At 39.4% G+C, this 288358-nt stretch overlaps 3 protein-coding genes and 1 pseudogene across 4 annotated transcripts in view; 2 read left to right on the top strand and 2 right to left on the bottom strand.

Moving 5' to 3' along the window:
- Positions 1 to 46928: 46928 nt before the first annotated feature.
- Positions 46929 to 197762, bottom strand: IGSF11 (immunoglobulin superfamily member 11). Its single transcript, XM_082625705.1, has 7 exons — positions 197395 to 197762; positions 87752 to 87915; positions 85042 to 85249; positions 82132 to 82287; positions 51760 to 51882; positions 50799 to 50949; positions 46929 to 49173 (listed from the first exon to the last, which is right to left on the bottom strand). The coding sequence occupies exons 1-7, from the start codon at positions 197444 to 197446 to the stop codon at positions 48729 to 48731; spliced, it is 1299 nt and encodes a 432-aa protein (XP_082481831.1). The 5' UTR covers positions 197447 to 197762; the 3' UTR covers positions 46929 to 48728.
- On the bottom strand, positions 67844 to 68903 carry LOC309806430 (tetratricopeptide repeat protein 19, mitochondrial-like; annotated as a pseudogene). The gene has a single exon. The product of its transcript is annotated as a tetratricopeptide repeat protein 19, mitochondrial-like (transcript).
- Positions 197763 to 247768: 50006 nt separating the features above from the next.
- On the top strand, positions 247769 to 265549 carry TEX55 (testis expressed 55; the record flags this gene model as incomplete). The annotated part of the gene is made up of 4 exons (XM_082625113.1): positions 247769 to 248920; positions 249477 to 249623; positions 251616 to 251678; positions 264574 to 265549. 4 exons carry the CDS (start codon positions 247769 to 247771, stop codon positions 264622 to 264624), a joined length of 1413 nt encoding a protein of 470 aa, XP_082481239.1. The 3' UTR covers positions 264625 to 265549.
- An 11629-nt stretch (positions 265550 to 277178) lies between these two features.
- UPK1B (uroplakin 1B) overlaps positions 277179 to 288358 on the top strand; it is a 22139-nt gene continuing 10959 nt past the window's right edge. The window contains exons 1-2 of the mRNA XM_082625748.1: positions 277179 to 277209; positions 287306 to 287405. Coding sequence (XP_082481874.1) covers positions 287337 to 287405 — 69 coding nt within the window. The 5' untranslated portion in view covers positions 277179 to 277209; positions 287306 to 287336. The remainder of the gene's footprint in view (positions 277210 to 287305; positions 287406 to 288358) is intronic.

Raw genomic sequence — 288358 nt, 5'->3', positions numbered from 1 at the left:
TGAAGACCCAACACAGCCAAAATATAAATAACAATTTTAAAAAAATAGCCTTGAGTTCAATTAGCATGATGAATGTTCAGAACAACAAACATTTTATTCAGCAGGTACTAGTGCCAGGCATTGTGCCAGACCCTGGGAAAGTACAAATAATTGCAATATAGTCCCTGCCTTCAAGAAGTATAGTCACAGGACAAATATAATTTGAGTATTATATGGTAAATCCTAAAATAGAGATAAACACAGGGTGTCTTATATAAGCACAGATTTCTTCACCTGTCTTGGGCAATCAAGGAAGGCTTCAGGAGGAGGTATAACCTGAAAATAGATTTTCCTATTCTACTGTGGTAGAGACTGATGTCCTATTTGCATAATACCTTTCACCATGAATATGCTTATATTAGGTTTTCTAACATAATTCTCAACATACCTCTCCTGGAAGCTTTGTAACAGAGTTGTTAAAATAGAGGAGCCTATAGAAACCACCAGCCTGCAAGGCAGAGGTAGAGATCTATGGGAAACTGATGTTAGGTTATGAACTCCTGTCATAAAACAATTTGGAGGATTAGAAGACAACAGTTCAAGTTAGAGCAATCTTATAATTTATTGTCTAAACTAAGACACTTCTAAGAGTGAAGGAAAGACACTTACTTACTAATTTCTAGGGAATGTAAGAGCTGAAACCATAAAACTCCTAGAAGAAAACAAAGGCAGTAAGCTCCGTGACATCAGTCTTGGCAATGATTTTTTTTTTTGGATTTGACGCCCAAGGCAAAGGCAACAAAAAGAAAAACAAGCAAGTGGGACTACATCAAACTAAAAAGCTTCTACACAGCAAAGGAAACTATCAACAGAATGAAAAGGCAACTTATGGAGTGGGAGAAAATATTTGTGAACTATATATCTGATAAGCAGTTAATATCCAAAAAATATATATAAAACTCATAAAACTCAATAGCAAAAAAAACAAACAATTCAATTAAAAAAAATGGGTGAGGGATCTGAATAGACATTTTCCCAATGACGACATACAAATAACCAATAGGTACATGAAAAGGTGCTCAACATCACTAATCATTAGGGAAATGCAAATCAAACCACAGTGAGATATCACCTCATACCTGTTAGAATGTCTATTATCAAAATGACAAGAAATGACAAGTGTTGTCAAGGATGTGGAGAAAAGAGAACCCTTGTGCACTGCTGGTGAGAAAGTAACCTGGTACAGTCACTATGGAAAACAGGATGGAGGTTCCTTAAAAAATTAAAAATATAACTACCATATGATCCAGAAATTCCACTTTTGGGTATTTATCTGAAGGAAAGAAAAACACTGACTCAGAGATATCTACACCCCATGTTCACTGCAGCATTATTTACAAGACAAGACATGGAAACAACCTAAGTGTCCACTGATGGACAAATGGATACAGCAAATGTGATGTGTGTATATGTGTGTGTGTGTGTGTGTGTGTGTGTGTAGACACATACATACACTGTGGAATATTATTCAGTCATAAAAAGGCAGAAATCCTGCCATCAGAGACAAAATGGATGGACCTTGAGGGCATTATGCTAAGTGAAATAAGTCAGACAGAGAAAGACAAATACTGTATGATATCACTTACATGTGGTATCTTAAAAAAAAAAAACTCACAGATACAGAGAAGAGGTTCGCAGTTGGCAGACAGAGGTGGGGGCTGGAAATGAGCAAAATGGCTGCAAGGGGTCAAAGGTACAAAATTCCAGTTATAAAATAAATAAGTCCTGGTGATGTAATGTACAGCATGGTGACTACAGTTAAACATACTATATCGTATATTTGAAAGTTGCTAAGAGAGTAGATTTTAAAAGTTCTCATCACAAGAAAAAAAATTTGTAACTCTGTGTGGTGATGGATGTTAACTAGACTTACTGTGATCGTTTCACAATATATAAATAGATCGATTCATTATGTTGCACAGCTGAAACTAATAATATGTTACATGTCAATTATATCTCTATAAAAAATAATAATAATTTCCAGAACTGTAAGTTTAACCTTTGACTAACCTGGATGAACTGATAGTAGGGTTACCCTAGTGTAAGGTCACATTTCCAGTTATCTTGAATCTTAGTCTGTCAGGCTGCTATGACAAAACTACCACAGACTGGGTCGTTTATAAACAACAGAAATTTATTTCTCACAGTCTAGAGTCTAGGAAGTCTAAGATTTGGTGTCTGGTGAAGGCCTACTTTCTGGTTCACAGACCAGCCTCTCACTGTAACCTCACATGGTAGGAGAGGCAAAGGAGCTCTGTGGGGTCTCTTTTTTAAGGGCCCTGATGGCATTCATGAGGGCAAGGCCCTCATGACCTAATCACCTCCCAAAGGCCCCACCTCCAAATACCATCACCTTGGGGGTTAGGTTTCAAAATATGAATTTTAGGGCTTCCCTGGTGGCTCAGTGGTTGACAGTCCGCCTGCCGATGCAGGGGACGCAGGTTCGTGCCCCGGTCCGGGAGGATCCCACATGTCGCGGAGCGGCTGGGCCCGTGAGCCATGGCCGCTGAGCCTGTGCGTCTAGAGCCTGTGCTCCGCAACGGGAGAGGCCACAATGGTGAGAGGCCCATGTACCGCAAAAAAAAAAAAAAAAAAATGAATTTTAGAGGAACACATTCAGTCTATAATATCTGGTAAATAACAAATGCCCCAAGCAACATATCTTGCCATCACCATTGGTCTTCCTACATCGTGTTGAGGATGAACTGCTTATGAAGGATTTCCAATAATGCCCTTCTAAAACTTGAGATCAATTTTTGGCCTTAAGAACAGGCAACTTTTTAATAGTAAGAGTAAGATCCCATCTAAATGAATCATTTAAAATAGGACGGATGGGAGGAGAGGGGCCGGGAGAGCACTCCATCCAGCTACAGGAGACAGGCACTGGGGAAACAGGCTCAGCTGCAAATGCCAACAGAGGTTCCTGATTTATATCATTCTCTAATCTCAGGCCGTGTAAATACTCACCTGTGGCTGGGGAGAGAGGAAGAGGAGGAGGAGCAAAGGTAAAACTGGAGGCTATCTCAGTTGGTAGCAGAGACCATTGAAAGAATGGGTGAAACTCAGCAGGTGAGGGCAGGAAAGCAATACCTAGATTGTCCACTGCAAGGTGGTAAAGCCCAGTCACAGCCTGGAGTTCATTCAGGTTCTGCCTGGAGAGACCTAAACCTAAATCCAACTAGTGGTACTGCGGCACTGGAGGGATAGAATGGTGTTAAATACAATGTTGATTTGATACACATTTTAAAGTATGTATTTATATGAAGTCCTTTCAAATAAAAGTGATAGCAGCTAACACACTGAATAATGTTTCAGTCACTGTTCTAAGTGCTTCATATTTATCAACTCACTGTATTTTCACAATAACCTTAAATGCTAGATATTATTATCATCGTCATTTGCACTTGAGAGGCTAAAGTTCTGACATGTGAGCTGTGAAGTCTTGAAGGAAGCAACACATCCACCATTTTTGAAGTTCTGCCTCTGTAAAGGCAGATCTGAGTAGCTCTTTAAAGGCAATGCCACCTTCTTAAGAAATATATGAGGAAGAACTTGAGATTATCCTAGAGAGTGTCTTAAGGGTTCATAAAATAAAGAAAATTCTTCCAGAAATGGTGAGAATTTTAAAGGTCTGTTCATTTACGTGATGCTGAGCTTGGTGCACGATTCAAAGTGCACACCTTAATTAGGACAATAGTACAGTGTAGTTCACCTAGAACTAATGGATGATGGAGGAAGCAAACTGGCTTCTATTTCTCAAAGAGGAATGGGAGAAGTCAGGGGAAACTCTCCAACAGAAAATCAGTTCTGTGAGAAAAGCTCACAGCTTCAGAGAGAACTGTCTTGCTGACAACCAAGGGCAAATTCAGAGAGGGTCACTATAGCCTGGGACTCTAGAAAGATATCCTACCACCCAGCAACTCAGATTGTAATTTGAGAACCTGCTTAGGAGGAATATCAGATTATTGTTAAAGCACATTCCAATAAACTAGAGCTTTTATTTGCTTTGGGATGAATGTTTTTAATTTTGAATGCTGCTCTGAATTGTTTATCATGAAAATGTTTAATAATGCAATGTGGCTGCAATACAGGAATGCACCATCGGGAGGGGCAGAGGCTGAATAATTGACTGGGAAAAGCCTCTCAGCTGAAGACCAGCAGGACCACGCTGGCCAGTAAAGGAAACACTGTAGTAGGAGAGTGAGAGGAAAGTGAGAGGAAATAGCTGGAGGAAGACAAGAAGAATCAAAGACAGTGTCACACAGAGAAGAGGAACTGCAGCTTCCTTCTCTTTTAAGTCCCTTAGAGAAGACCACGTGAGGTATGTAGTAGGTTTCCGTATTACCCAGGGGTCCAGACAACAACTAAACGTATGCTTTCAGCAGTAGAGTTGGGGGGCAAAGAGTGGGTTCCAGAAGGACTTGGATGGCACCCCTCACTGAGGCCCAGGAAATATGCCCCGAGAGTTCAGCCACACAGATGAAGTAAGGAACATTACAGTCAGCAACACAAGACATTTTGGCTTCTATATGAAATTAATGTTTATTGTGTGTTGTTCACAAATTAAATTTCTCGTTAACCAATTCTTTGATTTTAAAAAAATCTCCTTAATTCATAAAGTGTTGAAAGAGAGAAAATAAAGCAACAGAATGCATGGTCAATTAAATAAACTGCCTGAGCATTTTTTGAAAAAGGGCTCTGAATCAAATTACAACACATTTATATTAAATGATGTATTGGAAGTTCTCCAGAAAATGTCCTAAATGGGGCCTAGATTTCCTGGCACTCCCACATAAGGAGTTTTCCTCTTCACAGGACTAAACAGAACTAATAGTCTATAATTATTATTTGTTAGAAAGGTGTGGCAGTCTCTCTGTGCCCTGTCCAAAGAGAGACTGCATATATGCCATGAGGCGGAGACACCTGTAACATCTGCAGATTCTTGCTAAGAGCCACATCATAGAAAAACCTCCCTTACTCTCTCCTTTGACATGTGGGTTTCTATAAATAAAACGGGAGAAGCTAAGCCACCTGTAAGCCAAAGAAGACAAAATAAAATTGTGCCCGATGTCATACGAGCACAGTTTCAGCCCAAGATAAAGTAATAAAAGAAATAAGCATCCCTACGCCCCTTTGCTAGAATAGTTGCACGTTTTCACCAGGCTGCCTGGTAGAAGAGAAGGCAAGGCTGGGAATGGGGATGCTGCCTTTGCAAAAAGCCTTTGGAGAGAGCATCTCAGCATGACAGTGAGAAACCATGTTTGCTCTCTATGGGAATTAAGCAGCTGCACTGTATGAATCTATAATTCCAGGGACGTGTCAGCCTCATTGCCACCAAGGAAAGAAGCTTTAGAGGCAAAGTCACGATTAATCCCCATGAGGTTTGCAGCAAAGGGTCTGCTGTCAGCAGCAAGAACCCCAGGGGTTGCTGGCTTGAATTCTCAGGCCATGCTCACATGAACTGGGGTGTCTTTGTACTATACATTGACTCTAGAGACTGGTGATGCATATTTCTCTCATCCTATTCTATGAAGAACTGAATTCTGCCTCAGCTGCCGCGATACCCAAACACAAGGACCGGGCAAGGACACAGCTGTGGTATGAGATTTAAAATCCTTGATACAGAGGGAGCTCAGGCCAGGACAGAGTCCCTCAAGAGTTGAGGGTCAAAATATTGACAAGCTCAGAGGCAAATGTGACAAACTGCCAAAACTCCAAAGGCAAAATGTGGTAGAGTTGCTCTAGAGATAAGGACATATTTAGAGTCAACACCATGGATGAGGATTTCATGATCCTTCAGGAAAATGGATAGGTTTTTTTGTTTATTTAATCGACAAAGTTTCCTCCTGAACATCATGTGACAAGAACAAGAAAAACAAAATGCAGATCATATCTCTGCTTCTAACTATGACAGTAATTGATACCAAACTAATATTCTCACCCACAGAATCACCCACAAAATTGGACAAATCTATGAAGTAACTGTTTTCAGATGTTGGACAACAAGAATCATATAAAAGAAGGGAAGTAAATGAGGTAAACTCTATGCTCTCCTTGGCTTTCTGTATGAAAGCAATTTCTGGGCCATAGTTCAGGGAGGTAAGTTCATGCAAAGCACAATGGATTTATTACCTGGAGAGACAGAGCTTGGAGATCAGGACCTCAAGGGAACGGAATATGTAGAGCCTTGTACTAGAAAAAGGAAGCTTCACAAAGGAGAACAACAAGAACTCTGCAAATGGATCTGAGCATTTTGAACAAAGATTAAGATGCACAGGATGAGAGCAGATGAGGCATAACAGATAACAGCTATTCGGGATGAGATCTGTGTATTGAGTGGAAATTGCAGAGGTCATAGAATGCACAGAGACATGGGTGTTCCAACCACTCAATGAAAAGAAACCTCACTGACTTCCGGGTAAGATGGCGGAAGAGTAAGACGCGGAGATCACCTTCCTCCCCACGGATACACCAGAAATACAGCTACACGTGGAACAACTCCTACAGAACACCTACTGAAGGCTGGCAGAAGACCCCAGACCTCCCAAAAGGCAAGAAACTCCCCACATACCTGGGTAGGGCAAAGCGGAGAGATCCACACACAGAGGATCGGTGCCAAGCGGCACTCACCAGCCCGAGAGGCTTGTCTGCTCGCCCGCCGGGGCGCGCAGCGCTGGAAGCTGAGGCTCGGGCTTCGGTCAGAGCGCAGGGAGAGGACTGGGGCTGGCGGCGAGAACTCAGCCTGAAGGGGGCTAATGTGCCACAGCTAGCCGGGAGGGAGTCCGGGAAAACTCTGGAGCTGCCGAAGAGGCAAGAGACTTTTTCTTCCCTCTTGGTTTCCTGGTGCGCGAGGAGAGGGGATTAAGAGCGCTGCTTAAAGGGGCTCCACAGACGGGCGCGAGTCGCTACTGAAAGCGCGGAGCCCAGTGACGGGCGTGGGACGCTGGGGCTGCTGCTGCCGCCGCCAAGAAGCCTGTGTGCGAGCGCAGGTCACTGCCCACACCGCCCTTCCGGGAGCCTGTGCAGCCCGCCACTGCCGGGGTCCCGGGATCCAGGGGCGGCTTCCCTGGGAGAACGCACGGCGCGCCTCGGGCTGGTGCAACGTCACGCCGACCTCTGCCGCTGCAGGCTCGCCCCGCACTCCGTGCCCCTCCCTCCCTCCCAGCCTGAGTGAGCCAGAGTCCCCGAAGAGGCTGCTCCTTTAACCCTGTCCTATCTGAGCGAAGAGCAGACGCCCTCCGGCTACCTAAACGCAGAGGCGGGGCCAAATCCAAAGCTGAGACCCAGGAGCTGTGAGAACAAAGAAGAGAAAGGGAAACCTCTCCCAGCAGCCTCAGAAGCAGCGGATTAAAGCTCCACAATCAACTTGATGTATCCTGCATCTGTGGAATACATGAATAGACAACACATCATCCCAAATTGAGGAGCCCGGAGTCAGTGCTGTGCCTCTGAGGTGGGAGAGCCAACTTCAGGACACTGGTCCACAAGAGACCTCCCAGCTCCACATAATATCAAACGGCGAAAATCTTCCAGAGATCTCCATCTCAACACCAGCACCCAGCTTCACTCAACGACCAGCAAGCTACAGTGCTGGACACCCTGAGCCAAACAACTAGCAAGACAGGAACACAACGCCACCCATTAGCAGAGAGGTGGCCTAAAATCATAAAAAGTCCACAGACACCCCAAAACACACCACCAGACGTGGACCTGCCCACCAGAAAGACAAGATCCAGCCTCATCCACCAGAACACAGGCACTAGTCCCCTCCACCAGGAAGCCTACACAACCCACTAAACCAACCTTAGCCACAGGGGACAGACACCAAAAACAACAGGAACTACGAACCTGCAGCCTGCAAAAAGGAGACCCCAAACACAGTAACATAAGCAAAATGAGAAGACAGAAAAACACACAGCAGGAGAAGGAGCAAGATAAAAACCCACCAGACCTAACAAATGAAGAGGTAATAGGCACTCTACCTGAAAAAGAATTCAGAATAATGATGGTAAAGATGATCCAAGATTCTATTTCCCAGATCCAAAATCTTGGAAATAGAATAGACAAAATGCAAGAAACAGTTAACAAGGACCTAGAAGAACTAAAGATGAATCAAGCATCGATTAAAAACACAATAAATGAAATAAAAAATACTCTAGATGGGATCAATAGCAGAATAACTGAGGCAGAGGAACGGATAAGTGAGGTGGAAGATAAAATAGTGGAAATAACTGCTGCAGAGCAAAATAAAGAAAAAAGAATGAAAAGAACAGAGGACAGTCTCAGAGACCTCTGGGACAACATTAAACGCACCAACATTCGAATTATAGGGGTTCCAGAAGAAGAAGAGAAAAAGAAAGGGACTGAGAAAATATTTGAAGAGATTATAGTTGAAAACTTCCCTAATATGGGAAAGGAAATAGTTAATCAAGTCCAGGAGGCACAGAGAGTCCCATACAGAATAAATCCAAGGAGAAATACGCCAAGGCACATATTAATCAAACTGTCAAAAATTAAACACAAAGAAATCATATTAAAAGCAGCAAGGCAAAAACAACAAATAACACACAAGGGAATCCCCATCAGGATAACAGCTGATCTCTCAGCAGAAACTCTACAAGCCAGAAGGGAGTGGCAGGACATACTTAAAGTGATGAAGGAGAAAAACCTGCAACCAAGATTACTCTACCCAGCAAGGATCTCATTCAGATTTGATGGAGAAATTAAAACGTTTACAGACAAGCAAAAGCTGAGAGAGTTCAGCACCACCAAACCAGCTTTACAACAAATGCTAAAGGAACTTCTCTAGGCAAGAAACACAACAGAAGGAATATACCTACAATAATGAACCCAAAACAATTAAGAAAATGGGAATAGGAACATACATATCGATAATTACCTTAAATGTAAATGGACTAAATGCTCCCACCAAAAGACACAGAGTGGCTGAATGGATACAAAAACAAGACCCATCTATATGCTGTCTACAAGAGACCCACTTCAGACCTAGAGACACATACAGACTGAAAGTAAGGGGATGGAAAAATATATTCCATGCAAATAGAAACCAAAAGAAAGCTGGAGTAGCAATTCTCATATCAGACAAAATAGACTTTAAAATAAGGACTACTAGAAGAGACAAAGAAGGACACTACATAATGATCAAGGGATCGATCCAAGAAGAAGATATAACAATTGTAAATATTTATGCACCAAACATAGGAGCACCTCAATACATAAGGCAAATACTAACAGCCATAAAAGGAGAAATCGACAGTAACACAATCATAGTAGGGGACTTTAACACCCCACTTTCACCAATGGACAGATCATCCAAAATGAAAATAAATAAGGAAACACAAGCTTTAAATGATACATTAAACAAGATGGACTTAATTGATATTTATAGGACATTCCATCCAAAAACAACAGAATACACATTTTTCTCAAGTGCTCATGGAACATTCTCCAGGATAGATCATATCTTGGGTCACAAATCAAGCCTTGGTAAATTTAAGAAAATTGAAATTGTATCAAGCATCTTTTCCGACCACAATGCTATGAGACTAGATATCAATTACAGGAAAAGAGCTGTAAAAAATACAAACACATGGAGGCTAAACAATACACTACTTAATAACGAAGTGATCACTGAAGAAATCAAAGAGGAAATTAAAAAATACCTAGAAACAAATGACAATGGAGACACGACGACCCAAAACCTATGGGATGCAGCAAAAGCAGTTCTAAGAGGGAAGTTTATAGCAATACAATCCCACCTTAAGAAACAGGAAACATCTCGAATAAACAACCTAACCTTGCACCTAAAGCAATTAGAGAAAGAAGAACAAAAACATCCCAAAGTTAGCAGAAGGAAAGAAATCATAAAGATCAGATCAGAAATAAATGAAAAAGAAATGAAGGAAACGATAGCAAAGATCAATAAAACTAAAAGCTGGTTCTTTGAGAAGATAAACAAAATTGATAAACCATTAGCCAGACTCATCAAGAAAAAAAGGGAGAAGACTCAAATCAATAGAATTAGAAATGAAAAAGGAGAAGTAACAACTGACACTACAGAAATACAAAAGATCATGAGAGATTACTATAAGCAACTCTATGCCAATAAAATGGACAACCTGGAAGAAATGGACAAATTCTTAGAAATGCACAACCTGCCAAGACTGAATCAGGAAGAAATAGAAAATATGAACAGACCAATCACAAGCACTGAAATTGAAACTGTGATAAAAAATCTTCCAACAAACAAAAGCCCTGGACCAGATGGCTTCACAGGCGAATTCTATCAAGCATTTAGAGAAGAGCTAACACCTATCCTTCTGAAACTCTTCCAAAATATAACAGAGGGAGGAACACTCCCAAACTCATTCTACGAGGCCACCATCACCTTGATACCAAAACCAGGCAAGGATGTCACAAAGAAAGAAAACTACAGGCCAATATCACTGATGAACATAGATGCAAAAATCCTCAACAAAATACTAGCAAACAGAATCCAACAGCACATTAAAAGGATCATACACCATGATCAAGTGGGGTTTATTCCAGGAATGCAAGGATTCTTCAATATACGCAAATCAATCAACGTGATACACCATATTAACAAATTGAAGGAGAAAAACCATATGATCATCTCAATAGATGCAGAGAAAGCTTTCGACAAAATTCAACACCCATTTATGATAAAAACCCCGCAGAAAGTAGGCATAGAGGGAACTTTCCTCAACATAATAAAGGCCATATATGACAAACCCACAGCCAGCATCGTCCTCAATGGTGAAAAACTGAAACCATTTCCACTAAGATCAGGAACTAGACAAGGTTGCCCACTTTCACCACTCTTATTCAACCTAGTTTTGGAAGTTTTAGCCACAGCAATCAGAGAAGAAAAGGAAATAAAAGGAATCCAAATTGGAAAAGAAGAAGTAAAGCTGTCACTGTTTGCAGATGACATGATACTATACATAGAGAATCCTAAAGATGCTACCAGAAAACTACTAGAGTTAATCAATGAATTTGGTAAAGTTGCAGGATACAAAATTAATGCACAGAAATCTCTGGCATTCCTATATACTGATGATGAAAAATCTGAAAGTGAAATCAAGGAAACACTCCCATTTACCATTGCAACAAAAAGAATAAAATATCTAGGAATAAACCTACCTAAGGACACAAAAGACCTGTATGCAGAAAATTATAAGACACTGATGAAAGAAATTAAAGATGATACAAATAGATGGAGAGATGTACCATGTTCTTGGATTGGAAGAATCAACATTGTGAAAATGACTCTACTACCCAAAGCAATCTACAGGTTCAATGCAATCCCTATCAAACTACCACTGGCATTTTTCACAGAACTAGAACAAAAAATTTCACAATTTGTATGGAAACACAAAAGACCCCGAATAGCCAAAGCAATCTTGAGAACGAAAAATGGAGCTGGAGGAATCAGGCTCCCTGACTTCAGACTATACTACAAAGCTACAGTAATCAAGACAGTATGGTACTGGCACAAAAACAGAAAGATAGATCAATGGAACAGGATAGAAAGCCCAGAGTTAAACCCACGGACATATGGTCACCTTATCTTTGATAAAGGAGGCAGGAATGTACAGTGGAGAAAGGACAATCTCTTCAATAAGTGGTGCTGGGAAAACTGGATAGGGACATGTAAAAGTATGAGATTAGATCACTCCCTAACACCATACACAAAAATAAGCTCAAAATGGATTAAAGACCTAAATGTAAGGCCAGAAACTATCAAACTCTTAGAGGAAAACATAGGCAGAACACTCTATGACATAAATCACAGCAAGATCCTTTTTGACCCACCTCCTAGAGAAATGGAAATAAAGACAAAAATAAACACATGGGACCTAATGAAACTTAAAAGCTTTTGCACAGCAAAGGAAACCATAAACAAGACCAAAAGACAACCCTCAGAATGGGAGAAAATATTTGCAAATGAAGCAACTGACAAAGGATTAATCTCCAAAATTTATAAGCAGCTCATGCAGCTCAATAACAAAAAAACAAACAACCCAATCCAAAAATGGGCAGAAGACCTAAAAAGACATTTCTCCACAGAAGATATACAGACTGCCAACAAACACATGAAAGGATGCTCAACATCTTTACTCATTAGAGAAATGCAAATCAAAACTACAATGAGATATCATCTCACACCAGTCAGAATGGCCATCACCAAAAATTTAGAAACAATAAATGCTGGAGAGGGTGTGGAAAAAAGGGAACACTCTTGCACTGCTGGTGGGAATGTGAATTGGTACAGCCGCTATGGAGAACGGTATGGAGGTTCCTTAAAAAACTACAAATAGAACTACCATATGACCCAGCAATCCCACTACTGGGCATATACCCTGAGAAAACCATAATTCAAAAAGAGACATGTACCAAAATGTTCATAGCAGCCCTATTTACAATAGCCCGGAGATGGAAACAACCTAAGTGTCCATCATCGGATGAATGGATAAAGAAGATGTGGCACATATATACAATGGAATATTACTCAGCCATAAAAAGAAATGAAATTGAGCTATTTGTAATGAGGTGGATAGACCTAGAGTCTGTCATACAGAGTGAAGTAAGTCAGAAAGAGAAAGACAAATACTGTATGCTAACACATATATATGGAATTTAAGAAAAAAAAATGTCATGAAGAACATAGGGGTAAGACAGGAATAAAGACACAGACCTACTAGAGAATGGACTTGAGGATATGGGGAGGGGGAAGGGTAAGCTGTGACAAAGTGAAAGAGCGGCATGGACATATATACACTACCAAACGTGAGGTAGATAGCTAGTGGGAAGCAGCCGCATAGCACAGGGAGGTCAGCTCGGTGCTTTGTGACCGCCTGGAGGGGTGGGATAGGGAGGGTGGGAGGGAGACGCAAAAGGGAGGGGTTATGGAAACATATGTATATGTATAACTGATTAAATTTGTTATAAAAAAAATGGGAGAAAATAAAAAATATATGCATAAAAAAAAATAAATAAAATAAAATGCAAAAAAAAAAAAAAAAAAAAAAAAAAAGAAAAGAAACCTCACTGTGCACTCCAAGAACTCAACTGAGACCTCAGAAAAGCCAAAGATGAGTTGCCTTATTCTAGCCATAGAGTAAAGCCTACTATAAATCTATCCTAATATAGCTTACTTTATGCCCTGAAAGCATCAAACTCATCCTCCACTAAACTAACTGACAGAACAAAACCCAACACTCTTTAAAAGAAGACAACAAAAGTCAGGCTTCTTAAAAAGTAGCTAAAATGTCTACTACACAATCAAAAATTACAGACGTGAGAAGTAAGAAAATGTGATCCATTAAAAAAATAATCAATAGAAACAGATCCAGAAATGACAAAGATGTTGCAATTAGCAAACAACTATTTTAAATAGTATAAATATGTTTAAGGATTTATGAGAAAACACAGATATATTGAATGAAGGGATAACCTCAAGAGATAAGTGGACCCTACACAAAAGAATCAAACAGCAATTATATAAGTTAAAACTGATAATCGAACAGAAATGAAAAAAGCTCTGGATGAACATAACAGCAGACTGAACCCTGAAGAAAAAACCATCAGTGAACATAAAGACAGGACAATAAAAACTATGCAAACAGAAGCACAGGCAGTGGGGTTGGGGGATGGGGTGGGGAGGCTGGAAAAATGAATAGAACCTCAGTGGCTATTGGGTAATATCAAACAGTCTAATAAAAATGTGACTGGATTTCTAGTGGGAGAGGAGAGAGATGTTACAGTAAGATAACAATAACAATAATAATAAATAAAACACAACAACAAAAAAAACTGAAGAAATATGGTTGAAAAATTTCCAAACTTAATGAAAAATATCAACCCACAGACTGGAGAAGCTCAATACAGTACAATCTAAATAAATGAAAGAAAATGACACATAAGCTCATCATAGTCAAATTTCTGGAAATCAATGATGAAAAGAAATGTAGCCATATAAAAAAGACCCCAAAATGCTAAGAATTATCACTGACCTCTCATTAGAAACAGTGCAATCCAGAATCTAATGAACTGACATATTTACAATGCTGAAAGGGAAAATAAACATTGTCAATCTAGAATTCTACATACAGTGAAAATATTCTTCATAACTGAAAGCAAAATAAAGACATTTTCAGGTGAGTAAAATCTGAGATTACTCATGACCAGCAGACCTGTCCAACAGGCAGTTTTTCAGCAAGTTCTTTGAACTGAAGGAACATGATGAAAATTATAAATATTCATGAAAAACATTAAAGTAGATGTGAATAAACAGAAACATACCACATATTTCAATAAGACTCAACATCATAAAGATCTTAATTCTGAGTTAACTCACAAATGGAACGCTAACAAAAATACCAATAGAATTGTTTTCTTACATAGACAACTTAATTATAAAGTTCATTGGAAGGAGAAAAAACAAAAACCAGCCAGAAACAACCTGATAAAAGAAAAGCAAAGGGGGAGAGGCTAGCCTATGAGATATGAGAGCATATTATAATCCTTTAAATTAAAACAGTATAATATCGACATATGAGTAGACAGAAAAGAAAGTCTACAAACAGACCAAGTGCATATAATTTGATACATGAAAAAATGCCATCTCAAATCTTAGGGGAATATGACTTTTTAATATTGAGATAACTAGATAGCCATTAGAAAAATAAAATAAAATTGAATCCACCTTCAGATTACCTACCAAGATAATTTCCAAATTAATAAGAGATTTAAATACAGAAAAATGAAATCATGTAAGAACTAAAAGAAAAACAGGTATATATATTTTAATTTGGAAAGAAGGAAAAGCTTCCTACATGACAAGTTTCAGATGCAAGGAAGAGAAAGATGGCTCTATTTGACTATACAAAATATTTTTAAAACGGGGGGGAAAAGGCCATATATGACAAACCCACAGCGAACATCATTCTCAATGGTGAAAAACTGAAAGCATTTCCTCTAAGATCAGGAACAAGACAAGGGTGCCCACTCTCATCACTATTATTCAACATAGTTTTGGAAGTTTTAGCCATAGCAATCAGAGAAGAAAAAGAAATAAAAGGAATACAAACTGGAAAAGAAGAAGTAAAACTGGCACTGTTTGCAGATGACATGATACTATACATAGAAAACACTAAAGATACTACCAGAAAACTACTAGAGCTAACCAACGAACTTAGTAAAGTTGCAGGACACAAAATTAATACATAGAAATCTCTTGCATTCCTATACACTAACAACAAAAAATCAGAAGGAGAAATTAAGGAAACAATCCCATTTACCACTGCAACAAAACGAATACAATACGTAGGAATAAACCTACCTAAGGAGACAAAAGACCTGCATACAGAAAACTATAAGTCACTGATGAAAGAAATCAAAGATGATATAAACAGATGGAGATATAAACCATGTTCTTGGACTGGAAGAATCAACGCTGTGAAAATGACTATACTACCCAAAGCAATGTACAGATTCAATGCAATCATTATCAAATTACCAATGGCATTTTTCACAAAACTACAACAAAAAATTTTACAATTTGTATGGAAACACAAGAGACCCCGAATAGCCAAAGCAATCTTGAGAAACAAAAACGAAGCTGGAGGAATCAGGCTTCTGGACTTCCGACTATGCTATAAAGCTACAGAAATCAAGACAGTATGGTACTAGAACAAAAACAGAAATATAGATCATTGGAATAGGATAGAAAGCCCAGAGATAAACCCATGCACCTATGGTCAACTAATCTATGACAAAGGAGGCAAGGATATACAATGGAGAAAAGACAGTCATTTCAATAAGTGGTGCTGGGAAAACTGGACATCTACATGTAAAAGAATGAAATTAGAACACTTCCTAATACCATACACAAAAATAAACTGAAAATGGATTAAAGACCTAAATGTAAGACCAGACACCATAAAACTCTTACAGGAAAAGGTAGGTGGAACACTCTTTGACATAAATCACAGCAAGATCCTTTTTGACCCACTTCCTAGAGTAATCAAAATAAAAACAAAAATAAATAAATGGGACCTAATGAAACTTAAAAGCTTTTGCACAGCAAAGGAAACCATAAACAAGACAAAAAGACAACCCTCAGAATGGGAGAAAATATTTGCAAATGAAGCAACTGACAAAGGATTAATCTCCTAAATATACAAACAGCTCATGCAGCTCAATATCAAAAAACCAAACAACCCAATCCAAAAATGGGCAGAAGACCTAAATAGACATTTCTCCAAAGAAGACATACAGATGACCAACAAACACATGAAAACATGCTCAACATCACTAATCATTAGACAAATGCAAATCAAAACCACAATGAAGTATCATCTCACACCAGTCAGAATGGCCATCATCACAAAATCTGCAAACAATAAATGCTGGCGAGGGTGTGGAGAGAAGGGAACCCTCTTGTACTGTTGGTGGGAATGTAAATTGATACAGCCATTATGGAGAACAATATGGAGGTTCCTTAAAAAACTAAAAGTAGAACTACCATATGACCCACCAATCCCAGTACTGGGCATATACCCTGAGTAAACCATAATTCAAAAAGAAATATGTACCCAGTGTTCATTGCAGCACTATTTACAATAGCCAGGACATGGAAGCAGCCTAAATGTCCATCAATAGAGGAATGGATACAGAAGATATGGTACATATATACAATAGAATATTACTCAGCCATAAAAAGGAATGAAATTGAGTCATTTGTAGTGATGTGGATGAGCCTAGACTCTGTCATACAGAGTGAAGTAAGTCAGAAAGAGAAAAACAAATACCATATATTAACACATATATATGGAATCTAGAAAAATGGTAATGATGAACCTAGTGGCAGGGCAGGAGTACAGATGGAGATGTAGAGAATGGACTTGTGGACACAGGGTGGGAAGGGGAAGGTAGGACGAATTGAGAGAGCAGCACTGACATACATACACTACCGTGTGTATAACAGATAGCTAGTGAGAAGCTGCTGTATAGCACAGGGAGATCATCTCGGTGCTCTGTGATGACCTAGAGGGGTGGGATAGGGAGGGTGGGAGGGAGGGCCAAGAGGGAGGGGATATAGGTATACATACAGTTGATTCACTTCATTGTGTAGCAGGAACTAACACAACATTGTAAAGCAATTATAATCTAATAAAGATGTAAACAAAAAAAAGGAGAAAAAAACTTTTACATTAAAAAAATAAGAAAAACTGAAAACCAAGTGACCAAGCTGGGCCACGTGGCTGGTTGCAAGCTCTGGCTGTGTGATCCATCTGGGCTGGCGGGATTTAGGGCTCTGATGGAGGTGGATAATAAGTTCTCAGCTTCAACCAGCTAAGAACTGATGGTCGACCTCTCACCTCTCACACACACTGGGAACTCACCTTTGACTCACAAACCCTTCCCTGCAGAGTAATTCCTTATCTCAAAACACATTTAGGAGTCAGCTGCTTTACCAGGCAATCTCTGCCAACTGGTCTTAAAGGAAGGAGAATTCACAGCAGCTTGAGGGAGTGGCAAAAATATGGGCTTCCTGGTCAGATGCACCAAGATCTGAGTTTCAGCTTCCACACCATCTAGTTGTATGACCTTCGTTTGAAGATAACAGAGTAGAAGGACGTGTACCTACTCCTTGCGAGAGCACCAGAATCACAACTAACTGCTGAACAATGACCGACAAGAAGACACTGGAACTCACCAAAAAAGATACCCCACATCCAAAGACAAAGGAGAAGCTGCAATGAGACAGTACGAGGGGCACAATCACAATAAAATCAAATCCCATAACCCCTGACTGGGTGACTCAAAAACTGGAGAACAATTATACCAAAGAGGTCCACCCACTGGAGTGAAGGTTCTGAGCCCCATATCAGGCTTCCCAACCTGGGGATCGGGCAATGGGAGGAAGCATTCCAGAGAATCAGACTTTGAAGACTAACAGGATTTGACTACAGGACTTCTACAGGACTAGGGGAAACAGAGACTCCACTCTTGGAGTACACACACAATGTAGCGTGCACATCAGGATCCAGGGGGAAGGAGCAGTGACCCCATAGGAGACTGAACCAGACCTACCTGCTAGTGTTGGAGGGTCTCCTGCAAAGGCAGGGTGGGTGGCTGTGGCTCACCGCAGGGACAAGGACACTGGCAGTAGAAGTTTTGGGAAGTACTTCTTGACATGAGCCCTCCCAGAGTCCACCATTAGCCCCACCAAAGAGCCTGTAGCCTCCAGTGCTGGGTCCCTCAGGCCAAACAACCAACAGGGAGGGAACTCAGCCCCACCCATCAGCAGACAAGTGGATTAAAGTTTTATTAAACTCTGCCCAACAGAGCAACACCCAGCTCTACCCACCACCAGTCCCTCCCATCAGGAAGCTTGCACAAGCCTCTTAGATACCCTGATCCACCAGAAGGCAGACAGCAGAAGCAAGAAGAACTACAATCCTGCAGCCTATGGAACAAAAACCACGTTCACAGAAAGATACATGAAGTGAAAAGGCACAGGACTACGTACCAGATGAAGGAACAAGATAAAACCGCAGAAAAACAACTAAATAAAGTGGAGACCAGCAATTTTCCAGAAAATAAAATTGAGAATAATGATAGTGAAGGTGATCCAGGTCCTTGGAAACATAATGGAGGCAAGGTCGAGAAGATGCAAGAAATGTTTAAGAAAGACCTAGAAGAATTAAATAACAAACAAACAGAGATGAACAATACAATAACTGAAATGAAAAATACACTAGAAGGAACCAATAGCAGAATAACTGGGGCAGAAAAATGGATAAGTGACCTGGAAAACAGAATAGTGGAATTCACTGCCACAAACAGAATAAAGAAAAAAAAATGAAAATAAATGAAGACAGCCTAAGATACCTTTGGGACAACATTAAATGCAACAACATTCACATTATAGGGGTTCCAGAAGGAGAAGAGAGAGAGAAAGGACCCAAGAAAATATTTGAAGAGATTATAGTTGAAAACTTCCCTATCGTGTGAAAGGAAATAGCCACACAAGCCCAGAAAGTGCAGAGAGTCCCAGGCAAGATAAACCCAAGAAGAAATATGCCAAGACACATAGTAATTAAATGGACAAAAGTTAAAGACAAAGAAAAATTATTAAAAGCAACAAGGGCAAAACGACAAATAACATACAAGGGAACTCCTATAATGTTAACAGCTGATTTCTCAGCAGAAACTCTACAAACCAGAAGGGAGTGGCACGATATATTTAAAGTGATGAAAGGAAAGAAACTACAAGCAAGATTACTCTACCCAGCAAGGATCTCATTCAGATTCTACAGAGAAATCAAAAGCTTTACAGACAAACAAAAGCTAGGAGAACTCAGCACCACCAAACAAGCTCTACAACAAATGCTAAAGGAACTTCTCTAAGTGGGAAACACAAGAAAAGGACCTACAAAAACAAACCCAAAACAATTAAGGAAATGGGAATAGGAACATACATATCAATAGTTACCTTAAATGTAAATGGATTAAATGCTCCAACCAAAAGACACAGGCTCACTGAATGGATACAAAAACAAGACACACATATATGCTGTCTACAAGAGACCCACTTCAGACCTAGGGACACATACAGACTGAAAGTGAGGGGATGGAAAAAGATATTCCATGCAAATGGAAATCAAAAGAAAGCTGGAGTAGCAACAGTCATATCAGATAAAATAGACTTTAATATAAAGAAAGTTACAAGAGACAAGGAAGGCCACTACATAATGATCAAGGGATCAACCCAAGAAGATATAACAATTATAAATATATATGCACCCAACATAGGAGCACCTCAATATATAAGGCAACTGCTAAAAGCTATAAAAGAGGAAATCACACTGACACAATAATAGTGGAGGATTCTTAACACCTCACTTACACCAGTGGACAGATCATCCAGACAGAAAATTAATAAGGAAACATAAGCTTTTAATGACACAATAGACCAGACAGATTTAATTGATATTTATAGGACATTCCATCCAAAAACAGCAGATTACACTTTCTTCTCTAGTGCACACAGAACATTCTCCAGGATAGATCACATCTTGTGTCACAAATCAAGCCTCAGTAAATTGAAGAAAATTGAAATCATATATCTTCTCTGACTACAACGCTATGAGACTAGAAATCAATTACAGAGAAAAAAAACGTAAAAACCACAAACACACGGAGGCTAAACAATATGTTACTAAATAACCAAGAGATCACTGAGGGAATCAAAGAGGAAATCAAAAAAAAAAAACCTAGAGACAAATGACAACGAAAACACAACAACCCAAAACCTATGAGATGCAGCAAAAGCAGTTCTAAGAGGGAAGTTTATAGCAATACAATCCAACCTCAAGAAAAAAGAAAAATCTTAAATAAACAATCTAAACTTACACCTAAAGGAACTAAAGAAAGAAGAACAAACAAAACCCAAAGTTAGTGGAAGGAAAGAAATCATACAGATCAGAGCAGAAATAAATAAAATAGAAACAAAGAAAACAAAAGCAAAGATCGATAAAACTAAAAGCTGGTTCTTTGAGAAGATAAACAGATAAACAAAATTGATAAACTTTTAGCCAGACTCATCAAGAAAAAGAGGGAGAGGACTCAAATCAATAAAATCAGAAATGAAAAAGGAGATGTTACAACGGACACCGCAGAAGTACAAAGCATCATAAGAGACTACTACAAGCAACTCTATGCCAATAAAATGGACAACCTGGAAGAAATGGACAAATCCTTAGCAAGGTAAAACCTTCCAAGACAGAACCAGGAAGAAACAGAAAATATGAACAAACCAATCACAAGTAATGAAATTGAAACTGTGATTAAAAATCTTCCGGGGCTTCCCTGGTGGCGCAATGGTTAAGAATCTGCCTGTCAATGCAGGGGACACCGGTTCGAGCTCTGATCCGGGAAGGCCCCACATGCCGTGGAGCAACTAAGCCCGTGTGCCACAACAACTGAGCCTGCACACCAGACCCCATGAGCCACAACTACTGAGCCCACGTGTCACAACTACTGAAGCCCACACACATAGAGCCCGTGCTCTGCAACAAGAGAAGCCACCGCAATGAGAAGCCCGTGCACCACAACGAAGAGTGGTCCCCACTCACCACAACTAGAGAAAGCCCGTGTGCAGCAACGAAGACCCAACACAGCCAAAACTTTTAAAAAATAATTTAAAATAAATAAATAAACAAAAATAAAATAAAAATCTTCCAACAAAAAAACAAAAAGGACCAGATGGCTTCACAGGTAAATTCTATCAAACATTTAGAGAAGAGCTAACACCCATCCTTCTCAAACTCTTCCAAAAAATTGCAGAGGAAAGAACACTCGCAAACTCATTCTACGAGGCCACCATCACCCTGACACCAAAACCAGACAGAGATACTACAAAAAAAGAAAATTACAGACCAATATCACTGATGAATATAGATGCAAGAATCCTCAACAAAATACTAGCAAACAGAATCCAACAACACATTAAAAGGATCATACACCATGATCAAGTGGGGTTTATCCCAGGGATGCAAGGATTCTTCAGTATATGCAAATCAATCAATGTGATACACCATATTAACAAATTGAGGAATGAAAACCATATGATCATCTCAATAGATGCAGAAAAAACTTTTGACAAAATTCAACACCATTTATGATAAAAACTCTCCAGAAAGTGGGCATAGAGGGAAACTACCTCAACATAATAAAGGCCATATATGACAAACCCACAGCAAACATCATTCTCAATGGTGAAAAACTGAAACCATTTCTTCTAAGATCAGGAACAAGACAAGGATGTCCACTCTCACCACTATTATTCAACATAGTTTTGGAAGTCCTAGCCAGGGCAATCAAAGAAGAAAAAGAAATAAAAGGAATACAAATTGGAAAAGAAGAAGTAAAACTGTCACTGTTTGCAGATGCCATGATACTGTACATACGTAATCCTAAAGATGCCACCAGAAAACTACTAGAGCTAACCAACGAATTTGGTAAAGGATACAAAATTAATGCACAGAAATCTCTTGCATTCCTATCCACTAACAATGAAAGATCCAAAAGAGAAATTAAGGAAATAATGCCATTCACCACTGCAGCACAAAGAATAAAATACTTAAGAATAAACTTACCTAAGGAGACAAAAGACCTGCATACATAAAACTATAAGACACTGATCAAAGAAATCAAAGATGACACAAACAGATGGAGAGATACACCACATTCTTGGATTGGAAGAAGTAATACTGTGAAAATGACTATACTATCCAGAGCAATCTACAGATTCAATGCAATCCCTATCAAATTACCAATGGCATTTTTTACAAAAGTAGAACAAAAAATCTTAAAATTTGTATGGAGACACAAAAGACCCCTAATAGCCAAAGCAATCTTGAGGGAAAAAAAAACTCAGCTGGAGGAATCAGACTCCCTGACTTCAGAGTATACTACAAAGCTACAGTAATCAAGACAGTGTGGTACTGGAACAAAAACAGAAATACAGATCAATGGAACAGGATAGAAAGACCAGGGATAAACCCACGCACATATGGTCAACTAATCTATGGCAAAGGAGGCAAGGATAAACAGCAGAGAAAAGACAGCCTCTTCAATAAGTGGTGCTGGGAAAACGGGACAGCTACATGTAAAAGAATGAAATCAGAACACTCCCTAACACCATACACAAAAATAAACTCAAAATGGATTAAAGACCTAAATGTAAGACTGGGCACTATAAAACTCATAGAGGAAAACATAGGCAGAACATGCTTTGACATAAATCACAGCAAGATCTTTTCTGATCCACCTCCTAGAGTAATGGAAATAAAAACAAAAATAAACAAATGGGACCTAATGAAACTTAAAAGCTTTTTCACAGCAAAGGTAACTATAAACAAGATGAAAAGACAACCCTCAGAATGGGAGAAAATATTTGCAAATGAATCAATGGACAAAGGATTAATCTCCAAAATATATAAACAGCTCATGCAGTTCAATATTAAAGAAACAAACAACCCAATCAAAAAATGGGCAGAAGACCTAAATAGACATTTCTCCAAAGAAGACATACAGATGGCCAAGAGGCACATGAAAAGCTGCTTGGCATCACTAATTATTAGAGAAATGCAAATCAAAACCACAATGAGGTATCACCTCACACCAGTTAGAATGGGCATAATCAAAAAATCTACAAACAACAAATGCTGGAGAGGGTGTGAAGAAAAGGGAACCCTCTTGTACTGTTGGTGGGAATGTAAATTGATAAAACCACTATGGAGAACAATATGGAGGTTCCTTAAAAAACTAAAAATAGAATTACCATATGACCCAGCAATCCCACTACTGGGCATATACCCAGAGAAAACCATAATTCAAAAAGACACATGCACCCAATGTTCATTGCAGCACTATTTACAATAGCCAGGTCATGGAATGCCCATCGACAGATGAATGAATAAAGAAGATGTGGTACATATATACAATGTAATATTACTCAGCCATAAAAAGGAACGAAATTGGGTCATTTGTAGAGACGTGGATGGACCTAGAGACTGTCATACAGAGTGAAGTAAGTCAGAAAGAGAAAAACAAATATTGTATATTAACACATATATGTGGAATCTAGAAAAATGGTACAGATGAACCGGTGTGCAAAGCAGAAATAGAGACACAGATGTGGAAAACAAACGTATGGACACCAAGGGGAGAAAGCAGGGCAGGGGGGTGGGGTGGGATGAATTGGGAGATTGGGATTGACACATATACACTAATATGTATAAAATAGATAACTAATAAGAACCTGCTGTATAAAAAAAAGAAAAGAAAATTCAAAAAATAATAAAATAAAATAAAATACCCCTCCACCCTTTCCACATTCTATCCACAGGATCCTTTCAAGGGCTCTTTCTTGCTTTAAACCCATTCTTGACAGACTTAAAGATCCTCTATTAGTGATAAATTCCTCTTAGATCCAGGGCAAATCTCTGCACCAAAGTCTCTACAGTATAATCATATCATATAATTACATTTCAATATAATCATGTTTTTAAAGATAGGTTTAAAAACACTTTAAATAAAATAAGAATGACCAATAAGCATATGAAAAGATGCCCAGCATCCCTAGTCATCAGGAAAGTTTTTTAAACATTGATTCTACTAAGTGTTGAGAAGAAAAACTAGAATTCTCATACGCTGCTGATGGGAATGCAAAATGGCACAGCGTCTTTGGGAAACACTTTGACAGTTTCTTGCATAGTTCAACTATATACTTACCATACAACCCAGCCAACCCACTCGTAGGTATTTACCCAAGAGAACTGAAAACATATATACATATAAAGATTTATATATGAATGTTCATAGCAGCATTATTCATAATTCATAAATTCATAAAAACCGGTAACAACCTAAATGTCTATCAACTGATGAATGGACAAATAAATACCATATAGCCAAACAATGGAATACTCCTCAGCAATAAAAAGGAACAAACAACTGATTCATGCTACAACATGGATGAATCTCAAAAATATTATTCTGAGTGAAAGAAGCCAGACTCAAAAAGCTACACACTGTATGGTTCCAAGTATATGACCTTCCAGAATCAGATGGGTGGTTATCTGCAGCAGGGAGGAGGGAAGAGGGTTGACTACAAATTGGCACAAGGGAATTTGGGGGGATGCTGGAAGTATCTTGAGTGTAGTGGTGGTTACACAACTGTATCCAATAGCTAAAACTCATCAAAATGTTCAGTTAAGATGGGTGAATTTTACTGTATGCAAATTATGCCTTAATAAAGCTGTTATAAAATTTTAAAACATGAAAAAAAAACAAAAGTGACCCCACTGGGGCAAATGCAGCTTATATCAAAAAAAAAAAAAAACCCCACTAGTCTCCATAAGTATAAAAGGGCTCTTTAAAAAAAATTTGTAGCACAAAAGACAAATAACCCAATAAAAATACAGGGCAGCAGATGCGAACAAATAAATTCACAGATAAAGAAACATTTCATAAACATATGAAATGACCTTTACCTCACTCCTAACGGGAGAAACACAAATTAAAACAACACTGATATACTATTTCTCACTTATTTCCCAGCAAAGTCCATGAGTCTAATCATAAACCCTTTGGGTGAGGCTACAGGAAAACATTTGTTCTGATTCTTAGCTGGCAGATACGCAAAATGGCAACCTCTAGTAAAACCACGTTTGTGCTTTATACCACCCACATTTCCTTATCTTTATCCTGAATTCTACTTTTAACTGGAAACACTTTAGATACTCCTTTCATCATCATCCCCACACTTCTAGGTAGAAGCAATATAATCCCATGTTTGACTTGTCTATTGCTACAGACAGGACAGTGGGGAGGACACTTAGAACTCTGTTCAGTAACTCATGCCCAGAGGGTTTTCAAATGCTGATTGATCAGGGGTACATAATGTGAGCTTATCAAGGCCAAGACCCCAGTGAGAAATGTCAAAACAAATACCCTGGATTTTCCAGCCTCTCCCACCTCTCCTGATAACTATGGAATATAGGTTGTTCTGGTGACGGCAGGAGTTTAAGAAGGGAGAGGATTATATACAAGATATTTTATAGCAGGGATCAGCGAACTATGGCCTGTAGGCCAAATCCAGGCAGCAGCCTGCCCCCCATTTTTGGAAAGAGAGTTTTACTGGAACATAGCCATGCTCATTTGTTTACATATAGTTTATGGCTGCTTTTAAGCTACAAATGGCAGAGTTGACTGGTTGTAACAGAAACTGGCCCACAAAGCCTAAAATGTTTACTACCTGGCCCTTTACAGAAATAGTAGGCCAACGCCTCCTCTAAAGGAGGGATTTGAACCTTGTAAAATCCTGGGACAGTTTAGTTATGCAAGCAGGTCCTTTTGCATTGCTTCTCCTACTATCCTGATATCAGCAAGCAACCAAAGGTCAGGCGGGTCTCTAGCATTTATATGGCCGAACAGTCAAAGCAGAGCCACCCAGCCAGCAGAATCTCAGGAGACAAGTGTCTTCAGAGGCACCAAGCCACAATACAGACACCCAACACTGGCTCCCGCCCTCCTAACAAGATGTGGCACTTGGAGTGTGATCCTGGGGACTTTCAACCTCGGACCTCTGAACACAGGGACAGTTATGTTACCAACCATATAACTAATTGAAATAAACCTTGCAAAGAAATACCCTCCTCTCCCAGGGACTGGGCTTTCAACTCTACCCCAGAAGGAGTAAATACCAACAGCAAATACAGACACAGGCCTTTGGGAATGTGAGAACTGAGAGGCAAGTGACCTGACACAGAAGAGCTGCAGCTTTTCCTCTGAGCTTGCTGATTGAAGCAGAAAGGTCTTATTTACTTATTTTCTCCATGTCACATCCTCCGACAGCTAAACACACACACACACACACACACACACACACACACACACACTCACTCTCTCTCTCTCTCTCTCTCTCTCTCTCTCTCTCTCTCCCCCTCTCTCTCTCTCTACCCCAGGCACCAATGAGTCCCTCAACTTGCTCTCACTCCCATCTCTAAACTCTTGTCTCTTTCACCTGCTGGCCTAGCTCGCCGGTGGCGTTCAGTCTCCTGCACACAAAGCTCCCCACAGAGGATACCTCCCGCCTTGGTCATTCTGCTGCTAAACACGCTCCCCTTGCATTCTAGCTCGTGGATCTGCACACGAGGGAGGGAAGACGGCAGGCTTCGGGGCTGAGGTTCGCTGCACCAGCTGCTGCATGGGAGCTCTGGGGGCTCGTGGCCCCGGCCGTGCTGCTCCCCTGCTGACTGCCCGATGCCTCCTCTACCCTGGCCTCTGAGAAGGTGGCTGTGTCCACCCACCACAGGCGGTCACTGGTCCGGGGATACTGAGCTCTGTGATACTGGCCCGGTGTGCCCTGCTTTCTAAAGGGCTTAGGCAAGATCTTCGAGGTATCTGAACCTAACAAGGCAAGTTGATTTTCATTAGTTCCCAGTCCCTTTGGCTGCCTTTCCTCCAGCAATGGCACAAAGGCCCGGGTCTTCTTTTTTTTTTTTTTTTTTTTGCGGTACGCGGGTCTCTCACTGTCGTGGCCTCTCCGCTCCGGACGCGCAGGCTCAGCAGCCATGGCTCACGGGCCCATGGGATCGTCCCGGACCGGGGCACAAACCCGTGTCCCCTGCATCGGCAGGTGGACTCTCAACCACTGCGCCACCCAAGGCCCGGGTCTTCTGAGTGTGAGCTCCTAGTCACCTCCAGCTCCTCCTCTTGTAACATCCCTAACTGATGTGCGAACGTGCTGCTTGTGACTCTGCTCAGCTACACTCTTCACTGCTGTTCGGAGAGGCTGGTTGCAGGATGCACTGGGGCCTAACCACGTCTCAAAGAGCAGCTGCTTATGAGGAAATGGTGGGAGGAGTCTTCCGGTGGGCTTTCTACCAGCTCCACTCGGCAGGGAGTGAATACAAAGGGACCCCTGGTTCGCAAACCAGATCCCAGCCTTCGGTTCAATGCCGTCCATCTCAGCAGCAAGGACCAAGAGTCCCATTTCCCCCACACCTGTGACTGGGAAAACATGACCTTGAATTTAGGTCTTTAAGCGTGGTAAACCAGAAGACCAGATAATAAAGGTTGTCTGTTACAGAAGATACCTCTGGATTTATCAGTACATCTGGAGCTCAGCTGTGTGTGTGTGTGTGTGTGTGTGTGTGTGTGTGTGTGTGTGTCTCAGTCTCTCTCCTACTTCCCTCAGTCAATCCTCAGACATCCGTCAGCCCACACCCCTGCTATCTCCCTCAGCACCGCCATCTTTATGTCTCCTAGCCATCACAAGACTGAGAAAGGTGTGGGCAGCTTTACAAAATGAAACTAAGTCCTTGCCAGTGAAAACATTAGAATCCAGTCCTGCCAGAGCTCCTCCCTTTTCCTGACAGGCTTCTTGAGTGGGTCATTATGCCTGAGAGTAATTACTGTACAAGTTCACCTTTATGGTCATAGAGCAAATGTCTCCTCTGGTCCTCTTGGAGCTGAAATTATTATTTTCTCTTTTTTTAATAATTTTTATTGGAAAATAGTTGCTTTACAATGTTGCGTTAGTTTTAAAGTTACTATTTTCTTCTTGTCTCTGTTACATGGCAGGTGATGTGAGGACCTGACCCATCGCTGATGCAGGCAGGCCTCATCCCCCTGGGCCAGCCATTCCCACCTCATGCTCGCCACATTGCCGCCACCCCTCCGCTCCCTGGTGCCTCACTGACCTCTCCCACACTGACCACACTGCTGAGGTGGGAGAGGACTGTCTCGTCACTAACGTTCCAACATTCTAAACTGGTCCCTCCAAAATCCATGTGCTGAAGCCCTTACCCCCAATATGTCTATATTTAAAGACACGGCTTTTAGGAGGTAATTAAGGTTAAATGAGGTCATAAGGACCGTAAGAGTGAGCTCCTAATTTGATAAGCCTGGTGTCCTTATAAGAGGAAGAGACACCAAAACTCCCTCTCTTCCTCCGCTGTGTGAGGATACAGTGAGAAGGCAGCTGTTTGCAATCCACAAAGCGAGGTCTCATCAGAAACCAACCCTGCTGGCACCTTGATCTTGGACTTCTAGCCTCAAGGACTGTGAGAAAATAAATTTCTATTGTTGAAGCCACCCAGTCTGTGGTATTTTGTTACAGCAGCTTGATCTGACTAATATAGTCCTAAACAGGATGGACCTGCCTTGTCACGTGTTAAGTTTGTGGCCCTCTTTCCTCAGTTCCTTACAGTCCTTCCTACAAGATGTTCAGAGATGCCCCACTGGAAGCAAAGTCTGAGGCACTAGGGAGGAGCATCAAGTGTTGTAACTTCACTGCCCACCACACCCTGCCCACCAGGCCCTGAACAGTCTCAGCTGGCAGTTCCCTGATGCCTCTTGACTATTTTCCTCAGAAGGCCCATTTAGTCACCACCCAGAAAGGGTCCAGTCCTGGTCTTGAACTGCTAACAATCCTTCTTGGGAAGACAGTGCTGGACTCTGCAGAAGCCATTCCATAGGGATGGCTCTTCTCATTTAAAGGTCTCTTCCCTTGTGTGTCTCCGTGTTTCTCACTCTAACTTTCCTGTCTCTTTATTTTTTAAATGTATTTTCTTTATTCTCTCTCTGCCCCATTCTTAAGGTTTGCCTTTGTCTCTTACTCTTTTTTTTTTTTTTTTGCAGTACACGGGCTTCTCACCGCTGCGGCCTCTCCCGCTGCGGCCTCTCCCGCTGCGGAGCACAGGCTCCGGACGCGCAGGCTCAGCGGCCATGGCTCACGGGCCCAGCCGCTCCGCGGCATGTGGAATCCTCCCGGATCGGGGCACGAACCCGCGTTCCCTGCATCAGCAGGCGGACTCTCAACCACTGCGCCACCAGGGAAGCCCTGTCTCTTACTCTTTATCATTCCCTTTTCTGCTCTTTTCCTTTCTTTCACCCTTAATATTGAAGTATGCTTTTTAATTATTTTTAACTTAATGAATAAGATTTCTTCTCAAGGATTAATTTGATAAGTAAATTAGTCAAATGTTATATGTCTCTTCTTGTATGAAAACAAATAAGTAAATGAAAACCAAATTAATATAACTTTTCTAATCCTTGACTATTCTTTTTTATAGGGTGCACCACTAACTAACGTTTGTTGGTACCACAAGGGGGCAGTGCAATCAAGCAGATCATTTAACCCAAGCAGTTACAATACCAGGAGTCAGAGGAGGTGGCCAGGGGCTTCCTCCTGGAGAAAAGGACAGCCAGAATGCAGCAACTCTCGTCACTTGGGAAGAGTTATGACAGGCAAAGAGCATGGAGAAAGATTTAACAAACTTCCTGACTAATCAGTTTTCATACCTATGAATTGAGTTTATACCCCACTACAGGAACTTAAAAAGTTCATTCTGGCTCAAAAGTCTGTTTCGTTGAAAATCAAGAAGTAGGGAAAGGTGGTGTGATCAAGAATGACTTCAACTCTTTGAATATGGTTGACAAGAAAGACCTGACAATTTGGTTATAAACATGCTGACTTTGCAGTAGGGAATGGTCAAAGGGAAATATCTACCTAACATATATTAATCTGTGCCTAGTGCTCAGAAAACAAATGAGGAAAAGAGATGCAATTTAGGAGGTCACAGAAGCCACATACATGGAGAGCGTAATGTTCTGCAGTCTCCATCCTGATGATGTATGCAGGGCTCTGTGTGGCAGCACTCCTGTCTTCCTATCTGCCTGAGCTGAGATCCAATATGTGCCTGTCCTAACTCTCTTCTGTGAGTGACAAAAACTCAATCCAAATCAGAATCAGTAAAAAGGGAATTTATTGGCTACTGTAAGTAAAGAGTCTAGAGAAGTGCTAAGCAATAGAAATATAATGTGAGACACATATATAATTTTAAAATTGTTAATAGACACATTTTAAAGTTAAAAGATCCAAGTGAAATTCACTTTAATAGTATACTTTATGAATCCAATATATCTATACTTATCCTACTTTCAACATTTAATCAGAAAGTTAAAATTACTTGAGATATTTTACTCTTTTTCTTTAAGACTTTTCACAAAGTCTTCAAAATCTGGTGTCTATCTTACATCTCCAGGACGTATCAAATTGGACTGGCTATATTTCAAGTGCTCACATGTGCTAGTGGTTACCATGTTAGACAGCACAGGCCTAGAGCTAGACCTTCAGGTATAGCTGGATCCAGGCATTCAACAGTGTAGTTTGGGCTCTCTCTCAGCTTTGCTTTTCTTTGCATATTGGGCTTATCCTCTCCAAAAAGGGAGATACCTTCATTTGGCCAGGCAAGATGACCCACAAGTAATTCTAACTTATATTGTGTTTGTAGCTCATGGTATCAGAGGAAAAGACAACACTGTTCTGATAGCATTGTTTGGTTCTGCTGATAATCCATAACCAATCACTGAGGCCAGGGCAATAGGGCCAACTCCAACCTACCTACATTGTCCACAATAGTTCTGGCAAACAAGGCTCTGACTGCACAAGCCTGGTCACATGCTCCTCTCTGGAGCCGGGGGTGGAATGAGGGGACCGATCAGACCCACATGAATCACACAGAATCACAGAAGATAGGTCCCCAAAGGAAGAGATGCGGCACAAATCACATGTATCCATTTAACTACCACCGTGGGCTTAAACTGCCCAAGACCTTGGACTCAGTGACAAGGCAAGGGGAATTACGAAGGTCGCTATTAAAAGCTGACTTGACTACCAGTTCCTCTTCTTCTACTTACACCATAATCATGTCCGGAAGATGAATTCCCACTGGATTCCCATTCCTGACCTGCAGGTCCTTTTAAGCAGCTTCTCAACACCTGTGGCTGGATCTCTCTCATGCCAACCTGCATGGGATTCCTCAGAGAACCTAATCAACCCCACTCCTCCATTCAGCCCTTGGGCCTTAGATTTAATTCTGACCGTTTGCCCATCCTTTCTCCCTGGTGGATTGGTGCTGCAGTCTGGAGCTCACCTTTGCTCTGGTTCTCAGGACCAGCACTTTTAGGCTCAGCTTTTTCACACAACTCTCCTTGCCCTTGAGAGACAACTTCAGTTCTCATGGTTCTCTCCTGACACTGAACAACAGCAGCAGCAATGAAAATAATGCCAGGACAGACTGTATATAGTACAGAGAATAAGACCCTAGACTCTGGAAAAACTGAAGCTGGGACTCAAATCCCAGCTCTGCCCCTTAGTGACTCTATGATGTTGAATAAGTTATTTAGCCTTTCTATGCCTCAATGTTCTCATCTTCAAAATGCGGATAAAACGGACCCGTTCACCAGGCTTGTGTTGGAAATCAGATATGTAAACATAAGTGAAATGCTCAGAAGAGTCCATATGCGAGTATCATGGAGGGTTCGATCAGGGAAGCAGAGCCATATGACTAATAGTGGAATAAGGGTTTTATTACAGGGATTCCCTTACACAACTGTGGGGAAATCTGGATAAGTAAAGGTCTGCAAGGGGAAAGCTGGAGGATGAGAGAAAAATCACTTATTAGGAACTACAAAGGAAAGCTGATGAAGAACACCAGTGCTGAGAAGGCTGTCTCTGAATCTGCTGGAGGAGTTAGGTCAGAAGAGTAGGCCGATGGGGAAGAAACTCGAGACCAAAGCTGAGGAAAGCAAAGAAAACTGGAACCCACGACTGCCTGCCTCTCACAGCGTTTAACCACACAGCGCTGGTGACCAGAAAAAGAAGCGGGTGCCTTCACCGAGCAGCACGTACCTACCTGAACCGGAAGAAGCTGAAGGAGAGCTGGTGGGAGCAGGAGCCGCCACAGTCACAGCTGAGGCTTGATTCCAGTGAAGTCAAAACAGCGTGAACCAACCTTCTTCTACGCCCTGCACCAACCTGCCCAGCACGCAAACTGCCGCGTCACTTCCGCCTTCCAAATCTCGCGAGGTTTCTCCTCAGGCAGCCCTAACCTAGAACCAGGCAAGGAAGGAAACCTGGGGCGGTGTTCCCAGCTGAGCACAATTGACCCAGTGTGAAACCACCACAAAGTGTTAACTAGTGTTGTTATTCCTGCTGCCGTATTGCGTATGGGTCTTGTGTCGTTATCATTTACTGCTTATGTTACACTCCACGAGAATGTTAAGTCCCTGAGGTCGTCTTAGGACAACCACATTATACATAATTTACAAAAGTTGTCACATACACGTTATTTAAACCACATAACAACCCAGTTGCGTAGGCAAGGGAGGTTTATGACCCACAGAAATGTTGCAGAGCTGCAGGTCGCCTGATTCCAAGGCCAGGGCACCCCACTACGCCCCACTCCTCTCCCGCCACACGGTGGCAGCACAGTGCACAGTGTGGGCGCTCGGTGATGTATATTGACTCGCTTTTAATTCCCAGGTGAACATCAATTAAACGGGAATGTGGTATGCCGTGGAACAGTGAAACTGGTTTTCATGGGAGGTTTATGGAATCAGTGTTATTACTAACCCGTCACACCTCAGACACCTGCGGAAACCCAAATGTGGAATTTTTAAGCGGTGCAGTTCCTACAATTTGCAGCAAGTGTCACCCGAGAGCTACTGAACAATCAATGCCTGGACCTGACAGTATCAAGGAAGAGAACCAGTGTAATGCACATCACATAATGCAGGACACCGCCTACATTTCGACCTGGACTGAACAATACAAAATAAAAACAAAAAAGCAAAACCATTGCACCGTTTCACATTACACTGAAGATAACAGCTGTTTAGCAGATTATTTCTCCTCACTCTACCCTCCTCCCTTTGACTATCAATCAGCAAGTGTCTCTAGGACAACAGCTGTGTGCTAAGTGCTGGGGAATGACAGAATGTTAAAGTAGATTTTTCAAAGGTAGTCCTTGTTCTGTTGTTTTGATATTCCCCAAGTCCTTATGATTTTCACTCACATTTGGAATCTTCTTTCTCTATGCAACGCTACCCCTAATAGCACACTGTCCTTTCCCTGCCTCCTTTGCTCTTTTCCAGAATCAACAGTCATAATGAACTTGACTGTCCCTAGGTCTGAACAAGCCCTTTCAGGCCTATATAAGATCATGGGAGATAATAAACTTATGTTTGTTTTTACCTTTTGTACTTTTCAAAATATTTTTCGTTTGTGTGATCTCATTTGAAATTTATAACTACATTGTACAATGAGTAGGGCAGATATTATTGTACTTGTCTCAGAAAAGTGGAACTAGGCTGGAGAGGTTAAGTCAATTGACCAGGTTACACAGGTCGGCAGCCAAGTACTGTTTCTTCTGAATCCAAGTCCAGAACACACTCTGCTGTTGTGGAAGAGGAACCAGAGTCTTATGTACATATTAGTATAACTTATCAATGTTCCATCCTAGGTAAATGTTGACTGAAAAAGGATAGTTTCAAAGGTCTCAATAGCCATGAAACCATAATCTCCAGTTTATCTAGAATCTAAAATAATTTTTAAAAAATGGAACTTTCTGGTTAATTCGAAGTGCCATGCATATCTATGATTTGATACGGCTGGGGTGACTTTCCTAATACTGATTTATGCTAATTTCTAGAACATAAGTTTCTTTGAGGAAAGAAACTTTGTTTTGTTTATTGTTGCATCTCCAGCACCTACAAGAATCCCTGGCACATAGTAAATGCTTAATAAATATTTGTTGAAAAAAATGATGAACAAAATCCTGAAAAAAGCAAAGGGGAAAGGAACACAAGTGAAAATGGGTACACTGTGCCATTACATAATTCAGCTTTCTATGTTTTCCTCAGTCACTTCTGGTATGCAGGTAAATATCTTCCATTTTACATCTTAATCTATTCAATAAACAGAACTACAGAATGAGAAAATGAGACTTTTGGCAGTAGGAAATCCTGCCTTTTCCCTGAGCCCTTTTCATCTCCCCAGCATTCATAAATGCCGTTCTCAAATATTAAAGTTCTTCATGATCATTCTCCGGATCAGAATCTTGTATCCAAAATCAAAGATCCCACCCCCCAAAGGTATTGTTTTCCAAGTTTTGTCCATCAAATGTCTTCCTGAGTTTTTGAGAAGGACATAGTCCCGTGAAAAAACAGGTATGCTTCCCAGTGGTCGCATACTTGAATTGTGTCCCATCTCTTCCCACTATCAAACTGTTCCAGAAACACAGCCAAACCTACGCCATAAGGAGGTTGGAACCAATGCATCAGGACCAGAGGCTGAAGAGCACTCTAGCGTCCCATGGAACATCTCAGGTAGGTCATTCAATGATTTCTATATTGGGAGGCAAGACAGCATTCCATGGCACTTGCCTGGTGGGCTAGGGTGTTACTATTACCATCCACTCTCTTCAAACAAACTGGGTCCCCATTTCTGTTACTACATGGGAGTCATCTAACTATATACTCTCAAGTCATCTTATTCTATGTCAGAACTATCTCTCAAAGTGGGACCCTCTTTTCTATCCCCACTTTCTGACTCTAGTTCCGTTTCTCAGCATTCCTTACCTGAATTATTGAAATAACCCCTAACTCATTTCTAAAGGTTAGTTTCTCCACCGTTTTGTCTTTCTATAATATGGGTCTTATCACTTCACTTTCTGCTTTCAAACCTTATGGTGCTCCAGTTCTTAAAGAATAAAGACCCAAAATTTAGCAAGGCATATAAAGCCCCTGAATCCCAGCCCTAAGCTATCCGACTAAATTCCTGCTCTTTTTCAATAACCACCCATACACAACACTACCTGCTATTCCTCAAAATTAATAGGTACTTCTAGCACCTCTGGCCAAATTCCTTTGATTATTCTGCTTTCTGTGCCTGGAATGTGCTTTCCTCCCTCATTGAATGCCTGGAAATACTCATTACTCAGGGCCCAGTTCTAAAAAATCACCTTAATGTACCATATGTTATTGCTGGTAGGGTAACCTGCTATATAATATTTCTAGATAATAACTTGGCAAAAAAATCAAAAGGTTAAAAATTAATATCTTTGACCCAATTACTTGCCATATCTGTATGTTCTAGGGAAACAAACTCAAAAAATTATCCACAAGGGATTACCTGGCAGTCCAGTGGTTAGGACTTCGCATTCTCATTGCTGAGGGCCCCGGTTCTATCCCTGGTCGGGGAACTAAAATCCCAGAAGCCGCGTGGTGTGCCCCCCCAAAAAAATTATCCACAGAAAAATCCATTACAGTGTTACTTACAATAGTAAGAAATGTAAGTAACCTAAATGTCCTGCTATTGGAGAATGCTTAAGGCAGTAGCTTTTGAACTTTCTTGACTACTGTATATATATTCACACACCAAACACATTTGCATGTTTATATATATATATATATATATATATATATATATATATATATATATATATAAAATCTGAAACAAAAGCTTCATGAGACAATACATGTTTTTACTACATACAATGCATTCAATTTCATTTTTTAAAGTGTTGATTGCAACTCACTAAACCTGTTAGTGAGTTGTGAGTTACAGTCTGAGAAACACTAGATTAAAAATATGATAACACTATAATGGAATATTATTTAGCTACATAAATATTTCTTAAAAACCACTTAATCAGTAAGAATATATTAATATAATATTAAGTGATTTAAAAATCAAGTTACCAATTATCCATACAGCCTGATTTTAATGTTTTTTAAGCATGTGTGCATTGGGATGTTTCTCTGGGGCTATAGGTAAGAGATAGGGTACTTTATTGTATCCTCAATTTGCCTAATATTTCTTTGTCATAGTTTCTTGCAGGGAGCAGAACAGAAGAGCAGGTGATTTAGGCAGTCCTAGAGTCCTACGTGACCTTGAATTAACTGTAAAGTGATTCATTTTTTTCAATAAACCTTTATTAGCCATAAACATTATGCACTGAGTACTCAAAATGCAAAGGTGCTCCAAATCTACCATGGGAAGGCAGACATTGAAACAAATTAATGCGCTGGTTTTGCAGATGGACATAAGATGTCCAATGGGGACCCCAAGGAGAGAGAGTCCTCATTTCTGCTGAGAGGTGATTCCTGAGCTGAGATTAAAGATGAGTTTGCCCCCAAGGAGCAAGGAAGAAAAGAAGAGCATTCCAGATAGAAGGATGGAGCAGTGGGGTGCAGAACAGGGAATGGTGACCGTGCAGGGTGAATTGGGGGTGTGTGAGGCATCTTGGTATGACAGGAGCATAAGGTAAGGTAGGGACTGCAGTGAGAAGTGAGGCTGGAGAGTTGAGCAAGGGCAGGGTCACAGAGGGCCTGTGTGCCATGCCAAGGAGCCTGGACACTCTGGGCCCCTGGATCTTAACGAGGAGGCACATCATCATCACCTGCACAGCTTTAAAAACCACAGATGCCTGGCTCACCCCCAATAATACTGATTAGTCGGTCCTTTGTGAGATTTACCATTTTTTACTGTTTGCTCAACCTCTTTCTGTAGGCAAGGAGAGGCTATCTAAGGAGTGCAATAAGCAGAGGTGTAATATCACATTTCCAACCAGCAACAGTGTGGAGAGTGGACTGGAAGTGGACAGACTGAAGGCGGGAAGCCCAGCTAAAGAGACCATCATGATAGTCCAAGTGAATAAGGGGAAAAAAACACAGGCTAAAGGAAAGGCAGTTGGGAAGGAGAGGAGGGGAAGGATATTGAAATGTCAAGTCCACAGCCTGGATTATATGGAGTCAGTGGTGGCAAAGGGTGGGTTTGGTGCTGGGAGGTTTAGCTCCCCCATAATCTCTTGCAGCCCTCCTAAACAAACAGGTAAAATGAAAGCAGGTATTTGCTATGCTAACAGGATGATAGGAAAAATCCTCCACTTTCCCTTCCTCCCCCTTGCCCACTTTCCAGTAGATTGCCACCTCCAAGCAGCTCCTCTTCCTGGAGCCACTAGTGTCTGAGGGTGGAGGAGGGAGACATGACTGCCTTTTAGAACACCTTGGGGAAAATAATACTTACCTCATGGATTTGAAGTGAGAATAAATAAGATAATGTATGGACTGTGTCTGGCACATGGTAAGCTCTCGATAAATCACTTCCTTTTCCTGGACAGCAGTGACTAAGGCCCCAGCCCTCCTCTTGTCTGCCCAAAATTTCTACCCAGCTCTGTTTTCCCTTCTTAAACATATTTATAAGTTTGCTAGCTCAAGACTAAAATGACAAGTTTTTACTTTCTTTTTCAGACAAGACAGAGGAAATTTTTTCATCATATGGAATAATTAAAGTCAAAGCTAGGTGAAAGGTTTCCCCCCCTTTTGGCTGCGTTTCATCAATGAGAAGAAATTCTCTTTCCTGAGAATCCTCCCCGAAAGGTAACATTCTTTTCACCCATATACTCAATGAAAAAAAAAAAGTACTAGCAGCAACGCGTCTGAAGATTCCTTGTACCCATCTGAAAGTTAATTCCTCTTCAGTGCTTTGCAATTAACCAAAAACACTGCACCTTAAAAAAAAAAAAAAAAAAAAAAAGGCTGCAGAGGCCTCTATTAAAGCTGTTCTTTTTATAAAAGTACAGTCACAAATCAATGCATTGTTAATGAAGAGTTTCCCTCCATAGGCCTCTAGAGATGTAGAGACTCAAGATTTGCTCATGATTTCTCACTGGGGGGAGGGGGACTGGGAGTTTACACAATGGGGGCTTTCAGTTCCATGTACTTCAGAAGAATCTAGTCCAAGAAGTCAGGCTCCTGGACCAGCCCTGTCCCCTCCTTTCCAAGTGTGAAGCCCAGATTGTTATGAGGAGAACTGTGGAGAGGGGTGTACTGATCTAAATCATTCAAATCTTCCTCTTCATTTAAAAATGATCAGAAAGGCACCTTTTCTCCTTCTTCTGGAAGCATAAATATCACAAACCACTATAAATAAGAAAACCTGGCAATTAAGAGCCTGGTTGTTTTCATTTGAATCTTAGTCCCAGCTCTACTGCTATTAAGTAGCCTGGGGCTACTTACTTGCTGGTGCCTCTTCTCCTCATCTGTAAAATGGGTCGTTATAGTACCTACCTCATAGCGTTGTTGTGAGGATTAAAATGAGTTAATAGATGTGAAGTGCTTAGAAGAGTGCCTGGCACGTGGTTTCTGGTCACCAGACACTACATAGCAGAGGAGAGCTCAGGCTGGATCAACCCATGGCACTGCTAGAACTGGGTCTGCTCTATAAGAGAGATTCTAAGTACGGACCACAGGCCAACTAAGGCCCACAGACGTGCATAGTTAACTTGAACAGGGTTTAACTTTCTAAACACGTTATTACCAACATACATGATTTAGGAGATAAACAAATCAGCATTTCCGGCTTCTCTTGAAGATTCGAGAGATCTGGCCATCCCGGGCAGGCCTGGAGTCTTCCTGGCAAGTCTAGGTGGGTGCTGAGTAGCTGCTAAATTGTGGGCATGGAGCCAGTCTCCAGGTCACTACCACCCACCTGGCCTAATCCTCTCATTTCCTTAACATCTCCTGGCATTTGAAGTTGTGATGTCTACACAAAAGGGATTGGGGCTTGGAAAATCACAGCCTCTACCTACATCATAATAAAGGAGTACCTCTGTGAAGTTGGAGGGGTGGACACAGCCTTGCTTTCTTGATGACTGGGGAAAAGGAAGTAAAGAAGAGGGAGCATGATGAACTGGTTGTTATCTGAGACACAGATCTTCTGTAGTCTCTCCACTGGAACTTTTTCCCCGTTCTTATAAAATTCAAATAAATTACTTATAAAGTAAAAACAGTAACAGCTCCAATTTATTGACTATGCCATTTTACATGCATTATCTAATTGAATCCTCAGAACTGTGATGCAGAAATGATGATCTTCATCTTATAGATGAAGGAAACAAGGCTCAGAGAGGCTAAACAACTTGCCTAAAAAGTCAGTTAGGAAGTGATGGAGCAGGGACTGAGGCTCAGGTTCCAGGGTAATCAGTGCATCCGTCTGGTTAGCCGTTTCTTCCAAATTTGCGCAGTGCCTTTAGGGATTTTTTTGTCCCTAAAGGAGAAGGGACTTCTCCTCTAACAGAATTTCCTCAAATCCACCTTCCTCTCACAATAGCTCTATGGAGAGCTAAAGGTGGTGAGGGGATCAGTATTTTATGTAAACTGTGAATGCCCTAGGAAACCAATAAAAAAGTAAAAGGCTGTGGGGCTCCCTAATGTATAGGAGTTAAAAAGGAAGACTCAAAAACCTTGACTGTGTAGAGAAAATTAATCTAATTGTCTAGAAGGTCAGAGATGGAAATCTTCTCCAATCATTAAAAACACTTGGGTGAAGAATGACTAAAAGCTATTAAGAGCTCTGTGTATGCCATGCCAAATTTGAGGCAATGCCAAGACTTTTAATATTTATCAGCTGTCTTAACGGAGGAGTAGTCTATGACAACACGAGTAATACTGTTGGCTCTACAGCTTACTAGTTTTGTGACCTTGAGCAAATTACTTAACCCAAAGCCTTGGTTTCCTCATCTGTATAATTAGCATGACACTAAACTTGGAAGCGTGTCCTGAGGATTAAATAGGATGCACACAAAGTGATTAGCATGCTGGCATACAGCAGGTGCTCTATAAATGCTGATGTTTTCCCACCCTCCCTTTTAATTCTCCTCACTGATTTAAAAATTGATGGTAACCAGAACATAGATTTGCTATTTGGGGATAAAATGTGGGAAAATAGGAAACAAGGGTTTATTTGGTCAGACAGACAATAATTGCCAAGTCTTTTCCTTTCTCTTAAACAAAAAGAATCCCTAAGGGCTAGTTTATATGCAGCAGCACTCAAATAGCATCTCTGGCAAGAAGAGTTGGAATACTGAGTAGGTGTAAATAACTATAGCCTGGAAATGTAAGCTTCTGAACTACTACTACTAATGGTTAATATTGAGTGTTTACTATAGCCAAACAATATGCTATTCACTTTACGTCCATTCTTTCATCCAATCCTCACAACCTCAAAGGTAGCTACTGTTATCTCTATTTTTTTAATCTTTTTTTCTTAATTTTTTTTAATTTATTTACTTGTTTTTGGCTGCGTTGGGTCTTCATTGCTGCGCGCGGGCTTTATTTGTGCCGAGCGGCGGCTTCTCTTGTTGCGGAACACGGGCTCTAGGCGCGTGGGCTTCAGTAGTTGTGGCTCACGGGCTCAGTAGCTGTGGCACGCAGGCTCTAGAGTGCAGGCTCAGTAGTTGTGGCGCATGGGCTTAGTTGCTCCACGGCACGTGGGATCTTCCCGGACCAGGGCTGGAACCCGTGTCCCCTGCATTGGCAGGCGGAATCTTAACCACTGTGCCACCAGGGAAGTCCTTGTTATCTCTGTTTCGTAGATGAAGTTGAGCCTTCTTGAATTTTGTAACTTGTCCTATAAAATGGACAATTGCAATGCATCCATGTACATACACATGTACGTATCAATTTGTCCAAGCCCAAAATGCAAAACTGCTGTAAATGTCATGAACTTGGGGAGCAGTGATGGATGGTATAGAAATGTAGCTTCAATGGAAATTTTTTTAGTCTAAATTATCTAGTTATCCAACCTGCCAAAATTAGTCAACTATCAACTGAACTCACAGTGTTAAATACACAGCAGGCACTCACACCTATTGCTTTAATACTTTTGTCTCTATCATTAATGTCTTATGATTAAGTCATAATTTTGTACCCTGCCGTTACCTAAAATAGGGACAAATACCTTATTCACAAGGGAGCTGTGAGGAAAAGCTATAAATAACTATATACACACAGAATTTACAAGCACCCTTTCTCTAGATTGCATTCATCTTCTCCATATTCTGCTGAGATTATTTTACTAAACACAAGTTAGAGGGCTGTCTGAAAGAGGACTGTTAGAAGGCAAAACAACCAGGACCCCATATCTCTCCTCCAGACACGGGTTCACTCAGACAGGAGGACTGAAAAACACGGGTTTCTTCCAAATCACCGCATTTAGTATATTATCTCTACAGCTTTCCCAAAGAATACTGCATCTCTAGTATAAGAGCAAATGCCACCCAAGAAATTGGTTCAATCATTTGCCCCTTGGATGAATGACTCTGATGCACCATTACTTTAGGAATTTACTGATATCTGACTACTACTTTTAATACCCGAGATTAAGAGACCAACCCTATATTTTCAGTTTCATCAAGTTAGCATATCCTTCAAGCATTTTCTCTGAGTGAAGCAACGTGCTAAGTGTTGTGATGACTACCAAGATCTAGAAGAGATCATACTGTCTGCCTGAACTTGTATATATATCCATTCATATACTTGATACTAAGTGTAATTATGTGCTGATTCCTCCTGTAATATGAGCTCCTCAAGGACAGCTGTTGTTGCTTATTTTCTGTTTTTATTCCCAATACGTAGAACAGTGTTTAGCACATAGTAAGGGATCAAAAATGATTCTGGCATAACTCAGTTTATAGTCCAGCAGAGGAGTTCAATCATGTATACAAATACAGGAATATAATACAGATTACGACAATTCCCTCAAAGTTAGTAAATGTTATATGGCTTGTGAGAAGAAGCAGTGACTTCTCACTAGACTGAAAAAGAGAACATTTATGGAGGACAAAGCATTTAAACTGGACTTGTGGTACAGGAAGATTTGGGTGGGGATAGGTGGAAGATGTAGAAAAAAAGGAGAGTAGGAAAAAGATAGAGGAAAAAAAGAAAAAAGAACAAGCTAATTCAAGAAAAGATAAACGGGCCTGGAGTAAAGTTTGCATGTAGAAGGCTAGCAGGAGTTGAGAATGGAAAGACAGTGAACCATTTCTGGAAGGCATGGAATGAGTCAAGCCAAGGTGTAAGAATTCTATTTAATACACAATTGATAATCCTCAAAACTATCAAATAGTAGAGTACTATAAGATGTGTTTAACTGTGGATTAGTTTAAAAAGGAAAGTTCCAGGATTTCTGGTTCCAGCCAAGATGGAATAGCCCCATTATAAGTCCTATTGTAAGACAGTCTTCCCTCTTACAATGAAAAAAACCTGGACATCATAACACAACACACAAGCACAGGAAGACTCGAAACAGTGGAAGGAAGACACACTTCCTAGGGACCTTGGCAACCCCTAGTAGGGGAGCGGAGCCTGCACTCACACCCAGCACCAACGAAGTGGTAAGAGGTGGTACAAGTAGGGTAGTTGTCACTCCACTTCCTCCTCCCCCTCCCCCCTGTTTCAGCAGGTCCAGTGGGGAGGGGAGCCTCCACCCCACCTACCATTAGCCAGTGAGGTGCACTCCAGGTCCCTCCCCACCTCCACTGATGTTGGTGGGAGCAGGGTGGAGTTGAGTTTCTGTTGCCCCCCTGCAGCAGCAAATGGTGCAAGTCATCACTCTGCTTCCTCCCTCCTGGGTGTCAGCAGGCCCAGCAGGAGCTGAGCTTACACTTCCACTTGAAGGCAACAGCACGGTGAAAGTTCGTGCTCCACTTTCACCAAGAAGGGGAAAGCGAGCTGAGGGGGAGCCATCCTTCTACCCCCGCCATCTGCAGAGAGACCATGTAAACACTCCAGTTTTGCTGAGGTGGAGCCTAGCAGACAACTAAACATATACACCCATCTGGTCCTTGTGCTACACCTCCACAAAGAGAATGCCTGCTAAAAAATAAAATAAAATATTAAAAAGTTTCCAGAATCTCATAATATAATATCCAAATTGTCCAAGAGAAAATTAAAAATCACTCATTACCCTAAGAACCAGGGAAATCACAACCTGAATGAGAAAAGATCGTCAATAAATGCCAACATCAAGACGAATCGGAGAAGATTTTTAACACAGCTATAATAAAAATGTTTCAATAATTCTTCAGTAAGCAATTATGAATTCTTTTGAAACTAACTGAAAAACTAAAAAATCCTGGTAAAGAAATAGGAATGAAGTAATAACATATGCTACAACATGGACGAAACTAAAAAATATTATGGTATGTAAATTAAGTCAGTCACACACACACAAAAGCATACACATATTGTATGATACCATTTGTATGAAATCTCCCAGAGTAGGCAAATCTATTGAAACAGAAAGTAGATCAGTGGTTACCTGGGGCTGAAGATGGCATAGAAAAAGGACTGTCAGTGGGTACAGGTTCTTTTTGGGGTGATGAAAAATGTCCTAAAATTAGATTTTGATGATGATTGTACAACTCTGTAAACACACTAAAAATTACTGAATTGTACTCTTTATATAAGTGAACTTTGTTATGTAAATTATATCTCAATATAGGTTGAAATTTAAATTACTAATTAAATTTTCTTTAAAAAGGGAATCAAATGTAAGTTATCAAACTAAAAAAATACAGTGACTGAAATTAAAAACTTGCTGGATGGGCTCAACAGAAGAGAGGAAACAACAGAAGACAGAAATCAGTAAACTTGAGGACAGATGAACAGGATTTACTCTGAACAACAGAGAGAAAATAGACTGAAAAAAATGAAGAGAGTCTCGGGAGCCAGTGGAACAATAACAAAAGATTCATCATCAGAGTCTCAGAAGGATTTGAGAAAGAGAGTGGGACAGGAAGAGTATTTTAAGAAATAATGGCTGAACACTTCCCAAATTTTTCAAGGGTTGAAAGAAAAGAACTGTCAACCATGAATACTATACCCAGTGAGGAATGAGAGGGAAATGAAGACATTTTTGGACAAAAGAAAACTAACAGAATTTTTTGCTAGCAGACCTACCCTTACAAATTGGCTAAAGGGAGTTCTTCAAACACAAAGGGAATGATTAAAAAAAAATGAATTTTGGACCAACAGGAAAAAAGAAAGAAAAACAAAAAAGCACATATATGGGTGCATACAATAAATTTTTCATGAGTTTTTAAATTATGTTTGATGATTGAAACAAAAATTATACACTATCTTATCAAGAAAAAGATATTTAAAAGTGAGGAAAGAAAAGGAATATATATGGAAGTTTTCACACTTCACTCAAAGTGGTAAAATCTTGATACAAGTAGACTGTGATATGTTATATATGCTTATTGTAATACCTAGAATAAACTTTTAAAAATATACAAAGTGATATACTCAAAAACACTGTAAATATATCAAGAAGAGATCCTAAAAATTATTCAAGTAACCCACAATAAGGTAAGAAAAGAGAAATAGATAATAAGAAATAGAGGAGGAAAAAAACAGAAAACAAAAAAGAAAATAGCAGCTTTAAGCCCTAAACATATCAATAATTACCTTAAATGTAAATGGTCTAAATATACCAATTAAAAGACAGGTATTTACAAAGTGGACACAAAAATATGATCCAACAATGCTGTCTATAAGAAATTCCCTTCAAATACAATGACAGTAATGTTGTAAGAGCATGCAGACATTAATTTTTTAAATGCAAGAGTGGTAAATTAATATCAGAGAAAGTAGACTTCAGAGCAAAAAAAAATTACTAGAAATAAAAAGGGACATTACATAATGGTTAAATACTTAGGGATAAATCCAACAAAACATGTATAGGATCTGTATCCTGAAAATTGCAAAATGCTGATGAAATAAATCAAAGAAGACCTAAGTAATAGAGACAAAACATGTTCATGGACTGGAAGACAACACAGTAAAGATGCCAGTTCTTCCCAAACTGATCTATAGGCTTAATGCAATTCCTATTAAAACAGCAAGGTGGGGCTTCCCTGGTGGCGCAGTGGTTGAGAGTCCCCCTGCCAATGCAGAGGACGCGGGTTTGTGCCCCGGTCTGGGAGGATCCCGCATGCCGCGGAGTGGCTGGGCCCATGAGCCGTGGCCGCTGGGCCTGCGCGTCTGGAGCCTGTGCTCCGCAACGGTAGAGGCCACAGCGGTGAGAGGCCCGCACACCAGGGGGGAAAAAAAAAACAGCAAGGTGTTTTGTTGGCATAGACCATCTTATTCCAAAATTTATATAGAAAGGGTACAGGACCTAGAATAGCTAAAATAATTTTGAAAAAGAAGAATAAAGTATGAGGAACCACTCTACTAGGTGTTAAATATTGTTAATTAGCTACAATGGTCAGCATAGTATTGGTGAAGGAACAGACACAAAAATCAGAGGAATAGCTAGAGAACTCAGAAAGAGACCCACACAAATATGCCTAAAATGATTTTTTCCAAAGGTGCGAAAGCAATTCACTGGAGGAAGAATAGACTTTTCAACAAATAGTGCTGGAGCCACTATACACTTGGGCATTTATCTCAGAGAAATGAAAACTTACGTTCACATAAAAACCTGCAAAAAATGTTCACAGCAGCTTTATGTGTAGTAGCCAAAAACTGGAAACAACTCAAATATCCTTCATACCCTTCAGTGGGTAAATGGTTAAACAAACTGTGGTATATCTGTACCATGAATTCTACTCATCAATAAAAAGGAATGAACTATTGCTACATGCAACAACCTGGATGAATCTCAAGAAAGTTATGCTGAGTGAGAAAAAGTCAATCCTCAAACGTTACATACTGCATGATTCCACTCATATAGCATTCTTGAAATGACAAATTATAGAGATGGAGAAGAGATTAGGGATTATGGACTTGGGGAGGAAGGAGGTGGCTATGACTATAAAAGAATAGCTCAAGGAATCCTGTATCCAGAGTGTGGTGGTGGCCACACAAATCTACACGTGATAAAATTCCATAAAACTAACACACATGTGCGCGCATGCGCGCGCGCGCACACACACACACACACAGCAGTGCATGTACAATGTTGCAATCTGAATACGGTGGATGGATTGTATCCATATCAGTATGTGATACTGTATAATAGTTATGCAAGATATTACCCTTTGGAAAAATTAGGTGAAGGGTATATGGGAATCTCTATTATTTCTTATAAACTGCATGTAAATACATAATTATCTCAAATAAAAAGCTAAAGGAATGACCCAATATACATCAAGAGCTACAATCATGACCATAACTTTCTGAACTGAAACTTGGCAACTCCAGTTCAGAAATCATCACTTATCTACTCAATACCCATACTAGGCATTGTGCTAGGTGACAGAGATACAGGGTGAAAAAGACAGTCATGGATCCTGTCTTCATGAACTTCCAGATAAAGAAATATGAAAGTGGCTCAGTGTATGAAAAGGATCATCACATCTTCAATCACACATGTGATAAATGGACTCAAATTTCTAATGATAAGAGTAGAGCTAAGTAATTTTTGGAATACTATATGCTCATTAAAATTATTATAAATACTATTTTACAGAATGGAAAATGTTTACAACATTAAGAGAACACTAAGTACAAAATCATATATTCATTAGTATATGATAATTAATGACAACTTGTTTTTATATGAATAAACCTTTTATTGAATTTTAGATAATTAGAAAGAATAAAGAAATGCAAGATAAATGCTTTCTAAACAACATCTGATAGTATCATCTTATCTGTCATGGCATTTTCACTCCTCTTTATAAAAAGTATAGACATTCATTTATTTAAATTTTTACAAAGTCAAGAACCGTCAAACGGAAAAAATAAGTAATGCTAAAGTAAATTCAGCTCTTCATCAATATTGGAATGATTGCAATGGTTAGGTTCTGAGCTTAGCCCTCTTGGAAAAATAGTGTATGCAGCAGCTGTTGGTTTCCATTATTCAAATAAGCCTGAAAACCAGAAGGCCACTTCCTGTGACGACTGTGCTTGCAGGAAAAGAGGGCAAAAGCATAGTGGGAAGAGGGAATGAGAGACTACATCGGGGAAAGAAAAGATGCTCTTATCCAATCCTGGGGTCAGCCTCGTAAATAATTTAGGAAACAAATCTGGGAAGAGATCATTTGTGTTGCTTAAAGTGTGATTAAGGCGAGAGAGTCACCGATACAAGCACGGCCAGATCTACAGAGCACAAATAAGAGTGGGGAGTCTGCAAATTACCTGGTGAACTCCCAAGGCCAGGTAATTAATCGCAAAGAATCTCTTTACAGTGGTGTAAAACGCATCTGGGCAAAGTTGCAACCCTGAGCTGTGACAAGAACAAGGGAGAGCCTCCCAGGAGCATATCTGAAGACATCCCTTTTGTCTCAGTCTTATCTCTTTTGCAAAAATAATCATTTTGAGAAAAACAAAAACAAAGCAACTCCTGCCCTCCCTGTAACAACCCAGTAACCTCGACTTGTCAAACAAGGAGAAAGTTATCTACCGCAGTACAAAGGCATGGGGTGCTGCCCTCATTAAGAGTAACCTGGTGTGACAGCAAGGGAGACCTGGACGGCCCTGCTCTGAGAGGCTGACAGGAATTCCCTTCCACCCGCCTCCCTGATCCTGTGCTGCCCGCTCGAACTAGGTTTTGCCGCCTGCCGGGCTCAACGAACAAGCTCACTGGACGTGGCGTTAATAGTAGGTCTTTTCCTTCCTAGCCCAATGCCTCTCTCGTGTTTGTTTTTAAAAACAACAGTTTTCATTTAAAAAATATTTTCCCAGGAAATAATGAACAGTAACTGTCATGGGCCTATAACAGACCCTAGAAAAACATAGACAGGCAATAATCTGTCAATATAGCAATATTCCAAATATGAAATTCATGGTCCAGGAAGAGATAAATAAATAAATATGAAGGGGCTTCTCCAAGGAGTTTCTAGTTTTCACCCATTCCTTACTGAATACTGTTGGTGTAAAAAGTTTTGATTCTACGATACAAGAGCCAGCCCTGCTAGGACCAGTATTCGCCATTTATGCCATTTCCCCCCCTACATCAAGAGGGGACAGGGAAAGGCAGGATGTACCACAGGGTTGCTCAGTATGTTTCTAAAGACACCTATCTTTTTAAATAATTTCATTATTTAAACTCCATCTGGCACTTTAGTCTCTTGAAAAATTATTACGTTAGACATGAATTAAAAAATAAGCCCATCTGGACTGCAGTTTGGGCTTTAAATGCTATTCTGCTCTTCTACCTTTTTCCTTGGCTTGGCACATGTGTGAGATCCAGCTTTTTGAACAGAATCCTGGGACAGCTGGGGTGGGGGAACAAGTCTTCATGCCGGAGCATCCCAGTTCATTTTACCAATCTTAGAAGCCAGGTCACAGCCCTGCCTCCTTCTTTGTGCTTTTTACTAGGGTCATTGTCAGGAAAGTGTCTTTCCCAACACGCCACCACCCCGCCCCGCCCTGGAATGGGGGCACCCTTTGCTTCTTCTCTGCACACTCCATCTGCTTGTGTCCTAGACCAGGGAGCCAGCCCGACTCTGGGCTGGAACCATGACAGGGACAGCACCAATGCGCTCCAGGCTTGCTTGGCTGATGGTGTAGGAGTGTGTGTACTGAGCCCGGGGCTTCCTGCTGACTGAGCCGTTGCTCCTGGACACGGCCTGCGGTGACGACCCTCTGTTGGCTGTCACTACCAGGGTCTTCTGTGGGGCTGGGGCCAGATGGCTGCCGTTGGCATAGATGGATGGTATGTTGGCGTGGCCCGAGTGGAGGGAGAAGGACTGGCGCAAGTCACTGAAGTGGTCAAGCGACTCTGTGTTTCTGTGCACTTTGGGATTGTTGCTCCAGCAGCGGCTGTTATAGGTATTGGAAGAGGTAAACGTGTTGCTCTCTGAGGAGGACACCTCGGTGTGAAATGCTTTGGCAGAAGAAGGACATTTAGGTGGAAGATCATCCTCCCTGAAAACGAACAAAAATAAAGCTGTCGTTAGGATTTACTTGAGGTTCACCCTACCTACCTGCCCAGGACTCTGTCTTCTCATGTTCAGGTGAATATGTCTGTGAAATTCAAACCCTCAGGACAGACCACACTATCATGAAAGCAAACATGGCAGTCCTGGTGGCCTCGGCTTTGACATTCATTCCCTTTAAGACAATGCTTAGGAAAAATTCTCCCTCAGCTTCTCAGTCCCCAAGAGTAACCAAGAAAGTAATATCAAATCTCTCAAAAACTGTGTCTTCCAATATAACTGAAAAATATATATGTGTGTGTGTATGTATATGTATGTATGTGTGTGTGTGTGTGTGTGTGTGTGTGTATATATTTTTTCTCTAAATAGGAAAATAGTCCATGAAGAAATCCACTGAACTAGCTGTTGTAAAGCTAGGAAACCAAACTACGGGTGTAGGAACTTCAAAAAACTATTAGAATTGGCCTGATGTTATTGTCTTTTGGGGTTTGAGAAATCACTGTGGTATGCTGATGAGAGGTTTTTCTCATTAATCTTACACTGGGATGAAATCTGTCCCTGCATAGGGTCCAAACCCTTAAGAATTATAAGAGGCTAAGAGAAGTCATTAAGTTAATTTAAGATGTTAACTAATTCATTTACCATTTTTTGAGTACCAGGCATTTTACTAGACGTTTCATGTGAGAAAAAGACAGCTCCTCTACCCAAGAAGCCTATGGTCAAATGAGGGTGACAATCAATGCAGGAACATCTGCAAGTCTTAAAGGTTGGACAAGGGCCTAAGTCAACTTATGTGAGGAGGTGATGCCTGGACTAGTCTTAAACCAGATCAAGGAATGTACTGAAGTGATGGATGCAAAGGGAAGGAGTATGGTCCAGGAACAAGGTGGAGGCTACAGGAAAGGCCCTGAGGCATGAGAGAAGACAACAGACTGGAACACAAAGTGATCAGGGAAGTTGTGAGAGATAAAAGCAGGGAAGCAGGGAAGGGTCAGATTCTGAAGGGCTGTGTATGTAATGCTAAGTAGACTGGAGTCATTAAAGCATTTTCAATAAGGATATTGATGCGATGCCATCTAAGACTGAGCCTGAACCCCCATATCTCCACAATACGGCAAGAGTCACCTTTCTTTCAAGATCGTTTGACATTGTTTCCTTAAGATGTTCATATTCTTGACTGAACTATTTTCAACCAAGCCATACTGCTTTGGTCTATCTGTACAGGTGCTGTTCTTTCTTGCTTTATGTTCGCATCATTTATAAATGCCAATATTAAACACATGTCCTAAACTCACTTTTCTACTATGGCAGCCGCCTAACCCCACCCACCCTGAAGCTATGGGAAGAAACGGGGGAATTCTTCACGTGTGTCCTCCTAGTTGGGCACATGCTAGACTACCCTACCCACCTCTCACCTTTCATGATCCAGTAAATAAAGCTGAGAAGTAAGTACCATGAGGAAGAGTGATATAACATACAAGAAACTATCATTTGGCCACTTTAACTACCTTGGTTAAAGTCATAAGATTAGCAAAGAAATCTTAGCTGCCAAAATGAATAGAAATACAGACATTGGCTATGCCAATGTCAGGATAAATTATCTGACATACAAACCTTATTTCATTAGGAATTTCTTCTTCCTCCTCCTCTTTATTTTTGCTTCTCCAGTAAAAGAATGCCCCTAAAATTAGTGCAATGCAAAAAATGATAATAACTGCACCGGTGCCAATGGCTCCAGCTATTACTCCAATGCTCCTGGGCTGGGCTGCAAAATATATTTAAGGTATATTTAAAGAAAAAAAAGGAGAGAGAGAGAGAAAGAGAAATAGAATATGCTCACACGACTTCATAAACATAAAAGGCTACCAAAGAATCTTCTTAAAATGTACAAAATTGCCTACAGTATTGTATCCATTTAAAGTTAAACCTCACTTAATTTTCTGTATCCCCAGTGGCTAGGACTAACACACAACAGGCTCACAAACATTTATTGAATGAATGAGCAATTCGTTCAATAAACGAACAGCTGTAGGAGAGCCACAACCAGGGCAGAGCAGGAAAAAGACCATACCTGACTACTTGCCTGACCTGCCCCAAATGAACCTGGCAAGCAGTAGGATAACCTGTTACCTCATCACAGCCAGATCATTCCCTTTTGCAACTGGAATTCAAACAACCCAGAATTCTCAATTAAAGAGAAAATTTCTGCACTGCTTATGTATGACCTGGGCACCCAACATTTAAGCAGATATAAGGGATTAGGAAAAAATACAAGAAGGTCTTGCCATGACCGTAAGATCATTACAAATTTTTAATATGTCTATAGCACTATATAATCAGAACTGATCTGACTAATGATCCTGAGAAGACATTTTATCATAAAGAAGAAGTCGTATTGCTGAGGCTGAGAAGTATACTAACACATCTATTAAATATCTTCAGTAATGATTAAAATCAAAAGAATTTCTATTTAATCTTCAAACAACCTCTAAACAAGCAGAACTTTTCATTCCCTAGTTTAACAAAGATCTTGGCATTCAGACCCAGAGTGGACATCAGAATTTTACATACTTACGAGAAATAACCTGGAGATCCAAAAGACAGGTGCTGGTCCCAATGGCATTAGAAGCCACGCACTGGTACAAACCTGATGACAGGGCACTGATGTTCCGGATGGTGACTGTTCCCTGGACCTGGTCTGTCACAAAAGTAACAGTCAAGTGAGGATTTAGGTAAGAAAACCAAAGAAATCAGCAGAAGACTATAAAAAGAGATAAACAGTGAAGAGCTATCAATACCTTTTTTTGGAGAGATTTTTTTGGTTCACGAAGGTTAAAGACTAAAATAATAACATACGTTAAAGACCCGGAGCTATAGAGGACTGTCCTAAATAAGGGCAGTCTTAGAACTTAATCTGCAGATTAGTGTGAGGTCCTAAAGGTGAGCAGCCTTCCCTGAGGAAATGTTGGCTAATGCCTATTTTAGAGAATTTATGATCAGAAACACCAAATTTTAATTCTGAGGAAATGCAATAACATACAAAGTTCAACTCATTATAATAATGTCTGCTTCATACTTGACGGAAAACATATCCTCTCTGTGCTCAAGGGTGTAGACTGTTACTCCCTTCCAACAACTATGAGAACCGTTTGTGTAAGTCCAGCTCCTCCAAGAAGTGGACACCAAGACAAGCAGGAGGTTTACTGGAGGAAATGGCAGTAAGGGAAATGGAGAGGAACCTGGAGGAAGCAAGGAGAGGCTCAGACTGCAACACAGCCTTAAGGAAGTTTCCACCAGGCTGATGGGGAGTCCTTGAGCCGAGGTCACCTGTTAAAGGCGTCTTAGACCTTGCAGGAACGGGCCTGCATTAGCAGCCCCACTGTGCCCAGTGACTGGCTGGGAGCTGCCCAGGCGAAGCATGGCCTGGGTGCGAAGCAGTGGTGGATGCTGCGGGAAGCCACTGGGGCTGTCAGTCAATTACGTTCTCACAGCAGGAGATCTGAGCCATGCATTTCCCAAGTGACCACACTGCTATTACCAAGAAATATTGCAGTGGTTCACATTTTAGTAACTTATCAACATTAGGATAGTTGATTTATTCCTTACAAACAAAACGCAAATGACTTACAGTGATAATAAAACCCTAAGTTAATAGTTATTAGTACGTGCCAAGCACTGGCTAAGCTTTTACACATATGATCTCAATCTTTACACTAATTCTTAGCAGTATTGTTATCATCAATCCCATTGAACAGATAAGGAAACCGAGGCTTTAGATGAGTGATAAGATTACACAGCTGGGCAACAGGAGCTGAACGGAGGGCTGTCCTACCTCTAAGCTCAGGCTGCACTGTGGTCTCCCTCAGGAGACCACTCAGCCACTCACCGCTCAAAAAAAGCAGCAAGTCAGGAAAAGCCTCCTGGTGGCACACTGCTGGCACAAAGTCCACATACTCGTAGGGCAACACCTGGAGCTATCTCTAGCCTGTGCTGACAACTTTCACATGAAACTAAGATTTAGTCACCTAGTTTCTTCCGGCAACCTTCATTTCTATTTAGATCAAAGGCAGAAGCAGAGTCATTTAACAAATAAATATTTATTGAGCACCTTTCTGTGTGCTGGATAATTTTTGAGGATGGTTATATCATGATGAACAAGACACACCCAGCCCTGTACCTTAAAGAGACAAGTAGGTGAGAAATCACAATAAGTGGGGTAAGTGTCATCACTAGAGGATACAGAGTGCTTAAGAGGGGCATCTAGTGAGGATGAGCAAATTCTGAAAGACCCCCAGACAGCAACCGCCCTCAGGGTTATCTCCCTGCCTTCTAACATAATATAGTGGGTAGTGTTAACAAATGACTCACCAAACACACCCTGAAATTAACTTCAATATACAGGCCAGGGAAGAGAGGGTTGGGTTGTTTTTTTTTTTTTTTTGCTTTTGTTTTTGTTTTTTAATGGGAGCATTTAAATGGTCGAACCCATACTATATGGATATCTTACTTACTATATAGATATCTTACTATATGGATATCTTACTATATGGATATCTTACTGACTTATACTTATGTCTTACTTGGACATTTGAATTGTACTGTACACACCCAAGTCAATATACTTGGTGGTTATTTGGTTCACACTTGTGTGTTATTTCCTTTTCCTTAAAAACAAACAACTCTGATGGCTACCAATGTATGAGGTTTTTCAGTGAATTCACTCAGATAATTGGGTCTGTCTGGAGGGAAATTGTTTTCTCCTCCTCTGTGTTCTATCTGATTTCCCGGGCTCTCCTTAACCATCCCTCCTATGTGCTCCCCAGCACCCTGTAATCCCTAGTGCTGGAACTTACCCCATTATTATAATTTCTTGCCTACTTGCCTCATTAAGATAAGGGACTCTGTTTGTCTTGTTCATCACTGAATCATCATCCTCAGAAATTACCCAGCACACAGAAAGGTGCTCAATAAATAAATAAATGGGCTATCTTCTTGCGTGTCTATTGTGTACCGCCATACACTGCACTAAGAGCTTTACATGTCTCATTTAATCTTACAAACCTTAAGTTTTATATTCCCTACTTTTCAAAGATGAAAAAGCTCAGAGAAGCTATGCAATTGGTCCAAGATCACACAGTACGCAAGTAGCAGCACAAAAAATCAGGTCCGTCATGTCCAAAGCTCATAACCACCATACACACACCTGACTTTCTTGTAAGGTATTTAAAACCACAATATTCTGTGAGATGCATCTGTAGGATATTTCCTAACCTTGCAATCAATGTCCCAATGCTGTGAGTATTAAACTAAGCCGTCTGTCTAACCCCACCTTCAATATGTTAGCAAATGTCATCATGCAAGAAAACCATAATCTCTGGGCAACTAACCCCACAATTTCACACACTGTGTTGTTGTTTTCCTAAATCCTGAAATTCTAGAAATTTGATCAGCTCACACCAAACCAGTGATTTTGTTGACACTTCCATAGAGAGAATTTGGTAAATTTTTAACAGCTGATCTAAGCAGCATTCTGGCACACAGAAAGAGGTAAACTGTAAAGATGCTAAAATAAAATAAAATGACAACTTCAAAAAAAAGGTGAAGTCACTGTTCCTTCCTCCTCAGTGAGGCTGACACACCACGCCGGAGTGAACTCAGAACATAATCAGAGAATGGGACAGACACATGAGTAAGACAGGTCTAACCAGAAGCAGAAGAGGGCTGTTGAGGTAGTCGAGGCAACAACGCACCTCTGCAGCCAGCACCTGACTGCCCCCTGCCACGGGCACAGGGCCCTTTCTGAAACGAAATGGGCTGATTCCTCAATCTGTCACTTCACTTGGCCTGCTCTGGAGCAGAGTCATTTGTTGAAATGAAGTTAGAGAATAAATATTCTTTAGATCTTCTTTCTTTTAAAGAATAGGGGAAGTTCAGCAGTGTGGATCTGCAGTTTGGAAAGCAACAAATTGCATCACACCCCAGTTCACAGCAATACTGTATCCCACACAAGCTGTGTATCTGGACCAGAAGCCCTACAGAATTTAGAGAGAAATAAATATAAGTGCACATTTCCACTTCCATCCTTTCTCCTTAGCTCCAGAACCACTTCTCTGCTGCCTAGTAGACAGTGCACTGGCTAAGGGCATGTGTTCTAGACTCAGGCAGCCTGGCGTGGAACCTGCTCTACCACCTGCTAGCCAGGTGGTCAGGAATGTGCTACCTCTTCTGCATCTATGTTTTTGATTCCTCGTGTGTGACATGGAACTGCCAACATGCTTCTACATCACAGGCTACTGTGAGGACTGAGTGAGATAATGCACAGTGCCTGGCAAGGCTTCCACGTTGGAATTCCCTCTTGGCATCGCTTGGGAAATTTATATCTTTTTCTGATTCATAAGAAAAATCAAGAAATTGGGAAAATGTTGAATGTCTCCAAATCCCAATAAATATTAATACTCAGGATTTGAGCTTGAGAGATCAGACTTCCAAAATCAAATTATTCTATATTTCATATGATTTATGCATTTTTAAAATAATAATGCATGATCATAATAATAAACAGTGAGTCATTTCTTATATAAAAATTTCAGAAGTATTCTGTAGAAAAAAATAATGAATACATGGTTTATTGTTATTTGAACCAATATATTATGACATACTATATATTTCAAAAATATGTAAAAAATTATCTCAACCAGATATATTTGATGATAAAAAATAGTAAAAATGGGAACATTAACACAAAATAAATGCCAAAATAAAACCTATTTAAAAATTCAAAGATAGTATCACAAATACTTAATATTTAAACTCTGTCAGTCTAAAAGAAAATTTAAAAACACTATACAGCATTATGTATCCAACAGTCTTGATCTTTGTTTCATGCCAAATTTTCCAGACATAGAAAGAAAATTTTATTTCCTTTCTGTGTTGATGTTGGTTGAATTAGGATGGAGATGGACAGGGGAGACAGAGAGAACCTGTCCCCACTAAGAGAACATCCTAAGCACCTCTGACGCAGACGTGAAGACACACGCTGCTTCATATTAGTTCATCTCCTTTATGTAACAGTAAAAATACTCTGCCTTTTTGCCCTGATTTTCATTTTGTCACTGAAATAGGTATTACTTTTGTCAATTCAGATTTTAAATCCATTTCTGATTTCATGTCAGTGTATTCTACAGCAATATTCCCATCTACTTCTCTTTGCATTTCTGCTATTATTTTCAAAGAACTGTAATCTACGGCAAATACTCAAACACTAGAAAACACCAGTGGACATTACTGGGCAATATTTGAATAATGCAAGATTTATATCTCCTTGGTATTAATAACACTGCATAGAATCACATCAAAATACTACGCTAAGGATTTATTTTACTTCTAAAATCTGTTATTTATTGGAATACCACTCATGGCATTTGTATAAAATATAATGGCTCATCACTGGCAACAGGCGGGTCAGGAACACACACTTACAACATGGCAACAGCTACAATTAAGACTAACTGATTAGCTTGTGACTACTTTTCTCCTACATATTTCGGTCTAGGTTCCCAGAAATGCTGACTCTGAGCAGTCTTGCTTTTAACTTGATATCAGTAGATTCTTTCAGATCAAGATGTCTCTATGTTGATTGTTAAGATTTAATTATCAAAGGAGAATGGTGCTTAGTGCTCAAGAAACATCACCTGTTACCATTATCATTATTTCAGTCCCCATCTAGAGGTCTCAGAGGACCACTACCTCACTGCTTCCCTCAAGCAAAACTCTAAGTATATCTTCCCTGAGTTAATAGTTACTGTTCATTCAATAGCTTAAGACAGAAATCTCAGTTAACTTTGACTCTTCTCTGAGTCCCAGTGTATCATCAAGCTCCATGTCTTGTTGATTTCTGGCTTCCATCTTTCTCGAATCCCACCCTGCCTCTATCCATTCTCCATCCTTATCAGCAGGTCCTTAGTTCAGGCCTTCTTCATTTCTTGATGGAGCTATTATCAAAGCCTCCTATCTGTGACCTGGCTGCCAATCTCTCATCCTGATTGCTGAGGCTGTTTCTAAAATGCAGATCTAGATATCTTCTCTGGCTTTATAAAAAGGCCAGTCAATATCCACAGTCTCAAGGACAGCATCCAAATTCTTTGAAAGCTATACAATGACTCCCACAATCTGGACCTGAACTTGCCAACCTCCTCTCTGGTCAAACCTTCATGAATCTTTATGTCAGATCATGAATCTTTATTCACGATCAAAGGTCAAACCTTCGTGAATCTTTATTCATAATTCTTCTCACTTTAAAATGTCAAAATTTTTAGTGTGTGTGGGGTCAAGATGGTGGAGTAGGAGGACTGGGCTCATCTCCCTCATGAATACATCAAAGCTACAACTATATAGAGAACAAATCTCACTGAAATCAACCTGGGGACCAGCAGGATGGCTCTTCTACAACCAAGGCTGTAAAGAAAGATCCACACAGAGTCTGGTAGTAAGGGAGGAGAAGCGATCTGGTTGGGACCCCCACCTCTAGAGGGGGACACAGAAGAGGAGGGGATATCACAGGCTCGAGGATGCTCCCTGGGGAGCGAGGGGTCTGAACCACATATTAGGCAGCCCAGCCCTGGGGTCCAGCACTAGGAAGACAAGCCCCCTTGGTGGTCTGAAAACTAACGTGGCTTACTGGAGGGCTGTAAGAAACCAAGACTACACTCTTGAAGAGTACATGCACAGACCTACTTGCTGCCAGTCTCAGCACAGAAGCAGCAGACTGGAAACTGTGTGGAGCTCTGGCCAGCCTGCCAGGACCACCCTGGCATGCCCCCATCTGGCAATGGCAACCTGCTCCAGCCCCTCTTGTTCCAAAGCTGCTCTCCACTAAGGTGGAGGCTGCTGTTGCCAACAAGTGTGCACACACTTTGAGAGAAGAGAACTTGGTCTGACCCCGGCCCTGCCTCTGACCAGGGCAAAGGCAGCCATGGCCAGTGCATGCTTTGGTGCACACACTCAGAAGGGTGAAAGGCTAGCTCCAGGGCAGAAACAGCCATCCCCTGAGCACGTGTCCCTGCACATACTGGGGAGGGAGCCAGCCCAGTAGTGTGGAACCAACCCCTCTGGCCCCGACCTAGCCTCTAACCCAGGTGCACACACTGGAGAAAAAGTGAAAGCAGCATAGAAGTGCAGCCCCAAACCCTCAGGTCCTGGCCATACCCCAAACCAAGGTTGAGAATGCCATCACACCTGGGAGAAATCCAATTCCCTCAGAGGTCCTGCTCCAACCCCTATGTCCCCAATCCCACCTCCTGATAGGGTGCTGATGGCCACTGAGCACAGGAGAAGCTCCAACTCACACCTGGCTCCAGCTCTAGGCCCTCCATCTCCATCCCTACCACCCATCAAGGTGGTAGCTGCCAGCACACCCCAGGTGAAGACACAGCCCATGCTCATTTCAGATCCAGTTCTCCCACCAAAGCCACTGGGCACATGAAGACTGCATAGGGACATTCCCACACAAGGACACACCTTCAAGACTGGGAAAGGTAACTGTTTCACCTAATTTCACAGAGTCAGAGAAAGTTAAACAAAATAAGAAGAGGAAGGAATATGTTTCAAGCAAAAAACAAAAACAAAAACAAAAAACCTTGACAAAACCCTAATAAAACAGAGATAAGTAATTTACCTGATAAACAGTTCAAAGCAATGGTAATGAGAATGACAACTGAACTTGAGAAAAGAATATATGAACACAGTGAGAACTTTAATAGAGAACTAGAAAACATAAAAAAGAACCAGACACAGCAGAAAAATATAGTAAGTGAAATGAAAAATACAGTAGAGGGAATTAAGAGCAGATAAAGTGATACAGAAGAATGCACAAGTGATCTGAAAGACAGAATAATGGAAATCACCCAGTCAGAACAGCAAAAAGAAAAACAGATTTAAAAAGTGAGAATAGTTTAAAGGACCTCGAGGACAACATAAGTGTACTAACATTTGCATTATAGGATTCCTAGAAGGAGAAGACAGAGAGAGAGAAAGAAGTAGAAAATGTATTTGATGAAATTATGGTTGAAAACTTCCTGAACATGAAAAAGGAAACAGATATACAGGTCCAAGAAGCACAGAGAGTCCCAAACAAGATGAACCCAAAGAGACTCACACCAAGGACAAAAATGGCAAAAGTTAAAGATAAAGAGAGAATTTTAGAAGCAGCAAGAGAAAAACCAAGAGTCACATACAAGGGAACCAATATAAAGCTATCAGCTGATTTTTCTGCAGAAACTTTGCAGGCCAGAAGGGAGTGGCATGATATATTCAAAGTGCTGAAAGGGAGAAAACCTACAACCTAGGACACTCTACCCTGCAAGATTATCATTTACAATTGAAGGAGAGATACAAAGCTCCTAAAACAAGCAAAAACTGAGAGATCATCAATACTAAGCTGACCTTACAAGAAGCATTAGAGGGTCTTCTTTAAGTAAAAAAGGCTACAACAAGAAATAAGAAATTATAGGAAGGGAAAAATCCCACTGGTGAAAGCAAATATATAGGAAAGGCTCAGAATCAACCAGTTAAGCAAATGAGCACAAAGGTTATGAGACAAAAATTGTAAAGTCAACTTTAACTACAATAAACAGTTAAGGGATTGACACAAAGATATAAAATATGACATCAAAAACAGAAAATGTGGGGGAGAGGAATAAAAATGTAGTACTTTTAGAATGTGCTTAAACTTAAGTGACTATCAGTTTAAAACAAGCAAATATAATTATAGGTCAACATATATGAACTCCACGGTAAGAGAAAATCAAAAACCTACAATAGGTACACAAAAACTACAGAGAAAGAAACACAAACATAACACTAAAGAAAATCACCAAACCACAAGGGAAGAGACTAAAAGAAGAAGAAAAGAACAGGGAAGAACTACAAAAACAACCAGAAAACAAGTAATAAAATGGCAATAAGTACTTACCTATCAATAAGCACTTTAAATGTCAATGGACTAAATGCTCCAGTCAAAAGACATAGGGTGGCTAATGAGATAAAACAAACAAGACCCATCTATATGCTGCCTACAAGAGACTCACAGTGCTAAAACCCACATAGACTAAAAGTGGGAGAATGGAAAAAGATATTCCATGCAAATGGAAACAATAAGAAAGCTGGGGTAGCAACACTCATATCAGACAAAGTAGACTTTAAAATAAAGTCTATAAAAAAAGACAAAAAGGTCATTATATAATGGTAAAGGGATCAATACAAGAGGAGGATGTAGAATTCATTAACATATATGCACATAATATAGGAACACCAAAATATATAAAGCAAATGTTAATAGATATAAAGGAAGAAGTTGACAATAATACAATAATAGTAAGGGACATTAACACCTCACTTACATCAATGGATAGATCATCCAGACAGAATATCAATAAAGAAAACAGTGGCCTTAAATGACACAGTAGACCAGATGGACTTAATAGATATCTATAGGACATTCCATACCAAACAAAAGAATGCATTCTTTTCAAATGCACATGGAATGTTCTCCAGGATAGATCAACTGTTAGGCCACAAAACAAGTCTCAACAAAATTAAAAGGGATATAAGTTATATCAAACATATTTTCCAACCATAATTGTATGAAACTAGAAATCAATTATAGGAATAAAAATAGGAAAAACACAAATACATAGAGACTAAACAACATGTTACCAAAAAACTAATGGGTCAATGAAGAAATCAAAGAGGAAATCAGAAAATACCTTGAGACAAAAGAAAATAAAAACACAATTTTCCAAAATTTATGGGATGTAGCAAAAGCAGGTCTACTGGGGTAAGTTTATAGCAATACAGGCCTTCTTCAAGAAACAAGAAAAATCTCAAATAAACAACCTAACCTACCATCTAAAGAGATGAGGGAAAAAAAAATAAAAGTCAGAAAAAGGAAGGAAATAATAAAGATCAGAGTGGAAATAAATAAAAGAGACCAAAAGAAAAGAAAAGATCAGTGAAACCAAGACCTAGTTTTTCAAAAAGATAAGCAAAATTAATAAGCTTTTTGCCAGGCTCATTCAGAAAAAAAGAAAGAAGACACAAATAAACAAAATAAGAAATGAAAGAGAATAAATTACAACTGATATCACAGAAATACAATCATAAGAGAATACTATGAACAGTTATATGCTGACAAATTGGTCGAGCTAGAAGAGATGGATAAATTCCTAGAAACATAAAATCTTCCAAGACTGAATCAGGAAGAAATAGATAACCTGAACAAACTGATTACTAGTATTGAAAATGAATCAGTAATTAAGAAAAAAAAAAAAAAAACCTCCCAACAAAGAAAAGTCCAGGACTAGATAGCTTCACAGGGGAATTCTACCAAACATATACAGAAGAGTTCATACCTATCCATCTTATACTGTTACAAAAATTAAAGAGGAAGGAACACTCCTAAATTCATTCTATGAGGCCACCATCACCCTGATACCAAAACTAGATAACAATATTACCCTAAAAATTACAGGTCAGTATTTCTGAAGAACAAAGATGCAAAAACCCTCAATAAAATATCAGCAAACCAAATTCAACAGTATATAAAAAGAATCATACACCTTGATCAAGTAGGACTTATTCCAGGGATGCAAGGATGGTGTAGTATCCACAAATCAGTCAATGTGATATACCACATTAACAAAAGGAAGGATAAAAATCACATGATCATTTAGATAGATGCAGAAAAAGCATCTGACAAAATTCAACACCCATTCATGATAAAAAATTCTCAACATAGCTGGTATAAAAGAACATATCTCAAAATAGTAAAGGCCATTTATGACAAACCCACAGCTAACAACATACTCAATGGGGAAAATCTGAGAGTTTTTCCTCTAAAATCAGGAACAAGACAAGCATGTCCATTCTCACTATTTCTATTTAACACAACATTGGAGGTCCTAACCACAGCTATCAGATAATAAAAATTTAAAAAGGGAAGAAGTAAAACTGTCACTATTTGAAGATGACACAATGCTGTATATAGAAAGCCCTAAATTCTCCACCAAAAAACTATTAAAACTAATAAATGAATTTAATCAAGTTGCATGATATAAGATCAATATACAGAGATCTGCTTCTTTTCTATACATCAATAATAAACTATCAGAAAGGGAATACAAGAAAGAATCCCATTTATAATCATAACAAAAAGAATAAAATACCTAGGGATAAATTTAACCAAGGAGATGAAACACCTATACTTAGAAAACTATAACACACTGATGAAGGAAACTGAACATGATACAAAGATATGGAAAGATATCCTGTGTTCATGGATTGGAAGAACTAATATTATTAAAATGTCCATACTAACCAAAGCAACCTACAGATTTAATGCAATCCCTATCAAAATACCCATGACATTTTTCACAGAAATAAAACAAATGATCCTAAGATTCATATGGAACTGCCAAAGACCCCTAATATCCAAAGCAATCTTTAGGGAGAAAAAAAAACCCCAAAGCTGGAAGTATAATCCTCCCTGACTTCAGAATATAATACAAAGCTACAGTAATCAAAACAGTATGTTACAAAAAACAGACACATAGATCAATGAAACAGAACAGAGAGTCCAGAAATAAACTCATGCACACATGGGTCAGTTAATCTATAAGAAAGGAGGCAAAAATATACAATGGGAAAAGTCAGTCTCTTCTATGAGTGGTGTTGGGAAAACTGAACAGCTAGCTACCTGTAAAAAGATGAAATTAGAACATTTTGTCTCACCACATACAAAAATAAATTCAAAATGGATTAAAGACTTAAATGTAGGATTGAAAACTATAAAACTCCTAGAAAAAAACACAGGCAATACACTCTTTCACATGTGTTACCAATATTTTTGGACCTGTTTCTTTAGGCAAGGGAAGCAAAAGCAATAATAAACAAATGGAATCTAATTAAACTTAAAGGCTTTTACACAGTGAAGGAAACCACATACAAAATGAAAAATATAACCTACTGAATGGGAGAAGATATTTGAAAATGGCATGCTGGTAATGGGTTAATATCCAAAATACATAAACAGTTCATATACCTCAATATCTAAAAAGCAAACAACCTGGTTAAAAATTGCGCAGAAGACCTGACTAGACATTTTTCTGAAGAAGACATACAGATGGCCAACAGACATATGAAAATATGTTCAACATTGCTAGTCATCAGGGAAATGCAAATCGAAAGCACAACGAGCTATCACTTCACACTGTCAGAATTGCTACTGTAAAAAAGACAACAAATAATAAATGTTGGCAAGGATATAGAGAAAAGGGAACATACACTGTCAGTGGGAATGTAAATTTTTATACCCACTATGGAAAACAGCATGGAGGTTTTTCAAAGAAACTGAAAATAGAACTTCCATATGATCCAGCCATTCCACTGCTGGGTATATATCCAAAGAAAATGAAAACATAAATTCAAAAAGATGTATGCAACCTAATGTTCATAGCAGCATTATTTACAATAGCCAAAATATAGAAGCAACCTAAATGTCCATCAACAGATGAAAGGATAAAGAAGATGTGGTGGGGGGGAATACACGAATACACACACACAGAGGAATACTCAGCCATAAAAAAGAATGAAATTTTGCCATTTGCAACAACATGGATGGGCCTGGAGGGTATTGTTCAGTGAGGTAAGTCAGATAGAGAAAGACAAAAACTGTATGTTTTCACTTATATATGGAATCTAAAAAATAAAACAAATGAATGAACATAACAAAACAGACTCATAGATACAGAGACCAAACTAGGGGTTACCAGTGGGGAAAGTGGTTGGTGGAGGGTCAAGGAAGGGGAAGGGAATTAAGAGGTACAAACTACAAGGTATATATAAAAAAAAAAGATACAATGATGTAATGTACAACACAGGAAATATAGCCAATATTTTATAATAACTTTAAATGGAGTATAATCTATAAAAATACTGAATCACCATGTTGTATATCTGAAACTAATATAACATTGTAAATCAACTATACTTCAACAAAAAAGTCAAACTTTTATGCTTGTAAGATTTTGCATGCATGGTTCTCTCTATTGATAATAACCGCTTTTACCTGGTAAAACATCTACTCATCCCTTAAGATCCTTTTCTTCTCAGGAATTTCATTCCCTATAAAGTCCTTCCTAAACTCTTCAGGGAGAATTAATACTTCTATCATTTTAACTTTATAGCACTATAAACACTTTTATAGCATTAAATACATAGCACTGTAGTTATCTCTTTATATTGGTCTCCCCCATTAAACAGTGAACTCTAGAATGGAGATATATCTCTTTATTTTTATATTCCTTTACCTTCCCCAACACTCTACCCTAAAGCAGTTGCACAGAATAAGTGTTGTGTCTGTGTACACACACACACACAGACACACAACTAAAAGAATGGATGAATGTATGAACAAATGAATACAGTTATGATAATTGCTCATATTTAATTTTTTCAGAAGAGGGAGTAATGAACACTGCATAGGACTAGCTTCTTTATGTCTGAGGGCAAAATAAAGGGGAAATCTTATCTTTGGTCAGAATAACATCTCTATGAAGAGGAAATAAGCCCCTGTTTATTGGGCAAATTAAGTGGCTGAAGACTTTTCTGCTCCCCATGAGAGAAAAATGGACACACTCTCACTGGGAAGGGAAACAGAGCGGGAGTTCAAGAAGGAGAATCAAGATTCCTGAGGCTTCCCAGCCTGGCAGGAGAATGGCAGTGCTTTCTATCAGTGGACTCTGGGCAAACCTGGTATCCTCTCTGGGCCTCAGTCTCCTCCCTTGTAACATGATAGTGTTGGACTACAGTGATAGTTAAGATGTTCCATCTATGATCTCCATATCAGGTTCTGCACAGAGTTCTCAAGCAAGCAGGAGAGTTAATCATCTCTCTTCGCTGCATTAAATTATGAAAGGATAAGGACAACAGAAGATTTCTTAGGAACTATGAAGGAAAAATACATAATTTATAAAGAACATTGAAATAATCAGTAGAAGGTATGGGATAGGGTGTAAAAGAAAAAGCTGGGTAAATAGAAAACATAAAATATGGTATTCGAAATTAACTTAAGTATATCCATTATCAAAATTAATGTAAATGGATTCAATCAATCAAAGGAAAAATGTTCTCAGATTGTAGACTGGAAACCAAACTAGATCCAGACATGCTGTTTACAAGAGATACACCTAAAACATAAAGCATGGAAACCCGGAAGTAAATGAACCATAAAAGAGAAACATAACAATAAGAATTAACCAAAGAAAGCTACTACAGGGGTTTTGATATCAGTTAAAATAACACAAAAATGCATATTAAACATAGAGAAACAGTGAGATATAACAACCTATAAGCAACAGAGGCCCAGGATAGGTTAAAAAAAAGAAGGCATAATTGACAAATCCACAATCCTACTATGTGATTTTTAAACAAATCTCTCACATAAAATACTAGCTGAAACAAATAAAATATTGGTAAAGATATAAAGTATTTGAATAATACGACTAACAAATATAAATTTTAAGAAATATATATGTATACATACCCCCATTGTAGCACCTGTAACTGGACAAAATAGCTCCTACTATTCTCTACCTTGCTTACTCCATGCCAAACACACTGTCTTCTTTGTCCTAAAACACCTCTGTCTTATTCGTAGTGTTTCAGAGAACAGAAAAAGAGGAAGAACTGCCCGACTCATTTTATCATCTGATACTAAAACTCAACGAAGGATAACACAAGACAGAAAAATATGGGCCATTCTCACTTATGATCACAGATGAGAAAGTTCTATTAAAATATTAGCATACTGTATATTAGCAATTTATTAAAAACTAATCACAAATAGACTTTATTCCAGAAATGGAGGGGGGTTTTAATGTTTGAAAAATCTATTAACTTAATTCACTTGTTGACATTTGGGGCTGGATAATTCTTTATTGTGGGGGCTGACCTGTGCATATAGGATGTTAAGCAGTACCCCTGGCCTCTACCTACTAGCTGCCAGTAGCACCTTCCTCACAGCTGTGACAACCGAAAATGTCTCCAGATACTGCCAAATGAAACTGTCTCTGGTTGAGAACCCACTGATGCAGAGGCTGATGAACTGTCTCATGCATTATGCTTCCACTTAATGGGACCTGGGCCAACTATACAGGCCTAATGAAACACTGCCCAGACTGCTATATTTTGCTTCAGATAATATCCATCAAACATAGTTTTCACTTATTTTAGAATTCAAAGTTTTATATACCAAAAGAACAATACTAAATCCACTTTATTATTCCTCTGTATAAAATCAAAGTATACCTCCACAGGATGCTGGTTTTAAATTTACTCAATATCTAGTATCCACATGTAAACTATATGAGGACAACTTTTTGGTAACTTTTATTGCGACATAATTTTATTTTATTTATTTATTTTATTGCAGAGTGTCTAGTTTATTATGAAAGGGTTCTCCCAGTATGTACACAGGAACCCAAACTATCAGTTTATCCTGCCCACCCCCCCCCCACACAAAGGCATATCAGCAACAACAGGGTTCCTTCATGGTACCTAGAAAAATTGCAGAACTGCTGGGGTGAAAACATCATCGATGCCCCCTGTGTTGTGTACTTTACACACTCTGAGGCAGTGTGATAAAGCTCTCAACACAGCAGCCTATCCAGGTAAGGTCATCCACCAAATGCATTCTCCCAGGGCTAAGAGACAATCTCACTACACACGAAGATACTAAGACCCAAACTCCAAAAGCCAGAGCTAGGGTCCAGGGCACTGGTTCTTCTACAGTGCCAGTAGGACACATCAGAGCGACTGGGAAGCTTTCAACACTACACCTATAGGGCCCCACTCAGAGTCAGAGGGTTTGGGGACACCTGTGACTGGATGCAGAGGAGTGAATGCTCAGAGAGCAGGGATGCAGGAGGTCGTCATTCCTTGCCCTCCTTTTTTCATAGTTGTATATAACCAGATACATACAAAAACATACAGTTCACTTTTATTTATAATCAAATGGGCACTATACTTTCAAGTGCCTAATTCCCACTTTAAAACTTCATGCTGGATGCTCGTGGCAGGCCAAGATATTACTTTTTTATGCATTAAATCCCACACTGGGCTTCAGGAGATAGATGATAAGAGAAAATAACTCACCGTCATCCCCCTTTACCATGAGACCGGTAGCTCTGGTCTGCCAGGTATTGATAAAATAAGAGAAGGCAGCAAATCGGTGGACAAAAATCTTAGGGGAGAGATGCCTGGCTGAAATACCAGTCTCTACCCCAGAGGGAAACTGGCCTCTCTTAATCTAGAGCTATACTCAGACCAGCATGGACAGCACCTAAGCAACCATCTGTTACAATGGAAAGCATCAAATGACACCTGTCCTTAGATGCAAAATCAGGTGGGGGTGAAAGTTTTCTTTGCACAACAGAAGTGGCTATGTATACAGTGTATACAGCCTGTCCTCCACCAAGGCTAAGTTGAGGGGACTTGAGTATCAAGGACAAAGGATTTAAGCCAATGATTACGGTGCTGCTGGGACTGGAATAAGAGGTGTTACTAGGCGTTCCCTACAATAAAAAGGGGTCTAGAGCTTGGTAAGGTTACGACAAAGGTCTCCTTTTTCCTGAAAGCTCAGCCAGCTCTTCCCTGATGTGCTGCGCAGAAACCTCATCTCTTTTCAGCTTTGCTCGCTTCACTGTTTCCTGGTAGATCTCTTCTGCTTGTGCATATCGTGCTCTGTGCGTCAGGGCTGCAGCCAGATTACTGAGCAGCACTTGGAGCTCAGGGTGCTCCGCCTGTCTCGCCAGGTCTGACACCCTCTGTGCGTGAACACAGGCCTCGTCAGAGCGGCCCTGTGCATCCAGGGTGGTGGCCAGGTCACTCAGCAGCATGATGGTCTGTGGGTGTCTTTCTCCTAGTATTTCTTCAGAGATCTGTAAAGCTTCCTCATACATCCTCTGTGCCTGTGATGGCTGCTTGGAGAACAGAAGGTAGCTGGCATAGGTGTCTAGGCACATGCCCAAGAGGAGATGGGTGTTGGCTTTCTCTTCCACTGACAAAGTGTCTTCTGATAATTCCTTTTCTCTTTCAATTTTTTCCTCTAGAGCTGAAATGCAGAATTATAGCCAGCAACAGCCAATTCCTGTCTATTCTGAGCAGTATAAATAGTGGCCAGCTTTAGAGAGATTTCTATTATTGCATTGTCTTCCTGTTGCATGGCCCCTCCAAGCAAGTAACTCATTGTTGCTCTAAAAAGTTTTTCCGCATTTTCAAGCTGACCCCGTATAAATGATAAGTTGGCCATCACATCATAAGTGTAAGTGATGGTCTTCATGTTATCACTCTTATAGGCAAGATGAAGAGCATCATGCAAAATTAGCTTCGCCTCTTCTGGCTCATCTTTCATGATGCACAACTGCCAGCCACAGCAGGTGTGAAATTGTGAAATTTTTTGTTCTAGTTCTGTGAAAAATGCCATTGGTAGTTTGATAGGGATTGCACTGAATCTGTAGATTGCTTTGGGTAGTACAGTCATTTTCACAATGACTTGGATTCTCCCAATCCAAGAATGTGGTGTATCTCTCCATCTGTCTGTATAATCTTTAATTTCTTTCATCAGTGTTATACTTTTCTGCACACAGGTCTTTTGTCTCCTTAGGTAGGTTTATTCTTAGGTATTTTATTCTTTTTGTTGCAGTGCTAAATGGGAGTGTTTCCTTAATTTCTCTTTCAGATTTTTCATCATTAGTGTATAGGAATGCAAGAGATTTCTGTGCATTAATTTTGTATCCTGCTACTTTACCAAATTCGTTGATTAGCTCTAGTAGTTTTCTGGTAGCATCTTTAGGATTCTCTATGTACAGTATCATGTCACCTGCAAACAGTGACAGCTTTACTTCTTCTTTCCCGATTTGGATTCCTTTTATTTCCTTTTCTTCTCTGATTGCTGTGGCTAAAACTTCCAAAACTATGTTGAATAATCGTGGTGAGAGTGGACAACCTTGTCTTGTTCCTGATCTTAGAGGAAATGCTTTCAGTTTTTCACGATTCGGAATGATGTTGGCTGTGGGTTTGTCATATATGGCCTTTATTATGTTGCGGTAAGTTCACTCTATGCCTACTTTCTGGAGAGTTTTTTTTATCATAAATGAGTGCTGAATTTTGTCGAAAGCTTTCTCTGCATCTATTGAGATGATCATATGGTTTTTCTCCTTCAACTTGTTAATATGGTGTATCACATTGATTGATTTGCATATATTGAAGAATCCTTGCATTCCTGGAATAAACCCCACTTGATCATGGTGTATGATCCTTTTAATGTGCTGTTGGATTCTGTTTGCTAGTATTTTGTTGAGGATTTTTGCATCTATGTTCATCAGTGATATTGGCCTGTAGTTTTCTTTCTTTGTGACATCTTTGTCTGGTTTTGGTAGCGGGGTGACGGTGGCCTCATAGAATGAGTTTGGGAGTGTTCCTCCCTCTGCTATATTCTGGAAGAGTTTGAGAAGGATGAGTGTTAGCTCTTCTCTAAATGTTTGATAGAATTCACCTGTGAAGCCGTCTGGTCCTGGACTTTTGTTTGTTGGAAGATTTTTAACCACAGCCTCAATTTCAGTGCTTGTGATTGGTCTGTTTATATTTTCTATTTCTTCCTAGTTCAGTCTCAGATGGATGTGCTTTTATAAGAATTTGTCCATTTCTTCCAGGTTGTCCATTTTATTGGCATAGAGTTGCTTGTAGTAATCTCCCATGATCCTTGTATTCCTGCAGTGTCAGTTGTTACTTCCCCTTTTTCATTTCTAATTCTATTGATTTGAGTCTTCTCCCTTTTTTTCTTGATGAGTCTCGCTAATGGTTCATCAATTTTGTTGATCTTCTCAAAGAACCAGCTTTTAATTTTACTGATCGTTGCTTTCGTTTCCTTCATATCTTTTTCATTTATTTCTGATCTGATCTTTATGATTCTTTCCTTCTGATAACTTGGGGTTTTTTTTGTTCTTCTTTCTCTAATTGCTTTAGGTGTAAGGTTAGGTTGTTTATTTAAGATGTTTCTTGTTTCTTAAGGTAGGATTGTATTGCTATAAACTTCCCTCTTAGAACTGCTTTGCTGCATCCCATAGGTTTTGGGTCATTGTGGTTTCCTTGTCATTTATTTCTAGGTATTTTTTGATTTCCTCTTTGATTTCTTCAGTGATCTCTTGGTTATTAAGTAGTGTATTGTTTAGCCTTCATGTGTTTGTATTTTTTACAGATCTTTTCCTGTAATTGATGTCTAGTCTCATAGCATTGTGGTCGGAAAAGATACCTGATACAATTTCAATTTTCTTAAATTTACCAAGGCTTGATTTGTGACCCAAGATATGATCTATCCTGGAGAATGTTCCATGAGCACTTGAGAAAAATGTGTATTCTGTTGTTTTTGGATGGAATGTCCTATAAATATCAATTAAGTCCATCTTGTTTAATGTATCATTTAAAGCTTGTGTTTCCTTATTTATTTTCATTTTGGATGATCTGTCCATTGGTGAAAGTGGGGTGTTAAAGTCCCCTACTATGATTGTGTTACTGTCGATTTCCCCTTTTATGGCTGTTAGCATTTGCCTTATGTATTGAGGTACTCCTATGTTGGGTGCATAAATATTTACAATTGTTATATCTTCTTCTTGGATCGATCCCTTGATCATTATGTATTGTCCTTCTTTGTCTCTTGTAATAGTCTTTGTTTTAAAGTCTATTTTGTCTGATATGAGAATTGCTACTCCAGCTTTCTTTTGATTTCCATTTGCATGGAATATCTTTTTCCATCCCCTCACTTTCAGTCTGTATGTGTCCATAGGTCTGAAGTGGTCTGTCGTAGACAGCATATATATGGGTCTTGTTTTTGTATGCATTCAGCCAGTCTATGTCTTTTGGTTGGAGCATTTAATCCGTTTACATTTAAGGCAGTTATTGATTGTATGTTCCTATTACCATTTTCTTAATTGTTTTGGGTTTGTTATTGTAGGTCTTATCCTTCTCTTGTGTTTCCTGCCTAGAGAAGTTCCTTTAGCATTTGTTGTAAAGCTGGTTTGGTGGTGCTGAATTCTCTTAGCTTTTGCTTGTGTGTAAAGCTTTTAATTTCTACATCGAATCTGAATGAGATCCTTGCTGGGTAGAGTAATCTTGATTGTAGGTTTTTCCCTTTCATCACTTTAAATATATCGTGCCACTCCCTTCTGGCTTGCAGAGTTTCTGCTGAAAGATCAGCTGTTAACCTTATGGGGATTCCCTTGTATGTTATTTGTTGTTTTTCCCTTGCTGCTTTTAATATTTTCTCTTTGTGTTTAATTTTTGATAGTTTGATTAATATGTGTCTTGGCGTGTTTCTCCTTGGATTTATCTGGTATGGTACTCTCTGCGCTTCCTGGACGTGACTATTTCCTTTCCCATGTTAGGGAAGTTTTCAACTATAATCTTCAAATATTTTCTCAGTCCCTTTCTTTTTCTCTTCTTCTTCTGGGACCCCTATAATTCGAATGTTGGTGCATTTAATGTTGTCCCAGAGGTCTCTAAGACTGTTCTCAGTTCTTTTCACTCTTTTTTCTTTACTCTGCTCTGCAGTAGTTATTTCCACTATTTTATCTTCCAGTCACTTATCCATTCTCCTGCCTCAGTTATTGTACTACTTATTTCTTCTAGAGAATTTTAAATTTCATTTATTGTGTTGTTCATCATTGTTTGTTTGCTCTTTAGTTCTTCTAGGTCCTTGTTAAACATTTCCTGTATTTTCTCCATTCTATTTCCAAGAGTTTGGATCAGCTTTACTATCATTACTCTGAATTCTGTTTCAGGTGACTGCCTATTCCCTCTTCATTTGTTTGGTGAGGTGGGTTTATACCTTGCTCCTTCATCTGCTGTGTGTTTCTCTGTCTTCTCATTTTGCTTAACGTGCTGTGTTTGGGGTCTCCTTTTCGCAGGCTGCAGTTTCGTAGTTCCCATTGTTTTTGGTGTCTTCCCCCAGTGGCTAAGGTTGGTTCAGTGGGTTGTGTAGGCTTCCTGGTGGAGGGAACTAGTGCCTGTGTTCTGGTGGATGAGGCTGGATCTTGTCTTTCTCATGGGCAGGACCGTGTCCGGTGGTGTGTTTTGCGGTGTCTGTGACCTTATTATGATTTCAGGCAGCCTCTCTGCTAATGGGTGCGGCTGTGTTCTTGTCTTGCTAGTTGTCTGACATGGGGTGTCCAGCACTGGAGCTTGCTGGTTCTTGAGAGGAGCTGGGTCTTAGCGTTGAGATGGAGATCCCTGGGAGAGCTTTCACTGTGTGATATTACATGGAGCCAGGAGGTCTCTGCTGGACCAATGTCCTGAACTTGGCTCTCCCACCTCAGAGGCACAGGCCTGACATCCGGCTGGAGCACCAAGACCCTGTCAGTCACACGGCTTTTGGGAAGTCTGAGATCTTCTGCCAGCGTTCAGTAGTTGTTCTGTAGGAGTTGTTCCACATGTAGCTGTATTTCTGATGTATCTGTGTGGAGGAAGGTGATCTCCACCGCTTACTCCTCCGCCATCTTGAAGGTCTCTCCAACAAAACTGATAGTGTAACTTGCTCAGGTATGTTGTTCATTCTGTGGCTTCCATTGTTCAGATCCAGAATCAGTCATTTGTTATCAACACATACATATCTTCAAAGGCAATGCTGCTCCAGGGACCAGTGCAAAGCAGTCACTGGGCGCCCAGACCTCGTATTGGGGAAGCTGGTCTGCTTGTCCTGGAGCTTCGGCCTGAGGGGAAGGCATCTGAGGTAGCGCTTAGCTAGACTTGCTGCCTAGTGGGCACTGCCTCTGGCTTTCTCTCCCTGCCTGGCTCTCACTCGGGCGCCATCTTTTTTTAAAATCATAGAATCTTAATGCTGATACAGAGGACCTTGGAGATGATATTGTTAAATCGCCTTATCTTACAAAAAGGCAACAAAGAGGTGAACTGTCACAGAAATCGTTACTGGAAAATCTAGAACTTGAATATAGTTTTCAGGATTTCAAGACAAGAGCTAATTTAAACATGCCACTTACACTGGTAATATTAAAAGATTAGTCCACCAAAAAAAAAAAAAAAGCTATTTAGCCAACAGTATGGCTAAAAAATCTAGCAATGAACGATCAGTAGGGAACAACAGCATTGCAGTAATCATTATTAGAGTAACCCAAAAGTTATTATGTTGAAAAGAAGTTTTTTAAAATAATACTAGGCTAGGTTAACTAAAAAGTGATGGGAAGGTCCATTAATAATTTCTGTGGGGGACCCCGGAGGAAGATGGCAGAAGAGTAAGACGCGGAGATCACCTTCCTCCCCACAGATACATCAGAAATTCATCTACACATGGAACAACTCCTACAGAACACCTACTGAACGCTGACAGAAGACCTCAGACCCCCCAAAAGGCAAGAAACTCCCCACATACCTGGGTAGGGCAAAAGAAAAAAAAGAATAAACAGAGACAATAGGATAGGGACGGGACCTGCACCAGTGGGAGGGAGCCGTGAAGGAGGAAAGGTTTCCACACACTACAAGCCCCTTCGCGGGCGGAGACTACAGGTGGCGGAGGGGAAAGCTTCGGAGTAGCGGAGGAGAGCACAGCAACAGGGGTGTGGAGGGCAAAGCGGAGAGATTCCGGCACAGAGGATCGGTGCCCTCAGGCACACACCAGCCCGAGAGGCTTGTCTGCTCGGCCGCCGGGGCAGGCGGGGCTGGGAGCTGAGGCTCGGGTATCGGCTTTCAGTCGGAGTGCAGGGAGAGGACTGGGGCTGGCGGCAGGAAGAGAGCCTGAAGGGGTTAGTGCACCACGGCTAGCCCAGAGGGAGTCCGGGGAAAGGGTGTGGAGCTGCCGAAGAGGCAAGAGGCTTTTTCTTCCCTTTTGTTTCCTGGTGCGCGAGGAGAGGGCATTAAGAGCGCTGCTTTGGGAAGCGCCGGAGACGGGCGCGAGCCGCGGCTAAAGGCGCGGACCCCGGAGACGGGCGTGGGACGCTGGGGCTGCTGCTGCTGCCGCCGCCGCGGGGCCTGTGTGCGAGCGTGGGTCACTGTCCGCCCCGCCTTCCGGGGGGGCCTGTGCGCCCCGCCACTGCCGGAGTCTCGGAACCCGGGGACGGCTTTCCCAGGAAAGCGCACGGAGCGCCTCGCTCTAGTGCAACATCACGCCGGCCTCTGCCGCCGCAAGCCCGCCCCACACTGCGCGCCCCTCCCTCCCCTCTGCCTGAGTGAGCCAGAGCCCCCGAATCAGCGGCTCCTTTAAACCCGTCCTGTCTGAGCGAAGAACGTACGCCCTCCGGCGACCTACGCGCAGAGGCGGGGCCAGGTCCAAGGCTGAGACCCGAGAGCTGTGAGAGCAGAGAAGAGACAGGGAAATCTCTCTGTGCAGCCTCGGAGGCAGCGGATTAAAGCTCCACGGTCCACTTGATGTGCCCTGCGTCTGTGGAGTGCATGAATGGACAGCGAATCATCCCAAATTGAGGAAGTGGACTTTCAGGACAAGATTTAAGACTTCTCCCCCTTTTCCTCTTTTTACAACGAAGTATCCCAAATTGAGGAGGTGGACTTGGAGAGCAAGATTTTTGACTTTTCCCCCTGCTCTCTTTTTGTGAATGTGTATGTGTATTCTTCTGTGTAAGATTCTCTCTGTATAGCTTTGCTTCCACCATATGTCCCAGGGTTCTATCTGTCCGTTTTTTTTCAATAATTACTTTTTAATTTTAATAACACTACTATATTTCATACTTTATTCTATTTTACTTTACCTGCTCTTTCTTTTTTTCCTATCTTCCCTTCCTCCCTCCCTCCCTCCACCCCTCCTTTCCTTCTTTCTCTCTTTCTTTCCTTCCTCCCTCCCTCCCTCCTTCCTTTCACTCTTTCTTTTTCTTTCCTTCCTCCCTCCTTCCCTCCCTCCTTTCACTCTTTCTTTTTCTTTCCTTCCTCCCTCCCTCCCTCCCTTCTTCCTTTCACTCTTTCTTTTTCTTTCCTTCCTCCCTCCCTCCCTCCTGTCTTTCTTTCCTTCCTCCCTCCCTCCCACCCCTCTTCCTTTCACTTTCTTTTTCTTTCCTTCCTCCCTCCCCCCATCTTTCCTTCCTCCCTCCCTCCCTCCCGTCTTCCATTCACTCTTCCTTTTGCTTTCATTCCTCCCTCTCTCCCTCCTTTCTTTCTTTCCATCCTTCCTCCCTCCCTCCCTCCTTTCTCTCTTCCTTCCTTCCTTCCTTCCTTTCTTTCCTTCTTCCTTTCTTTCTCTCTCTCTTTCTTTCTTCTACTAATTCTTTCTTTCTACTTTTTCTCCCTTTTATTCTGAGCCGGGTAGATGAAAGGCTCTTGGTGCTGCAGCCAGGAGTCAGTGCTGTGCCTCTGAAGTGGGAGAGCCAACTTCAGGACATGGGTCCACAAGAGACCTCCCAGCTCCACATAATATCAAGCAGCGAAAATCTCGCAGAGATCTCCATCTCAACACCAGCACCCAGCTTCAGTCAACGACCAGCAAACTACAGTGCTGGTCACCCTATGCCAAGCAACTAGCAAGACAGGAACACAACCCCACCCATTAGCAGAGAGGCTGCCTAAAAACATAATAAGGCCACAGGCACCCCAAAACACACCACCAGACGTGGACCTGTCCACCAGAAAGACAAAATCGAGCCTAATCCACCAGAACACAGGCACTAGTCCCCCCCACCAGGAAGCCTACACAACCTACTGAAACAACCTTAGCCACTGGGGACAGACGCCAAAAACAATGGGAACTATGAATCTGCAGCCTGCAAAAAGGAGACCCCAAACACAGTAACATAAGCAAAATGAGAAGACAGAAAAACACACAGCAGGTGAAGGAGCAAGATAAAAACCTACCAGACCTAACAAATGAAGAGGTAATAGGCAGTCTACCTGAAAAAGAATTCAGAATAATGATAGTAAAGATGATCCAAGATTCTATTTCCAAGATCCAAAATCTTGGAAATAGAATAGACAAAATGCAAGAAACAGTTAACAAGGACCTAGAAGAACTAAAGATGAATCAAGCATTGATTAAAAACACAATAAATGAAATGAAAAATACTCTAGATGGGATCAATAGCAGAATAACTGAGGCAGAAGAACGGATAAGTGAGGTGGAAGATAAAATAGTGGAAATAACTGATGCAGAGCAAAATAAAGAAAAAAGAATGAAAAGAACAGAGGACAGTCTCAGAGACCTCTGGGACAGCATTAAACGCACCAACATTCGAATTATAGGGGTTCCAGAAGAAGAAGAGAAAAAGAAAGGGACTGAGAAAATATTTGAAGAGATTCTCGTTGAAAACTTCCCTAATATGGGAAAGGAAATAGTTAATCAAGTCCAGGAGGCACAGAGAGTCCCATACAGAATAAATCCAAGGAGAAATACACCAAGACACATATTAATCAAACTGTCAAAAATTAAACACAAAGAAATCATATTAAAAGCAGCAAGGGAAAAAAAACAAATAACACACAAGGGAATCCCCATCAGGCTAACAGCTGATCTCTCAGCAGAAACTCTACAAGCCAGAAGGGAGTGGCAAGACATACTTAAAGTGATGAAGGACAGAAACCTGAAACCAAGATTACTCTACCCAGCAAGGATCTCATTCAGATTTGATGGAAAAATTAAAACCTTTACAGACAAGCAAAAGCTGAGTGAGTTCAGCACCACCAAACCAGCTTTAAACAAATGCTAAAGGAACATCTCTAGGCAAGAAACACAACAGAAGGAATATACCTACAATAACGAACCTAAAACAATTAAGGAAATGGGAATAGGAACATACATATCAATAATTACCTTAAATGTAAATGGACTAAATGCTCCCACCAAAAGACACAGACTGGCTGAATGGATACAAAAACAAGACCCATATATATGCTGTCTACAAGAGACCCACTTCAGACCTAGAGACACATACAGATTGAAAGTAAGGGGATGGAAAAAGATATTCCATGCAAATGGAAATCAAAAGAAAGCTGGAGTAGCAATTCTTATATCAGACAAAATAGACTTTAAAATAAAGACTATTAGAAGAGACAAAGAAGGACACTACATAATGATCAAGGGATCGATCCAAGAAGAAGATATAAGAATTGTAAATATTTATGCACCCAACATAGGAGCACCTCAATACATAAGGCAAATACTAACAGCCATAAAAGGGGAAATCGACAGTAACACACTCATAGTAGGGGACTTTAACACCCCACTTTCACCAATGGACAGATCATCCAAAATGAAAATAAATAAGGAAACACAAGCTTTAAATGATACATTAAACAAGATGGACTTAATTGATATTTATAGGACATTCCATCCAAAAACAACAGAATACACATTTTTCTCAAGTGCTCATGGAACATCCTCCAGGATAGATCATATCTTGGGTCACAAATCAAGCCTTGGTAAATTTAAGAAAATTGAAATTGTATCAAGTACCTTTTCCGACCACAATGCTATGAGACTAGACATCAATTACAGGAAAAGATCTGTAAAAAATACAAACACATGAAGGCTAAACAATACACTACTCAATAACGAAGTCATCACTGAAGAAATCAAAGAGGAAATCAAAAAATACCTAGAAACAAATGACAATGGAGACATGACGACCCAAAACCTATGGGACGCAGCAAAAGCAGTTCTAAGGGGGAAGTTTATAGCAATACAATCCCACCTTAAGAAACAGGAAACATCTCGAGTCAACAACCTGACCCTGCACCTAAAGCAATTAGAGAAAGAAGAACAAAAAAACCCCAAACTTAGCAGAAGGAAAGAAATCATAAAGATCAGATCAGAAATAAATGAAAAAGAAATGAAGGAAACAATAGCAAAGATCAATAAAACTAAAAGCTGGTTCTTTGAGAAGATAAACAAAATTGATAAACCATTAGCCAGACTCATCAAGAAAAAAAGGGAGAAGACTCAAATCAACAGAATTAGAAATGAAAAAGGAGAAGTAACAACTGACACTGCAGAAATACAAAAGATCATGAGAGATTACTACAAGAAACTATGCCAATAAAATGGACAACCTGGAAGAAATGGACAAATTCTTAGAAATGCACAACCTGCCAAGACTGAATCAGGAAGAAATAGAAAATATGAATATACCAATCACAAGCACTGAAATTGAAACTGTAATTAAAAATCTTCCAACAAACAAAAGCCCAGGACCAGATGGCTTCACGGGCGAATTCTATCAAACATTTAGAGAAGAGCTAACACCCATCCTTCTCAAACTCTTCCAAACAATTTCAGAGGAAGGAACACTCCCAAACTCATTCTACGAGGCCACCATCACCTTGATACCAAAACCAGGCAAGGATGTCACAAAGAAAGAAAACTACAGGCCAATATCACTGATGAACATAGATGCAAAAATCCTCAACAAAATACTAGCAAACAGAATCCAACAGCACATTAAAACGATCATGCACCATGATCAAGTGGGGTTTATTCCAGGAATGCAAGGATTCTTCAATATACGCAAATCAATCAATGTGATACAACATATTAACAAGTTGAAGGAGAAAAACCATATGATCATCTCAATAGATGCAGAGAAAGCTTTCGACAAAATCCAACACCCATTTATGATTAAAACCCTGCAGAGAGTAGGCATAGAGGGAACTTTCCTCAACATAATAAAGGCCATATATGACAAACCCACAGCCAACATTGTCCTCAATGGTGAAAAACTGAAACCATTTCCACTAAGATCAGGAACAAGACAAGGCTGCCCACTCTCACCACTATTATTCAACCTAGTTTTGGAAGTTTTAGCCAGAGCAATCAGAGAAGAAAAGGAAATAAAAGGAATCCAAATTGGAAAAGAAGAAGTAAAGCTGTCACTGTTTGCAGATGACATGATACTATACATAGAGAATCCTAAATATGCTACCAGAAAGCTACTAGAGCTAATCAATGAATTTGGTAAAGTAGCAGGATACAAAATTAATGCACAGAAATCTCTGGCATTCCTGTACACTAATGATGAAAAATCTGAAAATGAAATCAAGAAAACACTTCCATTTACCATTGCAACAAAAAGAATAAAATATCTAGGAATAAACCTACCTAAGGAGACAAAAGATCTGTATGCAGAAAATTATAAGACACTGATGAAAGAAATTAAAGATGATACAAATAGATGGAGAGATATACCATGCTCCTGGATTGGAAGAATCAATATTGTGAAAATGACTGTACTACCCAAAGCAATCTACAGATTCAATGCAATCCCTATCAAACTACCACTGGCATTTTTCACAGAACTAGAACAAAAAATTTCAAAATTTGTTTGGAAAAACAAAAGACCCCGAATAGCCAAAGCTATCTTGAGAACGAAAAACGGAGCTGGAGGAATCAGGCTCCCTGACTTCAGACTATACTACAAAGCTACAGTAATCAAGACAGTGTGGTACTGGCACAAAAACAGAAAGATAGATCAATGGAACAGGATAGAAAGCCCAGAGATAAACCCACGCACATATGGTCACCTTATCTTTGATAAAGGAGGCAGGAATGTACAGTGGAGAAAGGACAGCCTCTTCAATAAGTGGTGCTGGGAAAACTGGACAGGGACATGTAAAAGTATGAGATTAGATCATTCCCTAACACCATACACAAAAATAAGCTCAAAATGGATTAAAGACCTAAATGTAAGGCCAGAAACTATCAAACTCTTAGAGGAAAACATAGGCAGAACACTCTATCACATAAATCACAGCAAGATCTTTTTGGACCCACGTCCTAGAGAAATGGAAATAAAAACAAAGATAAACAAATGCGACCTAATGAAACTTCAAAGCTTTTGCACAGCAAAGGAAACCATAAACAAGACCAAAAGACAACCCTCTGAATGGGAGAAAATATTTGCAAATGAAGCAACTGACAAAGGATTAATCTCCAAAATTTATAAACAGCTCATGCAGCTCAATAGCAAAAAAACAAACAACCCAATCCAAAAATGGGCAGAAGACTTAAATAGGCATTTCTCCAAAGAAGATATACAGACTGCCAACAAACACATGAAAGAATGCTCAACATCATTAATCATTAGAGAAATGCAAATCAAAACTACAATGAGATATCATCTCACACCAGTCAGAATGGCCATCATCAAGAAATCTAGAAACAATAAATGCTGGAGAGGGTGTGGAGAAAAGGGAACACTCTTGCACTGCTGGTGGGAATGTGAATTGGTACAGCCACTATGGAGAACGGTATGGAGGTTCCTTAAAATACTACAAATAGAACTACCATATGACCCAGCAATCCCACTACTAGGCATATAACCTGAGAAAACCATAATTCAAAAAGAGACATGTACCAAAATGTTCATTGCAGCTCTATTCACAATAGCCCGGAGATGGAAACAACCTAAGTGTCCATCAACGGATGAATGGATAAAGAAGATGTGGCACATATATACAATGGAATATTACTCAGCCATAAAAAGAAACAAAACTGAGCTATTTATAATGAGGTGGATAGACCTAGAGTCTGTCATACAGAGTGAAGTAAGTCAGAAAGAGAAAGACAAATACCGTATGCTAACACATATATATGGAATTTTTAAAAAAAATGTCATGAAGAACCTAGGGGTAAAACGGGAATAAAGACACAGACCTACTTGAGAATGGACTTGAGGATATGGGGAGGGGGAAGGGTAAGCTGTGACAAAGTGAAAGAGAGGCATGGACATATATACACTACCAAAAGTAAGGTAGATAGATAGTGGGAAGCAGCCGCAGAGCACAGGGAGATCAGCTCGGTGCTTTGTGACTGCCTGGAGGGGTGGGATGGGGAGGGTGGGAGGGAGGGAGATGCATGAGGGAAGGGATGTGGGAACAGATGTATATGTATGACTGATTCACTTTGTTATAAAGCAGACACTAATAAAAAAATAATAATAATAATAATTTCTGTGGGGATTCTTCAAGGAAACTTAAAAGCTCTTAAGAGGCTGGTGATCCTGGTTCTTTAATGTCTAACTTCACCATACAACTTAGGACTTTCCTTTCCATGACAGGTCTATACCAAAAATATGATTCAAACTTATCAGGCATAACTAAGGTTGTTTGGGACCTCTCCATTAACTGCCAACTCCTTAAGTTAAGATTTGAAAATCTGCCCTGAGAATGCTGGAAGAGACATGCTCTGTATTAGAGATGATGCAACACACAAGACTGCTAAATTTTATTCTCTTGAAATAAAAATTACATATATAACTCTGTAATTTCCCTCATTTCATAAATTTTCCTCAATTTTTCAAGGGTGTTTCCTTTAATATCAAATCTAAGCAGCTGGATTTACATGCAGAAAACCATCAGTGATACTCATGCCTCCTCCATCTTTACCTATCTGGTGTGATCAACTCCTGGATCTCCCATGATCTGAGGCCTTTTCCTGTTCTCTTTCCCATCTTCCTCCTCTAATTAGACTTGAGGCTGAAAACAGGACTATTAAGCCTCTCATGACCATGCTGATGTTTCTCATACTACATTAGGCAGTTTTTTCTTAAGTAGGAAGTAGATTCTCAGTTATAAACTTCAAGGATTGTCTTACAGTTAACAATTCAAGGAAACTACCAATTAGCTATTTTAAGTCTTCACTACAAAAGGACAGAATTTCAATATATAGTTACCACTGGATAAGATATATTTCATAAAGGCAGCATTGCGAAGATGAAAGGAGATATTTTTATCCTCTTTAAAGTTGAAAACACAAAACGATCCAGATAGCTTTTTCAGCAGTTACAAATAGAGTGTGTTATTTTTCAAACTCTATTAAAGTCAATTACTTCATGAGCCTGCAAGTCAGAATTTTCCATGATAATGAATTAAATGCGCGAAGCAACACCGTACATACCCTGAGTGGCTGTTGGGGGTAGTTGGAGGCTACTGTCTAGCTTCTCCCAAAGGTAAGTTGGTCGAGGAGTGCCTTCCTCTGAGCTACAGAGCAGGATGACATCGCTGCCAATATCCTGGGGTCCTTGGATTTGGCAGTGTGGGGCAGAAGGAGGAACTATAATAGGAAGGGTAAGCAATAAGGAACACATTTACCATGAGTCAAATGATGACCGAGGAGACATCAACATTCAGCACTAGGACCTCAGGTAACAGTTTTGGGGACACATACCAGAAGACTACCTCATGAGCAAAGCCAGTGAATGGTATGTACGATGTACAGGTTTGGCCATAGGTGCAGGGCCTACAACTTCAGCTGGCAGGGAGCAAATATGTATAAGGGGCGACACCCTCTGATTATATTTTTAAGATACCTTATGGTTTTAGTTTCACTCTTCTTCCTCCAAAGAAGTATTCAAAGAATTCTTAAGATCCTTCATGTCAACATATTGCTTTTAAAAGCATTACTGAATACACACATGTTCAGAGCAACATTATTCACAACAGCTAAAAGGTGGAAACAACCCAAGTGTCCATAGAGGGATGGAAGGATAAACAAAATATAGTGCATACATACAATGGAATATTATTTAACCTTGATAGGTAAGGAAATTCTGACACATGCTACAGCATGGATGAAGCTTGAGAACATGCTAAGTGAAATAATTCAGTTATAAGAAGACAAATAATGTATGATTCCACTTATATGCAGCACCTAGGGTACTCAAATTCATAGAAAAAGAAAATAGAACAGTGGTTTCCAGCTGCTGAGCAGAGGGAGAAATGTCATTTAATGAGCAGAGTTTTATTTTTGCAAGTTGAAGAAAGTTCCGGAGATTGGTTGCACAATATACTAAATATATATACTGAATATACTAAACTGTTCACTTAAAAATTGGCTAAGATGGTAAATTTTGTTATACTTTACCACAATTAAAATTTTTTAATTGATGAAAGAGCCCCCTTGTAAAGAAGATATTTCAAGGAAGAGCATCCACTTACCCTGCCGGCTACTCTCGGCTAAGACCACCTTACCATAGTTCTTTGTTACTTTACAAACAAAACCAGACATACCAACATTATACCAACTTCTGTCTTATGGTGGGAGGAGTCAGAGCAAGGTTCAAGTATATCTACTACTTGATAGTAATGCAATGGACATTTTATAATCATTAAGACAGATAAGGACACAAAGGATGTGAAACAAAAAATTACAAAAAACAAAAGAATACTAAAGGAAGAAGGTGAGAGTTTAGAGTGAAAAAGCAAGCAAATAAAAATATAAACTAAGCCCATGGCCTGGATTCTCATATTGGGTAATGCATACAGTAGAGTTTAAATACAAGTGATGATGCACTTGTAATGCTAATGACTTTTTAATAACTGTGTTCAACCTTGCAAAAATGAATGAATGAGTGGAAAATGAATGCACCACACAGAGGAACCAGCAAAGAAAATGGGTGAGGGAAGAGAGAACAATGAAAGGGTTAGGTAGAAAGACTGAAAAATCTCAGGGAATCTTAACTGCTGTGATGGGATAAACCAATCTCAATTTACTGCTTTAAACATTGCCACCATGAGGCTATGAGGGGAAAGCCAAAATAATTATTTGAAGGTAGTACTAACTATAAGATAAATTACAGGGTTTTTTTCTTCCTTTAAAAAATGAAAAAATAAATGTGGATCATGTGGGAAGCTCACTACCTAAACTACAGGTATAAGAGTCAAAATAATGTTAAATTCCAATAGTACTCTCTATTCAGTACTCAGAGTGCTTTAAAGTCTATATAATTTTAATATATTTGAATGAATAATAGTTCTAGGACAGAAATCTTCCACTTGTCCTTGGTTTTCTTATTCTGTTTGAAGACTGGGAGAACAAGGCGCCAGGGTTATAGCATTTTCTTGCCCAAAGAAGGAAAATGGCAAGAACCCCCAACACGGGTATCTTCAAGTGACTCAACAGTGGAAGGAAAAAGGGGGAGAATGTACCAAGGAATCCTGGAGCCGATTCTGAGACTTCAGTAGGATGGAGGACAGTCCAGAGCATCAGGCTTCTCTAAGCACTTCTCATCCTCCCCAGATGAACTGAATTTAGCCACTTCTACCACAAGTAGCCACTTAGGAGGCAGTGCTTTATTTCAGAAGCAGCGCAAGTGAGAAATAAAACGTGCTCAGAATGAATTTAATTTAGCATGAGATAGTCTATCTGTATGGTATAATAGAAAGAATACTGGTTTGAGTACAGAGACCTAAATTTTAAGCTAAACTTTATTGTTGTTCATGGTCTATGAAACCTTGGAAAAGACTCTAAATCTACTTGATTTCAATATTAAGACCAAACTGATCATATAATTTCTCGTTCAAACAAGGATGCTTTTGAGAGTAAAAGGAAGTATTATTAAACTTCTTCCAGGACAAGAGGTGAAAGCTTAGAACTGTCGGGGGCCTACTCAGCATTACATAGATATGGAGTAGTAGTAAATTTATTCTCACGTGTGCTAAAACCACTGCTCCCTGCTTATAATCAATTGTTCTTGATTTAATTTGCTCTCAACAATAAGTCCTATCCTATAAAAGCTTAGGAAAAGTGAGAGGCCACTTTTGATGGTATTTTATACCACCTTTCTCCACCTTGAGGAAAAGTCATTTAACAAGTAAGCTTTCGAGAGCCACCTGAAATGGAGTAATGGGTGGGGAGACTATGTGGAAGAAGCATGGAGAAGCAGAGTCCAGATGGAGCTGAAAGGAGAGAGGAAAGGAAAAGGACACAAGCAGAAAAGAGAGTACAGAAAAACTGGCAGAAGTAAATATGCTTGAGAGTAAATTCGTAAGTAAAGCCAAGGTAGCTGCAACATTTCCTGTCACTCACCTAAAACTGTGAGACCGGTGACCCCAATATTCCTGCCCCCTCTATCTGGAAGGTTGTTAACCAAACACTGGTAGGTGCCTGTATCTGATAGCTGGGTGCTGTTAATGAAGATAGAGACATTGGTGGCTGGCATGGTGCCTGTAAATCCTACCCTACCATGGAACCGGGGGGCACCATCAAACATCTGTCCACTTTGATACAGAATGACCTGCAAAGGAAAGCGAAAGAAATAAATTGGCCACTGCATCTCCTTCTAGACACATAACAATAACTATCTAGTAAACAGCAGACTATACCAAACATTGGAAAATTGTATTTCTAATATTAGAGTTGTCACCAACTTTTTTTTTTTTTTTTGCAGTTCGCGGGCCTCTCACTGCTGTGGCCTCTCCCGTTGCGGAGCACAGGCTCCGGACGCGCAGGCTCAGCAGCCGTGGCTCACGGGCCTAGCCGCTCCACGGCATGTGGGATCTTCCCGGACCGGGGCATGAACCCATGTCTCCTGCATCGACAGGCGGACTCTCAACCACTGCACCACCAGGGAAGCCCCACCAACTTGTTTTTTTTAATTATTTGTTGGGCTTTCTTTTTTCTTTTTCATTTTATTTTATTTTATTAACATCTCTATTGGGTATAATTGCTTTACAATGTTCTGTTAGTTTCTGCTGCATAACAAAGTGAATCAGCTATATGTATACCATATATCCCCATATCCCCTCCCTCCCACCCTCCCTATCCCACCCCTCTAGGTCACCAACTTTGTACTACAGCACCTATCTGTAGATATCAGGGATTCTAAATTCTTACATACCAAACTGGAATAACATCGAATCCTTACCTAACTCAACACAATATAGAAAGTGCATTTTATGATACCTTACTATTAGTTCATAAATACTTTTACCAGTGCAAAAAATTAATTCCAGAAAAAAATGTTAAAAAAAATTAACACTGCCATTCTCATGCTTACTAGGTCACAAAATGATAGCTCACAGTTATAGACTGAATATAAGTGAACGCCATAAAAGGGAAGAAGAGTTATGAGTCCATGATTGCTTATCTATGTCAATTTCCTTACCAAAGTTAACTCTTCCTGGGAGATGACTCAGGGAGGTACTGCAAAAAGCCCTTTGGGTTGAGAGTGAGGTACCTGGTTTTATCTTAGCTCTACCTTAAATGTCTGGCAGACTGTGGTCAAGTCTTTTGTTGCCTCTATCACTGAATCCTAAAATGATGAAGCTGAACAAAATGATCTCAAAGGCTCAGTCTAATTATTAAAGTTCCATGGATTAAGGAAATAGAAGAGGTTACTGTTAAATATATCAATTTAAATTTCCTATCAGAAAACTTAGCTTATCAAATATTTTTAGGTAGTAAAAAGCTTACTGAAGCCAAAAAGCTTCATAACAGAAATAAGTTAATTTGGGGAATGAATGTATAGTCATGTTCACAATTCACTAATTTTCCGAGGATTATTTTCTGCAGTGGGTATCGCATATTATGGGATCTTTTACCTATAACTGATACACCTTATTAGATAGTAGCTTCTATTTTCATGTACCCTAATTTATTTGAGAATCTTGGAAGAGATCTAGTGTGCCTGGCTTTGTTTATTTTTAAATACTTGTGCAATTAACCAAACAAATCAAGTACTACTACCTAATGTTACTTCCTTAATATTATCACTATCTTTATTTATTTATAATTAATTAATTTTTATTTTTGGCTGCATTGTGTCTCCGTTGCTGCGCGTGGGCTTTCTCTAGTTGTGGTGAGCGGGGGCTACTCTTCGTTGCGGTGCACGGGCTTCTCATTGCAGTGGCTTCTCTTGTTGCGGAGCATGGGCTCTAGGCGCGCAGGCTTCAGTAGTTGTGGCTCGTGAGCTCTAGAGTGCAGGCTCAGTAGTTGTGGTGCACAGGCTTCTCATTGTGGTGGCTTCTCTTGTTGCAGAGTGTGGGTTCTAGGCTCATGGGCTTCAGTAGTTGTGGCACGTAGGCTCAGTAGTTGTGGCGCATGGGCTTAGCTGCTCCGCGGCAGGTGGGATCTTCCCGGACCAGGGCTCGAACCCGTGTCCCCTGCATTGGCAGGCGGATTCTTAACCACTGCACCACCAGGGAAGCCCTATCACTATCTTTAAAAAGTACTCTCTCATCCACCTATGTTAGTGCTAGTCCCTCCCTGTCAAAATATACTTTGCTTTTTCTGTCTCGGTATTTCCTGTCAGCAATGTGTTTTGATGAAATTCCAGGTTCCTACATAAAATCCTCGGAAGGATCCCCTTGACATCTCTTAATTAAAAAAAAATATTGGGGGCTTCCCTGGTGACTCAAGTGGCTGAGAGTCCGCCTGCCAATGCAGGGGACACGGGTTCGTGCCCCGGTCCGGGAGGATCCCACATGCCGCGGAGCGGCTGCGCCCGTGAGCCATGGCCGCTGAGCCTGCGCGTCCGGAGCCTGTGCTCTGCAACAGGAGAGGCCACAACAGTGAGAGGCCCGCGTACCGCAAAAAAAAAAAAAAAAAAATCTTTTACAAAGAGGATAGCTTCTTCTGATAGTTGACTAATAATGCAGGAGTAGGACTTAAAACAGCTTAGGTTCAGTGGAAGTATCACCTTATTCTAGAAATCAAATATGTACTCAAGATGCTTGCCTACCCACCTCTTGTGAAAAGATTAAAATTTCAGAGGTAGCACAGGATGGAACAGAAGTACCTGCTCAGGCTGGTTCGCATTGGAGAGAGGAATGACCATCCAAATGACATTGAGGTTAATGAGGGCAGCGCTGGTAGTAAAAGTACAGGGCAGGACTGCTGTCTGACCCCGGGCCACTTGGACACTCCCAGGGCTCTCGGAGACTTCCAGGGAAGCTGCAACACCTACAGAAGGAGGAAGAAAGACGTTATGTGATAGACCAAATCTCTTCAGAAAAGGTCTGTGTGTTTTATATTATCAGTAATGTAAACAGACTGATATGACAGTCTTACTAAACATCTACTGACCACTCACTGAGTCAAAATAATAAAAATTTTTCAACCTTTTACTTCTTAGAAACTATAAAGGAAAAATAGAAGACACATTCTATTTTGTAAGACAGTATCTGATATTTGCCAGATTCAAATACAGATTGGGAGAATTCAACTGACAGGGTCTAAGCAAAGCTTTAACGGTGATGAGGGATAGGAAATAAATTGAAAGTATTTTAAAGAATCATTACACAATAACACACTGTAAAATTAAATGCTTATATATAAATCCAACAAAATATGCTCAGGATCTATATCCTGAAAACTATAAAATGCTGATGAAAGAAATCAAATAAGACTAAATAAATGGATATGCAATGTTCATGGGTTGGAAGAATCAACACTCTTAAGATGCCAATCCTCTCCAAATAGATCTACGATGGAGAGCAATGCCAATCAAAATCGCAGCACGCTTTTTGCAGATATTGACAAGCTAATTCTAAAACACATGACAAGGCAAAGAACTAGAATAGCCAAAAGAATATTGAAAAACAGGAACAAATTTGGAGACGTTACACTATCTAATTTCAAAATTTGCTATAAATTAGCTATAGCAATCAAGACAGTGTAATACTAGCATAAGGACAGAGCACCAGACAAATGGCACAGGACTGATCGTTCTGAAATAAACCCTATTTATTTATGATCAAATGCTTTTCAACAAAGGCACAAGACAATTAAATGAGGGAAAAAATAGTTTTTTCAAAAAATGATTCTGGAACAATTCAATATTAATATGCAAAAAATTTAACTCAGACCCTTACCTCACAGCATATACAAAAATCGACTCAAAATGTATCATAGACCTAAATGTAAGAGCTAAAACTATTAAACTTCTAGAAATAAACACAGAAGAAAACCTTTGCGGCCTTGGATTAGTCAAAGTGGTCTTAGTTACGTCACCAGGACCATAAACCATAGAAGAAAACAATTAATAAACTGGACTTGATTAAAATTTTTAAAAACTTCTGTGATTCAAAAGACTTAATTAAAAAAATAAAAAGCCAAGGTATAGACTGGGAAAAAATATTTGTAACTTACATATCTGATAAAGGACTTGTATACAGAATATATAAAGAATGATTACAACTCAATAATAAAAAGACAAACAACCTAATATTAAATGGGCAAAACATCTGAGTATGTATTTCAACAAAGGTTAATAACAAGCACATGGAAAGCTGCTCAACATATTATTCACTATGAAACTGCATATTAAAACCACAATAAGGTATCATCACACATCCAGTGGAATGGTTATAATCAAGACAAAACCACGTGCTGAACAAGGATGTAGAGAAACTGGAATCCTCCTCATTCACTGCTGGTGGAAATGTAAAACTGTACAGTCACTTCGGAAAATAGTTTCAGTTTCTTAAAAAGTTTAACACAGACATGGAACAAACTTACCATATAACCCAGAAATTCCATTGCTAGGAATCTACGCAAGTAAAATGAAAATATATGTCCACACAAAGACCATGAATGCTCATAACAGCATTATTGATATCATACCTCCAAATGGAAATAATACAAATATCCATCAGCTGATGAATGGATAAACAAAATGTGGTATATCCATGCAATGAAATACTATTCAGAAATAAAAAGCAACAAGCTACTGATACATATTACAACATAGACGAGCCTCTCAAAAACATTTTTCTAAGCGAAAGAAGGCAGATTCAAAAGCCTACATACTGTATTATTCCATTTATATGAAACATCCAAAAAAGGCAAATCTATAGAGACAGGAAGCAAATCAGTGGCTGCATGGGGCAAGACAGAAGGGAAAAGGGATTGATGCAAACAGGTTCAATGGAACTTTCTAGGGCAATGGAAAACTTCTAAAACTATACTGTTTTGATGGTTGTATAAATTTACTACAAATAACTGAATTTTATACTTTTTAAAAAATAAATTTATTTATTTTTGGCTGCGTTGGGTGTCCGTTGCTCTGCGCAGGCTTTTCTCTAGTTGCGGCAAGCGGGGGCTACTCTTCATTGTGGTGTGCAGACTTCTCACTGCAGTGGCTTCTCATGTTGCGGAGCACGGGCTCTAGGTACGTGGGCTTCAGCAGTTGTGGCTCGCAGGCTCCAGAACACAGGCTCAGTAGTTGTGGCACACAGGCTTAGTTGCTCCACGGCATGTGGGATCTTCCCAGACCAGGGCTCGAACCCATGTCCCCTGCATTGACAGGTGGATTCTTAACCACTGCACCACCAGGGAAGCCCGAATTTTATACTTTAAATGGATGAGTTCTTTGGAATGTAAATTATACCTCAGTATTGCTATTAAAATTCAAAAAAAAGAAAACAGTAACTTACCAGAGCTAACTCCTGACAAGTCAAAATCAACTGTTATCTTTTCTGAAAAGAATGCCTGCCCCCTGGGACTATAGTACAATATGGGAATAACAGGAGATTAAAATAGGTCAGAGGGATCCAATAAAGAAGCTATTCTAACTATGAAAAATACATTGTCCATGGCAGTATCTCAAACTGTTTTATTTTGAAGTGATATTACCTCAGTTTGCCCAAGAAAGTAACACAATAACATACTGTTATGATTACAATTTATTTAAAAAATAAACATACATAACACCTTCCTTCCATAAAACTTTGTGTTCTTCACATATAGTCCAATGACGCTCTTAGGAGCTAAATTTACAGGATAAAATGTTTCATAAAATGAGCCATCTGTGGTAGAATATAAAGCACTTGATAACATCAGGAAAAATCTCTAAGTTAAATAACATTAGGGAAAGTCTCTAAGTTTTAAAAAGGAAGGTTGAATGAACCTCAGGTGCTAAGAGGCAGAAAGTGGAGGTTACTTGAGCATGGAACAGGCAATGGCAGGAACAAGTCACCTCATGGGTAGAAGTGGGTTAACGGAGGGTATTTGTTATGATCATTGTGATAAATGCAATGGAGATTTTTAAAAGTAAGTGTGGAAACCAAACTGGCAAAAAAAACCTCCATCACTTCATTCTTCAGACAATACTCCAAGGAAGAAGTGTAGGGAATACGCCGCCCCTTAAACTAATTATACAGGATAACATATACCCCCCACCCTCAATTTACTAATTTTAAGCTGAACTCACACAATCTTTGATACAAATTTTAAAAAGAAAAAAAGGGCAATATAGACTAAGAATGAAAGATAAAGATGTAGATAGGAAAACTGCCAAAATACGATAGGATTCCAGTAAAGAAAGAGTAGATTCACAGGATCGGGGTGGGAGCTGAGGGAAACAGAGCAGGTCTGCTGGCAGAGGGCGGGCCTCCAGGGTGGCAGAAGCTGTGAAAGACTGACTTTATTTATCTCACATTTTTACATAAGGTTAACCCTGAAATCTCAAGCATTGAGATAGGTGCCAAATAAATACTCTAGATAAGCTGCTTTCAGAACTTGTAAAAGTATGGGTTTGAAGCTGCATAGGTCTAGTTTGAAATCTGGCTCTTTCATCTACTTAACTGTGTGTCCTCAAATAAGTCACTTATTCTCTGATTCCATTGCCTCACCTGTAAAATAGGGCTAATACCATCATCACATCGTTAGAAGGGTATGATGAGGGCAATACCAGATGCTGACGGCTGACAGTGACCATTACCACACCACTATTGCTAGCTGACATTTAGGGCACACTGACCACATAGTGAGTCCACATGAAGCACTATATATAAACATATACATGTACATACATGTATACACACACAAACTCATTTAATACTATAAAGTATCTTATACCTCATATATAATTTCTTATCCATAAGAAATTTAGGCCCAGAGAGAATAAAAACCAGCTATAGGTCACATAGCTCAAGGAAATGGTAAGCTCTGGATTCAAATCCAGATAGTTTATCTACAGAGAACATATACTTAAAGACCATACATAACACACAGAAATCAGTCCATAAATTTTTTTTTTTTTCGATACGCGGGCTTCTCACTGTTGTGGCCTCTCCCGTTGCGGAGCACAGGCTCCGGACGTGCAGGCTCAGCGGCCATGGTTCACGGGCCCAGCCGCTCTGCGGCATGTGGGATCTTCCCGGACCGGGGCACGAACCCGTGTCCCCTGCATCGGCAGGTGGACTCTCAACCACTGCGCCACCAGGGAAGCCCCATAAATGTTTGTTTTTATCATCACTACTATATTATACAATCACCAAATTTTAAGTTAGTATGGACTTTCACATAAAGCCATCAGATAAAAACTCCCTCAACTTCCTGCTCCAAGTCAGCTTTGATCTGCCTTACCCTCTTCTTCCTCCCTCCTCTTAGATTAGAGAAGTTCATCCAAGGCCAGCCTCTCAGGTGAGCATAACATATTTCATCCTCTTGGCCTCCTTAGTAACCTTACCATAGACTGTCCCCTCTCTTGTAGCCTCAGCCTCTTGCTCTGCACTGGAGACTTCCTGACAGCATTTAAACATACTCAAGTATTTCCACTTAGAACAAAATTCCTCCCTCCCTCCACCCCACAGTTCCCTCCAGGGACTGCCCTCTCTCCACACTCTTCTACATTTAGTCTTCAATCCACTCCTGCCACCATTACTTCTTAACATAGTTCTCCCTAGGTTTCCCAGAGACTTCCTGATGGCTCCATGACTCTTGAATTCATTCTTGGACTCCCAGTAGCATCTAGCAGTGATGACCATTCCCCTCTCCTTCTTGAAACACAGCTTTCCCTTAGCTTCAGTGATGTAATTTACTTCTGGTTTTCCTTCCATATCTCTGGATACTTCTCAATCTCTTCTGCTGTTTCTCCCTTCTCTACCCAGCTATTAAATGTTGGCATTCCTCAATCGGCTGCCTTTTCTTATTCTAGACTCTCTCCCTGCAGACTCTCATTCACTATCATGGGTTCATTTCTCATATACAAGCCAGTGGCTTCCAAATTTAACTAACCCAAACCTCTCCTCTTATATACAACTGCCTCCTAGACATCTCCACACAGAAATCTCAAAGATACCTCAAGTCAACTCATCCAAGATCAGACTCTTGATCTTCCCCACCATGCCTGCGTCCCCTGTATATCTGGCTCCTTTTTAGAGTTCCCTGTGCTAGCAAATGGCTCAACTAGCCATCAAGTTGGACAAGTCAGAAATTTAGAAATCTTTCTTGATTCCTTCTACTCTCTCATCATCTCCCAAACCCAGTCCACGATCAAATCTGATCCATTTCACCAACAAAATTTCTCTTGACTACTTCCATCACAGCCTTTGCTCTGTCCTCTGTCTTTCCTCTATCTTCTCTGTTCCACACCCAATCTTTTACTTAATATATTACCTGCTACTCATTCTTCATATTAGCTCAAGTGCTACCTTCTCACAGACGAGCATTTCCTGACTCCTCAGCCTAGGTCAGGGTCTCATAGAGCAGTGTTCCTGTTATTCTGAACACTATTCAAACTTGTAATCATACTTTCATCAGTGTGATTATTTAAGATAACATCCTTGGAATACTGTGAGGTACATTAACTCCAGAGTAACTCCATTACTGTAAGCACACAATAAGAACTCAACAAATATATATTGTTTAATTGATCTAATTCAATTTGCGCACGAAGATACTAGGGTCCAAAGAGATAGCCTTGCCAAAGGTCTTAAGATTAGGACCTATTTCTTCTGACTTCTGATAGAGTATATTTTCTACTATTCCAAACTCTTCCACAGACCATAACTCTGAAAACAAATGATACGATTACTTATAGTACGATTAAGGCGAAGAGATACTTCTTTACCAACAGAACCAACACTGAGCAATAAAAACTCAATTTATTTGTAAATATATCTGCTCTACTCTCAGTCTCATGTATACAGAACTTAACATTAAAAGTCTACTTTGCTCTTTAGCGATCAGAATTCTCTATGAAAGACGATTTTGAAAGTCAACCAACACCTTAAAATGTCAGATATAAGATATGAGATATCAAAGCAAGTTTTTTTAAAAGCTATTTTTTCTTAGTTATCTATTTTATACATATTTGTGTATATATGTCAATCCCAATCTCCCAATTCATCCCACCACCATCACCACCACCCCCAGCTTTCTCCCCTTGGTGTCCATACATTTGTTCTCTACACCTATGTCTCTATTTCTGCCTTGCACCCGGGTCCTCTGAACCATTTTTCTAGATTCCACATATATGCGTTAATATGCAATATTTGTTTTTCTCTTTCTGACTTACTTCACTCTGTATGACAGTCTCTAGGTCCATCCATGTCTCTACAAATGACCCAATTTCGTTCCTTTTTATGGCTGAGTAATATTACATTGCATATATGTACCACAACTTCTTTATCCATTCGTCTGCCAATGGGCATTTAGGTTGATTCCATGACCTGACTATTGTAAACAGTGCTGCAATGAACATTGGGGTGCATGTGTCTTTTTGAATTATGGTTTTCTCTGGGTATATGCCCAGTAGTGGGATTGCTGGGTCATATGGTAATTCTATCTTTAGTTTTTTAAGGAACCTCCATACTGTTCTCCATAGTGGCTGCATCAATTTACATTCCCACCAACAGTGCAAGAGGGTTCCCTTTTCTCCACACCCTCTCCAGCATTTGTTGTTTGTAGATTTTCGGTAGATGATGCCCATTCAAAGCGAGTTTTAAGATCAACTACCCTGAAGGATTTGTACAAAGACAGCTGAAAACTGGCTATATAACTTTTATGACTACACAGAGAATAACTGGGTCAGGCATGAATGTCTGGAAACAGACTTTGTGGAGAGCCGTGGTGTGCTATAAGTTCCATTCCATTCCCACCCAGCAAAAGGGGCTACTTTCCCTGAATATGTCAGGGCACAGGGCATCTGAGTGGATCACATGTGGGTTCCCTTAGATTCTGTCCCACAGGGCTGTATAATGAGCATTCCAGGAGAAAGAAGCTGGAGGCAGACCTCTGGACTAGAGGGTGGGTCACTGGCATTCTGAGAACTACACATATATTTCTGTGTATAAATTGAGATTTTCTTGCTTTGCTTTATTTTTAACATAAGAATGATCAGAAAAGTTGTGTAACCTGCTTAAATTTTCACCTAGAAAAACTGGATCTTGAATAAATTTTAAAAGATGTGGAAGACAAAAAGTTGCTTTGTGATTGTGTGTCAGGATTCCTATTTAACATACGGATTCAACTGAATATAATTGAGAATTTCTTAGAAAGAGTAAGAAGGAAGGAAATGGGTGTGTTTCACATTTTAAATGCTTCTTTTTTTTCTATTTTATTTAAAAAAATACCTAAAAACCCTATTTCTTGTTAGAGTGTATTTCCATGTTTGAAATTCTGGGCAGGAATTTAAACTTTAATGCTAAATACTCAATTAAAAATTCATTTAAAGTATCTTACAATTTGCAATATTTACATGTAAAATGCATAATTTAAGAGTTGAATTGGCAGCATTTTGCAGACTTGAATCTTTTCTTAGTACGTTCACCCAAGAAAAATTAAGTCAACTCATGAATTCTGAATGACTCCTAGCAATTAAACAAGAAAGACATAAAACACATGGCCCTGTTTCCTCCCAGGAGTTGAAACCATAAATAACAGTTGTGTATACTCTTTCTTTAGACCTCTATTTCCCAAGATTTAAAGCAAGAAGAAATTCACATTTTCTCAGACCAAGACATACATGTTAGAGGAAAAAAAGCTGGCAGCAAAGAATCCTTAGAAGTCTGAAGAGGGATCATCCACACTGCATAGCCAAGAGAAGAGACAAAGGACATTTTACAGTGATTGGCTAGACTCAAAGGACACAAGGCCTCCCCTACAAATCCATCAGAGCCAGAACACCTGAAGTTCAGAAGCAGAACTGGCACAAAAATCTACCTGAGATGTCGAAATAGGGTGTTTGCTGATATCTATGGAGCATGTGTTCATGTTTCAGGATCAGCCCAACTGCCAGACCACTTCCCTCCAGGAATATGGTCAGCAAAGCATCAACAGGATCTTATGGCATTTTGGAGGACCTATGCTGTCCTTTTGCCCCAAATGTTAATATCAGCGGTCACATAATGCCTATTGGCTTGTATGATTCTCATATGATTTCATAAGTGCTGTTTCGTGCATATAAAAATTATAAAATCCATCTAACCTGTTCAATTTAAGTTTTGTAGTTCCATCAGACTGAAATAAATTTCGAAAAAACAAAAATTCTATGCTATACTCATTTCCTGAAGGAAATTATGGAATAACACAAGTCTCTAACATTACAGTGATTTTTATTTTCTATTTTTTTTAAGTTTTAAATATTTTATTTATTTATTTTAACATCTTTATTGGAGTATAATTGTTTTACAATGGTGTGCCAGTTTCTGCTTTATAACAAAGTGAATCAGCTATTCATATACATACATCCCCATGTCTCCTCCCTCTTGCGTCTCCCTCCCACCGTCCCTATCCCACCCCTCTAGGTAGTTACAAAGCACCGAGCTGATCTCCCTGTGCCATGCAGCTGCTTCCCACTAGCTATTTATTTTACTGTAGTGATTTTTAAGGAAATTACTTTCTCTTCATATTTTAAGCAAATTTTAATCAGATGAAATTATCTTTACAATTGTTATTATTATATAATTTTAACTGCCATTTTAACTAAAAAACAATGTTTGTGTTAACTGACATTAAATTAGGCTTTAGCCATCAACACAGCACTAAACTAAATGAAGAGTAAATATCTGGTTAATTTGATCAGTGTAGACGGCTTTATTATGCACTGGTCATTGACATTAATCAATTTACAGAACCACTGCCAAGTCTCTGTAAACAATATGCATACTTTATTGTTGGTATACAAGGCAGGTTACCATAAAATTACACATCCTCATCTTCTGACTGGAGCACTGTAGCCCCATACATGTGCCACGGTATCACAGTATTGTATTTCCATGGTATTATGGTGCCCCTTTAAACGCCACTGCAGTGCCTTCTCACTGGCTCCTCCTCTTCAGCCAAAAACTTTCCTCAGGAAGCATGCCAAGGGCAAACAGCATGCCAGGGGACCCAGGTATAGGAATGATTTCCTCAGGTATAGTTCCAAAGAGCAGGCCCAGAGATGAGACAGAGGTCCAGAGGGAGGCCAAGGCCTTGTACTGAACCAATGCTCACACTCTACATTAGCATGCCCCTTTGTCACTTTTCAAGTGATCAAAAGTATATACACCTGCCTACTTGGGCCCTTTGTGCCACAGCATATCTATTATATGGGAGACTTCTACTCAGCAATAATTCCTAACACTCCATGTGACCTTGATCAGAATCTTCTACAAGCAAGTCTCCCATTATTATTACCCTCCCTGAATTTTACATCTGACTTAGGACATAGTTGTTCTATTCCATTTAGGAATTCCCTTACAGGGCTGGCTACGGTCTGGTAAGGTTACAGATGATTTACATACATATTTTGTTTGGCCTATATTATATGACCCACTCAGAGTTTTTAAGTACTTTGAATTACTTACAATTAAATAATACAAAACTCTAGATTACCAACTTATCTTAAAAAACTGTAAGAGTAATAGTGGGCCTGAATTTCTCATGGCAATTAATTAGTGTTGCCCCTTCATACAAATTTTGAGCTCTCCACATTGCCACAATCCCCACCACTCCCTATTATCTACAATATAGCCACTTTTCTCAGTCAGGATCCCTGCCTGACTCCTATGAACATCTGTGTTTGCAAATCCTTTTGTAAAAATGAGTAATGTGATTATAATTAGCTGTCTAAAGAAGCAAGCCACAAAAGCAGATGCAAGATTTGTAATGTTACATGAACATGATAATATGATGGCTACCACAGCCAAAATTCCCCTCAGGGAAAGCAGAATGAAGCAATTCCTTACATAGGTCACCATGGGTTTAACACAGGATCTCATTCACATCCTTAATACAAGTGATTGTATACCAGAAATCAGCACCTGACCAAATCAGTCACATATAGACCAGACAGTTGTTTATGAAATAGCTGTCATAAGATCCTTGTCAAAAGATGTACCAAACACAACGGTGCCTGGTAACTCCAATAGGACCGTCCTTCTTGTTGGAGAGTCTGAAAGAAGCAGCATGTGAAGAGAGAACTAAATCACCAAAATAGGAATAAAGAGGAACATTAAATAATGATAAAGGGGTCAATTCATCAAGAACATAATAGTCATGTGTATGCATCTAACAACAGAGCTTCAGAGTACATGAAGCAAAAACTGATAGAACTGAAAGGATAAAAAGAAAAAAATCTCAATCATAGTTAAAGAGTGGAACACTTTTCTGTCATTGACAATTACATAAAACAAATATATAAAATCAATAAATAAGAAAAAAATCAGTGAAAATACAGAAGACCTAAACAACACTACAAATGAACTTAACGTATCTGAGATTTTTTAGGACACTCTACCCAACACCATGGAATACACATTATTTTCAAATGCACATGGAACATTCACCAAGATAGACCATATTCTGAGCTACAAAATAAACTTTAACCAATTTAAAGTAATTAAAATCACACAGGGAATGTGAATTAAATTAGAACTCAACAGAAAGAAATATAGAAAATCATCAAATATTTACAAAAATTAACTTCTAAATAATTCACAGGTCAAAGGCCAAATTACAAGGAAAATCAGAAAAAAATTTGAATTGCATAAAAATGAAAATACAACACATCAAAATTTAAGGCAAGCAACCAAGCACTACTTTGAGGAAAATTAATAGCATCTAAATGCTCACAGTATGAAAGAAGGTTTATAGTCAAAAACTTAAACACCCACCTTAAGAAACTAGGAAAAGAAAATTACATCAAAAGTAAGTCAAGGGCTTCCCTGGTGGCACAGTGGTTGAGAGTCCACCTGCCGATGCAGGGGACACAGGTTCGTGCCCTGGTCCGGGAAGATCCCACATGCCACGAAGCAGCTAGGCCTGTAAGCCATGGCCGCTGAGCCTGCACGTCCAGAGCCTGTGCTCCGCAATGGGAGAGGCCACAACAGTGAGAGGCCCGCGTACCGCAAAAAAAAAAAAAAAAAAAAAAAAAAGTAAGTCAAAAGAGAAAAGTATAAAAATAACAGTAGAATTCAATGAAAATGAAGACAGGAAAATTATTAATGGAGTAAATCACTGAAATCAAAAGCTGGTTCTCTGAGAAGTCAATAATTGATAAATCTCTAACCAGACTTATCAAGAAAGTAAAAGACATAAATTATCATTATGAAGGAAAGGACATAACTACAGATCCCAGAGACATTAAAAGAATAATAAAGGGATATTATAAATAACTTTATGTGAATATCTTGGAAACAGATGAAATGAACAAATCCCTTGAAAGACACAAACTACCAAAGCTCTCTGTAAAAGATATAATCTGACTAGCCCTATGTTCATTTTTTAAAAAATTAATTAATTTGCATTTAAGAATTCTCCCACCGAGATAACACCAGGTCCAAATGGCTTCAACTGCGAACTGTGCCAAACAATTAATGAAAAAATAATGCCAATTCCATATATAAATTCTTCCAGAAAAAAAGGGAACACTCCCCAACTCATTTTATGAGGCTTATGTTACCCTGATACCAAAATCCAACAAAGGTAATACAAGCAAAGAAAATTACAGACTAACATCCCTTCTAAATATAGGCATAATAGCCCTTAACAAAATATTAGCAAATTGAATATTAGCAATATATTGCTAATATATTAGCAATATTAGCAATATATAGAAAAATAATTAATAATGACAAAAGTGACGTTTACTCTTTTAAATGCAAGGTTCACTCAGTATTTGAAATCAATATAATTTACCAAGCCAATATACTAAAAAAAATACACACACACACCTACACACACACACACACTTTTCAATGGGTACCAAAAAAGTGACAAAAATCAGTATCTGTTTATCATAAAAACTCTCTTCAAACAAGGAAGAGTAGGAAACTTCCACAAATGGATAACAAGCATCTACAAAAAAATAGAGAGCTAACATTATATTTAATGATAAAAGACAACTTTCACTAATGGCTAAAGTTGCTTTCCTCCTATGATCAGAAACAAGGAAAGGATGTCTGCTCTCACCACATCCATTCAACATGGAGTTCCTAGCCATTGCAATAAATCAAAGATAAGAAGCAAAAGGCATATAGATTGGAAAGGAAAAAGTAAAACTGTACAGATTATTTGCAGATAACACAATCGTCTACACTAAACATCCTAATGAACCTATTAAAAAGCAAAAAATTCTAATTAATAAATTAGTTTACCAAGGCTGCAGAAGTCAAGGTCAATATATGAATATCAACTATATTTCTATATAATAGCAGTGAATATTTGGAAATTAAAATTTAAAAATAATACCACTTTTACAATAGCACCAAAAAGATGAAACACTTGGGAATAACTTTAACAAAATATCTGCAAGACCTATACAATGAAAATTACAAAACTTTCCTGAGAAAAATTTAAGGACCTAAATAAATAAAGAGATAAACCATGGCCATTAATCAAAAGACAATACTTTTAAGATGTCAAGTCTCCCCAAATTCATCTATTGATTTAATACAATCCTAATCAAAATTCCAGTGAACTGTTTTACAGAAATAAACAAATTGCTTCTAAAATGTATGTGTAAAAGTGAAGATTAAAATAGCCAAATTTTGAAAAGAAAAAAAAGTTTGAGGACTTGCGATACCTGATTTTTAAAATTTACTGTAAGCTATGGTAATCAAGATAGTGTAGGATCGCCATTAAGACAGACATACAGAGAGTATGGAAACAGATCCACACAAATATGGTCGACTGATTTCCAACAAAGATTTCAAGGCTGTTCAGTGGGAAAAGGATACTCTTCAAAAAACAGTGCTGGAAGAACTGGTCCTCCATATGCAAAAATATTAACTTTACCCTTACCTTACACCTTATATAAAAGTTAACCTGAAATGGATCAAAAACCTAAATGTAGGAGTGAAAACTATGAAATTTCTGTAAGGAAACATAGGTGAAAGTCTCCATGACTCTGAGTTAGGAAAAGACTTCTTAGGATACAAAATGCATGAACTATTTAAAAAATTGATAAATTAGTCTTTCAAAATCAACAATTTCTTGTCTTCAAAAGACACTATTAAGAAAATCAAAAACCAGCCACAGTTTGGAAGAAAATATTTTCAAAACACATCAAGGACTTGTATTTACAATATTTAAACAACTCTTACAATTCAGTAAAACAAACAACCCAATTTTTTAAGCACACCATTGACAACATACAAATGAGTAATAAGAATATGAAAATTCTTATTACTCAATTTCATTAGTCAACATGGAGATTAAAATCACATTGAGGGGACTTCCCTGGAGGTCCAGTGGTTGAGACTTCGCCTTCCGATGCAGGGGGTGTGGGTTTGATTTCTGGTCAGGGAGCTAAGATCCCACATGCCTCACGGCCAAAAAACCAAAACATAAAACAGAAGCAAAATTGTAACAAATTCAATAAAGACTTTAAAAATGAAAAAAAAAAAACCCAAAACAACACACATTTTGAGATACTACGACACATCAACTAGAATGAGTTAAATTAAAATGATTGACAATACCAAGTTTTGCCCAAAATACAGAGCAACTCGAAACCTCATACATTTCTGGAGGGACTACAAAGTGGTACAGTCATTTGGGAATATTTTCACAGTTTCTAACAAAGTTAAATATACACTTAACCATACTATCCAGCAATGCCAATCCTAGGTATTTATCCAAGAGATGTAAAAAACATACATACACACACAAAAAAAAACCCCTATATGCATAGGTTTTTTTATAGGTTCATATAGCATCTTTATTCACAATAGCCAAACAAACTGGGAAAAAGTCAAATGTCCAGCAACTTGTGAATGGATAAAAATAATTATGGCATACACTGGAAAATAACTCATTAACAGAAAGGAACAAGCTACTGATACATGCAACCTGGATAAATATCAAAGGCATTATGCTAAGTGAAAGAACACAGAAACAAAAACTATACACAATATGTATTCACAGTTTTTACAAATTCGGTATTACGGAAAAGGGAAAACCACAGGGGCAGAAAATGGGCTGGAGTTAGGGCAGAGAGGAAAGGGGGCGCAGAGAAGACTACACGGGGGCATAACCTTTTTGGGGTGATAGAAATATTCAGTATCATGATTGTGGTGATTATTAGGAGACTGTAAACATCTGTCAAAACCCAACAAACAATAAACCCAAACCAGTATTTTATTGTATGTAAATTATACCTCAATAAATCTGATTTTAAGTTCACAGAATCACTGAGGTGACTAGAAAAACAAGCAAGCTCAAGGCTAAACTTCTAGGAAAATGTCCAAAACTATGCTGTAGAACTGGCTTGATGAGAAAACTGCTGCATCTGTCCCTGTCACCAAATCCTAAATGCCAAAACCTGACTGCAACTAGTACTGATGCCAGGTTTCTACCAGGCACTCAACCCTACAACACTGTCATGCCCCAGAGCCACGCTCTCCTGCTGCTGCCTATGCTCAGCACAGAGCCCGTTTCTCACATGGTTCTCTTTCAAGTCATGGTCTCACCTAAGTGCCGCCGACTGGAGAGTGAAGTCCAAGCAGCAAAAGACGCTGGAAATTTGAGTTCTCACTTCTGACCCTAAGGAGATGGATTCATAATGTGGAAATTTCTCCAAATGTAGAAATGCTGTCCAACATGTGATGGCCAGACATGAATAGGACAAATGTTGATGACAACAAGCAGTAAATGAAAACATTAAAAGTTCTTTCTCTTTTTCCTCTCCCCTACCTCTTCTAAGCCTTTCTTTGTCAAGCACTCTGTATCTCCTCACCTCAGAGGCTTTTGCAAGGTGGAAAGCTGAAACTACCAAAGACAAACAGGCTATCTCTAGGGAAAGCCTGGGCTCACTGAGGAAACTGTCCTGGGGAAGAGGAGGTAGGAGGGGCTCCCTCTGAGCTGAAGAATGGAGAACAGGGACTACTAGGAAGGGCATGGATGCTAGCCAACTTTCCAGAGAAGAGGGGATCCAAGCTCTACTTTACTCAGAGGCCAAGGGAAATATCAGTGTCTCAAAAAGGATGGCTGCCCCTGGACACTGGGGCTCTGTCACTGCAAGATCCCCTGAGTTCTACACAGTACAGAGCTGCAGAGCAAGACTTCAACGGACCTTGCGAGCTCAAACGTGGGGCATTAATAGTTACTCTGCAGAGGACCAGAGGAGTCCCCCATTGTTTTGGCTCTGCATGAGACCTTGCAGTGTGGAGGAGGGAGCCCCAATACAAATCGATATTAAATTTATTGCCACACTGATAAGAAGAGAGTCTCAAATTTGTATTTAACTTGCCTTAAAGAAAGTAGATGAAGAGCATTTCTTGCAAACCTTTGCAGGTCCTAGGAATAAGTATAATCTAAAAATAAATCTGAATGTCCCAAGGATTATATGAAACACTTTTTTTAAAAAAATCACTGTGCTTTCAAATTTCAGAAATCACTGTTTAGAAAGAGGGCAGGGCATGGGGAGAGAAAACTGACAGTTTATGAGCTATTTTTTCATGGTTACCTTTTATTACAGGGGTAACCTTTTGGCAAATCTGAACGTGCAAGTCACTGGCCTTTTCCAGGGAGAAAAAAATTAAAATGCTTTTACTGTTTAGCTTTCTAAAGAACTTCTAAATATGTAGGCTTTTAACCCAGACAATGACTATGGTGGAAGAATGTACTTTTCTTTCCTGGCTTAGTTTTGCTGTGTTTTCTAAAGAAATTACAGGGTTCTTTAGTTTATATTTGAGTAGGCCTTTCTGACATTGTGACACTGTAGCTAAATGCCAGTATCAATCTGGTTAGCAGATTGAAGATTTATATTGGGAAATACTAACTAGAGTTTCCAGATGGCAAAAGGCCAGATAAATGGCTTTTACTGTTAAATACAACCACGTACGCTCAACGTCACCAAATGGTTGAATATAGCCCCACTTGGCTATAATGAGCGAGCTCCATTTGTTTAATGAAGCATTCATATGATAAAAGAGGCTAAATCAAAAGTAGAGTTATTTATGAACAAATAAAGCCATCTGAAACCATCAGGAAGGATGTTATATTCTGAAACCAATTAAATTCTTTTTTAAAAATAACTCAACTGAAATTTTTATTCTTGTTCACCAATAACACTGCCTCTTTCCAAACTAAACACTATTTTTTTTAAATTTTCTTGATTTTGGGGGATATGTTTGTGTCAGTACCAGTTTAACTTTTAACTAGTTTAAAGCATTCTTCAATGTGTACAATATGAAAAAATAAGAGATTTGAAATGTGGAGGAAATAAGAACTCATACAACTCAACAGCTAAAAGATAAACAATCCAATTAAAAAATGGGTAGAGGATCTTTCCAAAGAAGACATACAGATGGCCAACAGGTACATGAAAAATGTTCAACCTCATCTTTCATCAGTCATCAGGGAAATGCAAATCAAAACCACTATGAGATACGACCTCACACCTGTCAGAATGACTATCATGAAAAAAACTAGAAATAACAAGTGCTGGCAAGGATGTAGAGAAAAGAGAACCCACTGTTCTCTCTCACAAACTGTACTGTTTGTGGAAATATAAATTGGTGCAGCCACTATGAAAAATATGGAGGTTCCTCAAAAACTAAAAATAGAACTACCACATGATCCAATAATTCCACTTCTCAGTATTCATCCAAAGAAGATGAAAACACTAATCTGAAAACACATCTGTAACTAAATGTCCGTTTCAGCATTACTTACAATAGCCAAGACATGGAAACAACCTAAAGGTCCATGGATGGATCAATGGATAATGAAAATGTGGTGTACTGTACAATGGAATATTATTCAGTCATAAAAATGAATGAAATCTTACCATTTGCAACAACATGGATGGACCATGAAAACATTATGCTAAGTGGACTAAGTCAGACACAAAAAGATAAATACCACATTATTTCACTTATATTTAGAATCTAAAATAATAAAACAAAAACACCAAGCTTAAAGATATAGAAAACAGACTGTTAGTTGCCTAAGGCAGGAGGGCAGGCCAAATAGCAGGCCTAAAGGTACAAGTTTCCACTTATAAAAGTCATGAGGATGTAATGTACAGCCTGATGACTACAGTTAATAAACTTTATTGCATATTTGAAATTAGCTAGGAGAGTAAATCTTAAAAGTTCTGATTATAAGAAAAAATTTTTTGTATATATATGGGAATAGATGTTAACTGGACATACCGTGGTGATCATTTTGCCATTATGTATACAAGTATCAAATCATTATGTTGCACGCCTTAAACTAATATAATGTTTATGTCAATTATACCGCAACTAAAAAATGCGAAAGTAGGAAATTTTGTTACCTATCCTATTAGAAACTCTTAGAAATCTAAGAGTGCAGACAGAGGTAATATTACATCAGTATTAAGTACTGACAAAATGTGTCTAAGTACTTTCCATGACCTTCAGACCCTGCTGAATATGGCCTTTGCCTGTTTTTCCAACCAGTCTTAACAGCACTTTTTCCCACAGTGGACTTTTCTCAGGTCCAGGAATACACTGGCCTCTCTTGGATTTGTATGGTCTCTTTCCATAGCTTGAAATACACTCCCCAGCCACACACACACACACACACACACACACACACAGGATCCTTCTCATTCCTACCTATCCTTCAGATTTCAAAATTTCCCTGGCCTCCAGACCTCTTACATACCTCCACAGTACCCTGTACTTCCTTGAAATTGTCAGAAACCTTCTAGGCAGATTCTAAGTAGAAACTATATGCCCAGGTCCAATATGCCCGAATATGCATTTGATAATATTTATCAAGAACTTACATGCCAAATACTCTTCTAAGCACTTTATATAAGCTTAGTAACAAACAAGACTGGGAGGTGATAGGATTATTAATCATATTTTACACATGAGGACACTGAGGTCCAGAGATGCTAAAACACATTCCCAGATAGAACTGGGGTTCAAACCAACGTCCACTCTGACTCCCTGGCCTTTCCTAACCAGTACTTCATATGGTCTCCCAGTAACTGTGAAAAGGGCACGGGACTTAGAATCCAGGCACAGCTACTTATAGCTGCATAACTTTAGACACGTTACTTAAACCCTTTGAGCCTTAGTTTTCTTGCATTTTTAAGAAAAGGGATAAAAATATCTACCTCACAAGATCACTTTGAAGAAGTGTACTTTAAGTACCTGGCTTAAAGGAAGTCCTTAATGCATAATAATTGAATCTGATCTCAGGAAGATAACCCAAAGTAGTATTAAGCAGTAAGAAAGAAGAGAAGAAAGCAAGTATATATTCACCCAGACTCACAATTGTCCCAGGGGCATGAAACTTCTCAGGAAAATTATGATCATATACTTATTTTTGACATATACCTACAACTGTGATTTTTTAATTACTAAGAGCTATACAAAGTTATGCTTAAGCATATGTTTAAGTTAAGAGAAAACTTCTTTTGGTAGGTGTATTACTGCATATTCATATCCTCCATAGCCCCTAGTAAAAAGCTAAAAGACTGAATACTTTCCCATGACAAAGCAGGAGTGAAATTCAAAAATTAAATGTGAAGTAAAAATATTTTAAAAACATTAGAAAACAACTGGTAGGAAATAAAAAGACAAATCTAAAATGAAACCAAAGATGGCGCAGGAAGAATAAGCAGGAAGAGAATGGGGGAAGATAATGGGCTAGAAGGCCCTGTATTGTTGACAGTATCTGAGACACTGATTAATGTTATTTCTAAGCAGATTAACCAAATCCCAACTGTTCTACATCAGGTCCTTTCTCTAAGCTTGTCCTCCCTCGGACCAGCAAATAAAGGATAAATTAAAATTTTAAACACACAAATAAAACAGAAGAAAAAAGCCCACCCACACAGAACAAAAATGTACTGAGTTGACGATTCACCCTAATGTTCCTATTCTTTCCTTTCATTCTGTGCCTATACTAAAATGATAAGGTGATAAAACTGAAAAGTGAAAAAGAGGAGAATTAGCTCCCCTGTGTAATTTTTAAAAGAAAGCATCAAGCCATCTTCCATCAGCAAGAGGTGGTGCAGTACTGGGTCTCATCACATGAGTGGGAGGGCACAAAGAGATGATGTGGGGGGATTGTTATTTCTGTCCCAGATGCAGGAAGAACTTTTAACCTTCTGATGCTTCTCCTTATCATAGCTTTCTCCATAGCAACCACAGAACTGCAGTGGCAAGAAATAGATGAGAAGATAAAAAATATACATATTATGTTATACACGCACACACTTATATATAAATCCTGCAAAACTACAGAATTCAGTAATGGTTTTTAAAAATATTACACATTCCTCTATAATCTCAAATTTCTGTAGAAGATTAACAACTAGAAAACAGAATTAAGCAAACATAGCATACTTGTCATTTTTCTTTGGCACTTATATTTGTAACATATATATAGCATTTCACAACAGATTTAATCTCTAAGATGAGCCTATTTTACTAAAAAAAAAAAAAAAAAATCTTTTGAGGCCTAACATATGTCCCAATGTTTGGTCCAGAAGAACAAGAACAAGAACAAGAACCTCACCTACTATTCCTAAATAAGAGTGTTAGGATAGTAATATAAGATTGTGACTTTGTGTCCACTGCACATTATACTGCTGGTGAAAAGTTTAAAACTAGAAAAACAAGAAAACGAGAAAGGGTCACTCCACTGACAAGGGCTCTTATGCCAGGTAAAAGCAAGAAAGGGCTGGAGTAACGAACTCTCTGGGAACAAACGCCCTAGTTTGCAGTCACTGTTTCCCTATTTTGGCTTAGCCTTGATGTTCGACTACAGGATTAACAAATGCACATAAAACATTAGGTTTCATCATGAAGAGGTCCTACAACCAGGTGTCGGGAAGCATGATGTTATCAGAAAAAGCATGGCACCCCCAGAGCCCCACTGCATAGAAAGGGAAAGAACTTCTTAGGGTTGAGATGGGAATGACAACGTTAGATGAATGAGTGTTCCCCTGCCAGACCTGCTCTTTTGAGGAACAGACTACATTTTATTTCTTCTCACTGCTTCCATTCCTTCTCTCTGGGTGCCCGGGGACCATTTCAGAAGGTGCTAAACACCTGTTAAAACCTACACCAGAATCCAGCAGGTCTCCACATGGGGAATTTTAGGGTGATCACTAGGTTCTCTCACTAAATGGTGAAGCCTTATTAATGGCTCAGCCCATATATTTATATCCGGTAATTTAAATGCCACAGGAAGATAAATTTTTATGGGTTTTGTTATTAAAATATAGGAAAAGGACAGGCAATAAGGGATTTGGACAAAACAGTTAAGTGGAGGAAGAATAGGGAGAAAATATATTGATGACAGGTATATTATTGTTTAATAGGGAAGAATATACTTAATTCTTTTCAGGCATGAGAAGGGAATGGAGGCTAGAGCACTGGTGTGTGTGGTGAGTAGTGGAGGGGGAAGCTGGGGGGAGAGAAGGAGGAGGCACTGGCTGGGGCTAAAGTCTGGGGAGCACAGGGCAACCATACTCTTCATGCTTCCACCTCGGCCCCAAGGCTCACATGAGCCCAGGCTGATCACATTTTACCCTTATTAATTCAGGCAGCCAACCAAATGCCAGGTACCAGTACGAGTGGCAAACATAGGAGACACAGTTTCTACCCTCAAGGAATCCACCATCTAGTGGAAATATAGCTGTTAATCGATTAAACACAATGGTGATAAATATTATACAGAAGATATGCACTTTTATTTCTCTCAGCCTGTCTACAATGCTGAGTCCTCAGGTCTCAGGAAAACTACCATGGAACCAGGGCTGGTTCATGGTCAGCAACTGACACACAAGAGCCCAGAGGGCGAACCGAAGGGCACAACTCTTTCCTGCAGCCCTAGGACTCTGTGTCCCGGTGCAGAGGGGGTGTGGGCACCCACTCTGGTTATCCAGCCCTTCCAGAGCTGTCTCAGGTTCAGAGAGGATTTCAGTTGAATTTAGATCAAACTGATTTTTGGAGGAAGCCCCGACAGCCTGGTGGAGGGATGTTTTCTTTGGCATGAGAAGAAATGATCATGAACTAGAGACACCAAGCAGGACAGAGATAACTTTCTGCATAGCTGCTGCTTTTCTGCAAAAATTAAGCTGCTGCCTGAGAGTAACGGCTTGAGACTGAAACTTATCCGGCTCCACTGTAGTCACAATGGAACAAGCTGCGTACAAGAAACTAGGTGCTTCCACTGACTTCTGAGTTAAAGGGCTTTGAAAATTGTAAAGCACTCTCAGGTCTAAGGTACTAAAACTACTTATACAACACGAGTAATACGTTCCTTCTATATGATTTTTAAAGTTCTTCTCTCCTTTTCTCCCTCCCCCAAACACCTTCCAGTTGGAGACTAGAAGCAGTAGTCCTAGACTCTGACGACTCTTCCTTGTACAGTGCACACCATCTTATGTCCCGCACCCAAGAAGGCCACTCCCTCAGTGCCCTGTGAACTAGACAAAGAGTCTCACATCATTCCAATTTAATCCTTTCAGACAACTCCATGGCTATTCAAAGTTGTCTGGGGTTTTCAGATTTAGCCAGATGAAAAGAGACTACTAGGGGCAAAATGGCTTGTGACTAATTAATTAAAAACCATAGAAGCACCTGTGTATGTGTGTGTATGCACACGTACACACACACACACATACATATACATACATACATACAACCTGAAAATTTGGAGATAAAAATCAGTTACCGAGGTTGGATACCAAAAAAAAAAAGAACAGTGTTCATAAAACTACATGAAGAAAGTATCTGTTGAGCTGAAGATCAGCAGAAAAATAAGACTGCCACATTATCTACAATTTTCAAAGGGTTCAATATTTTTTCCATGGCACACAAAAAAGGAGAAATTGGAGGTCACAGCTCTGTCTTCCTCAACCCAATTTCCTAATGAAAATATCCTCAAAGGGAACATCTGCTTCCTTTACCCCACACTTCTCTCCTTGAAGCCAGACTCCAATGGGGACAACCACCTCACCAGAGAAGTGATCAATAAAGAGGAAAGTGACACTGAGGCCAGAGGTCTACACAATCCCCAAACTGAGTAATCCACTCCTCAATTATGAGGTATCTCTTATAGTATTTATGACCAGTCTTTTTTCTTTAATACAGCAGGTTCTTATTAGTTATCCATTTTATACATATTAGTGTATATATGTCAATCCCAATCTCCCAATTCATCCCTCCACCACCACCACTCCCTGCCGCTTTCCCCCCTTGGTGTCCATATGTTTGTTTTCTGTGTCTGTGTCTCTATTTCTGCCTTGCAAACCGGTTCATCTGTACCATTTTTCTAGATTCCACATATTTGCGTTAATATATGATATTTGTTTTTCTCTTTCTGACTTACTTCACTCTGTATGACAGTCTCTAGGTCCATCCATGTCTCTACAAATGACCCAATTTCCTTCCTTTTTATGGCTGAGTAATATTCCATTGTATATATGTACCACAACTTCTTTATCCATTCATCTGATGATGGGCATTTAGGTTGCTTCCATGACCTGGCTATTGTAAATAGTGCTGCAATGAACATTGGGGTGCATGTGTCTTTTTGAATTATGGTTTTCTCTGGGTATATGCCGTTATGACCAGTCTTAACACTACTTCTCAAGATATGTGTGTGTGTGTGTATAAAATGCTAACAACAGACAGAAATGCCTGAATAAAAGTTGAATCAGATAAGCAGCTCAACTTAAAGTCCACTAGTTGTTCTACTTAAAACAATCATTTCCGGGGCTTCCCTGGTGGCGCAGTGGTTGAGCGTCCGCCTGCCGATGCAGGGGACACGGGTTTGTGCCCTGGTGCGGGAGGATCCCACATGCCACGGGGCGGCTGGGCCCGTGAGCCATGGCTGCTGAGCCTGCGCATCCGGAGCCTATGCTCCGCAACGGGAGAGGCCACAACGGTGAGAGGCCCGCGTATCGCAAAAAAAAAAAAAAAAAAAACAATCATTTCCTATTTTTTAATAAGGAGCTGATAGGAGTAGCCTTCTCTAAATGCCCACACACCAGTATCTAATGGCAAGTGCTATCAGACAAAACTGTATCTGTGCCAGCTCTGTAACTGAGATGGAAACATGGTCTGGAAGAAAAAACAATCAACTCAGGCAATATCTATGAGTTCTGACAAAAAAAAAAAAATGACACCCTCCAACCAATCCAGAGGTGGGGTGGTACATTTAGTCAGTTCGCTTTTAAATAAAAGAGTGGTCTAGAGACAGTTTCTCAATTTTATAAAATGAACTTTAAAGAAAAAAAAAAAACTTTAAACCGTACAGATTGTTTCAATCTTACCTTATTTACGAGTTTTGATTTCTAAGTTGTATTTAGCTTAGGGTTACGCTGCGATCGCTATTCCTACCTACAGTGAGTTTTCCTTTTTGTGTTTTTTTTTTAGTCATCCAGTTTATACACATTAGTGTATACATGTCAATCCCAATCTCCAAATTCATCACACCACAACCCCCCCCACCGTTTCCCCCCCTGGTGTCCATACATTTGTTCTCTACATCCGTGTCTCAATTTCTGCTCTGCAAACCAGTTCATCTGTACCATTTCCTAGGTTCCACATATATGCGTTAATATACGATATTTGTTATTCTTTTTCTGACTTACTTCACTCTGTGTGACAGTCTCTAGATCCATCCACATCACTACAAATGACCCAATTTTGCTCCTTTTCATGGTTGAGTAATATTCCATTGTATATATGTACCACAACTTCTTTATCCATTCGTCTGCCAATGGGCATTTAGGTTGATTCCATGACCTGGCTATTGTAAACAGTGCTGCAATGAACAATGGGTGCATGTGTCTTTTTGAATTATGGTTTTGTCTGGGTATATGCCCAGTAGTGGGATTGCTGGGTCATATGGTAATTCTATTTTTAGTTCTTTAAGGAACGTCCATACTGTTCTCCATAGTGGCTGCATCAATTTACATTCCCACCAACAGGTCAAGAGGGTTCCCTTTTCTTCACAGCCTCTCCAGCATTTGTTGTTTGTAGATTTTCTGATGATGCCCATTCTAACTGGTGTGAGGTGATACCTCACTGCAGCTTTGATTTGCATTTCTCTAATAATTAGTGATGTTGAACAGCTTTTCATGTGCTTCTTGGCCATCTGTATGTCTTCTTTGGAGAAATGCCTATTTAGGTCTTCTGCCCATTTTTGGATTGGATTCTTTGTTTTTTTTAATATTGAGCTGCATGAGCTGTTTATGTATTTTGGAGATTAATCCTTTGTCCAATGATTCATTTGCAAATATTTTCTCCCATTCTGAGGGTTGTCTTTTTGTCTTGTTTATGGTTCCCTTTGCTGTGCAAAAGCTTTTAAGTTTCATTAGCTTAAGTTTCAATTTTAAGTTTCATTATTGGTCCTAATGAAACACAGCAAATCAAAAAAGATCTTGCTGTGATATATGTCAAAGAGTGTCCTTCCTATGTTTTCCTCTAAGAGTTTTATAGTGCCTGGTCATACATTTAGGTCTCTAACACATTTTGAGTTTATTTTTGTATATAGTATTAGGGAGTGTTCTAATTTCATTCTTTTACATGTAGCTGTCCAGTTTTCCCAGCACCACTTATTGAAGAGACTGTCTTTTCTCCATTGTATATCCTTGCCTCTTTTGTCATAGATTAGTTGACCATAGGTGCATGGATTTATCTCTGGGCTTTCTATCCTGTTCCACTGATCTATATTTCTGTTTTTTGTGCCATTAACATATTGTCTTGATTACTGTAGCTTTGTAGTATAGTCTGAAGTCAGGAAGTCTGATTCCTCCAGCTCCGTTTTGTTCCCTTAAGACTGCTTTGGCTATTCGGGGTCTTTTGTATCTCCATACAAATTTTAAGATTTTTTGTTCTAGTTCTGTAAAAAAAATGCCCTTGGTAATTTGATAGAGATTGCATTGAATCTGTAGATTGCTTTGGGTAGTATAGTCATTTTCACAATATTGATTCTTCCAATCCACGAACATGGCATATCTCTCCATCTGTTGGTATCATCTTTAATTTCTTTCATCAGTGTCTTATAGTTTTCTGCATAGGGGTCTTTTGGCTCTTTAGGTAGGTTTATTCCCAGGTATTTTATTCTTTTTGTTGCAATGGTAAATGGGAGTGTTTCCTTAATTTCTCTTTCAGATTTTTCATCATTAGTGTATAGGAATGCTAGAGATTTCTGTGCATTAATTTTGTACCCTGCAACTTTACCAAATTCATTAATAAGCTCTAGTAGTTTTCTGGTAGCATCTTTAGGATTCTCTATGTATAGTATCATATCATCTGCTAACAGTGACAGTTTTACTTCTTCTTTTCCAATTTGTATTCCTTTTATTTCTTTTTCTTCTCTGATTGCCATGGCTAGGACTTCCAAAACTATGTTGAATAATAGTGGTGAGAGTGGACATCCTTGTCTTGTTCATGATCTTAGAGGAAATGTTTTCAGTTTTTCACCATTGAGAATGATGTTTGCTGTGGAATTGTCACATATGGCCTTTATTATGTTGAAGTAGGTTCCCTCTATGCACACTTTCTGGAGAGTTTTTATCATAACTGGGTGTTGAATTTTGTCAAAAGCTTTTTCTGCATCTATTGAGATGATCATATGGTTTTTATTCTTCAGTTTGTTAATATGGTGTATCACATTGATTGATTTGCATATATTGAAGAATCCTTGCATCCCTGGGATAAATCCCACTTGATCATGGTGTATGATCCTTTTAATGTGCTGTTGGATTCTGTTTGCTAGTATTTTGTTGAGGATTTTTCCATCTATATTCATCAGTGATATTGGTCTGTAATTTTCTTTTTTTGGAGTATCTGTCTGGTTTTGGTATCAGGGTGATGGTGGCCTCATAGCATGAGTTTGGAAGCTTTCCTTCCTCTACAATTTTTTGGAAGAGTTTGAGAAGGATAGGTGTTAGCTCTTCTCTAAATGTTTGATAGAATTCACCTGTGAAGCCATCTGGTCCTGAACTTTTGTTTGTTGGAAGATTTTTAATTCACCATTTCAATTTCATTACTTGTGATTGGTCTGTTCATATTTTCTATTTCTTCCTGGTTCAGTCTTGGAAGGTTACACCTTTCTTAGAATTTGTCCATTTCTTCGAGGTTGTCCATTTTATTGGCATAGAGTTGCTTACAGTAGTCTCTTAGGATGCTTTGTATTTCTGCAGTCTGTTGTAACTTCTCCTTTTTCATTTCTACGTTTATTGATTTGATCAATCCCTCTTTTTCTTGATGAGTCTGGCTAATAGTTTATCAATTTTGTTTATCTTCTCAAGGAACCAGTTTTTAGCTTTACTGATCTTTGCTATTGTTTTATTTGTTTCTATTTCATTTATTTCTGCTCTGATCGTCATGATTTCTTTCCTTCTGCTAACTTTGGGTTTTGTTTGTTCTTCTTTCTCTAGTTCCTTTAGGTGTAACGTTAGATTGTTTATTTGAGATTTTTCTTGTTTCTTGAGGTAGGCTTGTATAGCTATAAACTTCCCTCTTAGAACTGCTTTTGCTGCATCCCATAGGTTTTGGATTGTCGTGTTTTCATTGTCATTTGTCTCTAGGTATTTTTTGATTTCCTCTTTGATTTCTTCAGTGATCTCTTGGTTGTTTAGTAACGTATTGCTTAGCTTCCATGTGTTTGTGTTTTTTATGTTTTTTTCCTTGTAACTGATTTCTAATCTCATAGTGTTGTGGCCAGAAAAGATGCTTGATATGATTTCAATTTTCTTAAATTTACTGAGGATTGATTTGTGATCCAAGATGTGATCTATCCTGGAAAATGTTCCGTGTGCACTCGAGAAGAAAGTGTAATCTGCTGTTTTTGGATGGAATGTCCTATAAATATCAATTAAATCTATCTGGTCTATTGTGTCATTTAAAGCTTGTGTTTCCTTTTTACTTTTCTGTTTGGATGATCTGTCCATTGGTGCAAGTGAGGTGTTAAAGTCCCTCACTATTATTGTGTTACTGTCGATTTTCTCTTTTATAGCTATTAGCAGTTGCCTTATGTATTGAGGTGCTCCTATATTGGGTGCATATATATTTATAATTGTTATATCTTCTTCTTGGATTGATCCCTTGATCATTACGTAGTGTCCTTCCTTATCTCTTGTAACATTCTTTATTTTAAAGTCTATCTTATCTGATATGAGTATTGTTACTCCAGCTTTCTTCTGATTTCCATTTGCATGGAATATCTTTCTCCATCCCCTCACTTTCAGTCTGTATGTGTCTTTAGGTCTGAAGTGAGTCTCTTGTAGACAGCATATATATGGGTCTTGTTTTTGTATCCATTCAGTGAGCCTGTGTCTTTTGGTTGGAGCATTTAATCCATTCATGTTTAAGGTAATTATTGATATGTATGTTCCTATTGCCATTTTTTAAATTGTTTTGGGTTTGTTTTTGTAGGTCCTTTTCTTCTCTTGTGTTTCCCACTTAGAGAAGTTCCTTTAGCATTTGTTGTAGAGCTGGTTTGGTGGGGCTGAATTCTCTTGGCTTTTGCTTGTCTGTAAAGCTTTTGATTTCTCCATCAAATCTGAATGAGATCTCTGCCAGGTAGAGTAATCTTGGTTGTAGGTTCTTCCCTTTCATCATTTTAAGTCTATCATGCCACTCCCTTCTGGCTTGTAGAGTTTCTGCTGAGAAATCAGCTGTTAACCTTATGGGAGTTCCCTTGTATGTTATTTGTAGTTTTTCCCTTGCAGCTTTCAATAATTTTTCTTTGTCTTTAATTTTTGCCAATTTGATTACTGTGTGTCTCAGCATGTTTCCCCTTGGGTTTATCCTGTATGGAGCTCTCTGCACTTCCTGGACTTGGGTGGCTATTTCCTTTCCCATGTTAGGGAAGTTTTCGACTATAATCTCTTCAAATATTTTCTCAGGTCCTTTCTCTCTCTCTCTTCTCCTTCTGGGACCCCTATAATGTGAATGTTGTTGCATTTAATGTCCCAAAGGTATCTTAGGCTGTCTTCATTTCTTTTCATTCTTTTTTCTTTGCTCTGTTCTGCAACAGTGAATTCCACCATTCTGTCTTCCAGGTCACTTATCCATTCTTCTGCCTCAGTTATTCTGCTACTGATTCCTTCTAGTGTATTTTTCATTTCAGTTATTGTATTGTTCATCTCTGTTTGTTTGTTCTTTAATTCTTCTAGATCTTTGTTAAACACTTCTTGCATCTTCTTGATCTTTGCCTCCATTCTTTTTCCAAGGTCCTGGATCATCTTCACTATCATTATTCTGAATTCTTTTTCTGGAAGATTGCCTATCTCCAGTTCATTTAGTTGTTTTTCTGGGGTTTTATCTTGTTCCTTCATCTGGTACATAGCCCTCTGCCTTTTCATCTTGTCTATCTTTCTGTGAATGTGGTTTGTGTTCCACAGGCTGCCAGATTTTAGTTCTTCTTCCTTCTGCTGTCTGCTACAGTGAGTTTTCTATTCCTAAAAGTATCAATTACCCAAGCTGTACTCAGAAATAAAGTCAGTGACCAGATGGCATTTGCCATTGTTGCTCTCCTGTTCTTCTTTCATTAGGAGTCTCTTTGAAAGTATTTATTTTGGATGGTTTCACGTGCCACCCTTAAGATTCCCTATAGCGCTCACAGATTCTTTCACTTTTCATGTAAAAATCAAGGTTTAGGGTAAATCCTAGACCTTAGGTGTCATTTTTTTCATATATAAATTTATTTATTTATTTATTTTTGGCTGTGTTGGTCTTCGTTGCTGCACGCGGGCTTTCTCCAGCTGCGGCGAGCAGGGGTTACTCTTTATTGTGGTGCGCAGGCTTCTCATTGTGGGAGCTTCTCATTGCGGTGGCTTCTGTTGCTGCAGAGCACCAGCTCTGGGCATGCGGGCTTCAGTAGTTGCAGCACACGGGCTCCGTAGTTGTGGCTCACGGGCTTTAGAGCACAGGCTCAGTAGTTGTGAAGCACGGGCTTAGGTGCTCCATGGCATGTGGGATCTTCCCAGCCCAGGGATTGAACCCATGTCTCCTGCATTGGCAGGAGGATTCTCAACCACTGCGCCACCAGAGAAGCCCCCCTTAGGTGTCATTTTAATGTTTGGGGTTTTTTTTAATTTGAAGCTTTTCTGAATGTTAAAAGGGTAGAAAGTGACCTTAAATATCATCTAATCCAATCCCTTTATTTCATAAATGAAAAACTTCCCCCACAACAGGGAAGTCACAGGTCTGAAATCACCGTTAGTTAGTGCTAGTCCTCAATTCTCAGCTCAATGTCTTTTCCACTGTATCAGATTTGTTGCACAAAAGACAGAAACTCAAATACTAAGGAATAAATCTCAAGTATTTCTGAATAAGAAGCCTGAAATTTATGTTTCTTTATCTTTTCCACTGTTATTTATTCCATTACTCATTTGGCTGTTTACCAAATGATAGATGATAGAGAGAAAGGAAATGACTGTGAACTCAGTCCATTCTAATAATTTCTGGAAAACTTAGTTATTTTAAAGTTTTTGGATGAAAAGAGATTAAAACTATAGAGAAGAAATTGCAATTGGTGATTTCAATCATTTCAATTATCTATGTTTCATGTCTCCCCACCTTCTAATATATTAGGCCACAATCCCCATGAAAACATCAATAAATATTCTCTAAATTAGAAAATCAAACATTGGTATTAATGTTTCTGCATGAACTCAAACTAAATACAAGACGTTTGAAAACTTACTCTGTCACAGGGAAAATACAAAAGCTATCTAGCTACAATTAATGCCAGAATATCCTATTTATGATAATCTAATTACATTGTATAAAAGATTCAAATGTATTTTTTAAAGTTACTGAAATATTTTGAGAGTTGAATTTGATAAAAAGTGTAAAGCATAAAATATACATATCATGTATCATAGTTATATACAACTGAATCTGGTAATATTAAAGACAAGTTCTGCAGAAAACCTACAAGTAACTCTACAGCTATTTAAGAAGAGTGTGACTGAAGTAAAAACATCTTGTGTAGATTATGTAAACGAAGTTAATTATAATGTACAATTAAAACATAGCATACCATTGGATAAAGCTGATGATATTCTTGAAATGGTTAGGATAAAGTTCCTACCAAGTATTAGTAAAAAATATATTATAACTTCTACTACCAGCCATAAAAGACTAAAGAGTATCATACTCTCCCTCTTCATTGTGTACAAAGAGCTATAAAATTGAGCAGAACACATGAAGCAATTGCTTTCAGAACCTGGAAAAGAGGCATACAGGACTGTAACGAGATGAGTCCCATGATGGTCCCAGCCTTCTGCCTTGAGGCACATTCTAGACTTAGTGAAGACAAGTGGCGTCAAAGCAGAGCACAGCATACTCATCAAGCTGAAAAGGTAGACAAGTTTGGGGCTACCGAGGTGGGTGGAATTTTTGGAGTAGGTCACGAGAGAGTAGGAGCTGTAAAAAGAACGAGCTCCAGATGTCCACACAGAGTTCCCCTTGAGTCTTTGGCTGAAGGTGAAGCTGTGCATGCAAAAGGCATGATTCGATGAAGCTCAATAGAGAAGAGCTACTGGGGAGCTGAACACAGATGCTGCAGGTTGAGATAGTCCAGAAGGTTATGGCTCAGGCCTATGAGAGCCTCTGTTTACAGATCTCAGTATCTAATGGCAAAGAGCGTGGGACCAGGAGGCCAGTTGATCACATCAAAAGTCAATGCTGTGTGGCCATTATGGGTGGTCCAGAGATTCTAGGAGGTATGAGAAGAGGTTGTTAAAGCCTCTGTAGTAAAAGAGTCTTGGGGTTGGAGGAGGGGCACCAACAGGAGTGCCACTGTATTGCAATATGGACATAGCCTTTTGTTGTAGGGAGTCCCATTTAAGATGGGCTGGTTTGCAAGTAACAGCACAAATTCACTTAAGTAAAATTATTTAATGAAAAATATGTTGTCTTCAAAACCCAGAAAGACGTTGAGCTTATTTTAACATTTGTGGGTGCTGAAAGGGCCATGAGCTGTTTCTTGACAGTGTCAGAGATGGAGTGGCTCTTGGCTTGTCAAATAATTTTCAGGAATTTAACAAAGGTAGCAGGGCCCTGTACTATGTGTGGGGCAATCAATGGCTCATGTCCTTTGTGAGTATTAGAACGTCCTGAATGAGTATGTCAAGTGGATCTCCTTGGAGGAGAATGTCACCAGGGTGATGTCATACTTGTGCTTCTGGAGAAAGCTGAATGTGGTGAAGATCTTGCCTGCAAAGACTGTACACAATAATAGGACTATTGATGGACCCCATGGACAGCTCGGCAGAGGTGTACTCTTCAAAGATGAAGGCAGACTGCAGTTGAGAGGTTGCTGAAATAGGCTTTGAATAGAACGTATTAGCCAAATCTATGACTGCAAAGTACTACCAGCTGCTGATTAGATGGAGTCAGTAATTTCCATATTAGGAATGGAGGCCTTATGGGTAGGATCACAGCTTGAAAGTTATGGTAATCCACTGTGAGGTACCATTCATTCTTTCTGAGTTTAAAAACAGGTCAGATTGTGCTGTTAAACTGAGAAAGAGTAGGAATCATCACCCATTCTGTTAAAAGGTCTTATATATGGGTTTTAATTCTTGAAGGCTCTTTATTTTCATTTACATTGGGCAATATTAGCTATTTTAATCATGGAGTGGGGAGGGATTCAAGGAAGTCCCATATTTCCAAGCCAACTGTAAATGTCAAAGATGTAATTTAATTTATTATTCATTTGGTCAGTGCATCCATGCTGACCTTGGATATTTTAGGGCAATAAATGCTATGACCATGGGGAATTTAGGCAAGGCACTAATTCCAATGGGTAAGGTAAGACAGGCCTATTTGTTCTCTATTACATATTTGGTAACTTCTCTAGGAGTATTAGGGGTACCTTATTAAAATTTGGTAGGATCTCCATGTACAGGATTACCTTGTTTAAATTCATTAAGATCCTCAGGTATAACTATAATTTGAGTCCCAGCATCAATTAAAACATGAAATGAAACTGCATTTCAGCAGATGTTAAAATTAACTCAGAACCTATGTTGTAGAGGCGCAAAAGTCAATCGGTGCCTTTTTACCCTCTCTACCCTGCTCATAGTTAAGTTTCTTCCTCCAGAGGGCCTTAAATAAGTATAATCAAGGTTAGGGGGCTTCCCCATGGTAATGATGAGTCAGGTTTGAATTAACCCCTTGGCTTTGCCATGGAGTGCCATAGGCATTTTTCTCTATAACCTTGAAATATTTGGGATGCAGCTAAACGAGTGCTTAAAGGGAACTTTATAGCTCTAAATGCTTGTATTAGAAAATAACTAAAGCAAATAAAATTTATAATAGTTTTTTTTTTTTTTTTTTTTTTTTTTTTTTTTTTTGTGGTACGCGCCTCTCACTGTTGTGGCCTCTCCCGTTGCGGAGCAGAGGCTCTGGACGTGCAGGCTCAGTGGCCATGGCTCACGGGCCCAGCCGCTCTGCGGCATGTGGGATCCTCCCGGACCGGGGCACGAACCCGTGTCCCTTGCATCGGCAGGCGGACTCTCAACCACTGCACCACCAGGGAAGCCCTGATGTTTCTTTTTAAAATAATAATAGTTCTAATAGTATCTAGCCCTTTAATGTGCACTTACTATGTGTCAAGAACCATCCTAAGTTCTTCATATGTATTAGCTCAAGCTTTACAACCTTTATGTAAGTACTATTACTATACATATAAGAAAAGTGAGACAGAGAGGGATTAAGTAATTTGCCAACTAACTGCAAATAAATGACAGAGCCCAGTCCCAAACACAGGAAGCCTGTCTCCAGAGTGCATGCATGCTCTTAACCTCCATGCTCTCCATGCCTCACAGGCGAGCTTATTTCCTCCAATCATCACTTATTTTACAAGCAACTCATTTCAAACATAATTTTTCAATGCAATTACTATCACCCCTGTTTTCCAGAGTAAAAGTAATTTCTACTTTGAAACAGCAGCCAACTGCTAGGAGAGCCTTCAGAGGAAAGTGCCTTCTCTATAGGCCAGAGTAAAGGAACAGCTGATTTTGTTACAAGCTTTATCAGGGCTCATGAAACCAACATTCCTTTCTTTACCTCCAAGAAAGGACAACACCCTCCAAATTTCCTTACCTTTCCTGCTTTCCCTGGGCTACTGAGCATGTTACAAAGTTCTGATTTGATTAGGAGACATTAACATTAACGTCATTAATGAATGAGGTTTACAGCAGCTGCACAGCTCTTTTCCTAAAATCAAAGGTACTACAACCCAAAACTGGACATTCAAAAGAAAAAGGAAATCATAAACTTAACCCTGCTTATTCTACAATCACTGGCAAACCACCTCTTTTCTTTTATTTCTCAGAATCAAATATTTCCGCAAAGTCCTCTGTAATGTTTTGTAGGATATGGTACTTTTAAAAAATTCAAAGTTACAAAAAGGAAGGGTTAAAGTTCACAACTAACCTTGTCAGTGATGAAGACTATTGTTCTTTCATAAAGGAAGAAGAGAAATAAAGTTGACAAATGTGGCAGTGAACCAAAATCCAGAAGCCATCATAATTACCATCACTGTGACCACCACTCATGCTTTAGAGGGAAAAGCAAGGAGGAATGTAGGCATATTTTGTGACTAAACTTGGTAATTTAATTTTTCCCTTCCCTTACTTTATCACAATGTACCCAGAGATGACTTATATGAGCGTCTAGGGATCTTGTAGGAAGCACGGCATTAGTCTCTAACTAATGAAAACAGTGAAAACAATAAAAATGGTGTCATAAGCAGCAATATAAAGAACACTGTTACAAAGGGATACATGAATATTCACTACAGGAACCTTTGATAGCCATGATTGCTTCTGCCGCTGGAATGATTCAAAAATGAAGAACACTAGATGTAAGTGCAGTGCATAAAAAGCTGAGTTAATGACAAGGTCAGCTGGTGACCTGAAGGATTAGTAAATATACTTTAAAACAGATGTTCGTCAACACTTAACTATCACAAAGGCATTATTATAACAATAAAATGAAATAGAAGTGTAGACGAACAGAGAATGGATATTTATTAAGGGCAAGTTTTGTCCTTAGCACTGTGTTAAGCATTGTGAGGAACACAAAAGTAGCAAATGAGATTCTCTACATTAACAGAAGTCATCATCCCATTTCATGTATTCCAAGGGCTAACTCCCCTCTTTCCTCCCAGCAGTAACTTACTTCTGCTGAATGTTATGGACTACAGAGGCACCTGCAAAATGTGTGTGTGTGAGAGAGAAGACCACTTTACTAATAAATAAAGCTGGATACACCAAATTTCACTGGACGTTAAAGACTGCATTTTGGAGGTGATGTCTGGATTAGGCAAGAAGTGCAAGTAGGCTACCTGCCCTCCAATATGTATGGAAGATTTTTCTTTAAATTGGGAGTCAATTTCAAGGTTTCCTATCATGAACTGTAAGCCACAGGGCACTGCTTAGAGAAGATCCAAGCCACTAGGTAAGATGTCTGCTTCAGATTACATATGCTACTGGATGTCAGAAAAGGAAAAGACTGACAGGATTAACTCAAAAAGGAAAGATTGTGGATAGTCTGAGTCTTGTGTGAGATCTGTAAATACAGGGAGAAGAATAATTAAACATTAAGGAGACGGGACCATACTCCAGACAAAGGAAACAGCAATGAACTCCTCAGAGAAACGTATCGTGCGTAACTCCTGATGGAATGATAGGTAAGGAATAATATTCCAAGATAATGTGACCCCACCAAGGAACTGACTACTGAAGCCATTCTTAGCTGGCTGTCCTTGACTTCACAGAAGGAGAACAATTAGTATCAGGAGTGAGAGGTCCGAACACTACAAAGAGGGAGGAGCTTCAAGATGGCGGAAGAGTAAGACGTGGAGATCAACTTCCTCCCCACAGATACACCAGAAATTCATCTACACGTGGAACAACTCCTACAGAACACCTACTGAACGCTGGCAGAAGACCTCAGACCTCCCAAAAGGCAAGAAACTCCCCCACGTACCTGGGTAGGGCAAAAGAAAAAATAAACAGAGACAAAAGGATAGGGACGGGACCTGCACCAGTGGGAGGGAGCCGTGAAGGAGGAAAGGTTTCCACACACTAGGAAGCCCCTTCATGGGCGGAGACTGCAGGTGGCGGAGGCGGAAAGCTTCGGAGTAGCGGAGGAGAGCACAGCAACAGAGGTGCGGAGGGAAAAGCGGAGAGATTCCCACACAGAGGATCGGTGCCCTCACGCACTCACCAGCCCGAGAGGCTTGTCTGCTCGGCCGCCGGTGCGGGCGGGGGCTGGGAGCTGAGGCCCAGGTATCGGGTTTCAGTCGGAGCACAGGGAGAGGACTGGGGCTGGCGGCAGGAAGAGAGCCTGAGGGGGTTAGTGCACCACGGCTAACCCGGAGGGAGTCCGGGGAAAGGGTCTGGAGCTGCCGAAGAGGCAAGAGACTTTTTCTTGCCTCTTAGTTTCCTGGTGTGCGAGGAGAGGGGATTAAGAGCGTTGCTTAAAGGAGCTCCTGAGACGGGCGCGACCGGGGCTATTAGCACAGACCCCAGAGACGGGCGTGGGACGCTAAGGCTGCTGCTGCCGCCACCAAGAAGCCTGTGTGCAAGCACAGGTCACTCTCCACACCTCCCCTCCCGGGAGCCTATGCAGCCCGCCGCTGCCAGGGTCCCGTGATCCAGGGACAACATCCCTGGGAGAACGCACAGTGCACCTCAGGCTGGTGCTACGTCACGCCGGCCTCTGCCGCCACAGGCTCGCCCTGCACTCCGTGCCCCTCCCTCCCCACAGCCTGAGTGAGCCAGAGCCCCTGAATCAGCTGCTCCTTTAACCCCGTCCTGTCTGAGTGAAGAACAGACACACTCAGGCGACCTACACGCAGAGGCGGGGCCAAATCCAACGCTGAACCCCAGGAGCTGTGCAAACAAAGAAGAGAAAGGGAAATTTCTCCCAGCAGCCTCAGGAGCAGCGGATTAAATCTCCACAATCAACTTCATGTACCTTGCATCTGTGGAATGGCTGAATAGACAAGGAATCATTCCAAATTGAGGAGGTGGACTTTGGGAGCAACAATATTTATATATTTTTTTCCTTTTTCTCTTTTTGTGCGTGTGTATGCATATGCTTCTGTGTGTGATTTTGTATAGCTTTGCTTTTACCATTTGTCCTAGGGTTCTGTCTTTCCGGTTTTTTTTGTTTTATTTTGTCTTTTGTTTTTACTATAGTTTTCAGCACTTGTTATCACTAGTGGATTTGTTTTTTGGTTTGGTTGTTCTTTCTTTCTTTTTTTAAAATTACTTTAAAAAGTTTTTTTTTAATAATTATTTTTTCTTTTTTATTTTAATAACTTTTTTATTTTACCTTTTTCTTTCTCTCTCTCTTTCTCTCTCTCTCTCCCTCCCTCCCTCTCTCTCTCTCTCTCTCTTCTTTCTTTCTTTCTTTTTTTTTTCCGTTTTATTCTGAGCCGTGTGGATGACAGGCTCTTGGTGTTCCAGCCATGCGTCAGGGCTGTGCCTCTGAGGTGGGAGAACCGAGTTCAGGACATTGGTCCACGAGAGACCTCCCAGCTCCATGTAATATCAAATGGTGAAAATCTCCCAGAGATCTCCATCTCAACGCCAAGACCCAGCTCCACTCAACAACCAGCAAGGTACAATGCTGTACACCCTAGGCCAAACAACTAGCAAGACAGGAACACAGCCCCACCCATTAGCAGAGAGGCTGCCTAAAATCATAATAAGGTCACAGACAACCCAAAACACACCACCAGACGTGGACCTGCCCACGAGAAAGACAAGATCCAGTCTCATCCACCAGAACACAGGCACTAGTCCCCTCCACCAGGAAGCCTACACAACCCCCTGAACCAATCTTAGCCACCGGTGGCAGACACCAAAAACAACAGGAACTACAAACCTGCACCCTGCGAAAAGGAGGCCCCAAACACAGTAAGTTAAGCAAAATAGGGAAGACAAAGAAACACACAGAAGATGAAGGAGCAAGGTAAAAACCCACCAGACCTAACAAATGAAGAGGAAATAGGCAGTCACCTGAAAAAGAATTCAGAATAATGATAGTAAAGATGATCCAAAATCTTGGAAATAGAATGGAGAAAATACAAGAAACGTTTAACAAGGACCTAGAAGAACTAAAGAGCAAACAAACAATCATGAACAACACAATAAATGAAATTTAAAATGCTCCAGAAGGGATCAATAGCAGAATATCTGAGGCAGAAGAACAGATAAGTGACCTGGAAGATAAAATAGTGGAAATAACTACTGCAGAGCAGAATAAAGAAAAAAGAATGAAAAGAATTGAGGACAGTCTCAGAGACCTCTGGGACAATATTAAACACACCAACATTCGAATTATAGGGGTCCCAGAAGAAGAAGAGAAAAAGAAAGGGACTGAGAAAATATTTGAAGAGATTATAGTTGAAAACTTCCCTAATATGGGAAAGGAAGTAGTTAATCAAGTCCAGGAAGCACAGAGTCCCATATAGGATAATTCCAAGGAGGAACATGCCAAGACACATATTAATCAAACTATCAAAAATTAAATACAAAGAAAAAATATTAAAAGCAGCAAGGGGAAAACAACAAATAACATATAAGGGAATCCCCATAAGGTTAACAGCTGATCTTTCAGCAGAAACTCTCCAAGCCACAACTGACTGGCAGGACATATTTAAAGTGATGAAAGGGAAAAACCTACAACCAAGATTACTCTATCCAGCAATGATCGCATTGAGATTTGACAGAGAAATTAAAACCTTTACAGACAAACAAAAGTTCAGAGAATTCAGCACAACCAAACCAGCTTTACAACAAAGGCTAAAGGAACTTTTTTCTAGGCAGAAAACACAAGAGAAGAAAAAGACCTACAATAACAAACCAAAAACAATTAAGAAAATGGTAATAGGAACATACATATCAATAATTACCTTAAATGTAAATGGATTAAATGCTCCAACCAAAAGACATAGACTGGCTGAATGGATAAAGAAAAAAGACCCCGTATATATGCTGTCTACAAGAGACCCACATCAGACCTAAAGACACATGCAGACTGAAAGCGAGGGGATGAAAAAAGATATTCCATGCAAATGGAAATCAAAAGAAAGCTGGAGTAGCAATTCTCATATCAGACAAAATAGACTTTAAAACAAAGACTGTTAGAAGAGACAAAGAAGGACACTACATAATGACAAAGGGATCAATCCAAGAAAAAGATATAACAATTGTAAATATTTATGCACCCAACAAAGGAGCACCTCAATAACTAAGGCAAATGCTAACAGCCATAAAAGGGGAAATCCACAGTAACACAATTATAGTAGGGGACTTTAACACCCCACTTTCACCAATGGACAGATCATCCAAATTGAAAATAAATAAGGAAACACAAGCTTTAAATGATACATTAAACAAGATGGACTTAATATTTATAGGACATCCTGTCCTAAAACAACAGAATACACTTTCTTCTCAAGTGCTCATGGAACATTCTCCAGGATAGATCATATCCTGGGTCACAAATCAAGCCTTGGTAAATTTAAGAAAATTGAAATTGTATCAAGTATCTTTTCTGACCACAATGCTCTGAGACTAGATATCAATTACAGGAAAAAATCTGTAAAAAATACAAACACATAGAGGCTAAACAATACACTATTTAATAACCAAGAGATCACTGAAGAAATCAAAAAATACCTAGAAACAAATGGCAATGAAAACACAATGACCCAAAACCTATGGGATGCAGCAAAAGCAGTTCTAAGAGGGACGTTTATAGCAATACAATCCTACCTTAAGAAAAAAGAAATATATCAAATAAACAACCTAACCTTACACCTAAAGCAATGAGAGAAAGAACAAAAAACCCCCAACATAGCAGAAGGAAAGAAATCGTAAATCAGACCAGAAATAAATGAAAAAGAAATGAAGGAAACGATAGCAACGATCAATAAAATTAAAAGCTGGTTCTTTGAGAAGATCAACAAAATTGATGAACCATTAGCCAGACTCATCAATAAAAAAGGGAGAAGACTCAAATCAATAGAATTAGAAATGAAAAAGAGGAAGTAACAACTGACACTGCAGAAATACAAGGATCATGAGAGATTACTACAAGCAACTATATGCCAATAAAATGGACAACCTGGAAGAAATGGACAAATTCTTAGAAATGCACAACCTTCTGAGACTGAACCTGGAAGAAACAGAAAATATAAACAGAACAATCACAAGCACTGAAGTTGAAACTGTGATTAAAAATCTTCCAACAAACAAAAGCCCAAGACAGGATGGCTTCACAGGCAAATTCTATCAAGCATTTAGAGAAGAGCTAACACCTATCCTTCTCAAACTCTTCCAAAATATAGCAGAGGGAGGAACACTCCCAAACTCATTCTACGAGGCCACCATCACCCTCAAACCAAAACCAGACAAAGATGTCACAAAGGAAGAAAACTACAGGCCAGTATCACTGATGAACACAGATGCAAAAATCCTCAACAAAATACTAGCAAACAGAATCCAACAGCACATTAAAAGGATCATACACCATGAGCAAGTGGGGTTTATCCCAGGAATGCAAGGATTCTTCATTATATGCAAGTCAATCAATGTGATACACCATATTAACAAATTAAAGGATAAAAACCATATGATCACTCAATAGATGCAGAGAAAGCTTTCAACAAAATTCAACACCCATTTATGATAAAAACCTGCCAGAAAGCAGGCATAGAGGGAACTTACCTCAATATAATAAAGGCCATATATGACAAACCCACAGCCAACGTCGTCCTCAATGGTGAAAAACTGAAACCATTTCCACTAAGATCAGGAACAAGACAAGGCTGCCCACTCTCACCACTATTATTCAACATACGTTTGGAAGTTTTAGCCACAGCAATCAGAGAAGAAAAAGAAATAAAAGGAATCCAAATGGTAAAAGAAGAAGTAAAAGTGTCACTGTTTGCAGATGACATGATACTATACATAGAGAATCCTGAAGATGCTACCAGAAAACTACTAGAGCTAATCAATGAATTTGGTAAGGTAACAGGATACAAAATTAATGCACAGAAATCTCTTGCATTCCTATACACTAATTATGAAAAATCTGAACGTGAAATTAAGAAAACACTCCCATTTACAACTGCAACAAAAAGAATAAAATACCTAGGAATGAACCTACCTAACGAGACAAAAGACCTGTATGCAGAAAATTATAAGACATTGATGAAAGAAATTAAAGATGATACAAACAGATGGAGAGATGTACCATGTTCTTAGAATGGAAGAATCAACACTGTGAAAATGACTATACTACCCAAAGCAATCTACATATTCAATGCCATCCCTATCAAACTACCTATGGCATTTTTCACAGAACTAGAACAAAAAATTTCACAATTTGTATGGAAACACAGAAGACCCCAAATAGCCAAAGCAATCTTGAGAAAGAAAAACGGAGCTGGAGGAATCAGGCTCCGGGACTTGACTTCAGACTATACTACAAAGCTACAGTAATCAAGACAGTATGGTACTGGCACAAAAACAGAAATATAGATCAATGGAACAGGATACAAAGCCCAGAGATAAACCCACACACATATGGTCGCCTTATCTTTGATAAAGGAGGAAAGACTATACAATGGAGAAAGGACAGCCTCTTCAATAAGTGGTGCTGGGAAAACTGGACAGCTACATGTAAAAGAATGAAATTAGAACACTCCCTAACACCATACACAAAAATAAACTCAAAATGGATTCAAGATCTAAATGTAAGGCCAGACACTATCAAACTCTTAGAGGAAAACATAGGCATAACACTCTATGACATAAATCACAGCAAGATCCTTTTTGACCCACCTCCTAGAAAAATGGAAATAAAAACAAAAATAAACAAATGGGACCTAATGAAACTTCAAAGCTTTTGCACAGCAAAGGAAACCATAAACAAGACAAAAAGACAACCCTCAGAATGGGAGAAAATATTTGCAAATGAAGCAACTGACAAAGGATTAATCTCCAGAATTTCAAGCAGCTCACGCAGCTCAATATCAAAAAAACAAACAACCCAATCCAAAAATGGGCAGAAGACCTAAATAGACATTTCTCCAAACAGATTATACAGATTGCCAACAAACACATGAAAGAATGCTCAACATCATTAATCATTAGAGAAATGCAAATTAAAACTACAATGAGATATCATCTCACACCAGTCAGAATGGCCATCATCAAAAAATCTAGAAACAATAAATGCTGGAGAGGGTGTGGAGAAAAGGGAACCTTCTTGCACTGTGGTTGGGAATGTAAATTGATACAGCCACTATGGAGAATAGTATGGAGTTTCCTTAAAAAACTAAAAATAGAACTACCATACGACCCAGCAATCCCACTCCTGGGCATATACCCTGAGAAAACCATAATTCAAGAAGAGTCATGTACTACAATGTTCATTGCAGCTCTGTTTACAATAGCCAGGACATGGAAGCCACCTAAGTGTCTATCAACAGATGAATGGATAAAGAAGATGTGGCACATATATACAATGGAATATTACTCAGCCATAAAAAGAAACGAAATTGAGTTATTTGTAGTGAGGTGGATGGACCTAGAGTCTGTCATACAGAGTGAAGTAAGTCAGAAAGAGAAAAACTAATACCTTATGCTAACACATATATACAGAATCTAAAAAAAAAAGGAAAAGGTTCTGAAGAACCTAGGGACAGGACAGGAATAAAGGCGCAGACGTAGAGAATGGACTTGAGGACACGGGGAGGGGGAAGGGTAAGCTGGGACAAAGTGAGAGCATGGTAGTGTATATATAGACATATATACACTACCAAATGTAAAATAGATAGCTAGTGGGAAGCAGTCGCATAGCACGGAGATCAGCTGGGTGCTTTGTGACCAGCTAGAGGGTGGGATAGGGAGGGAGGGCGACGCAAGAGGGAAGAGATATGGGGATATATGTATATGTATAACTGATTCACTTTGTTAAAAAGCAGAAACTGGGCTTCCCTGGTGGCGCAGTGGTTGAGAGTCCGCCTGCCGATGCAGGGGACACGGGTTCATCCCCCGGTCCGGGAAGATCCCACATGCCGCGGAGCAACTAGGCCCGTGAGCCATGGCTGCTGAGCCTGCGCGTCCGGAGCCTGAGCTCCGCAATGGGAGAGGCCACAACAGTGAGAGGCCCACATACCGCAAAAAAAAAAAAAAAAAAAAAAAAAGGCAGAAACTAACACACCATTGTAAAGCAATTATAGTACAATAAATATGTAAAAAAAAAAAAAAAAAAGGAATGAGAGGTCCCTCAAAGAGAACAGACAGACAATAGGTGTCCTCCATTTTTAGGACAGTATGGACTTGCAACTCTTGATTAGATAAAACAGAACAGTTGTGTGTGTGTGTGTGCACATGCACACATACAAGTAAGTGGGTGTATTAATTGTTGCTATTGTTGTTTTTATTAAGAAATAATATATGTGTGAAATGAAAAGGCTATATTCAGGTAATGTAGCTCAGTCCTTAGTTAAGGCTTAAAGGATCACTAAAATTAAAAATACTACCTATGGGACTTCCCTGGTGGTCCAGTGGTGAAGAGTCCGCCTTCCAATGCAGGGGACGCAGGTTCGATCCCTGGTCAGGGAACTAGGATCCCACAGGCTGCGGGGCAAATAAGCCCGAGCGCCACAACTACGGAGCTTGCGTGCCTCAACAAGAGAGCCCGCATGCTGCAAACTACAGAGCCCACACACCCTGGAGCCCACACGCCACAACTAGAGAGAGAAAACCCACATGCCACAACTAGAGAGAAACCTGTGCGCCACAACAAAGAGCCTGCACCACAACGAGTGATCCCGCATGCCTCAACGAGGTCCCACATGCTGCAACTAAGACCCAACACAGCCAAAAATAAATAAAATTTTAAAAATGAAAAAATGAAATAAAATAATACTACCTATTATTTTGAAAATGTTCCTATTTTCTGGCCCAGTAATACCATCTCGAGGACTCTGTCTCAAGGAAACAATCAAAGATGCAAAGATTTACAAAGAATTATTTATATTATAGGATTACTTAAAATGTTAGAAATTTTAAAACAATCTTAATGTGCAGCAAGAGAGAAATGGTTCAGCAACAAACTATTATATAACTTTTTAAAAAACGCTTCTGAAAAGCATTTAGGGAAAATGATCATGCTCTAACATTATGTGATAAAAAACAGGATATGAAATTCTATAAAAAAATTGCATCAAGTATGTACACGTAAAATGTATACCACAAGGCCGTGTAATAATGCATATATATCCGATAAGGAAATTATTAGTTCTGATGGCTGATTAATTTATTATTTTTAATAGCATTTGTTTCTCCTAGCAATAAAGTATATAATTTATTTCAGACGATTTAGGAGGAAAAAACCAAAAAGAAAAAAAAGAAAAATTACCTGTAATGTCACTTCTCAGAGATGAAGACTGTTGGTACATATTTCTGATCTTTTTCCCATGCGTTTATTATATTACTCTTATTATCACATGGCAAGGCTACACACCTGTTTTTAGCAAGGGTTACTTTTTGTGGTAAAATAGTGCAAATTTATTTTTAAAACTTTCAGTGTGCAAAGAAATGCAGCCTTTTTCATTTCCATGGCTGATTTAATCATCCTTAGGCACCTCATGGGAAGTGGGAAAACAGATTTGCTAATCAGCAATATTTCAAACTCTTCCAGTTTAAACAATTCTTCACTTTAAATATTTATCTATTAAAATCTGACTTGACAAAATTGCTGGTTTAAGTGGTTCCCTTTGGAGGACTCAGACAGACTCTCAGAGCTCTATGTCACCCCGTCCCCTGCTCCAGGAAGACCCAAGGAGACAGTACATATGGGGGCTCACAAGATCGTTCCAGCAAGGGGGGAGAAGAGGGTCCTGATCTGAGTACTGTTGTCAGGTATAGGGGTGGCTCTCTTCCTTCTACTGGTTCCTGCTGAAATGGGGCTGGTCCTGGGCTATTCCACAAAGAGTTGCTGCCACTCACTATGGGGCCTGTGGTCCTAACAGCTGGCTCTGGTTGTGAAGCCGTGCAGAGACCTCTTGACTCCAACACTAGGTGTCTGCAGGTCCACAGGCTCTTTCACACTCACACGCCATATTCATTTCTCAAAACTCACAGCACAGTACACTAGAAAAAGGGTCAATTGTACTGTATATAAATCACTCCTCAAAAAAAAAAAAAGCTATTTTTTAAAGTGGTGAAGGGAAATTTGCCCAAAATGTTCACATTAGCAAAAAGAAAATCTCAAAATTAATGAATTAACCACATAATGGAAAAGTTTAAAAAAGAACAACAAAGTAAACTCAAAAAAAATAGAAGAAAAGGAATTTTTTAACATGATTCTAAGGTTTCTGGCTTGAGGTAAACGTGTGAAGGCAGGATCCAGTGGAGTAGTAAGGACAAAGGAGTGAGTTGGACAAAACCGGGGTGCACTGTTTACCGCCAATTTAAAAATAATAATAATAATACAGCTGACAAAAGTCAGCTTCTTCTTGTCACCATGAACCAGTAATTCTAAACAATGTCATTAATAAACTACTCCCTGAGAAAATGTGCTGGTCTAAACATGTGCCATGGTTATTAGGTTTTAGTAGTATAATATACATGTAAACTTTGAATTAGCACATTTTTATTACTTATCCTTTAATAAACATTATATTCCACATGGAAGTTATTTCACAGAAATCACTAATTATATGAGATTTACACATATGTAATTATATGGCCTGGCCTCTGATACATGTTTATTTCAAAGAACTGGAGCTCACTTCAAGTGCAGTTCCTGTCTTCAACTCACGTATGTCTCCAACTACATGGTCCTGTGTTTGAAGAGTAGATTCTAAATAAACAGTGATTAGCACAGTGATTGTAAGGGAAGAAACACAACTTGAATTATTTCAAGTCTGTCTTTCTACCTGCAGGTCATTCTCTGAACCTTGCAGAATTCACTTTTGGAAGTGTTTCTTCACATATTTCCCTTCTTTTTTCAACTATTATATCAATATAATTGCATTACTATAATTTACAAGTTTTCATTTTGCATTATAATATTTATTTTGTTACTGGCATGAGAGAAAAATTTATTTCCTGGCCATTATTATTTGTTTCATTTCATGTTTATTACTGAAAATAATTTTGTCATATAAAAAAGGAGGGTATCAATAAATCTACTCTGGTTATCAAGTACTCTGGATAGGCCACTGGTGGGACCATTTACTAAAATAGGAAATAAAGGTGGAAGAAGTGTTTGGGGGGAAATGATTTGGGGTTCAATTTTAGACACTGAGTTTGAACTTCTAAAGGACTAGCAAATGAAAATGCTCAGGATATAGCTGGAAATATGGGTAAAGAGCAAGATCTAAGAGTCACAGACAAACAAATGGGCCATGAAGTCATGACAATGAACAAAAAGGTCATTCAAGGAAAGACATAAATAAAAGCCAGAACTTCATGGCCCACCACATTTCAAGGGCAGGCAGAGGAAGGGGAACTGGGGAAAGAGAACAAGGATGAATGAGGATGGGTAAGGCAAGTACCTGGAGAAGGGAAAAATAAGGTGGGCGGGGTGTCGGGGGTGAGTAACACAGGCACAAAAAAACACAAAATCAATTTGTATGTTAAAGTCAATTTATTAAGAAACCTGCAATCAACCACACTGGATTTGGCAACCAGGATGTCTTTGGTGGTCTTTACAAAAGCAGTCCACAAAGGGTAGTAGATCGGCCATTTTGCTAAAACATAAAACTGCAGAATGAGAAGCCCGTGTTCCTAACCCTAGGTGAACCAGAGTGGACTCACTGCGCTCCAGTGATCTACAGAAATAAGGTCCCTGAACCACACGCACCAGGATTATCGGAGACACTTCTTTAAAACTGCTGATTCAAGGACCCTGCTTCAGACCTTTGAATCAGAACCTAAGGAGTTAAAACTCAAGCTTAGGTGTCCTTAATAAGCTCCCCAGGTAATCCCATGCATACTAAAACTGGAGGATCGCTGCACTATATGCTCTTCACGGTCCATTCTCCCTCTGACATTCTGTAGTTCAGTAATTTGTCTCTCTGAAAATAGGATGCTACAACAATGATTACTAGCATCCACCCAGAAGTCAAAAACTACATGATAAAAATACAATAATCAGAAGTACTCAGGGCAAAAATAACACTTCTGCTCTTCATTTACATCAGCTCATTTCAATTATGATTACCATCATTCTAATGAGGGTTGAGGAAGTACACTAGCCGGGGGGGAGAATTATGTTCATGGGTAGACAGGAGACCACGGAGATGAGGGTTGAGGGCCAGGTGAACTATATAAAACAAGAATGAAGAGAAAAAGATCTGTTTGGTGGTACTGAGCTGCTATAAAGAAGTCATGCAACCTAAAAGCACTAGATTGCTATTATTAGATACATTAAAGATATTCAGTGTGATTGCCTTTCTTTTGATTTGGGGAAAAAACTATATTTCTACTTATTTATATATAGAAATAGAGAGTCAATGTTTTTATCTATGTATAGAAACAGAGAATCAATTTTTTTTCCGTAGGGAGGCAGCAATTTTAATTAATACTCCCTAATTGGTATTGATCTGAATTGACTACTGACCGTCTTATGATGGGCCTAGCTGCCAAGCTTCCAGGGTCAGAAGCACAATGAGCTCTACTACATACAGAAACCTTTTGTTTTCAGTGGTCTCCAACTAGGCAACATTTTTTAGGTCTCAGAATACTGGAGCCAGAAAGATCCTTGGGAGGCCCTCTAGTGCAGCCTGCCACACACTGTTTTCTAAAAATCACTCTAGCACCTCCCCACCCCCACTTGAAGCCTAAAGGATGTGCTCGTTTCCCTTGAGTTTTTCCAGTCATTCCCTCTTGACTCATCTGTGGCATTCTGTATACTGGACTACCTTGGGAAAGATGGGTCTTGGGTATCACTACACTCTGGGTTTGCATACTTGCTTTGCAGATTTGTAAGTAAAATAGCAAGTGGAAAAAAAAGTCAGAAGGTTGGATGGGCTATATCTATGACTGTATTTTTTTTTTTTTTTTTTTTTTTTTTGCGGAACGCGGGCCTCTCACTGTTGTGGCCTCTCCCGTTGCGGAGCACAGGCTCCGGACGCGCAGGCTCAGTGGCCATGGTTCACGGGCCCAGCCGCTCTGCGGCATGTGGGATCTTCCCGGACCGGGGCACGAACCCATGTCCCCTGCATCGGCAGACGGACTCTCAACCACTGCGCCACCAGGGAAGCCCTATGACTGTGTGTTAACCACAGTGTTTCATTAACAAGTAATATACAGGTAGATAATGAGCGCAAATCAGAGGATGGGTTAAAGAATGGGCAGAACTAAAGAGAAAAGGAAAGGGGCTCAGGGTTGAGGACTTCCTACCAGTATGTCACAGGCTGAGAAAAGGGTTTGAAATAGTAACTTAAGGTAAGTACACACATTACAGCAAATACACAAGTTACCTGCAGGAAGAAGAGCAAGGCAAGAGGAGAAGGTGCAAAACCAAAAGAAGAAAAGACATTTTATACTTTTAACTAGCTGTTAGCTTTCGTTTTTTTTAAGGCTCTGAGCATATGGCTCTTTCATAGGTAATCCAACCTATTTTAGCTCCAAATAAGATCACTTCTAGACCACTGCACACAAACAAAACATCTATCTTATTTATGAAGGCTTGTAGAGGAGAATATTACACAAACTCATTCTTGTAGGCAACTTCCATCTCCATATCATGAATCTCCAATAATATATATAAGGATTTCCAGACTTAGGTTAGTACAAAGGTAGCATTGAGACAGTATGTCAAAGACTACATATTTACCCAAATAAAAGGCAATCAGATTACAGTGATAAGGGCCAGATTTAGATTTAAATTTAAGATAGCCAAGTGAAAAAATCTTTTTGCCACTTCCTAGTCTCTACATCCAGTTTATTCTTTCATAAACTGAGTATCCCGCAGCTTAACCCACCAGCCCAGTGCTCCTTCCTCTCCCTTTGTCTCATTTCCATTCCCAGGACATCTCTGGAATGCGCAGGGTTCTGCCTGCACAGGAGGTGGTAACACAGCACCACGTCTAGAAGAGACAACTGCTCCCATTGCCTTCTGTAATTCTACCTAATAGATAAGCTGGAGAAGGGAAAGGAAAAGGGGAAAAAAGGACACATGTTCCAAACTTAACTGGGTACTGAAAGAGGGCTTTAACTTAACCACACTATTATATTCTCAGTGAAGTAACCCAAGTTCTAAAGGTTACTAAACATAAGGGGATGCCAAATACTGAGTTTCAAAAATTAATGCCAAAAACATTAAACTCAAAGACAAATATATATATATGTATGAAATCTGTCAAGTAAATGTCCAGGTATTCCACTCATTAAAGTAAAAGATTAAAAGGTTTATAAAGGCCATTGATCATAGTATGACCTGTGTTAAATCTCTCCTCTAGGCTTTCTTTACATTCTCTATTAAGAGTTAGACATGACTGTATAAGAATCTACTGTTTCAGCAAACTGATAATCCAGAACAAACTATTTCACTATCCACAGCTGTCAATCATGAACCCAAGAATCATCTTTTAAAAGTTAAATATAAGCATTTCTAAATGAAGCTGCTGGGCTTCCCTGGTGTCACAGTGGTAGAATCTGCCAGCCAATGCAGGGGACATGGGTTCAATCCCTGGTCCGGGATGATCCCACATGCAGCGGAGCAGCTAAGCCCGTGCGCCACAACTACTGAAGCCGGCACGCCTGGAGCCCGTGCTCTGCAACAAGAGAAGCCACCGCAACGAGAAGCCCGCGCACCGCAACGAAGAGTAGCCCCCGCTCACTGCAACTAGAGAAAGCCTGCGCACAGCAACAAAGACCCAATGCAGCCAAAAATAAATAAATAAATAAAATTTTTTAAAAATAAAAAACAAAGGAAGCTGCCTCCAGCACCTGCCACTCTGCTCCTCAGTCGCTGTGCCACATGTCCAGCCCTCAGGTCCTCCAACATACCCGGCCATTTCCAACTTCAAGACAACAGCCTCTTCTTTGACCCTTTTACTCTCTAATTCCTATTTGCTTTTCAGGTGTCAGCTTAGACATCACTTCCTTAAAGCACCCTTCTCAGAAAGGCCCTCTTTCCTATGCATTCTTTCTGATAGTACCAGGTGCTTTTTCTCATCAGCAACTATTGAAACATGTTAAATAAATAAGTGCATGAGCAAGCAAGTAAATAAATACAGTTGTACTGTTTTCTCTTTGTAGAGGATTTTCTATTTATTTTATTTCATTTTTTTATTATTCACTGGCAAGCAGTATCACCGAACCAGGCAAGGATTCCACCCAAAGTTAATGTATCTTCTTCCCTACTCTCACAATAAGGGCACACTTTGGAATAACCTTACTGTGACAGGGTCATTACCAGTAGAAAAGTGTGTGTGTGTGTGTGCATGTGCGTGCATGTGTATATATACACACACACGTGATTTTTTTTTTTTTTTTTTTTTTTTGCGGTACGCGGGCCTCTCACCGCCACGGCCCCTCCTGTTGCGGAGCACAGGCTCCAGATGCGCAGGCCCAGCGGCCATGGCTCAGGGGCCCAGCCGCTCCACGGCACACGGGACCCTCCCAGACCGGGGCACGAACCTGCGCCCCCCGCATCGGCAGGCGGACCCCCAACCACTGCGCCACCAGGGAAGCCCTAGGAACCACCTGTATCTTTTTTTTTTTTTTTACGTGATTTTTTTTGAGAGCTTCTTAATTAAAAAAAAAAAAAAACAACTCGGATAAGATTGCATTAAAAGCAGAATACTGGGCTTCCCTGGTGGCGCAATGGTTGAGAGTCCGCCTGCCGATGCAGGGGACATGGGTTCGTGCCCGGTCTGGGAAGACCCCACATGCCACGAGCGGCTGGGCCCGTGAGCCATGGCCGCTGAGCCTGCGCGTCCGGAGCCTGTGCTTCGCAACGGGAGAGGCCACAACAGTGAGAGGCCCGCATACCACAAAACAAAACAAAACAAAACAAAAAAGCAGAGTATTACAAAACTCAAGTTGTTTGTAAGGGGTCATTTAAGGACTTAAAAATTATTAGAGGGCTTCCCTGGTGGCGCAGTGGTTGAGAGTCCGCCTGCTGATGCAGGGGACACGGGTTCGTGCCCCGATCCCGGAAGATCCCACATGCCGCGGAGCGGCTGGGCCCGCGAGCCATGGCCGCGGAGCCTGTGTGTCCGGAGCCTGTGCTCCGCAACGGGAGAGGCCACAGCAGTGAGAGGCCCGCGTACAGCAAAAAAAAAAAAAAAAAATTATTAGATGCACTATATACTTTTACATGTGAAAAATAATACATGTTTTCTAGGTCATCCCTGAAGAGGGGCATATGGCCGACTTCTGCAAAATGGGTTCTGTGTTCTCCTGTGGAACTGGGGGAAACAGATGCATTGCTGGGGAGGGTGAACAGGATAACATGGCTGAAGCCTCACGAGTTTCAGCTCCTGCCCTCCTTTCCCAGGTCTCCTGCTTGCCCTGGACCTCCAGAGAATTATTATAGCCAGAGAGGTAATATGCAAAATGAAGATCCAGCCTCTCCAAAACCTAATGGAGGACGACCCCTCTATGAAGAGGCTCCAAATACAGAATAAAAAAGAAAGTACAGAACAGGGCAGGAAACAAGCTGAGCTTCTCTCAAGCAAACAAATGAAACACAGAACTAAAATCTGTGATAAAATTATTCTTTTGAGGTTGTATAAACAAGGGACCGCAATTAATGTCACATAATTTTTCATAACTAAAATAAGTTAAACAAGACAGAGCATTTGCTTTCTCTATCCCTTCAATAACTCTGAGCAAGCATTAACTAAAGAGGTTAAACCTGTAGGTGCCTATATTCCAAAGGTCTTTTTACCGAAGTATATGATTGCATTAAAACAGAGTACTTATTCAGCTACCTATTTTTAAGTGACACCTGAAAAACGAACACCATCAAGCTTTCTAAAAACAGAGCAAATCAGCTTTGTTTCACTTGTGGGAGTATGCATCCCATACTTTTTTCAAATGCACCCACTGCTTTTTTTTTTCTTTTTTTACATCTTTACTGGAGTATAATTGCTTTACAATGGTGTGTTAGTTTCTGCTTTATAACTAAGTGAATCAGTTATACATATACATCTGTTCCCATATCCCTTCCCTCTTCCGTCTCCCTCCCTCCCACCCTCCTTATCCCACCCCTCTAGGTGGTCACAAAAGCACCGAGCTGATCTCCCTGTGCTATGCGGCTGCTTCCCACTATCTATCTACCTTACGTTTGGTAGTGTATGTATGTCCATGCCTCTCTTTTGCTTTGTCACAGCTTACCCTTCCCCCTCCCCATATCCTCAAGTCCATTCTCAAGTAGGTCTGTGTCTTTATTCCTGTCTTACCCCTAGGTTCTTCATGACATTTTTTTTCTTAGATTCCATACAGTATTTGTCTTTCTCTTTCTGACTTACTTACTCTGTATGACAGACTCTAGGTCCATCCACCTCATTACAAATAGCTCAATTTCGTTTCTTTTTATGGCTGAGTAATATTCCATTGTATATATGTGCCACATCTTCTTTATCCATTCATCCGATGGTGGACACTTAGGTTGTTTCCATCTCCTGGCTATTGTAAATAGAGCTGCAATGAACATTTTGGTACATGACTCTTTTTGAATTATGGTTTTCTCAGGGTATATGCCCAGGAGTGGGATTGCTGGGTCATATGGTAGTTCTGTTTGTAGTTTTTTAAGGAACCTCCATACTGTTCTCCATAGTGGCTGTACCAATTCACATTCCCACTAGCAGTGGAAGAGTGCTCCCTTTTCTCCACACCCTCTCCAGCATTTATCGTTTCCAGATTTTTTGATGATGGCCATTCTGACTGGTGTGAGATGATATCTCATTGTAGTTTTGATTTGCATTTCTCTAATGATTAATGATGTTAAGCATTCTTTCATGTGTTTGTTGGCAGTCTGTATATCTTCTTTGGAGAAATGTCTATTTAGGTCTTCTACCCATTTTTGGATTGGGTTTTTTTTTGTTACTGAGCTACATGAGCTGCTTGTAAATTTTAGAGATCAACCCTTTGTCAGTTGCTTGATTTGCAAATATTTTCTCCCATTCTGAGGGTTGTCTTTTGGTCTTGTTTATGGTTTCCTTTGCTGTGCAAAAGCTTTGAAGTTTCATTAGGTCCCATTTGTTTATTTTTGTTTTTAGTTCCATTTTTCTAGGAGGTGGGTCAAAAAGGATCTTGCTGTGATTTATGTCATAGAGTGTTCTGCCTATGTTTTCCTCTAAGAGTTTGATAGTGTCTGGCCTTCCATTTAGGTCTTTAATCCATTTTGAGCTTATTTTTGTGTATGGTGTTAGGGAGCGTTCTAATCTACATATTCAATGCAATCCCTATCAAACTACCACTGGCATTTTTCACAGAACTAGAACAAAAATTTTCACAATTTGTATGGAAACACAAAAGACCCCGAATAGCCAAAGCAATCTTGAGAACGAAAAATGGAGCTGGAGGAATCAGGCTCCCTGACTTCAGACTATACTACAAAGCTACAGTAATCAAGACAGTATGGTACTGGCACAAAAACAGAAAGACAGATCAATGGAACAGGATAGAAAGCCCAGAGATAAACCCACACACATATGGTCAACTTATCTTTGATAAAGGGAGGCAGGAATGTACAGTGGAGAAAGGACAGCCTCTTCAATAAGTGGTGCTGGGAAAACTGGACAGGTACATGTAAAAGTATGAGATTAGAACACTGCTTGTTTCTTTTATCTAACTGCTAGAGTAGTAGAGATGTAGAAATACACAGAGAAAACAGATAAAGATAAACTTTGTCTCACATACACAATATAAACAGCAATGGCTTCTACCCTGCTAATTAATGAGTAATTTTCCATTATCTGCTCTTGCCCATCATGTGCTAATATTTAAGAGAATGCAAGAAAAATATGGGGGCATATGACCCATATTCCCAAGAAGCGTATCATCTAGTCGGAGAAATAAAGGCTAATGGCTGTAGAACAAAAATCAAGGCACAAATAGCACTATGTAACTAAGGGCTAGGTGGTATTGTAATTTTTTTAAACCAAGACCATTGTGATTTTGAAATTTAAAAAAAAAAAAAAAAACCTTTTAAAAAGGCAGTGCAATCTGAGCTGAATCTTGAAAACGGATAGGATTTAGACTGGCATAAAAGAGGAGATGCACAGTCCCTGTCTGAACGTAAAGAGGAGAAATATAAGCAAATAAAGAGTGGTTGGGTGGGATGCTGAGTGGTTCTCTGGCAGACATGAGGCTAATGAGGAGACCAGCCTGCCTAAATGAGAGGTTCAATTTGGAGCACAGTGGGGAAACAATGGGGTAGAACTCGACTATGAAGAATCTGGAAATCCAGGCCATGTATTGCAAACAACGATGGTAGATTCCTCCACACAGAAAGCAGCAACATTAGGAAGGCAGCACTGGAAAGGAACTAGAGTAACAGGTACACATACTGCAAAGCACCATCTCAAGCATGCAAGAAATTGGAGTTTATTTCTGTATAACTGAATTCCATTTCTGTTTGGGGGCTACCATTCCACTGAATGGTAAAAACTGAATTTCAGTCAATTCAGGGTAATCTCAATCAATTTCTGGTTTCTTCTTTCTCAAAGGTTATATCTAAATGCCAAAGGATTACAAAACGCTAGATTTGGGGCATCTGGGGACAGGATGGGTGAAGACCATCATTTGCCTTTATCCCTGCAAATACCTGAAGCTCTTCCACCAACAGGTCTACCCAGATCCTTCCCTCATCCTCCTCATCCCTCCCACAAGCCTTCTCCAAGTCTGGCTCTCTCCTGGCTGCATTTATACCCCCCTGTGCACACACAGGCACCTCCTGTTGCCACCTAAATTATCCTGGCCATGGGAACTGGCATAGCTACCTCAGCTCCATCTACCATGCTGGGCACAGGGATCTCTGTGCCACCACGTCAAGCTCTACTTTTCTGAGGACAGGAAGAGCAGATTTGGAATCTTCCACATCAATTCTCTTTCTCCCTTGAACCTGACTTCTAAAATTGAAAAGTCAAAAACTTGACTTTTTTATACTATGGAATATGTTGTGTTTAATCTTTTCGTTAAAAAATAAGTCCGACTGCCAAACGAAAAGAAGGGTAAGTATAAGAGAAACCATAGGGAGGGGAGGGCCACTGGTTAATACTGCAAACATTATCACATCAAACTAAGTGGGAAATAAAAAGGACCTGAACCAGGGGATCTTTGGAAATGGACAGTAAATAGGTAAGGTGAGAGATATTAAAAGGAAAAATTGATGGGAATGTTTAACAGAAGTAAAGGATACTGAATAAGAGAGAAAATAAAATCATCCAATGGTTTTTCTAGCCTTTGAGATTAGGAAAATAATGGCATTATCAAAACAGACACCAGTTTAGAGTGAAAAGGTTCTGAATTTGGTTTTGAATTACATTCACATAGGTTTTTCTGGTTCAAGATGATGACTTAAAATGACAGCAAAAAAAGGATTCGAGACTTATTCTAGAAATTAGTACTACTGAGTTGTTTCTCAGTAATACATTCATTACTGTGGTTTTCAAATACTATCAGACTTCAAATAGATACACAGTTTTATGAAAGAGACAGCACAACTGATCTTTTCAAAAAGTTTTTAAAACCTTCAAACCCTAAAATCTGCCTTTCCATTCACACTTCTCTATTAAACAGTCTCTTCATTTATAGGAATAGGTACATAGGTTACTTATTCTTTGGGGAAAAAAATATTTAGCTGAAAAAGAAACCAAGAATAATGCTGTGCTACCTTCACACACACAGAGCTGGGCAGCTAAAACAGAACAGGCAACAATAGGCTGACAAAAACGAGCCTGGCCCAGCTCTCCACACCCCACCAAAGCCGGGAGGCGAATCCTGGTGAGCCCTGGAACTGAAAGATGATCCTACGGCCACCTCACTAACTAAATCTCTGACCAGAGAACAACCTGAAGAAATATATAACTAGAGTCAATTATAGTGTTTGAGAGTAAAAAGCACTGAATGACTGAAGCATACAACGGTCATCATGGCATGGACACAGACGGGGCAGAGAGCAGAGAATGACTTTCACGTTATAAATTACTAGGTCAGCTCCAGTCAAATTAGCGAACTATAGGGAGTGAAAATCAGGTAACAGAAAATAAATACCTAAGGGAAAACATTTTATGCATGCGCATGAAAAACAGAACATCAAAAATTGAGGATTATGCCAGGACATGTGGTTTGATCTTGATTCTGAGATACAGTTGCTCAGTTCAGTAACACTGATTATCCTAAAGAGAAGTGACAAGAAGAAAAAGGGAGAATAAAAGATTGAAAGTATAGTAGGTAGACAAAGGAAATGCATCCTTTCTCCACTCACCTTTTTAAGCCCTTCCTTGCACCTTAATATTTTAGCATGTAAATGAAGAATGGCATATTCAAGATAACATATTCCTAAACTCATATTTAAATCTATTCAATAAAAAGGCATTTAATCAAAAATGCCTAAAACTCCAATTATTATTGCTGTACATTAAAGACAAATATTAGAACAAGATGCATTTCTAGCTTTAAGGAGCAACTCCCAAGTCCATGAGAACAGAAAGGGGATTATTCAATGTCTTCTTTGCTTTGGAGCTGCTTCTCACTAAATTTTGATCTACAGACTTGAGGTTTGGGGGTTTATTCCTGTCCTTCTCTCCAGTCCCAAATGGACAGGACTAAACAACCAATTATTCCTGTAGGGTCCAGACACCAGGATCTGAATGCCTGACTCCTCATGGTCCTAAAAACCATGAAAAGGTACAGCAGGATATGAATGCCCAACTCCTCATGGTCCTAAAAACCCATGAAAAGGTACAATCTCTTCAAATTACATATTTTTTTTTAAATATAAGGTTTGGGGAATTCCCTAGAGTCCAGTGGTTAGGACTCGACGCTTTCACTGCCGGGGCCCGGGGTTCAATCCCTGGTTGGGGAACTAAGATCCAGCAAGCTGCGCAGCACGGCCAAAAAAAAAAGGTTTAAATTTATTCAAATTGAAAATATTAAGCTATATTTAGACTCATACACATATATTCAAGTCACCTCCTTACTATTCTGTACTTTTTCTGTCTCCTGATGCACTTACCACCTCCTAACGTAGTATACATTATCCTTATTTTTCTTACTGTTTATTGTCTATTTCTCCTTGCTGTAAAATGGAGGCTCTGTGAGGGCAAGGACCTTCACGTTTTTCATATCAGAGAATACTTGCTCAATAAATAGCTGTTGAATGGATGCATGTGCATAGTCTGTGCAATTCCTGACACCCTATAAATTTGCCATTTTGAAGCAACAAAATCCATGTGCCTGAAACATAAAGTATGGTTACAGGGCTGGACAGCTGTATCCTGGACACTTTGGACAGACTCCATGACTGAATCTGTAAAAGCTAGAGCTTAATGCTTTGGAGATATAAGTCAAGGATAAATGGAACAGTTTCAGATATGCAGACCAGGATCTCACTGGCATAACTAAAATAAAGAGTTAAGTAGCCCTGGAGAACTAAACTATGGACACCTTTCATGAAGAATTAACACCTTCTTAAAGTAGAGCTGGGATAAGGCATAGATCACACTATAAATGAATAAGGAGTTGGAGTCAGTTACCTTCAAGAGATGCTAGGACCCAGATAAAGATGCAAGACACTGAGAAAGGCATCACAGCCATGCTCTCCCTGGCTGTTTCCACTAGGAATGTGGATACCAAACCCCTCCATTTTTAATATCACCTTTTCTTCCTGCTCTTAGCACTCACTCCCAGTCTCTCCCTCCCAGTGTTTTGCCCCTCTGCTGCTCTCTCACCCGGGCATATGCCCCGCCCTGCAAGAGCAGAACTTGTCATATGCACAGAGACCAGCAGGCCTCTCCTGCCCACCACCATGTGCCAAGCTCAGCAGTGGCCTGGCAAACATAAATAAGTTCTGATCTGAATAGAGTGGAGCACGGACAGCCCCTAGAATTAAGTGTTCCATGCACACAGCCCTGGGCACGCACCCAGAAGCTAAACACATTCAGTGCATCCAGGATAAATCCCCTTAAAACTGGAGAAAATGGTTGTCTCTGTCAACCATTCAATGACACCAGGGCTCTAACAGAAGATTAAACAAAGAAATGCAGTAAAGACCCAACTCATTTCTTTAAGCTGATTTGCCTGCCTGAGTTCCCTGAGACTCGGTGCCACAACCACTTGAAATTAAGAACAAGATGGGCCATCTTGATCTCTAAAGTTCTTCCACATCTAAAGGCCTATGGTTCAATCACCACCAACTTTTCAGCATCTATCATATTATAAACAACTATTCTGAGCACTGTAAGGACTATTCAATAAAAATATAAGAGACAATAGTGGTAGAAAATAATTAGGATAGTTAAGTACTGAGGTAGACCTTGAAGGGTTTAGAACTTAGAGAAATAAAGAGGTTTTCAGAAAACAGCAATAGCATGTGCAGTAGTGGACATGAACATGAAACATTCTGAAGACAGGGAAGACACTAGACTAGCTGGAAATAGTAGGGTTCGTGTAGAAGAGCTATGGTTGATAACGTGGGTCAGTAGCCTTTCAGGGGACCTTGAGTGCCAGGGTAAGAAGTGTGGCATTGCGGGCACTGCGGAAAACACGTGAATTAAAAGAGAGACGAGGGCTTCCCTGGTGGCACAGTGGTTGGGAGTCTGCCTGCCGATGCAGGGGACACGGGTTCGTGCCCCAGTCCGGGAAGATCCCACATGCCGTGGAGCGGCTGGGCCCGTGAACCATGGCCGCTGAGCCTGCGCGTCTGGAGCCTGTGCTCCACAATGGGAGAGGCCACAGCAGTGAGAAGCCCGCGTACCACAAAAGAAAAAAAGAGAGACGAAGATGAAGTGATGTTTCATAAAAATGCATTTGGTGGCCTCAGGTAGGCTGAATTGGAGTAGATAATGACTTGATAAAGATCAGTTGGAAAACAATGCAGCAGTTCAGTTATTGGTAATGAGAATCACCACTGGTGTATTGGCAACTGAAATGAAGATGAAAGGGCAGAGGGGAGACAGAGCAGGAAGGAAGAGCTGTCAGCCCTCACGAGAAGTCCCTTCCAGGATGTGGAAGGCACACTAATCCTAGCTGGCTGTGTGGAGGGGCACTGTGGTCCTATCCGAGGGATCCCACAATAGTTGAGCACATCTTTGTTACAGTACCTAACCCCCTTGCCCTTCTTCAGTACGCAAACCAAATTCAGGTGACTGGCTCCCCAAAAGAGAGTTCCGTACATCTCTAATCAACGCTGTCTCCTTTTAATTCTCCTTCTCCTTTTCTCCATTCCTGCCTTCCAAGCAGCTCAGTGTCAAAATTTTGGAGAGAGGTTTCCACCACAATCACCACTCCACAGAGCCCTCCTCCTCTCTTTCTTCTACAACCTTTCTTCTCTATTACCTTTTGAGTTCATCTTATTAAAAACATGTTTGTCAAGATACCTAGTCACCATGGTGATAGGAAAGCAACATTACAGAGAAGAGGAAAAAAACGCCCTTCTTCTTTTAGTAGCTTAAACATTTCTCAGTTTCCATCAGTTTACCTAAAAGATTAGGCCGTTAATCTCCAGTCTCTCAAAATAAGCCTGCAAACAGCTCAACCTTCTTTCCAAGACCAATATATAGTGCAAGCCTCATCCTAATTGCTCTAATTACATGAAGAACATAATGAGATACAGCAGCAGATGGCTACAGATTAAATGTGACAGAGAAGAAATTCTCCTCTCTCATCCTTTTATTGAAGAAACTTTGCCTTGAAAAAGAAAAATTAAACCAAAAATATCAAAAAAACATTTTGTTCAGAGCCAAATGTATATTTTTAAGTGCCATTCCACTTTTCTATTTTCTTCAGTAGTACCTGTCCTTAAAAAAATAATTCACTTATTTCATGTAGGTTTCTGTTACTACATATAACAGATAAGTTTGTACCCCCGAGGAACAAAAGATGTGCTCATAGAAAGTCTGTCGGAAGTTTATATAATAAATCGTACACTTCCACAAACCTGTTCTAAAATCTCAAAGATGTGCTCTATCAAATATAAAATTGGGGGACTGGGGTTATTTAAGCCTAATAACAGAAAGTCTCTATCTAAACCACTGTTAGCCCAGCTTTTCACAAGAGATGGAGTGTCAAACTTCCAACCACCACGTTAATACTCTTTAAACTCAATGTCCAAAAGTGAAGTCACCATCTTCTCCTTAAAAATAAGTTTGCTTTCCCAATTTTTTTTCTAGCTAACGGTAACAACCGGCTCTAACCTTGGAGCTATCTTTTCAAACTCCTTTCATGCTGTTGTCAATACTATCAAATGGTATCTGATAAACTCATTCACTAATAAAATTATCAATTACCACTCCAGAACACAACTGTTTGAAGTCTAACAAGATACAAGAAGCTTTAAAACAAGTAGATTTCTATTATAGGATATGGGGCAAGAAAAAGAAGGGCAAAGAATTCTATCATCACCCAGTCATAAACTTACATGAAACCTCTTTCAAAAAGAAAAATTAATGTCCCTGTCTCAACCCTGTCTGTTTCCTTTAAAAAATTCCCTCCTCTCTCCTTAATACCTTCATTGAAAAGGCCTCTGCTAAAATTGACTCAACAGTTTCTTTCATTTGGTATTCAACTAGTCAACAATCATAACAGCCATATTACATTAATCCTCATAGGCTACACTGTGCCTCAGTAACAAATTAACTCTGAAATCTCAGCAGCTTTAAACGAAGTTTATTTCTTGCTCACACAATGTCCTCTAGGGATCCAGAAGCTCTCTACTAAATGGTGACTCAGGGACTCAGTCCAGTATGACCTTGTGAAACCATCATATGAGGGTCTCTACAATCCACATGAGGGTCTCTACAATCCACGTGGCAAAGTGCTTTGGCTCATAAATGACACCTGTCACCTCCACTTATACTCTACTGTTTAGAATAAATACATGGTCCCAACCTAACCCACAAGGAAGGAAAGAAAAAGCAGCCAGGACCTGGCTCTAAAGAGGAAAACAAAACAGGACCAGGTGATCATGTAGCATTGTCTCTATCACCCTGAGGCACTTACTCGATGCCTAATGAACTACCATGCATCTGGAAGTCTTTATACGTGTTAGAATTTAATATCCACAACCACCTCGAGATAGGGATTATTATTATTATCCCATTTACAAACAAGGAAATTGAGGTCCAAAGAAGTTAAGTAACTTACCCAAGCTAGTAAGAGGCCTAGCTGGGATTCAAATCCAAGCAACGGGCTCCAGAATACACTATGTCACACTGCTTCTCAAATATGCAAGACACAGTGCTAGGCACTGTTGAGGATATTGGTCTTCAAATATTTATAAGCCTATCATATGAAAGAAGTATTTAGATATATTCTATTAAGTCTTAAGAGGACAAAATAAGAGGTAGTACTGAGACAAAAGATTAAGTGAGAGAGTTATTTCTGAGTGCCTAGAATAAGCCAGACACCATTCTAGAGACTGTATGTACCTCTCATCTAAGCATCAAAACACTCCCACAAAGTGGGTATTATTATTCCAGTTACACAAGTGAAAAAAAAAAAAAAAAACCAGACTCAGAGAGATTAAGTAACTTGACTAGAATATTATGCAGAGCTAAGATTTAAACCCAAATTAAACTGGCTTCCAAGCCTGTGCAATTTTCCACTACGTCTCACTGTTTTTCAATATAGAAATAACACATACAAATCTCAGCCTACAAATCAGATGGGCAAGAAATATAACTTCATTCTCTTCATTTTTTCAGTAACTAAACTTAATTTTGGTTGTGAGCCCCCATTGAGCTGAGAGGCAGAAACTTAATCTTTGCAGTTTTGCTGTGAGGTCTTAAGGAGAAGTTCACTCTCCTCTAGAATTCATCAAACCTTCCTAGAGGTTCTCTCAAGCACAAGGCCAATATCTGGGCTCTCTCAACTCCCTATCTGACTCTCCCTCAACTTTTCTACAAAATCTTTTTTCCTGACTTTTCCAAATTTAGTTTTATAGTCAGACCCAGGCTTTGTAATTTCTGAAATTCAAAAACCAGAGACTTGCCTCTTCTCTGCATTCTGGTGAGGTGTCTCTTCCTGCTAACCAGGAAAAGTAAAACTGTCAGTGGGCAGCAGAAAATACCAGGAACAGAAAGTACATTGTTTAACATATCACAGTATCACGTGTTTATATTATAAAGAAAGCCTTTTGACAACTGAAGCTGCTGAAAATGAAACAAGTCATATGAGACAGCGAACTTCTCAGTATAAGTAGTATTTAAGGCAAGTGTGGTTGGTCATGTAGCTAGAGCAATACAGAGGTTTAACAGGTATATTTGGAGGGTGGGGGTGGGAGAAGTGGCGGTGATTGAACCTAGAATATTTGTCATCTCAATGGATAGTAGGAGAGAGAGAAAGAAAAATTAAAAACAGGCAAAGCTATAATTTTAAGGATGCCAGAAGAGCATGGCTGATTTTCTATGCATATTCAAGTGGAAGAAGATAGAAAAGGACAGGTTACCATAAACCTCAATACTGACAAGAGGAAAATTAAGGAAAATACGTATAGCCCACAAAGGAATAGAATGAGAACATCCAAGAATATGATTCCCTAAGGTCCGCTGAAATAAGAAAAGAAGAAGAGAGAATGGTAGGAGGAACAGTGAAGATGTGGAAGATTATCCAAAAAATTCTGACCTGTAAGAACTCTGTCACTGAACGCTGCCACTTAGCGACAACTTGATGCTGATCTAAAACTGCAGAGCCCCCAGGAGACAGAAGCCAGGGTGTGCCGAGTGAGAAGACAAAAAGCCACTGTAGCCGAGACCTTACACTTATCCCTTTCACAGCCTAGGGAATAAATCCTGATTGTTCTAATAATTTTCTCTCAACTTCTGTCTAAGAGCTAATGATAAAATAACAATAATAATAAATTACTAAGAAGCACTCCTAGAGGCATCAGAAGTTATGCTAAGCCACATTAAAATGCAGCTTAGAGTTATGGAAAGTATCATATTAAAATTTAAGACCCTTCAAAATTCAACCTTATTTAATTTCAAAGCAGTATTTCAAACCAAAAGGCCCTATGGGGGTTGAGAGAGAAAAGGGAAATAGCAATATCCTATCTCTACTAAGGAGAGAACTGAGGTAGGAGGGGAGGGGGATCTATTGGACATTTTTAATGACAGCTTCATTTGTGATATATTATAAATGTCTGTCCCTCTGTCACAGTGCAAGGACAAAGTGACCATTTATTTTACTTATTGTTTCCTATGTCGTTATTATCGATCAAGGTGAAAAGCTACATTTCTGGCTCTGACCTCCCTTAAGCCCTAGACCCATGTATCAAATTGCTTCCTGGTTTTCCCTTCCCTTGGATCACATTCCACAAGCAGCACCCATTCAATTTATCCAAAACTGAATTTATCTTTTTCCAAAACCTGACCTTCCTCCTTTATTATTCTCCATTCCTATGCAGCCAAGACAAGAACCTAGGAGATTCCCCCAGATGCTTTTTCATTCTTTAAGATGAAGGAGTCGCAGATTCTTACCTCCTCAGTTACTCTCAGTTGGTGTCCTCCTCTTCATCCCTTCTGCCATCTTCATCACTCCTCTGAACCCCTGCACCAGCCTCTTAGCATATGTCCCCCCTTCTCCTCACCTTGCCTCCCACCAACAGATTCTACGCCCTCGCACCAGAGGGATGCTTCTAAAATGCAAATTTGATCATGCCACACCTCAGAAGAGAGCCTTGTGATGACAAGCCCATTCTCCCCAAGAGACAAACCAAGTTTCTCAGCATGACAGAAAGGCCTTCCATGGGCCAACCATCAGCAGCTCCACCGTCCAGCACCGGCGTGTCACACACACATCGCTACAAGGAAGCCAGCCTGAACAACTTGCGCTGCACGCCCCATGCTACTTTACACTTTTTGGTCTTTCGCGTGTAGTTCCCGCAGCCTGGAACGTCCTTCCTCTCTTCAACAAGCCACAGTTCAAAACACCATTCCTCCAGGAACTCTTCCCTGACTTTCTGCCATCCCTTCTGCTCCTCTAGCCTTAGGAGCGAGTGCCCTGCCTCCACATTTGCAGAACACACCAGCCGCACCGCCACAGCACCCATCACACCCTCTGCAAATGCCGCTTGCTTCTCTGTATTACCCGTGAGACTGCCAACAGCTCAGGGAAGCTGTCTTCTCCTCCACTCACAGTGCCTGGTGCCCAAGAAACGTTCACTAAACTGTTTTCAGTACGTGCCTCGATTTCTACTTGATGCCATTTGTAACATTTTCACTACAGGTGCAAATGAGGGATTTATAGTAAGAAATATTGTGTATGCTCAATGTAACAGGAAAATGGCAAGGATCCTTTATCATCCTTCCGCAGGTCAGCCGGGTACCACACCAAGTACACACCTTCACATGATGCTTAATGTTTAAAATAGTAGTGGCAGTATCTTGTTTTTACTAGGAAGGAAACTATAGCTCAGAGAGGATAATAAACTCTCCCAAGGCTAAACAACTGGAAAGCAGATGGGTCAACATTAAAATACAGGTTTTACATGAATCCGTTAGTGCCTCTCACATAAGAGAGAGAACACAGAAATTAAATGGAAAGAAAAGACCACAAAAAGAAGAAGAAAAGAAAATTTTCTAAGTTCTCCAGACTCACAGTCTCTTTTCTCCATATTTCTCAGCAGAATAGGTGACTCACGGTAATGGGATCGTCCTAAAACCACGGCTGTTACTTAGAACACCATGTTAAGGAAAGTTAAGGCTAGTGGTTCAATAAACTTAATCAGTTTCATTCCACTAGATATCCATCTACTAAACTTCTAACCTTGTGAACAATTTCACAAACCCGTAGCCTAGGAAAACATGTGTAGGGGCTCAGTTTTAATCCATCACCACCATTGCAATACAACTCCAAGTACTAACCTTCCGCGTGGCGTCTGAGCGCTTTGGTGTATGAAAGATCTTACAAAGAGGCTAAGGGCTCAGCTCTGCAAACGGAATGCGCAATGGAATACCTACCTAGAGAAGCTAAGCATGAGGGTTAGTTCATGAGCTCACCGCAGAGGATGAGGAGGATTCTCCTCCAGGACATGGGTGAGGACAAGCTACAGCTCACACCACAACCCTGCATACCCTGGCCTGGGGGTATTCAGGGGCACGCTGTGGGGACTGAGGACTGTGGGCTCAGTGTACGGGTCACAGCTGCAAGTCTTGCCTGCTGATGTCATAAAAACACGCTTGATCTACTCAGTGGAGGTGATCCAGGCCCAATAAAGACTGCACCGGCTGCTCAACGATGTTTGGAGTTCACCACCCAGAGAACTAAAAGAGCTACAATTCAGGGACACCAGGCACGGAGCCCAACAACAGCAGCCTTGAAAAAGACAAGGAAGAAAAAATGTAGCAGCAACTCCCTGGGCATGTGACTTGAGACTCTTGGCAGGCTGCCCCACAGGGCTGGACAGTCTGTGGGCAGAGAACTCACATCTTTCTCTCAGCTGCCAGAGGCCAAGAAGGCCCAGAGAGAGGACTACCAACTCAGATCCTCCATCAAGCTAATAATCAATGAGACCCTAAAGAGGAGAACAGTGAATGAATAACCACAACTCTCACCTGCTTTACACAGTCGTGGGACTGATCACCATCACTCCAACTGGGCTTCATGACGTCCACAACCTGAAACAGTTCTGTAATATATTAATTGGATATCAAATATGCAACTGATGCAAGGTTTGTTCCCCGGTAGAAACAGTGCTAAACAAAGCTCTGTAGCAAAAACAAAGGACACAGTTCAGCTTAACAAGTCAACCAACATTAATAGGGCATGAATTGAGACACTGGGCCAAGAAAGGGTAACACAAATATGAATAAGATGACTTTGAGGAAACTACAGTGCACTGGGGGGAAGGAAAAAAAGCAAAGAGAATGTCAATATAATATGGTAACTGCTGGCACAGTATGTACATGACAGTATATGAAGATCACCAGCCAGAGTTAAATGACCAAAATCAAAGCAGGCAAACGTTGACTCCCACAGGGACCAAAGGGAAGAGTTAAAAAACAACCCTATAGGGCTTCCCTGGTGGCGCAGTGGTTGAGAGTCCGCCTGCCGATGCAGGGGACGGGGGTTCGTGCCCCGGTCCGGGAGGATCCCACATGCTGCGGAACGGCTAGGCCCGTGAGCCATGGCCGCTGAGCCTGCGCGTCCGGAGGCTGTGCTCCACAACGGGAGGGGCCACAGCAGTGAGAGGCCCGCATACCACAAAAGAAAATAAAAAATAAAAAAAATAACCCTATAAATAATCTAGTCTGGATTTTCAAATGAGGACACAAGTTATAAGAGGAGTATGACTTGCCCAGAGTCATGCAGTCAACTAGAAGCAAAGCCTGGGCTGGAACTCAGATTTCCACTGCTTTCCACCATAGCAGAACACTGTTCCAAGATCACAAATATGGGACAAGTTCTAAGCTTCTGAAGCTGGGTAACTACAACTTTCAAAAATGCAGATTCTAAACTGAGTAATGAACTGTGAATGGGGATGGAGGAGGGGTGTGAGGGCTGAATGTCCCCAAGGGTGGGAGACCTGGCATCTGCATGTAGTGTGTCAGTAAAACCATTTGTAACTGGCAGCAAACATTCTCCTCAAAACAAGTATTTGCTAAAAAGTTGCTTCAGTGGTGTTACTAGTTCTCTGCTCCTCCCCTACAGCAGAGAGCTATTTTATCACCTGTGCTAAGAATGTGGACATGTGTTGCATGCAAGATTTCTCAGAGACTACTGAAATTAGGCAGAGTACAACATAACTGAGTCTACTTCAGACTGAGTTAGCAAGCCCCTTCTCCAACAGAACTTCACTATGGCATCACGAAGTTCAAAGCAATACCCGTATGAACTAACACAAAGCTCTACCCATGTGACTTTGCGAACTGAAATGCAAGCCAGTTGTGATTATACGGTAATGTGACCACTGCTACACTTAAATCCTTCAATGAACATTCACTGATTAACTCTGTCGTACTATTTTAAGACCTGGTTTTGGCGGGGAGGGGATGACCAGGGTGTCGGGGGGAGGTTAGGGGACAAAGGATGAGAAGCCAGACAAAGGAAAACACAAGATAAAAAAGACAAAACCCCAGTCTAGTCAGGAAAGCAAATATGCATGCAAATAACTGTTAAACTGTTTGATAAATGTTATAAAACAGTGCTACTCAAAATGTGACCTGTGGACCAATGACGACCTGTGAATTGTTTGCTGTTGGTCCATAAAAACAGAGTTAAGTTCAAAACTGAGCATAAACATTTAGAAACCTAGTAATTTTAGGGCTGTTGAATCTAATAATTTTAAAATGAGGTTTCTATTTTCTATGTCTTCTTTACACCTCATTTTTCTATTTCATTTTTTATTACATTTTACAAAAGTATTGGTACACAAAGCAATAAAGTGATATATCAGAAGTACTATATATAATACGATACTGTATGAGCACAGAAGAAGCCAAATGGTGTGTTCAGAGAGGCTCCAGAGAAGAGATAACCTTTGAGCTGCAAAGGATACATCAGACAGTGAGACGTGAAAGGCATCCCAGGCAGAGGAAGAGCATCTGCAAAAGCCTGGGCGTCATAAAAGTAGATGGTGTGTTTGCAACACAGACTTTGAGGCAAAGTAATGAACAGTAAAAGTGCAGAAAGTTAAGCTACAAAGATTCAAAGAAACTTGTATGACTTTATAGTTTAGGCTTTGGCCTCTACCTAAAACGCAAGAGAGAATCACTGACCATTTTTATAACCAAGAGAAGGATGTGTTTATATTTTCATTAAAGTTATTCTTTCAGAATTACAGTAGGTAGATTTGAAGGGAGAGAGAACAGGGAGAGATAGAGACCAGTTATGAACATACTGGAAAATAATCTGGGTGGAAAGTGAAGGAACCTGCATATGTCAAGGAAAATAGGCAAGAGAGAATGACTTAGAGAAATGTTTCATTTTTAAATTTTTTTTTAAGAAGAGACAATATGGAGTTTTTATTCAGCATAATCCACCTAGAATATGTTGACCTGTTGCAATCAGAACAAACTATTTTCAAGAAAAAAAAATCACTTGTCTTATATCACAGATCCTACTCAAATGAATAAATACTTATCAACTATTACACATAAATTTAGGTCAGAATTAAAACAGAGAAATCAAGGAATTTAGAGCCACATCCTATTTCTCTGTGGGAAGAGTTGTTTTTAAGCCAAGCCTTCATCTGTTTGTGGGCTACCTAGAGAGATAATGTGGACAACCTAAAACTTATGAAAATTACATAACCTTGAGGTTCATAATTGTCATCCTGGAGCACACCTGTATCATTAGAGAAATTTTTTTAAAGATATAATATGCATAATATTCCTTGCTTATCAATATGGGTCAGAATCTGTAATCAGACAGTTGTACACTTAGTAAGTGATTATACAAGGGAGAGATCGCTAAGTATAAGAATGAGGAGTGAGTGCGTTACTGAGAGACAGGAGAGATACTCGGATAAAATGGGAAATTCTGGAATGAAAATGTGAAAGTTCAGTAAACACAAGAACAGTGGATGTGTTGCTGAGAAACAGGGGAGGTATCTGGGGTGAAATGTGAAATTCTAGAATGATATTGGGCTTAACTAATCTAAACAGATTCACAAGTATCAATGGAGAAGAGGTATGGATAAAGAGTTGTAGCCGGGGCTTCCCTGGTGGTACAGTGGTTGAGAATCTGCCTGCCAATGCAGGGGACACGGGTTTGAGCCCTGGTCTGGGAAGATCCCAAATACCGCGGAGCAACTAGGCCCATGCACCACAACTACTGAGCCTGCGTGTCTGGAGCCTGTGCTCTGCAACAAGAGAGGCCGCGACAGTGAGAGGCCCGTGCACCACTATGAAGAGTGGCCCCCTCTCGCCGCAACTAGAGAAAGCCCTCACACAGACACGAAGACCCAACACAGCCAAAAATAAAATAAATAAATAAATAAAGAAGCTTTCATTTAAAAAAAAAAAAAGTTGTAGCCAACACATTTATTTTGCACATTCTATGAACAGAGCAGTATTGTAGATACTATGGGAGCTACAAAGGGGAATAAGAGGAGGTACCTCACTGTTGGTCCCAGGGCAATTCTAGGGTCTCCTGAGACTCCCCAGAAGTTAGTTCTGGACCACAGAAGGCCTGAGGTGTTTACTTCAGTAAGTAACAAACCAAGACTCACTTTCACTCAAGAGAATTCTATGGGTTCAAGGAATCTCTAAAGGGTATGGGGAGTGTGTGTGTGTGCGTGTGTGTGTGTGTGTGTGTGTGGTGGTAAGTGGGGAGGGAGGGTCCCTTGGCTGGAAGAAATTCGTATTTCCTGAAATGTCCCCAGGGCAAGTTTGAGTCCCTGAAATGAAAATTGTTGAGCCAGCCAGCTCCTCTGGAAGCACCCAGTCATCAGGGAAAGTGCAGCCCTCCCACACACAGTGTAAACTCCACTGAGATCCAGAGCTAGGCTTCTTCTTAGAATAGAGGTCACAGGCTTAGTGAGTCCCTGAAACTCAGTGACTCCTGAGAGAAAGCAGCAGGAGTGGGGAATGAAGAGCAAGCATATACCATTTTCATGAAATATTTTGAAAAAAAATAAGCCTGTTGTTAGATGTAGTCAAAAACAATTCAAATATTATTCTACCATGGATATTTATACTCCCAATGGCCATAACTAACACACACAGGGAACACTACTTATCATAACACTACTGTTGTGAAACAGGTTCAAGAGCCATGATATGCTGGTCTGATGGTGTTTGACCAGGCTCTCATAATAAGTGCCTGCTATGTTTCAGGGCACATGATTTTACCAAAGTATATAATAGGCTTAGTTTTATAACAACTTTGACTGCCTTCTAGTCATGAACTGGAACAAATAACCACTATTGTGTCTCTACAGCTCTATCTATATAAATCAAATTCAGCAATTAACCTGTAAACTTAATCTAATTATTCAACAAGTATACAAGATTAAATATTAAAAAGTTTAATTTACCTAAAGAGTAATAAGCCTTGAATCTAACATCATCAACAGCCATTTCATTTTATTTTACAAAAACATAATATCGCCTATGTCTGTGTAAAATGATATTGGATCGAAGATAAATGTTCATGTATATGAGAAGAAAACAAAAACTTTCTCCTAAGAGCATTAATTGCCATTCCGTTCTTAGAAAAAGAACAAATTCTCAATCAGCGCCTATCATCTGCAAGACACTATTGGGAATCAACGGAAAACAAAAAGATCTAATTATCCACAAGGTCTGGAAAAGATCAAGAACAGAATCCCTTAATACCGACAGTGTATGGAGGTAAGCAGAGGAGAAGCTCTCCATTCAAAGTCCCCAGGATCCTCAGCAAGGCCCGTATAATGCACCAGCACGGAAAGTGATGAATAAGCTTCATTGAGAATAGTGGCCACGTCATGGCTGGCTGAACATTCAGTCCACAAACAGAAGGCTTCTTGTATTTGCTCGAATCAACCACAGGAAAGTTTTAGCAAAAAGACTGTTATATTCAAATGGAAATCAGTACTTTTCAGCAAGAATGGACAATTAGCAATTTCTTAAACTGGCACTAAGAGGAAGAGCAGGGAATTGTACCAGAATCATCACAAACAACCCATATTCCAAAATGTCAAATAAAAAATAAAGACTACTAGGGTTATTCGCATGTTGAAAAATTTCACATAGCAGACCTGAGTCTGGATGTTATGCGTCTCCCAGTGGTCAACCTACACTGGGAGGTTTCACCCAAATACTCCCCTTTTGTAAATCTCTTACTACATACATACAAGTGTAAACCACAATCTAAGATTCCAGTACATAGTTAATTTAGATGGTATTCCTCAAACATTTAGTAAAAGAGCGCAAAGCCTGTTTATATACTATCTGGATCTACATTTAAAAAGCTTTTATTCACCAGATTAACAGATTCTAGCAAATACCTCTTCCAGACTGGCAAGACAAACAGTTACCATCCTCACCCGCCCCCCAAGCACTCAATGCAATTTTGGCCTATCTGATTTATGCACCTGGCTTTGTGAAACTGATCCTGAGGCTGTAACAAGTCACAGGCTCTCAGATAAATTACAAGGATTACATAGCCACTTTGGGAATGAAGAAAAAAGTTCAATGGAAAAAGAGAAGTTGAAGAAATTGCACCAGAGTTAAGCAATGATTTCTTAGATATGTACTAAAAGCACAAGCAAAAAAGGGAAGACTTGCTAACTAAACTTGATCAAAATTTAAAATGTCTGTGCTTCAAATGACACCACCAATAAAGTGAAAAGGCAACAGAAGTAGAGAAAATATTTATAAATCATATGTCTGATAAGGGACTTGCATCCAGCATCTACAAAGAAATCTTAAAATTTAATAATAAAAAGACAAAAAAACCCAATTAAAGAATGACAAAGGGTTTGAATAACACATTTCTCCAAAGAAAACATACAAATGGCCAATAAGCACATGAAAATATGCTTAGCATTATTAGTTATTAGGAAAATGAGAAAGCACTTCAAACCCACTAGAATGGCTACAATAAAAAGACAGTAACAAGTGTTGGTGAGGAGGAGGAGAAGCTGAAACCCTCACACACTGCTGGGGAGAATGTAAAATGGTGCAACCACTTTGAAAAATAGTTTGGCAGTTAAACAGAGACGTGCCACAAGGTCCAGCAATTTCTCCTTCTGGGTATATATGCAAGAAAAATGAAAACGTATGTCCACACAAAACCTGTACATAAATGTTCAGAGCAGTATTTATGAAAGCCAAAAAGTAGAAACAATCCAAATGTCCACCAAATGATGAACGGATAAACAGAAATTTGTACACCCACACATATAATATTATTCAGCATTAAACAAAAGGAATGAAGTACTGATACATGCTAAAACACGAATGAACCTCAAAAACACTATGCTAAGTGAAAGAAGCTAGTCATAAAAGACCATATAGGCAACTCTACAGAGGCAGAAAATAGTCTACAGGTTGCCCAGTACTAGGAGGGGGTGGGAGAGAGCAGAGAGTGACCATTAATGTGCACAAGCTTTCTTTCTGGAGGGCTGAAAATGTTCCAAAATTACATTATGGTGATGGATGCACAAATCTGCATACTGAAAACTGCTGTATAGATGGGTGGATATTATGGTGTGTAAATTATATCTCAATAAAGCTTTTTTTTTAATTGTGCCAAACTGCAAATCTTTATGCACTCCTAAAAGCCATCCTGCAAGCTACTTGATATCAGATGGGGCCAGGCATATTTGAAGTAGAACAATTATTCTCATATCAACATGCATTCATATCCCAAGCATTGGTCTAGAATTGGACTGGCTCTGGGGGCACCAAAGGACGCAATATTTATATTCCAAACACCTTGAATCTCTAAGAATTAACAAAACCTAGCAGCACTTGCTGCCAATCTTGGCTCCATTTACTTCAGCAAACACTGACTGAAGTCCACCATAGGCCAGGACTAGGTTTACAACACACAGACAAAAGATACAGTGGGTCCAACGCCCAAGGAGCTCATAGCCTCTTAAGGCTAAGACAAACATGTAAGCACATGATTCAAGTTCAGTGCTCTGTATGCAAACTAGTATAGATATGGGGGCAGAGAAATGGTACAGAGAAGGGAGTTACTAACTTTGTCTAGAGATGACCCACAAATGTCTCATAGGAATGACAACATCTGAGCAGGGCTTCAAAGGACTGGTAAGAGGGAATGGTGTGGGAAAGGGGCTGGAGGAAGGGAAGCAAACCAGAATCAAGGCAAAGAGGCTTGAGGGACTGAAAGAAACTGGGGAACAAATAAGGGTGAGACTAGAATGTTAGAAGATGAGTTGGGGAAATTAAGCCAGATCACGAAAGATCTTGTGGATGTGCTACAAATTTTAAACCTCACCCTAAAGGTAATAGTGAGGCATTGAAAGGTTTTAAGCAGTGAATGAAACGATCAGATTCATTTTAGAAATATCATCCACGTAACTGTTTGTAGGATGAAGATTCACTAGGGAAAGAGGTTTTCCAGTTTTTATTGACCTATGTTATTTTTAATGCGTCTTCAAATGAAATTTTACACAGAAACCCAAGATGTAAAAAAAGCAAAGCTCTTCTGGTTGAAACAGTGGTGGAGGGGCCTGGACAATGTCCCTCTACCCCCCACCACAGAAGAGCCCTTTGTGCTCTGGCAGAAGAAGGTGTGGAAAACTTTGGACTAAAGAGAGGATAACAGGAGATGGAGATTATTAGGAAGCTAGCGCAACAGTCCAGGGGAAAATGACCAATGCTTAAAATAATCATTAATGATGGAGAAAGGGGAGAAAAGAGTCCAGAAAACTCTAAAGAAGTACAGAATTGACAAGAGTTCATGACTTACTGAATGTAGAGAGTGAGGAAAAAGAATCATGGATAACTTCTGGGCTTCTAGCCTGCATGAAGAGAATTAATGTCATTGATAAGAGGAAACGTACAAGAGACAGTTGACTCTCCTAAAGATACTTAAAGTCTAATAATTCTCAAAATTGAACTCTTACTCCTCCTCCCCAACCTGTTCTCCAGTGTAGGGTTTCATATCTCAGTATATGGCACCAGGCTGACGCTAGTGTTTGAGCCAGAAACCTGGGAATCACCTTTGACATTGGCTCTCCAGAGCAACCCCACCACCACCATTCAGTCCATCACCAAGTGCCACTGATTCTAATTCTAAAATTTGGTTCATCTATCCACCACTTCTATTGCCACTGCCGCCACTGTGGTTCATGCCACCATCATCTCACTCCTTGATTTCTCCAATGGCCTCAATCACTCTCCTCACCACTCCTCGACTCACTCCAATCCAGTCTACAAACAAGGATAACCTTTTTTTTTTTAATCTTTATTGGAGTATAATTGCTTTACACTGTTGTGTTAGTTTCTGCTGTACAATAAAGTGAATCAGCTATAAGTATACATATGTCCCCATATCCCTCCCATCCTCCCTATCCCACCCCTCTAGGTGGTCACAAAGCATTGAGCTGATCTCCCTGTGCTATGCAGCAGCTTCCCACTAGCCATCCATTTTACATTTGGTAGTGTGTATATGTCAATGCTACTCTCTCACTTCGTCCCAGCTTCCTCTCCCCCGCTGTGTCCTCCAGTCCATTCTTTATGTCTGCATCTTTATTCCTACCCTGCCACTAGGTTCATCAGTACCATTCTTTTAGATTCCATATATGTGCATTAGCATCCGGTATTTGTTTTTCTCTTTCTGACTTACTTCACTCTGTATGACAGACTCTAGGTGCATTCACCACATTACAAATAACTCAATTTTGTTCCTTCTTATGGCTGAGTAATATTCCATTGTATATATGTGCCACATCTTCTTTATCCACTCATCCGTCAATGGACATTTAGGTTGCTTCCATCTCCTGGCTATTGTAAATAGAGCTGCAATGAACATTGTGATACATGTATCTTTTTGAATTATGGCCTTCCCAGGGTATATGCCCAGTAGTGGGATTGCTGGGTCATATGGCAGCTCTATTTTTAGTTTTTTAAGGCGTTAAAAAACTGTTTTTTGAAGTTTAAGCCTTCCGTGAATTCCCATTGCACTTAATGTCAAAGACAGAGAACATGTCTGGTTTTATTCATCTTGGGATACTCAGTGCCTAGTACATTGAAAGAATGAAAGAGAGAGGATCAGGTCTGGGACAAGACAATGAATTCAGTTACAGGCCGGCTGGGTTTGAGGTGCCTATGGTACATCTAAATAGAGTTACCCTACTGGCAACTGGCAGTATGGGCCTGGATCCCAGTGACATTTGGCTTCACTATTTCAGAACTAACAGAAGTAGAGTTATCCATGGTAAACAGGACTAAGACTATTTTAGATAATCATGAACTAAGTTAATAAAGCTTGAAGCAAGCTCAGCTTCTTAGAAGAGATTAAAGTGTCTCTCTAATCTGAAATTCTGCAGCTCCAGGTCAGGTCTAGGTTAGCATTTCAAGGACAAGAGAAACCACTGAGATAGCACTAGATTTGTTGTGGGATCTTTACAGGAGTGATTTGGTAGCAAAGCCTTTGATTGGGGCACTTCCTTCAAACGGCTTTTGCAATACCTCTGTTATCTGATGACCAATTTCCAAATGCCTTCTCTATTAGTTAATCATAAATTATTCCTGACTCTCAGACAGTACATCTGGGGCCGTGTTTGGAAGTCTGTATCCTGACCACTACACCAGGCAATTTCTCAGTCTGGGCACGTGACTAAGTTAACAGTTTAGGCGACAGATACAAAGGTTATCTCCCTTCCTCTCTCCCACTGACGCTAGAGAGCTGCCTTAGAATGTGCTGCTACGAGGATTTTTAGACAGTAATAATTAAATTATGACTTACAGTGGGCTTCCTATAGTACTGTGCAAAGCATTTAATATAAAATACTGTACATGACAAATAAACATGAAGAGCTTCCAGAGAGTTTTTTAAGTAATGATTACTTTTCCAAACGCAGATGTAGGGGACACTGATTACAACCTCCTAATTCTTTTTCCTCCTTAACTTTCCTCAATATCAGTGTTTCTTAACTACTGAATACAAACCCTTCAAGTTCAATAAGATGGTATTCAATTTTTAAGTCAATAATAAAATAATTATTCAAATATTTTAACTTTTAAAACAGAACTTTTGAGAACCTCTTTCTACATATCCAGGGAGCATGTATGACTATAGTGTAAGAGGGGTCGGCTTATGACCTAGTCAGTTGGTTAACTATTCAGGTGACCACAGACGACAGCCTGGTGACTTTGACAATACTAAGGTTTTAAACTGATTTATATTTAGTCATATATCATTTATTTGATATCTATAAAGAACCACTGGTTAAATACAGAAAACATAAGAATTATTGAAATATAAGTCAATAAAATAACAAACGTTAAATCCTGCAACTTCAACTCAAGATGATATTTACCAGCTGCATATATCGCATTATCTGGTCAAATTTCTTATGCCTTGCAAAATGTCTCCAGTACTTCCAAATCCAATGGAAAAAAAGGAAAGATACAGAAAATATAACATCAAAAGTGGCTTTTCATCTATGGGGAATAAAGACTGCCCCCACAATGTGTTATTTGCCAAAAAAGTACTTACAAATAGCAGCTTGAAATATTTTGTCTATTATTGTATTCAAAAAGAAGCCTCAAAAATAGTTTTTAAAAAATAAGACAAAATACCAGACAGGATAACAAAGTAAGGTTTTTATTTCTTTTCAATGCCTCAACACAACATTAAATTTCAATCTGCACTTTCTATATTCATGTCCAAAAGCCTGTTACCTTAAAATTTGACAGGTGGTGCCTTCTTTGATGTGATTAATTTAAAGTAAATTCAGCAATCGTGTTACACATGCAAAATAATGTATATACAATATAAGTTTATTCATCTTAGCACTGTTTACAATAGTAAAAGTTTGGAAACCCCCTAAGTATTCATCAACAGGGAAGACAAGTTATGGTACACCAATACAATGAAGTGTTGTGCAGATATAAAACAATAGTAAGGGGCCTCCCTGGTGGCGCAGTGGTTGAGAGTCCGCCTGCCGATGCAGGGGATATGGGTTCGTGCCCCGGTCTGGGAGGATCCCACATGCCGCGGAGCGGCTGGGCCCGTGAGCCATGGCCGCTGGGCCTGCGCATCCGGAGCCTGTGCTCCGCAACGGGAGAGGCCACAACAGTGAGAGGCCCGCATACCGCAAAAAAAAAAAAAAAAAAAAAAAAAACAATAGTAAGGAAGCAAACAGGTACAGTGTGCTACCACTTGTGTAGGGAAAAGCGGAGGGTTGTACATGTATTTGAATATGCTTAAAATAACTCTAAAATGGTATTTCTTAACAACAACAACAAAAACTAACAACATTGGTTGACCTGTGGAGGAGACATATTGGAGGAATGTGGTCAAGGGAAACTTTTCAATGAAGTATTCTTTTACATATTTTTTGAAGTTTGAGCCATGTGAATGTATAACCTTTTTCCAAGATAGAAATGTCTAAAACAGATGACATTTTCAAAAAGTAAACCATGTCTAAGATTATTTTAAAAGAAATGAACACTTTCAAAAACATTGTATTCAATAACTAGGTTATATATAACTACAGTGATAAAACCATTTTGTAAAAAAGGAACTATCACAATTATGTCTGTAATCTTAAAACTGCTCAATACACGCCCGCTTGAATCACATGGAACACAGCAATCTTAGAGTTAATTTCATCCCAAATCCTTTCTATATTCCATCAATGGTTGAAATAGCACCTACAATGGCTTCCTTCATTTCATTACAATGGGTTTCCTTCAGGCCTACAAGGAAACGGCAGTAAAAACATGAGTTTCTTGAAAAATCCTCATAAGAAATGACTGAGCAAAAAAAGTTTTGAAAATATTTGATTTTTCTAATCACACTGCACATCACTTGTTAAGTAAAAAAGTCAAAATGTCTCTTCATTTATAATGCTAAATTAAAGCATATATTATATATAAACTTTATAGCAATAGTACTTAATAACAGAATGTCCATTTAAGGTCACTTTTATTTTAACCACATTAGCTAGTATTGTCCCAAAATGACAGAATGCTTTGTAAAAATTAATTCATAAGGAGGTTCTTGAGAAACAGGGTCTCAGGCCAAAAAAAACGGTGAGAGCAAAGCAAGCTGCCTACAGTACTAGTGACCAACTGACACCCAGAGTTGTTGGGGAACAAAAATCACAAATCTAAAAATATAAACCAAAATGAACAAAAAAGTTGGCTTTTTGATTCACCACCCAACTTCCAACAGATATTCCCATTAATCATCTCTCACTGAGTTCATAGCAGACAGACTTTAACAGCTCTTCCAAAGATGCATCTTTCTTAACTCCTTTTCCCATCCTACCCTTCCAACTCCTGGCAAACACCTCACTTTCCATCTTTTCTAGAAGAAATTCAAGGAATTCTCTCTACCACACTGTAGTGTCCATCTTTTTACCTATCCTTTTGCCCTTCTCTTTCATCCCACAGGAGGTAGGGTAACTCCTTCCTTTACTTAAAGCATCTCTCAACCTCCACCAGTATCTTGTTTGTTTCATCACCCAACTACTTCACATTTCAGTTGCTCCCTTTTCTTTGGCCACTTCCTTTGTGCCTTCAAAAAAGCAAAAAAATTTGTTGTTTTGAAAAATTTATTTTGACCCTGCTCTCTCCTCTAACTGTTGTCAAATTTCTCTCCTTCTTCTAGTCAAGCTGCCCAAATATAATCCACATCCGTTACCTCCTCCACTTTCCTTCAGGATGCTTCCGTTTCAAATCCTCTACTAAAATAGCCTTATCAAAGTCCCCTAATGTCCTCCTAATCTCTGAGTCAAAACTGAAAGAGACCTTTAAGCTTATCTACTCCATTTGGCTCATTATATGGATAAGGAAGTTGACACTCATGAGGGATTAATTTGACCAACATTATACAGTGAATCACTGTGGGCTGGAATCTTGACAGCCTTCCATCCAGAAGAATACACATTTCTTGATTTAAAAAAAAAAAATAACGAAAGCAAGATGACCCCTACTCAAGATTATTTCAGGTATCTCCACAAAAGAAAAAGGAAGAGCCACATTTATAACCTGAAATGAAGGTCAATACAAATATAGCAACAGATAGTCCAAAGCTCATTTCAGTTGGCTTTGGAATGTGTCCTTGAACTTTATCAATTCCTAAACATCTAAACCAAATAATAAAGTTCCACTGTGAAATCTTTTCAGGAAAGTCAACTTTCCTCCTCATTTTCTCTATTCCTCCCTCTGCCATGTACTTGTCTGCAATACACAGTCTAAATCTGAGTGTTGAAAGATCCTGCATAGAAACTGAAGTCAGAGAAGTAGAAAGAGAAACAGGGGAACAAGAAGCAAAGAGTTTCTAGGAGGAGGAAGCAGTCAGCAGTGCTGAATGCTAACTGTGCACATCTTCCCCTACAGGCCTCTTTCAGATATTGTTGGTCATTTTAAGTAAGTCTCTGGAGTTTTCCTGAATTAGAGCTTAGCCTCTTTTACAAATAAACATGCCCAAGAGCATGAAGAGCGTACATTCCTTAACCTACTTGTAATCTACTTGTGCTCAGTCTCTCAGACTGTAAATTCTAAAGACCAAGCTGTAATAGTGTTAGACTAAGATATTTGAAATTCTGCTACCAAAGCTTTCTCTCCATCCTACACCATCTTCCATAGCACACTCCTCGAGACATCCATAATACTATCAAAATAATAACCATCATAGTAACAATAATAACTTAGGACTTTAACAGAGAACTGATAGGAATTAACAGATAAAAAGATTATTTTGTTTACACTCAGCCTCTCCAGGTATTTCTATTCCCACATAATTGGGAGTTCATGGACTTTCTTGCTTCACTCTCTACTGTTTTGTCACACTATTTTCAGCTACCCTACAAATTGAGGAAGGGAAGGATCTATAAAATACCTAACGTCTACCTTAAAACATACAATGCCTAAATTTCAAATGAAACAGACAATTTAAAAAGTAAGGTAATGTTTTATTGGCTAGGAAACATAAGATACTATTTTGATATGATTTTGAATATTAATCTAATAATTTAATTAGCACAATGAGGGGAGGAGGGAGAATAGGAATGAGCAAACAAGGGGAAAGACAAAAATGGAGGAATGAGGGATGAAGGGAAAGTAGAGGAAGTTAGGAAGAGAAGAGTCATCCCAGAGGCTGCCCTCTGGGGCGCTGTGTGTTGTCGGCTAGTTATCCCTCTCAGACTCCTATTTCAGAGCCAGCTGGACTTAGAGTCAGGTGACATCCCTGCACAGAGTGTACCAAGAATAGAGCTTCCTCTGGCAAAGCAGTATGCATGAGGTCACAGAGATTCAACCGGGATTCCCAACAGCCTTGTTTAAAAGGAATAAAGATAATGAACACAACAAGAAAGGGAAAGGCAAGAAAGATGGGAGCAATTCCTACACTGGCAAACACCAAGATGCTTCTCTTAATACCTCAATACTCAAGAACAGTAGCAAAGAATAGGCCATCTGGTCATCTTAAGTAAATATAATTTTGAACTCAAGGAACGATACTAGTTAAAAATTAACTAAGGGGCTTCCCTGGTGGTGCAGTGGTTAAGAATCCTCCTGCCAATGCAGGGGCCACGGGTTTGAGCCCTAGTCCAGCAAGACCCCACATGCTGTGGAGCAACTAAGCCTGTGCACCACAACTACTGAGCCTGCGCTCTAGAGCCCGCAAGCCACAACTACTGAGCCCGTGTGCCACAACTACTGAAGCCTGCGCACCTAGAGCCTATGCTCCGCAACAAGAGAAGCCACCACAATGAGAAGCCCATGCACCACAACAAAGAGTAGCCCCCGCTCGCCGCAACTAGAGAAAGCCTGTGCGCAGCAAGGAAGACCCAACACAGCCAAAAATAAATTAATTAATTAATTAATTAATTAAGAAGGGGACTTCCCTGGTGGTCCAGTGGGTAAGACTCCATGCTCCCAATACAGGGGGCCCAGGTTCGATCCTTGGTCTGGGAACTAGATCCCACATGCATCCTGCAAATAAGAGTCTGCATGCTGCAATTAAGAGTCCACATACTGCAACTAAGAAATCTGCATCCTGCAACTAAAAAGCCCGCACGCTGCAACTAAGAAGTCCGCATGCCACAATTAAGAAGTCCGCATGCCACAACTAAATAAAAAAGATCCCACATGCCGCAACGAAGATCTGCGTGCTGCAACTAAGACCCAACACAGCCAAAATAAATGAATGAATGAATGAATGAATGAATGAATGAATGAATTTTAGAAAATGAACTAAGAAGTCATTCAATCCAACCTTCCTACTTAGAGGTTATGGGGAAAAAAATAATTGTGAGGCCTATTTCCTGTACGGAGGAGTAAACTTCTACAAATTAATCTTCCCACAAATAACAACTAAAACTTTGGACAACATATAAGAAACAACTACCTGAGGGCTCTGGCAAGTGAACAAAATCCAACGTGTTTGGAAGGGAAGTCTAACCTTGGAAGAAGTGACAGTGTTTCAGAGAAAAGGAAACATTTACATACACAGGAGAAATGATTCCAATGACTGCAGACTTCTTACCCAAAGCCACAGAAAGCAGAAGACAGTTAAACAATATTCTTTGCAAAATATAAAAAGAAATTTTAAAAACTGCCAACCTAGAAATAATATATACAGCAAAAATACCCGTGAAGAGTGAAAGAGAGACAAAGACACTGTCAGATAAATGTACCTAAGAAAATTTGTCATGAGCAGACTTGCACAGTAAGAAATGCTAAAGGAAGTTCTTCAGGCTGAAGGGAAATCAAGCCACAGGAAAACCTGAATCTTCATGAACGAATGAAAAGCATCAGAAATGGCTAGTATCTAGGTAAATATAAATAATATTTTTCTCTTAATTTCTTTAAAATAAATATGACCATTTGACACACAAATTGCCTTTTGGTTTTATAATATAGGTAGATGTAAAACATATGTCAATAATCATATAAAGGACAGCGGGAGTTATAGTAAATGGACTTTTATGTTTTCAGGGTTTTCTATATTTTATGTGAAATGGTACAATATTAGATTTAAGTGTACCACAACAAGTTAAGGATGTATATTATAATCTCTAGAGCAATCACCAAAAAACAGAAAATGTAAAGAGGAATAGCTTACAAGTCAACTGATAATCATCAGAATACATTGAAAAGCAAGACACACCTATATGTTATTGTACAAGAGATATGTGTTAAATATGAAAACGCAGATAGATTGTAAATAAATCAATGAGAAAAGATATACCATGCAAATAAATAGAAGTATAAGAAGTCTCAAAGAGAGACAGTGAATATAAATGAATAGACTTAAAGACAAAGTATATAACCAGACATAAAGAGGGACAATTCATAGTAATAAAAGAGTCAACTCACCAGGAAAACATAACAATCATAAATGTGTTTGAGCCTAATAACAGACCCTGAAAGCACATGAGCAAAAACTGACCGAACTAAACTGAAACAAAGAATTCCACAATAATAGAAGATTTTAACACCCCTCTCTCAGCAATTGATAGAAACACTGGACAAAAAATTAATAATGAAAAAAGATTGGAACAACACTATCGACCACTGTGACCTCCAATAACTGCTGAATACACATTATTTTCAAGTGCACCGGGAACGGTCACCAAGAGGGAGCATGTGTTTTACCACAAAACAAGTTGCAATCAATTTAAAAGCAATGGCATCATGCAGAATATGTTTTCTGACCAAAAAGGAATTAAACTGAAGTCAGTAGCAGTAATATAGCTAGGGAACCGCCCAAGTATTTGGAAATTAAATAAGATAACTTAACGGACCCCATAGATCAAAAAAATCACAGTGGAAACTAGAAAACATTTCGAACTAAGTTCAGCTGAAAAATACAACATATCAACATTTGTGGGATGCAGGAAAAACAGTGTTTACAGGGAAAGTTAAAGCAATACATGCTTATGTTGAAGAGAAAGGTCTAAAATCAGTAACTTACGGTTCCACTGAAAGAAGCTAGAAAAAGAAGAGCAAAGACAAGTTACATAGAGGAAAAGAAATAATAAGGATATCAGGTAATTCAGTGGGGGAAAAGAACATCTTTTAAACAAAAAGTACTGGAACAACTGGATATTTGCATTTTAGAAAATGAACATCTGGACTTCCCTGGTGGTGCAGTGGTTAAGAATCTGCCTGCCAATGCAGGGGACACGGGTTCGAGCCCTGGTCTGGGAGGATCCCACACGTCGCAGAGCAACTAAGCCCGTGCGCCAGAACTACTGAGCCTGAGCTCTAGAGCCCATGCACCACAACTACTGAAGCCTGCGCACCTAGAGCTCATGCTCCGCAACAAGAGAAGCCACCGCAATGAGAAGCCCGTGCACCATAACAAAGAGTAGCCCCGCTCGCCACAACTAGAGAAAGCCCAAGGAAGCAAGGAAGACCCAACACAGCCAAAAATAAATAAATAAATAAATATGAACATCTACTCTTACCTCACCTTGAATTACAAAAATTAATTCCAAATGGATCATAGACATTTATGTAAAAGCTAAAACTATAAATCTCACTGATGAAAACATAGGAGAAAATATCTGCAACTTTTGGTAGACATTTCTTATGACACTAAAAGCACAAAACATAAAAGAAAAAAATTATAGTGGACTTTTCAAAATTAAAACCTTTTGCTCTTCAAAAGACACCACTAATAAAGTAAAAAGGCAACCCACAAAAAGGCAGAAAATACTTACAATACATATATTTGACGAAAAATGGTATCCAGAATATATAAACCACACTTACAACTCAATAAGACAAACACCCCATTTTTTAAAAATTGGCAATAGAGTCTGAACAAACACTTCCCTAAAGAAATGATACAAATGGCCATTAAGCAAGTGAAGAGATGCTCAACATCACTAGTTATCACGGAAATACAGACTAAAACCACAAGAAACCACTACACATCCATTAGAATGGCCAGAATTTTAAAAGATTGACCACACCACGTCTTGGCAATGATGTGAAACAACTGAAACTCTTACACACTGAGTGGGGTAAAAAAAAAAAAAAAATGAGGTAAATGCTTTGGAAAACTGTTTGGCAGTTTCCTTAGAAAGTTAAACATCAACCATTCCACATAAAATTATTTACCCCAAAAGACTGAAAATGTGTTCACACAAAGACTCATACAAGAGTAGTCCCCAAACTGGAAATAACTCAAATTTTCCTCAATAGGAGAATGGAAAAACAAGTTGTAGTATATCCATGCAAAAGGGTTCCATTCAACAATAAAAAACCAACAAATCAATGCATGCAAAACATGGCAAAATCATCATGCTGAGTGAAAGAATCCATACACAAAAGAGTACATACTGTTTGATTCCATTTACAAAAATTCCATAAAATGCAAACCTACACACAGTAGCAGCAAGGAGATCAGTGGTTTCCTGAGGCTAGAGGCAGAAGAAGGGAGGGAGGGATGCAAAATGAGAGAGAATCTTTAGGGGGCGGTAAAAATGCTCCATATCTTGACTGCAGTGGTGGGTCCATGGATGTCTATACAACTGTCATCGAACTGTATGTATACTTTTAAATGGATGCAGATTTTTGTACTCAAACTGTACCTTATCAAAGCGGATTTTTTTAAAAATCATCGATGCCCACTTCGAGGGCCTTTTTTCTGTAGTAAGACGAGTGGTGAGGCAACTCACCATCTTACCACCTTCCATGAAATCATGGTTCAATAAAGGCTGTAATTACATCAACCAAACTAAAAAAATAAATCATGTTTCATTTCCATACCCAAAATACCCTAAGTAAAAGGGATGTAAATTTTTAAAAGCCATTTCCCCGTGGGGTGTGGGAAGGAAGCTACAGTTCATAAGGGCTAACTTAGCTTAATGTACTTCTACTGGGGAGTCTAAGGGAAAGGGAAAGAGGAGGGAGAGGACGATGGGAGAGGATCCATTCCAGGAAGTGAAAGACGCAACTTAATTAGAATCTTTGAAAAGAGCCTTGAGGCCAAGAGATTGTCAGAGATTCTTGGGGAGAATACAGAGAACCTGACAAACCATCTGAGAAATACAGAGAACCTGGCAAACCATCAGTGGTTAGTGACTCAAGGCAAATTTGAGAAAAGAAAAACCACGAAGACCTCCCATTCTCAGGATTATTCATTATGACATTTCCCAAACCTTACGAAATTCCCAAATAAGGGCTACACTATGATTCTACATGCTTTATTTGATGTATTCATAATTGTATACCCCCTGTAAAAAAGTGGTTTGTTTTAGTTTGTGCTCAGATAGATACTGTTTTACTGAAACTGAATTTCTCTGTCTACCACGCTATCTAGACTTCTAAGGTCTGGCCTGGTCACCAACCACAGAACTAGAACATAGACACAAATGCCTAGATTTCAGGCTCAATACAACACTAATAACCTTTCAATTATTCACATTTATCCATATATTAATGAAACTCCCACACACTTAACACTTTTTTCCTTCTTACATTGCCCCCATTCTGAGAAGAAAATATTCTCTTTACAAGTCTTCACTTTGTCGGGAGGGAAGCTTTGAGTTTTTTTAAGATTTACTGCGAGTATGTCTCTCTTCTTGGACTTAATTTATCAACATTTATGACGAACCTCACATGATTTTGAGCTTCCACAACAGCCTCTTAGCTGACCTCGCCATCTCCCTCCTGGTCCACTTCCAATCCATCCTCCACTCTGCTGCTAAAGTCAAATTGCTAAAAGAGCAAAGCTGAGCAAGTTATTCCCCCTGAAAACCCTGGGATGGCTTCCCACTGCTCACCAGGTAGTCCAGGTCCCTGTGCTGGCCTATCCTGCTGGCCCATCTGTGGCCTCTGCTTCCGGGGACCCCTCCCCTCCAGGCATGCAGAGCTACTCGTGGCTCTCAGACGACTTCATGCCTCTGTTACTCTGCTCATCTGCCCTCTCAGGCCCCCTCCCTTCAACATTTCCCCTTACTTCCTCAACTCCTACTCATCACCTAAGATGAAGCTTCTGGACTCATTTCTGACCTCAACTTGCAAACTTGATCATTCCACTTCCCTTGGTTGATGGACTTACAGGTCGTTTTCTGCTTTCCCTCCGGTAACTTTGGAATAAAGGAGATTCTATCGACATATTCATTTGCATAAAATGTGATTCCCCCTACAACTCACATTCCAATGGAGGTGATGTGCGTATTCACAAACCTCCTCACTTATTTGGATATTGCTTTTTATGTCTCCTCAACTTAACTATAAGACACAGGAGAGAAATATACATCGTTATTCTAATAGGGACAGGGTGGCTATAAAACACTTAGTTCTAAAACAATTTGCCCAATGAATTTTGTAAAACTGAAAATACAAGGCTGTATTGATTCTTTTGACAATGCTTATTAAACACCTACTATGTGCCAGGCACTGAGCTAGATTTTAAGGCCACAACACTGCACAAAATAATTTATAGATACAGATAATTTTCAGAAACAAAGAACTTTACAACTGAAAGGTACGTTAGAGACCACTGAGTCCAGTCCACCCATTTGATGGTAGAGTAAGTATCTTGTCCAAATTCACCCAGCTAGTTAGCTGCAAAGGTAAGACACAAGAAACTGCTCATCTAATGTCTCTTTCCTATCCTTTTCCACCAGTTCGAAGGAACTTTGAGTAATAAGACAGATTAAACACTATTTTGGTTTAAGACACTATATAAATCTCACCAATTTTAAATAATATTAACCTATATGTGAAAAGAGGCTTGACACTACATTTTCAGAAAGGAAAGCAGTGACATAAAACAAATCTAAAGGGAAAGAAATAACAGAGACACAGAAGTGGGAGCTGAGATTCATCTAAGTCAGCAGATGACATCGATTTGCACTGGTTAGCACTGCCTGGCATGTGCTACACCACCCCCTGGGGTAATTTACATTTTTTTAAAGCATGTATTTCTAAATTTAGGAAGTTAGGATAATCAGGGTGGAAAAGCCCATCTGTTTGAGTTCACTCCAGCTGCTACAGATTCTGAAATGAAATTTGCGTATTTTCTTGTCTGTTTTGCCTTACCCAGTCTGGAATAGGAGGACATGACAGAAGCATAATTGTAGTAAGGGCAGGGTATCTTATATATATATACATATATATATATATATATATATACACATATATATGTGTGTATATATATGTGTGTGTGTGTGTATATATATATATATATATATAGGTGCACATAACACCTCCACTGTGTTTAAATAATCCTACCACAATTATACAAACACATGTGCTATTTATACACACCTGTGTACACTCATGGTATATGTACAATTTTCTTGTATAATATTTTGTTGAGGTGGTGGTGTGACAGAGACAGAAGGACCCTAGGAAGAGATGATGTTTCACCCTAAAGCAGTTAAAATTAGTGTGAACAAGACAGAAAAAGTAACTGAAACACTGCTTGGCTGTATTATTTGCCTTTATTGGAAAGAGCATTAACCTGGATTCTGTTCCAAACTTTGCCACTTAACATTTTACCTCTCTGGGTTTCTTATTATACAACCAGAATAGTGCCAGAATAGAGGCAAGAGGGGAAGGAAGAAAGAGGCGAGCAAAGAAGAGAAACCAGAGACTAAAGGTGTTTTCCGGATATACAATTCTGGAACTGTATGACAGCTGCAGAAATGTTCACAAAAAGCCACCATAAGCATAAGAAGTTTTCCCCTTCTAGTCTGAAATTTGCAACATTAAACCCAGAAGCAAATGGATCAATATTTATTTATATACCTTTTTATTACCCCTAAAATGTATGAGTATATACATTGGAAGTTAAACAAATATTTAGTAAATACTAAAACAACCTAGAAGTATTTTTAAAATAAACACAATTCAAACAGGACAATTTTACATTTCTAAAGTACAAAAATAAGGTAACAGAAAAAGAAAAACAAGCATTATCGAGGATGATGTTTATTACTGGTGATAAACATCGGATGTAATTCTTAATAAAGCCCCCCAAAAAGAAGTTTACTTCTCAGTTAGTGAAATAAACATTTCCTGGGTCCATAAACCTTTCCTGAACACCTTCCCACTGTAAGGTACTGTGGTATAAGTAATGCTAAGCAATGACTGTCTCAGACGAAATTGTTAAAGTTTTTATTACTGTTCTTAGCAACAGGGAGTCACTTAATTAGAAATAAAAAACATACAACTGGGCTTCCCTGGTGGCACAGTGGTTGAGAGTCCGCCTGCCGATGCAGGGGACACAGGTTCGTGCCCCGGTCTGGGAGGATCCCACATGCCACAGAGCGGCTGGGCCCGTGAGCCGTGGCCACTGAGCCTGCACGTCCGGAGCCTGTGCTCCGCAACGGGAGAGGCCACCACAGTGAGAGGCCCGTGTACCACAGAAAAAAAAAAAAAAACAAAAACATACAACTAACAGGAGTCTGTTTCAAATTCTTGTGTAAGTTCCAGCTTATCTAACACAACTAACTGCAAGTGTTACAGAGACAGAAACCCAGCACAGGTCGTAACTTCACTAAAGAAACTGATCTATCTGGAGAACATAAACACAAATCCAAAGGTTGTAAAAGCTTTAAAAAGCACGTTTACCATGACTTAAGGAAACTTAAGTTCTTAACATAATTTCTTTCTGTGTCAGTTACATTATTCTTAACCTACCACTACATTATAAGTGAACAAGCATTTCAAGATGACACAGGGACTTAAAGTTACAGACTCTTCCTATGTACCACATGTGTTAGGGCCATCTCTTCATCACTCAGTGGGGTAGGTGTCATGTGCCTCACTTTCCAATGGAGGAAAAAGATTCAAAGCCTAAACAATACTCTGACCAAAGAAGAGGAGAAAACATGGAACCACCTCACCATCCAGTCTACCTAGGTGAGCTGGGGTGCAGGTGCAAAATTCCTCCAAGAAGCAGGACATAAAAGACAACCAGGAAAAAAGGCTGAGCTGGGAAGGCTAGCAACAGGATGAGCAGCACACAGGAAGAGCAGGTACAAACGGTGTAACCCGCTGGACCACAGAGCCAGGCAGGAGGCACAAAAGGTGTCCCGCTGGGCTGCTGGAGCCCGACAGGGAGGGTGGGAGATGTAGGACTCTCAGGGGTGAGGGTGTAGGGCTCCTCAGAATCAGGGGAATCAGGGAAACCAGGGTGGTGTGCGTCATGTGTTCAAAGCTCTCAAAGTAAAGACGGCCTAGAAATATGTCAGTATAAGCAAATAATGGCATGAACGTTAGTGACAAAGATGATGGTCATTTATGGTAAACCATTAGTCAAGCTGTCAAACCTAATTCTTTTTTAAATCAGCTTTAGAAATCTAAAGGGAAAAGCCAATTTTCACCAGAAAGAAGAGAACATTGTAAATATAGAATTATTGACTATGCAGGAAAATGCTTAGAATGCTGAAGCAAATAGTTCAATGTGTACAGATTACAAGCCTAATAGAGCTTCAAATGAGTTGCCATAGCTACAAAAAGATAATTAATTTTGAGGAAACAAAAGAAAAGAGATAGCATTGGGGCAGTTTTCAAAGAGCTGAAATAATAAACGTGGCATCCAAATTTAACTCACATTACATCCTAACAGGAGCTAGCAATGCTCCTTTCCATGTGACCACTTCTGATGTGGTCGCCACACTCAGCCTCCCCAGTCTGCTGTGTCCCGCCTCCCTAGTGCTGGCCTAAATCCTATTCAGATACTGCAAGACTCTGCTAGTTCCCTGCTGTTCCATAAAGTCTCTTTGAAGTCCAGTTGCTCTTACAGCTTGAGCTACGCAATTATCACATGATTTATGAAACAAATAACTATTAAGCACTGGCTGTGTACCAGGCACAGTGCCTAAAGGTAAGGAAGGAAGAGGGGGGTTAAACAAAGCAGAGTGTGTAGACTACAGAAAAAGGACGGGCTAACGTCTGAACAACGTTCTATGGAGATAAGGAGGGAAAAGGCCAGCTCAGGGAGACCACGTGGAAGGTGACATCCAACCTCGGTCTGGAAGCATAAGCCTTATTTTCCAGGCCCAGAAGAAAGAGGAAGAAAAGGGATTTCAAGCTGAAATGACAGTGCTTTCTTTCTCTCCTTTTCCTGAAGCAAGAAGAGGGTAGGTTTTGGATACCAAAAGGCACTAGAGGTGTGACCTTATTTAACTTTTCCTTGTTTATAAAATGGAAATAATTCAATGGTGTGATGAAGATTAATTATATAATGTACATTTGAAGGGCTAGTATCTAGTAGGCATTCAAAAAAATGCTTCCTCCCCTCCCTCCTTGAAAACTGTCAACTCAGGGCTTCCTTGGTGGCACAGTGGTTGAGAGTCTGCCTGCCAATGCAGGGGACATGGGTTCGTGCCCCGGGCCGGGGAGATCCCACATGCTGCAAAGCGGCTGGGCCCGTGAGCCATGGCCGCTGAGCCTGTGCGTCCGGAGCCTGTGCTCCGCAACGGGAGAGGCCACAACAATGAGAGGCCCACATACTGCAAAATCAAAACAAACAAACAAACAAAAAAACTGTCAACTCAGTGAAGGCAGGAAAGGAGCTGTGCACTTCTATCTTACCACCTGCAGTGTCTAACACAAAGGCCAAACCCAATTTCTTCTTGGTATAATTATTTTTCAATCATTCCCCTTTGAATGTGAGAACTTATAATTTACCATGCCAACTTATTTGAAATAAATAAAAACAAAGTTCTAAACTCTTTTATGGCTCATGCTGTATTACCCAACAGGCACACCAAACAAATACCTAAGGCACCAACAAGGCAGGAGGGAGAGAGAGGGTTTTTTAAGGTTGATATTTGATATTTCAGAACAAAGATTAAAGCAGTCCTCCTGAAGGAAAAATCACAACTGTGCTCGACTTGCTGACTCTTGCTTTACAGTTTAGGATTCATTTTGAGTTTCACAGGAAGGGCACCATAATCTTTGCATGCTTAGGGTTCTAAAGGTCTTTATAAGCCCTGCTCACACAGCTCATATAAAAGTTCCCCAAATTCTTCTCCAGTTAGGCCCTAGAATGGGGACAAAATCACCACAAAGCCAGAGCTTAAAAGAGAAAATGTGGGCTTCCCTGGTGGCGCAGTGGTTGAGGGTCCGCCTGCCGATGCAGGGGACGCGGGTTCGTGCCCCGGTCCGGGAAGATCCCACATGCCGCGGAGCCGTTGGGCCCATGAGCCATGGCCGCTGAGCCCACGTGTCTGGAGCCTGTGCTCCGTAACGGGAGAGGCCACAGCAGTGAGAGGCCCGCGTACCACAAAAGAGAAAAGAGAAAATGTAATCCAGTCACTGACTGTCTGAGCCTGACACAGCACTAGGCACTTTACATATTATCTTACTCTTCCAGGCACTTAACTCCATGTACTGAAATTCACGCTACTCTCCAACCACACAATCAACTTTCTCGCTTGGAAACAGGGCTAATATTCATCTAGCTCACAGGCTTGTCTTAAGGATCTTCAAGTAAATGTACCTAAAATGCCTGGGTAATGCATGGCACGTGGTGGTGACCAAACAATGGCAGTTATGACCTTAATGGAAATTTGACATTTAGACTGGAAACTTGGGACACTAAAAGCAGGAGAAATGTGTTGACTTAGAGAGGCATCTAGAAGCGGTGGAGCAGCAGAACTGAAGCCTGTCAGAGCTGGCACTGGAGGCAGGACGGCTTGGCTTGCCAACCCTTTGGCACATGTGCCCAGAGCCTACTCAACTCCAGTGTTCCAAGCTGTTTAACCACATTCGGTTCGCTGTGGGCACCTCAGTATCCAAAAAGCCTGCCAGATCCAAGTATTTTAAAAAAGCACTCCAAGTGATCAAGCAAATAAAGAGGCTTTTCTTAAAAGATCATTTATTGAGATTCAATAAACCACTGTCGTACGGTTCTTGCAACTGTTTACACATTTGCTGCCATGTTGGTATGTCAGCTTAAGTTAAAAACCAGGACAAAGCTCAAGGTGGGTGCATCTGGCCAGAGGAGGACCCTAGATTCTGTGGGATTGGCCATGCATCTAAACCAAATGTTACCAAGAGGACAGCAATAAGTAAGTCTGCATTTCTTTGTTAATAAGTAAGCATGTGCAAAGAAACAGTCTATTTTCTCTCAAACTGATATGATCTTCTCACCACTTCTCACCTCCCAACAACCCACACCAAAACCAGATGGGTAGTGGGGGTGAGGGTTATAACTCAAATCAGCCCAATCTGGCCATCTAAGGCTGATCCAATAATTTGAACAACTTCTTTAAGTAATCTCATAGATGTCTCTTTTGGATGTCTCAGATAAATGCTCCATCTTTCAGATTTCTTTCCCCTTGTCCTGCTTTTCTTCAAGATGGTATCTGACTGCATGAAGGACAGAGTCCTCAAACTACCCCAAGGCAGAGAAGAAAGCTGGCCCTCATATCCACACAAAGTCCTCTGGGTCTTTACTGGCCTCTGCTGTAGAGTATCTTAACTCGCTACTCCCAGACTAACAACCAGTAAGTTAAGACTGGTGCTCTGTGGGGATGTTCCTTCCAGTGGTGGTGGTGGTGTTGAATGGGGAACAGTGGTGGCTACATGCTGGTTCCCATCCTTATTCAGGGGTCCTGGCCATTTGCCTCTGATCTTGAAATTCCTGCACACATGGATTTCTTCATTCTAACCTCAGACCTCTATCACCAGGATACACGAGCACTACTCTTACACACTTCATGCAGGCCCTAGGGAACCAGGAGCACTGCCTCAGACTCCACCTGCCTTCTGCCACTACCTCCACAACATCACTCCAGGACATGTTGAAAGTGGCCAGCTGCAGAGCTGGAAGACCCCAAGAACCGTACCACCTAGGAAAATGACATGGCTTGGTCAAAACGAGAATGAGGATTGGGCTTCCCTGGTGGCGCAGTGGTTGAGAGTCCGCCTGCCGATGCAGGGGACATGGGTTGGTGCCCCGATCCGGTAAGATCCCACATGCCGCGGAGCGGCTGGACCCGTGAGCCATGGCCGCTGAGCCTGCGCGTTCGGAGCCTGTGCTCCGCAACGGGAGAGGCCACAGCAGTGAGAGGCCCGCGAACCGCAAAAAAAAAAAAAAAAAAAGAATGAGGATTGAGCAGGAGACAACACTGCATTCATATCAGTGTGACAAATTAAATAATAATGAGCTGAATCATGTTTGTCTTTTAGACTAAGGAGTCCTGAAGACGGAATCCTACACTTTTTCATCTTTCTATCCCCAGATGCCTGGAGCATAATAAGTCCTTTTTTTTTGTTTTGTTTTTTCCTTAAAAACTGCTGAATAAAGAAAAAACAAAGGTGTTCTGCCTCATCAACTGGGATGGAGACCAGACAGGCAGTGCACAAGGTCATTAACTATCTGGCTCTACCTTCTTGCGCCTGACATTTCAACTACTACATATCTGCACTTCAATTTCCTCACATGATTCTGATAACAAGTGTTCCACAATTACTCCTTTTCTGATTCACATAAATCTCCAAGTTGTAACTGCGCTTACAGTTTTAACTATAGTTACACGTGTGTTAAGTTCTTTAAGACCAGGTACCATACTGAATACTCTGTATGACCCACAATGCCTCGTACAGTGGTGTACATAGAGTAGGTTTCTCAACAGTTTATTGGAAAATGAAAGAATATACTTGTAAAAGTTGAGATATTCTCACCAAGAAAAATACCAAATGTGTACAACACAAAAATTTCTGTGACATCTCTGAAAACCATTTTTGGACCATGGGTTAAAATTCCTGGTACAAAACAAATGTAAGGTGGTGTTGTTATGATGCAAGGTACTCAGCAATATAAAACACTATTATAAGACTAAAATTATTATTTTTAAAGGAGAGTACTATATAATGGTAAAATTAAGATCATGAGATTCAGAATCTAACCTCAGTTCCAGACGATGAGGATGATATTAATGAAGGAGAAGGAGACAATGATGGCAAAGATGGCAGTGGCAACAGAGGAGGAAGAGGGAGATAACAAAAAAAGGAGAGAAGAAATTAATGCCGTAAAGAGGAAATTAATAAATGAATGCTATTTAAGAAAAAGGTCAGATTTCATACTGTTCTGTTTGGGTCCCTATGTATCTTTTGGGAAATGAGTCTTTATGGCCTGACCATTGTTACTAAGCATTTACTGATCACTTACCATGTGCAAGGCACTATACTAGAACTTGGAGGCAAAACGAAGTGTAAGACCACATCAAAGCACTCATCTAACCAAGAAGACTGGACATAAATATAAAAAAGTAAACCATCACAAACAGTAAGTTTTAGTCCTTGCCTCCCAGTTCTCATCAAACACACAAAAAATTAGTTCCAGGTGGGCTGCAGGTCAAAATATAAAAGATAAACAGTATGGCTTCTAGAAGATTACAGGCAAAGATTTCTTAGCCAAGACACAAAAAGTGCTAGTCAAAAAGGAAAAAAATGTCAAAACTAAATTAACTGAAATTAAAAATCGTTCTTTAAAAGACACTAAGGTATGAAAGTGAAAAGGTGAGTCACAGAGTAAAAGATTTTGCAACACACATAACCAAAAAAGTGCCAGTATTTCAGCAAACATTTTTAAAACCTATACAAATCAGGGGGGAAAAAGACATATAGACTCTCAACTTTTAAAAATTGGCAAAAACCCAAGGGTTCATCAACAGATAAATAAACAAATGCAGCATATACATAACAATGAAATATTACTCAGCCATAAAAAGGAATTAAGTTCTGACACCTGCTGTAACATGGATGAACCTCAAAAACATGCTAAGTAAAATAAGCCAGTCACAAAAGGACAAACACTGTATGACTCCACCTATATGAGGTACCTAGAATAGGCAAATTCATAGATATATAAATAAGTCAGGTGTTACCAGGTACTGGGAGAAGCAGAAACGGGGAGTTATTGCTTAATATTTATAGAGTTTCTATTTGGGGTGTTAACAAAAGTTTTGGAAATAGTGATGATGGTTGCACAACACTGTGAAAGTACTTAATGCCACTGAATTGCACACTTAAAAATCATTAAAATGGCTAATTTTATGTAAGATTTTACCACAATTCTTAAAAATTAATAATGTAATACACCAAAAAGCATTGACTGTATACTTTAAATGTGTAAAATATATGGTATGTTAATTATATCCCAATTAAGCTGTTTTTTAAAAAACTGGCAAAAGACTTGAGCAGATAATTCACAAAAGAGGATACCTAAATGGCCAGTAAGAAGGGGAAAAGGTGAGCAACCTCATTAGTAATCAGGGAAGTGCAAAATGCAAAATACCTACAAACAGGCACACACAGTAAGATACCTTTATTCGCCCATCAGAATGACTAAAGTAAAATAAGTTGACAATCCTTGGTGTTCACAAGGACGTAGAAGAAACGGAACTCTCATACACTGCTAGAAAGGTGTGAAGATCAGCACAATCACTTTGGGGAAACGGCAGTACCTACAAAAGCTGAATATATGCATTTTGTTTCTTAGATATATACCTAACTCTGATTATGCGTCAAAAGACACATAATGTTCACAGCAGCATTGTTCATTATAGGCCAAAACCAGAAACCACCCAAATGTCTATGAGAGGCAGGATGGATAAATTGATACCATGGTGTATTCATACACTGAAATGCTATACTGTAATGAAGATGATGAAATTATAGCTACATGTAGCAACGTGGATAAAGCACATAAACAATGTTGAATTTTCAAAGCCAGACACAAAAGAATGCATAATGAATATGGATTATTCTATTTATATAAATTTCAAAAACAAACTAATTTCTGGTATTAGAAGTCAAAAAGCGGTTACCTTTGTCAGTCTCCCAAGGCAAGAGAAATAAAAGCAGGGCTTCCCTGGTGGCGCAGTGGTTAAGAATCCGCCTGCCAATGTAGGGAACACAGGTTTGAGCCCTGGTCCGGTAAGATCCCACATGTCGTGGAGCAACTAAGCCAGTGCGCCACAACTACTGAGCCTGCACTCTAGAGCCCATGAGCCACAACTACTGAAGCCCGCACGCCTAGAGCCCATGCTCCACAGCAAGAGAAGCCGCCGCAATGAGAAGCCTACACACTGCAACAAAGAGTAGCCCCACTTGCCGTGACTAGAGAAAGCCCGTGAACAGCAACAAAGACCCAACTCAGCCAAAAACAAATAAATAAATAAATGGGTTTTTTTAATTTTAAAAAATAAAAAAAGAAATAAAAGCAAAAACTAAACAAATGGGACCTAATCAAATTTATAAGCTTTTGCACAGCAATAGAAACCATAAACAAAATGAAAAGACAACCTATGGAATGGGAGAAAATATTTGCAAATGATGTGACCAACAAGGGCTTAATTTCCAAAATATACAAACAGCTCATGCAACCCAATAACAAAAGAAACAAACAACTCAATCAAAAAATGGGCAGAAGACCTAAACAGACAGTTCTCCAAAGAAGACATACAGATGGCCAATAAACACATGAAAAGATGCTCACCATCGCTAATTATTAGAGAAATGCAAATCAAAACTACAATGAGGTATCACCTCACACCAGTCAGAATGTCCATCATTAAAAAGTCTACAAATAATAAATGCTGGAGAGGGTATGGAGAAAAGGCAACCCTCCTACACTGCTGGTGGGAATATAAATTGATACAGCCACTATGGAAAACAGTATGGCGGTTCCTCAAAAATCTAAAAATAGAGTTGCCATATGATCCAGCAATCCGACTCCTAGGCATATTCCCAGACAAAACTATAATGTGAAAAAATACATGCAACCCTATGTTCAAAGCAGCACTATTCACAATAGCCAAGACATGAAAACAACCTAAATGCCCATCGACAGATAAATGGATAAAAAAGATGTGGTATATATACAATGGAGTGTTACTCATCCATAAAAAGGAATGAAATCATGCCATCTGCAGCAACATGGATGCACCTAGAGAGCACCATACTAAGCAAAGTCAAAAAGAGAAAGACAAATACCATATGATATCACTTATATGTGGAATCTAAAATACAACACAAATGAACATATCTACACAACAGAAACAGACTCACAGACATAGAGAACAGACTTGTGGTTGCCAAGGGGGATGGGAGATGGGAGAGGGAAGGATTGGGAGTTTGGGATTCACAGATGCAAACTATTCTATATAGGATGGATAAACAACACGGTCTTACTGTATAGCACAGGGAACTATATTCCATATCCTGTGATAAACCATAACTGAAAAGAATATGAAAATGTATATGCGTGCATAACTGAATCACTTTGCTGTATGGCAGAAATTAACACAATATTGTAAATCAACTATACTTCAAAACATTTTGTTTAAAAAGTGGTTACCAGGCTTCCCTGGTGGCACAGTGGTTAAGAGTCCACCTGCTGATGCAGGGGACATGGGTTCGTGTCCTGGTCCGGGAAGATCCCACATGCCGCAGAGCGGCTAGGCCCGTGAGCCATGGCCACTGAGCCTGTGCATCCGGAGCCTGTGCTCCACAACGGGAGAAGCCACAACAGTGAGAGGCCCGCGTACCGCCAAAAAAAAAAAAAAAGTGGTTACCTTTGGGGAGCAGGGAATGGTAGGATGATTGAGACAGTCTTTGGGGGCTATTGGGTGTGGGCAATGCACGCCACTGGATCTAGATGATGGTTACCTAAGTATATGACTTACGATAATTCACTAAGTAGTACTCAATATTTCTACACTATTTTTGTGTATATTATACTGTCCTGGTCACTATTCTCTTTTCTAATAAGTTTAACAACTTTGAAATATAATCCAAAAAATAACTCTGTATGTCATCGTTCTTCAGTGGACTGAACAACGTATAAATTCTAGAAAGGCAGCAGGAACATGTCAGAAGAAAGTGGGAAGCTACTGTAAACTTAGTTCCATAAAGGAAAAGGCTGAGTAACTGCTAAAGATTTTCGGAGGTTGCGGTTGTTATTGCTGTTGATGGAAGGGAGAAATATAATGAAAACAGTGTTTGACAGAAAAGCAACCTGGCAGAGAAGAAAGGACGGATCAAAGAGAGGAAAGGTGAAATAAAGACCCGCTAGAAAACTGTCAAAATACTGTAAACTTAAAATGATAAGGATCTAAATTAAGGAAGGTGGTGAGGAAAGGAAGGAGAGCAAGAAATTAAGAACGCTGAGAAGAAAGAGTTTAGATTCAGTGGTGTCAGATGTGAAAAAAATGAATTATTTTTGCCGAGGCACAGGCCATGGGATCAGGCACTTGTACAGCATGACTGTCACAGTCTCCAAAGTCTGGACAACATCAGAAGCTTGGGCCACACATAAAATCAGTCTGCCTGAGATTTAATTATAAATATATGCGTGTGTATGTGTATGTGTGTATATATATATATATATATATACCCACACATCACCCACACATATATGCAAACTGCCGCATATAAAATTAGATAACTATGTGTGTGTTTACATATTAGCAAGCATATATGAAGTAGAAGGGCAAGTAAAGGTTTTGTGAAGTTTAATCTGAATGTGGAAAAGCTGAAGAAGTGCACTCACTGTACCTGGGATAACTACGCCACAAGGAGTTAGGGAAAGGGCTCCATTACCCTCTTTCTCAAGTCAAAGAGAAAGCTGGCAGGCCGACTTCCACTATGTCAAGAGAATCTGAGATGAGAATTCAAGAGGAAGTGCTCAAGATTGCAAATTATTTTCGTGTTCATGGTCATCATCATCAGTTTATAGAATACTCGTTAGACGTTGACGGAATAAGCAGATTTGATTTATTTCAATGCAGGCAGATGGCTTGGTGGTGGAAATTGTGAAGAGATTTACTGAGCGGCTTCATCAGATCAAGGACATTATGGAATTAAAGGGCTCTAAGAGACCTTACTGGTCCAGCTCCCAGTGGCTCACAACATTGCACTTTCTTATTAATGAGAAAGACAACTCAACCCCCTGAATTCGAAGTAACCAAGGAGGGAGGAGGGAAGAGCACAATTCATTTGTCCAAAGAAGTGCAAATGTTAACACGGAAACTGGAGATATCAAAGGGCAACTGAAACATGTCTTGCTCTGAGGACAGTGAAATCACGAATTAGGAAGAATTAAAAGTCACATTTTCAGAAAATATTTTCATGAAAATGAATCATATTTAAGTTTCTATAACTATTTTGGAGTACAAATCTCAAGAACCTTCTCTACTAGTGTGTTTTAGTTTCAGGAAAAATTTAATGATCTGAAAACAAACCATACTTACCAAGAAAACACAGTAGGCAGTGAGTTTATGAATCTCAGAATTAATTTGAAAGTTCTGCTAATGTGACTAACTGTCCATTTGGGAGACCACCTAGCTTTGTATAAAAACATTCTCTTTCATGAAAATGCACAAAGAACAGCTGGGAAACACTATCAATGACACACGTCAGAATTAAGATGTGTCCAACCACATCTCTCCAAAGCTTTTATCACTACCTCCCTGACTAAAACTCATTGTTTTTTAAAAGCTCACAGGCTTTTCACCTTTAATCAACAGTAGCACTACTAAAATGTCTATATTCATCATGTAACCCAGTATAGATAAATTTTCACACCTATGCCTGGCTTAGACCAAGAAAAGTCATTAGGAGATAAAGGCAGAGAAAGGTCCTAAAAATCAATTTAAAGGACGAGGATACAGTGATTGTGGTAAAAAGTTTTTCTGTCACATTTAAAGCCTGTTCAAAACTGACCCTCTCCTGACACATACGATACCTATCTGTGCTATAAAGGATTTAAGAAAATAAAGATGTATGTACATAGCCTGAGTCAAAGTGAACAGAAATTAATTTTAAAATATAATTCTTTATATTTGAAACCACTTTTTATAAAGTTTCTACAACAGATGAAGATGGTTTTAATTCCCAGAACAGGTATCACCATAAGGTCTCATTATATTGATGGGGGAGAGGGAGAGGAAAGTCATATAACTATTTTAGGGAAGGTTTTATAAATATGTTAACACCATATATTATCTCCAGCTTATTTTATTGCCAATATTCTCAATACTTGGAAGCCAAGTTAAAGAATCATGAGATCACAGAGCTGGAAAAGAAGAGGAGATTACCCTACCTAATCCCTCATTTTGCACATGAAAGCAGGCCTGTAGAGCTGTACCATGTGTCCCAGGTCACACCTCCATTGAAAACCCTGGATAGAACTCTTGCCTCCTGACTCAAGTTGGGGTTTAGCAATCCCTATAACAGTAACTATTACTAACCAAGCATTTTCTATATGCCAGGCACTATGCTAGACAGTTGAGAGATGTGTCATTTCATTTAATTTAGTGCTTCTCAACGCACTGATACAAGATAATCAGACTCAAGCTCAGGACATCATAACACTCCCAAAGTCATAGAACAAATAAATAAGTCAGGAATTCAAACCCAACCTGTCTGACTATACAAACCCATGAACTTTTACACAATGCTCATCTCCCCCCAAATGCTAAATGTATACATCCAAAAAATTCCATTTTGGGCAACCTAGACTACAAAAATACCTATACAAATTTATAGGCTATATGTACAAAGACGTTTACTACATCATTAATATCAAGAAATCAGAAACAACATAAATATCCAATAATGGGGAAACAGCTAAATAAATTACAGTATATACATGCTGTGAAATACTAAATGGTCACTAAAAAGAACGAGGTAGATCCATGTAACAGGTATGGTAAGATACCCATATTAAATTGTTATGTTTTAAATATAAGTTGCAGAACAGTATTTATGGCATTATTTTTTTAAAAAACTTACATGTGCATACAGGCTTTGTTTGTGATTAAAGAAAGGTCCAGAACAATGCACAGTAAAAGCAGAGAATTCGGTGGGTGGAGGTGGGTTTGAGTCAATTCTTAAACACTTCTGCATTGTCTGAATTTTTAGGATATGTTACTTTTATAATTTAAAAATTATCATACCAAAATAAAGAATTTTAAATGAGTTTATTATTTATTTTTTTAAATGCATGCATACTCCATTTAATGCCATCCCCCATAACATAGAATAATTGTGTGGCTATTTGTCTCTAAAACACTTTTCAAAAAAAAAGAAACTAACATCCCTTTACAGTACACCAGCATTTCAAGTCTAGTCCACAGACCCACGGGATTCTCCCAGATCCTGTCAGAAAGTCCATGAGGTAAAAGCTTTTTTCTTAATAATGGTAAAGTGTTATCTGCCTCTTTGCCTGAGTTAACATTTGCACGGATGGTGCAGAAGCAGTGGTGGGTAAAACTGCTGGTGTCTTGGCACAAGTCAAGCCACTGTCACGAAACCGTGGGAGAAGTTACTGTAGTCATCACCGTCATGCACTCACAGTTAAAAAAGGAAAACCAGTTTTTTAAAAATGTCTTTGTGAAGCAACAACAGCAGTTTCATTACATCTTGACCTTTTCTAATATTCTGTGTGACCGAATGGGCAGACTGAAACATGAACCCCATATGTGGCTACCAGAGCCAAATGGTGTCCCAAGGAGAAGCGCTGGGGCAGCTGCTGGAGCTCAAGGCTAACTCAACTATTCGCTTTTTCCATGGATCAGGACTTGTACTTGAAAGAACAACTGACAGACTAATCATTCAGACTTAGGTACCTGGATGACATTTTCTCAAAATTGAACAAAGTAAGACTCTCACTTCAAGGGAAATAACTGATAACTGTTTGTTGCCAAAGATAAAATTTGAGTAAATATTAAAATTTGGAAAGCTTGAATCTGCCATTGTGAGCTTAATGGCTTCCCAATACTTAAAGGCTGTTCTGGTGAGATCAATGGTGATATTAACATGTGCTTATTTTTTTACATTTTATAAAATGTAATACATGTCAACATCTGTAAGGTCTGCATAAGTGAACCAATATTTTCCAAATATTATTATTCAACTGAATAATCATTCAACTGAATAATCAATGAATAATGTTACCAAAAAATCACGCATGAGTAAAAGATCCATTTAAAGTACGATATTTAATATCTATTAAAGTGGACTTTAATATAGTGGAGTAAGAAATGTTTATTGATATGGTTTCTGATTCTTCATTGCAACTAGTCTTTAAGATACTACCACTTAGGGCTTCCCTGGTGGTGCAGTGGTTGAGAGTCCGCCTGCCGATGCAGGGGACAGGGGTTAGTGCCCCATTCTGGGAATATCCCATATGCCGCGGAGTGGCTGGGCCCATGAGCCATGGCCACTGAGCCTGCGCGTCCGGAGCCTGTGCTCCACAACGGGAGAGGCCACAACAGTGAGAAGCCTGCATACCGCAAAAAAAAAAAAAAGAATAACCAAAATTATCTAAAAGTGCTATCAAAATACTCCTTCCTTTTCCAAATACATAGTTGTGTGAGGCCAAATATTCTTCATATAGTTCACCCAAACCAAGACAACACATCATAATAAACTGAATACAGAAGCAAACAGGAGAATCCAGCTGTCTTTTAATGAGCCAGACATTTAAGACTTTTCCAAAAATGTAAAACAATGCCACTCTTCTTGCTCATATTTTTTGGTTTTGGAAAAATTCTTACTTGTCATAGAAATATACTATGTCAACATATAATGGATATATTATTGTTTTTAAATTGATTAAGACATATTTTTAAATTTTCTCATTTTTAGTTTGTAATATGGTAAATGTTGATAGACATACCCACATAAACAAAAGCTCTCTGGTCCTCTATAATCATTAAGGTCCCAATAATCTTTAATGCCAAAAAGTTTGAGAATCTTTGCAGTGTACTGTTAACACATTTTTCATGTGTTCTTCATACTGCCTTAAGTCTTGGCCAACAAGTGCAAGTATAGCAATCTGTACTTATATGTGGGCAATACGCATAAGTGAAATGTACTACAAACTTTCTCAACCAATGAAAGCATAAAATGTTAGCCTGATTTGAATATGTTCTGCAACAAGCAATGTTCACTACACTTCAGCCTCTCTTTCTGCCACATATTTTGTGTTCTGGCAAATGAACTTGACCAACGGGAGCTGTTAAAAGTTGTATAACTGATAATGATGGGCATGGTCCAAAGAAACAAAGATTAGTATAATGATAATTTAAATTGATGATACTTAAATGATGATGCAAAAGACCCCGAATAGCCAAAGCAATCTTGAGAAAGAAAAATGGAGCTGCAGGAATATGGCTCCCAGACTTCAGACTATACTACAAAGCTACAGTAATCAAGAAAGTATGGTACTGGCACAAAAACAGAAATATAGATCAATGGAACAGGATAGAAAGCCCAGAGGAAACCCCACGCACATATGGTCACCGTATTTTTGATAAAGGAAGCAAGAATATACAATGGAGAAAAGACAGCCTCTTCAATAAGTGGTGCTGGGAAAACTGGACAGCTACATGTAAAAGAATGACATTAGAACACTCCTTAACACCATACACAAAAATAAACTCAAAACAGATTAAAGACCTAAATGTAAGGCCAGACACTATCAAACTCTTAGAGGAAAACATAGGCAGAACACTCTACGACATAAATCACAGCAAGATCCTTTTTGACCCATCTCTTAAAGAAATGGAAATAAAAATAAAAATAAACAAATGGGACCTAATGAAACTTAAAAGCTTTTGCACAGCAAAGGAAAACATAAACAAGACAAAAAGACAACTCTCAGAATGGGAGAAAATATTTGCAAATGAAGCAACTGACAAAGGATTAATCTCCAAAATTTACAAGCAGCTCATGCAGCTCAATATCAAGAAAATAAACAACCCAATCCAAAAATGGGTAGAAGACCTAAATAGACATTTCTCCAAAGAAGATATATGATTGCCAACAAACACATGAAAGGATGCTCAACATCACTAATCATTAGAGAAATGCAAATCAAAACTACAATGAGGTATCACCTCACACCAGTCAGAATGGCAATCATCCAAAAATCTACAAACAATAAATGCTGGAGAGGGTGTGGAGAAAAGGGAGCACTCTTGCACTGCTGGTGGGAATGTAAATTGATACAGCCACTATGGAGAACAGTATGGAGGTTCCTTAAAAAACTAAATACGACCCATACGACCCAGCAATCCCACTACTGGGCATATACCCTGAGAAAACCGTAATTCAAAAAGAGTCATGTACCAAAATGTTCATTGCAGCTCTATTTACAATAGCCAGGACATGGAAGCAACCTAAGTGTCCACCAACAGATGAATGGTAAAGAACACGTGGCACATATATACAATGGAATATTACTCAGCCATACAAAGAAACGAAATTGAGTTATTTTTAGTGAGGTGAGTGGACCTAGAGTCTGTCATACAGAGTGAAGTAAGTCAGAAAGAGAAAAACAAATACCGTATGCTAATACATATATATGGAATCTAAAAAAAAAAAAAGGTTCTGAAGAACCTAGGGGCAGGACAGGAATAAAGACACAAGATGTAGAGAATGGACTTGAGGACACGGTGAGGGGGAAGGGTAAGCTGGGAGGAAGTGAGAGAGTGGCATGGACATATATACATTACCAAATGTAAAACAGATAGCTAGTGGGAAGCAGTCGCATAGCACAGGGAGATCAGCTCAGTGCTTTGTGACCACCTAGAGGGGTGGGATAGGGAGGATGGGAGGGGGATGCAAGAGGGAGCAGATATGGGGATATATGTATATGTATAGCTGATTCACTTTGTTATAAAGCAGAAACTAACACACCTTTGTAAAGCAATTATACCCCAATAAAGATGTTAAAAAAATAGAAATAAATGATGATGATACTTAAGGCATCTGCAAGCACACTGTTGAGGATGCAGTTATGATTAGTAGAAGACTTTTGACATTTTGATAGCTATAAACATCACTGCAGACTGAGAGGATGGTCCATAAAGGAATGAATCACAGCTGGAAGAAACTATGGCTGGAAATACATAGCCTTCAAAGGACGGAAAGGGAATGGGCGGGGAAGACAACTAGCAATCTCCACCAGGAGGAGGTTATAACGCCTCCCACATGAGGCTGACTGAGTTAATGCTCCTATTTCTAAAAAAGCTTCTCTAGTGCTTTATACACATGATGTGGGGAGGGGGAGAGAGGGCTTAGACCACATGAGGAGTGATTTTAATTAATTATCTCCATTCTTGGGAGACTAGTTCTAACACACAGGCCCTCAGGACTAAGAATACCAGTGACGTAAATGGGAAACTTCGAGGTTCTAAATGGATTCCCCAAAGTCCAACATCATTCTTCACTACATGGAGCAAAACCTTCAGAAATTCCTTAGGAAAAAAATATCTCAAGATGGACAACTTCAAAGTTTTAGGATTAAAGATAAGCTAAGAATCAATTTCAAAAGATATGTGAATACAGCATTTCTAAACTTCTAAAATCAGAATTTGAAAAGACTATGAAAATAGAACTCTATCACCTCTATTCCACAAAACATACAGCAAGGTTTAAAGATTAGTTGAAGCTGACAGTCAAACCAAATCCTTAAGGAAAATTTTAATGAAATTCTGTTTCTTTAAAAGGAAAAAAAGCATTCTTTTCAGGTACTCCAAGCACACGGGAGTACCACCTGCTTTTGTAACCACTCACTCATTCAGTCACAATTATCTACTGAGCACTTATTCTGTGCCAGGCATGGTAGTGTCTTTTATGTATGCACACATACATACATACATATATACACACCCATAATTATATCATAAAATTAACCTCATGGAACAAGGGAAAACTGTTAGCATAGAACTATGTCCACACTCTCATACACCCCCACCAATTCTAGCTTCTAAGGGGATTTCTGGTTCTGTCTGGTTGGCTGCAGGGTGTGCGTGTTTTTTTTAATGTCAATCCTGGAATAGGTAGAGCTGAATAACGGGAAGGAGCTATGACTGGGTAGATTTATTTACCTAGGAAGAATCTGATGCTACTAAAAGAACATAACATTCTCCAAAACGGAAGGGGAGGATGAGGAGAGAAAAGAATCAACATTAATGAGAAAACAGGAGTGAGAGAACAGATTTTACACGAGCTACTGCTGCGAACAGGGAGACCTTGGGCAAAGGTGGATAAAGTTCAAACTCTAAACTTGAACATTTCTTAAGCTTCCACTGGTGTGATCTTCAACAGACTTTGATGGAATTTTAAATTTCTTTCCATTTTAAAAAAAAAATTTGGATTAATGAGTCTTTTAAGAATGGCCCAGAAGTGGGCCCATTACATTAGAGTTACATTCACAATGTCAAATTGTGTTATTACATAGTTGTGACCCTCCATGAAAAAACAATATTGAATTTCCAATCCCACAAACCTATTATACTTTAACCACCTATCCCAACCCTAAATCCTGATCCACTATCGTTATTAGCCATTAATGTTAACCTAATTCTCTGAAGATTCTTCCAAAAAACGTTCTGTGGTACAAGAATTTCCTGAACTCAGCGCTTCTGGGATCTCAACTTCTTTACCCACAATGCTTTTCTAAATAAAAGTGTGCAGCTAACCTTGTCAGTTTGTTACCTCTCCCAAGATGAAAATGATAAATGAAGAGAAACCAGTAAGTAGACAACTTCTAAGAATTTTTTATTGAATAGGCTCCTTGTTCACATTGGCAAATTGCATTGGTTTAATACTGTTCTATAAAAATAAAACATTAATGATATTTATGAAAATGTGACCTTCCTATAACACATGAGTGAGGCAGATTCACACCATACAGCACCTATGTAGCACCCAACAATGGTAATGAGGAACGGGTATCAGATCAGTGACTGAGCCTATCATTTGTAAAAGTAGGAAACACTGACTGACTTCACATGTCTGAAATTTTAAAACCATCACAGAGGCAAACTACTACTACAGTCTCTTTCTTACATGGTAGGAAACCAGGTACAGAGGAAACCAATTACCCAAACTTTAACAGGAAGAAATCCTTCCAGTTTAGTAAGATCAGCTTAATAAGTAAACTAATTAACTTTCCATTTTTAAGACCAAAATCAGCTCAAATCAGATGGCATTTTGAATCTCACCCAAGAACTGACGTCTCTTAAACTAGCTTCTCTCAAAGTACAATCAAGGGAGGATTTCAGAGCCTCCAGATGGTCTAAGGCTGCCCTCAAAACACAGGGGTTAGATGTGTAAGCGCCAGGGAGTCCTCATCAAACAAAGGAGGAGGAAATTGAGGGGACAGTGTTCACTTGAGGTCATCAGACTACTAGAAAGTCAGCAATCCTACCTCAAACTGCCTAACATGTAAACTGGTACCACTGGTGTAGATAACAATAGATTCAGAATCCCTATTCTAAATAGTCCAGTTCTAGATGAGAAATTAGGGGAATGCCACAATTTCCCCAACTTTCAATTCCACACCAGTGGTCTGTATAACTCAGAGCAACTAAAGAATCTTGTGTACCAGCACATCACCTTGTTTGACACTAAATCACATGGCTTAAGTATAAAGATTCAAATGAGAATTTTCAATATAAATGCTTCCACTATCGCAGTGTGAAAACACATTTGAAAATGTGCCACATGCTGTTACTGTGGGGAGAAGTCTTTACCCACTGCATCATTACCTGGGGTCTGACAACAGTTCTCAGCATAACATTTTTAAAGCGCTTGGTGATTTAATATTTAAATTGCTTCCTGAGTAGTCCATGTTGAACACTGAACTTAATTTCTCTAAAATTTTCATCCAGTGGCTGTCACCTTTCATGTAAGTCAAACTACAAATTTTTATAAAAAGTGAATCCTTCCAAAGCAGTTCCATAATTAAAGTTAGATATAAGAAATGGGAGTTTACAATAAATTTTCATAATGCTAACAATCAGAGCTCATAATTCTTTTCCTTTTATGTCATCTTTTATATATTTTTCTCAGATTCTGGAAGGTTACTTGCTATTTCAAGGAATCACAAGTAATACAAGAAATGCTTTAGATATATCTAATCCACTGGTAGAACTATACAGAAGTCAACTTTTCAAATCAAATTCCCTTTGAAGTTACTCCACAGAGATTTAAACGGAAATAAAAACAGAAATTTCTTGACAACCATTTTCTCTCAAAAATGTAAAAGCCTATTTCTACCTTTGGTGCATTCTCCCATTGTACTGGCCACTGCTTTAATGGTTATTTATCTAGCATCCACTTCCCTTTTCTCCCTTCATAATGGAACCAACTTTGTTCCACCCGATATCCACTCTTCCCCTCATTCCACATTGCAAGTCCTAGGAATGGGCCTTAGTTCATTCACTCCAACTTTGCCATTGACTGGTTCAAGAACTTAACACAGTCAGGACATGGTACCCTCCTGGAGACTGTTATGCTGGGCACTCAACAGCTGTTCATCCTCATCCCCTCCCCATCTTATGGAAACAGTATCAGTGGCCTACCCATGGCCCACTGAATAAAGCCCAAACTCAGTATTCAACGTTCTCTACCATCCTTTTACTACCTTTTTAGCCCTTTCTGCCTCACATATACATCTCCTGCTCCAGCAGCTACAAGCCTGGCCTTTCCAGAATATGCCCCTGCACTTTCCACTTCATATCCTACAGCCAGGCTGTTCCTTTGGCTAGGAAAGCCAAACACTCTCATCTCAGCCAATTCAAATTCTACTCATTCAAAGTCCAGATCAAAAGGAAACTTTTCCATGAAGTCTCCCTTGATATCACCAACAAAAAATGGCACTCATCATATACTCCTTGTATCATAAATCACTTGTGCACACTTACAGCTTGTTTTAAAACTGCGAACTCCTTACAGGCTGTGGACAAACTCTTGTGCATCTTTGTCTTCCACCACCATCCTGCCCCACCAGACACCCAAGTGCCCAGAGTGGGAGCTCAGTAAACACTTGCTGAACAAATGAACATTTTTGAGGGTGAAAAGTGCCTCTACAGAATAGATTACCACGAAGGCTGAAATGTCCTTGGAAGTCTTTAAAAACATCCTAGTATGGTTTAGGAATAGTTCTGCTGAAGGAAAAGAAACACATCAGATGACCTTGTAAGGCTGATTCTGCAAATTTCATATACTCTTTAAAAGTATTGCCTAACAATTCAAAAACAAACCATACACAAATGCTATTTACAAGAAGACGGTGGCATTTATTGTAATATACAAAGGTTAACAACCCAATTTTTTACCAAAAATTTCAGTTGTTCTTATAGTAATATTTATAATAATTTCAGTTATGTCCGAGGGATTATTTAAAAGCCCATTTACTCTATCTTATTTCATACCTAGAGGAAGTAGGACAGAGAAAAATGTTGGCCCTCTCAAAGTAGTAACCAGACAAAATTAATTTAGAAGCACAAGTTTACATAATGCACATACTGATGTCACTTTATTATCTACACATCATCACTAAATATATACCTAATGAAGTCCAGAGAAGTTATCTGTAATTTTGATTATTTCCTTCTATTACTCCTATGGACCCCTTAAACTGAATTTGTAGAATTTAAGTCAGCTAAAATTAGGTTACTTCAAGATCTACGGGTACACTATCAGTTCAACTAAAATTATGGGAAACATACTGATATCTCCAGAAAGAAACTGTATTAACCACAATACTCCATAAATCAGTTAACCTGTTTTTTAAATAAAAGCCTTCAGAATAAATCTCAGTAAATCTCAACAATCAGTTAAATGGAACAGAAAACTTGATTCCACAGGACAGGACACACAAAAACAAAAGGCAGTGTATAAAATGAAAATCAGGGTCTAAATATGACGACTATTCATAGGAAATAAAATATAAGAAAGATTAAGTCGAAATTAGAAAATTAAACTTAAATCGATTTTTTAAGACAGTTAATAAGAAAATTAAACATATGTTTATTTCATTTGTTCTTATGTTGCTATGTTCTATGTATTTTTGTAAGTCGATTTAAATCCCTTGGGGAAGAAGCTAGACTATAAAAAAGATAATAATAAATTCTTGTTTTCTAATCTAGTGTAGCACACTGTAGTTATTTTTTAAAATAAAGACCACATTTTCCGTCATAACCTACATATGCTCGTTAAAGATTTGGGGAAAGCTACAATTTAAAGTTTTCCAAGTTATTTTAAAAGCATCTCCAGTTTTCCTGCAGCCGCCTGACAATGGAAACGATTCTAAATCCCGTTTCTCCCTGGACCCAGTAAGTAAGGGAGTTCGTTGTCTAAAAAGGGCAAAGAGCGGGGTCGGAGTCAGAGCCCGGTTCGGGACCGGCGGTAACCGGGTGGCGGGCGTAGTTACCTCTGGATCGGAACACCTGAGCAGTGTCGGGGGCGCGGACCGGGGCAGGGGGCGCCTGCCGGGCAGCAGCCGCCGCGTGGGCGCGGGAACCTCGGCCGACAGCAACGAATATGGCCCCCGAGAAAGTTGGGCTCCGAAGACCGGCCCTGGCGAGAAGGCTGTCTGCGTCGCGGAAAGCCTCCCCCGGCCCACCGGCCCCGCCAGGCCCCACCGGGAGGGGAGGGGAGGGGAGGGCTACTCACCGTGCAGAGAGAGGAGCAGCAAAGGCGCCAGAGGGGAGCCCCGACAAGTCATTCCGCGGCCGCGGGCAGCGCGCCCGCCGCCCGCCCGGCTCCTCGTCGCGGCAGCGGAGGAGCGGGCCGGGCTCTCTGAGCTCTCGGGACAGCCCGGACCTCCCAGACCCGCCGCCCGGCCGCAGTCCGCCCGGCGGGGCTGGGACGGTGGGACCCGCAAACGAGGCAAGTGCGGCACCCGCGCCCTCCGGCTCCGCGGAGGCTGAGCTGCGACCAGGCGCGTCCCGGGCTCGCCGGCCTTGCCCCGCAGCTCCACGGCCACCTCGCGATGCCCCAAGACCCGCCGGCCCCTCGCGCCGCCCGGGGAGACGCTCCCCGCAACTCTCGCCCGGCTACTTGGGCGGCAGCCCGGCTGCGGCTCGGCTCCGCGCCGCCCACTCGCCCCGCTTGGTCTCCCCGGCAACCGCGGCTCCAGCGCGACGCCTGGCGGCCCACCAGCTGAGCGAGCGCGGCGCGCAGCTGGCGCGGCCCTGGCCACCTGTGCGCGAGGCCGCCCGCTCCCCGCACACCTCCACGAGCGCTGGGGACCGAAGGCGGGCATCCTCCTCGTCCGCAGCCAGGGCCCCTCCCCTGCCCTGAACCACTCCCCAGACCGGCGGTGACAGTCCTGAGCGCCAGAGAGCTCCACAAGGCAGTTCACCACAGCCTGAGTCCGAACAGGCAAGATGCTTTTCTATCGCAGTTTTCAGATGATTTCTATTTGGCCGTTTCACTTTCTCTCAATCCTTTCTTCTGTACCCTAAGTAACCCAAAAGAACCTGACTCTAGCAAAATTGAGAATCGATGAGGTTTGTCCTATACCTTTTATTTTTCCGACTACCGTTTCTTCCTTGAAAAGAGCGTAGGGGCTGTAGCATGCCCCTAACTCCCAATTCCTATCAAAGACCACCCTCTCTTGCCCCTTTAGTAAAACTTATATCAACTTACAATATTTAAATTTTTTTCTTTTAAACCTTATCGCTTTCTTAAACTAATTTCAAGTATTTGTTAACTAGTAATGCTTTTATTTTAATGTTAACTAGAGATGTTTTTATTGTGGTGATTGATTACTTTGGTTGGGTTTCTATTTTTTGTTTCTTGCTTGTTTTGGTTGGATGGGAAGAGAGACCTTCATGGCATCTGAAATTATTTTACTTAAATACCTACCTACATCTTTCCTTATAAAACCTAATCTTCATTCCTTTTCCAGTGAGGTTCCTGCTCCCTTTCTTAAAGCCCATAGTCCCATTCTACTTCAGCCTCCCACCCAGTCCTTCTAGATTTGAGGACATAACTCCCCCGGTAATGTCAGACCAATCTGGTCAGTTTCTACAGCAGCATAGATTAGAATTCTTGGAGCCATTCAGAAATTCTGAGCCCCCATCTGGCAGATACAATCCTCCCAGGGCAACTCAGAAATGAAAATGGCACACACGGGAGAAAGACAAATATATATTTGGACATTTGGACAAACATTGGGAGACATAGGTAAAAATTCAAATAGTATCAGGATGATGGAATTATGGATGCACTTCTTCTTTTTTGAAGATGTTGCTGTTATAATTTGAAGTTTAAAAAGAAACCACATTAAGAAACATCAATCACCTTTAACAACAATACCCTGAAAAGATAGTTTGATTATGACTTTTAAATGCTTCAACTTTGCTGACTACTTCCAATTTGCTAGAATCCCTTACCAGATCTCTAATGGCAAGAAAAGAGTGATATGACAGTATAGAATTTTTGATATTAACAGAAGTTTAATATTTCAAGTATTTCATCACTGGGATCATTCTCATTCTTTTAAATTCCAGAGTAAGGACTAAATATTCTTTTTCTCCAACCAATTCAGTTCCTTACTTTGTCTTGTACATATTCCTGCTTTCTAACCCAGCCACAAGCAGGGTATAAGAGCAAGTAATATAAGGAGAAAAGCAAGGTGTTACTCCAAGCAGGACTTTGCTTCACTATAATCCCAGATTTAAATATAAAGATAGAATATTGATTCTATAATTAAAGAAATAACCTAATAATCTAGGCTTAAAAGCCTTCATAAAGCAAGTTACCTGATATACTTCTTAGCGAATCAATTCAGCAAATATTTACTGAGTATCTACACTGTGTAAGGCACTGGGTGGAAGGTTAAACATAAAATATCAGTGTATGATCCTCACCCTTAAATAGCTTCCAATTACACTTGGGATGTATCTACAATGTTATGAATCAGCAGAGAAACAGAGCTGTCCTGCCTCTTTGTCCCCATAGTGTACTTCTGCCTTGCCGGACAGGAGCTAGTGAGTTATTAAGAGGACAGAGTGCTCACAGTTTGGTGGAGCAGTCCTTCTAATTGAAAAAGAAGTGTGGCTTCTGAAGGGAGACTGGGGATGATCAGATTTCAGGAGGCAATCTGGCTGCCCAGAAGCATGCGGGCAGCTGGTAGATGGCTGACTCAAAGGAAGCAGATCGGAGTACTGGAAACTCCAAGCGCTGTACACAGAGGCGCCCAAAAGGACACTCGCACAGAAAACAAAGAAAAAATGTGCTATTTAATTCACAGAGCTAATACCTCAGGCATGTACTCTGAGTAAAATTTTTATTAGTAATGAGTTTTACCAACTCTTTTATCCTAATCTGCCTTATGACCACAGTAGGCTTTCTTTAAATCTCAATTATTCTGAGTGCTAAAGCAACAGACAACATCTTTCATTTGTATAATACTTTATAAATGTCAAAGTGCTTTCACATATATTGTCTGATTTGATCTTCACAGCAACCCCAGGGGGTAAGTAAGGCAAATAGTATTACCCCCTCTTCACTCACTAAGACACTGAGTCTCAAAAAGATCAATGAACATCTCAGGGATTGCAAATACCAATGGGCAGAACTGGAACCAAGCCAACAGTTTTTTCAACCACACCACAAAGTCTTTCTTTTATCTCTTTATAGACCAACATCTAAAGAAATTTATATCCACCATAGTGTCTTAAAGCTATCTGTGGGGAACACTGCAATTGCCTCCCCAACATTAATCCCACCTCCACCCCACCAGCATCCCACCACCACCACCTCCCACCAGCACATGAGTAGCTGTAAAAAAAAAATTTTTTTTTAGAAGATGTTTGGGGTAGGAGTTTATTAATTAATTAATTAATTTTTGCTGTGTTGGGTCTTCGTTTCTGTGTGAGGGCTTTCTCTAGTTGTGGCAAGCGGGGGCCACTCTTCATCGCGGTGCGCGGGCCTCTCACTATCGCGGCCTCTCTTGTTGGGGAGCACAGGCTCCAGAAGTGCAGGTTCAGTAGTTGTGGCGCATGGGCCTAGTTGCTCCACAGCATGTGGGATCTTCCCAGACCAGGGCTCGAACCCGTGTCCCCTGCATTAGCAGGCAGATTCTCAACCACTGCGCCACCAGGGAAGCCCGTAGCTGTAAAATTTGAATGAGGCGAGCCCCACTCTCACCTCTGAGGAGGCTCTAGTTGTCTTACCTGACCAAGGAAGAAACGGAGCAGGGAAGGACTGGGACAAGGGACTCTGTTATAGTAAATAATAATTTTGGATCAAAAACACTGATGACCTGACAATACAGTCAACTTCTCAATATTTAAATAGGAATTATCCAAATTCAAATTTTAGTCCTAGACCAGCTTCTCTCCTCCACCCATCAAAATGCTGGACCCATCTCTTTTCACAATCAGTTACTCTGCGTTCAAGAATGGAAAATTAAATTTATGATTAGCTCAGGAGAAACATAATGAGGAAAGAAAAACTGTGGATGGAATCATAAGGCTTTCCAAAGCTAAATATAAATTATTTTAATTAGCTATTTTAAATTATTAATACCACCTATCCCTCTCCATTCATGTATATAATTAAAGGTTGATTTATGTTTTTGAGAATATTTGTCTATGGAATGTTTCATAAGAACACCATTCATAAAGTTAGAAAATATCTTTCTGAGCCTTGTTTGAGCCAGTAGCTCATTCTGTAACTATTTTAACCTCGCTGCTTAGAACCATATATAGTCTAGAGCAGAGCCTGGTCCTTTTTCTTTTTGATTTAAAAAAAAATTTATTGGAGTATAGATGATTTACAGTGTTGTGTTAGTTTCTGCTATATAACAAAGTGAATCACTTATACATATACATATATCCACTCTTTTTTAAATTTTTTTCCCATATAGGCCATTACAGAGTACTGAGAAGAGTTCCTTGTGCTATACAGTAGGTCCTTATCTATTTTATATATAGTGGTGTGTATATGTCAGTTCCAATATCCCAATTTATCCCCCCCACTGCTCTCCCCTCTGATAACCATAAGTTTGTTTCTACATCTGTGATTCTATTTCTGTTTTGTAAATAAGAAATAAATATTTAATTCTTTAATATGTAAATATTTGTACCCTTTTTTTTAGATACCACATATAAGCAATATCATATGATATTTGTCTTTCTCTGACTTAATTCACTCAGTATGAGAATATCTAGGTCCATCCATGCTGCTGCAAGTGGCATTATTTTGTGTTTTTTTATGAGCCTGATCCTTTTAAAAGTAGAACTTGAAAGGAATTCTTCCCTCTTCCCCTTTGTGCAGAGGCAATAAGGTCTCTAAAATAATAATAAAGGAGTAGAGAAGATAATAGTGAAATCATTAGAGTAAAGCAACAAGCAAACTAATAAGCGTTTATTGTATGTTAAGCCATAAATAGATCATTTAATATTTTTAAACATCCTTCTCAAATTTTGGATCAATTTGTAACCTAGATATATTGACAGCTCAGTCTTTCTTATATCTGTTTCTGCCTATTCCTCTTGCTAGACAAGATTTACTCAAAGGTAAACAGCATCTCCATCCCCTTCACCATAGCCCAATCCCTGTCACCATTGTGAATATTGCTGAAGTAAAGTTTCACATCTTCATTCATTTTGGGAGAAGTTAGCTCTTTTCCTTGAAACCATGTCATTATGAACACATTTATTTTTAGGCAGAGTTATTCTCTGAGCAGGGCCCAGTGTAACTAAGTGCTTTTGAATTTATTCTAATGGCAAATTTAAAATGGCACCACTATGTTTTTTAGGACTTGAAAAGGGCAATAGCATAAGAGGCATTTTATGTCACCTGAAATTTTTTTGTATTCTCTTTATTATAAAGAAAATAATTTTAAAGTATTCTTCAAAGTCTCTTCACCAGTTATCACTAATCTAAATTAATCTGCTTCAAACTCTGTTACTTGATTCTGTATATTGGGGTATTGGCAATCAATTATCTTATTTTTTTCAAATGTGATGAGTTTTTCATAGAAGTTTAAAGTATACATCAGACTTTCATTTCTGACAACAAAATAGATGAGAGACCTTGACTTACAAAAATTGTGAAATTATTTTTTCAATCTTAAATGAATTGATGAGCTCTCAACAAAATATGGAAAAGTCAAGCTAAAATCTAGAAGGAAGGAATCCTTCTTGTCTGTTCTTTTCTCAACACAGCATCCAGAATTATCCTATTAGGTCAGATCAGGTCACTCCTCAGCCCAAGTCCTTACAATGGCTTCCCATCTCAGAGTGAAAGTGTAAGTCCTTGCTGTAAACTAAAGGGCTTGTATTAGATTCCGATTGCTGCTGTAACAAGTCACTACAAACGTAATGGCATAAAATGAAACAGATTTATTATCTTATAGCTCTGAGGTCAAAAGTCCAAAGTGTCATTAGGTAATCATCTCATCTCAAGAGAGCAACAGGGTTGTGTTCCTTTCCTTCTCAGCTTCTAGAGCCCACCTATTTTCCTTGGCTCACGGCCCCCTTCCTCCATCTTCAGAGCCATCAACATAGACCTTCTCCCACTACCATCTCTCTGACTCTCTCTCCTGCCTCCTTCCACACTGAAGGACCCTTGTGATTACAGTGGGCCTGCTTGGATAATCCAGGATAATTTCCTCATCTCCAAGTCAGTTGAAGAATGACCTTAACCCCATCTGCAACCATAATTCCCCTTTGCCATGTAAGGTAACATATCCACGGGTTGTAGAGATTAGGAGGTGGGCATCTTTGGTGGGGGAGGGGGCGTTATTCTGTTTACCACAAGGCCCTACATGATCTATTTTCTCTCTGATCGCTGCTTCTGTTTTCCCCTCGCTCATTCTGCTCTCACTACAATGATCTCCTCGATGTTCCCTGAATAAGCAGGAACATGTTTACCTCAGGGCCACTGAAATTGTTCCTTCTCTAGGTTTTTGCATAGCTCCCCTTTCACTTCCTTTAAGTCTTACATGTCACCTAAAGTTAGGCCTTAGCTGACCCTTCTATATAAAATACAAAGTTTAAACATATTTTTAAATACCTTTCCCTATTGTATTTTTTTTAATTGATTGATTTATTGATTTATTTGGCTGTGTTGGGTCTTCATTGCTGCGCGTAGGCTTTCTCTAGTTGCAGCAAACAGGGTCTACTCTTGGTTGCAGTGCACGGGCTACTCATTGCAGTGGCTTCTCGTGCTGCAGAGCACGGGCTCTAGGCATGCGGGCTTCAGTAGTTGTGGCACACGGGCTTCAGTAGTTGTGGCTCTCGGGCTCTAGGGCGCAGGCTCAGTAGTTGTGGCGCATGGGCTTAGTTGCTCCGCAGGTGTGGGATCTTCCCGGACCAGGTCTTGAACCCGCGTCCCCTGCATTGGCAGGCAGATTCTTAACCACTGCGCCAGCAGGGAAGTCCCATCCCTATTGTATTTTTTCTTAGCACTCCATCACTAATACACTATATTTTACTTAATAATCATGTTTGTTTATTGTCTGCATCACCCAATAGAACTAATGAGGACAGGAATTTTGATCTGTTTTATTCACTGCTGAATTCTTGGTATCTTTAACAGTGCTTGGCACATAGTAGACACTGAATAAACATTTCGAATAGATGAATCAGTGCCTGAAGCAAAATTTCACAGGATTGAAACCAATCGGAATGCACTCTCTGGCCACAATTATATTAAGCTAGAAATCAATAACAAGATGAATTTACACACATACACACACACACACACATTTGGGTGTTAAGAAAGGCACCCCTAAACAATTCAAACCTAAAATTAAATCATAAAGGAAGCTAAAAGTATTTAGAAGAAAACAATAATAAAAATATTTCATATCAAAGCCTGTAAAATGCAACTAGAATATATACTTGGAAGGAAACTTAGAGCCTTAAATGTTTACATTAAAAAAGACGAAAGCCTAAAAACATTCTCTGACATAAATCGTAGCAATATTTTCTTAGCTCTGTCTCCCAAGGCAAAAGATATAAAAGCAAAAATAAGCAAATGGGACCTAATCAAACTTAAAAGCCTTTGCACAGCAAAGGAAACCATTAAAAAAATGAAAAAAACAGCCTATGGATCGGGAGAAAATATTTGCAAATAATGTGCCCAACACGGGGTTAATTTCCAAAATATAGAAACAGCTCATACAACTCAATATCAAAAAACAAACATCCCAATCAAAAAATGCGCAGAAGATCTAAATAGACATTTCTCCAAAGAAAACATACAGTTGGCCAACAGGCACGTGAAAAGATGCTCAACATCACTAAATATTAGAGAAATGCAAAGCAAAACTATAATGCACCACACACAGGTCAGAATGGCTATCGTCAAAAAGTCTACAAATAATAAACGCTAGAGAAAAGGAACCCTCCTACACTGTTGGTGGGAATGTAAATTGGTACAGCCACTATGGAGAACAGTATGGAGGTTCCTAAAAAAACTAAAAATTGAGCTACCATATGATCCAGCAATCCCACTCCTGGGCATATATTCAGAAAAGACAAAAACTCTAAATCAAACAGATACATGCACCCCAGTGTTTATAGCAGCACTATTTACAATAGCCAAGACATGGAAGCAACCTAAATGCCCATCAACAGGTAAATGGATAAAGAAGTGGTATGTATACACAATGGACTATTACTCAGTCATAAAAAAAGAATGACATAATGCCATTTGCAGCAACATGCATGGACCTAGAGATTATCATACTAAGTGAAATAAGTTGGACAGAGAAAGACAAATATTGATATTATATGATATCACTTATATGTGGAATCTAAAAAATAATACAAATGAATCTATTTACAGAACAGAAACAAACTCACAGACATAGAAAACAAACTTAGGGTTACCAAAAGGGAAAGGGAGGGAGGGGGATAATTTGGGGGTATGGAATTAACAGATACACACTACCATATATAAAATAAATAAACAACAAGGATTTACTATATAACACAGGGAATAGTATTCAATATCTTGTAATAACTTATAATAAAAAGTAATCTGAAAAAATAATATATATAACAGAATCATTTTGCTGTACACCTGAAACTGACACAATATTGTAAATCAACTATACTTCAATTTTTTTTAAAAGATGAAAGCTAAACACTAATTAATTAAGATATAGCTTAAGAAGTTTGGCAAAGAAAATAAAATAGGTCCAAAGAAAATAAAAGGAGGGGGACTTCCCTGGCAGTCCAGTGGTTAAAACTGCATGCTTCCAATGCAGGGGGCGCGGGTTCTATCCCTGGTCGGAGAATTAAGATCCCACAAGCCAGGTGGCATGGCCAAAAAATAAAATAAAAAATAGAAGGGGAGCTACACATATTTAAAAAGGAAAAAGAAAATAGAAGGAATAAGATAATAAAGAGGTAAAATTAATGAAATATTAAACGATCATGTAATAGAGAAGATAAACACAGCCAAAAGTTGGAACCTTGAAAAGCTTAATTAGATTAACTAAAATGGTGAGACTAATCAAAAATTAAAATGATTCAAAAAGAGACATGTACCAAAATGTTCACTGCAGCTCTATTCACAATAGCCCGGAGCTGGAAACAACCTAAGTGTCCATCGTCGGATGAATGGATAAAGAAGATGTGGCACACATATACAATGGAATATTACTCAGCCATAAAAAGAAACGAAACTGAGCTATTTGTAATGAGGTGGATAGACCTAGAGTCTGTCATACACAGTGAAGTAAGTCAGAAAGAGAAAGACAAATACCGTATGCTAACACATATATACGGAATTAAAAAAAAAATGTCATGAAGAACCTAGAGGTAAAACGGGAATAAAGACACAGACCTACTTGAGAATGGACTTGAGGATATGGGGAGGGGGAAGGGTAAGCTGTGACAAAGCGAAAGAGAGGCATGGACATATATACACTACCAAACGTAAGGTAGATAGATAGTGGGAAGCAGCCGCAGAGCACAGGGAGATCAGCTCGGTGCTTTGTGACCACCTGGAGGAGTGGGATGGGGAGGGTGGGAGGGAGGGAGATGCATGAGGGAAGGGATGTGGGAACAGATGTATATGTATGACTGATTCACTTTGTTATAAAGCAGAAACTAATAAAAAAAAATCTCAAAAAAAATAATAATAATAGGCATTCAATAAACATTTGAATTTAATTTTAAAAAAAGAAATAAATCTGTGCAAATGAAAAAAAAATTAAAATGAGGGAGGGAGAGCTCTCAAATACTATCAGAATAAAAAAGGAGAGACATCACTATAGATGCTGCTAAAAAGATAAGGAGAATAATGAACAATTTTATGCCAATAACTTTGAAAACTTGGAAGAAATGAACAAATTCCTAGAAAAATATAACTTATCAACACTTGCTCAAAAATAAACAGAAAACCTGAATAGTGTCATATGGATAAAGTAACTAAAGTAATAGTTTAAAATCTTCCTACAAATAAAACTTCAGATCCAGACAATTTTAACAATTTTTACCAAATATTCAGGAAATTAAAAATTCCAGTCTTTTGCAAACTATCTGAGAATACAGAAAAAATAGCAAACACTCCTCAACTCATTTTATGATGCTAGTATTATATTGAATACCAAATATCAGCAAAAATAAAGGGAGAAAGGGAAAGGGGCCAATCTTCATCATCTAGAGAGATGCAAATGAATATTAGCAAACCAAGTCCAGTGAAATATGAAAAGGATAATGCATCACACGACTTGGATTTATTTCAGGAATGTAAGATCGGGTTAACATCTGAAAAATAATGCTATTCACTACATTAAGAGATGAAAGGAGAAAAATCATATGATCATTTCATTAAGTGTCTATGAAAGCAAGGCTTTGAGAAATCTGGTTTCCGCTCTTGGAGAACAGTAAAATCAGCATGAAGAACTGTGGGGTAGGTGACTACTTTTAATGGCACTAGACTGCTTAAAGAAAGAAGGTAACATGCTTAAATTCCTAAATTCTGGGCTCAAGGCCTGGAATGAAAGTCGGGTGCTTTCTAAGAGTGTGTGAAAATAATGTTTCCTCAAAGATTTAGGGTTGAAATAGATTCAGGGCCTCAGAATCAGTTTCAGAAATAAGGTCTGTAGCCTCTATAATCTCATTCCTTGCTGGGTCATTTATATATTTACAAGTTTAACTAGCTTTCTGTTTCTTTCCTTTTCCTTTACCCTGCTATTTTATTTAGGATGTGATGGTGGCAGGTAACTTTACAGTTAGTCCACAGACTGAATAATATCAAGACAGAAGAACAACCCACTGGACTTAAATCTGGAAAATGTAACTAATGTTAGACTTTGGGTTGTCTTCTAAAATGGAAGAATTGAGTGATTTTTCAGTTGTAAGAAGGATACATGCATTATGTATTTTTAAGTATAAATATAAGGAAAAATATATTGGTGGATGTTGGATATCAGAAGGGCTGGACTCTGGGGAATTTTTTGATTGCTAAGCATTTTTTTGACTGCTAAGCATCAAGACCCTCTTCCAGTGTTCAGAGAATTCCCCAAGGTTTGATTCTCAATGGGAAGCAGAGTATACTCTCCACTACAGAAGCCAAAAGTGCTTCCCCGCCTCCTAGCAACCAGAGTGCGGTCAGGGCAACCAGGTATGGTATCCAGTACGTGGTGCTGGCAGCGGCGGTGGTGCCAGGAGGACTCACTGGATTGTTCCTACACTGTCATTTTGGCTACCTAGCTTCCTCGGGTTGCTGCTTGTTTTCTGATCCTCTAGACTCCCCATCTTTTCTACGAGCTACCCAACATCCTAGACTTTTTCTTCTTTAATTAATCACCATCCGTTTCTGTTGCTTGCCACAAAGAACACTGTCTTTAGGATTAAAGAGTTCTGAGGTTCTTTCCTTTCTAGAAGGAGGTTAGAGATACTCATTAACTCATACTTCAAATGGGGAAGGTCGTACTTGATGAGAGCCATCAGAGAAGATCTTTCTAGGCTTGTACTCAAAAGATATGAAGAAACAAGCCATGAATAGAACCAGAAATTTCAAAAAGATGGCCTCTAGTCTGGTAACATCCACACATTGCTATCAGGGTGTGGATCAGAGCCAGTTGGTGTACATTTTAGATTTAAATTCAATCCATATTTACGGCATACTTACTATGTGCCAGGCACTATGCTAAGTGCTTTAGTGTACATAGTCTCATATAAATCCTCACAAAAACCCTGTGAGATATGTGGTTTTACTCCATGTTTTCAACTGAAGAAAACTGAGATTCAGAGAAGCTTTGAAATACTTGGTCAAGATCACTCAACTCTTTATGTAGTAAAACCCAACCTTTCTGACTCTAAGGCCCGTTTTCTTTCCACTAGACCCTGAAATCTCTATTTGAATTAGCAACCTGGTTAACATTCAGAACTGATAATACTTTGGCTACTTTTTAATATTAAATGATCGTTGGTTTAGATGTTAGCCCATCTTCTGAACCTGTTCATGAATATTCTTCCTTAAAAGATATAGACTTACACAATTAAATGGATACCATCCCCCTTAAAAATTATTCTAAAATTTTATATTTAATGAGCTTGAAGGACTAAATAATACCTGGGTTTTGTGTGCCATTAATAATAAAATCAGAAATAACCCATAAAAATGGAATTCAAATTAAAAAACAGTGAGCCACACTAATGTTTCTATAGTAACACAATGAGGAAAAACTTAGATGCTCTAAAAGATATTTTAATTCCAATAAATTGGTTTATAGCTTTAAAACCATTTTAGAAAAATCCATATATATCTACTCATTATTACCAAAATCCACATATTAATACTCTGTAATCCTAAAGGAAGGGTACCACAGTATGAGACCCTTCTTGTACACTGTTTCAGACCTTCTCAGCCCTACCTCTTCTTCCATCCTTTGCTACAGGCTTAGCGCATCTTCTCACTGTATAACCTGACAGTGACTTGCTTCATGGTGGCCTATACCAAGTACCTCTCCCTGCTCAGTAGCTTCTCTGACACTGCTGCCTGGGACACCAGCAGGAATCTGGTGGTAGTGACTCGTACAACCTGGTAGCACAGGGATGTCAACACTTACAGGGCCACTCTTGACTAGTGTGGGATGGGCGCCAGTGGATAATCCTTCTCCCTTGCATTCTCCAAGTAGACAGTTCTTAGTTCATCAAGCTCCTCAGAAGGTCCTGGCGTGATCAACAGTAACCAAGTGACAATGAACACAGCCTTGACTGGCTCTTCTGCCTTCCCTTTTCACTCCCCCATCAATTAACCCTCCCCTCTGAAATTACTTTTTTTTTTTTTTTGAGGTACGCGGGCCTCTCACTGTTGTGGCCTCTCCCATTGCGGAGCACAGGCTCCAGACGCGAAGGCCCAGCGGCCATGGCTCACCGGCCCAGCCGCTCCGCAGCATGTGGGATCTTCCCGGACCGGGGCACGAACCCGTGTCCCCTGCATCAGCAGACGGACTCTCAACCACTGCGCCATCAGGGAAGCCCTGAAATTACTTTTTAAATAAACTAACTACATAAGCCTTTGACTTGACACAAGTTTTCAGGGGAACCCAGGTTAAGAGACCTACTCTTAAGTAAATTTTATACATCTGTTATACAGTTCTTACTAAGATTCTACTATAGTTTCTTTTCAATAGCCAGATCTTTTCATATTGCACATTAGATTTCTGGGAATAGTACATTTCTTCTTGTCCTATAGGTCTTGGCAGGTTTCTATCATGTGTCTTTCTTGATATCTAGAATCAGATAAGGCAAACACAAAATGTAGCTTTTGCATTTGAAGTTCTAAATGATGAAAGGTTTGCTCAGTTTCAACTCTGCTTTATTTTTTAATAACCTTTGGAAAGTCACTTAACCCTCTATGCCTCAACTATCTCCTTTATAAAAATTATTTTATTTCCTACTTCATGGTTGTTATAAAGATTCAATGAGGTAATATATGTGAAAATGCCTATTACAGGTCCTGGCAGATAATCAGCCTGGCAAGTAAAGTTAGCTGTCTTTATTATTATCATTAGTGTAGATTATTGACTCTATTTGAAAGTCTGCCATCATGTGGATAAAATATCCATTTCGTGGATTTGGTATTTTCACCAAAAACCTTTTATTAATTGTATTTTGCAGCCATAAGCAAATATTTGAATTCATTTAGTGTTTAGAATCAAGATATATCCATAGAATAAACTGAGCAAACCTGTGTCTGGATCTTTGAAATGAGAGACTTCAAGGCATTATTGCTTTAACAAATACCTTTGTCTCACAACCAATCCTACCCTGTCCTTCCCCCATTACTGAAAGTTCACAGTTTCCATGCAGTCCCTCATCAATTTAACAGGTATAGAAAAACCCAGGTATGATTTTTGAGTGGAAAATAAACAGTTATATCATGTAAAATGCACAGCCACAGTATTGTGAGGTTAAAAAAATAACTGGGTTAATAAGTTGGCTAGCTGGCCAGGAATTCCAGAGGTCCTGTTGCTGGATCCCTGTCTATTCCTGTCCTAGCTGTGGTTTAGCGCCACCTGGTGGCACCTCAAACTAAAGCTCAGCTATTGGGAATGTTTCTGGGTCCTGTATTGATTGGTACTGCCAGGGCAGCCTTGGTGATTCCAGGAACAGTGAGTTGGCACTTGTTTCATCAGTTTGGTGCAAGAATGCTGGGCCATAACATATGGGGACACACCCCCTGCTTCCTAAGACAGAAGTACTTGCCATTTAACCTTCTAAACTCACTCACGCCACCAAATCCTCCCTTAGAAAGTAAACACTTTAGCCTCCACTCCCTTCATCCCCCGTCCCATGTGAAAAAAGGGCTGAACACAGAACAGGAATTGTAAATTGCATTATATACTAATTCTCATTATTGATGGGGCATATTATAATAGGGTTGGTTCTACAGTATTTGTTACGAGTATACCGTCTCCCAGGCTCTGTCCCCATTTTAAGTGGAAAGGGCAGAAATTCATCACATAATCCTACAAATAAATGTGACAGTGATATGAAGGAGAGAAATTGGATGTTAAGTGGGATTGAAACAGAATTTAATGTAATTAAAGAGATCGGGGGAAAGTTCCCTAAAAAAAATGATTCCTTTACAAAGATTGAAAGGTTGACCAGGCAAAGGGGAAATAGGTAATTTGTGGCACAGGCAATAGAATGTGTAATGGGGTATTTTGAAACAATTAAAACTATGCATTTTAATTCCCCTTTGTAAATCACATTTTCCTGCAATCCCCCCTCCCCCAGGTCAAGCCATAAGCTTTGTTGTGCACAGAGAAGGACAGAAAAGGCCCCTAGGGGCAGAAAATGTCATTCTTCTGCTTTGAGAATGACAGTTACTTCTTTGAGTTTATGGCAGAGCTACTTTCTTGTAGCCAAGCTTCAAGAGAGGGGAAATTTCTACCTACTTTTATGGTTGTTCTTGTCACTATTGTTTGTAGTTTTGTTTGTTTTTAATTCTAATAGCTCCTTTTTTAAGTACCAAGAGATAAGTCAGATGGATTCAAACAAAAAGATTTCACTGTAAGTCACCGTTAAGACAGGTCAGAGGATATTATAGAAGTGAGGTTCCAACCCTAGGAAAAAGGTAAGGGAAACTTTTCAGAGATGAACCAAGGGAGAGAGAGAGAGAGAAGGCCAGGAAGCCAAGTTGGAGTGTCCTCACTTTCCCTGTGGTGGTTAACAGTTCAGGGAGGTACTACTGCAGCTAGGTAGGTGGATGGTGGAAGGACAATGGCTGCGGCAAAGTCTTGACACTTAGGCCAGAAGATGACCTCACAGAGCTGCACGCACTCCATTATGATGGTGCATAAGGACAGGTTAGGGTTCTCATGTTCTTGGTTCAGGGAAGGGAAGGGAGGGTGCTCTGAGATACCAAGAAAACTGGTGTGCCAGAGGGCCCTGCAGTTGGAATGAAATGACCACAGATGAAAGACTACACCAATGTCAGAAAGATGTTCTCCCACGTTTTCTTCTAAAAGCTTCATTGTTTTACCTTTCACATTTATATCTGCAATCCATATGGGTTTGATATTTGTGTATGGTGTGAAGTAGGGATAGCCATTTAACCCAGTACCATTTACTCAAAGTAAGAAAAATCCTTTCCTTACTGAACTACAGTGTAGCCTGCATAAATGAGATAATTGAGTATGTGTGGGGTTTCTGCCTCTATTCTGTTCTTGTTGATCAATTTCTCTATCCTAGCTAAAATAATACACTGTCTTAATTACTATAGGTATATAATAGTCTTGATATCTGATATCAGCTTTGTTCTCTTTCTTAAGAGCACCTTGGCTACTCTTGGTGCTTTACATTTCCCTGTGAATTTTAGAATCACACCTCAATTTCCACAGTGAAATCTCCTGGAATTTTGATTGGTATTGTGTTGAAACTATAAATTAATTTAGGAAAAATTATATCTTTACTATTTTAGGTTTCCCAATCCAAGAACAGGTCACATCAATCAATGTATTTATGGTTCTTTCATTTCTCTAAAACTAAATAATATTTAGTAGATTCTGTCCATTTTTTGTTAAGTTTATTCCTAGGTATGTGATATTCTTTGATGCTGTTGTAAATGGTTTCATTTTTCAAATTTCGTTTTCTATTTGGTTATTGCTAGTGTATAGAAAAAATTAACTCTTATACATCTAACTTGTTTCTCACAATCTCATTAAATTCATTTACTGACTCCAATAGTTTATCTATATATTCTTTTGAATTGTCTACATACGCAATCATATCATCTGAAGATAATAAGTTTATTTCTTCCTTTTCAATTCTTATTTACTTATTTTTCTTACCTATTATACTTCCTAAGACCTCCAAAATATGTTGAACAGAAGTGCTGGTAGCAGGCCTCCTTGTCTCTAGTCAATATCAGAGGAAAAAATTTTCAATATTTCATTGTTTATTATGATGTCTCCTACAGATTTTTATCTACTGTTTTATCAAATTAAGAAAAATCCATTTTATTCCAAGCTTACCAAGATTTTTTAAAATCATTAATGTGTCTTAAATTTTCTCAAATGCTTTCTTTTTGTTTGTTGCAATGATCATGGATTTTCTCTTTTTTTTTCTTGGCCATGTGTAAATTACCTTAATTGATTTTTGAATACTTAACTACCATTTTGTCTGTGAAATAAATCCCAATAGTCATGATGTATTATCTTTTTTACATATAAATGGATTTTTTATGCTTTATTAAGAATTTTTGAATCTACTTTCATGAGAGAAGTTGATCTGTAATTTTATTTTCTTACAATTTCCTTGTCACGTTTTAAAGTCAAGGTTATGCTGGTCTCATAAAAAGTAAGGAAGTATTCCTTTTTTTCTATTTTACAAAAGAATTTGTGAAAGATTTGTTTTATCTCACCATAAATGTTTGTAAGAATTCACTTTTGTATCCATCAAACCTGGGATTTTCATTATGGAAAATTATTTTTAGTGGACAACCTTTTAAATAAATATAACACTATTCAGGTTTTCTATTTCTTCTTCTGTCAGCTTTGGTTACTTGTATTTTTCAAAAATTTATCCATTTCATCCAAATTGACTGGTATAAAATTGTTCATAATAGTCTCTTTGTGTATTTTTGATGTCTGTAAAATACATGGTAATGTCACCTTTTTTATAACTTATGTAGGTAATTTGTATTTTTTTTACGATGGTGCGACAGGAATAGGATAACAGAGTCCACCTGAATTAATCATCATTTCAAAATCCTAATTTAATTACATCTGCAAAGACCTTTTTTCCAAACAAGGTAACATTCACAGGTTCCATGGATTAGGGTGTGCACATGTCTTTTGGGGCATTACCATCCAGCCCATTACACTTGGTTTGCAACAGTCTTACAATGATGTGCCCAGATGTAGTATTCTTTGTATTTATGATGCTTACAGTTGGCTGAGTTCTTTAACCTATGGCTTGATTTACTTTAAAAGTTTTGGAATATTCTCAGTTATACCCTTTTCAAATGTTGCTTCTGCCCCATTCTCATCTCTCTCTTTCTCGGGTCTCTAACTAACATACTTAAGACCGTCTGCATATGATTCATATGAAGGGTATGCTGGAGTCAGCTTGTACCAGCTTGCCAGAGTGAATTGTTACATATTCAGGAATTTTGTGAGATATCTGTTAAATCATCAGTAGCTTGAAATAGCTATGGTAATAGTGTTTACACCATGGCAATCAGTTGTATCACTAAAAATCAAGACTTTCTTTTTCAGAGAACTAGATTTAGCTGGAAACTGTTACAAGATTGAGGTCTGGGTTGAGGCACCTGTGATTCTTATGGTTTTCCCTCATCTCTACAAGATAAATCACCCCTATCCATTATGTCTTTCATGTTTCATGGAGGAAAAAGGAACAAGTCCATACAAAAGAAAAGGCATACCAGCCATGGATCACTCACTTTTAAGTAGTCCTAGAAGTTCTAACTTAAACTTCCATTTGTACATCATTGACCCAAACTGTATCACTTGTCCACAAGGGAGGCTGGAAAATGTAATATTTGTTAACCTGAATACAATGTCGCCCCTAAGAAAACTGGACTTCCCTTAGTAAGGAAAAAGGAAAGAATGGATGTTGGGTGGGCAGCTAGCAATCTTTGCTACAGTTCCATTCTTAGCCCTTCTTTTATCTTCTTTCTTATCTAACTAATAAACTCTATAATTGGACAAGAGAAAACTTTTCTGTTCCAAATACCTTATCAAAAGCCCAAAGAGAGTCCTATAATTTCATATTTGCATGGAAGAAGCATGACTTCCCTATCTGTAGTGATCTTTTATCAATGAGAAGGAAATAATTTTACTGGCAACATGTTTCTACCTCACTCAGTTCTTCCCTCAAATAAGAATTCAGTAAATGACCTCTTTACTGATCTCTGAAGCCCGACCTCGGTCACAGATTTCTGCCAAACTGCTTTCAAGGAATCAGGCTTTCAAAGCAACTTTTTAAAAATATGTTTTAAGTGGAATATATTATTTTAAAATAGCTTTGTACTATGTAATGTAATAAAAGGACAACAGTTTATCTTAAAGAAGAGATTGTAATTGCAGTATTTCTTAATAGAGCATATGAAGATACGTTAGTGACGATGATCTATATCTACATCATTGGTAAGAGAGAGAAGAGGCTTAAGTTTTAGTAGGTTGGGTTCCTAATTAAGACCATAAAAGCTATGAGGGAGTGAAATATATTACCATGGAAATTAACTGAGTCAACTTTAGGCACGACAAATCAAAAAGGAGAAAAATTCCTCTTGGAAATGATCCTGTAGAGGGTGAAAGAAAGACTAGACGACCACTGTAACTTTTTGAGATTATAGAGTATAATTTAAATACATCTGAAAAATGCAGATACTGATTTTGAAAAGGTCTAATTTCAGATAATAATAAAACCCCAGGTACCTTCCCTGATATTCTGCAGGCAGCAGTTAGGAGGTAGGTGGTATAAATGTATTAGATATCGTTGTTAACATTTACCTAGTAATCAGAAAATCAATCTCCAACCTCTGCTTTTGGTCCTTTCAGAGTAAACAAATAGGATTAGGGACACTAGTTAAATAAAGCAGAGGGAAAAAGGAAAGAAATCACATACTTGCCACCAATTAAAAAGGTGCTATACTTTGTTAACAGTTCCTCACTGCTTTGAGAGGAAATTTTTCACTTCTCTGATTCTGTTGTCATGGCAATGGAAATGGAGACCTCTATCTTTCCAGCTCTGAAATTCCATTTAGCAATGATTCACTAAAGTATGAGACAACTCTGAAAGAAAAGGCATTGAGTAGGAGGAGTAACGATTGTTGAGCCCCTGCTAGGTGCAGGGCACTTTGCATTATCTCATTTAACCCTGACAGCAATACTGGGAAGTATCTTCAATTTACAGAGGAGGAAACTGAGGTCCATTAAAGCTCCTTAACCAAGAATACATACGTAAGCAGTGAAGTTGGAATTCAGATGTTCTGACTTTAGAGCACATGCTATATCCCCTATATCACAGTTCTTCCAGACCAAAGAAGAAAATAGTATAGCTTTTCACCCCAGGTCCTCAGCAAGAGGATGTGCAGGATGGTTCTACACAATTTACTCCTCACCACAACTTAGGAAGAAGAATTATGTTTATTGGGCAAAGGTGAAGTAACATATACAAGGAACGCAATTCCTACTTGTAGAAATAATGGGGAATTGATACAAGCCTATCTGACTATAAATTCAGTCCTCTTTCCACTCTCCCATTCTACCTATTATAACATGAAGTGGTTACAACATGTAGTCTGAAAGCAGCCTATTAAAAATAAACCATGTATACAACAGATGCAGAAGTACTGGCAGTACTGCCCTATATTTATCTACTGCATAAGTGTTTAATATCATCCGGAACCTGGCTCTCAGAGCTGCTAAGCAATTTTGTATATTCTGAGAGATTATGTGGGCTACAGAGATACTTCTGGCCCTGTCAAAGCAACTGGTGCCAATGCATTCTGTTCTCTATCACCAATAGAGCCAAGCAAAAGTGCATAACTATAATAAAATCTGATCTACTTTAATCTAGTTAACATGATCCAGGGATATAAGAAAACTGATATCAAAATAAATGTCCATACTTCTGAGAAAGTCTTAGTTTACATAATCAGAAGTCCCTGAGGTGACCATGCAGGAGCTGCTACCTGCTCATGGCTACTCTCGAAGGAAACACACAAGAAAACATGACTGATGTTCATGACCAGCACAATGCCCCAGTCAGACGAGAGATCTGGTTAAGACTTGAGGCCACAGACCAACGCTTATCTGAAAAATCACACTCATGCAGTAGAAGTTTTATTAGAAATCGGAGTATCAAATTTAACTACGTAAACTCAATCGTTCACCCCCTATCAAAAGTTCAAAACTAAGAATACAGAATTTGTAAACCACTTGCCATAGGCTAACTTGCCATAGATTTGGCTTGTCTGACCTTACTGGGCAACTGTGCCACAAAGAATTATATCTAATAATGGTGGTTTCAATCTGTCAAGAAGTGAAAGCTAAATTTAGGCACTTTTCTTGGTGCTTCTCATGTCTCATTGAATCCTCCCAATTTTGAGGTATATAGAATATTTTTGTATTGGCAAATAACCATCAGTTGCTCTCACACTCCATTTTTGAGAAGCTATGACCCAGTTTGGGAGACTTAGGTATTACATTAAATCCCTCCCTCATGTCCCCCAGTAAGCAAGCTAGAGTCACTACAAGTCAGAAGATATGAAGTTTTTTTAAAAAAACAGCTTTATTGAGACATAATCCACCTATCACATAATTCACCCATTTAAAGTACACACCTCAATGGTATTTAGTATAGTCACAGAGTTGTACAACCATCACCACAATAAATTTTCACCACCCCAAAAGAAAATCAATATTCATTAGCAGTCACTCCCCATTTCCCATTCCCCAACCCCTTCCCATCCCTAGGCAACCACTTATCTACTTTCTGTCTCTATCTATTTTCCTACTCTGGACATTTCATATATATGGAATCATACAATCTGTGGTTTTCTGTGACAGTTTTCTTTCACTTAATATAGATTTTTTCAAGGTTCATCTATATTGTAATATGTATCAGAACTTTATTCCTTTTATGAACTCATCGTATGGATATACCATATTTTGTTTATCCATTCCTCAGTTGATGGGTATGTAAACTATTTCCTCTTTTGGCTATTACTAATAATGTTACTATGGCCATTCATGTACAAGTTTTTGTGTGAACATATATTGTCATTTCTTTTTGGTATATACCAAAGTACAGTTTGGTAGTAGAATTGCCAGGTCATATAGCAACTCTATGTTTAACTTTCTGAGGAACTGCCAGACTGTTTCTAAAGTGGCTATACCATTGTACATTCCCCCAACAGTGTCTCAAGGTTCCAGTTTCTCTACATCTTAAACAACATTTATGATTTTCTCTTTTGAAGTGGTATTTCATTGTGTTTTATATATATATAGAGAGAGAGATAGATATAGATATAGATATAGATATAGATATAGATAATTTTTTTTGCGGTATGCGGGCCTCTCACCGCTGTGGCCCCTCCCGTTGCGGAGCACAGGCTCCGGACACGCAGGCTCAGCGGCCAAGGCTCACGGGCCCAGCCGCTCCGCGGCACGTGGGATCCTTCCGGACCAGGGCACGAACCCGCGTCCCCTGCATCGGCAGGCGGACCCTCAACCACTGCACCACCAGGGAAGCCCCTCGTTGTGGTTTTGACATGCGTTTTCCTGATTCCTAATCATGCTGAGCATCTTTTCATGTGCTTATTGGTTATTTGTATATCTTCTTTGGAGAAATGTTTATTCAAGTCCTTTGCCTACTTTTAAATTGTGTTGTTTGTCTTTTTGAGACTTTTTCTCTTGCTGAGTTGCAGGGGTCCTTTGTATATTCTGGACATTAGACCCTTATCAGATAAATTATTTGCAAATACATTCTCCCATTCTGTGGGTTGTGTTTTCACTCTTTTGATAGTATCCTTCGATGTACAAATATTTTTTGTTTTGATGTAGTCCAGTTTATCTGCTTTTTCTTTTATTGCCTGTGCTTTTGGTGTCATATTTAAGAAACTATTCCCTCCAACAAACACATGAAAGAATGCTCAACATCATTAATCATTAGAGAAATGCAAATCAAAACTACAATGAGATATCATCTCACACCAGTCAGAATGGCTATCATCAAGAAATCTAGAAACAATAAATGCCGGAGAGGGTGTGGAGAAAAGGGAACACTCTTGCACTGCTGGTGGGAATGTGAATTGGTACAGCCACTATGGAGAACAGTATGGAGGTTCCTTAAAAAACTACAAATAGAACTACCATATGACCCAGCAATCCCACTACTAGGCATATACCCTGGGAAAACCATAATTCAAAAAGAGACATGTACCAAAATGTTCATTGCAGCTCTATTCACAATAGCCCAGAGATGGAAACAACTTAAGTGTCCATCATCGGATGAATGGATAAAGAAGATGTGGCACATATATACAATGGAATATTACTCAGCCATAAAAAGAAACGAAACTGAGCTATTTGTAATGAGGTGGATAGACCTAGAGTCTGTCATACAGAGTGAAGTAAGTCAGAAAGAGAAAGACAAATACCGTATGCTAACACATATTTATGGAATTTAAGAAAAAAAATGTCATGAAGAACCTAGGGGTAAAACAGGAATAAAGACACAGACCTACTTGAGAATGGACTTGAGGATATGGGGAGGGGGAAGGGTAAGCTGTGACAAAGCGAAAGAGAGGCATGGACATATATACACTACCAAACGTAAGGTAGATAGATAGTGGGAAGCAGCCGCAGAGCACAGGGAGATCAGCTCAGTGCTTTGTGACCGCCTGGAGGGGTGGGATAGGGAGGGTGGGAGGGAGGGAGACGCAAGAGGGAAGGGATGTGGGAACAGATGTATATGTATGACTGATTCACTTTGTTATAAAGCAGAAACTAATAAAAAAAAAAAAAAAAAAAAAAAGAAACCATTCCCTAATCCAAGGTTATGAAGATATAGACCTGTTTTTCTTTCTGAGAGTTTTATAGTTTTAGCTTTATGTCTTTGATCCATTTTGAGTTAATTTTTGTAAGTGTTGTAAGGTAAGGGTCCAACTTCATTCTTTGGCACATGAATATCCAGTTGCTCCAGTGTCCCTTATTGAGAAGACTATTCTTTTACCATTGAATGTTCTGGCATCTTTGTCAAAAATAAACTGACCTTATATGTATGGATTTATTTCTGGACTCTCAGTTATATTCCACTTAATATATAGGTCTATTTTCATACCAGAACCACACTTTCTTGATTCCTGTAGCTTTGTATTAAGTTTTGAAATCAGGAAGTTTAAGTCTTCCAACTTTATTTTCAAAATCATTCAAGCTATCCTGGGTCTCTGGGATTTCTATGTGAATTTTAGAATCAGCTTGACAATTTATGCAAGAAAAGAAAAGAGCTGGAATTTTGATAGGAATTGTGTGAATCTCTAGATCAATTTAAGGAGTTCTCCTATGAGTCCTTGGAATTAACAATTTGCCAATGTACCTTTAAGAGTTAGGCCAAATTGTAGACCTACTAAGTAACTTGTCAAATTTTACATCTGCCTTCTTGAGTATTTTTTCTTACGTGGCATTTCTAATTCTGCATTTGGCTGTTTAACTATACTTATTCTTGTCCTTAGCTGTAACCCCTATAAGTTTCCCTTTTTATGATTTTTCTATATGCTTAGTGGTTGAAGCTTTGATTCTTCACACTCTGAGGATTATAGGAGAAATTGCTGCTTTATTCTTAAATATTATGCTTCTATTAACATATACCAATATCATGTTGGCTTTTAATAATAGCATGATTCTATGGTACCTCTTATCTTGCTCCAAAAAAATTATGGACATTTGCAAACCACAGCTTTACACCAATCAGTATGACAGTGTGGAAAAAAGTAAACACTATCCACACAATTTCAGCAGACAGATTTTCTTCTCTTCTTTCTTAATAACAGCGGGAAGTCTTCTCCAGTAACAAATAACACTGGAGACAAAGCCCAGAGAGGAGGGGCAGAAGCTGGAGATGGTGTATTTTTAGTCATTTTTATTCAATTATGGAGATGTGAAGTTGATAATTTATTGAAGGGAAACAGGCAAGTCTATGTAAATGTTTGCAGATGAATAATTAATGTGAATTTCCGACATCACTAGGCCTTTAATTAAAGCCACAGTGAAATAAAGCAAGAACCAAAGAGTAGATAATTGTAACTTTCCTATCCTAAGTAACATTTGAGAGTCCATGCTTAATTTGCAACTTTAAAGGAAGATAGACCCTACCTAGGGTGACAGTTGTTTTTAATAGCCCAGTGTAACTACTTCCCTGCAGAGTAAAAATCTATTAATATATTAATGAATTTCCTCCTTCTAAAATTTTACCCAGAAAGTTTGGGGTTTTATTTGTTGGTTTTGCTTTTTTAAATGTTGAATTGGTTTTCATTTTAGGGCAATATATTGGTACCTCTCAACAACTTAGAAAGTCAAATGAATACCCAGTTTCTTTTAATATTAAGCATTTAATGTGCTGTTCCATCTGCTATTTACAACATCTGGTTGAACATCTGACTGCCCATGGGGGGCATTCCTCATCTCTTTTATGTCTTATTCTTTACTACGTCTTTCTTACTCACTTTTCATTCTCATAGTCCCAGTTTTTGGTCTGTTTTCATTTTGCTCATTTTTATTCTCCTTTTTCTGTCTCTTTCACTTCTATTTTTGTCTCTGTCTTTCCCACCTGCCTCTGCTTCTCCTCATAGTCTTTTTCTTTACTCCTTTTCCCTCTGCTGTTTATTGCTACTTGTTCTCACATATTCTTTTTCCCAGTCTCTTTCATGCTCTACTGGATCTCCATTCTCATTTTCATGACCGTAATACCTAGATGAATACTGAATCCACAAGTGCTGGGTGGTTCCCCTCCAGGTCCAAAGGTGACGCTTCTTCAGTAGAGTATTTTTATATGCTAAGTATATATTAAATATATGTAAAGCACTATACCATGCCATACAGTTCTTTTAAAAATCTATTTTCTGACACATACACTGGGTTTTGAGTTAGGAATTCCAGTCCTGGTTTTTAACATTTATAAACTGTATGCCCTTGGGCAAATTGCTTTACCTCAGGGAGCCTCAATTTCCTCATTTATAAAGAAGAGTTGGGACTTCCCTGGTGGCTCAGTGGTTAAGAATAGGCCTGCCAATGCAGGGGACACGGGTTCTAACTGTGGTCCAGTAAGATCCCACATGCCACAGAGCAACTAAGCCCATGGGCCACAACTACTGAGCCTGCGCTCTAAAGCCCTCGAGCCACAACTACGGAGCCTGCATGCCACAACTACTGAAGCCTGCATGCCTAGAGCCCATGCTCCGCAACAACAGAAGACACCACAATGAGAAAACCGTGCACCGCAACGAAGAGTAGCCCCCACTCGCCACAACTAGAGAAGGCCCACACACAGCAACGAAGACCCAACTCAGCCAAATATTAATTAATTAATTAATTAGTTACTTAATTTCAAAAAGAAGAGTTGTTTGGGCTCCCCAAAATTCCTTTCAGTTTCATAACACTGTTACTTACCCACACCTATTTGTGGAAGGAAGTAGGAAGATCCAATTCCTAGTCCTTCCATAGGCATTTGCTGTTGTCCAAATAAGTCTATGTCCAGTGGAATTTTAGGCAACATGGAAGATATTTGGGGGCAAGAAATCTCCCCTTGTAATACACTTCTTGTATCTATACTGCTAAGGCAAGCACTGAACATGGAGACGAGGAGAAAAAAAAGGAGAGAGTTTGAAGTCACAGTCCTTAGAACACCCGAGATGTGGGACGCTCCAACGAGAGAAATTGTTAAACCTGATTTCCTGTTTCCTCCTACATTATGCGTCCTGAGTTCGTCATATAGAACTCAGAGCAACTTCCTGCCTCATCCAGTTGGCCCATGTTCAGTACCAACCCAGCACAATTGAGTTTGACTATGTAAATACCTATCACCTGTAATTACTTATATGAGCTGCTCACTTTATTTGTTTATTCAAACCTCTTAATTAAAATTTAGAGGCTCATCCAAAAATTAAAACAATGTGATAGGGACTTCCCTGGTGGCACAGTGGTTAAGAATCCGCCTGCCAATGCAGGGGACATGGGTTCGATCCCTGGTCCAGGAAGACCCCACATGCTGCAGAGCAACTAAGCCTGTGCGCCACAGCTACTGAAACCCGTGCACCTAGAGCCTGTGCTCCACAAGAGAAGCCACCACTATGAGAAGCCTGCGCACTGCAATGAAGACTAGCCCCCTCTCACCGCAACTAAAGAAAGCCCACGCAGCAACAAAGATCCAACGCAGCCAAATAAATAAAACAATATAATATGTTATAACAAAAATTAATAGGTAAGAAATAATGGCAGGGTGAAAGTAAGATGAAGTGTGAGGTTAGGACAGATAATGTATGCCATAACAGCCCCCAAACTTACTACGGGTCAGCCATAAATTTGACTCTGAGCTTCCTGGCAGGCAGTGCAAAGAGGAACATGATCAGTTATAAGGTACAGTGTCCTTAAAAGGTAAACAAAACAGTAGTTTAGGAGCAGCATAATTATTCCAGGTACCAAGAACAGAGAGAAATTTCTTCCAGGAGTACTAATACAGACAATAATGTATAATGTATTAAATCATAACCTCAACATCATCCTGACAGTTAATGCAATAATGTTTTATGGATTATGTCTATACTGTCCTTAAACAGATGAATACTTTAATGCCAAATTTCAGTGCTTACCATGTGTCCTTAAATTTCATGAAGCACAGAAGTAATCATGCTAATCATTAAATATTTCAGATTAATTGATGTCATTTTAAGTTTCATTGATTACAACATAAAATTCTGTTCATCTATGTTTAGTCTTCAGAGTTTGTATGTTCAAATATTTATAACGATAAAAAACTAATTTTACTGAAATCCTAAGAGAAGGATCTGGAAGACATGACAAACTTTCTCTGAAAATGTCAACTTAGCATGCTTTCTGTGACCAAAACTACAAAGAAAAGCAGGGTTCTCAAAGATAAACAAACAAAACTATCCTTTCTCAAGGGGGTATAAAAAGAATAGTACCAGGTAAGATAATACAGCTTCAATATCAATTGTTAGGATTATGTTTTAAGATAAAACTATAGTTAAGAAGCCTAGGGACTTCCCTGGTGGTGCAGTGGTTAAGAATCCGCCTGCCAGTGCAGGGGACATGGGTTCAAGCCCTGGTCTGGGAAGATCCCACACGCCGTGGAGCAACTAAGCCTGTGCACCACAACTAGCCCACGTGCCTAGAGCTGTGTTCCGCAGCAAGAGAAGCCACCGCAATGAGAAGCCCACACACTGCAGTGAAGAGTAGCCCCTGCTCGCCACAACTAGAGAAAGCCCAAGCAAAGCAATGAAGACCCAATGCAGCCAAAAATTAATTAATTAATTAATTAATTTTTTAAAAACTATTTTAAAAAAAAAGAAGCCTAAGTTGACAATTGAAATACAAATGTAGCACTATAAATTGTGGATTCTTTTACCGATTGCCCCCAGTTAGCTTCATGGACTATTTCTCTATCATATATTCCCAGTTCCTCTCCTAGCCTTCCTGGGAATAAGTGATCTAACTGATCTATAGGGCAAGCACTCTTACCACAAAGATTTTATATATATATTCTTAGTCTGTTTGGGAGGCTGGTGGCTTATACAAACACCATAGGCTGCATGGCTTATACACAACAGAAATTTATTTCTCCCAGGTCTGGAGGCTGGGAAGTCTGAGATCAAAGTGTCAGCAGATTCAGTGTCTGATGAGAGCTCCCTTCCTCACAGACTGCCATCTCCTCACTGTGTGGCCTCACATGGTAGATGAGGCAAGGGGTCTTTTCTAGGGTCTCTCTTATAAGGGCACTAATCCCATTCACGAGGGCTTCACCTTCATTACCTTACTATCTCCCAAAGGTCCCACCTCCTAATACCATCACCTTGGGGGTTAGGGTTTTAACATACGAATTTTGGAGGGACATAAACATTCAATCCATTATATATATATATATATATATATATATATATATATATATATATATATATATAAAATATCACAAAGATATAATAAAATGTAAATAATGAGGGGTGAAAATGCTGGATCATACAATCCACACACTAATTGTCTTAATGTTATATAGGAAACTGAAGATTGCTAAGCTACCTCTGCCTGCAAAGCTCATCTATTTCACCTTCAGTCATTAGTACTGCACTTTTTGGAATGCTTCCCAGGGATTGCATGTTAATGGAGTGAGCTCAGACAGACCCAAACACTGTACTGTACTGTGGATCGCTCCCTGCAGAAACTGTTGGCCATTCATATATTTAGGCTTCTGCAGCCTTTTCTCACCAGACTGTTAAACATTACTCTGGTTAACCCTACCTCTTAGGAAAGCTTGGGTCATTAAATGACGTTATCCAACTAACAAACACCAGGAATTTTTAATATCAGTACTCAGAGTCTTGTCCTCCACATCAATTTGAGGTTCAGTTACAGTTTGTTTCCTTCTACCTCCCAGAAATTTTACTAGTTATTTTTATAAGGCTTTAATAGTCAGAGTGTCCAAATTCCTTCTCCACATCAGAGGTTGTTCTTAGGGGTCTGACATCATCTGAGGTAAGGACAGATCCCTAATGCCAGCAAACAAATGTACCTGTGAGCTCCTTCAGTGTAGGGTCTATGGTTTATTCAACTCTGTGTCTCTGGTGCCTAGCTCACAGTGCCTGGCACAAACAATGGGACCAAAATAAGGGTTAACCTGAATTGAATACGTAAATAATTTATCATGACAATAGAACAACCAAGGGTATTTATTCATCTCAGCTAATCAACAATACTGTTTCCAAGGGAGAAATGAAATTAAGGTCAGAAGATAGATACAATAAGGAAAATGATCCTGAGACATTTTAAAAGGTACCTTCATAAAGCTGAAGTACCCTTGTAAAATGCCTCAGGTATATGCGTCAGGGACAGCATTTGGATTATATACAGGATTATAGTGGCTCAGCTAATACTATCAATAGTTATACTTGATAATAATTTTAATATGGATCCCAGGAAGAGGGGGCAGTGGCAGTATCATTTTTTCATTTTTTCAAATCCTCACAAAAAAACAGGGAGGGCAACTAGATAGCAAAGTCAGAAACCCATGAACATTTATTTAAAAGTTGAATGACAAGATATGCTTACAAACCACGAAACACACATGGGTGTGCAGGGAAACCATTAATAGCCACAAAACTTGTATGGTATTGGTGTCTGTTTTGTAGGGAAAACAAAGCAGAAATTAGGCATCTTCTGATGGATTTGACAACAGAACCCCTTTATCAGTTCAGGTCCTTCAGGAAGGAGATGCTGATACGGAGTCAGGAGTGCTAGGAAAGGGCAGAACAATGAGGAGAAACAGATGTGAGTGCAATCGAGCAGAATAGGGGGAAAGGAACAAGCATATCTGGATCAAAATAGTATCCGTGAACAAAGCCAGAAAGCCACCATATTTTTAACACCACACAAAAGACAAAGCTCTGTGAAATTAAACAAGCGAACAAACAAACAAAAACCTTTCCTGAAACCCACTTCATTCTAAAGGTTCAGGAAATTTTCACATTAAAATAAGCTAAGGAAAAGTATCAAAGTCAAAACCCAAACAAAATTATTATTTTAAAATGACACTAGGAATTGAATCAATCTCTCTCTCTCTCTCTCTCTCTCTCTCTCTCTCTCTCTCTCTCTCTCTCTCTCACCCCCCCACACACACACACACACTCACACGCTTCAGGTTATGGTTCATGTCTAGGTTGGAGAATGTGTAATCTTTCTTTTTGTTGATACCCTCTCCTTTACACTAAGAACCATGAACTATTAAAGATCTATTGCAAAGAGAATAGGCACATAATGTTTCCAAGAATAAAACCAATGAACCAAGTAGATCTATGTGGGTCGGAATTAATAAGAGAGCTAAAGCCTTCAGAGGGCAGCTCTGCCTGACTCAGTGTTATCTGACCTTCTTGTCAGCCTAGAAAATCCGTATTCCTTCTTCAAGTCTCAGGTTACTTACCCAAGGCAGAGTACAGTCAGAAATTGTGAAGGACCAACTTATAAGCTAACAAACTAGCTTATTACTGTTTCATGGTGCTGGCAGAAGACATGAGATTCCTAGATCAGAGACAAAGGACTTCATTATGACAAAAGTAGTAGCCAAAGCTTCATGTGTGTACCAGTTCCTTGGGTCCTCTCAGTCTCACAGGGATGACACAAGTGGGTCTAGATAGTTGTCTACATATGCAGTGGGTTGCATCACAGGAGAGAAACACCACACTTGGAGATTCACCACTTTTACAGCGAGTAATATGCAATTCTTTGTCCCGGGGAGACATCACCTTACCCTCAAGATTGCTTGCTGCAGCCCAGCTCTGAGGAGTGGTCCAGGTAAAGGGAACTCAGGCCTGGCACTCTTGTAATTTCCAGCACACACAGGGGTGCTCAGGGCCCATGGAAGATTGCCTCATAAACATCTTCTTTTTTTTTTTTGCGGTACACAGGCCTCTCACTGTTGTGGCCTCTCCCGTTGAAGAGCACAGGCTCCGGACACTCAGGCTCAGCGGCCATGGCTCACAGGCCCAGCCGCTCCGCGGCATGTGGGATCTTCCCGGACCGGGGCATGAACCCGTGTCCCCCGCATCGGCAGGCAGACTCTCAACCACTGCGCCACCAGGGAAGCCCAATATCTTCATTCTTTACTCATATTGTGTTCTAAGTACTCATTTACATGTCTTTTTTCCAAGTACACTTTGAGCTCCTTAAGGACAGGGACTATCTGTTTATATTTTTTATCTCTAGCAACTACCTAGTGCAATGTTTAGCACTTTATAGGGGGTCACCAAATAAGTAAGGGATGTATTGAATAAAATCTACCATGGTTATAGTGACATCTCTTAAGCACTCTTCTTGGTGGGAAAGCACCTCTTGGTGGGCATGCTTGTCCCCAATGCTTTCTTAACTTGCTTACTCCTCACAGCCTAGGCTCTTGGGCAGACATGTGGAAGTAGGACAAATGGACATAGAGATGGCTTTCACTTCCTAAAAGGAAATTCAATCTTTATTGATTATAATAAAGTCCAGACACTCCAAGGACTCTTCAAATGGCAAAAGCAACTAGATTACAGTTCCTGACCCTGTATGAAATTCTTCCTTCCCCTTGTCTCCTTGCAGATGACTAATGCCATAATGATATTTGCCTCTAGGCTGGAAAGTTGCACTACTTTGCATTTAACTGTCTACCCCAAGCTGCGCAAATGTGTCTTTTCTTTATGACGAGCAGCATAGATGGGAAAGACTAGACATTCATGCCTTTATTAAACGCTAAGGCATATCATAAGGGAAACAGAGAGAGTAACATCGACCTTGATTGGCTATAACTTTGTGTCATACAGGCCCCATTTCATCTCCTGGGGCCTTAGGTAGGCAGGCAGCCGTGGAGTTCCTGCTTTTAAATTCACTGAGCTTTCCTCCTTCTGATCCATACTATACCCTCTTTGGGACCAGAAGTCCAACATTTATCAAATACTATTTTGTCACAAGGTCTGTTTTCTCATAATTTTGGGGCCTAGTCTTTATCACATTGCCATCTGTGTGACTCTTCCACTTTTAAGGGTGATTGTACCCACCTTGTCTTAGTCAGCTTGGGTTGCTATAACAAAATACCACAGGGAATACCCTGGCGGTCCAGTGGTTAGTACTCTGCACTTCCACTTCAGGGGTTCAATCCCTGGTTGGAAAACTAAGATCCTGCAAGCTGTGCAGCGTGGCCTGTGTGTGTGTGTGTGTGTGTGTATCCCCCACAGACTGTGTGACTCAAACAAAAGAAATTTATTTGCTCACAGTTCTGGAGGCTGGAAGCCTAAAATCAGGTGCCAGCACGGGTGAGCTCCTGTGAGAGCTCTCTTCCTGGCCTGCAGATGACTGCCTTCGTTACGCTTTATGCTCACAGGGCCTTTCTTCCTTGGGTGCTCATAGAGAGAGGGAGAGATTCCTCTTCTAAGGGCATTAATCCCATCACGAGAGCCTCACTTTCCTGGCCTAATCCAAAACCAATTACCTCCTAAAGGCCCCACTTCCAAATACCATCACGTTAGTGGTTAAAGCTTCAACAGAGGAATTGTGGAGGAACATATTTAGTCTATACCACACCTGGTTAATCCAGGATAATCTCTCATAGCAAACTTAATGCCATCTGCATCTTTATTCCCCTTTGACATGTAACCTAACATTCACAGGTTCGGGGATTGGGATGTAGACATGTTTGGGGGACCATTATTCTGTCTACCCCAACGGCTTTCTCAAAAATAGTAACTAGGAAGTAGCTGACAAGAGCTAGACAATGATAGGGAGGTCTGCATCACCACTACTTCTGGTATTTACTTCCCAGAGAAAACTCACTCACTGTAATTACTGGCTTCTCTCTGCTCCAAAAAGATGGAGAGATTTATGTGATAGGTAATTTGGGAAGAATAAATTAGGCATGCTTGGCTCAGAGCCTGCCTTCTTTTTGGGGGTGTGAGGTATCTATAGGGAGCACTCAGTTCACTGCTCATCCAGGGACTCTGCCCCTGCTGGGAGTAAGTGCTGGATGGAGGGTTGGGAGTAAGGCTTACCTGAGCCTGGCTTCCCTTCATGAAGGGTGAAGGAGAAACCTGCTAATTCTGCAGCTCAGTATCAGCAAGCCCGTTTGCATAATAGACCTAAAGCCAAATCCTCCAATTTGGTTTCTATCTGTAATAAAGGTGATATTTTGGCCCCGTCTCCCAACTCTTTTTCTTACTCCTTAAACTGTTCAGAATCCAGGTGAGAAAAAGGAGTACATTTACTGACAGTCTATCATAGACCTCAAGAGGAAGCACTTAATTCATATGATGCTATTTATTTCCCCAGGATGTCTCATTTCCGCATAAGTGATTATTTTCTGAGAACAGAGCTTATTGCGGGAAACACTATAGTAAGCACAATGATAAAGAGTCCAGGTGTCATATTAATACTGCCTAAGTTCAAATGTTATCTCCACCATTTAAATATTCTGTGATACTTACCAAGGTACTTAACCTCTTTGTGCCTCCATTTACACCTGTACAACAGGAATACTAATGCCTAATACTTCTTAGAGTTGTGAGCAGTGACATAATAGAAGTAAAGCACATAGAACAGTGCCTCGCCCATTGTAAACATTCAATGCATTCTCTATATTATTATGTCGTACACATATTTGTATCCCCTATTGTATTTAGTATAAGAATACTAAAACAATTTTTAACAAAACAAGGTTCTCTGAAGCTAGGATATGTCTTATGCAACTTTATATTCCCAGGAAAAGCACAGTGCCTGCCACAGAACAGAGCTTAATACATGAATATGTGAAATGAGAAATGAAATTGAAAACTAAGTTGAGAAAATTGGTCTAACACAAAACGCAATTTGTCTAATAAACTTAACAGCTAATACTAGGGCTTAATTTCCACCTAGACAGAAAGTCAATTATGTTTTTTAAATTAATGGCAAATGCATTTTGTCCAGTTTTGCATTGGAAACTATAATCCAAGGATAATCCCAAAGCATTTTACTATTGCCTGGTGCAATCATGAGTCACTGCTACCCTCTAGTGGAAGACACAGTGTAGTGCACAGAAAGGTCATCCTTATCAGCTAAGCAACTCATCTTCTGAAGAAATAAAACAATTTTTCTACTCAAATATTTTTCCAAATACTCGTATACATTTTTGAATGTTTCAAATTTTGTATTAGTATCCCCAGTAACAAATTTATTTGTATTCATAATTTAGTCCCTTTGGGAAGTCAGTCATATTAAGTGCAACGTTTCACTTTTTAAAAATTTGCACCAATTGTAATAAATTGCAAAATAAATAGACATGCGAAAATTGAAACAAAAAAGTCACAAGGGAAGAATGCCATTTAGAAATATAACAAGTCACTCAAGAGTACTTCTATTCTGTTATTACTTAAATATTCATGACTGATCCCTCCATTTTCTAACCTCAGTTTTCAAACCAGGTCCAGATCACTGAAGTTCTGCAAAGGAGACACAAAGAGCCTTAATTCAATCCCAACTTTTTTTTTGAGCATCTAGAATGTGCAAAATTTGGGAAAGAGAAAAAGTTGATGGAGTATACTGAAATGAAAAAGATACATTCTCTGCATAAAAAGAGAAAAGTACATGGACACATATACCACTAAAATGGAAAGAAAACTGTCAGAATACTATTCTATCGGTGGTACAAAGCCAAAGACATGCAAATAAGGTAAATGTTTGCCCTAGGAAATCTTCCTAAAGCAGGTAGTAAATTAACAGGCTCTTGAAGGATGGATAAATCTTCAACAAAAATAAACAAGGGAAAAGTTACCTCAGATGAAAGAAAAAAGTGAACTAATAACGTTAGTGGAAAGATACAGACTGAATTTTGGAAAAGATGACTAGTCAAGTATCGCTGCAATGGCAGGTATATTCAGAAATGAAATCAGAAATAAGAGTTAGCTACAAATCATGGAAGCCATGAATGCCCTCCAAGAAATTTGTACTTTTATTTATCTGCCAAGAACAGTTAGTGAAAAGAGGTCACAATAAGACCCACGTTTTTAGAAAGAAACATTTTACAGTAATTCAGAAAATAAATTTAAAAAGAGAAAGCCTAACACTAAGGAGATCAGTTTAAAGGCCACTGCTATAGTCCAGGCAAAAGAATCTGAACTCCAGCTGGAATAATGGCAATAGAGACACTGACATAAGATGCTTCAGGAAAGGAGAGATCAAGATGGCAAGCTCACCTCCCCCAATGAACACATCAAAAATACATCTACATGTGGAACAATTCTCACTACAAACTAACTGGAAACTGTCAGAAGAACTCCTATACAACCAAGGCTGTAAGAAAGATACACATGTAATTGGGTCGGACGGGAATTAAAGCGATTGGGTCAGGACCTGTGCCCCTAGAAGGGGTCTCAGAGGAAAAGGGAGATTGGATGGGCAGACACTCGCCCCGGGGAGTGAGTGGGTCAAGCCACAGATTGGTCATCCCAAGCCAAGGGTCCTATGTGAAGGAGACAAGCCCCCTTGGCTGGCCAGAGAACCACTGGGACAGAGAGAAAGGCTGGAGGAGCCTAGACTCTATTTATGAGTGTGCACGGGCTGGCTTGGTGAGAAAGGTCTAGCAGTTGATGGGTTTCCCACCTCCGTCTCAAGCCCCAGCCTGAGCCGAATGAACGTTCCTGCCCTGCTCACTTCACGTCACAGTGCAGCACTGGATCTGAGGCAACAAGGACCAGGGAGAAAACTCAACCTTGGGACTCAGAGGCAACTCAGGTCCAGGGCGGACCCTGGGTGGGGCAGCAGTGGCCCCTGTTGGCGCTTACTCAAGCAGTGCCCCAGAAGCAGCCCAGACTTCTGACAGCAGCTGCTCTGCCACAGCTCACCCCCTAATACATGCAAAGAAACCACACAGACCTCGCCTCCCCTGTAGAGCAGTTCCATGACAGGTCAGGAACGGCAGGGGCTGGGGAAAATGAGCAGCTGTGAGACACAAAGGGGTCTTGCCCCCCAGGCAGGGCAGAGAGAGACCTGCCCTGTGGCTGCTGAATTTCCTGCCCCAGCCCAAGCCCAGTGAACATTCCAGCCCTACGGCACTGGATCTGGGGCAGCCAGGACTGGGGAAGAGACTCCAAATAAGCTGTGTCTAAGTGGAACCACAGGCAGTGCCATGGACCCCTGTGCCACAAGCCCCATTTGCTTTAGCACTCCCCTCCCTCCTCTGGGGCAAAGGCCCCAGTGCAGGGAGAGGGAAAAATACACACTTAAAGGGAATAGAGCTAGCTCAAGCCTGACCCTCAGGGCTTCTGCTCCAGCAAATTGAGATCAGACCCTGTCCCTGACAGGGTGGTGACAGCCACTGTGAAGAGAGGAAGTCCCGCCTCACATCCAGTGCCAGTTCTAGCCTCTCCATCTCCAACCCCACTTCCTACCAAGGTGATAGCTGCCAGCACACACTGAAGAACGACATGACTGATGTCCACATCAAATCCAGCCCTCCCACCGAAGGCACTGGGCACACAGTCTGTATAGGGCCACTCCCATATAAGAACACCTCTTTAAGACCACAATACCTAACAGTTTCACCCAAATTCATAGAAGCAGAGAAAGTTAAGTAAAATGAAAAGGCAGAGGAACTACTCTCAATTGAAAGAGCAAAATAAAATCCCTGAAAAGACAGATAATGAAACAGAAATAAACAATTTGCCAGATAAAGAATTCAAAACATTGGTAATAACAGTGTTAACTGATATAGGGAAAAGAATTGATCTACACACTGACCATTTGAACAAGGATCTAGAAAATATATAAATGACCCAATCAAAAATAAATGATTCAACATCAGAAATTTTAAAAAACACACTAGTAAGAATGAATAGCAGACTAAATAATACAGAAGAATGCATAAGTGATCTGGAAGATAGAATAATGGAAATCATCCAAACAGAAGAGCAAAAAAGAAAAACTAATTAAGAAAAATGACAGCAATTTAAAAGTTCTCTAGGATAACATCAAGTGTTCCAACATTCACTTTATAGGGGTTCCAGAAGGAGAAAACAGAGAAAAGGGAATTGAAAATTTGAAGAAATTATGGCCAAAAGCATCCCAAACCTGAAGAAAGAAACAGATATCCAGATACAGGAAGCACAGAGGATCCCAAGAAAGATGAACCCTAATAGACCCACATCAAGACATATAATTAAAATGGCAAAGTTAAAGAGAGAATTCTAAAGGCAGCAAGAGAAAAACAAAAAGTCATATACAAGGGAACCCCCATAAGGCTATCAGCTCATTTGTACATACACAATGGAATACAACCATTAAAAAAAAGGATGAAATCTTGCCATTTGTGACATGGATGGACATAGAAGGTATTACTCTAAGAAAAATATGTTAAGAGGAAGACAAATACTGTATGATTTCACTTATATATGGGATCTAAAAACCAAAACAAAACAAACAGATTCATAGAGAACAAACTTGTGGTTGCCAGAGGGGAAGGGGGTGAGGGGTTCGGCAAAATAGGTGATAGAGATTAAGAGGTACAAACTTGCAATTATAAAATAAGTAAGTCACAGGGATATAATGTACAGCATAGGGAATACAGTCAATAATATTGCAATATATTTGTATGGTGACAGGTAGTTATAGACTTACGGTGATCAATTTGTAATATATAAAAATGTTGAATCACTATGTTGTACACCTGCAACTAATATAATAATGTACGTCAACTGTACTACAGTAAAATAAAAAAGAAAGATACAGGAAGAGAAGAGAGATCAAAAATATGTAAATTCAGGCTCCAACTTATATAAAATTTTAACAAAAATCTAAGTAACATATTGCCTCTGTGTCTTAGGGTTTTCATTAGTAAAATAAAATGATGAGACCATGATAAATTTCTAAGGTCCATTTTAGATCTAAATTTTATGATTCTTTAGTCCAAAAATTAGTGAAGGGTATGTATTTGAATTAATGTCTAATTGGTGCCTGATGATCCAGGTAATGTAGAGTTTGTAAAAGATATAAAAATTGTTCACAAAGAGGTGAAAACTGAAGTGGTGGAAAGGTAGAAAGGTGTGAAATAACAGAATTCTACAGATAAAGGATGAAGCCTGTGCACAGATCTTTAGGGAATCTGAGTATCTCATCTTGTAGAATGACACACCTATCCAGTTACCCAAGCTAGTAGAAACCTAGGTGTCATCTTTGACCCCTTCTTCCTCACTACCCATCATTCTAACTGATAATACCTCCAATCCATCTACTTCTCTCCATCCCCACTGCCATTTTGCTACCATTCTCTCTTACATACATGACTTAAATACCCTCTTTTTAAGAAAAATAAGTTATTTTTTAAAGTAATGTTACAAAATTCAAAATTTTCCAAAAGGTATACAATAAACATTTCCCTCCCACCCCAGGCCCCCAGGGACACAATTCCCTTAATAAGAGGAAACCAAGCTAACCAAAGTTTTGTGTTCCTTTCAGAGATATTTTATACATATACAAGCATATATGTATATATGTTGGTTTTCTTTCCTGATTCTGTTCACTCTGCTCTTTATCTTGTCTTCCCCCTTAATAATACATCTTGGAGATCATTGCATGTAAGTATACATAGAGCTCATTCTTTACAATAGCTGTACTCTACAGATATACATTACATTTATACTATTCCCAATCGTTTGCTTTTTACAAATGATGTTGCAATGAATATCTCTTCACAAACTTTATTTTTCACATTCACAAGTATATCTGTGGGATAACTATAAACTTGTATTAATCATCTACTTTATTGGACAGTATCTATTACTCCATAATAAGAGCAACATTAAAATTATATATTTCTATTTCCTTTTCACTCTCCTCTTCACTCCAATAATGGCACATTCCCATTATCCCGAATAAGGAAATGTTGGGGGGGTTTTCCCCTTAGGATATTGTGTCTTTTCTGGAAGACTTTTCTCTGCCAACTTTGCCTGAAATATGTAGATGCAACATCCTTCTGTATCTATTCATATTCTTATTTAACCACAGCTGCTCTCAGTAGCTTTTCCTCATATATTATGGTTCAGGGTTATAGATTTCATCTAATTTTTTTTCAAAGATTGCATTTGCATTTCTGTCTTTTGTTCTTCTTACCTTGCATTGATTTCTGAGAGAAGAGTTTAGTGCCATCTTTACATGGCCATTTAAAAAATAGAAGCCTCTGTAACAGAATTTTATTAGTCTCCCTACCTCCAATCTTATCCTTCAATCCATTTTTTTCAGTTACAACAAGAATGACCTAAAACGCAAATCTGATCATGTCAGTACCCTGCAAGTAACCCTTTGTACTCTGTACACTCTTGAGATAAAGTCCAAACATCTCTGTCATCTGGCCCCTGCCCACCTCTCCTGCCTCATCTATTTTTCTGCAACCCCCTCATACACACTACTGGAGATCAATGAATTTCTTTATTCAAACTCTCCTTGATCCGTTCTTTTTTTTTTTTTTTTTCGTGATCCGTTCTTCTTCCAGGCATACAGTGTGTTCTTCTCTGTGCCTGCAATATTCTTCTCCTGACACCAACCACTCAGTTACTTCTTAACTCCTGATAACCCTTCAGGTCTCAGAATAGTAATGAGTTACCATTTTTTTATTGTTTACTGAAGTACTGTGCTAAGCAATTTATATGTATTGACTCATTTATGTTCATAGAAAACCAATGAGATGACTACTATTATTATCCCCATTTCAAGTATGAAGAAACTGGAGGGGGTAAAGATTAAGAAATGTGTCCAAGGTGACAAGCTAGTAGATGTTGGAGCTGCAGCTAGACTGCAGCTCTGCAAAGGTCCTACAACAACAAACTGGCTAGACATTATGCCACTCTTACATCACTCCTCCTCACCCCTCGGCTTTGGGTTAATTGCCTCACCTCCATGCACAAACAGCTGCTTGTACTTCTCCCTTCATAGCTCTTAGCACAGTATTACAATTTCTTGTCTTCTTACCAGAGATGCCTTCTAGAATATGAGATTCTTGAGGTTAAAAACTGTATCTGTCTTGTGTCCTATTGTATCCACCTTCCCTGACACACAGCAAGTGCTCAATACATTTTTTTTGAAATGAAAATTTTTTCCCAGGATTGAAAAATGGGAGACTCTCTTTTAATATGTAGGAGAATGTGACAAGAGGTCAGAATCATAAAAAGCCCTTCCCTCAGCTAGGTCATCAGAGATAATAACTGCTAAGATGATTAAAACCTTATCAATGCCAAGTCACTCACCAGTACTAGAAAAGTAGTCCCACCAGAGCAAAAGTCCCACCAGGGACATGTCCTCTTCTTACCTGAGAGAGGTGAGGAGAAGGAGAAAGGAAGATTAGAATAAATAAATCTCATATCTTAAAATTTAAAAAGTAGTTGCTTTTAGAAAGTCCTCTTTGGATACAGGATTCCAGTACAAATACTAGGATGGGACCCATTCTATTAGACCACTGAATCACACACAAACCTTTAAAAAAGAATGGATTACTTAAAGCTAACTCAATTTAGATTTGTATGGGATCATCTGTAGTTGTCCCAACATAAATCAGGGTAGTAGGATGGATGCTACTTCTCTGTCAAAGCTGCCACCATCCAGGAGCTCTGACCTTCCTCTGTCCTGTATCACTCCTTGTAGTAAGTCATCTACATGAATTTCAACAAGCTATCAGAACAGTAATACACTCATCCAATCTTCCTTAGTAAATTCTGGCTCCTCTGCATAATCAGAAAAGAGTTAAAGGTTACAAGCACTTTACAAGCAGATTAGGCAATCACAGGTACATTGAGTCTCTTCACTTGGAAGACAGCATTTACTGCTTTTCTTCAACAGGTCTAAATCTTTGTGATCTAGGATTAGATAGTGGTTTCTTAAATGTGACACCAAAAGCACAGGCTGCAAAAGAAAAACTACATTGGACTTCATTAAAATTTAAAACTTTTGTATTTCAAAGGATACTATCAAGAAAGTGAAAAGACAACACACAGCATGGGAGAAAATATTTGAAAATCATATATTTTATAAGGGATTTATATCTAGAATATATAAAGAATTCTTACAACTCAATAGTAAATGCAAGTAATTTTTAATTCTTTATTAAATTTAAAATGGGCAAAGTCTCTGAATAGACATTTCTCCAAAGAAGATATACAAATGGCCAATAAGTGCATAAAAAGATGCTCAACATCATCAGCCATCAGGGAAATGCAAATCAAAACCACAAAGATATACCACTTCACAGCTATTAATATGGCTAAATAATAAAGACATAATAACAAGAGCTGACAAGGATGTGGATCAATTGGAACCCACATACACTACTAGTAGGAATGTGTAGCCATTTTGGAAAACAGTCTGGTGGTTCCTCAAAATATTACAGAGAGAGTTATCATATGATCCAGCAATTCCACTCCTAGGTATATACCAAAGAGAAATTAAAATATACATCCACACAAAAACTTATACACAGATGTTCATAACAGCATTATTCATAATAGCCATAAAGTAGAAATAACTTAAATTCCATCAACTGACAAATGGATTAACAAAATGTGGTATATCCAAATAATGGAAATTATTTGCCACTAAAAAGAAAATGACGTATTGATATAGGCTACATTGTTGCTAAACCTTGAAAACATTATGCTAAGTGAAAGAATCCAGATATAGATCATATGATTCCACTCCTGTGAAATGTCCAGAATAGACAAATCCATAGACCCAGAAAATAAATTAGTGGTTGCCTGGGGTTGGGATGAAGTGGGGGAGGAGCAGGGTGAGGAACGAGGAATGACTGCTAATGTGTATGGAATTTCTTTTTAGAGTGTTAAAAATATTCTAAAATTAGATTGTGGTGACAGTTGTAAAACTCTGTGAATATATAAAAAACACTGAATTCCACACATTCAATGAGTGAATTTTATGGTATGTGAAATATATATTAATAAAACTATTTTTAGAAATACATAATTATGTTAAAAACTCAGCCTCATGCTTAAAGAACAATAAATTCCAATACACCAACCAAAAAGAACAAAACAAGCAAAAACAAGAGAAAACTGTCTTCCCTAGTCCAAACCACAGATTCTTAACTGGTTTTAGGCATAGGCAAGAATGACAGCTTGAACTAGGTTTAGAGTTGCTTTCACTTTCGTTTTCTCACAAAGTAATACATAAATAGGGTAAAGAATATAAATGAGAAAGGATGCAAGAGGGTCGACTTGGCTCCCCACTGACCCCTTTGTATGTCATGGATGCACACCCAAAATTTAGTGGTCTTGGCAGTCCACACAGAGTTAGATATTACAAGTCAGAGGAGCACAAAACTGTACACTGTTTATTTTATTACAGCCTTAACACCCTGAAACAACTCACAATAGAATAAAGAAAAGAGGTGTTTCTCTTAAAAGGCTGTTTAAAGAAATATTGAAAAAAATATTAGAGTATAACTGAGTAACCAAGAAAGAAAGAGGACTCAGTATTGGAAATTTAAAAGGAAATATAAGTGTATATAGAGAAGATTGAAATAATATTGTAAGAAAATGCTTTATGCTCAATAAATCTTAAATTTGAGAGGAAATGAAATATTTTTCTAGTAAAGTCGAATTATCAAAAATTTTTCAAGTAGAGTGAGAAAATCTAAGTAGATCAATAACCATAGAAGAAATTGGAAGTTCTATAAAAGATGTCTACACACCACAACCAAAACCCCTGCACCCTACAAGGACCAGACCATGAGATTTTATAGGTGAGTTTTAACAAAGCTTAAAGAACAGATAGTTCATATAAAAACTATTAAAATGTACAGAAAAAGACAGTACGTTTCTTAAATTATTTTATAAAGCTAGCATAATCCTGACACCAAAACTTAACAAATATAAAACAAGAAAAGGTAACAATAGACCAATCTTACTGATTAATAAAGTGCAAACACCTTAAATAAAATATTAGCAACTTACTCCTGAAGTTCTTTTAAAGGAAAATATAGGATGACCAAGTAAGGTTTATTCCAGGAATGGATAACCGATTTAACATTTAAAAATCTCTTGATATAAACACATGAATGAATTAATGGAGAAAATCATATAATTATTTCAACAGATGCTACAAATTATTTGATAAAATTCAAAAGCCAATTAAAATCTCTTGTAAAACAGAAATAAACATATATATATATATATATATATATATATATATATATATTCTTATAAATATCAGAAACCAAAATTAAGCTTTGCATTTAATGGAATATTCTCATTATATTCAGGAGTAAAATAAGACATCTATAATCTTCATAATTATTAAACATTGTTTGGCAGTCTTATTCAATATTAGAAAAGAAACAAATGAGGTAAAAATATTATAAAGGAAGAGGAAAGTTACCATTACCACTGTCTATTATGAAAAATCAAACTAATCTGAAAATCTGTTCAATCTAATAAGAAAATAAAAAAGATGGCAGTATAAAAGAAACAGGAATTACCTTTCCTACATATTAGCCATTTAGAAAATATATTAGAAAAAAATCCAGTTCACAACAATAATAAAACTCATAAACTACATAAGAATAACTTTTTAAACAAATACAGTCAACATATAAGAAAAATAAAGTCCAAACATTACCAAAGGACATAAAAGATGGCCTTAAGAAATTTACATTAAAACACATAAATACTATTATTTACTTGCTGAATGTTAGGCATTGGCCTAAATTCTTTATCAATATTATGTCATTTACTCATCTCAACAACCCCACTGAGTAGTTGTTTTTATTTTCATTTTATAAGTGAAGATGCTACAGATCACAGAGGGCACACCACTTACCTAAGGACACACAGTATTTAAATGGTGAAGACAACATTCAAATCCAGTTTTGTCTGGCTCAAGGCCTGAGCTCTTAGTCACTATACTAAATACTAAATACTAAATACTAAATACTAAAAAGATTGAAAATTAAAATGGATGGAGGAACAAATCAGGTAACTTAAATGATTAAGGGGCAGAACGGAAAGTGTGGGGCAACTGAAGAATGTATGTCCTCCCTGAACTGGTAAACTACTACTCACCAGGCAACTGTTGATATGTGGAACTGTGAGCCCAGTATTGGCAGAGTTTCCCATTCTTAAAAAGAAACTGGAAATCTGATGTGGATATACAATGTTCCATTTTCAAAACTTTAAGGGGGGAGGGGTGGGGAGTGATGAACATGGCAGAGTAGGTAGCTCTGGGGGCCTGTCCTTCCACTGAAACAACGAAAAAATAAGCAAAAACTGTCAGTCAACTTTGTCAGGACCCTAGAAAGGTTTTCAGCAACCTAATGAATGCTGAGTCAAGAAAGAGGCACTTACAAAGAGTAGGAAAGTACTGCAGCATTTTTACTTGTCCTTGCTCCCAGCTTCTCAACTCAGCAACAATTTTGAAGATAGCAGCCCATGTTCACAGCGTGGGACCTTAGCCCCTGGTTCCAGAGGGAGCAGAACACACCTTGTTCTCAAAGAATTATGTTTGTCTTTTTTTTTACTTGTCTGAGGGCTTTTACCTGAAGGACTGACACAAGATGCCTAATGGATAGAATATCAAGACAAAAGATCAGTACGAAAATACAGGACTTGAACAACACTATAAACCAACTAGACCTAACAGATATATAAAGAACATTCCGCCCAAAACAGCAGATACACATTCTTCTCATGGAACATTCTCCAAAATAGACCCTATGTTAGGCCACAGGTCTTAATAAATTTAAAAGATTGAAATCCCAAAAAGTATCTTCTTTGATACACACCATAGAATGAAGCTAGATATCAGAAGGAAGACTGGAAAATTCACAAATATGTGGAAATTAAACCACAGTTTTAAATAACCAATGGATGAAAAAAAAAGTATTACAAGGGAAATGTATACCTTGAGATTGATGAAAATACCTTGAAATGGATGGAAATAAAAGCACAACATACCAAAACTTATGGGATACAGGGAACGCAAAGCTCCAGAGGACATTTATAGCTGTAAATGCCTACCTTAAAAAAGAAGATCTCAATTGATAACCTAACATTATACTGTAAAGAACTATAAGGAGAAGAGAAAACTGAACCCAAACTAGAAGATGAAAAGAAATTCTATTCTAAAGAATTGATCAGAGATAAATGAAATAGAGTATAGAAAAATAGAATCAACAAACCAAAAAGTTGGTTTGTTGGTTGGTTCCTTGAAAAGATCAACAAAATTGACAAACCTTCAGCCAGACTTACAAAAAATAGAGAAGTAGTAAATAACTTAAGTCATAAATGAAAGTGGGGACATTTCTACCAACTTTATGGAAGTAAAAAGGATTGTGAGAGAATACTATGAACAACTGTGTAGCAAAAAAATTAGATAACCCAGATGAAATGGACAAATTCCTAGAAACACACATACTACCAAAACTGACTCAAAAAAAAAACCCATAGAAAATCTCTATTTTTTATGTGACCTATAACACATAAAGAGACTATATCGACAAAAGTAAAAAAATCAACAACAACAACAACTGAACAAACCCAGAAATAGATTACTTCACTGATGAATTCTACCAATCATTTACAGAAAAATTAACACCAATCCTTCTCATATTCTTCCAAAGAATAAGAGAAGGGAACACTTTCTAACTCAGTCTATACACCAGCATTACCCTGATACCAAAGCCAGACAAAGACAACACAAGAAAAAAAAAAAAAAAAACTACAGACTAATATCTCTTATGAATATAGATGCAAAAATCCTCAAGAAAATATTAGTAACTAAATCCAGAAGCATATTAAAAGCATCACACTCTACACCCTACTATATACAAAATGGATAAACAGCAATGAACTGTAGTAATGGAACTATATTCAATATCTTGTAATAACCTATAATGGAAAAGAATCTGAAAAAGAATCTGAAAAAGAATATGTATACCTGAACCACTTTGCTGTATACCTGAAACATTGTAAATCAGCTATACTTCAATTAAAAAATAAAAAAAGCATCACAGTCCATGACCAAGTAGGATTTATCCCAGGATTGTTGGGGTGGTTCACCATATAAAACTTGATCAATGCTATGCACTGCATTAATAGAATAAGAGAAAAAAAAACACATAATCATCTCAATTGCTGCATAAAAGGCAATTTTAAAAATCCAACACCCTGGGCTTCCCTGGTGGCGCAGTGGTTGAAAGTCCGTCTGCTGATGCAGGGGATACGGGTTCGTGCCCTGGTCCGGTAAGATCCCACATGCCGTGGAACGGCTAGGCCCATGAGCCATTGTCGCTGAGCCTGCACGTCCGGAGCCTGTGCTCTGCAACGGGAGAGGCCACAACAGTGAGAGGCCCGCGTGCCGCAAAAAAAAAAAAAAAAAAAAAAAAAAATCCAACACCCTTTCTTGATGAAAACACTCAAAAACAAGGATAATCTGATAAAGATCTTTGAGGAAAACCCTATATCATACTCAGTAATGAAAGCCTTCCCCTTATGATCAGGAATAAGACAAGGATGTTCATTTTCACCACTTCTACTCACCATTGTCCTGGAAATTCTAGTAAGAGTATTAGGCAAGAAAAATAAAATGCATTCAAATTGGAAAAAAAGAATAAAACCATCTCTATTCACAGATGACATGATCTTATACATAGAAAATCCTTTAAAACTCACAAAAAACTATTAGAAATAATAAGCAAATTCAACAAAGTTGCAAGATACAAGATCAATCCACAAAAATCAGCTGTATTTCTATACACTATCAATGAACAACCCAAAAAATGAAATTAAGTAAAAAATTTCATTTATAATATCATAAATATATATAAAAAAATAAAATAACTAGGAATAAATTAAACCAAGCAGAGGGTGAAGGACTTGTACACTGAAAACTACAAAAGATTGCTGAAAGAAATTAAAGAAGACATAAATAAATGGACAAACATCTCATGTTGATGTATTAGAAGACTTAGTATTCTTAAAACGGCAATACTAACCCAATGCAATCTACAAATTCGATGCATTCTCTATCAAAATTCCAATAAGCTCTTTGTAGAAAAGGAAAAGCCAAACTAAAAATGCATATACAACTTCAAGGGGCCCTAGCAATTCAAAACAATATTGAAAAAGAACAAAGTTGGATAACTCACACTTCCTGATTTCAGAATTTACTATAAAACAATAGGAATCAAAACAGTGTGTTACTGGCATAAGGACAGATAGATAGACTAATGGAATAGAATTGAGAATCTAGAAATAAGCTCTCACATCTATGACTGTAATGGACTAAATAATTATGCCCTCAAATTCACATGTCAAGGCTCTAACCAATACACCTGAAGCCAACAGTAAGAGGCAAGATGTGGTGCAACTTGAATTCTTTTATATATAGCTGGTGAGAGTGCAAATTGGTACTACTATTTTGGACATCTGTCTGGCAGTATTTACTAAAGCCAACCATGAGCCTCTCCTATGATCCAGGAATCCCACACTGGTCTATCCCAAGAGAAATAAGCACTTAGGTCCACCAAAAGACATGTACAAGAAAGTTCTAAATAGTTCCAAGCTACAAACAGTCCAGTGTCAATCAACATCAGAGTTGATAGTTTGTGGTATAATCATACAATGGAATGTACCAGAGCAATGAAAAATAACTATATACTGCTATGTGTAAGAATATGGTTTAATCTCAGACATAGTGTAGACTAAAAGAGGCCAGAATAAGAATCATATTGTGTGATGTTCCAAAACCAGAAAAACTGAGCTATGGAAACAGAGATCAGGACAGCAGTACTTAACTTTGGGAGGGGTAGTCACTAGGGAGGGACATGAGGCAACCTGCTGGAATGTTGGAAATATTCTATATTTTGATCTGGGCAATGTGTACATAGATGTATATGTGTGTAAAAATTCATCAAGCTGCACACTTAACTTTGTGCACTTAACTCTATGTAAGAAAAAAAGAAATACACACATACTGAAAAGTACTAAAAGAAAATATAAGTGGGGAATATTTGTATAATCATAAGTGATAACAAAGGTCTTCTTAAACATGACCCCAAAGAAAAAAACTAGAAAGGGAAAAATAAACTTAACTTCATAAGCCAAAAAATATAAAACTACATGGCAAACAAGCCAGAAAACTTTATTTGCAAAGTTTTATATAGTCTTTATATAGCAAAGAATTAAGTATTTTAATATGTAAGAAGCTCTTACAAATCAATAAGGAAAAGACAAAGGCAAGACTAGGAAATTTACAAAAAAAGAAATCCAAAGTCATTAAACATATTTAAAAAATACAAATTAAAACAAAATACTACTCTTCACTTATCAGATAGGCAAAAATGAAAAATATATACAGAATTGGACTTGGTATAGAGAAATAGCATTCTCATATATTACTGGTGGAGCTAGAGATTGGCCCAACTTTTCTGGAAGGCATTTTAAAATATAGTACTTTCAAAACACCAAGATGAGCACACTTCCTTAACTAAGCAATTCCACAACAGAAAATTTATCTTAAGGAAAAAATATGACAAACTTATAAAATGTTTATACAATGATGGTCAATGCAGCACTGTTAAAAGCAACAAAATAAATTCATATAATAAATTATATATATATTTTAAAATAGCTACTCTTTATGAAGCACATATGAGCTAATTATATTTGTTATCTCATTTAGTTTTCACAAGAATTCTGAGAACTATTATATTATTCCCATTTTCATCTGCAGATGAGAAAACTGAAGCTCAGAAAAATAGTGAGATTTGCTCAAACTCAACAATCTAATAAGTGGCAGATACAGAATTAAAACAAATTGGTCTAACTCCAAAAGCCAATGCTCTTTAATTTAGATTACATTTCTTGACATAGAAGAACATTTAAACCATAGCATTAAATGAAAATGTAGTTGATAGAACAGTTACATGGTTTGACTCCATTTTGTAAAATATACACATACCTATAGATATTAGATGTATAGATTTGCATGGGAAAAATTTTAGAAGGGTATACATGAAAATGTTAATAAAGGTTGTCCCTGGGGTGTTTGGGGAATTTTTTTAAATTTATGCTTGTTTTTCTTACTTTTCTACAATAATTACATTTAATTTATAAATGGAAAAACAAATCTACAAAACCAATGCCCCTTTGAAGTTGCAAACCATAGACCATCACCTATTTTACTTCAAACGTAGCATCCATTTGCTTCACACATTTTTAGATAAATAAATAAGGCAAATCTTTAATATATTTATGTCCGACAAACTCGTCTTGAGCACCAAATATGTTCTAGGTACTGTTAGGTAAATGATTTTATTTCAGTGCATCTAAATTCTCCTTCTGCTCCTAAGTACGGCACCAAAGGTACGCACTCTCCCTCTCACTCCTTAATTACTACTATTTGCATTTGGATTTTAAGTCTTATCTCTAATTATTGAATGCAATTAAACCCATATTAAAAGAATATCTGGCATCAGACTACCAATCCTTGGCCCGCCTCACCACCTCTGTACTACCCCGCTCCGGAGAGTAGAGGGCGTGCTGGCCTGAAGTGGATTCTTAAGGTTTATTTCAAAAAGGGAGGGGCAAATCTCAAAACATGTACCCCACTGGCCACCACCATCAAGTGCAAATTCCCCACCTGTTAAGTATTTCTTCTCCTATCTCTTCCCCACCTTCCTTACTCCTTTTCTTTCTGGAACTCTGGCTCCTAACCTTAACCCTCCCTACTGCTATAAGACCTTTGGATGGGGTGATTTTAGAACTCATTCTCACTGGATCTCCTCTCTCTCCAGCCCTCCAACCATATATGACTAATTCAGCAAGAAAACACTTGGAGCTTGAGTTTCCACAGTCAGGACAGCTCTTCCCAGAGAAGATGGAAAACAGCTTCTCACCTGTCCCATGAGACAGAGAAGAGGATGCTCCTGCAGCAGTGAACTGCCAAGGGGTGTGTCGGGATGAGAGTGAGATGGAAAGCAAAAGCCTCCTCTCTGCACTCTTACTGTGAAGAAAGAGATACGTTTGACTTTGGTAATGTGAGTGTTAGAAGGACTAAAGCCTTCCTGGTACCACTGAACAGTACGGGCAGTCTTTGGAAAGGCTGGCTTTTAAAAGTTTTTGTTTGTTTTGTTTTTTTTAATTAAAAGAAAAACCACACAATTTGGCCACATCACCCCAATGCCGATAAGAGTCTAAAGAAAAATAACATTTAGCAGGACCATTGACTAGCACATGCCCAGCAGTAATATCATACTCTGCGATACAACTGTGGTTATACAAAAGTCAGTAGCCGATGAAACGTGGATTTCGTTGATGGCAACAGTAACCTCTGTTCAGGTCTGCCGCCCTCATGTGGTTGGACGCGTGTTCATCGCTAACACTTTGTTGGTTCGAGTGATAGCCTGGTGGATCCTACTTCACACAAACAGCTGTGGACCTCCGTAAGAAAACGGGGAGGGGACCGCTCTAAGGCACCGATTCACAGAGCCCTGAGGCCCGGTCACTGGGCGGTGGCGACGCCAGCCTGTGGGCATCACCACTTCTTGGGAGAGGGTGTCCGCCCCTGCACTCGCATCCACGCTGGGCGCCCGGAGGCATCCCCTCCCCAGGCAGCGGCGGGGCTCCCCCGCTCACCTCCCGGCATCCACCGGCATCCGCCCGCGCGTCCGGAAGAGCTAGAGCTCGGAGGTCCAAACAAAGCCCGCGGGTATTGTTGTCTCGTGTGCTCCGACGGTCGCCTAGACTACCCGGCCCGGCCCCACCCACAGCGTCTGGCAATCTAGACCAGTCTGGTACCAGGCAGAAAATGGAAGAGCCTCCAGCGGAGGCTCCGGCGGAATCGTCGGAAAACCAAAGTACAGCCAAGTCCCCAAATGACAGCCACACAGACAGCCAGGAAGACAACAGGCAGAACCAGGATGAAGTGGAAGCAGATGACCAGACTGATCACGGAGCAGCTGACCAGACTGCCCAGATAGTGTCTGCCCTGGCTGAACCCAACGTAGTTAATCAAGCTGAACACAAAGCATATGAATCCATGGGAGAAAGAACATCTGATCAGGCTGACCTCAGAGCATCCAACCATGATAATGTTGCCGATCGTAGAGCATCTGATCAGGTTAACCGAGGCGTGTCAGAACAGATGGACAGCAAGGCATCTAGCCAAGCTGGTGGTGTGGAGTCTGAACAGACTGACAGCCAGATGTCTGCTCTGCCTGAACAAGGTACTTCTGAACAGACTGAACGAAGGGCTTCTGAGCAGATTGATCACAGAATGTCCAGCCTGGCTGAGAGAAGAGCTTCTGAAGAGATTGACCGTAAACCATCTGTCCCATCTTTACAAAGAGCCTCTGAGCAGAGTGATCACAGAATGTCCCGCCCGGCTGACCAAAGAGCTTCTCAACAGATTGAAAGTAGATTGTCCGGCCTGGTTGAGCAAAAACCTTCTGAACAGATTGATCGTAGATTGTCTGACCAAGTTGACCACAGAACATCTGTAAAGACGCACCGCAAAGTGTATGATCAAGCTACTAAACCAGCTGAACACCAGGCTGCTGACCCTGACAAGGCTGGCGGTGAATCTGACCAGGCTGATGATTTAGTGGAAGCAGAGGATGATTACACAGAAGACAACCTGTTTGCCTATGGAGAACGTAGCCGGTCTGATGATAGATTATTCCACCAGCTTGGCTACAACAAGGAAGACAAAGAGGCTGACTTCAGAGTACAACCCTGCAAATTTGAGCCTGGCCAGACAGGTGGCAGCATATCCAAGGCTTCCCTTGAAACTGAAACGGAAAGTGTAGCTGATCTGCAAGCATTCATCCCATTTGATCACAGATTGACCAGTACTTTCCAAACAAAAGACAGAGCCTACTCCCAAAGATTTCCCTCCATCTCATCCAAATTGGACTATATCATCAGTCAAGAAAAAACTCAACCCGTGGAAACCAAGCCTGTAGGTTAAAGGGGCATTTGATACCCACCTGGGTGGTTGGAGGTTAAGCCAGGGGTCTGGCAGAATGCAGGAAGAGGGCACATGTTGTGGTATGTGTGACCCATAGGATTCAGGAAGGGCAAGAGAAGGGTGGGAAATAAAGAGATGGATTGCCTTCTCTGCTACACTAAGTAAGGCCATTCAGGAAGGATCAATGTACCAGGATTCGGGAGACCTGGGTTTCAAGTCCTGGTTCTGCTGCTAACACTGGGACACTAAGTCATTCCCCCTCTGGGCTTCTACCAAAGGAAAGGAGTTTGGAGTCAGTTGGAAATCTCTGTGAAGGGAAAAGTATTTGAAGTAGATTGGAGATGTCTAAGGTACCTCCCAGGACTTAAGGTGCATTACATTGCCTGGAGAATCAGCCAGGTCTCTCATAATAATGTCTTTGCTCTTAATTTCTGGTGTTCAGATCCCATCAATACCAGATTCCGCTGATAACAGCGACAATAGCAACAAAACTTCCTGGGGATTTTCAATTCATTAAAGACTCTCTTGGGGGATATTTCCATTTCAGGTTGATATTTCAGAATACCCGGAAAGAAGGAGTTGTCAGGCATACAATCAACCTTTTAAGAAGCCGTTCCCTCCTATAGTATATGAAGATCCTTATCAAGTTTCACTGCAATACATGGAGAAACACCACATTCTGCAAATATTCCAGGTAAACCGCTCAACCTCTTTTTTAATTGTGAGTTTTAAAGTAATCATAATGTAAATGACAAACTTTGACCTGGCTTATAAGAGGTACAAGAAAGGGCGTTTGCTATAAAAGGGATATAATCTTAATGAGAAGTCAGTAAGTGCATTGAGACATACTAACCAAAAGTAGTAAATGATAAACACCAAATGAATGATCCTTACCATGATATGAAGCCCTTCAGAGGAATTAGAGATCTGATAGGTTGGTTGCTAGGGAAAAAATTTGGCCCAGGGTTAAAGTTTGAGCCAGACTAGGAAGGAAGGACAAAATAATGGCAATTGAAAAGGAGAGAAAAAGACTTTCCAGGCAGGAATATAATACTTTCAAAAGATAACCAACCGGACTTCCCTGGTGGCGCGGTGGTTGGGAGTCCGCCTGCTGATGCAGGGGACGCGGGTTCGTGCCCTGGTCGGGGAGGATCCCACATGCCGCAGAGCGGCTGGGCCTGTGAGCCATGGCCGCTGAGCCTGCGCGTCCGGAGCCTGTGCTCCGCGGCGGGGGAGGCCACAGCCAGTGAGAGGCCCGCGTACTGCCAAAAAAAAAAAAAAAAAAATGACCAACCTGTGACCATCTAAGAAAGCACATTCTTTAGGAGAAAAAAGTTGCTTCTAATTCTTGAAATTACAAATTTTATAGACCTCAGGATATGGGGCTGGAACCTTCTCTAAAGTATAACGTTCCTTGGCCAATACAGAATTATAAAATGTTATCACATTTATAAAGTTTTTGCTGTTTTGTGGGTTGTTTTTGTTTCTGTTCTCCTGACATGTGTATTTTTATGTTAATATTATTATGCAGCAAGGTATATATACATATATAATGACATATATACATGAAGTAACTTTGTGGTTAGAAAGTTGTAAGTAAGAGGGGCCCACCCCAAATGAAAGCATTTAAACTGGAAGAATTTAAGTTTAAAGAAGTAGGAAATAGAGGAAAGTGCACACATTTTAAAATCTGTTAGGCCAGGGCTCCAAGCTAACTTTGTCCCTTCTCATCTTTGTGATTTGGAGGAAATTACCTAACTTCTGTGAATCTCAGTTTCCTCATATAAAATAGAGATAAGTGATATTTGCTTTAATAACACTGCTGTATGCCTTTTCTTTAAAATGTCATTTTGTGGGAGAATGCTAATGACTGGATTTTCTGGCTTTAACCAAAGAAATACTAATTATTAAACTCAAGGATGAAAGCTGTAGAAAGTAGAATTCTAATCGTTCTGTAAGTAGTTTTCTTTATCTGTCAAGAAAAAACAATGTTTATGCATTGAACATTGTTATCAGAAAAATTAGTTATAAATATGTGTTCAGTAGAAACATATATGAAATAATTAATTAGCATGGATGCATTAAACAGACCAGAATATTTTATACCAGAAATGTGCCCTATTGTTATTCCCTGCAAGTGAGAATTTTGCTTGCTTTATTATAATTTTTTGAGTTATTCAACAACAGCAACACATATGGAAGGGGGTCTCTGAAGTCTTTTATATTCTTTCTCATTTATCATTACAAACACTGAACATCATTTTCACCTTTTAGAATCAAATGCCTTAGAAGGAAGTTGCTATGTAAAAATCATGCAGTGTTTAAAAATTTTTATTCAAAACTTTTTCTTTGACTATTCTTCAAAACAAATAATTTATTGATTTCTCAGTCTAGCAAAATCACAATTCTCAAAATCTTTCTCCAAAACTCTTTGATCTTAGAAACCAGAAAAATATACATTACTATTTATTCCTAAATTTTTAATCCCTCTATATTTTACCTTAATTTGCCCAAATTTATCAGCAGTAGGAAAGTAATTTGTCACTATGTAGAGATATACGAATTTCTTTAAAATGCTATGGTACATGTTAGGTTAATGTAAAAGATTGCTTCAGGTATAACCTGACCATATAGCTTTAGCTCAGAACCATAATGTGATGCCTTTCTCTCTCTCTCTCTCTCTCAGCAGATCACTGAAAACCTAGTCTATGAAAAGCCAGAAGACCCCCTGAGTTTTATGCTGTGCCAGGTATGGAATAGGAAAAAAAGAACAAGCTTCTTATTCTGTTCATTATAAAGTATAGCACCCATACAAGTGTACAAAACACATACAACTCAGTGAATTATCATGAAGTGAGCACACCTGTAACTCCCATTCAAGTTAAAAAAAAAATTAAAACATTGCCAGCATCTGAGAAGCCCCCTTTCTTTTCTTCATGGTTATCACTCCCCACAAAGGGACTATTATTCTGAATTTTACAATAATGACATTCTCACTTTTCTTTATAATTCTACCATGAAACATGAATCATGAAGCACTTTGGTTTATACTTGTCAGCTTTTTTTAAATTTATTTTTAAATTTCATTTTTTTTTTTTGGTGGTTAAGAGCATGACTTCTAGAGCCAAAAGCTTTACTTTTGAGACTTTAAAAATGTTTTTTTTAATTTTTCATGCAATTTTAAAAGGCTACTTTCCATCTACACTTATTACAAAATACTGGCTCTGCTCCCCATGTTGTACAATACATCCCTGAGCCTATCTTACACCCAGTAGTTTGCCCCCCACCACTGGTAACCACTAGCCTGTTCTCTATATCTGTGTAGGCTTGTCAACCTTTTAAACTTTATATAAAGGGAACCATGTAGTAGGGACTCATTGGTTCATTCTTCTTCTCAAAATATGTCTGTGAGATTAATCCGTGCTGTTGTGTGTGGCTGTAGTTCATTCGTTTTCATTGCTGTATAGTACTCATTGTATGAAATGCCACAATTTATCCTTTCTGTGATAGATGTAAACCTTCAGGTTATTTCCAGCTTGGAGCTATTACAAAAATTTTTCCTAGGAACTTTCATGTGCGTGTCTCTTTGTGCACATATACACACATTTCTCTTGGGTGTATACCCACAAGAGAGAATGCTGGATTGTCAGGTATGTGTTTGATCAGCTCTAGTAGAGTATTTCAAACAATTTTCCAAAGCAATTGTACCAATTTACACTCCCAATAGCAGTGTATTTTAGAGTTCCAGTTGTCTTACATCCTTATCACTTACACCCAACACTTAGTATTATCAGTATTTTCAGCATTAGCCTTTTTTTTTTTTTTTTTTTGTGGTATGCGGGCCTCTCACTGTTGTGGCCTCTCCCGTTGCGGAGCACAGGCTCTGGACGCGCAGGCTCAGAGGCCATGGCTCACGGGCCTAGCCGCTCCGCGGCATGTGGGATCTTCCTGGACCGGGGCACGAACCCATGTCCCCTGCATCAGCAGGCGGACTCTCAACCACTGCGCCACCAGGGAAGTCCACAGCATTCGCCTTTTTAATGTATGAACAGTAAGAAATCATTGCAGGTTCAACTTGTTTTTCCTGAGTACTGAAGCAGTTGCATACCTTTTCATTTGTTTATTGGCCATTTGGAAATACTTCTTTTCTGTTGTATTGTTTGTCTTTTTTTAATCATTTGTAACAGTTTTCTATATATTCTGGTTATGAACTCTTTGTTGCAGGTATCTTCTCCCACTCTCTGCCTTCTATTTTATCTCTTAAAGGTATCTTTTGATGAACAGGAATTCTGAATTTTTACATAGTCAAATTTAATAATCTTCTTATTACTTCTGGTGTACTATTTTAGAAGTTTCTCCTTAGTCCAAGCTCCTCATCATAGTCCCTGTATTATCTTGTAGAAGTTTGTTTATGGGTTTTTTTTGTGGGGGGGAGCACTTGGTTTTATTTTGTTTTTAAATTTTATTTGTTTTACATTTATATCCAATCAATCTGGAATTGATTTTGTGTAGGATGTGAGGTGGGGTCAAGTTTTATTTTCTTCCAAGCAGACATCCAATTGACCAAGCACCTTATATGAAGACAGTACTTTCCGCACTGCTTTTTATTTGATTCCTATAGTATATTTGTTGATCCTTGCTCCACTACAAGAATCTCTTAATTAGAATGCCTCATGATAAGTCTTAGTATCTATCAGAGCAAGTCCTTACATCTTATTCTTCTTTTAAGATATCTTGGATGTTTTAGGTCTGTGAATTTCCATTTCAGCATTTAGAAGTATTTGTCAGGTTACACACACACACACTAGCAAACGCTGATGGGATTTTGGGGGGGATTGCATTGGCTCTGTTGATCAATTTGGGGAGAAGTACCAGCTTGAAACAATAAGCTTTATCCTCTCCATTTATCTAGGTCTTTAATTTCTTCCAGTATAGTTATTATTTGCATAAAGGTTTTACATATCTTTTTTTTAAATTTATTTATTCGACTTCTGGCTGTGTTGGGTTTTCGTTGTTGCACGCGGGCTTTTTCTAGTTGTGGTAAACGGGGGCTACTCTTTGTTGCGGTGCACAGGCTCCTCATTGCGGTGGCTTCTCTTGTTGCGGAGTACGGGCTCTAGGCGCATGGGCTTCAGTAGTTGTGGCACTCAGGCTCAGTAGTTGTGGCACACAGGCTTAGTTGCTCTGCGGCATATGGGATCTTCCTGGACCAGGGCTCAAGCCCGTGTGGCCTACATTGTCAGGTGGATTCTTAACCACTGCACCACCAGGGAAGTCCAAGGTTTTACATATCTTTTGATAGACATATCCATAGGTATTTTATCATTTTTGTTGCTATTATAAGTAGAAACTTTTAAAATTTCAGGTTCTAATTTCTGACATAGAAATATAGCTCAGTTTTGTTGATCTCGTATGCAGCAACCTTATTAAACTCAACTTATTAATTATAATCATGCATTCGTAGATACTTTGGGTATTCCTACATATACAATCGTATCATTTACAAATAGTGACAGTTTTATTTGACCTTTCCAATCCTTATCCTTTTCTTTCTTTTTGTCCTATTGTATGTATTATTTATTTTCTCTTTGCCCCTTCAGATCTACCTTCCTCTCTTCTTTACCCTGCAGAGAAGCTAATCTATATGGACTAGATCAATAGGCTCTTATTCCTTCTGACTTCCAGTTGGGTTAAGCCAGTAGGAAACCATGGAGAAGGACTGGAAGGAGGAAAGAGGGTGAAGTCAGATTTATTCCCCTGTCCTTTTCCCCACAGTCTGTCTGTCCTGAGTTGTCTGGAAATCACTGCTTCTCTTAAGGTATCTTACTTTACATAATTCTTTGCTTCTGAATTATAGTAATGTTCCCTCCTCTTGACCTTCAGTCCTAAAGTTAGTTCAGTTTTTACTAGCTTTGGATTATTGCGTTATCTCCTGTAACTACCTTATGCCTAATTCTTTTTAAATAGTCCTTTTTTGAATAAACTGTCTTTGAAGTTCTCTATTTTGAAAGTGCTGTTCCTGTTGGAACACTGATATAGAACAGTGGTTATGGATCTCCAGTAGAATTAATGTTGAATACAAATAGCTACATTGGTTCACATTGCTGGCTCTCAATCCTAAAAAAAAAAAAAAGAAAAAGAAAAAAGTTCCCTATTTAACCATTAACTATGGTGTTTATTGTGTTTTATAAATACTACTAATCATATTAGGGCAGTTTCCTTATAGTCTGTTTTCTGAGAGTTTTTATCATGAATTATTAAATTTTATCAAATTATTTTTCTATATCTATTGAGGTGATTGTATGATTTTCTCCCTTCTGCTATTAATGTGGTAAAATATATTTATTTGCATTTTAAAAACTTTTCAAGCACACATACAGAAAATTACAGAGATCAAAACTGTACAACTTGACTAATTAAATAGAGCTATGAAACCACCAAAAGATTGAAAGTTACCAGCTCCTCAGAATCCCACATGGTACCTGTTTCCAATCACTACTCTTTCTCTTCCAGAAAATAACCACTATTCTGACTTTTAGTTTGACATTTTTTAGATTTTGTATAAATGGGATCAGATCACTGTGCTATTCGGGGGCTGGCTTATTTTGAGCAACAGTATGTTTGTGAGATTCTTTCATCTTGTGCATATTATTCATTCCTTTTCATTTCTGTATCCTCTATTATGAGTTAGACATTTGGTTGTTTTCAGTTTTTTGGTTGTTGTGAATAAGGCTGCAGTGAACATTCACGTACTTGTCTCTTGGTGCACAAGTGCATGCATTTCTATTGGGTTCAGACCTAGAAATGTAATTGCTAAGTAACAGGTTATTGACATAAGTTCAGCTTTAAAAGATTGCTGCTCCAAAGTTTTCCAAAGTACTCAGACCAGTTTACACTCCTACTTAAAGTGGTATTGTTGTAGTTTTCTTCATGTTTCTTGTGTTGTGGTGCTTTGAACTTCTAAGAACTGTGGGCTTACAGTATTCAGCATATTTGGAAATTTGTTAGCCACTATTTCTTCAAACATTTTTTTATCCCAGCCCTCTCCTCTGGGAGCTCCAGTTACACATATGTTGGGGCAGCTGAAGTTGTCTCACAACTCCCTGATGCTCTGTTAATGTTTTTTAATTCCTTTTTTCCCCTCTATATCATTTTGGATATTTTTTATTGCTATGTCTTCAAGTTTACTGATCTTTTCTTCTGCAGTGTCTACAGTACCATTAATAATAAACTGCCAGTGTATTTTTCATTGCATACATTATAAATTTTGTAGTTTTTATCCCCAGTTTATTTGTGTCTTTTCTATAGTGTCAGTATCTTTACTTAACTTCTTTGAACTTAAGAGAATATAGTTATAATAACTTTTTGCTGCTTGTTTTCATGCCTGGTAATTTTTTAATTGTGATATAATTGACATATAACTTTGTAATAGTTAGGTGTATGCCAGGTAATTTTTGATTGGTGCAAGATATTATGAATTTTACCTTAGTAGGTGCTGGATTTTTTTGTATTCATATATATTCTTGGGCTTTATTTCAGGACCCAGCTAATTTACTTGGAAACAATCTGATCTTTTCCAATTTTGCTTTAAGATTTTTTTAGAGTGAAACAGAGCAGTGTTCATCTAGGGCTAAGTATTCCCCACTACTGAGGCAAAACCCTTTCAAGTACTCTACCCAGTGCCCCATGAATCACAAGTTTTTCCAGTTTGACTGGTGATAATAGGCAGTATTCCTGGCTTGGTTCTTTCCATGGCCTCAGGTAGTTTCCTCACACACATGTACTGATATATACACAGGGGATTACCTGAAGGGGACCTTCTGCAGATTTCCAGAGTTCTTTCTGTGCAGTTCTCTCCTCTCTGGCACTCTGTCCTGTGAACTATAGCTGCCTTGCTTTCCCCAGGATCTCAGCTCCATCTCCTCAACTCAGGGATCTGCAGAGTTCCTCTCAGGTTCACTTTCCCTACTCTGAGGCTAGGAAATTTTCTGAAGACAGCAGGGTAGAGCAATCATAAGGGTCACTTCATTTCTTTCCTGACTTTCACAGAGCACTGTCCTTTGTTGCCTGATATCTTGAAAACCATCGTTTCTTATATGTTGTCCATTTTTAGTTGTTTCAAACAAGAGGGAAATATGGTTTTAGAGGAAATAGAAGTTCCAGACCCTTGTGTTTTAATGTTTTTCATCTGTTTTGAAATTTTTTCAGCTAGCATTTTTTCATATATTGCTTCTATCCCTTTTTTTCCTCTCTCTTCTCCTTCAAGTGATGGAATATTTGCTGGAGATTCCTTGTATGTTATTTAATTCTCAAAATTTTCTTCAACTATCAAACATTTCAAACATACGCAAAAATAGAGAATAGTATATTTACTCTCCATGTGCTCATTATTCCTATTTAATAACTATTACCACAAGCCTATCTTATTTGATATATACCTTACCCCCTTTCCTCCCCCCGAGATTATCTTGAAGTAAATCCTAGTCATAATATAGTGTCATTTGTAAATATTTCAGTACATATCTATAAAATATAAGGACTTTAAAATCTAATCACGGGACTTCCCTGGTGGTGAAATGGTTAAGAATCCACCTGCCAATGCAGGGGACACGGTTTCGAGCCCTGGTCCGGGAAGATCCCACCTGCCATGGAGCAGCTAAGCCCGTGCGCCACCACTACTGAAGCCCATGCACCTAGAGTCCATGCTCCACAGCAAGAGAGGCCACTGCAATGAGAAGTCTGCGCACCGCAGCGAGGAGTGGCCCCCACTCACCGAAACTAGAGAAAGCCTGCGTGCAGCAACCAAGACACAATACAGCCAAAAATAAATTAATTAATTAATTTTTAAAAATCTAATCACAATACTATCATCACCTAAAATATTTTCAGTGATCCCTTAATATCAAATAACAAGTTACTGTTTGTATTTCACCAGTTGTCTACTTTTTGTTGTTTTAACTCCATCAGAACAAGGTCCATAAATTTTGACTGATTGATAAATGTCCTAGATCTAATATATATATATATATATATTAGATCTAGGACATTATAAAGTTTGTATAAAGATTCACCCTTCATTTCTATATATATATATATTTTTTTTTTACAGTATTTTTTATTGAAGTAACCAGATCATTTGTACAGAAGAGTTTCCTAGTCTGGATTTTGCTGATTATTTTCTAATGATGTCACTTATCATGTTCTTTGGAACCCTATATTTTCTGTAAATTGCTGATTATAGTTATATCTAATGTTTTCTTTACATTCAGATTCAATTTTTTTTGTCTTATAAAGACTACACCATAATGTTCTTGTCTGTCTCCATAAGTCAGTGCATAATGATCCAGCCATTGATGATCTTTTTGCTGTAAGAAGTTATTGATGATCATTGCTTGACCCGTTAATTCAATAGAGATTGAAACATGGTGATGTTCTTATTTTATCATTCTTTTTTCATTTATTGGTCATAATACATCTCATCAACTATTTGGTTGCCCTAAGACATAGATTACATAGGAAAACAGAGAAAATACTTAACTCTTTCTCTTTATTTACCAGTTTTCAGAATAAAAATCTTTCATAGAATTGTCTAAAGGTAACCCATGTTTTTAGTATTATTATCAACTCATAGATTTAAATGTGTTTTGTGTATTTCAATCCCTTGCAGTTATTATTCTTGATGATGCTCAAATGTTACTGTTTGAAGCCAATGGGAACATTCTGAGGATGACTCCTAGCACTTTTAACACTCCTCGTAATCTTGGATCACTTCATTGCTTTGTGCTATAACAAGATGTTCTAGAAAGAAACTCATACTTTTCCTGCCCCAAATCTGAAAGCAGCCATTTCTTCTCATCAAGTCTTGATCTGTCAGCCTTTCTTATTTTAGCCATTCCACTAATATCTTATTGTAGCTTTAACGTGCCCTTCCCTAGTAGAAATATTGAACAGCTTTTCGTGTACTTTTTGGCCATTTATATATATCTGCTCTTTTGACCTGTACGTGCAAATCTTCAATCCATTTTTAAATTAGGTTGTTGTTTTATGATTGAACTATAAGTTTTTATATATTCTGGATATGCCAGTCTGTTATCAGGTAAGTGTATGGCAAATATTTTCTCTCATAGTGTAGCTTTCCTTTGATTTTTCTTTACAATGTCTTTCAAAGAGCAAACATTTTTAGTTTTCATAAAATATGATTCATCAGTCTTTCCTTTTAGAGTTTTTTACTTTTTGAGTGCTATCTAAGAAATCTTTACCTAATACAAATTTCAAAGATACTCTCCTATGTTTTCTTCTAGGAGATTTATCATCGTCACTTTAAAGCTTAGGTCTGTGATCCATGTGTAGTTATTTTTTGTGTATGGTATTGTATTCATTTTCTTTTGATGCTGTAACAAATTATTACAAACTTAGTGGCTTCAATCAACACAAATTTCTAATAGTTCTGTAGATCAGAGGTCTGATACAGGTCTACCTATACTAAAATCAAGGTGTTGGCAGGCCAGGCTGTGTTCTTTTCTGGAGGCTCTAAGAGGAGAATCCATTTCCTACTCATTTGGGTTATTGGCAGAATTCACTTCCTGTGTTTGTAGGACCAAGATCCCATTACCTGTTGGCTATAAGCTGAGGACCTTTCCCAATTTCTAGTGGCCACTGCATTCTTTGACATATGGTCCCCCTCTGTATCTTCAAAGCCAAGGACAGCAGGTTGAATCCCTCTCATGTGAGTTGTGTTCTCTTAATCAATCTAGCTAGGGATTAATCACTTTTGTTATCTTTTCAAAGAACCAGCTTTTGGTTTTGTTGATTATTATCTTTTTATTTCCATTACTTTTTGTGCTTATCTTCATCATGTCCTTTCCTCTTCCTAATTCTGGTTTACTTTGCTCTTTTTTTCTAGCTTCTAAAGGTCAGGCCTTAGATTGTTGATTTTACACCTTTCTTCTTTTCTCATATAGACATTTAAAAATGTTTCCCTCTAGGCACTGCTTTAGTTGCATCTCACAAATTTTGATATGTCATGTTTTTATTATCATTCAATTCAAAATATTTTCTAATTTGTCTTGTGATTTCTTCTTTGACCAGTTATTTACTTAGAACTGTGTTGTTTAATTTCCAAATATTTGAGGGATTTCTAGATATGTCATTATTATTGATTTCCAGTTTAGTTTTATTGTGCTGTGTACAATTTCAATATTTTTCAATTTACTGAAACTTATTTTTGGCCCAGTATATGGTCAATCTTGGTTAATGTGATATAGAGAATAAACTTATGGTTGCCAGTGGGGAGTGAGAAGTGGGGAGGGACAATATATGGGTGGGGGAGAAAGGGTTATTTGGGGATTATATGAAATCATGTGTGTGAAACTTTTGAAAATTGTAAAACACTATAGAATTTAAAGAATCTTTCATTCAATTAAAAAAATTTTAAAGGAAATTAGAAAATACCTCAAGACAAATGAAAATGAAAACACATTCCAAAATTTATTGAATGTGGCAAAAAGAGTTCTAAGAAGGAATTTCATAGCAATAAACACATTAAAAAAGAAATCTCTCAAATAACCTAATTTTACACCTCAAGGAGGTAGGAAAGGAAGAATGAACTAAGCCCAAAGTCAGAAGAAGGAAGGAAATAACAAAGATTAGAGCAGAAATAAATGAAATAGAAAATAGGAAAACAAAAAAAAAAATGAAACTAAGTTTTTTTTAAAAAAAGATAAACAAAATTGCCAAACACTTAGCTAGACAAAAAAGGGAGGCAACTCAAAGTCAGAAGTGAAAGAAGAGACATTATAACTGATGCCACAGAAATTAAAAAGATTATGAGAATACTATGAACAATTCATTATATGCCAACAAACTGGATAACCTAGAAGAAATGGATAAATTACTAGAAACATACAACTGACCAAGACTAAGTCATAACATATATATGGAATCTAAAAAAAAAAAAAAAAAAAAAAAAGATTCTGAAGAACCTAGGGGCAGGACAGGAATAAACACGCAGACGTAGAGAATGGACTTGAGGACACAGGGAGGAGGAAGGGTAAGCTGGGACGAAGTGAGAGAGTGGCATGGACATATATACACTACCAAATGTAAAAAGGATAGCTAGTGGGAAGCAGCCACATAGCACAGGGAGATCAGCTCAGTGCTTTGTGACCACCTAGAGGGGTGGGATAGGGAGGGTGGGAGGGAGACGCAAGAGGGAGGAGATATGGGGATGTATGTATATGTATAGCTGATTCACTTTGTTATAAAGCAGAAACTAACACACCATTGTAAAGCAATTATACTAATAAAGATGTTAAAAAAAAAAAAAAAGACTAAGTCATAAAGAAATAAAAAGGCTGAATAGACCTTTAACTAGCATGGAGGTTGAGTAACCAAAAACCTCCCAACAAAGAAAAAGCCCAGGACCAGATGGCTTCATGGTGAACTCTTATCAAACATTTAAAGAAGAATTTATATAAATTTTTCTCAAAATCTACCCAAAAAATTGAAGAGGAAGGAACACTTCAAATTCGTTTTGTGAGGCCAGCACTACCTGATACCAGAGACAAAGACACAAGAAAAGAAAATTACAGGCCAAGATTCCTGTTGAATATAGATGCAAAAATCCTCAACAAAAATACTAGCAAACCAAATCCAACAGAACATTAAAAAGATCATACCACAGGCTTCCCTGGTGACACAGTGGTTGAGAGTCCGCCTGCCGATGCAGGGGACGCGGGTTCGTGCCCCAGTCCGGGAAGATCCCACATGCTATGGAGCGGCTGGACCCGTGAGCCATGGCCACTGAGCCTGTGCGTCCAGAGCCTGTGCTCCGCAACGGGAGAGGCCGCAACAGTGAGAGGGCCGCGTACCGCAAAATAAATAAGTAAATAAATAAAAAAGATCATACCACATGACCAGGTTGGATTTATCGCTGGGATGCAAGGGTCGGTCAACATATGAAAATCGATTCATGTGATACACCACATTAACAGAATAAAGGATAAAAATTACATGATTGTCTCAAGAGATCTAGAAAAAGCATTTGACAAAATTCAGCACCCTTTCATGATAAAAACTCAACAAACTAAGAAGAGAAGGAGGTTACCTCAACATAATAAAGGCCATATACAAAAAGCCCACAGCCAACATCACACTCAGTGGTAAAAACCTGAAAGCTTTATCTCTAAGGTCAGAAATAAGACAAAATGCCCACTCTTGCCACTTTTATTCAACATAGTACTGGAAGTCCTAGCCAGAGCAATTAGGCATAAATAAACAAACAAACAAACAATTTTTAATAAAAAATAAGAGGCTTCCAAATCAGAAAGGAAGAAGTTAAAGTTATCTTTTCCATTTAAAATGAGTAGCATTCTCTTGGTTTTCTACAACTAGGATAATTTCAATTGTAACCTTAACATTGTGAATATTATGCTGTGTGGACTTGAGTTCTGTCATACTCCTCTGACAAGTGATGATGTTGTTTTTGTTTTAGCTGGCAGTTAACATGGTTAGATTTGAATTGTAAGCTCTCTCTCTTGCCTTCTGTGGTCATAGCTCAGGTCAGTTCCTTAAGCCTACTACTACTTTGAATCTGTCCTATGAATGCATGATTCAGAAGTCAACCTGAGGCTCGTGCAGAGTTCATGCACAGAATTAAGGAATCTCCTCCCCTCTTCTAGGATTTCCCCTCACTCTTCAGCATCTAGCCATATTTGACCAGTCTACTTCCTGTAATTCTTCCATCCAGAAAGACAGGGGGCTTTCTGTCACAGTTTGAGGCATTCTTGTGTAGCCATAGCTATGTCTGTGAGTCATGACTGTCATTGGGTCAAAATTACAAAAAATGAGAAATTCACTCCATTTGGACACTTGCTCTAAGTTTAGACTCCTCTCTAATATCTGCCTGTCTTTGCTTAGTCACCAGAACCTTCAGGTAGCTGTGAGGTTTTTTGTTTTGTTTCGGTTTGTGGGGTTTTTCTTTTGTGGGTGGGGGTTGTATTTTATCCATGAATACATAGCTGTTATTTGCAGAATTCATTTTTTTATTGCTTACTCTTGCATATAGGAAGGAGATCTTCCTTTTTAATATATAATATATACATATGGGTTTTATCACATAAATTTAAGTGTGTGGTGTTTTTAGTTTATTTAGTTCAAAATAGTCTCTAATTTTCATTATGATTTCTTCTTCAACTTATGGATTTTTTTTACATTAGATTATTTACATAAATTATCAAATATTAGATATCTAGTTGCCCTTTGGTTTATGATTTCTAAGTCAATTGCATTTTACTCAGAGAGCAAGATTTCAAATCTTTGAAATGTTTTGACTTGCTTTATGATGCAGCATATGGCTAATTGCCATGAATGAATTAATTGGGGTTGAAAAAATATTTATTCTGCAATTATTGGGAAGTGTCTAAATATATCCACTAGATCAGGTTTGCTAAACGTGTTGTTCAAGTTGTCCAATATTATTGTGAATTTGCCTATCTCCTATAGTTCTGTCAATTTACGCTGTGTATATGTAATTGAGGCTATGTTATTAGGTGCATATGAATTTAGAGTTCTTATATTTTTCTGGTAAATTGAATTTTTATCATTAAGAGGTATAACATGAACTCTAACTACTCCTTTCAATATTGTTATAGCTATACCAGATTTATTTTAGTCAATATTTAAATGGTATATATTTATTATTTTTAACTTTAACTTGTTTTTTAGATAAGTTTTTTATATATAGCATGTATTATAATTTTTATAATTATTCAAATCTGATAAGCTTTTAATTGGAGCATTTAGTCCCTTTATATTTGATGTTATTAAAGATATATTTGGGTTTAAACCTATTGTCCTACCATATGCTATTTGTCCTGCCTGTTTTGTTTCTTTTCCTCTACTTTTTATCTTCTTTTATTGTTCCATTTTTCTCTCTATTTAGAAGTTATACTCTCTTAATCTTTTTTTTTTTTTTTTGGTTTCACATTGGGGTGATTTTTAAAAATTAATATACTTTATTTTTTAGAATGGTTTTAGGCTTACAGAAAATTTGAGCAGAAAGTACAGTGAGTTCCCATTTACTCCCTCTCCTTCCCCCATTTCCCCTATTATTAACATCTTGCATTAGTGTGGTAGATTTGTTGCAGTTGATCAGCCGGTTTGATGTATTATTGTTAACTAAAGTCCATGGTTTACAATAAAGTCTCTTTGTGTTGTACATTCTGTAGGTTTTGACAGATGTATATGATATGTATCTATAATTACAGTATCATACAGAATAAGGTCACTGCCCTAATAACCTTCTTAATATTTTTAATGGTGTCCCTAGATATTACAACACGTATTCGTGACTTATCAAAGTCTAAATTATTTGTACCAAGTCAGTACAAGGACTTCTGTATTTTATTTTATTTTATTTTATTTTTATTTATTTATTTTTTACATGACAATCTGTTGAGCATCTTTAACAGTCAGGAAACCTGCAAATTAAATTTACAGTAAGATAATATGTAAAACCACAAGATAGCAAAAATTTTAAAGGACTTCAGTATTTTAAATGTCTATATATTTTAACCTTACAAGATAAGGTAACTCCAAGTAGACCAAAACTGCAAGTGGAAAAAATTCTTTTTCATTCTCCTCAGGTACAGGAAATGATACAAAACAGAAAGAAACATGAAACCTACGAAGAATGAATCTCTCCTCAACATTGTTTACAAACATCAGTGTCAACACTATGTTGTTTCCCACTCTGAAAAAATCATTTTTGAATGGTCATTTGTAGTGACTCTGCCTAAATGTGTTCTTATTTTTTAAGTAAAAATCTACTGAGTAGCTTCGTAAAATTCACATAACAGTTACAGATACCTCTAGCTCATCATACAAAAACATAGGCACATATACTTATCCATGCATTGATATTTCAGTACTCATTCCTCCAAAGTACTGAATAGAAACATGTTCACAAATCCCAGAGAGGATCAAGAAAAGAATATTAGCAATTTATACACAGTTCCCAAAAGCATACAAACCCATCATGTCTCAAAACTGTTTATAAAATTTTCAATTGGAAAATGTGTGGAAAATAATTCGTAACAGCGCTTTTTTCTCTCTTAATGGAAGGTAACTGTTGTAAGATCTCTTTTCTTGTTTCTTAATACCTCCAACAAATTTTTACTATTTTCCTCTTTGACCCTGCCAGTTATATTCTGAAATTAATGGGAGTGATTTAATCTATTCTGAGGGATAGTCCTCTTCTGATTTTTAACCTAAAGCAAAACTCAGACATGTTATACTACTCTGTATACACCTGTGGGAGAGGCAGAATGTCACTTCCTTATTACCTTTATCCTCTGAAGAGTGTCTGCATCGTGTGGAATGTGTAGCCAGTTGAACTGGTATTTAAAAGCAAAAAGCTTCAACGTGATCTACCTGGTATGAGAGTATCTGCCCAGCAATCATAACTGAGATGATCATCTGATACTACTTTTGTGAGCTGAACCTTTCATTTAATTTCTATTTGAACATTATAGCAGCCTTGATTCTTCATATTGTTTCCCTGGCGATTTGGTATAATTATGTGGTGTATTGCAATGAATTAAGCCTCTGTTTGAACAATCATGCATAAATCCCTTTTTTTAATACCTGAATTTCATGTCTAATAATTATAGTTTTAAAATCTCTACTTACAACTTCAAAGCTTCTTTAGTTTTTCCTTCAATTGTCCACAAAATGTGCCAGTGCCCAGACTCAATGAATGTTCTCCAGGCAGATAAGCAGCCTTTCTGTTGATTGTGGGCTGGCATAACTAGGTAAAAGCTGATAAACTTACAGTGAACCTGTGAGAAAACTTTGAGTGACATGACTAAGGTTATAATTAATCAGTTGATAGAACAAAATAACCCAAATATTGAAGGGTCAACAATATCATTAGTGATCAAAAACTTGGATGTTATCAATAACATCTGAAATTAAATACTGAATTTAGTTCACTGGTTTTCAGCCCTAACATTTTACTATGTTTCTTAAAGCAGAACACCTCAAACTAGTCCACCTCAGCCACTTCAGCCCTTCTCATTGGCATTCTGTGATGCATTTCAGAGCTGTCATTTTGACCTTTCACAGTGAGGCAGTGGACCAGAGGGGATGGGCTTGGTATGGTCCAGTGATCCTGTCTGAACATGTTTGACTGAAAGGAGAAGGGAGAAAATGGAGATCAGCCCTCGCTCTCAGTGACTCAGGCTCTCTACTAAAAGATCTGTATAGTGCACAAGATCAGTCAGCGAAAAGTATATTCAGTTCTTAGTCCCTAAGTGGTAGGAAGTAGTCCCAGACCAGAAGTAAAGGTGAGACTCTAGGTAGAGCTGGCTGTCAAGTAGAAGAGGAAGAGGAGTCCCAACCTTTTCAGAGTAAAACTGACAGAGGACATGGATGGACACATGGAATATAAAGGTAATGGGAATAAAAGTTTCAATGTCAGAACAAGCAGAGATCAGAAGATATGATCTCCCTTGAAGGAATCCCCCAAGGATGCTTCTAAAAAAAAGGAGTTATTCCTATAGATATGAGGTGTGAGTGTCTCAAGTATTGATATTAGATTTTACCTGAGCAATCCTGGTGACGCTCCCTCACTACGTTCCCCAGCCACACCAATCTCCTCACAGTAATAGGGAATGAAGCTACTAGAACAGTTTTCCTGGGCATATCCCTTCCTCTCTTCCATTTAAAGAATAAACATGACATCATTTGTCATTTGGGAAATGTAAACCAAAACCACAATGAGATGCTACTTCACATCCACTAGGATGGCTATAATCAAAAAGACAGACACTGACAAGTGTTGACAAGGCTGTGGAGAAATTAGAATACTTATACTGGTAGTGGAAATGTAAAATAGTGCAGCTGTATTGGAAAACAGTTTGGCAATTCTTCAAAAAGTTAAACATTATCATATCACTCAACAATTCCACACCTAGGTATATACCTAAGACAACTGAAAATATATGGCCACATATAAACTTGCACAAGAGTGTTCATAGCAGTGTTCGTAATAACCCCAAAGTGGAAACAACACAAATGCCCATCAAGTGATGAATGGATTTTTTAAATGTGATGTTTGACAGACGAATGGATAAACAAAATGTGGTTTATATATACAATTGAATATTACTCAGCCTTAGACAGGAATGAAATTCTGACACATGGTGCACCATGGATGAACCTTGAGGACATTACGCTAAGTGAAATAAGCTAGTCACAAAAGGACAAATACTATGTGATTCTACTTATATGAGGTGTCTAAAGTAGTCAAATTCAGGGACTTCCCTGGCAGTCCAGTGGTTAAGACTTTGCCTTCCAGTGCAGGGGGTGTAGGTTCGATCCCTGGTCAGGGAGCTAAGATCCCACATGCTTCGCGGCTAAAGTAGTCGAATGCACAGAGACAAAGTAGAATGGTGGTTATCAGACTGGGGGAAGGGGAAAATGAGGAGTTGTTTAATAGGTATAGAATTTCATCTCTGCAGAATGGAAAAGGTCTGGAAATCTGTTGCACAGCAATGCGAATATACTTTACTGAACCATACACTTACAAATGGTTAAGATGGTAAATGGCATGTGTTTTCTACCACAATTTTAAAAAATTAAAAATGAAAAAAGTTATGTATCCATACAATGGAATATTATTTGGTTATTAATAAAAAGGAATGAAGTACTGATATATTACTATGACTTGGGTGACCTTAAAAGCATTCTGTGAAGTGAAAGAAGCCAGTCACCAAAGGCCACATAGTATATGATCCCATTTATGTGAAATATCCAGAAGAGGCAAACCCATAGAGATAGAGAGTAGATTAGTGGTTGCCAGGGGTAGGGGAGGGGGAGTAGTGTGGAGTGAATGCAATGAGAATGAGGTTTCTTTCATGGGTGATGAAAATGTTCTAGAATTAGACAGTGGTAATGGTTGCACAACTCTGACTGTCCTAAAAGGCACCGAGTTGTACATTTCAAAAGGGTGAAGTTTATGGTATATGAATTATATATCAATAAAGCTGTTTTTAAAAAACTAATGTGGAGATAAATATTTTTAAGTCCACTTTATGACAGAGGAGAGTGAAGGAGAATAGCTATGAAACTCAGAAACAATAAACAGGGGGGCTTCCCTGGTGGCACAGTGGTTGAGAGTCTGCCTGCCGATGCAGGGGACACGGGTTCGTGTCCCAGTCCGGGAAGATCCCACATGCCGCGGAGCGGCTGGGCCCGTGAGCCATGGCCGCTGAGCCTGTGCGTCCGGAACCTGTGCTCCGCAGCGGGAGAGGCCACAGCAGTTTTGCATACCGCAAAACAAACAAACAAACAAACAAAAAATAAACAGGAATACCCCAGCCTTCCAGAATTATCCCTCTACTTCCCCCATTCTTTACAAATCCCCTTGTTTCACTCTTCAGTCTCTTGCTTGCATGCACTTTATTTTCTTTTAAATTGGCCTCCTGTTATTTCATGTTTGTGTGTATATGTATGTGAGTGTGTTTCCAGCTCACTGAGATATAACTGACATATAACATTGTATGAGGTTAAGGTGTACAATGTAATGATTTGATATATGTATATATTGGGAGATGCTTTCCATGATAAAGGCTCCTATTATTTCTTGACCTACTTATTCTCAGTTTTACTCACCCTCTCTCCTCCACTTACCTTCTTTTGCTCTTATGTCATCAACCTTTATGTCAACACTATGCAAACCACCTATTTTTTTTTATCTCTTTTTTTTTTTTTTTGGCTGCACCGTGTGGCATGCAGGATCTTAGTTCCCCCACCAGGGATCGAACCCATGTCCCCTGCATTGGGATCACAGAATCTTAACCACTGGACCACCAGGGAAGTCCCATGCAAACCACCTATTCTTGTGAATAAGAAGTTGTGAGTATATAATTATGCCTGCTGATGTTTTTGTACTCACATTTGTCCAGATATGTTTTTGTATAATAGGGGTGTGGACAGGTATGGTTCCAGATGGCTGTGTACCTATGCTTGAATCTTTACGCCAATTATTTGATTGGAAACATTGTAAGGCTAAAACTCAGATAAAGAGAATTGTGTTGTTATGAGTGGCAAACAATATTAGTGTGCCAATGCCTTATTAGGCTTTCAAAAGGCTATTTTTTTTCCCTGCAGTGTTGGCAGAATTTGCAACAAGTTGACACCAGATATACAGTGGTAGTGTGGCTTATTCTTATGAACAGATAGGATTCTAATGGGTCCAATGGGTAGAGTTAAGTTGTCTGCCTAATTCTGTGTTTTAATTTTTTTAAAAAAGCCAAAGCAGTTCTCCTCAAACTCAATTAAAATTACAGTAAATATTTACAAAAAGAAGTAAATCCATTTTCATACTCAAAGCAAATGGGGAAGAAACCAGAGATTTTTATGATTTCTGTAAACGGAAAGCAGATGGGGCAACAATAATGGATAAATTAGGGCAGACAACCCACCTAAGAACCCACAGAAGCAGCTAAGTGCAGGATGTTTTCCAGGCAGACCTCAGACAGCTCCACAGTCAGCGTGGGCAGGTACAGGGGAGAGGAGTGAGCTGTGAGTAACAAAGGACTCCTCCTTTCTTATGACCTTTATACTCTATTCTAGTCACCCACCACTGGAGCCACATCTTGTCATCACCAAAACTGTCCCGCAATGAAATCATGCATATAGTCAAATTACACTTCCAGAAATGACACTGAACCTGGAGAATTTTATAGAGAACACTTGTATCACATTTTTATAATGAGAGAAAAGTGGGGATAATTGTCCAACCTCAAAATTGACCAACCACAGATTGATCAAATAAATTGTGGCATATCCATGCAATGAAATTCTATTCATCCAATTAATGTTGCTGTAATTATTGTTTAATTATTTGGGTGAGTACAGTTGGATCTACCCCGTATCATCTAACAACATACACATACATACACAACAATATACATATTTACATATAAAGAGTTAAACAGAGAAAGAGACAGACAGACTGAAAGAGAGAAAAGAATAGGAAAATAGGAAATCTTGAGTTGGAAAGCTCTTTTTAAACATAATGCCAAAGGCAGAAATTATTAAGGACAATATTTATATAACTGACATGAAATATTTTTAAATGTATGAGAAAAAGTTAGCAAAAAGGCAAACGATTAATTGAGAGTAATAGATGCAATGAATATGTCAGGTCAGTATCCTAAATATGTAACTAATTCCCAGAAATCAGTTTTTAAAACTGTAAATACCCCCAGTCAAAGAACAGAGCCAAGAATATGAGTGGGAAACTTACTGAAGATAACATATAAGTAGCCAAAGAAATATAAATTAAAACAAAAATTAGATACCAATTAAATATTTTTTATAAACAAACAAAGAAAAACTTTCATAGATGATACCTAACGTGGCTTAAAGTGGAGAGAAATGGGCACTTTCTTATACTCCTGTGGGGAGTATATATTTTACAACCTCACTGGAATGTAGTTTGATCCCATGAATCCAAAAACTTTAAAATGAATATACCCTTTAGCCAGAAATTCTAATTCTAGGAATTTGTATGAAGAAAATAATGAAATGTGTTTAAAATTTTCCATAGCCTTATTTATAATATTGAAAAATTGAAAATCTGAATTTTCAACCTGAGAGGTTCAGTAAGTACATAATAGCATATTCATAGGGTGAGATACAATACATGCACTAAAATTATGTTGTAGAATAAACTCATAGGGAAATGTCTGCACTGTATTGTAAGTAAAAATAACTGGTTTAGAAGACTGTAAATACGTATGATCCCAATTATTTTGCGAGAAAATGTAAAGAAGAAAGATTGAACGTGCCATGAAGGTAAGTGCCATGTTTTATTCCAGCTAGTACTGTACCTGACACGTAATACTACCTCAAATAGTTCCTAAATGGATGATTCCACACCAAAATGTTCCTTGTGTTTATCACTGAGTAAGGAAGTATAGTGATTTTTATTTTCTACAATGAACGTTCATTCATTTTGTTATCAGAATAGAATAATGAATGTTGTTTTTAAAGCAGAGATTAATTTAGGGCAATACTTAAAGAAATGCAGATACCAAAAAAAAAAAAAAAAGAAAGAAATGCAGACACCTCCATATAATTGGCACTTTGGTCCTGTGCTTGTGGCTCTACTCAAACACTATTTAATAAAATGATTTTTTCCCCCCAAGGACTGAGTAGACCTAACTCACCCTAAACCTCCCAGATCAGAAATTCATTCATTCATTTGAAACTTACTCTAGTTTTGGTGAAGCAACAAGAGCAGAGGAAAAAAGACAACAAATAAATTTACAAGATAATAATCGACTGTGATTATTTTTGAAGGAAATAAAACATGATTATATGAGAAAAAGTCACTGGCATGGAGAAGGCAGGGTACTTTAGGTAGGGAGATAAGGAAAGGCTTCTCAGAGGAAGTGAGAGCTGAGCTGCACTTCAAGGTTGATGGGAACCACTGGGAGAAATGGATTTCCGCTAATGGGAATAGCAAGGGCAAAAGCCCTGTAGCTGGAACATACATAGGGTGAAAGTAGTACCTAATGAAGCTGGAGGAGAGTACATGGGCAACTTGTAAGCCATAGTAAGGAGTTTGGATCTTATGCTGAGGGCAGAGAGAACTATTGGACTTTTTAAACAAAGGAATGACAAAATCTGATTTATTGTCTTGAAAGTTCTCAGAACAGTTCTGATTAAGAGGGTAGCTTTAAATTGAATTACAGAATCTTCTGCCCCCAAAATCTAATAAGATAAAGAAAAACTTTTCAAAATCAAAAGTATATATACTTAGTAAATACCAAATTTAGAGGCCACAACCTATTCACTGTTCTTCAAAAGCTGGTGGCCAGGGAAAGAAAAAGAAATTTCTGGGGGGAAAGCAGAGAAACACAGCTGTATTTGTAAGAAGACAAAGGTCTACAATTCTTACTCTTACCCTTACATCCAGACAGCGTTGCTTCATCTTTATTTGGACTTCTAACCAGGAAGTAGTGAGAATGAGTGAGGGGGCCAGCTGACTCCTGACAGAGGTGCCATTTCAGAGCTAGATTCCCAAATGGGACTTGGACCCAAGCCCTGGAGTCTTCTAACATAATTGGTCAGGCCAAGAAGGAGACAGCTATGGGGACTGAGAAGGAACAACCAGAGAAATGGAAGCACAAAGAGAATATGGTATGATGGAAGCCAGAAGAGAAAAGCAGTATGAGAAAGATGGCGTCATCAGCGGCATCATCTGCTGCTGAGCGGCTGAGTAAAATGAAGACAAAGGAGAGTCCACTGTTGTTTATGAAACAGAAGCAGACTCACAGACATAGAAAACAAACTTACGGTTACCAAAGAGGAAAGGGGGCTTAGGGATAAATTGGAAATTTGGGTTTGCGGATACACACTGCTATATATAAATAAACAACAAGGGCCTACTGCGTAGCACAGGGAACAATACTCAATATCTTGTAGTAACCTATAATGGAACAGAATCTGAAAAAGTATATGCATATAACTGCATCACTTTGCTGTACACCTGAAACACTGTAAATAAACTGTATTTCAATAAAAATTAATAAATAAAAATAAATTTTATATTTAAAAAAACAAAAAGACGAGTCCTCTGCATTTGGCAAAATAGAGGTTGTAACTTGCCAAGCAGTTTCAATGGCTTGGTAAGAACGGAGGCAAGGTTGAATTTAGTTGAAGATTAACAGTGTCCAATAGATCAAAACAAACTAATTGACTAGGAAAAGTATACTCATTCCACATACTGAGACCAGAGATAATGTTCTCCCTTGGGACCTCTCAGACCCAACGTGTAAGACTGTACACAACATCCTCAATACCTCTGCAATAAACACAGCAAGTTTCATAGACTTGCCTCCTAATATCAGACATCAGAGATAATATAGAGGCTTTTCTTCATTGGGTAAAAAACTGGACTAACTGGTTATTTTATTGGAATATTATTCCATATAATAGTTCCTTATAATAACCATAAATGGTTATGAAATGGGCTAAAGTCCCTTCGTAAGAGTCTATTAATACTGGTATGTCCTTTTCCAGGGAAAGGGTTAGACTTGCTTTTTGAAGTCATTTTTTGGTGACCATCATCTAAATAATATGAACAAAGTGAAGCGTTCATCGTCTACAGGAGCTGAAGAGAAAATGAGAACGTCAATTAACTTGAACAAAAGGGTTGCTGAGTTAGAGACCATTAGTGGTCAGAAAGCCTGAATTTAAATATTTCAGTAAAATTTGCAAAGAGAGTCAAGACTTGCTGGAGAAAAAGCCATTTTTAGCAGCACTAGAGAATCGTGCAGACCTGGGCCCTGCAGGCTCACCGTTCTAAGGTTTGGCTCAGTTGTTTTTTTTTTTTTTTTTTTTTTTTTTTCGGGTACGCGGGCCTCTCACTGACGTGGCCTCTCCCATTGCGGAGCACAGGCTCCGGACACGCAGGCTCAGCGGCCATGGCTCACGGGCCCAGCCGCTCCGCAGCATGTGGGATCTTCCCGGACCGGGGCATGAACCCGTGTCCCCTGCATCGGCAGGCGGACTCTTAACCACTGCGCCACCAGGGAAGCCCTCAGTTGTTTTTTTAATATAGAAGCTGAGCTTTAATAACATTTAAAAAGTTACACTGATTGTCTAACTACACTCAAACAGTATATCCTAGTAGTTAAGAGTACAGGCTGTGAGGACAGACCAACCAAAGGCTTTCCCTCTAAATAGCTCTGTAACCATGGGCAAGTTATTCTCCCCTAACCTCCAGCCCCCTCATCTATAAAGCGGGGCTTAGTAATAGTATATACTTCACAGTGAAGAGGAAATATGACAATGCCTGGGACCTTTAGTAAGTACTGAAAACATGGTAGACAACATCATGGTTTGGAGAAGTCTTTCTTTCCCCTGAAATTGGTGATTAGAGCAAAAGGCTTTATATAACCCACATTCTTATTTCAAAGAACTTCCAGATATGGGGCCAGTCTCTTTCCCACCCAGTTTACACTACAGCTCCCTCCCTCCCCCATTAAAAAGTGGATTTTGGGCTTCCCTGGTGGCTCAGTGGTTGAGAGTCCGCCTGCCGATGCAGGGGACGCGGGTTCGTGCCCCGGTCCGGGAAGATCCCACATGCCGCGGAGCGGCTGGGCCCGTGAGCCATGGCCGCTGAGCCTGCGCGTCCGGAGCCTGTGCTCCGCAAAGGGAGAGGCCACAACAGTGAGAGGCCCGCGTACCGCAAAAAAAAAAAAAAAAAAAAAAAGTGGATTTTAAGTGAGGGGTCTGTTTAAGGAGTGCAGTGTTTGTGAATAGAAACATTCCAGTGGTTCTTTGTTCCACAGATGGGAGAGAAGCCCCATGAGGGTTGGAAATTTTGAGGGTGTGTATAGGACCAACATCTGGTAGTCCAGTTAGAAATCACATTCGTCACCAGACTTGTTAAACTGCCTTGGAACTACCACAGAGAAGGAATAGCAATGCAGGGTGATGGGGCAGTGGTATGGCCAGGCAGAGACTGGGCACACATACCTCCCTTTAATTCCAGGTTCCTGCGGTGCACTGAAGATGGATCCAGTTTGCGAACTGGGGTCCTGGAGTGTAGGTGAGACTGGCAACTGGCTGCAAACCAGTGAAGGGGGCAGAGCATCCTCTGGTGCTTAGGGGAGCCGTTTAGGGTTGGGCGAGCATCGTCATCAGCTAGACCTGTACAGTCTCCCCTGTCTACACTGAGGCTGCTGGCAGTGAGCCAGATGGTGGATGGTGGTAAGGACCAAGAGGAAGGGACCGCAGCCTCTCCCAGCCCAGTCACTTAAGACAACATCACTTCACTCTCAGAGGAATGTATACGGGGAATCTGAAGGGGGAGTACCTGGGAGATACCCCCCCATCTCCTCCCCATATCCTCCCAAACCACTGGAGTCTCAAGTCTAAATTGTAATGATAGGAAGAAACTATCTAAGTCTTTCTAACTGAACTGAGATTTTTAGTAATGAGAATTCACTGATGAGCTTTGGGATGGGGTTAAAAATAGTTAAGGGAGCCACCGAGCCAGAGGGAAGGAGAGATTAGCAGAACACAGTTAGAAAGCACTTACAGTACTGGAAAAATAAACCAGTCATACTTACACATTCAGGACCTGAAATGCCTCATCTAATCACTTACAGATATTGTCTGAAAATTAATCTTCCTTTTCCTAGCTAGTCTCTGGTTTCTTGTTATGGGTTTTGTGTTCACGTTATCTATTTTGAAAAGATTCATGTTTATTTTCTCCCCACATAATCCTAGTAATAGAACATAAAATGCCTAAGATATGAATGGAAACATACGTCCTCGTCTGCATCTTTGCTACTTTACCATAAAATTTCCAAAAGAACACGTTTTTAATAATTTACCTATTTCTCTGTAACATAGGTCGTTTGTAAACATATGAACTACAAAAAATGTCATCCACATCGCATCATCCAGATATAACCCTGTTGATATTTAATTTCTTCCTAACTTTTAAATTCATATATACATATATACACTTTAAAAAAAAATAAAAGCGTGACAAATTGTACACACTATTTTGTAACCCGCTTTTTTCACTTGTAGCACTTAGAAGAGTGTCTGGCACATCATAAGTTCTAGATAAATAGTTATATAAATAAATAGTGAATATAATAACTGAACATATTTCCATGTCATGAAGTATTTTTCTTTTTTTTAAACATTTTTATTGGAGTATAATTGCTTTACAATGTTGTGTTAGTTTCTGTTGTACAACAAAGTGAATCAGCTATATGTATATATATATCCCCATATCCCCTCCTTCTTGCATCTCCCTCTCACCCTCCTTATCTCACCCCTCTAGGTGGTCACAAAGCACTAAGCTGATCTCCCCATGGGATGCAGCTGCTCATGAAGTATTTTTCTGTGGCTTCATTTTTTTCATCACAATTGCATTGGATTCCACTGTGTGAATATTGCTATCTCTAACCAGGCCCTGCAGAGCTGAGGAGGAATAAGGCATGTGATGGACACAGAGATGTCCCGTGCAGGCCCCCTCAAGGGGGAACATGCTGCCCAGCTGCTGGGAGTACTGGCATCTCCAGCCTCCACTACCAGCCCCTTTCAGGGATTGCTTTAGCTACAAGCACCTTCCCAGGGCAACCCACATCTAAGGACTGATTATAGAGGGGCCCAAGGCAGAGCGACTGTGATAGGGCATCCTCCTCTAGAGTTTCCTGGGGCTGTCCCCCCCCACAATAGCAGCTCAACTTCCCTCTCTGCCCACCTATTTCTTCCCTCTTCCTTCCATGGGTGTTTACTCGCTAATAACTATACTGCACACTGTACTCTGTCTGAGAGTCAGTTCCTGAAAAACCTAACCTGTTACAGGGATGGTCCTGACCCATGAGAACTCCCGAAGTCTATTCATTAAGGCACTCAGTAAATCCTGACATTACTGCCAGGACCCATGGCTCATGCCAGGCTAAATAAACTGTGATGCACGTATCCGTGATGTGTTATGCAGCCATTGAAAGAAACGTTTGTTTTGTTTAGACGTTGTTAGTGCCGTTATGACACATGGCGGCTCCAGAGGGAAGAAGGAAAGAAAAAGGAAGGGAAGAGAGGGAGGGGAGAAATTAGTTGAATAACATCAGATGATTACTTGAGCCCTCTCTCTATCTCGCAATCTCTTTGTTTCCAGATCTCTTGCCCTTTATTAGGCTTTGGACCAACTCAGTGGGAGCATTTACTTGGGCAAGTACTATCCCTGTAAATGTAGAGTCTGCAAGATATAGAAACTGAAATTAGACATGACCCTGGACTCATAAATGTGTACCAGCATGCCTGTGAAGAATTGGGACAGTGGATAGACCTTTTAATGCACAAGAGCAGAATTAAGCATTAAATCATGCTAATAGAAACAAATCCAATCAAAATCAAAACAAAAGCCCTGAGTGTGTGTTCGAGGAAGCCCAGACCTATGAGGAATCCAGAAGGTGCTTCCATCTGTCAGAGCCACACATTCCAAAGTAGCAGAAATCTACTGGCTAAAAGTTTCCTGTTACTTCCGGTCTCAGAGAGGCAGGCTCAGGCAGCATCGGGCTAAGCCCACGTGAGATGCCTTCTCCCAATCACATACCACCCTCCCCTGGTCCCAGAGGTTCAAAGGATTGGTACAGGGTAGAAAAGCACCTCAGGCCAGAGCAGTGTGCAGAGTGGGCCGGCACAGTACCAGGAGGAGGAAGAGGGGGAGAGGGCAGGTGAGTAGACCCATTCCACTGGGCAGGGAAGATAACTCATTCTTAGGGGTTGCCTTGCTTTCCTGGGAGGCAGATGAGCTGTCTGAAAGGGAGAGGGGAAGAAGTTCATTTCCTGATGAACAGAGTCTATCATTTTTGTAATTTAGGATACTGTGACTGTTCTGTTCTCTTTAAACTGTACAAACTGCTTTCTTAACCCCTTTGATATTGTCCAGTTCTCAGAACTGAGATAAAGTTCTTCCAGGGGGTGTTATTCACCCATCCTGATTTGCACCTGACATTTCCACCTCTTCACAGAAAGACCAAGAAAAACCCAAGGACCCTGGGAAAACCTCTGTCTCCTGATTAAATCTCAGACAGACACCTTTGAGGACCTCCAGTTTCCATGTAGAGTTAAAAAAGCAAAAGGAAAATTAGCCTAGCAGAGAGAAAGTTTCTTAAAGTTCTTGTCAGAAATCATTTGGTCCTGTCTACTCGTAATGGGATTTGTGAGGCAATTTACTCATGTTTCTTCTCGGCAAACAGCTCTGCTTAATAAATGTTGAAATAGGTCAACAAATTAGCTTTTATCTACACAATGTTATTTTTACACAACTTATTTTTACTCTTCACCAGTTGGTGTTTCCACCAGGATTTGCACATTGTATTTTTTGGTTCTAACAACATTTCTACACATAATACAGATTAAGTTTCAAATAATAATAGTATCATTTTGTTTATGTTTATGAGCTTAAAACCCCACTTATAACTAGATTTAAAGATATTTATGACATTTTGGATTTTTATGAATTTTAATATCTTTTTTTAAATTAAAGATAATGTTTATTGATCACTTTTGCCTGAATAGAATCACCAAGCATAAGAAGAACTCACTTAGATTTTATAAATATATTTTTTTAAGTTATATATATAACTTGGGTCGTATAGTTTTCAAACCTTATAAAAAAATGTTTGGCTTTTTTTTTTATTAATCTTTCTCAATGAGGAGAAAATTTCCTTATGTTTCTTTCTACTACAACAGACTATTTTTGCTTTCTGCAACAATGGGCTTAAAAATCAACTCACCTATATATTTTTTAACTATCTGGAAAGAATCATAGACTTGTAAGTACACAGGGGATCTTAGACATCATCTAGTCAAGAAAAACAAATGAACACTCAGAATTTCTTTTGACCTCTCCTGCTTACATTCTTTCGAAGAGCAAACACTGATCAGCCCCAGAATATGCTTCCCCTTGATGCTGAAATCTGAGCCTCATGGCCATGAAGGCTACCCACACCCCTGATGCGTCACTGTTCCCTAACTGGAGCAGAGACCAAATTCATGAGGAGGTGTCTTAATCTCACCTGCCCCAAGGAATCTCCATGGTACTCCTGCCCTGGGGCTGGGCATCCCACTGGCATTGCCCACACCCGAGGTCCTCACTTGGCTGAGAATGCCTGAGCCATTGCTTACATCTTAGTCCATGACTTCAGGTGGGTGAGTGACTCAGCTCAGCACAGTAAGCACCAGGGATCTAAAGCAGTGCTGTCTACAAAGACGGAAATGTTCTACATTCGGCTATTGAGCACTTGAAATGTGGCTAGTGCAACTCAAGGATTGAATTTTTTATTTTATTTAATTGAATTAATTTGAATTTAAATAGCTACAAGCCTCTACTAGTCACCACACTGGTCAGAGCAGGTTTAGAGCTGTAAAGCAAGAAAAACTAATGGATGCCGTGGGCCATGGGGGTCATGGCCATGGGAAAAAGCTCCTCCTTTCATCATTCCCACAGCCTCATCATACCCTAAGTGTAAGCAGACCAGCAATTGCGCTGATCTAATCTCCACAGCCATCTTTATCCCCATCTCTGAGTCATACAAGTGTCTAATCTTGTTCTGGGTTTCAGAATCTGGGCTAAGGCAATAGCCTATTATCTGTTTCATCCTCTCTTATTTCTCCTTTTTTTTTTTTTCTTTTTTTTTGTCAATCCAAATTTCACTAATAGGAGCTAAAGTGTGAGGTGTGGTTTGTGTGTTCTCTGGTCCAACAAACTTGGGTGAGGAAAAGAGGTAATGAACTTGAAAAACTGATCTCATGCTTGATGAGTGAGTCTCACTTCTTTTCCTCCTGCTTTGAAAATTGGTTTGTTTAGTGAGCAATGGTGTTTAGACCTATTCAATGTGTCTGGAAACATCAACACTGTAGGGATGAAAAATTTTTAGAAGAAAACAAACTGAATGAAGACACAAGAAAAATACATAAAGAAAACTCCAGCCTTGCAAAAATCTGTACTCCTCAGAGCAAAGGAGCTCCCTGGATGTTGTGCAATTTGAATAAATCATCATGGTGCCAGGCCACTGGGCAGTCTTCCACAGGGTGGGGCTCACAGGAGCTATTCCTGTGTGTGGAAAACATTTTGAGGTGAACTGTGCACTTTCAGGCAAGGACAATGTCATCTCTGAAAGGGGACAGCTGCTACTCGATCCTCTGCGTGCTACCAATCCCATTTTTTAAAATTCACCCCATCCCATCCACTTCCTTTCTAGCCCTCCCAAATAACAACAACAAAAAAAAAAGAAAAAGAAAAAAATCAAATATATATGAGGGAAGAACTGCTTTGGAATAACACAGAAAAGTTTCAGTAAACCCCATATTTGAAAAGCTCATCCATACTGGGTGCTAAAAAGGAAGGGGGGAAGGGCAGATACACCATATGATCAGGAGTCAGTCTCTACTCACAGCCCCAAGCCCCCAAATCATGGGTTAGGAAGTTCATCTGTTCATCTCTTCTCTCTCCTCAGGCCTCTTTCCCTCTCAGGGTGTCTTCCCTCTCCCTTTGGAAATACAAGAACGGTTTCTACTGAAATCATTCACCATGAGGCATTGACATCGATGGCTCATGAGGCTCACGGTGCCTCTCTTATATGTATTTGCATTTTAACCAGGAGCAAAGGAGTGATTCTTGAGTTGTGGGAATCTGGACATTAGAGTGAAGAGTGAAGAACGCTTTGAATGGAGGTTGAGGGTAGAAGGTTCTCACCTTGTCAACTTTGTTTATGTGACTCCCCTGCTGGCTAAACTTGTAAGGAAAAAGGGCAGGGCATTGGGAGTATCTCTTAATTTTAAAGAAACATAAAGGGAGGTGGTATCTCCCTACCTTAAAAAGAAGAAAGATCAGCAACAAATTCAATACAAAGGACTGGTTTAAGAGTCAGGAGATCAGGACTGAAATTTTGACCCTGAAAATGACACATTGATGATCTTGAACAAGTCACTTTCCCTCCCAGAGCTTTGGTTTCCTTGTCTGCACCATGACGGAGGTGACTATGAAGCCTCTCGGTTTGCAGCCAGAGCTGATATTCAATCACGCTATGAAAGGGCACATGGTCAATAATGGCCCTGGGATAAATGACATCCTAATTTCTCCCTAATCACATACCTTCTCAGTAAGACAAAACCTACTAGGAGTGTAGTCACTGACTTTTAAGTGTGTCACTCAGCAAGTAATTTGAAGTTTATAATTTTTGTTTCTTTACTGCAATTATTTGTCAAATGACTTTTTAAAGTGTACAGCAATCTATTCCTTTGTGGGTTCAGAATTAACTTATTAACAAACTTGGGTAAAGAAAAGAAGTAACAAAAAAAGAAAGAAAAAGAAAAACGGTAATGAGGTGTCAGGTTAGATTGCCATGGCAGAGGCCAGTAGGGAAGAAAAGCCACACACGCACACATACACACACACACACACACACACACACACACACACACACACACACACATCCACCAAACAGGACCCAGCATGGGCTCCCTTGGAGAGCTGTTTGCTTGGGGCAAGAGAGGTAGGTAGAGAAGGAAGGATAATTCTGGGCAAAGGTAGTTGGGGAAAGAAAATGTTTTTTAGCTGAGCTTCAGAAGGTGGTAAAGAGTTCAAGAAGAAGAAATGAGAGACCACTCAGAGAAGCAGAAGAAGGTAAGTAGCTGGCCATTTGGAGCCTGGTTGGTACTGATTGAATATAAGCCGAGGACTTTGTACTTTATCTCTTTGATTGTCCAGCCTCCCCTCCAGGGGCCAGAAAGAGAAAAAAATGATTGGGTCTGGACAAATACTGTAGATACAGGGAAAGGGAAGTCATTAGTCTGTCTCTAAGAGCTGAAAAGCCAAAAAGTTCTCAAATTTAAGTGCAACAGAGTAGGAGAGGAGACATTTGGATTTGGAGAGATTGGTTAGCAGGAGAGAATGGGTGGACAAGTAAAGCCATCTGGCACCAGGAAGCAAAAAGGAGCCTATGGCTGAGCTTGTGGTGGAGCAGGGGCTCTGGAGGGCTCTCCTTTGAACTGAGGCTGTAGGGAGCACCTGGGTCTTTGTTGTGGCATGCTGGCTTCTCATTGCAGTGGCTTCCCTTGTTGTGGAGCACGGGCTCTAGGCACGGCTTCAGTAGTTGTGGCGCGTGGGCTCTACAGCACAGGCTTGGTAGTTGTGGCACACGGGCTTACTTGCTCCGTGGCATGTGGGATATTCCTGGACCAGGGCTTGAACCCGTGTCCCCTGCATTGGCAGCGGATTCTTAACCACTGCACCACCAGGGAAGTCCCATCATACAGTATTTGTCTTTCTCTGTCTGACTTATTTCACTTAGCATAATACCCTCCAAGTCCATCCATGTCATTGCAAATGGCAAAATTCTATCCTTTTTTATGGCTGAGTAGTATTCTATTGTATATATATACCACATCTTTATATCCGTTCATCTGTTGATGGACACTTAGGTTGCTTCCATATCTCAGCGATTATAAGTAATGCTGCTGTGAACATTGAGGTGCATTTACCTTTTTGAATTAGTGGGGCTTTTTTTTTCAGATATATACCCAGGAGTGAAATTGCTGTGTCATATGGTAGCTCTATTTTCAGTTTTTTGAGAAACCTTTCCACAGTGGCTGTACCAATTTACATTCCCAATGTGGTTCTGTTTTAAAACAAAATTAAATCACTAGTTTTAGATGCCTTCATCATTCACTATTTGTTCTGGTCTGTCTGCTTCAACAAACTGAGGCAAAGGTAAAGAAAATGAATATTGGTTGGGTAACTTAATATTGTGTTAGAACTTCACACATATTCTCATGTACTTTTCATAGTAACCCTTTTAGTTAAGTATTACAATACCCATTTAGAGATAAAGCTCTACAAGATTAAGTAATTACCAAAGGCCACAAAACTTCTAAGTGGTGGAGCTAAGATTCAAACCTAGATTTGTCCAAAGCCCATCCTCTTTCTACTTCACCATACTCTAACCTGTTCTGCAATAAAGGTCTAGGCAAATAATTCACTCATATGTTCTTCTCATTCAAATATACATTTTTAAAATTTACTTCATCTGCCTTTTTACTGAGTAAAATAATTTATTGAGTGCCTACCACATGTAAAGTGCTGTGCCACTTTGGACTGAAAAAGACAAATAAAACAGGGTCCCAGGGCCTTCTTCTGCTTTGGAAACTCTTGCAGTAAAGTGCAGGAAGCCCTTCATAGGTTGATAACAGGAGGAAATAATGCACAAGGGGAGCAGAACAGAGTCCTCTCTGAGTAATTTCTGTGTCAGGGGGGAAGTAGCCCCAGTACAGAGGAGGAACCTCAAGGGTCATCTCTGCATCACCTCATAGTCTGGACCAGAGGCTCCAGAGCTGGCCAAAGCCTAGGTATGAGGCCCAATGGCAGTGTTAACTGTTCAGGAATGCTGGTGCAATGTGCAGAGGGCCCCTGCCATAGGGACCTGCTCTTTGGTACCTGACTCTGGCCATACCCCAAGCACAACTGGGAAGCTTTTTTCCCTCGCCCAAAGAGCTTTCCCCCCCTCCCCCGGCCAATGAATCCTTCCATGGAAAATAAAAAGGGGCACAGATGGGAGATGGGTAAGGCTTTCAGCGCCCTCCAAAAGAGCAGCCCTTGAGTAGGGAACAGGAGGAAGGTGAAAGAGTTTGCTTCACCTCAACCTAGACGCCTTTGACTGTGGTATCAGTAACCATTAAAACCTCCCTCCTAGGCCCCAGGGGTCACTGGTACATAAAGCAAAGCCACAGCCCAGTAGCCTGCCCTTCCTAAATATTCCTCTAGTTATTATTCATAATTTCTCATGCTTGTAAATGATCTTGGTGTTTACCAATCACTTCGACATCTTTTATCTCAGTGATCACAACAATCCCATCAACAAGTTGTGTTTTACCCATTTTATAAATGAGGAAATAGACACTGAGTGGCATTGCCAAGGTTATACTGTAAGGACTGGGCAAGACTGGGTTTGAACCTTGGCTTTCTAACACCAAGTCCAGTGTAGGACATTAAGTGACACTGTTAGACCACAGCTAGTAGACCACCCTGCGAGCTGCCAGAAGCCTACACTTGGCTGTCTAACTGCCACCCCTCTTGACGTTTGTGGCTGTTTGGGGGATGCAATAAATATTTTAGGTCTTCTAGACAACAACCTAGTCAACTACAAGTGGCCGAGGAGAGGCTATGAAATGCTGGCTCTCACATTAACCTGCACAGTTGTACCTCTTCTAAGAATTTTGTTCCCAAGGGGTGCGTGAGAAAGCTGCAGGTCTGGGATACATCTAGACAGATTTTCTGGAACAACGTGTGGGTGCAGCTCTGGGTTTGGGGCAAATGTGCAAATATGAGTGCAGTGTTGAGGGGCTAAGGAGGCAAGAACTTAGAGAAGTGAGTGAAGAGAGGCCCAGTGATTCTGACCTTTGCAAAGGCAGGATCACCTGAGCAGGGAAAAGTGGTACCTACTTTCTCTGCTCCAGAGTTGGTGAGGAAACAAGCCAGGTGTTTCTTTTTCTACTGAAAGTATTAGCCATATGGCAGGTCTTTACAAACTGCAGTGTTAACTAAATGATCTGGGTTTGAGTCTCCGCTTTTGCATTATCTAGCAACGTGCCTTGGGCAAAGCAATTAATCCCTTTAAGCCTCATTTTCTGCATCTGCAGAATGGCAAGAAAACAGATTCTCCCCTAGATCCTCCAGTAGGAGGACAGCTCTGCTGACACCTGGATCTTAGCCCCATGGGACTCATTTCATGCTTCTGACCACCAGAACTGTAAGATAATTCCCTGTGTGTTGTTTGAAGTCACTAAGTTTGTGGTAATCTGTTATAACAGCAATAAGAAACCAGGACAGATTTTGGTAAAAATACCCATCTCTTAGGTCTGTTGAGAGGATGAACACAGAGTGCCAGCGTGTGCTGAGGACATTAAATGACAGCTTTCACCATCACTTTATTTTGTGCCATTATCTAAGTTATTATGCACCCCTGAAGGAGGAGAAGGAACGCATAGTGGAAAAGGAGAAACATCTAGTGAGCAGCCACTTCAGCATTCTGTGCCCATCCACACAGTCCTGCCTTCCTAAATCAGATGCCCCTCCCTGGCATCTCCTACCTCATGCTTGTCTAGATTTCTTCACTTTACTCTCCTTTTTCCTCAAACCAAGTTCCCACCTGTCTCCTTCCTTCTTTTTTCCCACTCTGGTCTGCCTTTCCCCACCCTAATTCTGGCTTGCAATTCTCCCACAGAGTATTCATATGTCTCTTCCCCTTTTTAAAAACTCTGTGTGGCAGAGTCATCTTTGGGAAAGTATGCATCCTTACGGGATATATTTGGGTCACTGGGGCCAGCTCTCTTGTTCAGGGTCCTGTCAGCTCCTTCTAGACCAATAAAACCCTCTTTCTTTGGTGACCTACCTGCCTTCTTCCTTTTTCTCCGTAGCCCTATTTTCCTCCTTTATTTTACAGTGTACAGTCATTTTTGTTGTGCATCCATGTTGCTACAATCACACTTTAAATTCCTTGAAAGAACAAATTGTCTTCTTTCTGTTCTTTAAGCCCAGCTAATGACCATAAATAGGCTGCTATCTGCAAATGGGTCCTAATTGGTACTGGGTGATAATGGGGCTGCTTTTGGCCTCTTTTGCCCTTTACTCTCTCTATGTACTCGTGTTGTCTGAACTTCTACCTTTCATGGCCTATTTATCTGTGTCTCTAGTTTAGACAGTAACCCAACTGGTCAGGAGCAGTATCTGTGCATTCCAGTGAGGAACTTTATAATGTGGCTGATCCAGCTACGTGAGTAAGGCTCCCCTTTGGGGGAGGTTGTGTGTTAACTCCTTCGGGGCGCTCAGGCTCCACTCTGTCTAGTGTGCAACAATCTTGGGAAAGAATGAATGACATTTCTAAGCCTGAAAGGACATTTCCAAGCGGAAAGAAATGAATGGCATTTCTAAGCAGAAGCTACGGCAGAGGGATCTTGTAACAATGGCCCCATTTCTTCTATTCACTTGGCAAACACTGATGGACTACACCACGTGCCCAGTTCCGGGCCAGAAAACACTCATAAATTTCAACTCCAGTTCCCACCACTGCCCAGGTGAACAGGTAAGGGAAAATATTTAGAGATGTTTAAGATTACTTGGAAGGTTGTGAATACTTACTTTAGACTGTAATAATGAAGTTACAATTTAGCAAGGTCTGAGTCGAATAGAAGGCTTCCCTCCCACGCACACCGGGACCTCAGCCAAACTGGCTAGTGTGTTATCTCCTGGGCTCCTTACTCTTCTAAGCCTCTACTGCCTGACCTTTCCTTTCCTTCTACCTGGAATGTCACCCCCATCTTCCTCCCACTCCCACCCACCTCTTCTTGACCCATCAAAACCATATATACTCTGCACGCCTGACCTCTTCCCTCCTCAGAACTCCCACGATACTTAGGGTCTTATTAGACGCATTATAATGATTTGGGAACACAGCTTCCCTACTAAAGCCTGAAATTCTAGAATACAACAATCTCTCTTACATATCTTTTACAGTACGCGGGCCTCTCACTATTGTGGCCTCTCCTGTTGCGGAGCACAGGCTCTGGATGCGCAGGCTCAGCAGCCATGGCTCACGGGCCCAGTCGCTCCGCGGCATGTGGGATCTTCCCGGACCGGGGCATGAACCCGCTTCCCCTGCATCGGCAGGTGGACTCTCAACAACTGCGCCACCAGGGAAGCCCTCTCTTACATATCTTTGTATCCCTCAAAATGCAAGTTGTGTCATATAACCCATTTTGATTTAGAGCCTGAGTGCATGAAGTGGATAGTTAATTTAATTAACAAAACACTGAGAGATGTGGATGACTTATCTCAAGGTAATTCAAGGGCAAAGGCCAAAATAATTCACCCAAACACTTACCCTGTATTCCTTCCAGAGAATCCTCAGGGAGGGAGAGACCCACTTTTTAAAGTGCCAGACACAGCGCTAAGCCTTGTAAATAATTTCTGGGAGCCAGCATGGGCTGGGGAGAAGCACTTGGGCTCTGGAGTCACGCAGACCAAGACCTCCAGCCCAGCTCTTCCACTTACTGGTTGTATGACCCCAGGGAACTTAATTTACCAATTTAAGCTTTAGTTGCCTCATCTGCAAACTCGAGCCTCCTCACCCTTTTTCTTCTTCTACCTAATTAGGTTATGAGAATGACCTGTGTGTATGTAAATTACCTAGTAGAGTGGCACAGAGAAGGAACTAACGTTAGCCCCTCTTTCTCTCCTCGCCCCCCCCCTTATGTGACAGGGTATTTTTCATTTGCCAACTATATTTGAAGATAACAAAACATTCTGAAAATGATGGGTTTTAACCGCTGCCCAGAGTCCGTATGGGAACCAGTTGCCCACTCTGCCCATAGGTTTATCCTTTGGGCTTCCGTTTGCCATGACCAAGGGCAGGAAGAGCCATACCAGGGACCTTCAGTGTGTTTCATCACCACCTCCGGTCTGCCCTCGGTGACTATGGGGCCTCAGTTCATCACTCAGAAGGATGCAGTCTGTATGTTCCATACCCTAAAGAACTCCTGAAAGCTGGTGATCAGACTCAGGCTGGCTTTACTTTTTTTTTCTCCTTTATAAAATTACTGTGATCACTGAACTGAATAACCAAACTTCTCCCATGGCTAAATGATCACATGACTTGGTTTGGGTGCTCTGGAACACGAGAAGGCAGTGCACAGTGGTGTGACTTAGTTCTGCTATGGAACTCGCAGCAGCAGTCTTTATCCCCTGCTCCTAATGAGTTGTGATCTTCTCAGCTGTGTCCTCAGCTTGTGGGAAACCGTGAAGATGGCCAAAGATGACTCCACTGTTCGGTGCTTCCAGGGCCTGCTGATTTTTGGAAATGTGATTATTGGTGTAAGTAATGAGTATTTTCCAGGAAATTCTGCTCTTCCTGTAATTATGATTTTAGATCAATCGAAAGTGAGAGTTTAAAGGGAAATAATGATATAATGACTGGTTCCCTACATCTTTTCTTCCTTTTAAGCAGTGTGTTAGTAAAACATACTAACTAGAAGTTAACTATATAAATAATACTATATAACTATGTAATATATCAAAAGACCATTTGGGGAAAAAAAAGAGAGATTTCCCTCCCAACTTTAAAACACAAGAATCTAAAAGCAGCCATGCTAACCACAGTCAGTGTCCAAGCACTCTGAACACACACGCTTTGGTGTGTCGTTCCTATCCCTCCTTGGTTTGATTTCCACAGCCTCCACTGTTAAGGTTGTCGGGGACAGATGTTTGCATCTTCCTGTGCTGGTCACACGGGGTGTGGGGGGGAGCAGTACTGGGATGTAAGAGTAACTCAGAGGCCAGGCTGCGTGGGCACCATGTGGTGAGAACACTTAGGAGTCAGGATCTCTGGCTCTGGGCCCAGCCCTGACTATGACTCTGCATGACTCCGGACAGCTCATTGCCTTTCAGGGCCAAGATCCTTCATCTATGAAATCCAGGGGGCAGGAAAGATAACCACCAAGGTTCCTTCCAGCTCTAACGTTCCATGGTTCTCTGGCACAGAGAACATGACCAGGACCAGTTTTAATATTACAATCCAGGAATTTGGACAGTGGGCAGTGGGAATGGGAGTGAGAGATTATCTTCGTACAAGAAGTCATCGTTTGAGTGGTTCATGCCCCAGGGGTTTTATAGACGGTTTGAAATTGTCTGGGTCTCCTCCCAAAGAGCGAGAAGATAGAGCGAAATGTGGAAGGAGGCATGAAACCAATACGTAGGATGGAAGGAGCTGTTTGATTTCCTGGCAATGAGGAGTTTAAGTCAGTGGCTTAAAACCTATGCAGGGGACA

This window comes from Mesoplodon mirus, assembly GCF_964341445.2.
Source record: "Mesoplodon mirus genome assembly, chromosome: 6".
Classification (NCBI taxonomy): Eukaryota; Metazoa; Chordata; class Mammalia; order Artiodactyla; family Ziphiidae; genus Mesoplodon; species Mesoplodon mirus.
The sequence above is the reverse complement of the archived record's forward strand: the minus strand, read 5'-3'. Positions and strand labels throughout refer to the sequence as shown.

Coding starts and splice junctions, on each gene's coding strand:
- IGSF11 (XM_082625705.1), bottom strand. CDS start 197,446: ATGACTTGTCGGGGCTCCCCTCTGGCGCCTTTGCTGCTCCTCTCTCTG. Junction 87,916..197,394: donor GCTGCTCCTCTCTCTGCACG/GTGAGTAGCCCT, acceptor CTCCTTCTGTAG/GTGTTGCAGCTTCCCTGGAA. Junction 51,883..82,131: donor ACCCCCAACAGCCACTCAGG/GTATGTACGGTG, acceptor CTTTTGTGACAG/ACCAGGTCCAGGGAACAGTC.